Source organism: Haemaphysalis longicornis, unplaced genomic scaffold (assembly GCF_048455015.1).
Source record: "Haemaphysalis longicornis isolate Haplotype H1 unplaced genomic scaffold, Haemaphysalis longicornis Haplotype H1 scaffold_12, whole genome shotgun sequence".
Classification (NCBI taxonomy): Eukaryota; Metazoa; Arthropoda; class Arachnida; order Ixodida; family Ixodidae; genus Haemaphysalis; species Haemaphysalis longicornis.
This window is the reverse complement of record NW_027526225.1, coordinates 56,151,543-56,439,900: the sequence shown is the minus strand read 5'-3', so window position 1 is coordinate 56,439,900 and position 288,358 is coordinate 56,151,543. Positions and strand designations below refer to the sequence as shown.

General features: G+C 48.3%; 5 protein-coding genes, 3 long non-coding RNA genes and 2 other non-coding genes across 11 annotated transcripts; 5 read left to right on the top strand and 5 right to left on the bottom strand.

Annotated features, from left to right (window-relative positions):
• The first annotated feature begins 82,387 nt into the window (after positions 1–82,387).
• LOC144162686 (pleckstrin homology domain-containing family J member 1-like) lies at positions 82,388–103,667 on the top strand. Its single transcript, XM_077693319.1, has 7 exons — positions 82,388–82,679; positions 84,536–84,624; positions 86,193–86,271; positions 88,226–88,316; positions 89,754–89,817; positions 95,291–95,384; positions 103,105–103,667. Exons 1-7 carry the CDS (start codon positions 82,586–82,588, stop codon positions 103,134–103,136), a joined length of 543 nt encoding a protein of 180 aa, XP_077549445.1. The 5' UTR covers positions 82,388–82,585; the 3' UTR covers positions 103,137–103,667.
• Positions 103,668–109,612: 5,945 nt separating this feature from the next.
• Positions 109,613–157,554, bottom strand: LOC144161981 (FMRFamide-activated amiloride-sensitive sodium channel-like). Of its 2 annotated transcripts, XM_077692521.1 has the most exons (7): positions 157,163–157,554; positions 153,729–153,833; positions 118,772–118,883; positions 116,431–116,476; positions 115,096–115,118; positions 111,426–111,498; positions 110,005–110,148 (listed from the first exon to the last, which is right to left on the bottom strand). In XM_077692521.1, exons 1-6 carry the CDS (start codon positions 157,481–157,483, stop codon positions 111,455–111,457), a joined length of 651 nt encoding a protein of 216 aa, XP_077548647.1. In that variant the 5' UTR covers positions 157,484–157,554; the 3' UTR covers positions 110,005–110,148; positions 111,426–111,454. The 2 variants fall into 2 exon arrangements, with proteins under 2 accessions (XP_077548646.1, XP_077548647.1); XM_077692520.1 differs by lacking the exon at positions 115,096–115,118 and having other exon boundaries at positions 109,613–110,148.
• Trnaa-ugc (transfer RNA alanine (anticodon UGC)) lies at positions 122,096–122,167 on the top strand. Its single transcript has one exon. It is a non-coding gene; the product is annotated as a tRNA-Ala (tRNA).
• Positions 127,056–127,127, bottom strand: Trnaa-ugc (transfer RNA alanine (anticodon UGC)). The gene has a single exon. It is a non-coding gene; the product is annotated as a tRNA-Ala (tRNA).
• LOC144161980 (uncharacterized) lies at positions 128,050–129,552 on the top strand. The gene is made up of 3 exons (XR_013320556.1): positions 128,050–128,575; positions 128,675–128,753; positions 128,862–129,552. It is a non-coding gene; the product is annotated as an uncharacterized LOC144161980 (long non-coding RNA).
• On the bottom strand, positions 133,888–140,134 carry LOC144162685 (uncharacterized). The gene is made up of 3 exons (XR_013320744.1): positions 139,571–140,134; positions 137,063–137,147; positions 133,888–134,490 (listed from the first exon to the last, which is right to left on the bottom strand). It is a non-coding gene; the product is annotated as an uncharacterized LOC144162685 (long non-coding RNA).
• LOC144162684 (uncharacterized) lies at positions 140,300–143,220 on the bottom strand. Its single transcript, XR_013320743.1, has 2 exons — positions 143,096–143,220; positions 140,300–141,693 (listed from the first exon to the last, which is right to left on the bottom strand). It is a non-coding gene; the product is annotated as an uncharacterized LOC144162684 (long non-coding RNA).
• Positions 157,555–158,465: 911 nt separating the features above from the next.
• Positions 158,466–164,824, bottom strand: LOC144161625 (uncharacterized). Its single transcript, XM_077692257.1, has 2 exons — positions 164,442–164,824; positions 158,466–158,651 (listed from the first exon to the last, which is right to left on the bottom strand). Exons 1-2 carry the CDS (start codon positions 164,652–164,654, stop codon positions 158,466–158,468), a joined length of 399 nt encoding a protein of 132 aa, XP_077548383.1. The 5' UTR covers positions 164,655–164,824.
• A 19,324-nt stretch (positions 164,825–184,148) lies between these two features.
• Positions 184,149–272,470, top strand: LOC144162683 (uncharacterized). Its single transcript, XM_077693318.1, has 29 exons — positions 184,149–184,398; positions 205,858–206,030; positions 208,027–208,218; positions 210,139–210,348; positions 213,133–213,262; positions 216,805–216,910; positions 224,199–224,361; positions 228,136–228,222; positions 228,847–228,978; positions 231,277–231,480; positions 233,443–233,610; positions 235,053–235,135; positions 237,667–237,871; positions 239,899–240,100; positions 241,000–241,151; positions 242,007–242,123; positions 242,359–242,468; positions 247,187–247,405; positions 249,151–249,304; positions 250,002–250,076; positions 251,328–251,482; positions 253,228–253,398; positions 254,609–254,732; positions 255,697–255,947; positions 256,672–256,794; positions 258,160–258,326; positions 264,164–264,309; positions 268,080–268,304; positions 271,567–272,470. Exons 2-29 carry the CDS (start codon positions 205,943–205,945, stop codon positions 271,701–271,703), a joined length of 4,296 nt encoding a protein of 1,431 aa, XP_077549444.1. The 5' UTR covers positions 184,149–184,398; positions 205,858–205,942; the 3' UTR covers positions 271,704–272,470.
• Positions 272,471–278,824: 6,354 nt separating this feature from the next.
• On the top strand, positions 278,825–280,761 carry LOC144161624 (uncharacterized). The gene is made up of 2 exons (XM_077692256.1): positions 278,825–279,180; positions 280,515–280,761. Exon 2 carries the CDS (start codon positions 280,531–280,533, stop codon positions 280,759–280,761), a length of 231 nt encoding a protein of 76 aa, XP_077548382.1. The 5' UTR covers positions 278,825–279,180; positions 280,515–280,530.
• Positions 280,762–288,358: the final 7,597 nt, after the last annotated feature.

The following is a 288,358-nucleotide window of genomic DNA, read 5'->3' as shown; positions in this document are numbered from 1 at the left end:
GACTTTCTAATGTTATTGTCTCATTTATAGCGGACTACCTATCTAATCGTAAGCAATTTGTCTCGCTCGGCGATGAAAAATATGACTTTCTTCCAGTTCGCTGTGGCGTTCCCCAGGGAAGCGTCTTGGGACCATTGCTTTTCTTACTTTTTGTCAATGATATCGTATATGAAGCTTGCCCTGGTGTGGAAATGCGGTTATTTGCGGACGACTGTGTCCTGTTTTGTAACATCAGCTCTCCAAGTGACCAAGAAAACCTGTCTAAAAGTCTCGGTAGAATAGGTGATTGGTGTTCCCGCTGGGGAATGGTTTTAAACACATATAAAAGTGTCATAATGCGCATTACACGCCAGAAAGCGCCTTTAAGCTTTAACTACATGTTGGGATCGTCACCACTAAAAGAGGTCACTTCTGCAAAATATTTGGGTTTGACATTAACGAATACTTTATCATGGAACGAGCACATTGACCATGTATGTTCATCTGCGTTTCGTAAGCCGTGTTTTTTAAGACATAAACTTAAAGCCGCACCCTCAAATGTTCAGCTTTTGAGTTATTATTCCTTGATTAGACCAAAACTCGAGTACGCATGTATAATTTGGGACCCGTTCACATCTTCAAACATCAGTAAGTTGGAAAAAATCCAAAGGAAGGATGCCAGATTCATATATTCTAAACTTTCCCCTTACGATTCCCCCTCAGATTTACTGCGTGATAATAACAATCCATTACTTCAGGCACATCGGAAGAAACTCCGCTTAGATTTCCTTTCTCTTGTCGTCAAAAGAAAGCTTGGGCTAGACCCCAGTAACTATTTAATTCCTTTGTCAAGAAGGTCTACACGCCACGATCACCCGGAAAAGTTTACGCCATATTTCACTCGCACAAACCTGTTCAAATTCTCTTTTTTTCCCCAAACGATAAATGATTGGAACGCTGATATTCAATCCCGTTGTGTTAAACCCCTTAATTGATGTCCTCATGTTTATTGTGCATTGTTGTTTATATTGTTCTTTTTTGCGTCTTGTTGTAAAGCGCCGGTCCTGCTTGGACCTGTGAAAGGTCTGCAGTATGTACATAAATAAATAAAATAAATATTATGTTTAGTTATCATTGTATAATTCTTTGGCTAATTACGTCCATGTATAAATTATTGCTGACTGGCCAGTATAGTATTTCGTTCTGTGATTTTTACAGGGTGATCAAAGTTAAGTCAACAGGTTTTATAAAAATTAGGCGTTTAATTTTACGTGAAGACCAACTCTGCAGTGAGGCTATGCGCCCAGGGGGAAACAGAATGAGGTGCTAATTATTGATGTCGGTGCCTTAATTAACTAAAATGGATTGATTAACGTTTTAGTGGCCGCAGTAAGCAGACATGTTTGTACTGAGAAGTTAGAGGCAATCGTGTTTCCGCGCAGTCCCATTTGGCAGAATCATTCTAGCGCATCCGCACTCCGAGATATCGAACTGCGAAGTTCAATTGCCGTTCTCATGATTACGCATGCTTGACAGTGACGACCGGCGCAAAGCCCCCCCAACCTTGTTCTGTTTTGATAGCAGTTCCGAGTACTGCAGATTCCGATAACTACAGCCAAGACTGAAAGGGTGCCAGTTATCACTTTTTCCTATGCCTCCACCCCGTTGTCGAATCAAACACCGTACACAGCAGGCGCGTCAGAAAAGGGAGGAGCTTTGCGCCGGTCTTTACTGTCTTCCATGCGTAATAATGCTGAACGGCGATTAAACTTCGCGGTTCGATATCTCGGAGTACGGATGCGCTAGAAGGATTCTGCCTAATGGAACTGCGCGCAAACACGATTGCCTCTAACTTCTCAATACAAACATGCCTGCTTACTGCGGCCACTAAAACATTAATTAATCCATTTTAGTTAATTAAGCCACCGACATCAATAATTCTCACCTCATTCTGTTTCCCCCTGGGCGCATAGCCTCACTGCAGAGGTGGTCTTCACGTAAAATTAAACGCCTAATTTTTAAATAAACCTGTCGACTTAAATTTGATCACCCTGTATGTATGCAAAGCCAGGGACGTAGCCGGGGGATGTTTCCGTGTCAGAACACACCCCGAAATTATTGCATGCAGAAAAATGATACATTTTGCTGGGGCGTCGGGCGCAGTCTCTCTTTCTTTTTATTTTTTTTATTTTTCTGGCTGCGTACAGCACCCCCGGAAGTATATTTCCGGCTACGCCACTGGTAAAGGGCCTAGACCAGATTCGGCTATTGGCCCAACAGTTTCTGATAGGGACCTTTTTAAGAGCCCGTATGGCAGGATTGACACGACGGAGAAATCCCATCTTCCTGCCCCGCGGAGCCCGGTCACGTGACCAGTTTTAGGCTCCGCCCCTCGGCTGAGAACGCCCGCGGATGTTCCGGGAAAAAAAAAAGAAAGCGCCTCCGCATGCTTTTGCTCGACGGCGACGGAGCTCCGCAGAAAATGGAACCTGTTTTACTGCGAAACAGTATATTTCTGACCAGCCAATGAAATTTTCGTTTACGCGTCAGCAGAAAATTCCCAGGCTACTACTGGCTAAACAAAGAAACTGGCTACTGGCTACACCCAGGCTACACAAACAAGCTACTGCCATCGCCGGGTATCGAACTTGGGCCGAAGAGAAGCGGATCGAGAGCCCATCTTCTTGCCGGCTAAGCTACGCCCACACGTGGAGCCGGGGAGACAGACGGTGGTTGGGATACAGCATTTGGGGAGGGGAAGGGCGCTTTTTGAAGGCGACATAGGAAACAACAGTGAGGGGGAGGCAGAGAGAGATATGTCACTGTAGCCGCGCGTGCTGCCCTCCTCCTCACCCTTCGAAGGACGTGTCTCCTCGTTTTGTTTCTGCCGACGCTGCTGCGTTCGGACTCCGCTCCCGTGTATCCCTGCTAACGGCTGGCAGTCTCTGGTTTCACTGTTTGTAGAGCCGCGTGGGTGAATTCAAGTGACGCCGCATGGGTAATTGCTGTAGGTGTCGTTTGCAGCTTCGCAGTCCAACCACCTTCACATCGTGGATTGGAGCCAATTTTTCGGCACTGCAGTCACGCGCTTTTAGGTTGTACCAAGTACGAGGGCGGAACGCCATGCTTGTCGATGGCGCCCCACCATCCTCACCATCCTCCTGCAAATGTTGGCCAAGGATCTTGATAGTTTGCGAGGTAGGGATGGTTGCGCCCTGCAGCGTAAGGTGAATGGGGGTGGTTTCCCCTTTGTATTGGTGGCCATGAGAGTACTTCCGTTTTTCCTGTTGATCATGTCAGGCCTATTGTTTTGGCTACTTCTTAGGTTTTTTTGGGCGCCTCTTGTTGTGTTTGAGTATGTCCGGGGAAGCCTGTCTTGGTCCATATGGTGATGTCATCTGCATACGTGAGGCGATGTACGTCTTCCACCGGTTCCAGTGCCCTGTGAATCCTAAGGGCTGCAAGGTTGACCAGGGTGGGAGACAGCACTGCCCCTGTGGACCATGGTATGCCTCGCTGCGGATGGGGGAAAGGTGGTGTCTCATGTTCACTGATGGAAACCACGGGGGAACGTCCTCGTAAGATTTATTTATGTATTTATTTATTTATTTATTTAACGATACTGCAGGCCAGTATTTTGGCCCTGGCAGGAGGGGCTACACAGTATACATACAATATAATGAAGATTAGTAACAACAATCAAGACAACACGAAGACAACACGAAGATACCCCTGATGTAGTTTTACAGGCTTGGTTTACAGTTGCTGGCGGCTAACTCCTGTACTACGGCATCGTTGTCCACGCAATCAAATGCCTTCTTGAGGTAGACTGTTGGTATGGCCTTGAGTTGCGCCAAGCTTGGTTCAGCCGTAATTTCTTCAGAGCTATGAAAACATCTTGCGTTGATAGATGCCGCCGAAGTCCTCGCATGTTGTACGGGAAGACATCTGTACCACCATACGTTCCATAAGCTTGCCCACATTTGAGGTTAGCGTGATTGGTCGCAGATTGCTTGCAGTGTTGCTTTTGTGAAGATCATTCGTCCTTTCGTCCTTCTTTCCAGGTTGTATTCAGCAGTTTTTCCCCGTTCGTGCTTTGTTGATCTCTACCAGAAGTATCTGGCGGTCCATCCCCCCAAGTTACACAATCAGTGTGTCTCCATGATGTCTGGTCCATGGTGCTTTGTTGCACGTACATTTAGTAATAGTAGCTACATTGAGCTCGCCTAGACTGAACTCTGCATCCGTGGGGGGATCATGTGGGCCACAGTACTCTTCACATCGTGGTTGTACACACGCGGGGTATAAGTTTTTTTACGGTTTGAAGAAGCTCTTGAGGTGAGATAAAGAACGCGCTGATGCGGGCGGATTATTGATAACAATGTAGCATCCGCTGTACTGCGCGCCACCTCTGAAACGTACTATGTACAATATGCAACAAAGTTTAGTACAATCTTCCAAATCGTTCTTTTCTCCACTGTTACGACGTGTCGTTAACCCTGCGTTCAGTGGCTAGAGGCGGCAGCATAGCCAGGCGCGCACCTCCAACAGCGCACTGCCGTTCCAGTGTCGTGCATATAGAACCTCCCCGCCTTTTCGCGCCCGACTTCGGATCTCGGTTCGCAGGCGAGTGTTTAGCAGCACCCGGCGTTCTATGTTGGCGCACGCATTAGCTTGGAAGACTTCAAATGGTTTCGCCTTTACATGGCGCACACACGCGCGGTTATCTTGATTTAACGGACACGTCGGTGCCAATCTGTGGACAAGGCTGGGCTTTCGCGTAGCGGAGCGCGATGCGCAGTAGATGGGCCTCCCTCAAAGGGTGCGCTTTGTTCCTCTCTCCGACTGTCTCTTATCAACGCCGCGGCGTGGGAGGCGCTAAGTGGCTGTCGGATGAGTAATAGGGTCGGGCTACGACGCCGCTTAACACGCCGGAATGTGAGGCACTCGATTCATTCGCAGATAAGCCTGCACGCCACACGCACTCGCCGAAGACAAACGTAAATTGTGGACGTTTCCGCGGCACTGTGTAGCTGGGCTGTTTTAACCTGGAAGCATTCTTGAGCGCTCGTAAAATAACTTTCAGTGTCTGCGTGTGGCCCTGAGGAGCGAATACTCACCCCTCTTCTCATTTCCTGCTCGCGTTTGTGTGGAGCGGTGTTGCGACATAGAATGCTGACGAACCTTCGCTCGGAGCCAAGCATAAACCGCACTGCGTGATATACGTGTATGCAGTACACCTCCGTTACAACAGAGTCGCTTTATTGGGAACCTCGTTTTATTTGGAGTGTTCCATGGCCTCCACTGCAGTGCGTAGAGATTAATTTATCTCCGCTTTTAACGAAATATCGTCGATTACGAAGCCGGTTTTCTGTACCGAGCAACTTTGTATGTTATAAACAGTGTGAGAACTACATGTGATAAAAGATCAGAACTCATTCCCTCCAAGGCTATACACATAGTGCGAAGGCTATATGTGCTGGCTCAGTTGCCGTCTGGCGGTCGTTTATTCGTTTCGTTTCAAATAAAGCTAGTCCACGTGGCCCGGCGAGCAAAAGTTTGGTTGAACACGCCTAATCCGTCCACTACACAGTACCAGCATTGCCATAGGACGCCCGCTTTCACCACCAACGCAAAAAGAAATGACGCTTTCAAACTGCGACGAAAGCCGCTTCGAACATAGTAAGCCTAGTGGAATTTTGCATACGCATCAGTTATTTCGTGCGGCAAGCTATGTCGTGTAACTTAATTTTGCTACAGGGTTGCGATTGTTGTTGCTGCGAGAGGTACGGGATCGATACCCCGAATCCTGTTACACGATGTTACAAGACAGGGATACGGTGGCATGTGAGTGTGAAAGCTCCACTGCGCCATGTCTCGTAAGGTCATCCACTGCGTCACAATGACCTTGAGCCGCCTTAGTGCAAGTGTGGCAGGTGCGACTTCACGCCACGTCGTCCGCCGCAGAGAGCCGTAGCCGCTGCGGTACCACGTGACTATTTAATGGCTGATCCGCCGCCGCTTGGTCGCTCAGTCTCGCCACGGATGGGGTGCCGCCGTAGGAGTGCAAGCGCAGCAGGTGTGACCTAATTTTCATGAATACGATTCAGCGCGCCGCTGTGCTGCAAGCTTCGTGCAGCACTCTTGTGCTTTGTGGCATAGCCTACCACTACGTGCGCCTTCCGCGTGGACGCCTCCCTGTCGGTGACTCAACCTTGCAGCGACAGCCAAAAGATCACAACATGCCGCAAACCGGCCGGCGCAAGGGCGCCTTGATGTCGGCCTGATTCAAACTTCGGCGGCAGCAAACTCCGCGGGCAGCGACATGTCCGAAGGATGCGGACGCCGCAGTGGAAAACTCCTCGCTCCCCCTCTTACACTCAGCGTGCGCCGCTACTACCGACCCCTCACGAACTCTGGAAAGAGCGTTGTGTGTGTCTGTACCATGTTCGCGCTGTGTGCAAAAAGCAGGGGGAAAACTTGTTTGACCGCTAGAGCTTTGGGTATAAATGGGGGGGGGGGGGGGGGGGGGCCGGGGGGGGAGAGAGGGGCAAGCGCAGAAAAGTTCATTCCTGTTGGAGCAGCGAATCAATGCTGTCACTCTGCTCGAGTCCTGTACTGTAACCTTGCCCGTAACGGCATTGTTCCTGTATCACTTCGGCTCGTCTCTCGCCATGCAGTAAACAAGTTAAGTTTGCCTTCGGCTTCTGGTCCTCACCTCCAAGGCAGCAACAATTGCTGGCCGCTCTACACCACGCTACCACACGCATGTTGGAGGCGACGGAGCTCGGCGCGGGGACGCCTTCCCGAATGTAACAACGGCCAAACAGTCCTTTCGGTGGTGATAACTAGGTTTACAAGTTTAAAACCTGACCCATCGTTTTTGTGCAATGGAGAGAAATGCTGAAGTAATAGCCGTGCGAGCGAGGACAGTGGGGAACAATCCAGAGGCCCTCAGCGTGGTCACTCTTTCGAAGGCGCCCGAAACACAGCGGGATGCTTTGTTGTCCGCGCACCTTCAGAAGTGCCATCGTTAAAAAAAAGTGCCACCGTTGCAGTATGGTTTGGAGAAGGTGTATTAGACAACGAAATTGCAGCTCACTTGCCACAGACTTGCGGCTACAAAAATTGAATTTCCAATGCATCGGCGATTTGATTTTTATTATTGTTTCGGTAACTCCTTTGTATCGGGTGGTATCATCTATAACGCATCTCTGTTGTACGACTTTTCAATAGTTAGCGCTGTTATTACGGGCAGGTTCAGAATTTTCTTCGCAATATGTAGCCGCAGAAGATGCTCGGCGTGGTATTCTCCTCTTTGTTTTTCCCTACTTATCACACTGCCTCAATTGGCCGTGTTATTGTCCCTGAAGAGGAACGTGTATAACAGCTGCATCTTAGCGGTACTCACCTACGGGGCGGACACTTGGATAACGTTCATCTTAAGCGCAGAAAAAAACACGGACATAGAAGACAAGGACAAGCGCTTGTCCTTGTCTTCTGTGTCCGTGTTTTTTTTTTTCTGCACTTAAGATGTACAATCGGTAAAACGCTTGTCTATAACAGCGATTTCAACTTCAACCAGCTGCATCCGAAAACTGCCGAAACATACTCGTTCCAAACATGTCGGAGGCAAAAGCGAAGGGCTAGGACTTCAGAATTCCGCAGTAGTTTTATTCAAATCCCGCTCCGACGGGGCAGGATACGGCTGAGAGCACGAAAGCTGTGTTATAGACAAGCCTTTTACCGGCTGTACGTTATAGAATACTAACTAGCCCGAACGCAAGCCCATCTTCAATTAAACTTGGAGGCTCACTAAGAGGGTTCAACCTAAATTGAGGACGACCCAGCGGGCAATGGAGCGGAAGTTGATAGGTGTAACGTTAAGAGACAAGGAGAGAGCGGAGTGGGTCAGGGAACAAAAGCGTGTTAAGGGCATACTAATAGAAATTAAGAAGAAGAAATGGACGTGGGCAGGGCATGTAATGCGGAGGCAAGATAAGCGTTGGTCATTAAGGGTAACAGAGTGGATCTCTAGAGAAAGCAAGCGTTGCAAGGGCCGGCAGAAAGTTAGGTGGGCAGATGAGATCAAAAAGTTTGCGGGAATAAATTGGTCGCAGTTGGCACAGGACCCGGAATATTTGGAGATCTATGGTAGAGGCCTTTGTCCTACCCTTTGCGGAATCACGCCGCCAAAGACGACGACTACTGGAAGGAATGATCACGGTGTGGGATCATTCCGAGTGCAATTCCGAGTGGCGTTGGATCGGAAATTGCGCTGGTACCGAGATGGAGGCGTCAGTTCCACGCCGACAACTCGGTGGGATATCGGCGGTCGGCCGATGCTGGCTGCAGAGAAAAGGTGGGGCACGTATACGAGCAAGAACGAGGTGGCGAGAAGAAGCTCGGCCAATTTAGGTTGGGCCCCATGTCATATACGGCTATCGCGAAGACGCAAAGGCCCGTGACGCGCGACCGCTTCGCACGGGTGCGGCCCGCCCGATGTCGCCGCGATCGAACTGTCAGTCAAAACGGCGCAAATCTGTTCCTCCCCTTGTTCTTCTTAGCCGCGCGAGACAAGCGGAACTACGACGCGCCTTGGGGAATGCGCGCTAAAAGCTTCGCGCAAATAAACGACCGCTCCGCATGCCGCCATGTCTTCGCAGACAGCGCGAGAAGGACAAGACGACGTTAGAGCGGCACGGATAACTAAACAATGCGTCCGCTAGTTGTGTTCAGTAGGGACGGAGTGTACTAGCGCCTTTCACTGGTCTCCATTGTCACCTAGAGTTGACGAGCATTAATCAGCAGCTGCCTGATAGTTCGTGCTTAGGTGATTTTGGGCGGGCTCCTCCAAATCAGGCCGTTGCGTGTTTGACCTCATTCAGATAGAAACAGTAATAAGTGCGTTTAAGGCGCATAAATTAAGTCAGTTGACGATACCTGTCATGAAATCGGGCTAAGGAAGACTGTACGGCATTGAGAGCCACCGCACCATTCCCCATTTGGTTTAAGCGGGTTCAAACAAATCAAATCCTTGTTTTTCCTTTGCTACAAAGGCTGGACCAACCAAAAAAAGCTGCTTTCCTAAGCAGTTTGACCGTTATTTTGATTTATATTTCTATATTCCGGATAATTATGATTGCGATTGATTTCCTAGCAGCGCCATGCATTTTGACTCAATCTCGCACCCCGTACGAACTGCTCCGTACCCTAAACGGTAGCGCCTAATTATATTTAAGCTGCGTTTCGGCCGTTCATTCACGCACAGCACGGCCCGAGCTGTTATGTCCGTCCGTTTCTTCTTACTGATTCAGTGTAGCTCAACATGACGGTTATGACTTATCAGAACACATTTTCATTTCATTTGAGGTTGACGAAGGGAATTTACAGTTTTTAGCGCTGCTTTCGTGTACGGCGTTTCTTTTCCGTGTCCTGTACTTTTTGTTATTTTTGCGCTGCTGTTCTCTGACACGCATCGACTAGCCCGACCACAAACGTTACTGCATTCTATTTACCTGACTGCCGATAGCTGAGAGATTATGCGTGGTAAGGAGGTCGCGACATTCCGCGTTAGGCTGGGCGTGGTGCGTTTTCTCACCCCCTGGACTTCGGCAAGCGCTGCAGGCAATTAGGGAGCACTGCTATGGCCGAAGCGAAAGACAAAAGACAGTGAAGAGACCAAGGCAGCCGAAGCAAAGACGAAAGTACAAACGGGGGGCCGTTGTGTGAGGAGACGGGGGAGGCCGTAGGCAAGGCTCCCGAACACAAATGGATTTTGGACAGCGCGCCTACAGCAAGCAGTCAGCAACGGGCGGACAGACCTCAAAGAGCAAGCCGAGCTGGTGAGCGTGTAGAGTCGGCCAATCTGTGGTCGCTGTGCGGCTTCCGTCTGCGGTCTCGGCATAGGTGACGCACACACAAAAGCGAAGAGTATAGAAATGAAGTAAAGCGGTGCACGCCTCTCTTCCGCCCGTACTGACGTGCGGCGAGAGCCCGCGGTGACGAACATTGCTTGAGCCACGCCTCCGCGGGCGTCGTCCATCTTTGGAAAGCTATTCTCCCTTTCTTCGGCCCTGTGTTCGTCGTCTCCTTTATCCTTTCTCGCGCGGATGCTGAGCGCTGCATCCTCCTCTCCGGCTCAGCCTCCCTTCGACAGCGGGAGAACGGAGCGGTGTAGGTGCCGTCTGACTACAGGCTGAGCCACAAACAAACGGCCGGCAGCTGGACGGGCAGTGACGCAGACCGGCGCTGGCCCGATCCCTCCTCTGTCTTTCGTTCCCCCGCTAGCCGAAACGTCGTGTTTATTGTCGTCCCTGACTCGGGCGCAAGAAAATGGACGGGCCGTACGTTCGGGCTTGCCGACAGACTGATGACTGTTCCGAGCACGGAGGCCCTACTATTTTTCTGCCGATGACATAACGGTCTGTTGTAAGCATTGCCAGCCCCGAAAGACACGCCCGCAATGCGACGAGGAATGTTCGCCGAGAGCTCCGTTGCTTCCAGGGGACAACGCGAGGTTATAAAAGGGAGGCCTTTCGTCAGTAGTTATTTCTGTCGACAGGTACACGTGATTACGAACCTTCATTCCAACGTTACCGATGGATCTATGTGTTCTTGCGTTGATAGTTGGAACTATACCCCTCGAGGCTGTATGCTGATAGCTGACCCCAAACGCTACATGTCTCTTTATAATCATTCAATACGCTTGGTCAATCACAGGTCGGATTACGAGAAATGTTAACTTTATGAGACGCTTCACTGCGTTAAGCCGCTAAGAGAGGGATGTAACAAGGATTGTATGGCGCTGGTCGGGGCATACCTGTCCAGAATTCATTCTCCTGGAGCTCAGAGACGCAGCGCCTCTTTGGTGTTGGTCACCAGGAGGAGCAAGACACCATTAGCCAGTTATTCCAAAAAACGTTATAGGCTTGAATCTTGTCGGCAGCCCATTAGACAATGACAACGCCACTCCGCAACTCAACCCTTCAGTCAGAGGGGGTCAAACCCAAGGGTATCCACATATGCGACATAAATGTGCACGCATGCAGTTCTGTATTCAGTGTCCACGCTATTTAGTTACCGCCCACCCCCAATCCACATTACAGTAGAAAGTGGAGTGGTTTTTCAGTGAACGCATAACTGCAACGATGCAAAATAACGTTTTAGCAGCAGTTGCATTTCGTAGGAACCGTCAGTGGTAAATACCATTGTGGTTCAGCCAAAGAGTATTCGTTATGTCCAGTATGTACTATTGAAAACAACTGCCCGTTCAATTTAACTGAGCCCGAGATTCAGCGCGTAAAGCACGGCTCGCAAGCATTAAACTCAGTAAACCCAAGCTCGGACAGGTCACGCCAGGGAGACTCAAAGCAGGTGAGGCATTAAAATTCGGAAATGCAGCAGTTGCTCTCCCTCCCTATACAAACGCGTCAAGCATTGACAGCGACCGGCGTGACATCTGCCAATGACGGCGGCTGCAAACATCCCGCGCGTGTCAGAGATTCGCGCGGCCGGGGCAGCGTCCGGATGAATCCCGGCGCCAACCACCTAAGCCCCGATCGCTGCGGGGCCCATTGTTCGGCCCGTGTAGAGCTTGAATCGCGCACCGCCTGGCAGCTTTTTGATTTTCCCGCATTTTCTTGTCCTGATCTGACTCGATGGGTCGGCTGCCAGCCGCGCGTCTGACGGCAGACGAGCATCGCCTGTTCTGCGCCGTTTTTTATATTTATGGGCGGTGCCTCCTCGCACGCGGAAGCGCGCGAGGAAACGTTTCTGCCGGTATTCGTGAGGGGCGAAAGTGAATGCTGAATTAAGAAAAGACGGAGAACAAACTGCCGTTGCTTCCTGCAAACAGATGTCACGAAATTGCAAGCAGGGTATATAGGAGCGTGCCTATCCTCGTTACGTGAATAAGGTTAGGAAGAAAGGAAATGTAAACAGGAAAAGTAATGAACGCATAAGTTTTGAGAATGCGGTTTATGAAGGTTAAAAATAACAAGCAATAGCTCCCGAACGTGCGGTGTTAAGACAAACGGCATACGGAGTTCCCTCTGAAGCACCTGTCATGCACAGCCTCAGACCATCAAGCATGCGCCACTTTTTTTTCATTTTGTTTTTATTCAAGACACGCTGTTGGATCAAAATTTTCGTGTAGAATCGGTTCCGATTGATTGTGGGGTTTAAAGCGCCGAAGCAACACCTGGCCTTTGAGGCGCACCGTGGTTGAAGACTCCGGATTGATTTCGACCACCTGGGGACCTTTAATGTGCGCCGAAATCTCGACACACATGCGTTATCGCTTTTCGCCTCCATCTGAAAAGCAGCCGTCGCGGCCGGGAATCGAACCCGCGTCCTTGAGCTCAGCAGCGCGACGCCTCAGCTACTGAGGTAGACCGCGGTGGTTCTAGAATTCAGTTTTAACTAAATTCAACTGATTGGTTATTACTCTGTTAGGGTAGGTGCCAACTCAATGTTCTCTTAGAGGAAACACAAGAGAGCTTTGTTGTTTTCATGTCGTGTTACAGTGCCGGACTACATGTGTCCTGTTCCAGGAACCTTTAGCAACTATAGGAGTGCAGAACACCTGGGAAGAAATGCGAGAGGCCCACCACGCATCTGAGATACAGCGACTCAAACTCACGCCCACGGGAATAGCGACCCTTCACCTTCTGCACTACGACGTCCCACCACGAGAAAGCCAGAAAATTCGAATTCCATCAGACATTCGACAACACATCCGCGCAGAGCCCGTACCCCGAAATATGCGAGTACGGTTTTCAACAAACAACGGCGCACGGAACGAGATAGCATCGTTCGTAAGAAGCATCACCACCTATACCATGCACTCGATACACAGATGCATCGCCATATCTCCATAAGAAAGCACGTGCAGCCTGCGTCGTCAACCGTCGTAACTGTTCTCACCACTTTCGTCGACACGGCCGAGGAATCTCCAACGAGTCATCTCTAACGATTGAGTGATCACCTCCCCCTCTCCTCCCTTCTTCCCCTTCCCCAACTACGGCTATGTGGTCTCCCCAATCCTAAAAAAATGTCATTCAATTCAGTTCAACCTGCTATTGCTCTTGCTGCCACAACGGCCGAGGAATTCCTTGCTATCATCAGTGACTCCCAGACCACCTGCAGCAACTTTCTAAATGGCCGCATCTGCCAACCAGCGCTGAACCTTCTGCGACAAGCAAAAACATCACCAGAACGTCACATCATATGGTCACCAGTCCCTCGATGGGAACGAGGCGGCCCATGTCGCTGCCTGTGCTCACTCGCACCGGGCCGCTTACCCGGATGGAGAACAACACCACGACCTGGCCACCTCAAAGCCAGCACCACTTCACACATACACCGAATTTGTAGCCTACTACAAAAACCACCGTCGTCGCTTCCGGCCACCCTATTTACAACAACCACGCGATGAAGGAACCACTTTCCGGTGCCTACAAACCAATATTCGCATCCCCATAACACCCTACTGCACGCTACCCCAGACAATACACTGCCACCTGCAACTTCTACCTTGCAACTTCTACCTTCTACACTGCCCTGCAACTTCTACCCTATACCACGTGGTATGAGGGTGCAAATGGGCCCCTAGTCTTACTCCTCATCCCAGCCCTACACTCTTAGGCAAAAAGGACTAAAAGTTCGTTCTTTCGGGGACTAACGGCCTCTGCCACAATCATTAGTCCCTTTGGGGATTAACGGTGAGGGGACGAACGGTTAGTCCCCCACCCGGATAGTCCGTTCCGATACTCCCCAAGGACGAACTGCGTAGAGTGCAGAAAAAAGAAAAAAACTCCAGCACAGGCAGGGATCGAACCTATGACGACGGGAGTTCGCACAAGGAACCCGACGCGCTATCCGCTGGACCACGCCAGCGGGTGGTACCCGCGGTAGATAATACTCAAGTGTATAGCGTGTAGTTCTGTGCATAATGCAACAGATCCATTGCAAGTGGTGCCCGAATTTCTATCTGTGCAAGCGAACGTGACCGCGTTTTGCGCCTTGCGCTTAGCGCTTTGCTAGGTTTAGGGACTATTGCTCAGTTCGATTCGAAGTAGAGCCTCACAACCATAGTTTTTTTTCGTAAATAACAATCAACTCGTCGTCGCCTAGTTGAGATAGGTAGCTGGGCGATCGGGCGACTCATTTGTTTCCGCACAAATTAGCGCAAGCTAAGTGCTTTCTTAGTGTTCGATACATATGTTAAGTGCTCCATGTAACTTATGTGAAAGGTGCGTCTGTGTGAGTGTCAGAATAAGGAAACATGCCATATTTTCCTGCATCGGTGAAAGCGAATTTGGTGTTGCTTAGCCTGAATTCTTCAAATTCGCGTCGCTAGACGCTTGCGACTGCGAAATACAAGCGGGTTTTACAGCAGTTGCAGCATTGTCATAGCTTTGGTGCCCAAGGCAATTATGTACCAAGTGTAAAAGATAACTTCGAGACGCTTACCTGTAGCGAGCATTTTTGTTTTGCAGTTGTCATCAGCAACATGCGTTTTTTCTCGTCTGTTAAACATATACATATTCATTAGGCTCAGGAATCCACTTTTGCTATTGTCAATAATTTTTGCATTACTGTCAAGGCGCTTGAAAGCTTTCATCGGCCGTTTTTACCTCGCACGAATCGTATGCAACACAGCGTATCAACAAAACCTCGCCGAGAAGCGTATGGCAATCGCGCTTCGCCGCTCCTTGCAATTACACGCCGCTCTACTAACCCTAGGTGATTTTCTTATAACTAACATCAATATTTTCTTCGGTGGCACCATCTAAAGCACCCAGTGACTGCAATGGCTTGTGCTTTGGAAATATGAAACTGTTCGCAGACATATGCGCGAAAGGCGCGAAAGGGCAACGACGACGCCATTAGGGGATTAACGACGCAGCGAAGAGACTAACTGCATGCGTTTCGTCTTCCCGTTACTCCTTATAGATCGGCGGGGACGAACAGTTAGTCCGTATTTATGCACACGGCACGTACTCTGCCGCAGATACTCCCCTTGAAGATGAACGGTCGCCCGCGAAGACTAACGGCTGTATTTTAGTCCCTATTTTGGTCCTTTTTGCCTAAGAGTGTACCTATGAGCAGGGGATGGAGCAGCTGACCAGCTCCGAGCTCTCGGTCCAGCACCGACTGGTGTAATGCACCCGGAAAGCCAGCCATCACCAAGGCATCTTGGAATAAGGATGCCTCTCACTGGGTGGAAAAGTTGACTTTCCTTCACTAAGGATACCTGGAGTGAAGCGCTCTTTACGAAGCGTTTTTCGACCGGACAATGGCAGCGCTAAGCAATAGTGTCCTCTATCGTTATGGATGGGTGATTAATCGATGAACGTTCCAAATGATCGCTAAGTTTATTTTGCTGCAGCAAAATCAGCATTTCTTAAATGAGCAAAAAGAGCTAAGCGTGTGCTCTCTCTCTCTCTCTCTCTCTCTCTCTATATATATATATATATATAGTAGTGCTTGTATTGAAGAAGTGTTTATTGGCAGGGAATGGTAGCGTTCCAGGTGACGGTATTCAGGTAGGCACTGAGAGTACTAGCCGGAGCGATGATCACGGAGCAGTGGGCTATCAGAGATCGTGGCGCGTTCCCCGCCAGGCCGGTGCTATCTCCTCGTCGTCTTCACAGTCCCCATTAACTACATACCCATTATTGCCCATGGCCACCGTATCAGAGCATACCCACACGGGGCACAGTGCGTCCTTCGCAGTGTCTGATAGCATACTCCAAATTGGCGAATATTTTGCACTACAATATATATATATATATATATATATATATATAGAGACAAACGAGAAAGACTTAGAAAATAAAAATAAGTTTACTGACGTTTCAGGGAGAGGACTCCCTTTCTTCAGAGTACTCTGAAGAAGGGGAGTCCTCTCCCTGAAACGTCAGTAAACTTATTTTTATTTTCTAAGTCTTTCTCGTTTGTCTCTGTCTCTACTAACCTTATTTTTTTCGCGCTCTGTGTGAGTTTTTATCTTTTCAGTCTATATATATATATATATATATATATATATATATATATATATATATATATATATATATAAGGTTAGTAGAGACAGAGACAAACGAGAAAGACTTAGAAAATAAAAATAAGTTTACTGACGTTTCAGGGAGAGGACTCCCTTTCTTCAGAGTACTCTGAAGAAGGGGAGTCCTCTCCCTGAAACGTCAGTAAACTTATTTTTATTTTCTAAGTCTTTCTCGTTTGTCTCTGTCTCTACTAACCTTATTTTTTTCGCGCTCTGTGTGAGTTTTTATCTTTTCAGTCTATATATATATATATATATATATATATATATATATATATATATATGTTAAAATCACGCTGGCTAAGATATCCGACCAAGATTTGTATCCCTCGAATTGCACCCACGACATGACGGTAATGGTTAATGCTTACACGATTTAAAACGACTACCAAGAATAAACGATACTTATCTGCACACTTTCACTCAACCAGTGCTATCTATGCAGGGGCGAAGCATGCTCTCTGATGAAGCAAAAGTAGACGAATAAAACAGATATTTCATCGTATCAAGAAAGCCGGCCGGTGCAATTACTACCGCTCGCATCGGAGTCCATACACGTATGGCGTCCGCGCAAACATTCCGCGGCCAGAGAAATGATCCCAGGGCCGGTCGAGCATACCCCTCCGACCGTGTGACTCAACGCGCCGGGCGACACAAAACAAGCACATAGGCCCCGCAGTCAAAACAACTGCGCACAAGCAACGCCGTCAGATCGAGCGGGAAAAGCGCGACCATTTCCTTCGGCGGGTGGTGGCCTCCTCCCCCGCCTTCTTTCTCTCCGTCTTCTTCTTCGCACCGACGCCGCCGACCGGACCCCCCACTGATCGGAACCAATTAGGGACAGCACATTTGACAAGACCGACGGCACAGATAAGGGGTCGAACCAGAAGAGAAAAAGGAAGGGAGGGCCGCAGAGACAGCGCCGAAAAGGACGGGCGAGACAATCGGAAAGAAGACTGACCGATGTAAAGAACCGGGAAAAGGAGGGGGGGGGGGGGGCGGAGAGGGGCGCAGATGCTGGCGTTTAATAAAATACCATCTCTGGGTCCACTCCCCCTCCTCTCTCTACTCTGCATGCTCAGAGAGCCTGTTCGGAAGCTGCAGAGAGAAAGAAGCCCGTCAGCGGATGGGCGAACCACCCCGGCAATCACAACCAACCGACAATACTGGAATCTGTGCCTGCAGCCCCGGGAGGCGCAGTTTAAGAGAAAGTGCACTACGCCACCGCCAGAGGGAACACACAGCCTCCCTTTTCCCGTCTCCGAATCGGCTCTCTGTAGCTCTCAACAAAACGTTCGTATCCCCTTTTTCACTTTCTTTAGATTCCATAGATCGTCGTGGTGCGACTGCTACGGGAAGCCATCCTCGCTTTCCAAATTTGCCTGTGCTCTCTCTCTCTCTGAAACTCAGGCTCTCGTGGTGAATCCATGACGTCCATTTGCCTGTTTTCTCCGTCTTTCATCCAGCGGCCGTGGCTGAACTCCAAAGACAGCCGCCGCCACAGCAGGCAGCCAGCGACCTCCCCTACTGGAAGGGGAGTCCTGCACATTCCTTAGTTTGCGCCAGAGTTCAGAGTCTGAGTTAACAAAACTCGTTGCTGAGCTAGTTGGTACATACTTTAAGAAATAAGAAAAAAACGAGGCGAAAACCAGACGTGGACGAAGAAAACAAGGTAAGACATACACAGGCGACTGTACATGTCTTACCTTGTTTTATTCGTCCACGTCTAGTTAGCGCCACGTTTCTTTTTTCTTCTTTCAGAGTCTGGTTACTGGCTAGCGCACTTCAGTGGCGCTGTTTAGTTTAGACAAGCGAGATCAAGGACCAGGCGATCACGCCTCGTGCCAGGAATAAACCCCGCCCGGTGCCGGGGCTTTCTGATCTGCATGGCGTTGCTGCTGTAGTGCGACGGAATCATCGAGCCGCAACCGACAAGTCTTAGCTGGAGGAGGCGGCGATGTGGGATCACTCGCCGTATGGGACGGGGCCCTAAGGGTCGGCGTTCGCTTCAGCTCCCTCTCAGCATCCCTCCCCCCGTTTCCCGCCTCTCCCCTCGTCTCGCCCTCGGATTTCCAAGCACACCCCGCGGATTAGAAGAGCAATTACGCCGGGGCCTTCTGCGAGCGCGACATCTGCGGCCTCCTGTTTGACGCGTGTGGCCTACTTGGGGCATTTATGTTGCGCCCCCCGGCGGAGGATGATCCCTTTGTGCTGCTCACTTCCAAGCGCCAGTGTGCGTGTTAGAAGAGGACTACCGGGAAAGCTTAAATAATGCGGACAGGTGTGGCGATAGCGAGACCTACAGCTTGAGCAATAGGAGTCCCACTGAGTTGTGTCGTTTGGCCCGATAAAACCCGCTTCCCTCCCCCACCAAGGGCCGAATTAAACAAAGTAACATTTGCACCTCTCTGCACATTCAGCGAAATAAGACAAGAAATTGCAATGCGCACCCGTTCTTTTTCTTACCCACGATTCTGTTCTTGATGCACTGTTGGAAGCAAATGTGCGTGCGTGCGCCTAATTGGAACAGTATAGATGCGCAATGGTGAAATAATCTGCTTAAGTACATGTATACCAAAGACACCATTTCTTCTTAAACCTAACTTCTCAGCACTTATATCACACAGTGTTACCCCCTATCGGTAGCCGAAATTAGCGCCATACGTTACGGGGTACTTGTTGGATGAGAAATGTCCCGACGGCAGAGAACATTCAGTAGTAAGTAAAATACCCCTCCGAAGGTTGAAACACGAAGCTTTCTTTTGCGTGTGAAAATCAAACGGTGAAGACAAAGCCGCTTATATCAAAGTCAAAGTGTCAACGATAAAAGGGCAAACCGCCTGAGAGTCGAAGTCTAAACTAAGACGACAGGAAACGAATCCATAACGAGAAAGCTGCAGCACCCTCCCCGCCCATCGTCGTCGTAGTTCAAAGTGAAGCCTGCAAATTCGCATGATCCAGATTTATAAATCTGGATCATAAATTATCATAAATCTGGATCATAAATCTGGATTATAAATCTGACGCGGTCGAAAGAAGGGCACAGTCGGATAGACGTCGGCTTCATAACGCTAAAAACCCAGGTTCTCTTCGGACCACGGGAGGCGTTTTTTTTTTGTAACATCATGATCATCATCACAATCATCATGCGCCCTCCCGTTGTGTGAAGTTGGCTTTCCTGCGGTGCGTTTTGGTTACGACACTGCGATCAGTGAGACCAAGAAAGGTTCGCTCTAATAACTTGCACGCGCACTTGCAGCAGAGTTCGCGAACACACTATCTGGGCACATTGTGCGGAGAACGCCGCGTTTCCGCACCCGATTTGTTTAAAAGCAAAGCTTTCTACCTCTACCAGCCAACGGTTCTTCCTTGGCGTGCGGGACAAGAAACTCCCAACGCGGCTGGGGAGGCGGAGGGCGCTTTTCCCTCACGGAGCAATTACCCAGAGTTCCCCGCGCGCTCACGCCGGTAGGCGCATCGGCGCGACCCGGCTTTGTCGTCTGATTTAGCGACGGTTGTTTTGGGCCTGTTTAGGCGCAGCTTCGCGTCCATTGCGCGCTTCCTAGCTTGACTGGTTTGTTCGGCAGCACCTCCTGGGTAACCCTGACACGACGGAATTAAGGGGTCGTACGGCAAAGATACGTTAAAGATAGGTTTGCAGGGCTTGAAAACCAAATGTAGAGACCACATGCAGACATATGGCCGCTAAACATCCGAACCACAACACGCTGCTTAGCCTTCTGTCCTCTCATTCCAGCAGTTTATTCCCTCTATTTGTCTCTCTCTCTTGTGTACGCATCCGCAACGAAACTATACATAGCAGAACAACGTCCGCCCCCTACGGTCCCATGACATTGAGTATCCTGCCCGTCAACTTAACTTTTTTCTGAAATTCCCTACCTGAAATGTTCTTGCATTGTGCCCACACCACAGCGAAGTTTCATTCGAACGAACTTTCTGTTGGTTTTCGGCGGCCGTTAAATTGAAGTTCTGCTGCGTAACGAACAAAAAGAAAACATCACAAGGATCACAGGAGTCTCCGTGAGCAGCAAATGGAACGAGAGGAGCGCGTCAGACCCGCCGTCCAAGTGATAAATCTCGCGCGCCTCCCACCTCGCGCACACGCACGCACGCGACCAAACTTTATTTCTAAAGAAAGGAGTGGGGGGAAGGGGGGGAGGGGGCAGAAAGGTTCAAAATGAAAGCAAACAATCCCCAACCGTACCCACACAGCACGCACGGCCAGACCACACCGTTGCCACCGAAAGCGGCCGTCTAAACACCTTTTTCTCTCTCTAACCTCGTCGCATCCTTCACGCCCGTCTGCTACTCGCCCGTCATATTACACGCCAACCTACGGCAGCGCCACCACACGCACGCACAGCGCACCGCCGATCCATCAAAATTAGAAGTCATTTTCCAAGAGACGCTCGTTTCTTCTTTGAGGCGCATCGCCGAGTCCACTTTCCCATCTCGCTCTTCGCTTATTTCTTTCACCTTCGGCCTTCCCTCTCTAGTTCCGCTGATTGATCGCCCCCGTGTTTCGCCCGGGGACCTCTGTTGGCGGTTGGCGGCGGCCCCAAGCAATGCTTGCAGGCGGGCTACCCGAGGACGTCGGCTCGCGCGGTGGCCGGTGGCGTGATTTCTTTTCTTCGCCATCGTTTAGAATGTACGTCGGCGTTCTGAGCTGTCGCAGAGGTGTCGCTACGCGTAAATTGGTTTCCCTTTGACCCCAATTTCGCCATCCAGTCTGCACGAGTGTAAATGATCGAGCTACCTCACCGGCGGCAGCGAGTCGTCAGAGGAACTACCGGGTGTATGAGGTTGCACACTACGTCAGTCGCGTTAAGTGAAATCTGTTGTAACTGATGGGGTGTAATTGAACCTAACTACTTGGGAGGCTGCTTCGGACAATTTAACCAGCACAAGAAAGAAAAAAGGTACACCGGTAACGAAGGGAGGAGGAGGAATGCCTTTATTATCAGAGGGGGCATGAATGCCCTGTTGGGGAAGGAGGGGGACACGAAGGATGGGAGGGAATAATTGAAAAAAGAACACTGTTCAAGGTTCAATCACTTGAAATGGTGGATGGAATTTTAAGGTCCGTAAACATATAGTTCGCAAATTTCGTGAAGAGATAGGAGCGACGATTTTTGATAGGTATCGGTCCAGGTTATTACACCAACTTGTAGAGACCACTGGTTAGTGCGTATACAATAACTTTCTCAAGCACTGAGGGGTCCTCTCGAACGCGTTGCAGATGCGCTTCATCTGCGGGTGGAAAACCGAGGTCCAATAGTTGGTAGCGACCGGTCTTGAAGTGTGCACAGTGCCATATCAAATGATACTGGTTAGGGACGCACTTCTCGTCACAATACGGGCAGCGTTGGATAAGGGGTTAGGGCCGTGTTAGCGTAAATCTTATTAGCTACCATCACCCCCGAGCGTGTGAGCGTCTTGAGCGGGCCCAGTACACCCACCGGGGTGGTATCTTGAAGCCTCTTGCGACTCTCTGCCCTGAATTTCCGCAGGTGAAGTTGCCAGTCTCGTCGTGGTAGATGTTGCAAGGAGGCACCGGAAACCACTGGAGGTGTGTCGAGTCTCTCCCGGGCGGCGGTGGGAGCCGCGTGGTTGCCATGTGCCCCAGGCATGTGCCCCGGGACACCAGACGATGCGGGTGGCGATGCCTTCCAGTTGAAGGTCTCGGATGGCATGTAGTATATTCGTGGCCGTATAATTAGGTGAAAATGTTCGGTTCAATTCTTGAAGGGCGACGTGAGAATCCGTAATGCTGCGAAATTTCCGGGATGAGAGTGAGTCGCAATGGTCGCGGATGGAATGGACAGCCCCGAGGACACCCATAAGTTCAGCTTCTTCAGCTACGCCGTATGTATTGGAGGGAACAAAAATGCGGTAGTTTCGTCCCGTCTTTGAGGCGCTAGGATATTAGTAAAGTAAACTCTCTGGGTTCGGTATATGTCTGCTGTCCTTTGAAGGATACAGAGACCTGGCAGGATGTACGTATAAGACTACAAACAGTGGACTACAGTAAATCCCGCTTATATTGAACATGTATATATCGTATTATTGCCTATATCGAACCCTTGTATAATTCTGGTAAAGATTACATGCATTTAAAACTTTTTATATCGAACGCGATTTTGCTCACAATGGATATATCGAACTCTCCCGCGCGGGATTTTGCTCTCTCCTTAGGCATGCGGCAGGCTTTCACCGGGCAACGCCGGCAGTATTCCGTAGAGGTATTTAAAGCAATACTTTACCTTACTCCTTGAACTAGTGCTTGCGATTTTAAGTGTTTTATTATTATAATATGTCACGCACACGAGAAATCTTGTGCAGACAAGCATCAGACGTCAACCGGGTGCATAGAAACAGCAGGGAGAGCGAGCTCGAGTGAAGCAGAAGACAAATGCGACAATCCCTAAGCCGGCGTCACGGAGGCGCGCTTCGCAGCGCCGCCCGTGGTCGCGCTCACCGCCAATATCACATCGTTGTTGAAATAAAAAGTCTACAAGAAACACATTTTAGTTTACTTAGTTTTCATTAGATGGCGCTAACTGTCCAGCAAGTGAGACTTTTGTGTATTTACTTCAGTACAGAAGCCGCATATGTCTCATACCCCTGTCACACTGCAAATGTAATGTCATCCCCATCGAATGTCATTCTTTCAAAATGACATTTGTTTGCGGCCGCACGAGAAAAAAAAGTTTACCCCTTTACATAGAGACAATTTCCCGTACAAGCCGGGTCAACCACCCAAGCGTTGTAGTCCCACACAAGGGCCGAGCGCCATGCCGGGTAGTCGCTTGTACCTATTTTACCGGTAGGGGCCCGGCGCCACAAAGGCACACGAATGCACATGGTGACTTCCACAGTTACGGTGGATGCTCAACTCGGTAACTGGCTGTGGCAGAACATGCCGCTAGACTCTTTCACCCCCGGCATTGCGGCAGCGTGGCACGAAGGCCGGGGGCCCCGCCAGATGGACAACAGGTCAGGGGCCCCTTGCAAGGATGAGTTCCCCTTTCAAGGGTCCGCACTCGACCGCGGACGCCCGCACCCATTAAAAAAACCAGTGGTTGCCCGGCGGTACGCGGATTCGAACCCTGTACCTACCGCATACGAGGCGAGTGCTGTACCTCTGAGCCATCGCTGCAGAAAATGTAATGACCTTCGATCAAAATGATATTAGGGGCCTAGTTTGCGTAACTTATTCGACTGCGTTCTGCCAGCAAACGTACTAACTCAGGAATGCGCACCCAAAACAGATTACGAAGGCGTCACTAGCATTATAACATTTTTACCTGCGCATAATTTTTTAATCATTTATATATTCACATGAAAAAAAAGCCGAATAGAGTTGTAAAAAAGAAAACTGCTAGTCTAAGCTACCAGGCCAGCCTCAGCCGGCGTGGTGGGCGCCGGCGGCCATGTTTGTTTATATGCTCCATGCTGGTGCCACGGCAGCGTTTAATCGTGTTCAATAAGTTGCTGCAATTGTGCCTAAAGTGCATTCAAAAGTGCTGTAAAGGTGTTTAAGCTCTTTTCTCTCAGTTTTCGCAAATATTGAAGCGCTCATTAAAATATTTTCTGCACGCAAGTTTTTACCCATCGCAACTGCCCGCATTTGCAAATGACATTAATTTTGGCCGTGTAGCAGCGCGTCAAGAAAATGGCATTAAGTCGAACGAATGACATTCGAATGACATTAAATTTTCCGTGTGGCTGGGGTGTAAAATTAGAAAACTAGGCCGTTGTGAACGTTTTTACGCATTTGTAAAAAAAAACATCGTGTTGGTGCACGGTGGTTTTTAATAAAGCCTGTGGGTCACGAGCCCCATAGCAATGTTAACAGGTGAGTCCCCCTTAACGTGCGCCGAAATCTCGAACACCCGGGCGTTTTCACGTTTCGCTTCTATCAGAAAAGCGGCCGTCGCGGCCGGAAATCGAACCCGCGTCCTTGGGCTCAGCCGCACAATGCCTTAGCCACTGAGCCACCACGGCGGGTTAGTCGGGTGGTTCATCTGCGTTATTATGTGACAGATGAAGCCCGGTACATCTTTTTCCAACGAGAAACACTTTCCCAGGTAAATAAATATCACATCTGTGAGAGAAAATGTTCATGAGATACGGGTATCTGACACACTGTTTCATATATAGCACAGTGAATTTCTTTGGGGCATCGTTCTTCATATTTGGAACTTTATGCGCAGCGCAGGTTTTTCGCAAATAAGATGACCTTCGTTGCGAAAAAGTTTCTTACTAAGGAGAGCCTATGCGAAACACCTATGTGAAACACTGTATCCTTTTCAAACTTTATGCTACCGCTGATTGGACGACTGCATGGTCAACATTGTTGTGAGCCAAGGAAGTCTTATACATTCGACACAGAACGTACAGCCATGAGCAAAAGTTTACGGGCCCCTAAAATGGCAGTTTTAGATTAATTATCTTCAGGTAGCGCCTCAAGACTGCGTTATGCACGTGAGATGTCGCATAATTACTAAAGTATTGCCAAAATACCGCACATAATACCCCAGGATGCCGTGCGGCAGAGAAATAACCCTAAATTGCTGCTTTCATGGTCCGTAAAATTATTAGTAATGTTTAATTAGTTTATGTTTACTAATGTTTATTAGTAATGTTTATAAACTTATTAGTAATGTTTACAATGTTCTTTTAATCAAATACTACATCACAACCGATTGAAAGCAATATTTGCGGGTGTACAAAACAATGCTTGTAAACATAAGTTGCTCCGTGAATGTAGAGCTTATTTCTGCATTCTTTCATAGCAGGTTGGTTATATCTATTCGGAACTTTACACTGTCATTTTGTTTTTAGGGGCGAAGCTCCTTAAGTCATGGGTCTGTCCATCCCTTGTGTCTCGTGGTACGTGACCGCCGCATGCTTTCGGAGATGTCGCAAAGTGGGCCGCGTTGCACGCGCAAGAACCGGCTGCAACCGGCAGCGCAAACTCGGCACCGGGAGCGCGAGCTTGTCTGTGTTCGCCAACGGAGGCGCGAGCGCACGTGCACTGCGAGGGGGAGATCACGCAAGAGATCACGCCACGAACGCAGGCAGTCGTTCTCGGAGATCGAACGAGACGCAAGGACCTTTGCTCGTTTCCTCTCGTCTTGTTCGGGCACAAGTTCGCCCTAAATAAAAGTTCTTTCTTTACCGTTGTGCCCCATCCTACGTGACAAATTGTGGTGGAGGTGCGGGGTAGTCCTCGACGGCGCGGGGTCTTTCACCAGGTCTGGGCCTGGGAGCATTGACTCCGAAAATAAAAGTTGATTTGTACAATGTACGTACACAGTCTTACGTCTTTCTTAATGATGTAATGGGCAAACTTTCACGGGAGAGTTACGGTTACCGATGATCTCCCCCTCTCGAGCTTCGCCCCACTTATCATCATTCATTCCGTGGATGTGGCGTGATTTTTTTGTGTACATGGGCCCCTATAAGGAACCGAAAACGGAGTTTGAAAAAGGCGGGGGGGGATTGCAAATCTGTTGCTATATGAAAGAAAGAAAACTTACACTATTCAGTTAACCTTTCCAGAATAATGCCAACAAGTTACTGATCGTTCTGTTTGTTCGGAAGATCACGAACTGTGCGTCGCTTCTTGATTTTTTTCTTCATATGCTTCATTCTTTAAAAAAGTAATTGCTTAGCGCGGCCCCTTTCCTTCCTAAGCTCTTACGGTAGTATCTCCGGGTACAAAAAAAAAAAAAATGCTGCTTACCCTCTTCCCCGTAGCGCAAAAGAAGAAAAATCATACGCACGCCTATTTACTTTGCCTTCCCGTTTTTCCACCAGTAGCACAACGGGGGTCGGGTGGGAGGTGATCTGAAAGGAAGTGCAGTTTCTCGGCATCAATCACGGTTACGCGCCAAGTCAGCGTGCCAATTACCGTGGCACGTTTTTTGAAAACAACTACAACGCCTTACCTCAATGCAGGACGTATTCCCAGTGCCCGCTGGGAAGAAAAGCTTCTTGTTCAGCGAAACGAGATCGAGATGACTAAACAAGCATCGTGTATACGGCTGCACGCGAGCGCAGTGCCGCTTCAGTGCCGCCGCCGTCATCGAAGACAATGCAACAGCTACCAATCGCCCGTTGAAATCAATCAGACCAAGAGGAGTGAAAGCTAGAGAGAGGGTTGGATGGGAGAGGCGTACAATGACCAAATGAAAAGGAAATGGAAAGGGAATAGTAGACACAAACCGCCCTGGGAAAAGGTGAGAGGAACGGCACGAGGTCGTTCCATCATAGGCAAGGCAGAGTGAAGCACGCAAGGTCCGCGAAACGCTGCCCAATAGAGGTATGTAGGTCCGGTAGCTCTTCGTTACACTTTCTTCTGTGTGGAGCGCTGGGAGGCGGCGTTAGGCAGCTCGGATCCGCGGGTCCAGCAAGGACTCGCTGAACGAGCAGCCCAGGTCACCGGCGCCCTCCAAGCGCTGGTCACTACTCGTCGTTGACCCAACGGTTCCAGAATAAAGTTCTTTCTCTCTCTCTCTCTATCTCTCCGTTTCGTCGCGGGATGGTTGCTTCTGTAGGCTGATAGGCGAGGTAGGTATGTATGGCCTGATAACACTATTGGCCATCGTGTCCGGACAGTTTATCGAACGCGTTTTTATCGAACGAATTCTGATCGAACGCCGTCTTGTCCAGCGTCGTTTCACGAATGGGCGTTTTACCAAAGCCATTTTGTAGAAATAGCTTCACCAAAGCTTCTTATGCAAAACGAATTTCAACAGTAATTTCTAGTTAAAAAAACGAACCCTTCGTGCTTTTTCTTTGGTTTCTTTGGTGGAAAACTCTGACTGCAAATTTTTTTTGTATTTTGTTAATTGCGCAGGTGCAACTGTTACAGTGGACCCCTATGTAACTCCTCCTTCTGAAACGCGGCATATAATGGCATCCCAGCCTATATACGAGGTTATTTTCCTTTCTTACACACTTTCGTTTTTTTATGGAGTTACTGCTAACTTGGTTGACACCTCGGTTCTCCATTCAATCTATGCGTTCCTCTTTCTTTATCGGTACATAGTGTATTTGCCACGAGTTACCAAGCACTGCCTTACGATTCACAAAGGCTTTCTTGAGAGAACACAGATACAGTGTTAGTCGCCTTAGCGTCTATAGCTTGGTTCATCTGGATCTGAAATTCTGCGTTTCTCTACTCCTAAAATATTACTTGGCGCCAGCCTACATTCTCTGTTTTATTTGTTCACACAGACCCCGTGTCTTTCTTTAAAGATATCTCCATCGTGCTGTCGCCACCGTCCTATTGAATCAGAACCGCACGTTCAGAGACTGACTGACAGAAAAACATTTACTTGCAGAAGTTTTTACGGGGAGGATGGGGAACGGTCCTTAAGGGGCCGCCCCGTACAAACACTAGATGGGCTCCCCCTTACGGGAGCCCAATGGCGTCGGCCGCGGCCCGGGCCCGCCCGACCAGGGCCCGTTGGGCCGTCAGGTCAGAGCAGCCGAGCAGGGCTGCCTCCCAGTCCTCCCGGGAAGGGTTGGGTAGAGGGGGTAGGTTTGGGGTTTTTTGGCACGCCCACACCATGTGGGAAATGTCAGAGAAATCTTCCTCACAGTGCGGGCACTTCCCCGTGCAAGCGGGGTCGAAGTGTTTTAAGACTGCCGGGCACAAGAGAGTTTTGGTGTAAAGAGGCGTGTTTAAAGGCGAATTACTGCAGTTATCCTATCCCTTCCAACACATTTATTTGGCGCTGGAGGAGCCAAACGATGAGGGTTCAAGATGTACGGGAGAATGTTGTCGGCTGAACAAATACGTCAACGTCACCCGCAACCCTTGAGGCTAGATCCCCGCACGTGAGCTCGAACTTTTATGGATAAGACCTCTATCGGACTCTATCGTCTTGATTTTCATTTGCGTATTTTCCAATTGTGCCGTGATTATATTCGGTCCGTGTCCGACGTCATTACGCTACTACTTTTAAAGCCAGATCATGAATGCACACTGAGAAAACGCATCTACGAACAATCTAAATGTACACCGTTACGTGGTTTATGAGATAAAAATTTGCTATTGTACTCCTTCTTCATGATCCTTGTATGTATTGTCTTATCTTTCCTTCTTTCCTAACCGTTCCTTCTTCGTGATTTTCAAGAAACTGTTTTTACACAATGGAAGCCCGGTTCCACGCATGCGCCGTGTGTCCAGAGATCTTATCAGAGCTTTTCGGTCAACCAAACGGTCTATGGGGAAATGCACTAGTTTTTTGATAGAACGCCATCGGTCCCACCAGGAGAACTTTCGCTTCAAAATGACTGCGAAAATAACAAAACCTCAGTTTTCACAAAACGACATTTGATGTAACGGAAATCTCTCCTGCAAAACTGCGTTTCGAGGCTATTCCCGCTTTTCCTCTTTTTTTTTTTATTATTTCGTTAGAAACTCCAATCCCGCAGCTGAGGCTCAGCGCGGGCTTGTAAATTTCTACTCGCTACTTCCAAGCCTGTATCTTCATAAAACAAGGTTAGCGGCAATGTTTGCGAAAGTTGTTTTCCCCCACGCATCACTCGATTTAACACGAGACACCGACGCGCGAAGTTGAGGCAAGAGGACGCGACCGACAGCGAGTTCTCTTGTAGCGAGCAGCTCAGTGAGTGAAAATACGGATCCCGGTCGACGCCACGCGTCACAGGGCTCTGTCCACTTTCCAGGCTGCTTCCTTCGCATCAAGCGTGTATACACTAACCGAATAAGAGCCTCAGCAGACGCGCTGATGTGTCTAGCAGACGACTCTTCTGACGCAACGCCAACTCCGCTGTCAGAGAAGTTTTTACATTGAGAAGTTAGTGTTGTTGTCGTAATTCCTGCTTCATTCTCTCGTCCTTCGACGAGCTGCGAAGACATCAAAAGCGACTAAAAACAAACATTCGCACTAACGGATTGTTCGGGACGTCTGCCACTTCTCGGCGATGAGCGCATGTCAGAAGACAAGACAAACTCTTCACGAAGCATTTCGCAAAGCTTCTGCTCGCAACGACCTCCGGCTTCTCGGCGTTTCTTCTTCTCGACCGCAGCAGCTGTAAACGCTCACGAACTTACCCCTTTCCCGCCAGCCTTTCATTCGCCCCTTTATAAACCCCCTAGGTCATCACACGCGCACAGGACCGCTCACTTCTGCAAAATCGTTTCGCAAAACTTTCGCGACTACCGTGTGTGCGACCACCGACGTTTCGCGATATCGGCCTCCTCAGCCTATTTGTTTCGTTTTCGAGAAGGCTTCACGCGATGCACTCCCTGAATCCTACCTCGTGCGACACATTCAACTCAAGCCGTGGAAACCTTGCAAACTTTACAGTAACAAAAGTTGGCCAGACGCTTGCAACGAGCTCGAATAAAGAGGTGTTTTTGAAGGACGGAAGGGACAGTCTTTCGTTTCTTTCGGAAGGGGGCAAAGTACCTCAGTCGCTTTCGAAATCAACGACACCGCGGAAAACATGGGTAACAAAGAAAAAAGAAAGAAAAGTGCGCGAGGAAGAAGAGGTCAAGAAAGAAGGAACGTAGCAAGGAACAACGGCGGGAGACAAGCGCAAAAACAGGAGGCCGCGCAAGAGGGCGCAGGCGTAGCGTAGTTGTGAATATAACGAGTGATAGATGGCGCCTTCGAGAGGAGCGGACGCACCCGGCTTTCGAGTTTGGGGAGCTAAGCGCAGCTCTGCTCACGACAGCGAAAGACAAAAACGAACGACTCTGCGAAGAACGAAAATAACAAGCCATGCCAAGCCTCGGGCGTCGCCGAAGCGTGTCGCGGCCACTCGCGACACGACACCGCAGCGCTTGAGGGCGGGTGGCGGCTAGCCGGCGACAAGGCGACACAGTCGACACTTCGCGCCCAGCGTGACTGCAGCGTTGCTCCCGCGTCGCGAAATTGCGTTGGTGGCTGTGTCGCTACCCGGGCGACGATGTCAAAGGGGGGAAGCTTACATATCTTGCCCGAGACCACGCTCCCGGCTTCGGCGTTTCTTCCTCGAAACTGTGGACATCACGAAGACAGTAGCTGAAGCGGTGAAAATAATAAAGAGCGACGGACGAGGGATTGCGCTGAGCGAGGAAAAGCGCCTTCTTCTCGAAAACAACTTTGGCTTCGCTCTTAGAATACAAAGTTCGCGCGGGGCTGTTCTACATTTGCGTGTATACATTACACCGTCCGTACTCGTGCTTCGGGTTACGAGGGCGACAGTACTGCGGCAAATGGGGCGGGGTCCCCCGGAGAAAGGTTTATTTTCTAGGAAGCGCCTGGCGCGAGGACGGTGCACTGTGGCCACGTTTTATAGACGTTCCTAGTTTCCCTGTTGCTCCGTGCACCACGAAGTATATTAGCAGCGCTGAGTGTTGGGAAGTGTACACGTGTGCAAATGTGGCCCTACAGGTATTGTACCTTACCCAGAAAGCAGCTGGCATGCAAGCAAAAAAAAAAAAAAAGGGGGGGGGGGGTACGGCTGTAACTCCCAAATTTCAAACCGGCGCAAAAAGACGGGACAAGGAAACGACGACACAAGGCGCTGTCCCGTTTCCTTCCCGTTTCCTTCCCGCTATTTCCTTGTCCCGTCTTTTTGCGCTGTTTTTAATTTCAGTATGCACCAACTAGCCCAAACCACCGTTTTATCCCAAGTTTCAGTTGTCGAAGAAATTTTCGAGCTTAATAAGCCGCTCTGCTGCACACCAGAAGATTAAAAGTCGTCTTGACCACTGGGCACAAATGTTTACTGGGGAGACTTTTGTTCTGGGGAAATTTCCTTTCGTATGAAAATATGGATGCCCTAGAGCCTTATACTGCATACCTCCATAGGAACCCACCTACGCTTATGAAACGCTATACATCAAGCCCTTCTGCAGTCGGCTTCACTACTATACACAAATGCATTGCAGGAAAGAGTTTTAAAGGGAAACATAAGGTGTCCGATATCGAAGTATAAATGCCCGAGCGTCTTTTATTGGTATTTTAGTATGCGTTGATGGTGTGACAGATCAAGATTTACACGCAAACATCGTGTTTTTTCGTTGCGCCTATATAGAAATTTCTAAGCATTTAAAATACGTTGAATGAACTTAAATTTAAAAAAAATGCGGTTAAGGCTGAAAGTTGGGCTAGTTGGTATTGACTTAGAACCATTTTACCAGCGAAAAACGGACAGGGACCTAGAAAGAAGTATACGGGACAGGGACCTAAAAAGAAATAGACGGAACACTCGCTAGCGAGTGTCCCGTCTTTTTTTTTTTTTTTTTTTTTTCTAGGTCCCTGTGCGTTTTTCGCTGGTAAAATGGTTCTAAAAAATGTGGGCATTCTCAAGTGGCAGTTCTTGAATAAATACTCAATTAAGACGTCCTGGTGTGCGCCGAGCCCTATTTAATTCCGGCTTGATTACTGCACCCATGTTTTGGTGAGAAGACATTGTCTTGGCGCCCCATAAGCAGTTTGATGCCAAACGGAAAAGGCTCTAGGGCATTTTATTAAACACCTTCGCAAGACCCCGTGTATGGTACGCTACCAAGTTAGCCCTTTTATAGTGGCTTCATTAGAATAATTGTTTAAAGGCAAATTTACGGGGGGGGAGGGGGATACAAGATTTCATATGCAAATACGTAGGCCGTAGCGCCTTTCGTCAAGTACCTCCATGAAACCCCGTGTATTCCTACAATACATTTTAGAGTCGGCTTCACTTGCGCACCAATGTGTTGCTAGAAAGCCAGTTCTAAGGGACAATGTAAGAAGTCTGACATCAAGGTATGATGGCTCAGGAGCCTTTCATAAGACCGGACCCAGGAACTCAGGATTCATCGTCGAACCAACATATAAATGCTTAATGTAAATGTTAAACGCCTAGTTTAACATGCGGAAAGCCACCTAAGAGCCTTTACGTGAGTTTAAATTCACGCTATTAGTGGGTCAACATTGATCAAACGTGAGCAACGGAAGGCAGCTGTCGGTGTCACTGGCCAATCCCCTCGAGTGGGTATGTGGGAATTGGGATCATGGCTCTGCAGCCGCAGCCAAATGGTAATAGGGGAACGGGCCATGACCTTTCTTTTGGCGGGAGATTTAATCGTCATAGGCAAGTCCCTTTGAATGGGCATGTTCTCATTTGTGGGTGGGGGGGACGAGTCTTAGAAGAGGAAGGTCAATGACTCGATGAAGGGAAGCAATATGGAATTTCGGAGGTAAAGAATAGACTCGTGCAGCGCAGTACAGGAGCGGTTGGAAGTCAATGGGAGAGGCCTTCGTTCTGCAATGAACCTAATTAGGCTGTTGTTGTTGTTGATGTTGATGATGATGTTGACGTTGCAGTCGAATGGGAATTGGTGAACGCGCTACCTATTCTGTGGACCAGACCACGGAATAGTGTTTAGCTTTATTCTGTCGTCCAGACCACAGGGTTATTTTTTGTTTTGTTTTGAACTACTGCTAAAAGGGTTCCGCTCGTCAATTTCCGTGGTGCAGTGGTAGAGTTTTGGATTTTTCGCGCTGACGACCTGGGTTCGAGTCCCAGCAATTATGAAGTTTTTATTCTTTTTTTGTGGTAACCTGTCCTCTTCAGTCAATTCTACGCATTATTTATGTAAATAAGTGTGGACTGGTACATTTGGAGGTTTAAACGAATAAGGATCAACTATACCATGGTACGGTCCATAGAACAAACCTGAACATTACGTTGTGGTCTGGTTTACAGAATAATGCTGCACATTATCCAGTATTCATGGTAATCCTCATCCACTGGTCCACATAATAGGCACTGCGGCTGGTGAATCGGCCACCAGCTTTTGACGTCAGTATTGTCACTGTCACTGGCCAATCCCTTTGAGTAGACATGAGGACGTCTGTGTGGCACTGGCCAATCTGCTTGAGTAAGCTTACGAGAATTTATGGCAGTTATAATGACGGCGCAGCCAAGCTGGAATTAGTGAATCTGGGAATTGGCCATCGGCACTTGCCAATCCATTTGAGTGGGTATTAAAAAACTGTGGGATAAGCCAAGCCCACACCAAACGGGACGAACATTGTAAGCGGGTACGTCGATGTATCAGCTAATTAGATTTTTCGTACCTTCGTAAGCGCGCCGATAATGCCGACAACGCCAGATTATAAGAATAAAAACAATGTGAAACTGCAGACCAAACGAATTACTAGTTGTTGACGCAACTAGTTGACACAACTACTAGTTGACACAAAAATCGGTTCTACTACAGCTCCCAGGGTGCACGGTCGCGGTGACAACGGGAGAGCATTTATTAGAAATCTCGCCGCGAAACATGGCAAATAAGTATACCATCCATGAAAATTGCCCCTTCTGTGTTTTCACATTGCGTCTGCTGCGAACAATTATGATAGTTTTAGAGTGGAGGTTTAATAGGCTAACCTTCTTATTTTTGCGTGAGCATACCGAGAGAAGACGCCCGCCCTCCTCCTCTTTTCGGCGCACCCTCTCTCTCCAACAACCTGTTCACCTCCGGCGCTGCATATTTTGATATAAGACAGCTTGTGTTTCCCCCACAAAAATTGTATTCCTAGCAGTGCACTTGTTTTTGAAAGTGAAGCTGACTTCAAGAAAATCGTTGTGAGCTTGGTCTTTGTAAACTGGCTTTCCCTCATGGTAAGTTGCACAGTGAAGCCTACTCACAAAGAAGAGGTCCGCTAACTTCTTGCAAACGCGGCGGAAGGAGATGACCGACCACGATCGGGCCGCGACCACCAAGCGTAAGCGCGATGCCCGTCGGGACCCCGAATACCGCGAAGCGGATAACGGAAGACGTCGGCGAGGCTACAACCTCGCTGAACGCCTGAATGCTGCCCCTGTGCGATGCCGTGGTTTGAGCCGGTGGTTTGTGGCCAACCGATTACCGACAAACAACTTAGCTGGTCATCTGCCTTCACACAGTGTAATGACACTTTTCTTCGTTATTGTAGATGGTGGGGCTTTTAGAGCGCAGCTCTTAACCGCCAGCTCTCATGACTCCGCGTCGCCCGTCGCCGTTGGCCTCGCTGTAACCGAGCGAACGAATAGGACAGCGAATATAGATGAGACAGAGCGAGCAGGAAAGCGGAGGAGGAAAGAATGGCGAAAGTGTGAGGGGGGGGAGGACGGTATGCCGAGGCCGCGCGGGGCATGCTTTGCAGCGGTGATGCGCTGCGAGATATCGCCAGACTAGCGCGCGTCGTCGCTCTTGGCTGATGACGATGTCACATGTCACCTCCTGAGACGCAGAAGATATGCGCCGTCACCGCGAAGGCGATCTGTTCGCCGACGATTTGTCGCCGAAGATTTGTTCACGCTGCGCTCAAGTCGTCAGCCAAGTTGTTATCGTGGTTTTGTCACTCTTGATTTCGCGAGACCAACCGGAGTTTTGTATGCCTAGCCTTTTTGTGCGCTGCCTTCGTTGTTCGACAGCACCGATTCAAAGAGGCATTGGCCCTTGAAAGTGCTGTTTTATGCCATCTGTTCCAACCTAATCCTCTGGATAATAATAAGAATAAAGTTGACAGTGACGCCTTTTCCCCTCCTCCCCTTACCAGGCGATTTGGCAGCGCGCGAAACCGTGTAATCCCAGCAAAAATATGTGCTAAGCTCAGACACCGCGTACTGCGTCGCTTCAGCGAGTTTTGACTTCAAACACAACGGGGTGACGTCGGTGCCAAGACGGGTTTAGTTCTAGGTCCAGAGTGGCGGTGCAGCCACGTCCAAAGTAAACTTTTAAGCGAAATGTCTGATTTCTCATGGCGTAACATTCGGCCGCTTTTTGTCTCTGCGTCTGTTTTATGCTGCGAAGCATTTTTCTAGCGATGTGTTTTGAAGTGAAATTTCGCGCATTGAGACACACTTACAGCTACCGAAAAAAAAAAAAAGAATTGCGTAAGGACAAGTAGGAATTTTCTGACATTGGTTAAGGAATTTACAAAAAAAAAAATCTGAGGACAACCACGTACTTTTGAATTGTGAATGCAAGAACATCAATGTCCAACTGAATGCCGCAGAGTGTTTCTCAAGAGCATTACGCTGGGAGCGATGTTTTCTACTGGAGCGGACGGTCCCCTTTCGCTAATTTCGAGGTTGCGACCACCGACCACGTAGATGCTTCAGACTGAATAGCGGTATTGTACGTACTGCTCTCTGAGCGCTGTATAGAACTATGCCGAAAAGCAGCCTTTTCCGTCAATGGTCCACTCAACGCTTTCGCAAGCGTTGGCTAGTACACCTCCGTGGGCATGTGTCACGCGCCACTGCCAACGGGAGCTTTAGGGAGCCTTTCGTGGCACAGACGCAGGACGCCAGAACCTTTAGGTGCACAGCACATTAGTATCCCGGCTTACCGTCGTAGCTCGACCGCGATCACGGCATCTAGCCACCGTAGTCACGCGGCGTCACACACCGAAACAGAGGCTTCGAAAAGATCACCGCTAGCCCTGGTCGGGTTTGAACCCCGGGTCCCTCGCGTCACGAAGCCGATGTGAATCACATTACGCAAGATACGTACAGAGGGGGACACCCTTGTATATAACACAGTTTTCGTACTTATAGCCTTATCTTGCCTCGGCCGAAAAACATTCGAAGAAAACTATTGTGTCATTCTGAAGTCTTGACCATATATTTTGAGTTTGAGTCCACAGTTTTGAGAGGTAACCAGTTAAGTTGAACTCAGTGTTATAGGCAAGAGTGTTGCGCACTGTACACGGTACTTATATGCAAAGTGTTTGGGTGTGATCTTTGCGCAGCGCCGTTACCCCGGCGGCTGCCGTTGCTGGGCCGCCAATAAGTTCACAATAATATAAGAAACAAATCATGAGATAACGCATAAATAATTACGCTAAATTAATAAAGAACTCAATCCCGTGTCTCTTTATAAGCTTTTTCAGGAGCTACGGCGCCCTTTTTTGACTACTTCGGTAGCAGCGCCTGGATGATACTGAGACCAGCCGAGAGAGGGCGTCGCAGCCCCTTTGGCGAATCACTGCCCCGCGCTTGACGTTGAATGGAACGGCTTTATTTTTTCCCCTCAGTGGGAAATTTAATGCTGCGGCATTAAGGGCCCATGAAGACAAAAATACCACTTTGCTCATTTTGAAATAAGCAACCTTTGGTGTTTCACTCACTCAGCTGTATTCCATGGCCACGAACGACGTCTTTCTAAGCGAAAGAACGCAAGGAATATTGATCAACTTTAAAAATTTGCGCTGCAGTGACGTAATAACGGCAGGAGTGACGTGATAAGGGCCAGCACTAGATACATATTTACCAGCGTGTTAAGTGTACGTTATCATTCAAGCGATACGATTAGGGGGAACTATAGTTCATATCACAAGCTAGCTGCAGCACTGTGGAGGCTACATTGTTATCAATAGTGCGCCCGCTGAGGGCGCCTAATCCGCAGTGAAGGGGGTCCTGAAAGGACACTCCCTTCTCCCCTCTCGGCAAGTGGCACCGCACGGCCCCAGCGCCTTTTGTCGCTTCCTTCGCGGTGAGTTAGGCGCCCTGAGGGGGACAACAATGTAGCCTCCACAGTGCTGCAGGTAGCTTGTGAGATGAACTATAGAGGTTCCGCTACGATCGCGCAATCAGTTTCTTGGCACTGGCTTATGTCGATGGCCACCATTCTCACAAACAATATTCTACCGTCGTCACAGAGAAATCGCCCAAAAGGTGGCTAGGGAGTCGCCACTGCTTCGTTCGTTTTCCGAAACATCTGGACTATTTGTTTCAAGTCTGCTGTAAGATTGGTATGATTCTTATGGGGGCGAGACAGTCTTTTTAACGAACAGAACTCGAATTTTGTCTTCATAATTCCTGAAAAATGTCCGGAGCTCGGGTCCGGACTCGAGCGAGGGACTCCAAAAGGAGACGAAGCGTCTCGACGCTGTGGCACACGACCGGCCAGCGAGGAGCGACAGATAGAAAAGGACGCTGGCGTCGCTGGCAGCCTCAGCCGCAACCGCAGCGGGAGCGGCGACCGGCAAGCATTAATCGCAGCCGCTGTCGAACAGCTTCATTGGACAGCCACGCACTGGGATCCATTAACGCCCGCCACGGCCGGAGAGCCCTCGTTTATGCATCAGAACGCCTCAGTGGGCAGCATCGAGTACTCTAGAATGCAGGGCTCGTACGGTGGGCGAACACTGAACCGCCACAAAAGGCATATGTGAACAGACTGCGTGCACCAAGATTTGACCTTTCTTTCATTTTTTTTTTTGTCTTCGTTTTACCCTCTGTGGCGACTCGCTGGCTGCGAGCCAAGACTGTGGTGGATGAACTTGGGCCGTTCTCTTGAGGTCCTTGTACGCTCGCCGAAGTGACTTAAAATGTCTGGCTGATGTATATCCCCCAGCGTTTTTGCATCACATTGTATTAGAGAAAAATATCGTCGCCTAGGCGTGCGGCGTTGAAACCCGCGGCGGCGTTTGTGTCGAGTTTTTTTTTTTTTTTTTTTGTAACGGGAAGAATTCTTGGCCTCCAGTTCGTACCAGCGTGACCTGTGGCAGATCACAATTTGATCAAAAACAATTACGTAAACAACACGTTTTTTATTTTATCGCTGTTATTAGCAATAAAATTCAGAAATTTGTCTTGGGTTCATATCAGTCCGTGGTTGTTTTATGCTAGGGAATTCATCGTACTAGCGAACATTACCACAGGGACAAAGTTATACGGAAGAGTAGAAAAAGAAGAGACGATACAGAAGAGACGTGTTTCGTCTCTTCTGTAGCTCTGTCTCTGGGTTAACGTTCGCTATTACGATGAATTCCCCAGTTAGCAACCAACTCGCTGAACTTTCCGCTTGAGTTGTTTTATGTTGTGGTTTCGCAGCTGTGTCTCTGCTTTCACTTTATTGTGATTATAACTTCCGCAGTCTAACATCTACAGCTTTGCAGCTTACTTTTACATGTGGATCAGAGCAACCTATCGACTTGGCTAGGAAAAAAGCGAGCTGTTTATGGCAAATAACAAGTCGTGCAAGCAACCGATTGGATTAGTCGTGGCGGAAATCATTTTACGACCTCAACACTTCGGCGCAACGAGTCCAACCCACTCCGACAACACGCTAATTTAATTTACACTGGTGTGAAAAGTTCAATCAAACCCTATAACTATGGGGTGCAAAGGAATCTGAAGCCCTCTTATGCCCAGCAACGAATTTTGTTAGAGCGGAAAAACCCACATCCCTTAGTTCCCAAAGGTATAGCGCGACCAGACACCGAGGGGCTGATAACTTACAGAGGTAATGCAAATAGCATATTCAACGCAGAAATTTCGGCTAGTTGGTGAAAGGAGTTCGACATGGTAAAAAGCGCGACAAGATGGGGACACAGGAAGACCCAGGACGAGCGCTACACATCAACCGTGGGAGCTTGACGATGAAGACAGCATACATATAAGTGCGCAGAAACGCTATAAGATAGGCGGATGGCGCGGCTTTCACAGAGACTGTCATTGTTGTCATAGATATGCTTTTTTGTTTTGTGTGCAAGGTCAGAGAGGGTGTGCTCACGCAATCGTCATTTCCACTGTTAATACAAAACACCTCGAAGATTTCTCTTTGCTGTTGCGTCCCAAAGCTGCACAGCACGCGTGTTCCCTTAAAGCATGGGCCCTGAAAGCAAGCTCTGAAAGCAAATAGCACGCGCCGAAGCCAGTAGGAATTCGCTCCCGAGAGCGATTCTTAAAACACATCCCGTTCTTACCACGCTAAAGGTGGCAATCACGCCCCTATCAGGAGTATCGTGAGCGGACGTTAGTGGCAGCCCGGTTTAATCGCTGAGCCTTTTCGCAAATATCGTTGAAGCTGGCATTGGTTCGTAACCGGCAACCACCAGATTATTCGAAACCTTATAAAAAAGCAGGTCGTTCGGAAATGCTCAGGAAAGCTTTATATATCCTAAAGCAGGGGCGGCATTCTCGTAACTGTCCCTTTTGAAAACGTCCCTTTTGAGTCCCTTTCATCGTGACGTACTTCCGGTTAAGCAGTGGGCGTTAACAGTAGGTTTGTTGCGCTTGCGTTGCGTCACTTCCGGTTGTTTGCTTTTAGCCAATCAGGGCTCGCCAAGAGGGACACTTTTGAAAGCGACGCAAAAGGGACAAAATTCGAGAATATCGCCCCAGAACTTCGCATCGCAAACGTGGTCTGCATAAAGAGCCGCTGCGTAAAACGCTGTTTTCACGCCACCTCGTTAAAATAAAACTGTGAACGTGTACGCCACCATATACGTGCGGCTCGTTATATGTTTTTCAAGGGTGATTCGAGAATGCGAAATCGTACCCGAAAACGTTCCCGAACTGTTAACTTAAATTTCTAGGATGTCTCTCTGTTATAATTATGTCAATATTTGGGGCAGCTGTTGCGTTTGGTGGATGTCTTGATAGGCGGGGCCGCAGAGCGAATCGTATACATGGTGGCCTCTTTAAAATTCAGCGTTTTGGAAAGATGACACCCCGGCGGAAATGGTGCCATCAAGTTTTAGTGTCCTCTGGTAGGACAGCTGGGAGCTGCTTCGGCGTTTACATCAGTGGCTGCAAAAAGCTAAAATATGCATCCGCGACCTGATCATAGCGTTCCGGGTGGTTCACCGAAATATAGCCCCTCAAAATCGTCGGAGCGATCACGCCCGCAGTAAGACGACCGCTGCTTTCGCGACCAGTAATTTTCCCGCAGCTGCCATACCCACACCCTCAACTGACAGCCTAAAAGAAATGTCAACACAGCAGAAAGGGAACTGAAACGATGCAGGAATTCATCGGGCGGCAACTATCCCGACAGGTTTGATGCACCGAGAACCGCAGCTGACCGTTTTCGCTGCTTACATCGAAAGTTTTTTTGTAATCTCCAGTGCAGCGTCTGAAGGCTGAGTAACAACCCGTTCTTCCAGCAATGCATCTTCGGGCGACATGGCATGCCACCCTCCATCAAGACTGCGTCCGACTTTGCTGGATAAGCAGAGCGGCGCGACAACTTCAGGAGATCGAACAAGCCGCCCGGCCATCGCTGGAATAATAATAATAAAAAAAATCCCCGCATGTACTCAATGCAACGTAGTGGAAGCGATCTGATAGTCGGATATCGCCGTCTTGTGGTCGAGATGTGAGAAAGTGCTCGGAGGCGGGTGGCTGTTCCAAGAGAGCCGGCATTTCCCCCTCGTTTACGCTCACCTGTCGGAATGTTCCCCTTCAGATGCCCTGCATTATCTCAATGGTCTGCGAGACAACTGGCTACCAGCAGGCGGAGCCAAAAGAGAGTGCAAAGTGCTTGGTTTCGTGCGGTTTAACTTAAAGGCGCATTTACGCACGGGGGATCCCAATTCTTCCAATTCTTTTTCCATGTTCCCCCCCTCTCAAAAATAAAAATAATAACCTGGGGAACAACACCCGCTCCAGCAACGCTATGGCAGGTTTGCAGCCAATCAAAAATAAATGAACAGGGGTTATAACCCAAACATACTTTTTGTGGTAAAAGCCAATTTGTAGAATGCAAAATTAAATACACCCCCATATTGGTACACTTTCGACCAGTTCATAGCAGTTCGGCCAGTTCGTACCCGCACGGCCACGCATGTCCACTGGCCCGTCTAACGGACGATAACTGCTCAGAGCAAAGTGAGATTCTTCTGAATAGACAGAGACTAAAGCAAGCGGAAAACATCGTTCACGACTCGACCGTTGGGTATCAGACAGCAAGCATGATAAATGCGGCAGCTGAAGTATCCGATCACGAGAAATTGCGAAAAACAGATTGCAGCAGGTCATCTGAAGGGCAAGGGGAAAAAGCTACCACGTTTCTGGAGCGTCCGCCCATGCTTATGTTCCCTAAAGTAAGAGATCGTATGAAACTCATGAAAGGCCGCCACAAAGGCAGAAAAGGAACAACCACGCTGTCGGGCGCTTCGACGCGCGAACTGGCGGGGGCCCTGGGGCGAGCAGCGCACAAATGAAATGCACGTGTCGCGCGGCGCCTTGAGACGCCGCGCATTTCGAACGCCTGCGCGCACCGGATCTCTTAACCACCACCACATGGGATGGCCACCGACGAAGACGACTGCTTTTCCTTCTTCCCCGGCCGTCAGCGGCAGGAGGAAGGGAAGATGAGACAGAGGAGACGCGGTCCGAGCGCAGGAGAGCTCGGCCCGTCGTCTTCGAGCTCCGCCTGAGTACTGTTTTTTTATTCGCCCGCCGGGCTGTAAATAAATGTATACAGTTTTGATCGGAGGCTGAGTTTGTCGGTTGGAGATACCCGGGGTGAGATCCTCAGCGCTGCTGCGGCTTGGAGGAGAAGCCCCGGGGAAAAGAACATCACGAAGATAACTGGCGCAGTCGACAGGATCTTCAACAGCGACGACTCAGCCGGCCGGCGGGCGAGGCGGGCCCCTCGACGGACGGAGCACGCGGAGAAATCGCGGTCTGCTGAGCGAGATCGGCGGGAGCAGCGGAGCTCGCCACCCAGGTTGAGAAGCGGCTCGACCGGCGCTCTGCGAACTTCTCATCGGAGACCGAGGCAGTGTCTGCGGCCTGCTGAGCGGCGGAGAAGCAGCTTGACCAGCGGTCAGTGGAGGCATCAGCAGCCCACTGAACGAGGAGCGGCCGGAGCAGCGAGCTGTCGGCAGGCGACAAGTCAGCGGGATTTGTTGGAGGACACCTCGGCGGAAGGAGCCGCGCATAAATGGATACGTATCGCCACCTCGACGGATCCAGCCCCTCACCACAAGCACCGAACTATGCAGGTCAGTGCTTCCCTTGATCCTGGATGCGTGGTTCACCATGACATGTAGGGGGTGCTACATGAGTAGCCCTGAGATAATGGGGGGCGGTTAGCTGGGTATGGTGAGATGGAGCTGACTGTGAGGGCTGACGAGGCAGCGAGCGTCAGAATTAGGTCAGCCATGTCTTTCGCTGACGAGATGGCCCTACTGCAGGCGAAATTAAAGGTCGCTGAGGCGGAGTTAGCAGCGGAACGCCTAAGGAGTGAGCGTTTGAGAAGCGCTAACAATGCCACCGTCTCACCGATCGGGCTGCAAGCACGAGGGTGCAGCGAGATGGATGGGAGATTAGATTGCATGAGCATGCTGGAAGGGGTGCTCGTAGATATGCCCTCCCAGGAAGCGCTTGTGCTTGATTGGTTCGCTGATGCCGAGGCCATGCTAGACTCCTACTGTGTTCCGCCAAAATGGCGAGCAGGGGTAATTATTCCCTACTTGAGCGTGAGGGCTAGAGAGTGCCTAGCTGGACTCTCGGGGGAGCAGCGCAGGAGCTACGCAGTTGTTAAGGCAGCAGTATTGAAGGGACTGAGGCTGGCTTCAGTTGAGCGTGAGCCCGTCGTCGCACCGCGCGGAGACAAAGAGCTTTCCGGCAGCGTGGACGAGCGGCCAGTTGCTTTGAATGATGCAGCAGGACGGGAATCGCGCGAGGAATCGAGTGCAGTTGGTGTCGCGCACACTGCATCTTGTGTTTCTGGAGATCCCCAAATGTCATGCCGCGACAAGGTGATCGCCATGGGGAGCTCCAGCGAATTTCGAGAGGAAAGTGTACATCAGGGTACGGCTGCTTATGTAATGCAGCCCCAGGCAGTTGCAGGTAGGACTGCAGGCGTAGTTGAACAGACAGTCAGTGTCAGCGGTAATGTGACCGCTAAGCAGCCCTCTGCTGCTTACGCTGACCAACGGTGCGTAGTGGAGCACGGCGCTCCGAGCGCAGAAGCGGCCGATCCCGAGAGTTCGCCCAGAAAGAGGCGAAAGCGACAGGCGGCTTCACCTGAGTGCAGCTTGGCTGCGGCGTATGCTGACGAGCCGGCAGTGGTCCCTTCCCGAGCGAGGAAGCGAGGAGGAGAGGGGCCCCTAATACTGTTGGGCGACGAGGTGCGCCGCATGGCAAGGGGGTTTTCGGATGACGACGGCCGGTGCGTACCACCTGCTAAAGGCCGCTCGCTCTGATTGAGCTAGATGAGGATTGTGCCTATTTTGTCATGGTGACCTGCAGCCAGGGTCAAGGGGCACTGGCCGTGCTGATTGTTGTGTCGTCAAACTGAAGGAACGATGGTGCACGTGCCAAAAGTGTGTGTGGTGTGTGTTTCGTGTGTGAAACATTCCTGAAGTTATGTTTCACAGTGGTGGTGGAGGTGTCGGGCGCTTCGACGCGCGAACTGGCGGGGGCCCTGGGGCGAGCAGCGCACAAATGAAATGCACGTGTCGCGCGGCGCCTTGAGACGCCGCGCATTTCGAACGCCTGCGCGCACCGGATCTCTTAACCACCACCACATGGGATGGCCACCGACGAAGACGACTGCTTTTCCTTCTTCCCCGGCCGTCAGCGGCAGGAGGAAGGGAAGATGAGACAGAGGAGACGCGGCCCGGGCGCAGGAGAGCTCGGCCCGTCGTCTTGGGGCTCCGCGCGAGTACCGTTTTTTAGTCGCCCGCCGGGCTGTCAATAAATGTGCAGTTTTTGTATTGGAGGCTGAGTTTGTCGGTTGGAGAAACCCGGGGTGAGATCCTCAGCGCTGCTGCGGCTTGGAGGAGAAGCCCCGGGGAAAAGAACATCACGAAGATAACTCACGCCGATAGAGAATAAATTTAGGAGTGGTTTGCTTCACAACGTGGAAGATGTCAGACGCAAGCGGCACCAGTGGATGCGTTGTGGCAAGATGCGGAGGATACACCGAGTCGCTAACAGCCCCAGGACGACAGAGGGAGTTAAGCCAAAGGGAAGTCAAAAGGAAACAATTCCTTCGATTCCAAAGAACTCCCCGAGGCTTCTAAAAGGGCCACAAACAACGCAAACTTCTGGGAAGAACAGAAAAGCCTGCCGGCGAACAAAGCCTTTTGGATCCACAAGCAGTGGTGAATTCTTCTGTTCCAGGCCTCTCAGCTACACGCAAGGTTCAGCAGCTGCTCATCGAGGCCAGATTTCCAAGCTTCGGTGAGCTAACAAGCATCGATTTCATCGGTGGAAGCAGAAGCGGCGAGCTCCCTGACCCTTCTTCCTTCAACGGACTTGAATTCTTGGTACATTTCAACTGGACTGCTTATCGGCCATGGACTCTAGCACGCCGTGATACTTTTAGCCATCTTCGCGCGGGGGAGGATGTTGAAAAAGAAGACGCCTCGCCTCCCTCGTGCCCATCATCATGATCACGATCATGTTCGATTAAAGTACTCATCAGAACGGGTCTCCGCGGCTCTTCCCTTTTCCCACATTTTTGGTGGGAAAAGGGAAATAGAAACCCAATCCCAATAGAAACCCAATAGAAACAATAACGTCAACGCTAAGGCGACTGGAGCTACAAAAGCGAGGCGATTTCTGTCGCTCTAGTCGTATCCCTCTATTGGCCCATGTCGCGGCGACAAAAATCGGTCGAGACAAATCGCTCTTGTCGGTGCGACCAGAGCCTCTTGGACGATGTCGGGCAACTAGAGCGACATAAATTTTGTTGCTTTTGTTGCTTCAGTCGCAAGTGGGAACGTGACTTTACGGAACCTAGAAAAACATCGAAACGTTTTTTTTTTTCTACAGGGCTCAAGCCGCCGCATGGCGGCTTCTTCGCACCATGTGCCATTTAACGCTTTCGAATGATCGAATTTATGCGGATACTTGCCAATTTTGGACATTGTTGGGCAGGTCCAGTGCGTCACTTTCACGCTATACTTTATCGAAGTTTAGAGAGAGAGAGATAAAAAAGGTAAAGGAAAGGCAGGAATGTTAACCAGGCTGCGTCCGAGTATGCTATCCTCACGGGCGAAAGGGGATCAATGAGGAAAAAGAGGAAAATAGAAAAAGAAGGGAAAAGGTACGGACATAGCGTAGAGCGGTGCGCCCAGCGACAGGACACTATAGACAAAAAACTGTGGTTGATTCCTTTGTCTTGGGAATCGGTAAAACACGAAAGTGAAATGTGCGGCGAAATCTGCGGCTGAGCATGATTTGCGGGTCGGCGGCTGTCTTGTGGGTGTACTTGGCGAGCGACGTCCTGCTGGCGGGTCGCTTCGGCAAAGGTGTAGTGGCGTCATTTCTGTGACGGATATAATATCAGTGAAATCTTGGTGTATCCCGGCATAAAACACTTTGGTGTTAAAATATAAAACCCGAAAACGAACAACCCTAAGTATAACGTACTGATGATGATGATAATGATTTCTAATGGTTTCCCCTTTGTATCGGGGTGATGACATGTCATCTTACCAAAAAGGACTAACATACCTATGTTTTACACTCTTGGTTTAATACTAGCCCTGCTTAGGGCAGGCTCAAAAAGCTTATTAGGCACAAAATACTTTTTTTTTCTGTTACAGGTGGTAACTGTCCTAGGCAATATTCCCCTCTCTGCTTTTCGTCCACCAGCATTCTAATCTTCTTTTCGTCCCCTCGACAGCCTTGAAGTTAACTTCCTCTGTGATACCCTTAAATCCTAGCGCCTCTGCAAGCCGAATATTTCCTTCATGTAGGTTTGGATGGATACCCTCACATTCTAACGTACTCTCACATACTATTTAGTACTAATTGTTGCTTCCCCACAAGAATACCCTGTGTGCAGGGGTGCGCCCTTTACAGGTCGCTTGCTTCGTTGAACTGGCATCACTTCCGTGGCGGATATGACGTCATTAAAATCTTTGTGCAACCGGGAATAAAACACTTACATTTTAAAAAGTTCAGTGAGTAAGGTTGTCTCTTGGCAATACAGTATGAAGGCGCTTGGAAGCCTTGCGGTGAAGCTGACTTGAAGCCTGCCACGCCATATGCGTGAGCGCACTGCGCCGTATAGGAAAGCTGGATCGTTGAAGTTTACACGGGGTCCATAGCGTTCCATTCGCGACTTGGCGTTTCTCGTGGTTTCTCTTATTTGCCTGCTCAGAGCAATTCTGAACAGCTCCAGGGCAGCTCCGTATTTTATTTTCCCGTAGAATTTCTACGCCGGGAGCAGTTTTGGGCTGCCCCTGAACTGCTCAAAGTTGCTCTGAGCAGACTAATAAGATACCATGAATCTACGTGCACTACATCTGGGCTCAGTAAAACTGGCAAAAATACACAAAAATCCTCCCCCCCCCCCCCCCGCTCAACTCGAAAAAAATGTTATTTAATTGCCTTTTAACGCAATTTGCGTGAAATGCGTGCGGAGCTCGGATTCTTCGTCTCGACCTCAGTATTACGCTCGCCTCATACATCGAAGAACTCTATCCGCTTAGAAGCAACCTTCAACGCACATATACAAGCGTATGTTATCTTTCAGGCTGCTTTCCAAATCGCCTCATGCAATAACGAAGACGTTCGAAAAAAAAAAAAAGCGCCGAGGTGCAAGGTGTTCATTCACAAGTCTGCGACAAGCAGACGCGCCGCAGCGTTGACGCTCGATATGAACCACAAGTGAATTTCATTTAGATACTGTGTAATAAACCCGCCGCAGTACAAAACGAGAGGAGTCGATTACTCTACGATTACGACATGCCGAAGTTGCGTACTATCTCGCCATGCATCGCCCGCGCCAACGCGCTCTGCTCGAGGTCGCTCCGCTCTAATCGAAAGTGGAAATGAAACTCCGCAGAGCGTAGCGCTCATGGCGAGTCCATTTCCTAGCTTCATTACGGCTAAAGAAACGTCGTTCTGGGCTTCCATAGATCATACAGGTGCAGCGAGCTGTTTGGGCGACGTTTTTGCATTCATATGAGCAACAAACCCACCGCATGCGCAACCGCGCCACTACCGCTGCAGCGCTGTGCACGTTGCTTGATTTTCCCATTCGAGAACGGCGTAAACACGCCGCCACCATTATCACCCCTGCGGTCGTTCATTACAGTGGTATTTGCGGGGAGGAAGGCGTAAAGAAAAAAGGTGCGCGAGCCTTTACGTGTACGGTGTATGATGGTGGACACCTATACATACCAGCCGTTTCTGTCTATAAGCAGCGTGGCCCCTGAAGCCAGTTTTCGACCGAGTAAGTTTTTGTATAACCAAGCATGTCTGGGTAGGTGTAGGTGCATTCTGAATGTCTCTGAGGAAAAATAGGACAGAATCAGACATGTTTGCGCTTTGCTATAGTGTTTTCCTCGGTTTTTGTGTTGTTACCGGCGGTTTCAACACGTTAGTGCGCTGTCTTTTTTCACCTCCCCTCGGTAAATGAAGAGTGAGAAGAAAGCTTTAATGACGTAAAATTAAACAAAAGAAAGATACAGAATGCGTGGCGCTCAGACACCATTGCAGTGAGACATTCAAATTGCCTAACCAATGAACGCGCGCTGGAAGCGGCTGTACGAAGCCTCTGCTATGGCCTTCAAGGACTGTTTCATGGCCCCGAATAAACTCGAAACAGGATCGTAACAAAAATGTGAATAATAATTCGAACTTTTTCGTTCTTCCAGTAAATTTCTTCGGGCGTAGCAAGCTCGACGTTTTTGCTAAGCTAAGGTCCTTCCCTTTCTTTTTTTTATGTGTACGCGCAGCGCAGTGAATCAATCAGCAGTTAGAAACCCGCTGAATTTTTATACAGCGAAGCTGTCGATATCTAGGGCAAACCGTCTGCGCATCAGCAAGCAGAAAACCCTTGAAAGTTTGAGGGCGCATGCGCGAAAGGAAGCGAGCGGGAGGTGCGCCAAGCCACAAAGGGAAAGGGAACGTCGTGGTCTCTCCCGGCGAAAGACGCCATGGCCACGCGTTCAATTATATATTTAATAATTAATTAATTATAAATTATTTATTATACCTTACAGCCTCATTGAAGAGCATTTACTGAAGGGGGTTACATTTCTGTAAGAGCGCACACATAGTGGGGAAAAGAAGAAAAAGGAACCAAATACACAATATAAAGTTTGCATAATCATTTTACAAAAGTTAATGACACACGTCGCACACGTTTCAAATGAACAATTGTTGCAAGTACACAGGGTTTTTCACACTGTAAAGCAACAAACAACGCTGAAATACCAGGGGGAAACATTCATTTGACGTCGACGACGTCAAATGAATGTTTGAAGGAATATTCATTTGACGTCGACGGAAACATTCATTTGACGTCGAAGAGACGGCGACGACAAAGTATATACTGCTAGACAAAGTAATGGAAAATGGGATGTACATTGCGGTCGCACTGCCGTACCACTGTGTCGCGTGGTACGGCAGTGGATGTTCACGTGCACTGCCGTACTTTTTTTGCTGTTACCAGTCAGTGCCGTACGTTCTTCGGCTATAGGTGGTATTCGTTGAAAAGTTTAGCTGTCAATTTCTTCGCTTGGCAACACTGGAAACGCCACAGGCATGGCCGATGCGCCACGGACATGGCGCGGCTTGGGCCACTGCGGCCGCATGCCGAAGAAAAAAGAAACACTAGCGTGCGTCGTCTGCTCCGTTTAAACCCGATTCTCAACGGTGGCGTGAACAGAGATGCTAGTAATCGCACTCACATTGGACTGGATCGGCGAGGTAGAGTTTGTAACGTGCGACACAGTGATGTGCTTAGCACGGACAAGTACCGCCATCCAGCGGAGCTCGACGTAACGAGTGACGGCGCACTCACACGGTTGCCTGCATGCGCGCCTCGCCAGTGAATACAGGCAATAGATAGTGCCAGTCAGCGTTTCGTGGCGGCGGCTACATGGCCCACGCAGCCACAGTAAAGGGGTCGAGGCCAACTGGAGAGGGAAGCGCAGTAAATAGCAAGAGAGCAAAGTTAGAGGTGACTGGTCAAGATGCCAGGGAGAGGGGGAGGGGTAAGAAGGAGGCTCGGAAATGGGGAGGGAGGTGTCTTCCCTAGACTATGCAAAGCTTGGCTAGGCAACGTCAGTTACGTAATCGAGGTCAGTCATACGCGACAAAGCACGAAACAACGAACTCTGGTGAAGCCAAACTTAGTTAAGCTTGAAACGACAAGCAGCAAATTGCAGTGACGCACAGCCCGTGGACATTTCTGGAGAGTCACTGTTGCTCATCAATTAGTGTAATTAATTTTTGCAGCAGGGTGGCATAGTTGAAAGCTTCCGATTCCTTGACTGAGCTCCCCATTCCTTGAATGTAGCGAAGCTGTTTTGGCATTGGTGTTGCCCCTACTTTATGCTTAGTTCCGTCGTTTTAAACGAAACTTCTATGGCTAGGGTTTCATATTTTTTTTTTAATGTCCTGGAACGATAGCTCCCACTTATAGATAGGTTCCACTTATCTATCAAGTGGGAGGCGTCCGAAAACGAATGTCGCATGGGTGTGTGCAAATAAGCACGCGGTCATAACTAATGTAGCGCGCCATACAAAATCTGATTTCGACTTCAAACCCTTGGAATGGTTTAATGGGCACCGTTTTCGACATCAGTAGAGTGAAAAAAGTGTGCGTTTACATGTATGGCCCAGGGATTACCGCCATCAACGCTCACGGGGAATAAAATTTGCCCGCACCTTCCACCCAAATTCTCTGTCAGCTCTATGTCGTGCGGTATAGAAAACTGCGCTGGTCATCCACCTTCGCAGAGTAGAATGGCTCGTGATTCCTCCTTCACTTCCCTCCAAGTTTTCCAAATATTTACGTTGCTGGATGCTGTCGTCCATTTCATTTAAATTTGCTCGGCCAAGACACGTTATACGTTCATGTCAGGGGTAGGTCAGCATTTAAATCATGCATCTAAACAAGCAAAGACAAGCAGCCGAAAGGATCCAAAAGAATCCAACAGCTCCCAACCACGCGCTAACAGCGGACGCTGTTGTAAGGCGCCTGCGGGGAGGCAGATATGGTGACGTCGCCGGCCTAGCTACCCTCGATAACACACAAAGTTGAGCCGCGACATGCGGCAATACGTGGAAGCGACAAGCAATTACACCGCGGCGAACTCAAGGGCACCGCGGGAGGCGGACACACTATTTCTTAAGCCTAAAAGCTAAAATAAGAGAATGGCAGGCGGGGAGGACGGCGGAATGAAACAGCAATGACAACCGAGAAACCTCGAAATGGAAAACAGGAGTATAATAACAGCATTCAGGCCACAACGCAGCGTGGTCCACCGGCAATCAGGCGGGCGCCTCGGGACGCACTCCGCGGGACGGCGTGTAACTGCGCCGGCTCCATATTTCTGTGCACTGGAGCCGAGAGAGCGAGACAGAACTCCGCGGGGCTACTTTATGCGATGATCTGCGCGCCTCTGGGATTATGTCTTTCTTCGTGAGCGTGTTGGGGGTCCGTGGACTTTACGAGCTATTCCAGAAGGCCACGCTGTGCTTGTAATGCCACCGAACGATTCACACGGATACGCGCTCGTCACGTATTTTTAAAGGCAAAAGCTTTAAGTGTCCTTTTCAACTAAAAAACAAAACAGCGTTGTTTTTACAGTTGTGTCCGGTACATAAATTGGTCGACCCTGTAAACTGTGAATAAATAGGTCACGTGGGAATTAATCCAGGATCACCAGATCATGGGCGTCGAGAGGGGGTTGCAAAAAGGGCACTTGCCCCTCCCCCCCCCCCCCCTTTCCCCGCCCCGCCCCCTTTTCCTTATTCCCCACTTTTCCTCAACCGTCTTCAGGCCGTCTTCAGCCGCTCCTTACGCGCACGCAACGCCATGGCTCATCTTGGCTGCCCCGTGCAGCAGCTCTGTGGCGCCAGCTCCGATCTGACTACACTGGAACATTCCCGCCCGATGACGACGACCTCAGGACTATAATGAGGGCTGCGTAGTGCAGCACTGACTGCGGACTGCGTAGTGCAGCACTGGTGTAGTCTGTGGTGAATAGCTATGAACATTGGGACCCAGGCTGGGCCCGTAGGCCTATTGGTATGGGCACACTGCCCTCTGCGGCCCTTGCAGGCTTGGGCCTCCCAGAATATATGTATGCTAATAAAGTATTATTATTATTAACCCCCTTCCGCGACTTGTGCTTGCTTATTTTAACAGCGAAGCTGTCGAGCAAATCGTTTGTGTATGGCGTCCGCAGTAAAAAAATTCCAAGAAAATGACGAGTGCTCGTGCACGCGTGCCTCGAGCGCACGTTCGTCAAGCCAATCATACCGATTTCTGGAGATTGGCCAACATTGGTTACAAAAAGCTCTGGCGTACGCCGTACCGTGGCAACACTTGCTCGGAACGAGAAAGAAACGTCAGAGCGCACACCCATCGTTCTTTCGTCCTCGTGTCGTGTGCGCATGCGCTCTGTATCGTAGAAGAGCCGCGAATGTCGAAGCTGCTGTAAGCGATCATTGACTCCAAATGGCCCGGCCGCGGATAATTCGCACGGCCGAGGAAGAGGCCCCGCTTCGAGAGGCTCGGCGTGCAAAGCATCCGCTAGAGAGGATAAATCGTTAGAACGGTGGTTTTTACATATAGTTGGTGCATAGTGATGCATACGTTAAATCGCGCTTGCGGAGCTGCGTACGAAAACGTCGACCAAAACGACGAGTTCCCTCTGGCCTTGCTCAACATATATAAGGCCATTGAAATGTCATGCCGCCGACATCAACCACGACGCCACAACGATACTAAAATTCAACTTTGTGTCCGTCACTGATCACGTACAACAGCTTCGCCAATCAAGTCTTGCGCATGAGTGCAAACTTCCCTGAAATTTTTCCGCTGTCATTAACGATCAGGATGATCACTGCGACCCATGCATAAAAAGGGGAAGGGGGGAGGGGGGAAGCGGGTTGTTTTTGTTGATCTTCAGCCATAACGCAACAAGACACCACCAAAAAAGATGTAAGCCGTGGCTACCACTTCACGGTGCAAATTCTGCCCCTGGCATTTTTTTCTGAAAAGTTTTCATTTCGGAGATCCCCGGATTAGCTATACATGGGTTATTTGCTTATGGAAGGTGCTGAGCTACTCGAGTGGCGTATCAAATGCGTTCGAAATGCTGGCATGTGTGCGCTTTACTCCTGCGAAACCTGCTAGTTAGAGTCGGAACGTAGAATTACTTTTCCAACACAGCTTTGCTAAAGCTGCAAGGGAATGACTGCAAGGAGCGAGGTTCCGGTGAATATGGTAATCTGTTCCGACCCTGCATGCAGGCTTCCCCCGTGTTTAGAATAGAAGACCAGAGGGACAATCAGCATCAACAAATTAAGTACAGGGTGCCTCATGGCCTCCGTGCGCCAGAGTAAGCTGGCGTCTGTGAGCGTCGCAGAGCTATGTTTAAACAAGCGTGGGGCCCGGCAAAGGAGAAAATTAACATCAGAAGCTTCTTTACAAGACAAGCCAACTGATTTGAATGTTGTAGCCCGTTTGGAAAAGGAGAGACTACTTTCCAGTCTGGTCAACAATCCCGAATCAGAAGAAATGTCTACTACCACTGCAGCTAGAGCAACTTCCAAACTGTCTTCGCTCTCACATCGAACATTGCAGATACCCTTCACCCCCCATAATAATCCGGCTTGAGTCTTTGCCGTAGAAAACAATTAGGTACACCCATTTTTCAAGACAAAAATAATCGGAGCAGCATGGTTCACCACGATTCATTGTGAGTATACGACGGCCGCGCTCTGCAAACGGATACTCCCCGCGACGACGTTTGTCCTGATCGAGCGTGGAAACGTGGCTTCGTTTGACGATGACCGACGACCGTCTGTCTGGATTCGGTATGCTTTCGTTGTATCACCCCTTTGCGATGGGTGTACCTGTAGACATATGCTGTTTGTGGGTAACTTTGCGAATGAGTATGCACAAAGCCAATGCAAATGTTTCGCAAACTCGTCTGGAAACATAATTCTACTTTACGAGTTTATTTGGTCAGCGCAGAACAATTGTTTCAGAAACCAGTGCTTTTGATCGTTCTGTTTAATATTGAAGTTATTGCACAGTGGAGAATAGCTCCCAGTACGGTGCAGCCGCGCATGCGCAGAACCAATCTTGTCTGTTCCGCGCGTGCAGTGGTACCGGGTAGTGTACCAGGACCAGTTCTTCGCTCTGCTATGACTCCCTTTTATGTTGCCGTTGTGTAACGGAGTAATTTCCAAGCTGTTGTTATGTGAACCCTTCAATAAATATTTTGGAACTTATAGCCATTGAAAAATAGAAGAGGGTTTCTGCATACTTCCACGTTGTAGCGCTTGGATGTTGTGGAGTTTTTTTATACTATTTGTGGACCATAACTGGCGTTTCTATCTACCTCACCTTACCAGTGACATCACAAAAAGTTATCGGACACTTAGGCGTTAGGATGCAGCATTATGATGTAATATTATTGTTGGATCGTAAAAGAGATGTACCGGTATTGTGTGCGCCGCCTTGTTTCACGTGCTGTTAATAAGGTTGTGGGAGAAAGCATAGAATTACAGCGCTCCGTACGCCAGGGATGCCCACTTAGCCCGTTACTTTTTTGTCTGTACATTGATTCACTTTGTTTAAGCATTATACGCAGTGACAGCGTACACGGATTTCTACTACATGGGGCAGAAGTTAAACTCTTAGCATATGCGGACGATATTGCTGTTTTTTGTTCAGATGTCGAAAGCACCATGCGGTAGTAGAAATCGTCAAACGATCCTGTGTGGCGAATGGGAGTGCCGTAAATTGGAAAAAAAAGGCCTGGGGTTTTGGCATGGAAACTGGCCATCAACCCCTAGCATCTTCGCTAATATGAATTGGGTCAGCACACCCGCAAAGTACTTAGGTATGCCTTTGGAGTTTCATAAAGACAGCGATCCGTATTGTAGGAAGGAAGCCGACGTAATGAAAGAAAGGGCAGAAAAGTGGAAAGGGTGGAGCTTATCAATATTTTCAAGAACGAGTGTGTGTAACTTATTTTTTTGTAAGCAGACTGTGGTATGTCCTTCAGGTTCGTCACTGTTCCCGAGCAAATGTTCAAAGACTGCATCGTGTATTCGCTGTGTTTATATGCGGGTCAAGCTGGGAACGGACCAGCCGGACAAACCTGTTTCGTGGGGTCAGGGATGGAGGTTTGGGACTAGCACACTTGTTTGTACGTCAAATTGTAAATCGTTTCTTGTTTCACCGCGATGTTAAGGATCCAACTTCAAGAACTGTCTGTCAATTGCGCTTGGGTAGAGCGTTACCGGATATTATACACCATTTTCCTTGCTAGAGATGGGCGCCGCCATTTGCTTTTTCTGACCGGACGCTAGCGCCGTCTATGAGGCGCCCACCGAAACTTTCGCGCTGGGCTGTTAAGTGCTCCGTTCTTTCCGTGCGTCTGCTCGGTACCCGTGCATTACGAAGTGAACCGTAGTGGTTTGGCGTTAAGTTAGCGGTTGCAGTGCTTGTGTGTGTGTGTTCTGTTTTGTTTTCATCATATGCGGGCGGATTTTAGGTCCTAATTTGCTGCCAGAGCGGGAATTCCGACCCCGGCTGTTGCGAGCAGCAGTAGCAGTGTGGTGGTGGTGCCGGTGGTGCTCCGCAGTTCCGCGATGCAAACGTACCGGTATGGCACCGACTGACATAGAAATCGATATCGGGGAGTAAATACGTGTTTTCAATGCCACCGTGCTTGTTATGTTCACCGATTAGTCATGTTTACGGAAGCGCGGGCGTCGAATTCGGAGCGCGCACAGCATATGTGGGTCACGGTGATCCGTGTTCGCGATGGACTTTCGACGAGGCGATTGCTACGCTGTTGACATTGCAATGCAATATAATCTTTCTTAACTAGACTTATGACGGTTACTGACGAAACGAAATTATACCTGGGCAGAAAAATAACACGACCGCACAACCAGTCAAATTACTATTCGAAGGTTGAGCAAAAGGGTTGACGTTCGGGCGAGTTAATATTGGTTGATCATGATCGTGATCATGATTGACCTAACTCTGCGCAGCGCATGTGGCCTGTCGCTCGGAGCCCACCTTTGTGAAACCGCTGCTTGCACCGCGAATGCTTTACGCGACCAGCATTAACTGTTTTGTAATTGTAATACTTTAGATTCCGTGGCAACGCAAAAGGATTAGAAGCTTTTCCTTTGACCGCGTTGTGAACAGGTTGAGCTATTTTCCAAATGCAGCGTTCACGCGTATCTCGAGCTGCGTTTCCACATTTGGCTGCCTGCTTATCCTGCTATCGACCAGCAGTGTGCGATGGAGAAAGTTATCCTTTCATATCGTTTGGCAGTGTAATGCGTTGGCCTCAAAAAAAAAAAAAAGTAAACAAAACGCCGTGATTTTAAAGGTTAGATTAGATGAATCTGATGAAAAGGGTATTGTTTAATGCCAATCGGCTGTAATGACCAAACAATATATGGTATTTTAAATTGACTACAAGGAACCAGAAGTTATTGTAATGTTGTATTGTATCGGCGCTCGTGAAAGATCCCCAGGTGGTCAAAATTAACCCGGAGCCCTCCACTACGGCGCGCCTCATCACCCAGAAGCGTCGGGGCGTTAAATACCATAATGAATCAATCAATCAATCAATCAATGCTGTATGGTAAACGATAAAGTTGCTTCTAACATTTCAGGGGGTTCCGTTCCCTGTCGCAGCTTTGCGTGTGATAAATGGATTTTGCTCCGTCTGCTTGCCGTCCAAGTGCACCCAACAAACCCTGGAGTTGGTCGTTGGTACAAAGTCGTTGCGATTTATCAGCGGCATCCACCAATATCTCAACTCGGTGTGTGTTGGGAAGCGATGCAGCAAAAACACGCCGAAACCGCACTGCATTTTCTCCAGGCAGTGTAGTGCACATGCGTGCTGTCAGCGACTGTTTCTCGCTTTCTCTGGTTGTTCAATAACCCACCACCGCGCAGTGCTGACCAAGTGACGTTTGCGCCTTGAACGGCATCGCAGCATTGGCTAAAACAGTTGAAAGTTCCGCAAAAACTAAGCACGCGGTGCGAAATACCCCCTGTATACGCAGCGGAGCATACCGCGCCGAGCGATGTTAACAGCCCAGCGCGCACAGGCAACACTGGTCGGCCGCCGAGAGAACTGGTTTGAGAGTATTTTCCTCCTTTCCCGGCTGCTTATGGAAAATGGTGTATAGTCACGTCCAATGTATACCTGGCGCCGTATACATGGTTTAATGAGAGAAGTTGTACAGTCATGTCGTTTCTTGGCTATTCGATTTTCGTGGGAATACTTGTGTCAAGTAAATAGGAAAAAGTTGTATAAAGACGTGTGTGATGTAGTCCTCCCTGAACCAATGTACCAGTTGATTTATAGAGTAGAAAGGGGTAAAGATGCGCCTATAAGAGTTAAGCGTATGCAGGTACCCCCTAGCGTAAAGACGTTTTTCTTCAAACTGCATACTGGAACCATCTCTGTTAAGACGTGGATGGCAAAAAAAGACTTGTTCGTTCCATGGGGAATTGACTGTTTAATATGCAAAAAAGCTGAAACTATTGAGCATGTATTCATCGATAGTTGGGATGATGTGTTCCTAGGGATGTGCTCCAACGAACTCTGAAAAAGGGTCCGCCTGTGGACGCCTAAGGCATACGGTACTTGCCTGTTGAAAGCGAGGATGGTATGCCTTATGACTTGATCATGCTTGTTGGATTGAGCTCTATTTGGAAAGCAAGAATGGCCGCAAAGTACTCTGACGTCGATGCGCGAAGCGCGAGACAGTATTTTAGAGAGGCAATGAGTGCATACGTGGAAAATCAAAAATGTGTGTCGAATCCGCCCAAATGTCTTGCAGACATGGAATCGTTGGTACACCTAAGGTACTTTTAAACACATGACGTCAACCAAAGACAGGTTGACGGCTGTCATGAATGTCTGTGTTCTGTATGTGCCAAAGCAGGCAATAAAAAAAAAAAGATGTAGAGTTCATTGCCGCATACACGGAACCGGCGAAACTTGTACAACAGGTGCCGCGTTGAACGCATTCTGTACAAGGTAATAATGACGTTGCATACCTGCAGTGGCACGCGTTCAGTGGTACGTAGGTGTCCATCATCATCATCATCATCATCATCTTTTTTCTTTTTTGACGTGTTCTTCCGCTTTGGGTTACTTTGATGAGGGGCTTGGCAATGTCATTGTCTTTGTTAGCCCTACATGTTAGTGGGAACGAAGAAGATAGTGAACTTATTTGCTTGGTCATTCACTCGTTCGGCTGTGTTCTTCTGCTCTCTCCATCTACCCCCTCCTCTTCTACCTTCTACCTTTGTTGTAAATAAAGTTTACTACTACTAATACTACTACTACTGCGGTGTACTTGCATGGACGACCACCTGTCGCAAATTCCGAGCTTGAACTAACGCTTTGGAATGCCTCATACTATGGAAAGCTTCCCAAGAAGCCGTTATCTGCTACGGATGCCGGATTTTTACCGTGAAGCTATCTTGGATCCAGCAGATCGCCTCCGGGAACGTAGACCAACAATTTTTATCCCCCCACCGCCGACGCCTCGTTCACAAGCTATTAAAATTCTCAAACGAGAAGTTAATAGAGACAAAACCTTTCCCATCCACTAAATCTGGCACCATACCTCATACTTGTCAACATCGTTGAGCAAAAAGAAAACATTAGGCATATTTGAGGCAAAATATCCATGAACAACTGGTACTAACAGTGTTCCTCTAATTGAAGATACACCTGTGCTTGATTTTTGCATTAGCAAATAAAGAACACGCGTTGAAGACATAGTTTTTACCACAAAATACAAAAGGCCTCGCTCCCGAGCATAAGCCTCGTGACATCATTTCAAATCCAGCAGTAACGAGAAGTTCCAACAGGTGGCGCGCGAGCAGTGGAGCGCGGGAAAACTGAATTGACTTGAGCAAACTTCCATCGTGTTTACCTTGGGAGGAGCGAGACGGGAAGTTAAGAGCGTGAGAGGTTGGCGGGGGAGAGGAAAGGCCTTTGCGTGACAGAGGCGGCAGAAGTCTTTCGTCTTTCGGCATTTGAAGGAAATGAGCACTCGCTTGCTCGGAGGAAGACGAGCGGGAATTGAAGGAGCGTCGGTGTTCGGTTTGAGGGAGGAGCAACGTGGAGATGCACTTTGCACTCGAAAACCCACCATAGACACAGATTCTCTAGCTTCTACGGCTTCTTATTTCACATAGTAGCAGAGCTGAGACCTGTATGCTCGATGGCCATTTAAGAATTGCGCATTTAAGAGAGCCGTGGAGGGGAAGGGGTTCCATGCTGATATACCATCCCGGAGAACCCTATTTCGAATCCCACGCAGCGCAGAATTTGCTTAATTTTCTGCGAAACCCAGTTAGTTACTTTGTTTTAAGCTAGGAGCTTTCCTGACAAATGCGGCGTCATTTTGAGCCTTCGTTCACCTGCGCTTTTTATCCTTTGAGCAGTTGCCATTTGTGTATATGGACGCCTAATTTCTGGGATACATATAGCTAAGCAATGATTTCGCATTAATAACAATGCGGCATGCCTAAGTAAATGCGGCATGCCTAAACAATGCCGCATGCCACAAAGTAAAGTGAAACGGGCGTTATATCTTCGCTTGGTGGTCGACTGCCACGAATAGTATCTGAACTCTCACAGGGAGTACAGCAAATTGGACGAGAAGCACTGATGAGTACCAATTTACGGCTCCCTCTACCTGAAACTGCAGTTGACAGTAGACGCCGCAAGGGGGCTCCTTCCTAACCTGGTCTCGTCGAAGGAGTTAAACTGGCATTTATCCGAAGGATGAAACCTACCTGTCCAGTCACAGCGATATCTACTAGTGAAAGTGTGCGTGCTCCCCACAAGCGACAAAAACGACAAAAAAGAAATTGGAGTTCCCAAGAATAGGCTAAAGAAGTGGCCGTGCTTGAAGCGCTCAGAACCGGCTTATGCCTGGAACTCGAGCGACTCTGCGCAGAATTTGCGAGGAAGTGTATCGCGTATGTATATGAGCGCGGGAACAAACTAAAAGACACGACGGGCGGACCTGATAGGCGAGTTTGCGCGTCCGGCTTGTGCATCAGCGGAAGAATAGAAAAAAAACGAACTCAAAAGTAACAGGAAAAGAAGACATACACGAGGACATGTCTAGGGATAGTGGGCGCGGGGAGAGAGAGAGAGAGAGAGGAGGAGGAGGAGGAGGAGGAGGAGGAGGAGGAGGAGGAGGGGGTGAGCTCCCCTCCTGTTACATTATAAGTTATATACAGCATACGGTGGCGCCCAGAGAAAGTCGCTCTCCTGAGAAAATAAGCCTCAGGACGCGGTGTGCCCGGTCGGACCGCGGGGGGAGATTGTAAAAAAAAGACAAGAGACACCTGAGACACGTCGGTACAAGCGTTCTTACTTTCCGAACCGCCTTATCGGTGTCGTATTTACGACCGGTCGCAATCTTAACCTCGAAGACGACGCCGCCGCCGCCGCAGGATTCATAGGCCGTGCAAAGAAGCAGCAGCGGTCGTGGTGGTCAGCGGAGGCGACGAGACGCACGCTGCATATAGGCGCGCCGACACTGGTTTTTACGGAATTTAGAAACGGGGATAAGGGGAGTCACGTCAGAGGCGGACGGACTGTGGAGTTAAAACGCGCAAGGGGTAAGGAACTGATTGGTTTGTTTTGATAGCTTAACGTGTCCAGCCTGCGAATATTCCGCTCGTTATCAAGCTTGAAAAGAAGCAGAAGCCTAGCGACTGGTTACTGTCTTCTCCAATCATTTTCCGCATTACGATCTCTGATGTTACATATTTTAAAAGAGCGCTTCGGCGGGGCTTGATAGCGAGTCTATAGAGAGAGCATTAACATCCCTGCTTCAGTACGCCAAACAGAAGTGTTTCCCTTTAATGGAAGAGGGTAGAACGGAGAATGTAAAACAGGAGTAACTTTATTGCTGGAACATTTGCTGGTTTACTTTTCGACAAATTGACCCTGATGAGACGCGGACAGTGATTCTCGTTCTGATCTCGAGAAGCGGCACTATAGCTCTGACAAAGTCGTGACGTGGCTTTCCCTGATTTTCCAAACACCTCCCAAAATTGGTGCACAAAAGAGCTCATGAAAAGCCCTCCTGCATACACACTGCTCGCCTCAAGTATTGTCCAAATTTGCAGTGAATGTAAAAAAGCACTACCAATATTGTCTGTTTTGGAAGACCCGTTAGCAGCATGTCAGAACCAAGCTGCCGTCACATTTGTTGTGACAAAAGGCGGCAGCACCGCGTCTGTGTACCGTCATGGCAGAGTACAGAGGGCCGTTCAAATTCTCAGCTTATTTCGCTTCGGCTAGGACTGTAGGCGGTGTTGGGTGAGTGGAGCACGACGAAAAGGGGGGCGACGGGAACAGAGGTGGAGAAAGGAGATAGAGGGGAGGTGAACAGAAGAGAATAATTAGGGGAAGGGCATGCGGGGTGGGATGGGCAGAGAGAAGGACACGGCGCATGTGGTAGAAATACTCCTATCATCTTTCACGTCGCTTTCAGCGAAGCTAGCAGATACGCTGCCATTTTGTTTTCTATTTCAGGAATAAAAATATTTCGCAGTGTAGGCAGTGATTAGTGGTAAATAACTGCTCGTAGAAGAAAGCGGAAATATTGTAATATAGTTCAAAATAAAAACAAATGGACTTGAGCTGGCCATGTTGTGAGACGAACCGACCACCGGTGGACAATTAGGGTAACATAGTGGATACCAATAGATAGGTCTAGGAGAACGGGGAAGGCCAATAACCGGCGATGGAGGGATAAAATAAAGAAATTTGGGGGTAAACTGTGGACTCGAGCAGCGCAGGACAGGAGTGGATGGAACTCAGTGGGAGAGGCCTTCGTTCTGCAGTGGACCTGAGTAGGCTGTTGATGATGATGATGATTAAAAGAGGGGGATGACCTCTGGTCTCTCCTGGTATGGTCAACGTGGCGTGTGGTCGACGCGTTGCTGTGACTACCTCGTACGGTCAGCGGCGGCGCATTGGATCGCTCCTGAGCGCTTTCCTATAGCGCACTGGTGTGCGCATTAGCCGAGACGGCGGAGCGGTGAATGCAGCAGTGGTGTACTGGTGTACAGTGCGCGTCAGGCTTGTCTAGGGCAAGCGAGCGCGCGGCTTCCGAGCATGCTGGCGACATCTGCTGATAGTGGCTGGGTTAGACATAGCTTGCCATTGCGCGTGCGTGGATGTCGGACAGGCTCGGGTAGGTCATCTTATAGCACGGGCTTCTCAAACAAGGGGCCGTTTTATTCTGCAGTGCAAATCGTAGGCGGTGACACGGGGTAAGCGCGTAATTTGACGCGATGCATTATCAGTGCAGCCGTTACTTAATCGCACACAAGTTTCGACGGAAAGCGCTGCAGTGCGTTCTTGTTGCGTGCTTTTCGTTTGCAAAATGTTAGATTCAGAAGATTAGCAGAGGTCATTTTGTAGTATTGCGCAAGCGCCTGCTGGGTTATTGCACCACGTCGAACGACGCGTATATCTGGCCTGTCAACACTCCCGGCTGCCACTGTGAAATAAAAGCGCCGCCCCTCGAGGGTGGTGGCGTCTGCAAATTCAAGCGGCACATGTGAAACGAAGACCGGCCTGACCCTGTCCGAGATCGGCGCACGCGCAATGGCAAGCTATCTCCAACCCAGCCGCTATCAGTAGATGTCGCCAGCACGCTCCCAAGCCGCGCGCTCGCATGCCCTAGACAAGCCTGACGCGCACTGTACGTGCACTGTTCACTTTTTCGAGAGCACTGCGCAACGGACTGGTAGCCACGGCAGTTCACCGTTGTACGATGGGTAGAGAATGTTACCGATTTGTAGTGATTGATTGATTGTAGGGTTTAACGCGCCGACGCAACCCAGGCGATGAGGCGCGCCGTAGTGGAGGGCTCCGGATTAATTTTGACCACCTGGGGATCTTTAACGTGCGCCGAAATCTCGCACACACGGGCGTTTTTGCTTTCGCCTCCATCAGAAAAGCGACCGCCGCGGCCGGGAATCGAACCCGCGACCTCGTGCTCAGCAGCGCAACGCCTTAGCCACTGAGCCACCGCGGCGGGTCCGATTTGTAGTGGAGAAACACCTCAGAGCGGCTATGTGTGCCATATTGACGTGTTATGGTACTGGATAACTGCTTAACAAGGGAAACGTGAATACATTAGATACATCTCGAAAACAGGCGCGGAAAGACGTAGACTAAGAAGAGAAATACACAGGACGACGCGCTATTTCTCTTCTTAGTCTACGTCTTTCCGCGCCTGTTTTCGAGATGAATCAGCACCAACTCGCCCAACTTGCCATCCCGTTATACATTAGATACGTTTGGTTCATCCCAAAGATATCCATGTCAGAATAACAGTCATGCCAGTTTTAGCCCGAACTCCAAACAATTACGCAACAAAACAATGAAAAGAGACGAAAAAGCTGCAACTCACCAGTCAATTTATCGAACTGCCACTGTGACGTCACAGAGACTAGACTACGTGATTTGTGGCTCCCGGCAAATGCTATCGACAACAGGCGTGATTGTGTGTCGCTGGTTCAGCTTAGTAGCCCAACTTTAATGCTAGGTTGACGCGTGCAAATTACTCTGTTTTTGGTTCCTCTTCAATGACGAAACTGCTGACGTGTGCACCGGAACATTTGAAAGTTTTAAAGCGAAGACTTTCTTAGTGGGACCGAAGGCGTTCTGTCAAAAAACTGATGCATTTCCCCATAGACCGGTTGGTCGACCGAAAAGCTCTGATAAGATCGCTGGACACACTGCGCCTGCGGGGAACAGGGCTTCCATTGTGTCAAAATGGTCGCTTGAAAATTGCGAAAAAGGAGCAATACACGCATCGATCATGAAGAATTAAAGAGTACAATAGCATACCTTTATCTTCCTATTCTTTTCAATGTGGCTATGGCTGGACTAAAAGACGTTCGACAACGAGCTGACGTATCCGTGTACGCTGACGATGTTTGCATCTGGTTGTCCGGATATCAACATAAGCGACTGGCAGTGATGGCTCAGCGGAGAGTTCATACCATGCAGAAATATTTGTCCTCCGTCGGACTGACGCTCTCGGCCGAGAAGTCCTGTTTTGTTTTTTTTTCCCTGGGAACAGGCGACGGTCCACCCGTGTTCATTTAACATTGGGCAGCCTGTCTATCCGTCAAGCCACTCACGTGCGGTGCGGTTCCTTGGTATCACCCTCGACAGCAGACTGTATTGGCGACGGGCAGTCGACATGACTGTTTCGGCTCTGCTTCCCCGTGTGAACATTTTGAGGAGGATTGCTGGGGCTAAGTGGGGGAATTACCCGGCGTCCATGATTAAGCTGCACTCAGCACTGATTGTGAATCGTATTCTTTACCACTTGCCTCTGATCTCCTTTTCAGAAACCCAGTATGAGCGCGTCGAAGCGTTGCATAGGAAAGGATTGAGGATAGCAATTCGACTTCTTCAGGGAGCGGCGAACGAGGTCTTACGGGAGAGCCAGTCTGCTACACTCCGCTTGATGGCGTCACAGAGGTTACTGACGCCCGTAATGCGTCTAGGGGAAACCAGTGCTGGAAGAGCAATAATAAGGCGGCTTCGAACAAGGACGGCCTCTCATGCGCACACTGCTCTTAACACTCTGAGAATATTGTGCCATCAGTGGCCGGGGAAACTTCCCATCTGAATTCCGCCATGGTCTTACGAGAGCCTTCAGTCTCAGCTACATGCTCCTCACATGAGAGTCAAGCGAAATACGCCAGTGGAAGCAGCCAGATTTTTGGTTCTTGAACATTTGGAGAAGTCTTATCCCAATCACCTTCAAATTTTTACGGATGGCTCAGTCGATCCGCACAGAGGGGTTAGTGCAGCGGCGTATGTCATTCCTGATAACCACGTTTCTTGGCCAGCACACCTGGGTCATGTGGTGTCACCCACCGAATCCGGGTGCATTGCTATCGCGGCTGCTTTGAGGGAGTCGTATAAGCCACAGGAAGTTGTAATTGTGACTGATTCAAAAGCAGCACTACAACTTTTGCAGCGTGGGATCCCCACAAAAAGGGTGCGTCAGCGTTCCTTACGGCATGTGCAAGAACCCAGCAGCAAGGGTTTCAATGTGCGGTTTCAATGGATTCCATCCTATGTTGGCGTCAAGGGCAATGAGACCGCTGATCATATGGCATGGAACGCGCTGCAATTTGCCCCGACTGCTAAGGTTTCTGCCAATAACTGGAACGACTCCGGGCGAACAGCCGTCGAACATTTCAAGTCCTTCAAGTCCTTCAAGGATATTGTAGGGCGTACCTCAGGCGCCAGAGACTACAAATCGACATCACGAAATTTAGGGCGTAGGCGTTGCGCTGCTGAGCACGAGGTCGCGGGTTCGATTCCCGGCCGCGGCGGCCGCTTTTCTGATGGAGGCGCAAAGCAAAAACGCCCGTGTGTACGAGATTTCGGCGCACGATAAAGATCCCCAGGTGGTCAGAATTAATCCGGAGCCCTCCACTACGGCGCGCCTCATCGCCTGCGTTGCGTCGGCGCGTTAAACCCCACAATCAATCAATCAAATCAATCTTCAAGTCCCTATCATCAGCCTTGCGTCACAAACGGACTTACGAGATCAGAGGCAACATTGCTGTACCGCATCCGAATGAGCTCAGCGACGACCCAAGCATGGCTATTCAAGGTGGGCCTCGTGCTATGGCCTCTGTGTTCGTCATGTACAATGATAGGGGATGTACACCACGATGTAATGTGTTGCCAAGAGCATGATGTCGAGCGGACGGCAATGATCTCAGCGATTCGAAAGTTGGCAGCCCCACACAACACCCTGGACCACATCGTCTTCCCAAGGGGCCATTGGATGCTCCACAGAGAGGTATCGCGCCTTCTACTAAGCTTTCTTCGGGAGACGGAACTGGCGAACTCGTGGTGAAAGGATTCTAACATAGACTAATTAGAATAACACAGACTAACCTTGACCCTAACAATAGACTAATAGACATAGACTAACATATACTGCTTAGGAGGAGCTTGGGCGGAGGGATTGCTGGCATATCCAGCCAGACTAACCCCGCCTGATCCCACACAAAAACCACCACCACCACATATAAACCACGTATCGTTATGCATTTAGATCGTTCGTAGATGCGTATACATACCTCACGAAAAATCGTCGCATGGGTTCGTTCTTCGCTTGCAATGTGGGTCTTTGAAAGTTTGACGATCGAGTGGACGCCCTTTCAGCAAGATTGGACACTGTTTTAGCATTCGCGGTTATCTCAACTTTCTTTAGGAAGGGATATGGTAGCATTTCTCAACATTCATGCTTTTTTTTGGTGAAAGCAACGCCGGAATAGAATTGTGGGAGTGATCAAAGGATCTGAAATAAAAGGAGGATACGGATTGTCTTCATGGATTCTTTAACGGGCCATGAGCGAAACAAGAGCAGTTACCCGCTTGCTATCAGGCACAGAAATGCAAGAGACAGAAATACGGCCTTAGTATGTGCATATATTTGGGCTCAAATTTCGTTTTTATTTTCTACCGCTGCTTAGTAAACCCGCCAAAATACCGTAGACATGTCACATTCGGTGGCCTCAGTCGGCAACGAAAGCCCGATCACACTCGACCAACGTGGGCCGAATGCCCAAACCGTGTGGTCATAGTCGTGACCAATCGGGTGGAACCTGTAATCTCAAAACCTAAACGCTAGCTAGCGACTTGCTCTTCCTCTGGTTCACATACCGCGCTCCCCAATGCTGGTCTCAAATGCAGTTGGCGCACCAAAAGACTGAGGCCCCACCAAAAGTTTCGTTGTTGTTGTTATTGTTGTTGTTGCTGTTGTACTTGCTGTCCGTCACAGAAGAGACCATCAGCTACAAAGAGTGCATAAAAAGCGCATTTCAGTTCATATGGAATTGAATCCGGTTCCTCAGGAGCCGAATTCGTTACCACCGCGCTTTTTCCCCACGTTACCAGCGGTATAACAAGAGTTAGTCCAGGCATATGCCGCGTGACACGTGAACGCAGCGGCACGTGAGTAGAACAGGTTCACCCCGGGCCCGTAGAACCCCGATTCTGCCGAAGCTGTAGCTTCGGCAGAACGTGTTCGCGTTTTTTCCGTACGCCATATATGGCGTGTGGAAGAAACGCGAACACGATGTAGCATAAAGGACCTAGCCATTCGCACCACAAGTCGCGGAAACGAGAACGAAGAAACAGAGGCAAATACAATGGGGCAGTAAGAAAAGACTGGTGAGTACCAACAGTGTATCGCCTTCACAGCGCCTAAGTAGAGTTGAGTGCTCGGAGGCATTTGTTTAATTTAATTACTTCTGTTCTGTGCAGTCGGTGTCGTTTCCAGGTTCGGCTTCTTCGTTTGGTTTTACCACAGCCTTCGTTGTAAAAGACCCTCGCTCCCATACATATAGTTCCTGAAAAGACCACTGCCTCATACTTAAGTAATTACCAGTCCCCGTTTTGTTATTAGCAAGGAGGGTGTGAAGGAAATGAAAAAATTGCGCCCACCTCCCCGCGAGGGGAACCCTGTGTAGATGCGACGCATCGTGGGGTTCACTTGGTGTTTCCGTTGGATTGATTCTGAAATCGCGTGAAACGTGTCGGGAGCGCGTATGATTATTATGTTTTATGATTATTATTATGTTTTATTGGCCAATCTTGGTCAATCTCTCTAAGTGGTATGCTTGGGGCTTCGCGTCGCAACGACCTTTACTCCATCATTGTTGCTGTAAGTGGGAGCTTCTTTTCTTTTATTGCAAGTGTTAATCACTGCCCCATCATGCGTTGTATCAGTAGCATCTTGACGTAGTTTGAATGAGTCAAGGATATAAAGCGCGTTCGTAGCATTTGATGCTGTCTCGGTTTTGTGGCGCAGTGGGAAGAGCACCATGTACCTCGCGTTCCGCCCACAGGGTCGTGGGATCGAAACCGGGCGCCGCTAACTATTATTTTTTTTATAGTGTAAGGGGAGGGGTGTGGACGGACAACAACGCCGTATGGAGGGACAAGGCGAGTGAATGAGATGCAGTCGCATCTAAAATCCCAGGCCATCTCCACTGACGTGAAACCTGCGGAGGGGCGAAGCGTGCAGTGTATAAGTGTGTTCAAAGATTGCAGGTCCACGGCGTGCGCTGACTGGGCGCCGGAGAAACGCCGGTGGGAGGAGCAATCGCGCGCTTGCCGAGGCGGTGGCGCCCTCTCTTGTGTTGAACTGGATTTAAGCAATTTGCATGTCCAATCTGCCCCAGTTTTCGATAGTAGCAACGGTCAACGCTACCGCGGTGCAATGTCGGCGCCTCGCCCTGGGGGCTCGTTCTCGGTGATAAACAACACCCCGGCACTATAGGTAAGTATGCCTTTTCTTGCTTCGACAGACCACCCGACCCGATCAGGCCTAGCGCCGAGAGCCGGTGGGCATTTGAGTGTAACGCCATTTATAACCCGTCTGCAAACAGCTTCTGCTTGACGATTGCTGAAGCGGACAAAGAGCGTTCCACAAATCTTTAAAGGGTCCATACAGACAAAATACAAGTCTGCTTTATTCGAAAGATTCCGTGTTTTATAGTGCACCCAGCGCTTGTCCGGCAGCAAACGATGCCGTATTCACTGATAAATTAATCATTTTAGGTTGGAATTTTGATTCTCCCGCCATATCGTGTGTTTTGGTGGCGTCTGCCATGGGTTCACAAGAGCGGGTATTCAAATGAACTTCCAGCGCGTCATTGGGATGTGCAGCCTTGCTTACCATCCGTGCACAACACAGCGCTTGTATTGTGCACCTTCCTTTCTGTTGTCCCGTCCGTTTGCGCGCTGTTTTTTTGTAAGATATGTTACCGTCAGTCGTCCCAGATGGTGCTACCATACTCAGCCGTGCATGGATGGTTGTCCACCGTTGCTTTGTTTTTGAGCGCGTTTGCACCTGTCTTGTTTTTGTTACGGTAGAAAGTAATCGCTTCGTGAAACGTGGGGAATGCTCGACAAACAGGGTCACGTAAGACAACGTCGCTTACGCCAGTTGGCCAGTGTCGTGTAAGACAACTCCAGAGCGGCGGCCTGCTGTGCAGCTAAAACAAGCATAGTGCGCCCAGTATCAACAGCAGTGCGCATCGGCACTTCAAAATTTACATGCATTTTCGTATCTTTCGTCATTTATCCCACCATTTTTACTGCTGTAAAATGGCGTGCATTACATTTAAGCGCAAATAGCACGTTCGGCAATCTTATAAGCCCTGCCTAATTTACGTTTGCTTTTGCCGCCCTCAGCCAATCGCACAGCTGGGCATATGACATCATAGGTCCTGTTGCGGGAAATCAGCTAGTAAGTCTCATGGCCATTCCCTTTTTTCTACTTATATAGCTTATTTGAGCGAAGCGTACATTAATAGTGGTGTCAGTATGATCCTGACGAGGCAATCTTTCGAACGAATCAAACTTGTGTTTTGTCTGCATGGCCCCTTTAAATCATGATAGTTTATTTTGTACTGGTTTTTATCCATTACACACTTTTTTTAGTACGCATTACGTTCTAGCGGGAGGCGTTGGAAAACGAGTGTACCGGTGTTTTAGTACCATGATTACATGAGACGACGACGGCGGGAGAAGCCGACAGCCCGAGCCCTGGCCCCTAAAAAAAAGGAGGAGCGGCTATTTCTATGAGCATGTATGTGTTGAAAAAAAAAAAGAACGCCACCGAGGGCTAGCTGGTTGAACTTGAAAACCAGTTTTTCAACCAGTACTCTGAACCAGCACAGAGAAAACAGGACGTGACACCGCAATGGCTGTTAAACTGCATGAGTTGTTAGAGTTGGAAAGTGGAGAAAGGGAATAATAATACTGTACCACAAGCCTTTTGCGATGATGAAAATAGCTTAATTAATGCGATCTTGTAAGCGGCTCCGGCTGAGGCGCACGGGTGTTGTGCCAGGTGGCCGAAGTGCGGTGCAGAGGATTCCTCCCATAGGAAATTCCTGCTGCAGTCATCCCAATTTTTGAACAATGGCAGCGATTCTCTGGCCCGGGGTTTTAAGTGAAGCACGTTGTTGGGCTAGTGAATTTCCAGACCGAAAAGTGCGCCAAAAGGATAAGACAGTGAAGATAGGCAAGCACTCCTGTGAAGTCGACAAGGAAATCCGTGTACCCGTCTGTCATGCCTGGTGAGTGAAAATTTCGCCCTATGCGAAAATTCTATTAATAAAAGGCGTTAAAACCTTCCTATTTTCACGCAAGGTTGCCTCTATTTCCCCCTGGAAAACATCTTCCCAGAAATTAATTATGTTTAGCAGTGAAGCCGACCTTAAAGGGCTTCGTGTATAGCGCTTTATAGGGATACATGCAGTCTTCGATAAGTGTTTAATGAAATGTCCTCAGGCCATCCCATTTCATACTAATATACAGTTATAAACAGTTTCATACTAATATATACTACAGGAAAATCTGTCGCGGGCTGCTGTGGGCGGTGCCATTGCAGCTAGCCACGTTCCTCGCCTACTTCGCTTAGATAGCCGTATGGCTTCTTTTTCGCCTTGAAGCCAAAATCAACAAAAAAAGGGTAACATTTCTTTCATGTTCATCGTGCATGAAGTATCCCTGACAATAAGTCGTTTTGGGGCTTTGGTTTTATAATAACAAAACAAATTTGAATAATCTTGTACAGTAATATTGTTGCTTTTTTGCAGCCAGAGCGAAATTTTCAACCTGCTCTTGAGCCATGCCAAGGACAAGTGGAACGTGCCTGCCCGGTACATGACGGAACGCTCGCTGAAGCGCGGCTTCTGTAGACCGTGGCGCCCGATTTCCCTCTAGTATACATTGCTATGAAACTCTATGGGCCGTCCCACTTCAGTAATCGAACTGATTAAATTACTGTTAGGAAAGTCTTCCCAGCGATGCACTTGTGTGCACAGCAGTGAAGCCAACTTTAAGCAAAGCGGTCCACGCACGGGCCTACGCATTTATCTGACGGTTTCCACCTGGGAGTTCCTGCATTTTAACACGGAAGTGTCTTATTCCCGGATGCACCAAGATTTCGCTGACGTCATATCCGTCACGGAAGTGACGCCAGTGCAACGAAGCAAGTGGCCTGTAAAGGGGGCACCCCTGCAGACAGGTCCTCTTGCGGGGAAGCAACATTTAGTACTAAAAAATACATCATACATAGGCTTGTTCGTTTTCAGGTTTTATATTTTGACACGAAGGTGTTTTATGCCACAAAATCCCAAGATTTCACTGACGTCATATCCGTCACGGAAATGACGCCAGTAAACCTTTGCCGAAGTGACCCGCCAGCAGGACGTCGCTCGCCAAGCACACCCACAAGACAGCCGCCGACCCGTAAATCAGGCTCAGCTGCAGATTTCTCCGCAGATTTCACTTTCGTGTTTTACTGATTCCTATGGCAGAGGAATCAACCACAGTTTAAGGCGGAGCTTTCCTGGTCTCACTAATGGCGGTGCGTAACCAAAACGCACTGCAGGAAAGCCAACTTCACATACTTGGAGGGCACATCATGATGATGATGATGATTATGATTATGATGATGAAACAAAAATTACCGCTTCCCGTGGTTGGAATCGAGCCTGGATTCCTATAGCGTTACTACGTCTATCCCACATCGCCATTCCGACACGGTCGACGATAGGGTGATGGGCGGGGGGGGGGGGGGGGGGGGCGCTTGGCTGTCTCGTGAGGGATTTGTCTGCTGTCGTCTGAGTTTGGACTTTGACTCGCACAGCTTGCACTTTGATCGTTGACGCTCTGACTTCGATTGCAGCGGCTCTTTGACTTTGGCACTTCGCCATTCGATTTTCGCACGCAAGAAAGCTTAGCGTCGTCGTCGGGTCTTCTGATCTTTCTTCGTTGAGTGCCAGCGCGCTGGTCGTCGCCAAAGTTGCGGTGATTGACCCAGCGCGCAGTGGGAGAAGGCTGAACGGCACTCTCACGGCAGATCTTCGGGTTAGCCAGATTTGCTCACTCCCAAGCAAGCGTGCGGAGTGTAGGCTGTATACCCGTCATGTTTCCCGGGAAAGCCCAACGGTGAAGACAGAATTCCCAATGTGGGGTTTCGGAAACTCTGTAAGCAGGAAGAAAGGGCACTGAGGGAGTGAACTGCTGTCGAAGGGGAATAATGAGGAAAAAATCAGAGCTGCCTGCATTGATGGCACCAAACTGGTCCCACAATTCTTTCTCTATTTTTTTTTTCTTGGTGGTGTTAACACACGTAAGGGTCATCTGAACCGTTTTTGTGCGACAATAAAGACGTTCTCATAATAATGTTAACGTTTGATTGTTTAAGGCATTCCAAAAGTGTTTGGGGCCCTTCCGAGAGGTGGGAGGGAAGGGTGTGCTTTTATTCGTTTTAGGGCCGCAGTTCCTATGCTTTTCTCCCGTCCCTATGACTCCTGTATAGTAATTATTTACTCAAAAAATAGCTCTCAGTAAAATTCAACAAAAGGCAGTAAAGAACACATTTTGTCCCTTTGCCAAGATAGCTACGTGAAAGGTCGATTTCTCGCAGCTCACGCTTCGTATTTCACGGGTTCGGTTTTGCTCCACTCGCCGATAACACTACTGCCGCTCCTCGGAAACGTTGCCACCCTTTTCGACGGCCTTGTTCGAACGGTTGTTCGATCGTCCGAGACGCTGACAGGACGGAAACGCGCAGCACGGCCCAAAAAGCGCGGGAACGACAGCCAAGCAGCTACGAGCTGGTAGCGGCGCCCCCTGATCCCTCGCCTCCCCCCATTCCCCCTGTTTTCCTAGTCCCCCTCCTCTTCCAGGAGTGGAAAACCGGGCTAGCGTCTCTTCACGTAACGCTCCCGCTGTGGCTCGCCGCAGCTACGCCATGATAAGTCGGAAACCCAACTTTCAGCGTCGTCACTCTGTCTCTGATTCCTCACTGCCGCACTGCTAATCTGAGCTGCCAAGTTTTTCTCAAAAAAGAAGTCATACACTTTTTTTTTTTTTAAGTAGGGGGAAGCCGAAATAAACGTATCTAGCCACCGTCATGTTCTGGATACGCGGTGGCCGTTGCGGCATTCGTACCAAGACGGTGTTGGCTGTTGAGCCGTCTCCCGCTGCGGCGACAAGAAGCGCGCACGACCGCAACTCTACGGGGATGCGGTTGTGCATAACGCCGCTTCGCGCACATACCGTGAGGCGCACCGGGCGCGTGGTCAAACGGCCGTCTTCCCCGCCGGCGGAAGCTCACAGGGCAGAGCTGATGGGTGGGCTTTTGTGTCTGCGGTATGCAGTGCCTGCCACACGGCGGGGGCCGCAATGGAAGGGGATTACGGGTACAACGAAGAGCTGATATACGGCATGATTGTGGGGGAGTTATTCCTCGGCCGTTCGCAGCTCTCATAGTGCAGGAGGGGGATGTAGTATGGGTAGAGAAGTACTCTATAGTCCTCCTTTTTCTATCCACATTTCCCACCGCCCGCGCCGATACAAAGGCAATGGGTGCTCCGTGATGGTATGGTTTAACCACTTTGGCAACTCCAACGACAACACGTCACTTCTTTAAACAATGCTATAAATAACGTTTAGGGAACTTGTAAAAATGATAATATTAAGCAACGTTTTGCCTCTGGGAACCGAGAAGGCCAAGAAACAGTGGGGAGACATATATTGGTGACATATTCATGAAAGAGAAGATGGAGCACTACGAGGATCGGCGAGAGCAGGCCACGAAAGAGGAGGCGACTACGCTGGCGAGGTCCTTTCGCGGAGTGAAATCGTCGTAAATTTCCGCGGTTACTGACTGCTGAGATGGCTACGTTTAAATGCAGACTGAGCTCTAGATTATATCCCTCTGTTCTCTCCCCTGTCTGTCTGTTTATTGCCTGTACGCCTGTGCAGATTACGTGGGCCTCCGCGTGCGTTCCATGAGCGCATGTTATCAAAATTCAAATCCGTAATTTTATTATTTTTTTACACGATGGCTTTATTAGGCTCAGTTTTCGATTTTACCGGGGCTGGTAGCCGTCCGCTATCAGCCGTGCTCATCAAGCGCCCCCGGGAATACGTCATCGTTGCAAACAGGAAGCTACGACTGAGCCAGGCACACGTGAAGACTCACCTGAATCTGGAATACGCGCTGCACCAGCTGATATATGGAAAGAAGGACAATGATAGCACGGCCGAAACGAAAGAAAAGATAGATGAATCCAGCAGAAGTGCCTGCAAAGTAAAGTTCGTTCTACGCTCGGTCAGTGATGGAATGCTCGGCAGACCGTCGCCAGCCGTGCCCGCAACTGAGGCAATCACACCATAGCGGCCCTCCCATTGCAACTTATGCCGGCACCAACATTGTGTCACCTAACTAAAAATAGGAGCAAAAGGAGCAAATAGGAACAATATGACCAGTGTTTCGAAAACCAAGAATGTGTACATCACGAGCAGAAAATAACTAAAATGTTTCCTAGTAAGAAAATAAAACCAGTTTATACACTAATTTTTAATATACATTTCAAATTTTCCGTGGTTCTGTCATAACCACAATGTGTGTGGCGCAAACGAATGGTGGCACCACACGACCAAGATAAGAAGAACCCAAGAACGATTGAGGGAGGTCATCCCAGGAGGTCATCCCAGGTCCTCCAAGAAGAATCCCCGTCACGGCCCTGCTGAGACGCGGCAGAACAGTTCTCACAATTGTCAAAACGCTGTAATGGTGAGGAATAAGAAAGCATTGTGAAACGCCTAACCACGGGAACAGCAAGAGTGAAAGAGAAAGCGATAAGACTAATGCAGGCCCTGATTATGAGCCGGGAATCGCGTACAGCCTGTCGTATCGCAAACTTACCCTAACCGAAGAAAACCAAATAAATTCCATCTTTAAAACGGAGTAATAAGACAGCCCTCAAGCTCCCAATTTCCACGGTCACCGAAAAGGTCCTCAAATCGGGTCCTCATAACACGCTAAAGACATGAGGGAAGCCTCTACTCGAGGGCAAAGGATGCGGCTGTTAAAAAAATCGGGATGGGCTATCGTATGCAAAATAAACGTCCCCTCCCCCTTCCTTCCCCCCCCCCCCCCCCCCCCCCCCCCCCCCGCGCGGACAAAAAACTGTACACCATGATGGACATGACACCGGTCCAGCGACTCCTCGTAAATTCCAAATCACTGGATCTCAACAGGATCAAAATTCTTGGATTAAACTACCAAACCCATCCAAACACAGCATACAGTGACGCCGGAATTTGTGAAAGTACTGAGACAACAATCATCCCAGTGGAATACCTTGGCAGTCTTTGTGACCATGTGCCACTCCTACACACGCAGGAACGAAAGAAGCGGAAATTTGAGCCATCCTGTCGACAATCCAACTTGCAAAATTATCAAATAGAAGCACAAACACCATTAGAGACTGCCACTACAGCATTTCAGACATGATTGCGGGCGGAATACCTAAGCGCTTCGGAAAGCTTCTCCTTACACTGACAATGAGGGAAGTTCAAATTACGTGGACACCTGGGCGCGAGGGTCTGTAAGGGATCGAGGCTGCTGACCAAGAAGTACGCGAACTCACCTACCGTGCTTGTGACCACAACGGTCACACTCCCCTCCCCGAAAAATATGGAGCTCTCCTATTTCTATGCCATGGAACATGATCCTTCGGTTGCCGCAAGGGGCTATCAGGGCATCGAGAAGAACAATTCCTGCGCAGGAAAAAAAAACAAAAAAACAATTTATATATTCACAATTATATATTGGCGAAGGTGTGAGGTGGGAAACATCCGGCGTTAACTCAAAATTGTGCTAAATGAGGAAAACCTTTCAGGCAACATAGTCATGTCCAAGGGTATGCTCAGGAGAGAACTACTCAAACATTAGATCAAGCATTAGATAAAGAACGACTCAAGCATTAGAGGGCAGGGCACTAGCGGCTGCGTCCGGGGGTCTGGACCTCCGCAGACCCCCTCGGCCCAAACTCCCACCATTTCTTACTGAACAAAGGCATTCCAAGAAAAACTTTAAAGAAACATCCCCCTCGCGAGCGGCACGATCAAATGCAGAGCATTTCCGCGGGGGGCGCGCCTGCAAGTCGCATGGATTACGTATTGGTTGTTGTTGTTGTAATTGTTGTCTTCCAGCGTATGAAGTCGATGGTGAAACGTGAAACGTGCCGTGAACCCCCTGCCGCGGCTATGACGCAACGTGGAGCGGCTATGACGCAACGTGGCGCGGCTACGACGCAACACAATCCACTTTAATCCAATCCAATCCAAGCCAATCCAATCGAATCCAATCCAATGCCCCTCGCGAGACAGTGTTATAGCGCCGAAATCGCGCCACCACACGAACGCGTGATGTTGACGCCACGATCACGCCACAGATGTTAGCGACCGGAGCGCGTGCGCGCGAACCGACCGCGGCGAGAGAGCGCGATGCGAGCGCCCCCACCTGTTCTTGCGCGCGAACCGACTGTTGCTCAGCGCGAACCCAACGCGGCGAGAGAGGGTGTTGCGCACGTCCCCACCTGTTGTGCGCCCGAACCGAACGCGGCGATAGAGGGTGTTGCGAGCGGAGAGAAGGCGAGGAGGACGCGGGGGAGAGGGCGCACCTGTGGCCGACGGTTGAATGAGTCAAGGATATAAGGCGCGTTCGTAACCTTCCGTTCTGTGTCGGCTTGTGGCCCAGTGGGTAGCGCACCATGTACCCTGCGTTACGCCAGCAGAGTCGTGGGATCGAAACCTGGCGCCGGTAACTATTATTTTTTTATATAGTGTAGGGGGCGCGATGCGGACTACGGACGTCAACGCGGGTGACATCGTGAGTTACTGAAATGCTCTGCATTTAAAAAAACTTTGAACTCGAAATGCAGTTTTAAATGCAGAGCATTTTAGTAACTCACGATGTCACCCGCGTTGGCGACCGTAGTCCGCATCGCGCCCCCTACACTATATAAAAAAATAATAGCTACCGGCGCCAGGTTTCGATCCCACGACTCTGCGGGCGGGGAACGCAAGGTACACGGCACTTTACCGACTGCTCCACGGAGCCGACTTTTTTTTTTTTTTTTTGGTAACAATAACTTTATTTACAAATATATACAGAACAGTATGCAGTGATTACAGTGGTTTCCGAGCGCATCAGAACATGGCTCCACTTAAACATAAAAATGAGGCGATCGGCTATCATGCGAGGAGAGGGTCAGGATGCTTTGCCAAGTAACTGTAAGCCAATCGGGGAGTATTGTCCGCGAAGTCACAGAGCGTTTGTGAAACTTAAGCAAGAGAGGTTGCCAACAGGGCTACTGTGTCATTGCACAAAGTTTGAAGTGAACGGGATAGAGGGAAGGGAGAAATCAGAGGTCTTGGGTAAAGCCATTTCTTGGTATAACTGGACACCAGCGTTACCCGGGGCTAGCCCTCAAATTGCGTCCCATCTCCTCTGCTGTTGTGACTTGAAATCCATGAGTGCTCGCGTTCCCCGTTCCAGTGCGTCGCGTAGCTCGGAGTCTGCCTCATCCCCGTCGAGGGCGGCAATTGCCCATTGTGCCTTTTGGACGAAGTGTCGCCACGCCGGTCGGGGGCGCTCAGTACATTCGACGGCGTCGACTCTCGCCCTCCATAGCGAGTGGAGCCCTATTACGTGGACACAGTCGCGAAGGAGCGGGCGTTCCGAGGCCGCGTCTAGGAACTTCAGATTTGTCCAAGTGATTCTCCAGCGCGTGTTGAAGGAGCACTGCAGCTCATCCCAGAAGTAGAACGCCGTGTTACAGTCCATGAATACGTGCTCGGCCGTTTCCCTCCCTCCGCACAGCAGACAGTTGGCCCCTCCTGGCAAAAAAAAAACCGCGTTCCTCCTGTCTTGCCTTTGTAGGCAGTATACACGTGTGAAAGCGGAAGAAAAAGTCCTTCGAGCCAGTCGGGATAGGGAGCTTCCGTACTCGCCGCAGGACATCACTTTTCGGCCGACCAAGGGGTGGCAGGCGGTACATGGGCGGTGGGAGGGTCTGCTCTACGAGGTCCCAATACAGCTTCCTTGGTTTCACTGAGCAGAGGTATTCCCACGAGAAGCGCTCCTGTAAGAGGGCCACCGCCCCCGCCACTTCTCTGTAAAAACCTGTTGCACGGGCACCACCTAGGAGCTCCGCTGTTGTTGCGAGCCAAGGGGCGAGGTGCAACGCGCCTACATTTTGCACTGCCGCCTGGAGGAAGCCATCTCGGTGATCTCGGAAGTACAAAAATCGTTGCACGGTTAGTTTAAGCTCTAAATTAACGAGCCCTAGCCCCCCGGCTTCAGCGCTCCAGAAAACGTTGGTGCGGCGCATGGGCTCATACGTGGATCGCCAGACGAAAACAGCGAACAACCGATGTAACTTGGCCACTGAGCCTGCGTCAATGGTCGAGACTCGGGCCGCGTACAAGATGGCTGGGTATACCACGGCGTTGCAGACATGTGCCCTAGAGAAAAGGGCAATATGTCGCGCTCTCCAGGGTTCCAAGTTCCTTCCAGCAGCTGCCAGTTTCGTCTGCCACCTGGGGGCGGTGGCTGTGCGGTTTTCTAGGTTTACCCCGAGGTAGCGGGTGATGCCCTCCCTCCATCGAACTCCGTAGAGTTGTTGTGGTTTGGTGGGTCATTCCCCTAGCCATGCGCCCTCTGATTTCAAAAGATTGAGTTGGGCCCCCGAGAATCGACAAAATGCCTCAGCCAGTGCGACGACCTCCCCTGCCTGCTCTCTCGAGGAGCACACAAACGCAACATCGTCCGCATAGGCCAACACCTTGAGCGCTTCGTCGCCGAGAACCAAGCCTTTGGTTGACTTGGACGCTATTGCCATCCTGCAAAGTGGTTCAATATACAATGCGAAAAGGATCGGGGACATAGGGCAGCCCTGCCTGACTGACCTTCCGATGTCGATGGGCGCCCCCACCTCCCCGTTTATGATGATGCTGGTGGTGATGGCGGTGTAGCAAATTTTTATCCACTCGACCATTGTATCCCCTACCCCACATTGACCGAGGAGCGTGAACAGGAAGGCGTGGTCAACCTGGTCGAAGGCCTTTTTAAGGTCGAGTTGTAGGACAGCTAAGGGGTGAATGCCTGATTCCGCCACCTCACAGATGGTCCGCATGCGGTGCAGGTTGGTGTTGATGGAGCGTCCCTTAAACCCGCACGTCTGGTGAGGACCCACAACACTACTGAGGGCTGTCTCGAGGCGTTGGGCCAGGATGCGGGCTAGGATTTTATAGTCGGTGGAAAGAAGACTGATAGGCCTGAAGTCTTCCACGTTGGGTGTTGTGTTATGGGAGGTTTTTTTGGGAATGAGTACTAAGTTACTGCTCCGCATGGAGGGTGGTAGCAGTTTTGTGCTTTTGATGTTTTCAAAGACCGCCGCCAATACCGGGCTGATCTCTTCACGAAACACCTGATAGAATTCCGAGATTATGCCGTCAGGCCCCGGTGACTTATTCTTTGAGAGTTTCTTGATCGCGCGCTTGACCTCTTCTACCGATATGGGTTCGTTTATTGTGGCCTTTACGTCCTCTGCAACCGTTGGCAGCGCGCCTGTGACTTCCGGTGGAGGAGCCTCAAGATGAGCGTGCGGGGAAAACAGCCTTGCGTAGTATTCACTGAAGGCCGTCTCCACCTCCTCGCTCCCACTAGCAAGACCACCGGCATGGTTCACCTCGGGAATCCTTTTAGTGGCGGTCTTTGCTCGTTCGAAGGCGCCGAAAAGCTTCGATGGCTGTGCCTCGGACTCCACTCGTTGCTCCCTGCTCCGCACAAGAGCCCCCCAATACCGTTTTTCGAGCTCAGCGCGGATGTCGTTTTTCACGTTACGGATGTCTTCAGAGAATTCCCCCGGCCTCTCCTCGTCCGCTTCCACGAGGGAGCGCAGGCACTCCACCAGTCGATTTACTTTCGCCCTTCTGTCTCTCGCCTCTTGTCGCCCGATTGTGATTGCTGCATCTTTGACATGCTGTTTGAAGCGCTCCCACGCAGCTCCATCAATGGGCGCAGTGCTCATTGCTTCAATTTCACCTCTTACGCGATCGACGAAGGACGCGTGTTCGAGGACCGTGGAGTTCATCAGCCAACGGCTGCCGGCTTTTTTTCTGATTTCACGCTCAGCTCGGATGGTACATGTCACCAAGCCGTGGTCCGAGAACGCGACAGGAGTGACGGCGTAATCGATCACTAATGGCAAGTAAAGTAAATCCGCGTCAAGTAAATCCGGTCGAGGCGGGCCTGTGACGTGCCTCGCCATCTAGTGAAGCGGGTGGTTGACCACCCACGCTGAAGGGCCACGTCAGCCAGGTCGCCCTCTCGAAGGACCGCTTTCAAAATCCGCGCTGACGCGTCCACTACACCCTTAGCACCTGCTCTGTCGCTGGCGTTTACAACGCAGTTAAAGTCGCCCGCTAGGACAACACGGCCCGGGACCACTAGGATGTCCCGAATAGAAGAGAAGAAGTCGGTCCGCGCCTGCGTATCATTAGGCGCATAGACGCACACAAAGCGTGTAAGCTCCCCTCCCACCAGGACGTCGACGGAACAAAAGCGTCCGTCCTTCGCCAGCTCGCAGTCGATTACTGTTAAGAATTCGTGTTTCCGGATTAGAATTGCGGTACCACCCGCTCGGGTGGGTGTGAGGGTGTAAAAACACCAGAACTGGTGGCCGAAAAATCGTACAAAATTTTGAGCGTCCTCTCGAGAGGCAATTTTGGTTTCCTGTAAAAAGGCCACATCTATTTTTTTTTCATTCAGGAGGTCAACTAGCCAATGTTTCCTTTTCTGTGAGGTTAGACTTACCACATTTAAAGTGGCAAGCGTGACTGCGTTCTGGTGTGATGCCATGGTGTGAAAAGCGCTTACCGGTCAGGGCGTCAAGTCCGTCCGTTAGTCGAGCTTCCCCCAGCGGTCGTTGACCCGGTATCTCCATGGCTCGGTTTGTTGGTGACTGCACCGCCGTGTTTCCCGCGTGCCTTCCGCCGAGTCTCAACTCCCGTGATGTTATCGGGTTTGCGCGATGCTGCGGCGGCCTTCGTCGGGAGCTCGTCGTCCGCGTCGTCACAGCTGGTCCCTCCTGGCTGGTCGCTCAGGAGGGCCGCCTCCTCTCCCTCAACGTCGGCGGGTTTCGCCTCCTCACTCCGCTGCTCGTCGTCCGCCGCGGGCTTGGCGTTGGTCAGGGAAGCTTCGCCACCCCGCTCCGAGACCGTTTCCTTGAGTTCACGGGGCGCGCCGCTCTCGTGGGCCCCGTCGCTGACCATTTCTCTACTCACGCTCGGCATCGCTGGCGTCTCCTCCTTTTCCTTGCAAGGCGTTTGGGAAGGGGCCACTTGCTTCCTGGTGTTAGGGCGGCCTCGTTGTGGTTCCTTCTGCCTGCCGGTCGCCTCGGGGGGAAGGGGGCGAACGTCGTCGACGCTGCTGGCATTCTCCTCTGTCCCTTTTGTTCCCACCGACCTGTCGGCGGTAATCCCGGCTGCGAGGGGTGGGGGGCGCTGTGTCTCGTTTCCGTTCCCTCTCTCGGCGTGCGCGTTGGGCTCGGAGCTGACTGAGGGTCGGAGGCCGGACGGCTCGTTGTCTTCGCTCTTCTCTTCTCTCTTCCCCTCTGCCTCGTGTAGCTGGCCTGCTTCTTGCGCCGGAACGTCGGTGTTGACTGGAGGCGAAGACACGTGCGGGGATACCTGGAGAGGGGTTGGTGGGTGAGCGGCTGCCTCAGGTCCCTCGGTGCTCATCATCGCCGCCATGTCATCGGCGTCCATGTACTCCTCGAGATTCCTCGCGGGCGCTCTCTGCTTCGCTCTGGACGCGTACGACTGCGTGCAGTTAGTTTCGTGATGCCCGTAAGCACGGCACGCGCGGCACCATGGAGTTGAGCAGTTTTTCCGATAGTGTCCGGTGTGGTAGCAACGGAGGCAGAGCGACGGCCGTCCGGGCACCTCGATTAGAATGGGGCAACCGTTGAGAGTCGCCTGATGAGGGATCGCCTCCAGGGATGTCGGGGTTGAGGGAATCACGTGGAAGATCCTCGTGGTGCCGGTCATGTGCGTGAGGCCGGATTTCTGCCACCCCTCACGAACCACTCTTTGCACTCGGCCAAAACGTTCGAACTGCCGGATGAGCAGCTCGTCTGGGACTTTTGGCGGTACCCAGTGCACCCTTACCGCGATTTCTCGGCGGTTGGGGTTGATCACAAGGCACCGCCTACCTTTCACTGTTATCTCCGTGCGTGCTGCCAGCTCCTCCATGTCCGCTTCCGATGTGAATGTCACCATCCATAGGTGATTAAACTGAAAGGGACCGAGGCATTCGATCTTCTGTAGGTCCGTGATGTCACGAAGTGTGGACGCGAAATCTTCCACTCTGAAAGGCCGTGCAGACGGGTCTCCATGCAGAAACAGGGAGTTTTCGGACATCTTTCCGGTGGGAAGCGGCGGCAGTAGGGTTCGGTAGGCAGCCGAGGCGGACGGTGCCGGCGGGTCCCGGGGAAACCGGTCCGACGCGAGTGCGTCGCCTACTCGTGGGGAGCTTTCTCTCGACATGACCGTCCCCGTCGGTGACTGAGAGGGGGTCCCCGCTCCACGGAGCCGACACAGAATGGAAGGTTACGCACGCGCCTTATATCCTTGACTCATTCAACCGTCGGCCACAGGTGCGCCCTCTCCCCCGCGTCCTCCTCGCCTTCTCTCCGCTCGCAACACCCTCTCTCGCCGCGTTCGGTTCGCGTTCATGTGGTGGCGCGATTTCGGCGCTATAACACTCTCTCGCGAAGGGCATTGGATTGGATTGGCTTGGCTTGGCTTGGCTTGGATTGGATTTGGATTGGGTTGGATTAAAGTGGATTGTGTTGGATTGTGTTGCGTCATAGCCGCGCCACGTTGCGTCGTAGCCTCTCCACGTTGCGTAATAGCCGCGGCAGGGGGTTCACGGCACGTTTCACGTTTCACCATCGACTTCATCGACAATGTCTACGCTGGAAGACAACAATTACAAAAACAACAACCAATAAGTAATCCATAAGACTTGCAGGCACGCCCCCGCGGAAATGCTCTGCATTTGATCGTGCCCCTCGCGAGGGGGATGTTTTGATTTTTTTTTGCACCAACCGATTAACCGATCAAATAATTGATTAATGCTTTTTGATTAATGGGATTAATTTTTCTAATCGACACCCAGCCCTAACAGCGCCTATTAGCCTAGCTACAGCCAGCGCATATCGAAATTTGACACAAATCATCAGATCATATGTCAGATCATAACTATGCTGAGCTAAATGCGACGGATGCCTCGCGCTTTACGTTCGCATTTATTTATCACGAAATGATATGCGGCGGCGACGCTTCTCGCTGCCAACGGCGCGTTTTGATGTGCGGCGTGCGACACCACCGCGCGCTCTCGTTTGAATTTGGAGCCGTGGGCAACGTTGCCCCGGCGGCCCCGGCGTCCTAGAAGCAGACGACGCGCCTCCGTTGCTATAACAACGTGGCGCATGCGCAGAGAGCAGTGGGGGGTAAGGATCAAGTGCAAAAAACGTGTTAGAAAAACTTCTTACTTTTACTTACTATATATTCTTTGTTCAGTGTACATAAAGGTTGAGACTATTTGCCTGTAATGTTAAATTCCACCATCATCATCAGTACCATCGGAAAAGATTGGCTAATATGGCGATTTGCAGCGGTCGAACGTCAGAGCTTGGCGCAGATCTAGCCCACTTCGCAGATCTTCATGTAAACACTCAGTGCTTCTCGCTTGCGTAGTGTGCAGTGCTTGTGTTGCCCTTGAACTCCTGTCTGCAAATCTCGGGGCAGCATGCGCTTCAACGAAAAAGAAATGGCAGCAGTGGCCGCCGGAGTTGCCGACAAAGAAGGGCGTCTGAACCACCGTAATCTATCCTTCACAGAAGGTGGGTTGTCTGTTTACGGTGATCTTGATTATTGTGTGCTGACGACGGAAAGAGAGGCCTTAGTTCTGCATCCAGGTTTTCTAAACGCGTTAATAGTTTAGATTTTACAGTCTTTGCTGGCGTTGTAGGGGCGTGTAATTCGGCGTTCTTGTAGCACAGCTGTCAGGTATTTTCCATCCGTTCCACTCTCGCAAGCAACAATTTTACTTCTCTAAATTTGATGTCTGTCACAAGCCTTGAGCTGATGCCTGTTAACGGGGCAATTTCTTTTTACATTTTTTCTGCTGCTGACGTCATTCAAAGGAGTGTCATTCCGTTTGACGGCGGAAGCTGTGTCGACATTCCTAACTGTTCGTTTCAGTTCTCGCTTTCGAAACTTGAGGGGCTTTTGAAATGCCGTATTCCTGATTGTTCGTAATGAAGCCCGCGCTATCGGCTGTGGGAGACGCATGATGTCATCTAGCGCTTCGCTTAAGAAAACATTGTGTGTGCGTGATAAAGTTCTGGTAACATTCGCACAAAGCGAAAGTATGGCTCTGTCACTTGCTGCCGCGAAAATTAAGTCGCGGAGGTCATATGGCGTTCGAAACATCCGCCGGAACTGCTGAAAAAGCGGCCAATAATTTATTCTTGGTATAAATTTTGGGCAAACACGGCGTTAAAATGTTTACAACAGGGAGGCAGTATTGAAGCCACACAATCGTTGTCTGGCCATTTACTGCGAGGTTGTCAAAGTGAGAAAGTGCTGTCCATTGGTCGGCTAATGATGAACTGATTCATTCACATCCCTGCCTGTTTTCAGTGATTAACATTCTTGTGGTACATGAAACTAGGAAAATCTTCAATTCAAATAACTTCCTAATAATAAAAGTGTCCAGCAATATATCTGAAAAAAAATATCGCGCTGCCCTTCAGAAGTTCACAACGTAACAACAATCAGAGGGCTGTAAACACAAATACACACCGCTTACTGCAGCATCCGTACATCGATTTATCACGTTGCGAATCGTGAACGCCGTAATGGGATTGGCAGAGCTCGCGCACGCATTAACAGCAAGGTAGGGCACCTATATCTTAAATAAATATATTAATCCACTTCTGTTTAGTTAGCCTCTTGGAAAAAAATCAGTTCCCTTCCACTCTGTGAAGGATGTTGACCTGCGAAGCTGGACGCAGTCTAAGCAGTGCACGAAACAAACCACGTTTGTTTGTAACTTGCGATTGAATATACTTCCTAGTCAATTAGCTGAATGAAACTTGGAAGCGCCCCAGCTTTATTCTAGTGAACACATGTAGGGCTGCCTGTATCCCTCCCGCATCGCAGGCATCTTACTGTTTAACACACCAACCCAATCCGCTTGACCACAGAAGACACAGGACAGGTTGCATTGGGCCGTTTGACGACCACATTTAAACCTTCCGCCAGCATAACGGACATGTCATGTCCGTATAGGGCATGAAACCTATAGTTACCTATCCTAGCCATCAGCATATCCCTAAGCCCTGCTGCGGCTGGCCTTCACTGGTGTCATGCAGACTGAAAGCAAATAGAAAAGGGCCTCGTTGGTGTCTTGGTATGGCAACGCCCAACAAAAGTCTAGAATAGGGCCCCAATTCGCTGTGCATACCTTGCGACGTGTTCTTTAATGTCACGAAAAATGAAGGGGAAAGAAGGGAATTAAACCTAAATGATTTATTTCTAAGCAAGCAACATTTCGTTGGCCGCCAGACAAGAGTCAAAAGAGTTATAAAAGGTGTTATTTTAAGCAGGAACATGAGGTTGCCCAGCCTTTAGTGTCCATTTTTAAGAATCGATGCGCCTAATTCGTGATCTCAACGTGTTTCTCCTCGTGCAGTCTTCAAGGAGCGATGGTTTAAGCTGAAGGGAAACCTACTCTTCTACTTCCGCCTGAATAAACACGGAGGCGTAAACTTCGAAGAAGAGGTGAGCTCAGCCTTCAAGGAAAAAAAGTGACAGAATGCCGCACTAGCACGTTTCTCGTACTGTTTGGAGACTGGTAATGTGCAGAGGTTGCTAATGGACAATTGTAATATTAAGAAGAAGGGGATTGTTTTCCTCTTATGAACTCTGGCATGGAATCAGTGGTGCTTTGCTGTTTTCGTTCGATATCGTTTATGTCCAAAGTGCGCATTTCACTAGCCTTCCAAAGTAGCAAGGCCGTGGGTCCTTATTTCTGTGTGCAGTGCAACTTCTCACTCTGTAATGAACTTTAATTATGCTGTTAACAGCCTAATTATCACAAGGAGAGTGTATGTGCTGGTTAATCACGAAACTAATTTTCAAGAACTACTGTTTATAAAGTCAGTTTGTTCATTTGAACCCTGAGGGTACAGAAAATTTGTTTGAATTAAAGGGGAGGGGTGGGTCTTTACACAATTTTTTTTAAATTTTTAGTGTCAGCTAGATGAAAATTGGCAGTCTTGATGAGTTGTTTACACTGATTTAAAATGTGTAATTTGTTTTGCCATAGCTTTATTTTTTAAAAAAATACAATGCTTTAAAATTTATTTAAGTATGAACTGGCAATGGTGTTGTTTTGCTTAGTAGTACAGTGTGACAAAGTAGGCCCTACTGCGTGTTCTCAGGAGTGCAATGTCAATAATTACACACTTCGCAAGTGCGGCATATGCAATAAACAGGTCGAATTGGGAACCCCAAGAAGCAGGCACACACCTTTTAGCTATGAAATGCAGTGCACTTGTAGCATTGACTGCAAAAAGACACACCTATACACCAGGAATAGTAGTGAAGTACTAGTAGAAGTAGTAGAAGTAGTAAAAGTGCATGAAAACACCGGTCTGGAACATTGGGACGAATTCATTCCAGGTTTTGTTTGAGACAGTCCGGAACAACAACATCTGGGCGAATTCATTTGAGATGTTGTCTGAGACGGGCGATCTTGCTCAAATTACACGCGTTTCACGTTTCAATCAAGAAGGGTTCTTCCCCATTCTAACACACGTCACTTTGGTGGAACCAATGGGCCAGTTCAAACTATCCGTTGGTTTGAATTATATGACTTAGAAAAGCAGTTCTACTGCACATTGTTTGATAACGATTTTGCGGCATTTTTTCCTTCTAATATTGGATACAACCATGGTGGGAAACGAAGTCAAATCATAACAAACTTGTTAACTGATGAAGTTAACATGGCACTTCAGTGCTTTTATTTTGAAGGCACAAGTGACGTTTCCGATGAAGCTAAACTTGCTAAGTGCTTGGGTTGCACATACTTCAAGAACTTTGTTAGCAATCTTGTGGGGGGTGTTATCTTTGCTTCAACAAGGGCTGGGAATGGATGAGGAGATGCTTCCCTGGGGAAGGTACTTGTAGTATAGTGAAAATGCTTTCGTGTGGTTACCCCATTGGGAATAATGTGTGCAGCTGTTGTCTTGTTGAACATGATTCAAAAGAAAGGAAGTGCATAAGTCCTAAAAAACGAGAAAGGCTATGTGCACGACTTTGTCAAACTGGCTTTCTTCCTTTTCCAGCCTGTTGGCGTTTTTGTCATCGAGTGCTGCAAGGTTCAGCATGAACCAAGCGTTGACTACGCATTTGCATTTTCTATCGGTAGGTATATGTTCACGAGTTGCAGAACTTGGGCTCTTTTGCGAGGGCTGTGCCACCAATTATCGTGCCGCAATGAACACGTGCTACCCCAAAATTACAAATATTGTGTTGAGGAAGGTTAAAGGGCTCCTAAAGCATGTTTTGAACGTAGTGGAATAATAAACTGGCCTGATTGTGAAAGTTACATGCTCAGGGACGTTAGAGCTGACAATATTACTTTTTCGGGAACATCAGAAAGCTCACAATTATGCCGCAAAGTCTGCAACCCTTCTTCCTGCACCTAGTTCAAATCTCTGCCCTTTTTTTGTAGTGCTTTTACATGTGGAGGGGCAAAACTCCTGGCTATTTATCAGCCGTTTTATGCACTTCCAGTTACAGTTGAGCATTGTACATGCTTGCCTGGGTCTGCTTACATTGGCACTTTTCATTAATTGGAATTGCCTGAAGCTCACTTATGCGCTATAATGTTCGTGTATGTTCACGTTACTGGGTTGTATCACCATACACCTTGTTGCACGATATGGGTGCACCTTAATAAGGAAGGAAATTTTGTCAGCTTCTGAGTGCACAGCTGTGCGCTACATTGCTACATTGGACAGCACAGGATCAAAGCACAGGATTGCCGAAATGCAACCCATGTGCTTACAGTGCAGGAGACGTTGGTTTTTATTAGAGTGCTGTTCGAGGGTACTAAAAGTGCTCCACTAAAGCAGCGTCCACCGGCCTTTTTTAGTGAAACATCGTATCTGGCACTGCTTTGCTCTTTCTAATGTAACCTAAAGTAATGTAATGGAACGCACAAAGAGCAAACATTCAAAACGCCAAAAACTAAGCTAAGCAATCAAAATTATCGTTGAAGCTAAAACTAACTAAAAAACGATCCAGCAAACCCAGGGCTCGGACCATGGGCCTTCGCATCATGAAGCCAAGATGGAACTTCTACACTATGGCAGATGATGTGGTACTGGCCAACCTAGCCTTAAAAACTTGAATGCTGTCGGGCAGCACTTAAGCCATGCCCGAAGTAGTGAGGTGGAGCGCTGTCAGACGGGACTCTAGACAGTGTGTTTTAATAAACACAAGAAACACCGTTCTCCCTAGCAAACGGGCTGTTCGCTTCTTTCTTGGTCCGTGTTTTTTTTTTTTGCTGGTACTAATATGTATTTAAATCAACACCAACTAGCCCAACTTTCAGCCTTAACTGTTTTATGAATGTTAAAAGGTTCCCGGAAGGTTTCCTACAGCCCTCAGAGGCTGTAGGAAAAAGAAACTTGTTATTCATGCTGCAGATGGTGCCACCATCCTGCTAACATCAGTCTTGACTGTGTAGTGGCGCCAAGCGCCGCCATCATTGTCACACCGCCACTCATCATTATCATCATTGCAAAGTCCTCATCGCCATTCGTGGCGCGGGGTTCATCGTCAACTAGAGCTGTGAGGAGAGGGAACAGTGGAACATGCACAGCATCTGGGTGGTGCAATTGCACACTACCGCCGTTCTCCATCATCGCCTGACCTCCTGCTGAGCTAAATTGTAAAATAGCTTGACATGTAACACCTTAGCTTAGTAGCTAAGGTGCTACACTACTAAGTGTGAGGTTGTGGCTTCGATTCCTGGCTTCCGTAGCAGTTTTTTTCTATAGAAGTGAGAAACAATCTTTTGTCGTACTTGACAGGCCGAGGATGCTTCGGTTAAGCCATAGCCCTCTGTAACATTGTTTCTCATAGCCGAGGTGTAGCTGCATTTTCTGTAATTCCACCGTGAGCTTTGAAATTAGACAATATTCCACTCAGCCAAGTTTAAAGATAGCTGCACAGGCCTTCAATGCCCCTTTTTGTCTGGCCCATTGGAAACGTACTGCCTAGTTCATTGTATCTCAGTTCTTGTGTGGCTGTGTGTGTTTGAGTCAATCGCAGCTGTCTGGACTGTAATTGTGCCTCCTTCTTGTTGTAGCGTTTGCGGATGATGCGGAGCGGAAGCACCTGTTCACATGCACGACGCAGAAGCACTGCGACGAGTGGGTGAGCTGCCTTCAGCAGGCCAGGTGAGCCGAGGGTTTGGGGAGCATGGCACAGAGATTGTGGCCTTTGAATAGCCTTGGCATGGGATTTGACGGTGCGCATGACTGTCCGTGCATAAAATGCAACGGAACCTGACCAAGCTGTACTTCGGGGAGAGGCTGCGCACAGAGCAGTAGTAAGACTGGTGGCAGCAAACCTGTGAATGGCTGGACTATCCTTTAACCAAAACCACGACTTAACCCTTTGAGGGCCGAATTTTTTCGCCAAATGCAACCCCCCAGGGTCGATTTTTGTTATTGCTGGTTTAAATTCTTCGGATGAATCTGTTTCGAGAAAAGATTATCGTAATTTTTTTAGGGTGACCATAAAGTGACAAAAAAATCGTTTGTGTTGTTACATACATGTGGCTTATTCATGAGTAAAACAAGAAAAATTCTAAATAAAAACCTTATACTACGTTTACAAAATGATGCATTGTGCATCGATGCATCGAAATCAGATAGACGTCAGTTTCACGGGCGCAAAAAGTGGGAAGCACCCGGAAGACGATACCAAAACCAGCTGCTGCGCGCGCGGCCGGATGCGCGAGCGATAGACAGTGCACCGCTGCTATAAAATACAAAAAAAAAGGGGGAGAAAAGAGCCTCATCAGTTTCGCAGGCGCCCTTGGTCTGTGGCAGGTGCAAGAAGCAAGAGGCACCGGGGGGGGCGATACCCAGCACGCCTTCTCGTTACTGGATGCGCAAGCGATAGCCGGCGCACCGCTGAAGTAAATCATAAAAACATAAAAAGAAGAGCCATCGGTGCAAGAAAATAATTTGACATATTTCCGCAGTGTGGCAGCATATGCCAAGCAAGAGAAGTTGGCGAAAAAGGCGTGCTTTTTAAGCATACAAGCAATAATGTACATATACGTTATTGACCACATTGAAGGTGTTTTCAGAGGACGTATATGTACGTCCGTGACCCTGAAAGGGTTAAGTGGGTATGTTCTGGCTAGGCTTTACTGTGGTCAAGAAGACAAGGCAGGTTTGAAGTCGTTGACATATAGCTGCCAAGCGGTCACAAAAGTTGCTAGTTTGGACCTCGCAGTGTGATCAGCCGCCTGAGGCGATACGCTGCTTTGTGCAACGTATGAGGACCTTAATCCTACTCATTGATTGTGCTGCCTTTTTCCCCCACTCTGTTGCCTGGTTAAGAATATACGTAGTTGCGAAGTGCACGGTACGAAACTGCATCTACTGCAGGGGTCATTGGCTTTCAACGCTATGTTCGGGTTCTTCATTGATTTCGAGTTTGATTTCAGCTAGCTGAAAAGTTTGCGCAGTTTTTTTCCTGAGCATTGTCAGGTATTTTAAGGTCTTCAGCAAAATTGTTTGTGCTAGATGCTTGTCACAGTGCTTCGCATACATGCTGACTTCTAACCACGTCATTATTTTCAAAATCACTGTTTTTTCCAGCTACGAGTACCAGAGGGGCCGCTTGCTGTACATGCAACAAAAGATCCTGGAGTTGACGGGCCGGGTAAGCTGAAGGCCTTCATCTTTCTTGTTGCATGAAGCGTCAGTTCCGTCACTGCAGCAAAAATAACTGTAAAGGGAAAGCAGATGTTGCAGGTGCTGTGGTGGCACTGCGTGCCAAGCAGCTTGGATGCTTTGTTGAGAAATCCTGCGTTGGAATGGGACACACAACACTGTCGTGTCATGTGCCAGCAATTTTTAGACACACACTATTGTAAAAGAAGCACAAAAAGAAACAAAAGAGAAGGAGGAAGGGAAGATTTATATACCTAATTCGCAGCACAACAGCTGCTTGACGACCTGACAACAGAAATTTATTTATTTATTTAAAAATACCTTACAGGCCCTTATTGCGGGGCATTGTGTAAGGGGGGTAACAAAGGGTGAGTGTCGCGACAGAATTGTAAGGTAACATCAAACTTTGAATGAACAAAAAGCGGAACAACAAATAACACGTTATATGTCAGTAAAGAGAGAAAGACGAGATCGTACAAAAAAAAGGGTATTTGAAATTGCACATGGGAATATTGCTGGTGGGAATAAATACAGATATGCGCAATACAACTTAGTAGAAAACATCTTGTACACACGTAGCCAAGATTTATCTTCAACAGAGCGCAGAGAACAAGTCGTTCTTGTTTTGAAAACTCAGGATTGTTAAGGGCGATAACAGAGTTTTATCTCGTACGTATAAGGACATTATACAGTACAAAAACGCAGGCGTTCACAAAGTGTGAAGCTGTAAAAAGAGAAAAAAAAAAAGAAAGAAAGAAAGAAAAAGAAGAGCGCGTGCTGTGTTACCAAACGACACATGACCTTCATCTCTAAGCGGGAGGAAATGGAGTAATAACAAATGAATATAACAACATTGCACATTGTCAGGTTGAGTTTGATGCAAGAGAATTAGTTTTTAACCGATTGGGAGCATCTGGCATGAGCAAAACAGGGTGTTGGACCTCTGTGGCGTGATGATCGGAGAGCAGGGAGACACGTAGTGTCAAGAGGAGGCTTTGAAGGAACGTGCGAGAAAAAAAACGCGTGAGCTAGTACAGCCACCAGAGCATGCGATAGCTTGTGAGGAATAGAATGGTGCCATGATGATTCGCGTCATCTGCTACAGAGTGTGAGGAAAACAGTCGCAACACAGTGTACTGTGGCCAAACAGCAGCTAAACAATGGCCAGATAATGGGCAAACAGTGACGATCTCGGTGCGCTATCTTACTGTCATATCAGCAGGGCCACTCGGATGCTTCCCACATTGTGCGTGCATTGCAGATGCTGCAAGAGGTTGCTGCAACTCTTTGTGATGGGCGTTTAGATTGCCGAAAGCCTTCAGCTTCTTGTTGAACACTGCAGCTGTGGGGTGTTCAGCCAAAGAGGGGGTGACACAAGGAAGGCGCCAATGCTAGACAACTCTCGTCGTATCTCAATAACAGCAGCCGAATTACATTGTTGAACCACAGCGCAAGCGAAAAGACGTGGATGACGGCAGCGGGACAAACACAGCGCTGACTTACAACTGAATATGTTCTCCAGGAACAGCCAATATAAAGGACACCGAAGAAAAGAAAACATGAGACAGAGACCAAGCTGCACGACTAACCGTTATCGGCACGTGCTGTATTTAGGTAGTCCAGCTCCTTCTTCGTCAGTGCAATTGAAGCTACTCATACAATGCTCCCCCCTCCTCTCAGCTATTCTGATAATTTTCCCAGTAAGTGTGTCCTAGTTCTTGGCCGGTAATTTGGCATCTCGCAGCCACATTCATTGCAGTGGGTGGTAAGATCACCATCTCCTTTGTTTTTAACGTTACTGTGGTGCTCCCGCCGGCGGTCATTGAGACATCTTCTGGTTTGACCGAGTCGTAAGTCAGCACTTTGGCTGTTCCCTTCCTGCCGTCCGTGTCTTTCCGCTTGCGCTGCAGTTAAACATGCATGACCAGCTTGCCCAAATTTTCATGTTGCTTGGCCGAATTACGCTATGCCATAAAGAATGGTATCTGGAGTTTGTAATGCTGGGTCTTTTCCGTCTTTTCTCAGCATTAAAGCCCGTCTGCCCTTATTTCTTTTATTGACAGTTGGCACTTCCACTAGCATGGCAACACATTCTTTGACCAACTGGTTGGTCCTGCTCGAACCAAAATGTTACTTGCTAAATGAGCCTTCAAGGAACTGTTGTCAGCATGAGTCTGTTTAGTACCTGATGCCTATCCTGTATTGCCTCTTGCCTCATGTTTTCAGCGATGTTTCCATAGAAGAAATGAAGGACATTCACTGGAATACCTGAAATTTATTTATCGGAAATTTATTTGCGCCAGAGCCGCACCGCTGATGGCATGATACTTTCTGTTATTATCATTGTCTTCATCATTTGCTATTGTGGGGAAAGAAAAAAACAGCATGTACAGCTCGGAACCAGGAAAGAAAAAGGTGTTGGGACCTTGGTGTGGAGGAGGAGTGACCGACAGAGTTAAAGGCCAACTGCACTCAAATTTCACCCCAATTTACTTTGAACGTACAGTACGTACCACCAAACAAACTGAGGCGTGACTGGTAGCCCCGTGAAATGCGTTGTTAATTAGTTTTAAACGTTAAAATAGCTCCGTCCCAGACGACAGTGCACCTGCCGGCGGTGGCTCAGTGGCTAAGGCGGTTGCGCTGCTGAGCACGAGGTTGCGGGTTCGATTCCCAGCCGCCGCGGCTGCTTCTCTGATAGAGGCGAAAAGCAAAAACGCCCGTGTGTGCGAGAATTCGGCGCGCATTAAAGATCCCCAGGGCCCGCTTGCCCGTACGCTAAGTTCTCGATTAAGTTCCCGCTTACGAATAAGACGCCAATAAGTTGAAGTCGGCCACGGCAAATAAGTCGGTTGCCAAAAAACCCGACGGAAACGCTACCTTAACCGAGCGTTTGTATCAGTTTTGGGCGAACGACTTATTACCTAGACATCGTTAAAGTCGTAGTTGAGAACTTATTCCCGCACTTATCGCGTTCGGGCAAACGGGCCCAGGTGGTCAAAATTAATCCAGAGCCCTCCACTATGGTGCACCTTATCACCTTCGTTGCGTCGGCACGTTAAACCCTACAATCAATCAATCAGAACTGGTGGAGCCCCGCTGGGCACGCTTCTGCTAGGACTGTGGCGAGGGCGAACGTTGCGTGCAGGTTTGTTCCGGCCGGCGGGCCGCATGCCGCCGCTCGTTCGCCAGCTGGGCCAGCTGAAACGTCACCTCGGCCTGGTCGTAATGGCCACGCTCTCCTTAATTTCGCTTTGAAAATCGCCGATTTTTAAAGGTTGTTTGCGCGGCGAATACACGTATTTCAGCTGTCATATTTTGTATCTTGCAGTCCGTTTAGGCAGACTGTGCAGAAATAACGTTTTCGAGAAATTGAAATTTTGAGTGCAGTTAGCCGTTTGATGTTATGCCATCTTTTGGCCGTTTGATGTTATGCCATCTTCAAAAGGAGCACCAAAACACTGGCTGTTTTTCGTTTTCTTTGTCTGCTTCAGGTTCCTACTTGCTTCATACTTAAAAGTATGAAGTGCAGTATGGAAGTATTGACTTAATTTTTTAGCCACACTGCATCACAGCTTAGAAATGAAATGGATATTCACTCTAGTTGCAGCTCCAAAAACTCGCGGTGGTCACAGCTATTACAAAGGCTGCTGCGATGAGATAAAAAAGAAGCATGCATGATTTATCTGCCACATGGAGTCAGTCATTGAGGAGCAGGCGCCACAGCTTTCTCTGCACTTCTGGGTGAGAAGGTGAAGAGTGGGCTTTGAGAACACCGCAAATAAGCTCTTGTTCACGGCGCTCTGAGGTCTTCAGTGCCTTTCTAATACAGTAGACTCTCGTTAAGACTAACTTGGTTACGACTAATTTTATGGTTACTGCAGTAGACTCACATTAACTAATGCCCATGCTCCACTGGCATTTGAAAATGCTTTTGAACCAGAGGTCATTTGACTTGGATGCAAATGTCATGCTGTTCTGCTTCATTTCGGTAAAAGCATTTAGTTGAAATCTACTATAATGCTGAATAATCATCATCAGAAACGTGAGGTTCTCAAATGCCTCCAAGACACGAGCGTGTGTGCCCTCATCTGCACTGCCTTGATGCCGCTTTCGGGAAATGCATTTTAATTGCCAGGGGAGCATGGCCATACATAGCCTGCAGATTGCAATCCGTTGAAAATTGTGTACGCCACAAGAATGATTTGTAGTGTGGATAGTCGCACACGCAGAGCCGATTTCCCGTGCAAAAGACATTCCTATCTCTGTCACTCTCTTTCACTTTCACTGTCTCATGCACACACATGCGTTCACATTGCAATTATTCGCAGCAACCTGTTTCGTTCCACTGCAAGACGATGGCCTCCCCCATATAGATAGCGCATATTTATGAAAACCATATGTGAACACCATGTTTACGTTTGTATTAATCCCAAGTTGTGTCACGCCTGACAAATTTTCATCATGGCCGGTACCTTTTTTCTGTCGTGGTGAATGCTTTGTGTTTGTTATGCTGTCAAAAAGTCCAAATTAAAGCCTGGTGATTTAGACTGAATGGCGCAATGGCTGCAGAATGGAGCACTGCACGAGGACAGTTGCAAAGAGAATGAAAAGTATGAAGTACGTGAGAACACCGTTCGAAAAGAGTGGCACAGAAATGCAGATCAAATGGAATAAGCGGAGCAAAGAATTTCACAACTTGTTTCGAAATTATCACAAATGTGAAATAGCGCAACTGCACTGTATACGTGATGTTTATTTTCTCGCTGCCTTGCCAGGAGACAAACAGTATAGGTTACTTGAGAACGCCATTTGAATCAAGCTCCTCTGAAGTGCATTTGAAGACGTAGTAATACCCCGGTCACACAGGCACTTTCAATTGTGATTGAGTCGATCCGGATCGAGCTCGATCTGGATCGGGCGCATGCTACACAGTAGTTTCAATCGCGATCGAGCCCGATCCCGCTCGAACTCAATCCTGGTCCCCCAAGTGCGATCGAGGCTTTCAAGCGCGATCGAATGAAAGCGGTGATACTCTCGTCCCCGCCAAGTAATGGCACAAGGTGACAACTTCAACTAACGTTACAAATTGTGTCAAATGACTTGACCCAAATAAGCGTGCGGTAACATTTACATATTTACGTATACCTACGACCGTGCGAGGTTACCAGACGCCGGGCACGAAGTACATTTTTAGCGCCATCTGGCGTACACGAGAGCAACCGGTGCAACTTCTCGATCGAGATTGAAACGTGCCGTTTAGCAGCGGCAGTGCGTCGAGCACACTCGAAAACTCGATTGCGATTCACTTCAATCGCGATTGAAAGTGCCCGTATGACAGGGGTATAAGCCAAGCGAAAATTCCAGGTGGTGGTTGAGTTGATTACTGTGAGTGCAAATGACATAACCCAACAACGTGGTACGCCTGTGGCCATTGGCATTCCCCGCTGGCTTTTTTCCAGGACCCGCTGGCAGACTTCATCAGCCGACGCAACGGCAATGCTCCCGGAAGCGTGCAGGCCATCCAAAAGCAGCCCGAGAACAACAGTGCCGCGGGCAAGTTGTTTGCCTTTCTTAGGCACCGATAGCGTGCTTTTCCTTAGGCTGAGCTGTGTGCATGCTGCTGGAAGTACAAAGCTTCATTTTGCCTGCTTGGTGGAGGTTCTTGCTGCCTTGGCTTTGGGAGCACTTGCATGATTGGAATATGTAGCAATAAAGCACGGTTTGTTTTGTGCGCCCCCTTGGTGGATTGTTAAAACTAGGTGCGGAGTGCACGTGTGAAACAGCAATGTGGCGTATGTGCAGTAAAAAAATCCTGTGTAATAAAGAATGGTTTTCGTGCTTTTTCTTTTATGCTACAAAGGAAAATAACACTAGGGAAGTTGCACTGTACAAGTTTATTCGTTAGCTGGCATCTTCGTTGCCATTGATAAGAATAGTCTTTGTAGAGCAGTTGCACAGGTGCGGCAACGCTGTTTTCAATTTGGATGTCGTTGCACTGCAGTGTTGGGAACTGGGTGTTTGGACTGCTCCAAAAGGCCGTCGAGGCATTGGTTGTTGATTTATATGCCGCCGCAACATGCCTTAGTTAAATTTCACGTCTGCATCTTCTTGGTGACCAATGCAGACGAAATAGTGATGTTCTTTTGATGCGCGAGCCGAGAGGACGATCTCGACTCGCTCCGATGACCGACGACCGATGCTTGAAGCGGGTGAGGGATGAGGACTGCCTTCCTTGCTGGATATTAGGTTTATTTACCCTATTTACATTACTCCAAGTATCTACATCAGGACAGAGTAACGGTTACATTGTCACTCTGCCTGCGGAAGCCTGTTCGGCCGAGATCTATACTGAACTAGATCCCTCTCGACCGACCCCGGACCAAACCCAACACTCCGGTTTTGATACCAAAAACCCCGCCTCCAAGAAGGGGGCGTTCAAGAAAGAGAGAAAAACCCTTCAAACAATTAATAGAAACCATTGATTGGCCACAGGAACCAGCCAATCACACATGTGTCCCCACCTGTGGTCACGTGACCCAACACTCTCTCTTATACCCTTATAGTGCGTTTCCCACGCACGCTATTACACCCGACAAGCAAATACAGGACGTCTGCGTCCTAAAGTGGACACACCATTACGTTCAGCGGGCGGCATCTGCTCAAAAGCCAAGCCGACGGCTTGGAGCGGTCTTCGTTCGGCTAACCTCCTCCTGCGTCCTCGCCTTGGCGCCTTGTCTGCGCACGCACCGGGACAAAGAGGGAGTCGTTGCTAATCCCCTCCCAGACCAAAGGAGCGCCGCCGCCCGCCTGAACAGCCCACGGGAAGAGATGCTGCCAGCCCAGGCGACCGTCGTCGAGGCGAGCGACCCGTCAACGAAGAGCGCCCGACGCCGGCTTCACAAATTCTCAAAAAATTACACCGCGCGCCGTTTCGACACACCATCATTCAGCTTCCCGTCAGCATGTCATGGCGAATGACCCAGCCACCTCCGACGCGACAGAGGTACTCAGGCTAATCGCCCCCGTCTTTTGACACACAAAAGGACGGGCACAAAACACGCTCTCCGCGGCTCCGAACTTGGTGTCCGTGCAGCTGCATGAAAGAGACACGGGGTAGCAGCTACTAGCGGAGGCGACGCCAATACATGAGCGACCGGCGGCTTTCATTAATTAAATGAGGAGCCCGAACTTAACACCTTCTAGACATGAAATTCCCGCAGCAGTGCCCAACAAATTTTCAATGTTGTTTGGGTAAACACACTTGTGGACGTCACGACCTGTGTAGTAAAATTCCTTTGAAAGTTTGCGCAAGCAAACTCATGTTCCCAGTGCCTGCAGGGTGGCAATCGTAACAACCAGGCCACTCATAATGGGGGGCTATAACTGTGGGGGTTTTCTGTTTATACACCGTGTTCAAAGACACAAGAGGTGGGAGAAAACAACTGGGAACCTAAGAGCGTGAGGGTGCCGGCTAGTTGGTAAACCACGAGCTTCACAGCAAAAAAAAAACGGACTAGGGACAAATAAGAAAAGGGACTACGAACAAGCGCTGAGAAACTACAGTGCTTATTTGTAGACCCTCCTCTTATTTGCCCCTGGTCTGTTTTTGTGCTGTGTAGCTAACAGCTCAACTGGGAACAGCAGTGCAAAAAAACACAACGAAAGAAAGCTTGTTGTGGCTGCCTCAGATCCTTTCCCACATATGCAGACACAACACAAGAAAGGGAATAGCGATGCTATTCCCTTGCTAGGTAAATCTGGAGGGCATATGGTACCTTGGAGCATTACCGGGGGTTGGCCAAGAATGAATAGAATCGTTGTTTGAGTGGTCTACTTTGATTAGTGTTACCGATATCCTCATTTGGCACTGCTAGGAGAGACCATCAGTAGCGTTCAGGAACAATATCAGGGTTTCCACACTATGGGTAGTGTTTCCTGTGGTGACCTAGCTTGGCTATCAGGCTTAGGGCCACCACGCTAGCTCCTGGCGCATTAACCACGTGGCCACCCTGCTTACACCAGCGCAGCAAGGTTTGCTGGTAGTGGAACACAGTAGACCGTAAGTGTTGAAGTGCATCTATTTATTCCCAAACCCTCCGAGCAAGAGGCTTCAGGGCATTCACGATCCACGCCAAGTGGCCAAGGTTGGAATGGGAAATAAAAACAGCTCGCAACAGAGTTAGCGCACCAGCATCGCCTGGCAGCCAATGCTGGATGCTTCGTCTGCAAGCTGCGCCTTAGCTGAGTGCAACTCGCATCTCTTCCTGATACATACCTGCCAGGTTTCCCCAATTATCCGGGAGATTCTCGGAATTTGATGGTTTTGTACGATCGTACGGTCGAAACAAAAATCTCCCGAATACACACCCGTGTTTGGCTAAACCTTTCTCCCAGTCTAGCCACATTGCGCTGGAGCTACCTGACAACCCAATCGCATCCTACACCACTGGACATCGTAATAACTTGTAAAGCATAGCTGGCAATGCGCGCAAGTTGAACTGGTCAGTACCACAGAAACGCTGAATGCGAGAGGCATTTCAGCATGGTAAATCAAAATTGCCCCCAGTTCTGAGCATCAAGTTCTCGCACAATCCCAGCTCAGTCGCATTCTTTTGGCGAAGTGTAGCAGGAATGAACATTGCTACGCTCGGTAGTATTCCCAGGGGTTCTTGAAAAAGGCGGCATCAGCCGCATCGAAGATTTAGCAGCTGACCAGTCGTGTAGCTCGTTAGTAGTTTGAATGAAACAGTTCAGCTCCTACTCTGTTGTAACTAAATTAGAAGTGCATGTAAATGTAAATCATTCCATTCTGTTGCTACTAATTTTTGTATCCCTCCTCCTCCGTCTTCACTAGGGTGCAGTGCAATGTTCAGCAAGGGGCCTTCTGGATTCCAGAGCGTTTTCACATGCGCGCTGTTCGCTTTCTCATCGCGTGCGTCCTATGGTGGAGCACTTAGCGATAGCGGTGAGGACTTCAGTGAGGAAGAGAATCGCGTGCTTCCATCAGTTAGTGATGACAGTGATTCGACAGAAGCGAGTGATGAAGACCATGACGGCGGTGGATATGGCACCATGCGGATCCTTACTCTGTGAGCTACACATTTTGTCGAAAGACAATGAAATGGTGGCGGAAGCTTTTTTTCCTGGAATCTAGAGGTTTTCATTGTCAATAGTTTTATTTGGAGGTGCGCACAGCTGCAGAATCATGGTGAGAAAGAGCAGCGAAACCTGCAGTACCGCCATGACCTCATCCAACGGCTGATGGGTGGTCTGAGGGCTCGATCCAAAAAGCGGGGCCTGTCTGTGCGTATGCAGTGTGAGCGAAGGCGAGCCATTTTATCTACAAGCTCCCAGGCTGAAGCAGTGAGGACTGTGCTGTTCGTAGCGATAGAAAAACGAAAGGAGGCAGGAAGGAAACTGTTTTTGTGCAATACCTGTAGTAGCAACCCTGACACGCACCCAGGAGAATGCTTCGAGTGGTTTCGCACACTGCTCAAGTATCAGTAAAGGAGTTGCAAGCAGAATGAAAGAGAAACAATAAATATCCTGCGAGTTTTTCTTGCCACAGTTTGTGTTTTTCTTCGCGGTGCCAGAAACTGGTGAAATTGTTGCGGACCGGAACGACTGGAAAGTGGGTAAAAGTTCCGGACCTCAAAGGCTTAAACTGAGAACATGTTGCCCTGGCACAAGTCTCTTTTGGTTGGGCCACACAGCAGATTGGTAGGCCTGAAAGTCGTCGTTGGCCGCAGCCGATGAACACCGAAGTTGCTCGGTGATGTCGAAGTCACCCCCTCCCAGCTCGAGGCAGTCTCTGCAATGACCATGCTTACTGCAGCTGCTTGAAAGCGCGTGCCGTTGTATAAGGGGACAGATCCTTGCTACTTCATATGACTAGCTGGAACCCCACTGATGATCTTGTCGATTTGAGTGACTTAGCAGCACGCCGGAAATTTCTCTCCCTGGCATGCTTGCTAGCTTGCACAGCATGAGCCTGGCAGTTGGGCTTCAGCAGACGCCTCCACCTGGAAGCAATTTGCCTGACTTACTGTGGGATGTCGGCTTTGAAATATCCATCTGAGATATCTATGCCTGGCATGTCGTTCAGCATCAGGCAGCCAGGGCTCCTGCAACTCACTCGCAGCAATGCAAGCCATACTAGAGTGAGTGCCAACAACACCACAAGTGGCTGGTGGTCCCATGTAACCAGTTTAGGTTGTTTGAGTGTTTGTCCTTTTAAACAACTTGAGATCACGTGACGAATCAGTCCTGTATTGAGCTGCAAAGAAATGTGGCCACCTGAACACAACCTCGAGTTAAAATTTCTCTGCAGTGAAATGCACACATTATGAGAGCATAGTGGCAATGACCTCTTCAACCAGCGCTCCTACTGCAGCCATCTAGGGCACCCTATTTTTCCTATTTTTTATTTTCCAAAGCCAAGTGAGAGGAGAGAAACAGCGCGCACGCTGCATCCGTTGACCGAACCCCTCGTCTTTTTCTTTTTTTCCGACCCTGAAACGATATGCCAGTCACTCCAGTCAACCAGCAGGCTTACCTAGATGCCACACGAAAGCCAATGCTGTGCTTTATGCAACCGTGTTTAAATTGTAAGCTATGCATTCTATGGAGGCAAACCAGTGGTCACGTGCTGTAAGCGGTTGCATTATAAATTATCTGCACTGTATTAAAATATTGTCAGTCCAGGGAATGGCAGTGCAGAGGTGAATAACTGAGCGCGGGCATGCAGGAGAAGCATTTAGAAACACTGCACTAGTACTGACTGTGCAGTGTAAAGTAAACAAGGGCGGGAGCTTCGGAATAGTATGCAATGGCGCCAGTACAAGTTAGATTTATTCACCGTCGTGTAACGCAACTTTTGTTAATTAAGTAAAAGTGCTGCGTGTTCCACCAAGCACATGTTCCACCAAGAAGAAGCATTTATTCAACCCAACATTAGTGCACCAAGCATTTCTGTCCGGGAGAGGCGGTAGTGGTGAAATTTTTACAGCAAATAAAACCAATGCTGAAATGCAAAAAATAAATAAATAATAATAAAAATAACAAATATAAATAGCTAATATAAACAAATAAATAGATAAGAAGAATGCACGACAGAGCGGGTTTCGTGGAACAAAGATAGAGCCGAAACTTGAAATATGTCTGAATGCGAAAGTTTGCTCAATTACGACCTACCTCAAGTGAACAAAATAGTATCCTCGGTATTCAGTGGTGTGGAATGCATGCAGGCAACCAAGTGTGCGCCGCCATATCTGTGGCCAAGCGTCTGTTGCTAGGCGACATTGCGCGCACGGCCCGCAGATCAGGCACCCCTCTTCTCCTCCGTGCAACCGTGTGAGTGCGCCCATGGCCTCCGCGATTTGCTGCCGGCGGCGCACCGCCGGTAGCCGATCGCGAAGGCCGCGGTGCGCCGTCACTCGTTACGTCGGGCTCCGCGGGATGGCAGCACTTGTCCGTGCTAAGCACGACTGTGAAACACATGACTGTGTTTCACAGTCATGTGTTTCACAGTCATGGGGGGGCTACGGATTAATTTAACCCGCCCTCCCCCTTGCCCCCCCCCCCCCCCCCCCAGGCGTTCTTACGCATTCAGAAATATCCTGCCCACAGACACTTTTTCTGTCACTAAGAGGTTTTTTTGTTCTTTTTCTTAAAGGAGTAGTGACACAAAATTTCAAAGCTTAGATAACTATGTAAAATGCTTCCTCTTTATCCGGAGATATCTCCCAGCAAGTTTCAACAGTAACCGTTCAGTATAACATACTTTAAATCCATTTTAATCTTTGCCCGCATGAGAAAGCGCAGAGCAGGCCAGCATGACATCATCTGCTCCTTGCCCCAAACTGCTGACGTCGGGGCTTCCGTGACGTAGCCGACGTGCCGGCCGCGTTTGGCGCGCACTGCTACGCCATGTGTACACGTCATGGTTTTGGGACTGACGTCATGCTGCCCGGGCGCGTGGGGATGGTGAAAACCTCCTCGGCCGGCCTAGGGGCGCGCAAGTGTGCTCGCTTGCGCGTCCAGACCGTCAGTGGTGCGACACGAATGTTGATGTCACGTGAACCCCAGTGTCATGGCGGCTGCTCGGCGTTCGTTTTGTCGAAACCGAAACTGACGCGAATAAACAACGCCGTAAAGGATTGTTTATGCTGCAATCGACCGTCTAATGTGCCCTTCTATGATTAGTGGGCTAACAGGCACCCATAGCAGTGAAAAAAACGTAAAAATTTCGTGTCAGTACTCCTTTAAACAAGTTGGTCCGCACAGTCTTAAAAGCTCATGCTCCTGTTTTCTTCTTCTTTCATTTTCTTAATACCAGTAAAACAATATTCCTTTTCGAGATCTAACTAAGAATGCCCTGCAATTGAAGCTTCCGAGGCTACAAACTTCGCTCGGTCAAATTCGGTGATCGGTTTGGCGGAAGCTACCTTTGTGTTCAACAGCTATTCAACAAAAATTTCGCTTTGTGCTCAGCAGTGCACGGCCTCTATTTTGGATGCAATACTCACTGCAATTGGAGCTGAAACATCTGTGCATAAAAAATTATTCCATGTGACACAAACTGCAGTGCTTAGGATTTCCAGCAGACTAGAAGCCTCACTCTACCTACTTTTGAAACATGTGAGTGCCAGTGGTACGGTGGCTCTGCAGCCACTTCGGCTATGCACAGAATGGGCTCGGTACTTTTGAGAAAGACTGACCACATTGAGAAAGACTTCATTTACTTACGGTAACTTACATGTGACCTTTGTAATTTAGCTAGTGTATTGCTGATTGTTTACATCTTTGCAGTGCTCCAGTGCAAGTAAAAAAAGTAGGTCTGTGGTTTTATGTGATTGTTTTTGGTCTAAAATTGTTGAAGCCATGCATAACCGTTTCCATCCAGGAAATGGCTATATGTACCGCAGAGTTATTGCAGAAATATGCAGTGAGCATATCAACCGTGTGATGTGTCCTGTAATCAACTCACCCATTTTAAAACAAGAACAATCAAAAAGTCATTAAGGGAAATGCCTTGGGTGAGGTAGGGGAATTCACCGTCACAACAATCCCTGCCCCTCCCCCCTCCCCTTCTGTTATGGCTCTGCTGCTGAAGTGTTACGCCTTGAATAAATACTTTTAATTTTGCCGCCAATGAGACAGGTGATTCTGTTAAACAATTTTGGACAATGCACCTTATTTGCTGCCAAAGCAGCTCGATTCACTGCACAAGGCGCGAGCATGCTCTCATTGATCTTGTCCCTGGCTTTTTCAGAGGCCAAGAAGAGGACAACGATATGGCACTGACACCGCATCACGAGGTCACACCAGTGCCGCAAACCGCCCATTGCATCATCGCCCAGCCCTGCCGCACAAGTCGCACGCGAGGCAGTACAACCGCAAGTCGTTCACCATGGTCACTCTTCTCGTCTTGCCCCCGTTATCACTTTTTGAATCACCCCATGGCAACAATCAGCAAACTCATACATCTGTCTAGACTTCTCACCGATTGTGCCTGTGTGTTTCTCGAACCACAATTGAACTGTTGCACTAGGTGCTTTGATAAACTGTGTTGTTGATGGTTCTACCGAAAGAAAAGAAAGGCAGTGGTGTTTGATAGACTTCTTACCAGTGATATGCGACTGTAGAGTCAGTTGTGGACGTCCGTCTCTCTCTTTTTTGTCTGGAATGAGATGTGTTGAAGGCAAAAGCAGGGTCTAAGTGTACAGTGTGATAAAGATGAAGCAGTCTTGTAATTTGCCGTGGACATTCACCTAGTGAGTCAGTGGCCCCGTTTATCTCAATCTGACAGGGATTGCAAAAGTTCTTCAAGACGCAGCTCAACAACAAGATAGGCACAGCATATAGCTGTTATTGAGAAATAAGCAAGAAAGGGACAAGAGACTTGGCACAGGTGTCTAATAAAAAAATGTTGTAGGTGTTAACAGATGTAATTTGACTTCTTGTTAAAGCACAGATCCTGTATGCACCCATTTTACAGTCCTTCCTGTTAAGCTGTCTCTGGAAGTTCAGATTGGTTAGCCATGTGTGCAAGGTTGGCGAGTGATCGAACTTTGCCTTTTGTGTCCGATACACGGGATCTGAGGATATGACAGTGAAACGTCTCCCTATAATTCTCAAAAACATCTTAGAGCTCGCAATGAAGCACTTCCTTCAACAGCAGCGGGGCTTTTTCAAGCCCTGCCTCACTTTTCAGGGGCTAATTGGCACATCTTTCTAAAAGTTCCACTCTCGTTTCACTCTTGGCTACAGACCTCTGTAATTCTTCCCAACTTTTACATTTTCCCGTAAGCGCAGTTGTGGGATTGCTTGTTATTGCATGAGCAATAGATGAGGCACGCAGCAAAAGTGCAAAAACAGAGAACAAGAGAGTGCATTTGGACAGGGGTGAGGTCAGCCAAGCAGCAACGCTAGCTGCAGTGGCGGTGCTGCCAACATTGCTAGGGCGATGTCAAGTCGAAGCGCAGCTCACCACCTGCCACCGTCGCCGTCTTGATGGGTCTTGTGACGCCCGCCACTGCTTGTACACACATACAGTGGAGTGTGCAAGGCAACAAAACAGGGCGGAATGGGAATGATGGTGATGAGATGCCGATACTGGTAGACAGTGAAAGGAGCGACAGCCAGCCATTCCCGCTGCTAAAGTAGGCAAGCGTGACCAGTGAGACTCTGGTTAGAGTGCAAAGCACGGTTGGCACGGGGTGCAATGGGGGTGCGAGAAACGCCATATTGCTTGCTTCTAAAGCTATAAAGCTAGAGCAAGGCGTGTACAATCACAGACAAATAAAACATGGTCACGAAAATCTGAACCGGATCACACAATAAGCGTGATTTCTTTCCGTACAGGCCAAATTGACGCATGGCTTAATTACAGTAAGAAAGTTGGGAAATGTGGCTTACTGAAAATACCAGTCGTGCCATTATTGGACCTCCAAGAACAGTATTTTTCAATTTTGCGTGTTCAGGTTCACATTTTCGTGTTCGCATTTCGTGTTCGCAGTTGGCGAGGGGGAAGGACGAGACTCTCGCTCACACATTTTAAGATTAACCAATGCATCTTCATAAATGTTTTCCTTTTTAGTGCTGCCAGTTGCATTTTTCACTCTGTCTGTCAGTCAGCAAAAAGTCCAGCCCGATGGCTTTTGGGCAACACCTTGTACGCAACAAGGAAGCCGGGTAGAATGACTTCGTGCACAAGTTCAGTGTGAATTGAGCGTCTAGCAAAGCAAAAAGGAAGGACGTCATTTTAACTCTGAAGTTCTTGTTTTTTTGTCTAAGCTGGAATGTTTCTTTTCTTCCCTACAAGTGCTGCAGATGTTCACGTGGCATGCCGGGATATTTCTATATTTCTGAAAATGAGGAGCGCATTTCTATTTCACCAACGTATAATGTTGATCACTGTCGGTATAACACACCACTTGTCATGCCTCCTTGTCTGGCCTTGTTGCTTGCTGCTTTTATGAAAACTCTGGAGTTTTCAGAGTTTCTGGAGTTTGGGAGAACAGTGATGAATCGGAACTTTTAGCATTTTGTCAATGGCTCCTGAAAGGAGTACGTGCTCTCAATGAGTCCCTTGTTAATAAGTACATTGTACATTGCAGCCATGGAGGGACGACTGTGTGTATTTGTTACATTCCCTTTGGGATGGCTCTTGAGTGCCTGTGCTGCTCAAGTGAAGACTCCAATGCACTCGCCCTACGTGCCACACAGAAAATCAAACCCTCCCTGTGTCTTTGTAGAGTCATTTTGAGTATCAGTCCCGGATTCACCGCGGATCCCCTGGGAAGTGAACCAGCATTTGCTTTTCACATAGTATATTTTTATGGCCGGCTTATCTGCGGTGAGTCCGAGATTGTAAACTGAAGAACCCCATAGTCTGAGAACATGTTTCGTGCCTTTGTTACGTGCCTCCAAAAGCGGATGTGATGGTAGAATGAAGCTCGCAGCAGTGAGGCTCATCTAGCAAAGCATTTATAGGGTGCGAGGAGAGAGGAGACCGTATGACTCGGATGAGTTTTAACGTTGCGGGTGTCGTTACCTAGAGAGAGAGAGAAATAACTTTATTATGTTTGTTGGGTAGTTGGACGTGGTGGGTGCCCCTAGTCCAGGGCTCCAGTCTCCAGGGCGCCGGTGGCTGCTCTGGCGATCGTTCGGCACTGCTCGTCGTAGTCGGCGCTAGACAGTGCCTCACTCCACTGCTCCTCTGTTAGAGGGTGTTTGTGAATTTTGTGGCACCCTGCTTCCGTGTGGTAGAGTGTGGCTACTTGGCGGCACTTGGGGCACAGCTTCGGGTATTGGGTTGGGTACAGTTTGTGTAGACGGGACAGGTGAGGGAAGGTGTTCGTTTGGATTGAGCGGAGTGCTGTTTGATCCTGTCTTTGCAACTTGGGATGAGGATGTGGGAATTTAATTCGGGTTGCTTTGTAGTAGCTTAGAATTTCGGAATATGTGGGCATAACAGGAACAGGAAACTCTGCTTGGGGGCTGTCAGCTGGGGGAAGCGAGGCGCGAGCCCAGGCGTGAGCCTGTTGATTGCCCTCTAGAGTTTCATGGCCAGGGGCCCATATGATTTTGATTGGATTATTTGATTTGTAGCCGATTGCTAATCTGTGGGCTGTTTTGCCGATGCGCCCTCTCGCCCACTGCCTGCAGGCGTTTTGGGAGTCAGAAACAATGTTCATTCGTGAAGCCTGCTGACCTGATATGATAGCTAGAGCGATTGCCGCTGCTTCTGCTTCAATAGGTGATGATGTCCGCACGCTAGCAGTTATGGTGCGTTGCTGAATTGGGTTGTGCGCACAGATGGCGGCTATGCCACCGGTACTCGTAATGGCAGCATCTGTGTACCACGTGTACGATGAATTGCCGTATATTCTTTCGATATTACGGCATCTGTCCAACCTTCTGCCGTAGTGGAATGTAGGGTTCATGTTTTTAGGTATGGGTGCTACTTTCAGGGCCCTGGATATGCAATCAGGAATCTCGTGGGTGGTTGCGTGCATGGTGTCATCTACACGATAGCCCAGTCGCTTTAGGGTTTCCCTGCCAGTGTGGCTGGTTTTTAACCTCTCAAACTGGCCTATTCTATGTGCCTCGAGTATTTCTTCAACTGTATTGCTAATTCCGAGTTCATTTAATTTCTGTGTCGACGTCCATCGGGGTAATCCTAGCGCCATTTTGATTGCCTTTCTAAGTGCTGTGTTGAGTGTTTTGATGTTAGTGGCTGTTAAACATAAGAATGGAGCTGAGTATGCGACTCGTGAGATTATGAGAGCGTTGACAACTTTTAGAATGTCCCCTTCTTTCATCCCGTGTCTTCTGTTGGTTACTCGGTTGATCATTCGTAGTGTTTGTTCTATTTGTTTCATTACCTAGGACATTCCCCTGAAAAGTAGTGCAGTTAGTTGAATTTTGTCAATTGAATCAAATTTAGGGTTCTTGTTGGGGTATGAAAGTTACCTTTTCTGACGAGTTAATTCAATTTTTCGCCTAGTCTTGCCGAATTGTTGCACTCCTGCAAGGGTTTAGCATTTGTTTGTTTTATTGGGATTAGCTTTAAGACCCATGTTGAGGGGTGAAGCTGAAACTACAAATATGTAGTTTGCATTCCATGCTTTTTTTTTTTTTTTGCTCGAAACTGAATTTTTGGGAGAAAATTATTTTTTTCCTTTAGTGTATTCTGGTGCTCTTGCTTCGTAGTCTCATTTTCTGCTCTGGAGTGTCAAAACCTTTGATTTTAATTTGAGTAAAAAACTTAAAGAGGAAGGAGTAGCAGTAATACAACTATGCTTGCATGAGTGAGCTACTATTAGGTAGGAATCTGCATGAATATAGCTGCTGACTAATCACAAAACCACGTAGTATTTCATTACTTTTTTTACTTTTTGTATGGCTGGTCATCTATTAAACAAATCAGCGGTATCACTGTCACTAAAGTCTTTGCTGCCGCGCTTACTATAACACACAGTGCCATAGAATTGTAGTATTACTGGTGACGAGGTATAGTCTTGCAAGGATAGAGCTATGAAGCTTCTCTTACGAAGTTGAAATGTTTAGTAAAGTCATATTTACTCGGTTACGCAGGATGCAAAAGTTTTGTCTGTTCAGGTGAAACTATTTATCTGCCTTTCTGTAACCTGTTAAGTTGGGTGTAAAGTCATTGTAGAGCGACGTTGTATCTTTCGACACCTCCTTTGTTGAAGAAGGAGAAGAAAACTGTAAAGCGTTTTGTGTTGACACGTCTGGTACAGCTGTCATTACTGTACAACTGATACAGTACAAAGTGCAAATGTTTACTGCATAGATCATTTTTAATTAAATGCCATTGGATTTCACAAAAATGTGTGATGAAATACTCACTATTTCTGATGCAGTATTTGCTTGCGTGGTAATCTCTTATGTTTTCATGTGCCTGTGAGGCCTCTGTTTTAAATTTACTCTTTGTTTAATCATTGTTGCTGTCATCCACAAAATCACTGGGTCGCACTCACATACACAGAGGAAAAATGCGTCTTGATTTGTTTTACTGTGCTGTTTTGTTTCATTGTAAATGTTCGAAAAGAAGAATTGAGGAGAATGTTTTCTGTACAGCAAAGACCGCTTTTACTTCCTGCCGCGTTTTTTTTTTTTTTCGGTGTCGAGATCGAACACATCCTTGGCAGGAAAGCAACGTTGTAGAAGTAGTATTGCTAGATCTCAGCGTTTTTAGTTCAGACTTCTATCAAAATGTGCCTCTTTGGGACCAATAAATGGGCACAGATTATAATTGTGGTCTGTGTCAACTTTATTATTCATGCTGAGGAGCTGCTGAATGTGTTTTTTTATTTTGTGGAAGTCTGCACCCGTCCTGTCCTCGCCATCTTGTCCCATCCGTTGCGCGCAGTTTTTCTTCTTGAAGATCCCATACCAACTAGCCCAGCAGTGTGCTGTGCTGAGCTGCTGAGTGCACCATCTTTTGGGTCATTTGCTCTGCCTGGCCTCTAGACTATCCCCATAAGAGGCATTGATGTTATTTGTAAACACTGTCCAGATCGAAATCTACAATGCAGATAAACTGTTAGCAGGGGAGCTGTATTGAAATGTGCCGTTTCATAAAACGCACACCGTCCTCTCTGCCGATTTGATTTGATTTTGATTGATTAATTGATTGTGGGGCTTAACGCGCCGGCGCTTCACAGGCGATGAGGCACGCCATAGTGGAGGGCCCCGGATTAATTTTGACCACCTGGGGAACTTTTAACGTGCGCCGAAATCTCGAACACACGGGCGTTTTCACTTTTCGCCTCCATCAGAAAAACAGCCGCCGTGGCCGAAAATTCTCTGCCAATTTGCCAATGTTGGATGTGGGCGATGCAGTCAACTCTTCGCGGCTAAATTTGGCTGATTGCTAGCGTGTTAAACCTGCAAAGCTTGTGTGCGAACAAACTAAAAAGGCGGTGTTAATCATGAAATTGCTGAAAATTGAAATTCCAAGGCTTGAGATTGCATGAAAATGTTACGTCGTTGCAGTATTGGTTGGTTTCGGCGACCACAAAAAATGCATGGCGTTGAGTTGGTTTCGGCGACCACGAAAGACGCGTGGCATTTTGTCTTCTGCCACCATTACAGGTAAACAAAGGTTCTGGACTCTCACTAGAGTGTACAGAGCAGCTCGAAGTGCACTTGCAAAAACAACCAGCGAAATCAAAGCAAATGAACGAATGATAATCACGAAGATGCGCTTACTGCAAATCGGAAATTGCAGCAAACAACCCAGCAAGCGAGCGTCAAGTGACATGTAGTCGCCAAAATGCTGTGGTGTTGCACGCAAAGTCACGATTTGTATTTTTAGCCACGGAAGCTGTGCTTCCGATACAGGCAAAACAGGAAAACACTCGTGTGCTTGAGATTTCAACTTGCGTCGAAGAACCCCTGGTGGTCGAAATTAATCCACTGTGGTGCACCTCAAAGCCCAGGTGCAGCTCTGCATAAAGGCCTAGTCTGAATTGACAAGTAAAGCGTGCTGTTGGGCTAGTAAGTATACTGAAAAGAAAGGCTTAGCGCAAAGAAGACGAGGACGCCTGTCTCGTCTGCCACCGTCCTGGTCTTCTTTGTGCTAAGCCTCCCTCCCTTTCTGCATTGATGACGTTGCGATGCACGACATGCAGATACGTACCGCTAGTCTTGAGACAGCCTTGCACCTTGAGAAGGCCGTAGCCAAAGCCGTAGCCATGATGTCGGCAACACTGAAGGCGAGTGCGAACGACAGCCCCAAGTAGATGCCCATCGTGCCTCCAATGCTGGTGACGAGGTTTTCGAACTGCACCCAAAAACACCGCGTATCAACAACACGTTCGTTAAAAAGGCCATTAACACAAACTGCAACCTTGTTCAATTTCAAAGAAATAACAGCCTTTGGTAAATTATTCAGCGCCATTGCAATCACGGAAGACATTTTTAACAAAAAAGAGTGCGAGAAATATTCAAACAATTTCAAATTTCCCGCTGAGTCGCACAATAGAGGCCAGCACGAAAAACGCCGTTATCAGCATGGTAACTGCATGTTAGCATTCAAGCGATACGATCAAATGGAGCTATAAGAGATTGCACTACGATAGCTCAGACATGTTTGTTGGCAGTGGCTTTGGTTGGTGGCTGCCAGTCGCACAAACAAGATTCTGCGACGCCACAGGCTTCCATCTGTTTTCCCTGATACCTCCATCATTTGTTTGAAGTTTGCTATTGTGACATTATTATCGGGACAAGGTAGCCTTTCCAATAAACCAAACTTGTATTTTGTCTTCATGTCCCCTAGCACAGCACAAAGGGTTAACACGGTACAAAGGATGTCAACATTTTCTTCACTCAAAACACTTCGGTATATCTTGCAGTTGTTTTGATATGTGAGATAAGCTTTTGATTTTTCAGGGTGGTGCCCAAATGTTTTTCGATTACAAGGTTGTGAATTTTTGTTGTGGCACCATTTTCGGCTTCTAATGTGAAACATCTGCGAGCAATTTCTTTGGAAAGTTTGTGTGAGGTGTGGGCCTGCTCTCTACGGCATGCCCAGGAATGAGGCACACTGCGGTTGCGTGAAAGAACTCTTTACTTACATCTTCCACGTCGCTGTCGCCCGTCCGGGCATACACACACACACCAGCCAAGAACACTCTGTCCCTCCCAAGTCCTAGTCCCCACGCGCGGTTCTCCTCTCACTCCACCGCCCGCTCCTACACGTCCACTCGCGCCATCCCTCGGGCACCGGCGAGGAGGGCAAGGGAAGGGAGCTCGCGACGAGGGGCTCCGGGCAACACCCTCTAGGCTAGAAGGTGTGCCAAGGCGCTCCCCACAGAGGTTAATTTGACCTCTGACCTATAGATTGACCGATTGCATTGCAGCTGGTCGGAGGGAACGAGAGAGCAAGAAGGTACAACAGCGTAGCATTAACCTAAAGCAACGCGAAGATGCTTCTGCGTCAAGCACTTCAGTTTTCCCAACAATTCGCTGTAGTTATTTTCATTTTTTCCCCTTCATTATGCTTTCGCACGTTCTTGCGTGATGTCATGGATGAGGTTTCCAGCACAAGGCATAACTTACTGGAAATTGTGCGTAGTGCTGCCGTGTCTCTATCTTCTCTCCGTCCAAGTAGATAACAAGCTTGGCCATCGTCCTGAGTGGAAAATGAAATGAGCATTGTCTATTATTCTCTTCCCACCGCAGAGAATTGCTTGTGCAAGTTTCCACACAGTGCCAGCGTAAAGGGAAAAATAAAGGGTACGGCCACAATTCCAACGCTGCATAACGCCCCATCGAACATACACATATATCTAAACACTAATTCTGGCCAACCTGTGAAGTGGTGGTCAAAAAAAAAATGAAGGAAGCTCGGACTAGTGTGCAAGACTTGGTAGCGAAGCAGTACGCAGCCTTCACAACCATTGCGAAGGTTTAAGTAATTTCTTGGTATTTTTAGCTGCGGATACAAACAATTACGATTTCCTAAACAGCTTTGCTGTTAAAACACTTCCTTGCACGTACTTAAAGGAATGAGCATAACCCTTGACTTAAAACGTCCATGATGGAAGAAGATAAGAGAAGCCTAAGCAGTATACTGTAGCCACTGCAGCTATAAATGCAGTGGGTATACAGTCAGTTCTTTCCCCTTCATAATGCTTAGGTGAAATCTCACATAGTTACATGCATGGAGGACATTAATGGCTAAGATCAAACTTTTTTTCTCTGGAACATCAGACTTGGTTTTTTTTTTTTCAGTAAAGCTTGTTAAAAACCACCATTAATGACGACAAATTTGTTTTAATAGGTAAGTTAGAGCCAGTGCATGTAATCTCTTACAATAAAAAATAAAAAATATGCTGTAATTCACTTATTGATTACAGTGCCAGCATTCTGTAGAATTGCAAACAAGCATCATAGAGGAATCGTGGTAATAAATTCAATCAACCATATGCTGTTTGACGTAACTAACAGCACTTTGATTGAATTCTGGTGGCAGGTAAGGCTGAGCATCTCTTGCTGTGTTTGTGGCTCAAACAGAAAAGACTGTCAAACAACTTCCCATGACGGTAACAATGGCGCTGCAGTGTTTGACATCTACCAACTCCCGCTCCACCTGAGGTCACAAGATAAATGCCTATCCACGGCCAAAGTGTAGCCTAAGTGCGTTAAAAAATAAATTTGATTTTAATTTTGTCACACATAATGTTCGCCCAGCTCCAAGTGAAAAACAATTCCTCAACACAAGTCTGTTTTCGTGCTTTGAAGGTGAAGGGATTACGGATTTTCCTGGAGATACTTTGAATCGGATACTTTTTTACTGCGACATTGTGTTTCCACCTCTTTCATCGATCTTGTTTCTTAGTCTTATGGTGCAAATTACTTTGACACGCGGGCTGGTGACACTTGACGCCAGAGCTTGCCTGTAATCAAAGTCCATTCTGCTTAGTGTGCAACGATTCTGTCCACGTGTCGTCATGCTCAGCTGTTTTGTGGCACACATTAGGCCACCTCACTGCAGGCAATATGCTGGTGTAGCACAGTGGAGTCAATCGTCTTGTTCGATTCCCGAGTTCGATTCCCATACGAGCTTAAATGTGCTCTTAACAGCAAAGCTGTTTAGCAAATGGTAATCTATCGTGTTCGCAGTTAAAAATACCAAGAAATCGCTGAGCGTGCGCATGTGACCGCAGCCTCACTGCGACCGCCGGGCAGCTAACAAAACCAAGAAAATGCCTAACACTCGTGTGTGCATGCCTCGTGACGACCGCTCAGCGTCCCCTGTGCACGCTTGTCAAGCTACCGTATTTTCACGGTTCTAACGCGCCCCCGATTGTAACGCGCAGCAAAGTTTACTGATGAACATTAAAAAAATATATTTGACGCATATTCGATCGGGCGCACTGATGGAAAAAACACGAAATCACATACCTGACAGAGGACATTTCATGTGACGGACGCAACTGTGTCAGCAAAAGTTTTTTGTGCTTCATAAACTTGCGTATACAGCTCCTGATTGCATTAAAACTAAGGCGGGTAACATCAAAAGCGAATTTTGCTTTTGAGCTCGACTGTAACGGGCACGGAAATTTTCAGGCTACTTTTAGCGAAAAAGGGTGCGCGTTAGAATCGTACAAATACGGTAAGCATACCCATTTAGGGGGATTGACCAAGATTGCGGCGACTGCCTGGCAGTTGAAAAAAACCGAGAAAATGCCGAGCGTTTGTGTGTGTGTGAGCCTCGCAACGACTTCCCAGCGTCCCCGGTGCGCGTTTGTCAAGCCAAGCATACCCACTTAGAAAGATCTGCCAAGATCGGCCAAAAAAAAAAAAAAAACAGCAGCTTTTGCCCTAATCGTGGCAACACTTGTTCGGAATAAGAAAGACATGTCAAAGCGTACGTCCCACCAATGTGATGTCCAATGATTATCTCTTCCAAGAAAATGAAGGAGGCTCACACTTATAGCAACAATGTTGGAGTAAAGGTCGTTGCAGCAGCAAAGATGAAGCAAATCTGTGCAATCGTGGACTTAAACCTCCGTGGTGGTGGTGAAGGTTGCGTACAGCTTTGCTACGTTCAAGTCTTGCGCGTTAGTATCAGCTCCCTTCATTTTTTTGAAATGTGTTTTTTCTTACTCTTTGCAGTGATGGCAGCTATCTGCACCTGCCAACAACAACGCTAAGTTCTTGCACAATAAGGCATTTAAGACATTTGTCTTTGAAATTGTCTGTCGATAGGCATGTTCATGTATATGCTTATAATATCACAGCATCGCTTTTATCACCACTGTGGCCTGCCCTACACTCAGTGGAATTACTATGGTTAACGTGAGAGACAGCAGGGATCAGAAGGCCACCGATTCAAGTGACATTCCATAATCTCACTTAAGAAGTAGTACCTTAATCCCTCTTGACAGGCAGTGATACATCATCCGGGGAAGTGAAATTGCAATCCCGCTCTTTGGTAGGCGCACATCACCTGCTTCTCATGTTTGTCCAGTGTAGACTTCGAAAACGTGTGTGCATGTGTTTGCATGTGAGTGAATACGCCGACTACTGCTCATTGTATCCCGTGTTTGTACCGATTCCTTAGAGCAGTGGTTCTCAAATGGGGGTCCGCGGACTCCAAGGGGTCCGCAAGAACATTTGAGGGGTCCGCCAAGCCTCGCTCAAAGCTACCCCTCCCGCCATATTTTTCTCGATTTTGCTAAGTAGCACTTTCTTGCAATGGAAAAAGGTGGTTTCGCCACATTACGTGTACACTTAATTTCTCCGCGTAGCATGTATTTTAACATCTGCTTTTTGCACAGCACGCCAGCTATGAGAAGAAAAGAAACAGACACAGAAAAGGCAGACTTTTAGATTCAAGAGCAAATTGTTCAGCATTCTGACGCGCATCGTCATTAACGTCAAGCAGAAAAGGTGGGAATCGGATAAGTGTGTGGGCGACGTAAGCTGCAAGTACAAATTGTTTGACATTACGACACCGATCAACATATGCTCCATCGTGGGGTCCCCCGTCACTTTCGCAAGCCCCAGAGGGGTCCCCGGGGCAGTAATGGTTGAGAACCACTGCCTTAGAGAAAGGAATCGACTGTGAATAATAAAAATTCAGCGTGCCGTTCCTGAAAAATATCGATCAAGCTCCACCGCTCGTTCAAAGTCTTTTAATAAGGGCATGTGATCTCGTACCTTATTTTGTTAGAAACAGCAAGTGGTGTGCTTATTTTGAGATTTTTACAAACTGTCTCACCTGTTTGGGAACTGCTGCTTTGCCTGTGAAGTGCATCAATGAAAGAAGCAAAAGATAGGGTATCAATTCTACTGTTGTGCACTGCACTAAATTGTACGTACCAGGCTTCCGGAATAGAGAATGAAATGTTTAGGTGTTTACTAGTCGTAATTATGATCCCACTTCAATGCAACGTACACCACAGCATATAGAGACCACTGCCGGATAGCACTTAGATGCTATTCTTCAACTTCACTTCCAAGGCCACATGATCTGTGGATGGTTCAGACCAGAGGTGATGTTCTGGAGAAATTTCTTTCAGATTTTATAGCCTCGCTTCTGCCTTCATTGCTTGCTCAGCCACAACCACACTGCCCAGTGAGATCATCGCAAGGAAAGCCATGAGAACAAAGTGAAGGCGATAGAATGAAGAGGCGAAGGAATTCTTCTAAAATCTCTCCTCTGTGCCACACCCACAAATTCGTCAGATTAGAAAAACCATGGATCCTCTCCCAAACCTCTGCAAGTGTTGTGGTTCAGTGTGGAGTGCTGGCATATAGGACATTCAACCTATGTTGTACACTAAGCATAAAAACACATATCCCACGCCTGCAATGACTATAGATAGATCTCTGAAAGTGAGAGGCATCGAGATTTGATTGTGTATCCCACAGTTCCTTTGTTACTACGAGGAGCATTAAGACCATCTGCAGACTCAATAAAAATGCTTAGCACATGGGCAACGATGTTATCGCTATCACTGGGAACAACTTGATTCGAGATAGGTAGGTGCATGCCTTCCCAAGAAAGGCCATTCAATGTAACTCCACTTCTTAGCGTTTCGCACACCCAAGTGAAATGGGTGTAGATGTTGCTTGACGGCCTCTCATTCAAACTAACATTGCTCTGCAGGTAATGTACTTTTCTTTTTTAGGACCTGGGCTCTGAATCTTCCTGTCCTGATGCCATCACTTAATCAAAACTTGTAAGGAAAGCTTTTTAATAGTGTTTTTGCCATGTTCACATGTGAAGCCCAGTTTACTCTGTTCAAACTCACATGCTGGGCGGCTTGCACTGTTCACATAGTCATTATGTTCACATAGTCTGGTCATCTGGTCATCTGTGTAAACAAATCTCCAAAACTGTGATGAAGGAATCTTCTCATTTTTTAGTTTATGTGTTTAGTGGTACAAGGATTTGCCGCTAAAGAAGTCTTTTGAAGAGTAAAAGTGCATCCACTGGCAATGACAAGGTACAATTAAGGGTTTTGTAGCTTGAATCGTAAGGTGCCGGGAAAAGTGCCTGGTTAACCATCCTTTATGCTAAAATTTTTCCACCTTCTCATCACAAACTCACCTGGGGCCAGGCGAGATGAGTGAGTGTTTTCCTGTAGATTGCCTCTCTGTTGATGAAAGGAAGTGAAATCAATCAATCAACCAAAAAGAAAAAAAAGAAAAAACAGGGGGAACTGCGATCACAATTTCCAGTTTCTGATCAATTCTTAGTCGATGTTGCACTTTACTTTTCGTCCAAGAATCCTCATCGGAAGCAAGCTCATAGCATTGTGGGACAAAGAGGGAGTGTAATTAGAGGAGGGAGTGTAATTAGAGGGCAGCAAATGTATATTCTTTCCTTGAGAACACTGCTTGGGGTAATTAGAGCACCTGGCATAATGAGGTCGGCTTACAAGCAGGGCTTATAGCAGGAGCACGACAGCTGATGGAGGCTGAAACTGTTTCTTGATTTCTGTCATGCACTTCTGCCTTGGGCAACCTGGAAGAACAGAGAGAGAGAGAGAGAGAGAGAGAGAGAGAGAGAGAGAGAGAGAGAGAGAGAGAGAGAGAGATTTGGACTGTACGAAGACGACAGCGATAATTAGCCTTTTGCATATACAGTCATGCCTAACTGAGAAATACATACGCATCGTAGGAAACTGTGAGAATGTTTCACCTAAATCGAGCTAACACACCCAGTCACTGAGACATCATTCGATGTCACTCATAAAGTCTTCATGAGCTCCTACTACCTTTATGGGAAATTTAACGGCCCTCTGTGGTGCAAAAAAGGCCTTGATTTTGGTATGCTGATCTGACACGTTCAGTATAGATCTAAGCTACTTGTGTGAAGTAATCCATTCAAGTTAATGCCAGCATAGAGAGCCACGTTTGCTTGCACGCAGCAAGTGAAACCATGGCCTGTGAATTTAACACTGAATTTGTGGTTAGCCACAAAAGATTGCGTTGTCTGTCAGTAATTGCTGCTAATTCTTTCCATAGCCTGCCTAACACAACCTACACTACAATTCGGATGTCCACAGTAATCTGCATCAGCCATGACCTAGCCGATGTCAGTGGTGAACAAAAGGGGAATTATCCCCGTTAGAGCTGTGAGTTTTAGCAGTGAGGGTTCCTTCTTTGTTGGTCATCGCATTTGCATCACCACATACATATTAATAAGATGATGGCACTAAACTCTGATCCCACTGAAGCATTTTCTTAGGAGCCAGTGGTCACCCAAAGATGGAATTGTCCAGTCTTGCCACGAAAGTGGCGTCTTGTGCCACAATAGCGAGCTTTAGTAATAAGTTGGATTAAAAATCTTTGATATGCAGAGATTTTATGGTGCACTGTACTACATCTTTGTAAAACAGCCATGCAGAAAAAACACAAGTTTGGTTCATTCGAAAGATTGCCTCGTTAGAATCATACTAACACCACTTTTAACGTAAACTTTGCTCAAACAAGCTATATAATTAGGAAAAAAGGGAATGGCCATGTGACCCACTAGCTCATTTCCCGGAACAGAACCTATGATGTCATATGTGCCAGCTCTGCAATCGGCTGAGGCCAGCAAAAGCAAACGAAAAATAGGCAAGGCTTATGAGCTTGCCAAACAAGCTATTTAAACTTAAATTTAGGGCACATTCTTTTTATAGCAGTAAGAATGGTGGGGTAATTAGTGGAAGTTACAAATGCACACACAAACATAGAAGTACCGTTGCCTACTGCTGTTAGTACTGCATGCACTATGCTTGGTTTAGCTGCACAGCAGTGCGGCGCTTTAGGGTTGTCCCAGACGACACTGGCCGATTGGCAACACAAGCGTGACCATATTTGTCGAGCAACTACCATGTTTCACGAAACAATTTTTTTCTACCTTAACAAAAACTATCCAGGTACAAATGTGGTCAAAAACAAAGCAAAGGCAGAAAATGGCCCGCCACAGTGTGGTGGCGCCATCTGGGTTGACTAATGGTAAACAAGGCTGCGCAGCAGCTTGGAGACCTGTTCTTGTGGTGTTATTGCAGATGTCATGAAAACACACGATTTGGCGGGAGAATCAAAATTTTAACTTAACTTGATTAATTTCTCGGTGAATAAACCATTATTTGCTTCCGCACAAGCGCTCGGCGCACATAAAACACGAAATCTTTCGAATAAAACAAACTTGTATTTTGTCTGCATGACCCGTTAAAAACTCTCTTCACTTCTGTGTTTATTTTTTTTTTTTTGCTATGTTCAGATGTCCAAACAATTTCTTGTTCCCCAGTACAAGCGTGAAACGCTCAGTAACAACTGCATACTGTATATGGTGTGATATGGTAACTGCATGTTGGTAATGGTATGATGGTATATGGTATGAAAGTAACTGTTGTGGTGGTGGTGGGTGTTAGAAGCGTTGACATCAGTGCACGTACTTCCCGACTTGCAGCACAGATCCACTCCGGATATGTTGAACGTCCGCACCGACTGGTCAATGCATTTGCACTGCTGCACGATGGTCAACTGCAGGCACACGTCCAGGCACTTCTGCAGGGGCATGGAAAGAAAATGACAGCAGTGGAATATATGCGCTGTCAGTGAACTAATTACAAGCCACGAACCAAAGCCCATTTGGTTCGTGGCTGTATGCACCCATAGGCTTGTTGTGCCTGACAGGTGTCAGTATGCTTGGACATTGCAGTGCTATTCATCTAACTAGATGAGAGGTGAAGCAACAGTACGCATGGAAGGCCTTGTCAGTCTCAAGGCACCACATCGAATGCAGCCCATCTTCCTGGAATTTGAGCAGCACAGTTTCGAATACGGTGTGCATCGTTCACTGTAGAGGAGGTTGATTGATTGATTGATTGATTTGATCAATTGTAGGGTTTAACGTGCTGACGCAACGCAGGCGATGAGGCGTGCCATAGTGGAGGGCTCCGGATAAATTTTGACCACCTGGGGATCTTTAACGAGCGCCGAAATCTCGTACACACGGACGTTTTTGCTTTTCGCCTCCATCAGAAAAGCGGCTGCCGCGGCCAGGAATTGAAGCCGCGACCTCGTGTCAGCAGCGCAATGCCTTAGCCACTGAGCCACCGCGACGGGTACTGCAGAGGAGGATCTGGACTATCTGACAGGAGGGGGGGAAGGGGTGGGGGCAACGTAAAGCAGATGATGTCATCAACCCTAGACTGATCTTTTTTTTTTATTTCATTCATTTGAGCTCTGTGGGATCAGCCTAAAATTGAATGCTGGCAGTTGCTTACACACAGCTTGCCTGATTGCTCCTTTCATAAAGCCACTAACTAGATACTGAGTGTAATGTTCTCGTACAAGAAATTAGCGGCAAGCACTTTCATGGAGCAGGATTAACAAATGTGATGTTGCTGAACTAGAATTGTGTTGCGAGCCCAATTGCAGATTGTGACCAACTGAACACTCTTGCATACCTGCACCTATCACGTACTCAGCTTCCCAATACTATTTTCACTTGAAGGGACATTAAAGTGTGAAAACAAGTTTGCCTGTATCAGCAGACTACAGTGACGCAAGTACAAACCCTATGCCACTTGCAGCTACAGAACAGTTGTTTGATGATGCAAAAATGCAAAAAAAGTGTGAAAAAAGAAGGTACTGCTGCCTCGTGCACTACAATTTGTGACATCGCAAGCTGTGAACGGAGAAACAAGACTGGCGGAGCTCACTTGGGCATTTGAATTTAAAGAATGGTGGGGAGGCATGGATGTATACAATAAGTGCAGTAGTATCCCACAGCTTCTGCTGGACATTTGTTTACTGAGGGACAAATTTCAGCTGTAAACATTACGAAACAGGGTGCCATCACTACCACACACACTAAACCGTGTTACAGCTTTGATTTCGGTCAAATGTTTCTTCTTGATGCAAGCACAATCGAACGATTTGTGTTCCAACAATTTACACAAGAACTATGGTCCCCTCTTAGTGGCAGTGTAAATATGCATGCATGTGTATACGAGGCAGCAGCAAAAATTGCAAATATTAACACGAACGACCACGCCCTCAGTCTTTCTCTTGGCCTACTGGTGCATTTTCTACCCATTCTCCTAAGTAGCGCCTTATCCCACAGACCCTGTCGGCTCATTCAGTGGTGCACATTAAAGTATATGCTCAGCACCTCAACTGCGTGAAGGAAAGGTAGTGCACATTATGGTGTTGTCATTGTCACCAGCAGGGAAATAGTGGACCGCGAAGTGCTAGCTTTAATTGTTTATTTATGAACAAATGTTCGTCATAAAACAACCACCTGAATAACTGGAAAGGTGTGATATTTCAGTCAAGACAAGGGCACAGACTCTGATAAAATTTCTTCTCGGCTAGATTTATTTCCAATCTGCAGGGGGTACAGAGAAATGAGAGAAAAATCTGCTTGGCTCTTTAAATCAATTACAGTAATACCTCGTTAACTCGAAGTCGTAAAAACCAAGGAAAATTTCGAGATAAACGGATTTTCGAGATAAGCAAAGTTGCGCTAATCGCCGGGAAAAATGAGCGCTCTTCAGAAAAATCACTACTACTTACCGGCTCTCAGCGGCAGTTTCTAATCTTTCTTCTCGTGCAGGTTTAAAAGAGAAAAAAATAGCATACAAGAGACTTTAACCGGCTGGGTTCTGCCGCACTGCCATTTTATTTAGCTGAGAAAAACTGCCTAATGCTCGTCTGATTAGCTTACTCGGCCCTAGGAAGGCGTCCTCCAGCTGCTTGACGCATCGCATCAGTCGATCATCCCCGCCGCTGCACTCGACCTTATTTCGAAGCAAGCGCAGCAAATTTCTCGTCTCAGAAGATGTCGGCACCTCTCGAGGTGGTTCGTCATCGCCGTCGTCTCCGCCGTCCCCTACGTTAGTGGCCGTTTGAACGACTTCGCGCACTTCGCGTTCGCGGAAAGCATCGACGTATGGCAGGCGCGGCTAAATAAGAAAAAAAATCGACGGACTTCAGGCGTGGCAGCATCGCGCGAATCTTGTGAAATGGTCCGGCGGCGGAATTTTCGTTCCACTCCCAGTCAAGATTTCGAGTTATCCGCAATCCGACCCAAAAATACTTCGAGATAAATGAAAAAATATACATGGGACGTATAGGAAATGTTCGGTGCCGCGGAAAATTTCGACTTAGCCGATTTTTCGAGATATGCGAGTTCGAGTTACACACGCACACATACACACACGCACGCGCACGCACACGCACACACACACACACACACACACACACACACACACACACACACGCGCGAAAAAAAGACCGACTGTTTTTCGATTTTCGAGAGGCCCGCATTTTCCTTGTCACGTCAAGATTCACGTACGCTCAATCAGTACGCTACATACAGCACACCAAGCACTGCCTTCAACTCGTCTGTGCCGAGTCACGTTTTTGTCTCAATCGCACTGCTCGGAGGCGGGAGACGGTAGAGGCAGTGGAAGCACGGAACTGTAGTCAGTAGTAGCAAATTCGAAACAAGAAATGTGCGCCTGGAACCGTCTGAATCGGGCCTGTGTATTTGAATACAGAGCGTGCACGAAAAGCAAACAAACGCAAAAGCAGCGAAACGGCCGACATGACGCTCAGATATGTTTGGCCTTCTGGGTGTGCAGCAGCTCAGTATTGGAGCGTTCGCACTGCATTTGAAATCGGAAATCAAGACGCTGTGAACGAAAAGCGAACACATGCAAAAACCGCGAAACGGGCGGCACGGCGTACGGATGCACACCTGTCCGTCCGGGGGTGTAGCTCAGTGGTAGAGCGTTCGCTTTGCATGTGAAAGGCCCCGGGTTCGATCCCCGGCACCTCCAGGTTTTTTTTTTTTTTTTTTTTTTCCCGACTGCAGACGACAGACAGACAGACATTGAACTTTATTAGGTCCGGAAGGTCAAACCTAGCGGCCGAGAGGACCGTCTAGAGTAGACGCGGGCCGCACCTGCGCGGGTGGCGAACGCGAAAACGTTCGTCTGCACTCGATACAAGTAGTTTGCTAGTTTGCCCCCGACTGGTATCACTAAATAACCTTATTTAGTGACTCTACCCCCGACCAACAGATGGCCAGCTTTGCGTTTGCGGTGAAAAAAACCTCTCAGCGCGGAGAAAACTCAAATTCAGGATAGCAGCGTTCTCTTAACTAAAAATGCACGTTAAATTGGTGTTTACCATAAGGGAAAAAAATACAATACGTTAAAAAAATCAAAGAAAGACGAAATGAAAACACCAGAGCCGTCCACCCATAGCCTGCATAGCGACATTATGTGCGGAAAGTGGACTGGACGGTCAGCGCACTGGGAAAACCAGGTTTTGACCCTCATCTGCGAAGGACGCTCGCCCGAGACGCTCATGCACTGAAGCGCTATAAAAAAAGGAGAGATGCAGACAGGGAAACCTCTCTAAACCTATGCAAACATTGTAACCCTCAACGGGCCAGCGCATATCTTTGCCTTCAATTGATGTTCGTTGTCACTTCACTACAGTGCCAACAGGGTGAGCTGTTTTAAATACTGTATGTCTTGGCCGCTTTTCTGATGGAGGCGAAAAGCAAAAACGCCCGTGTGTACGAGATTTCGGCGCACGTTAAAGATCCCCAGGTGGTCAAAATCAATCCGGAGTCCTCCACTACGGCGCGCCTCATCGCCTGCGTTGCGTCGGCGCGTTAAACCCTACAATCAATCAATACTGTATGTCTTCACGCCGACATCAAAGCACGGCCGCATCGTGTCGAAGATTTTAGAGACGCGCTGCTTCACGAAAGCGTACGTATCCTCCTCCCCTATGTAGCTGCCCTCGGACAGGGCCGGCCTTGCCTCATTCGGCGCCCTGTGCAAACTGCTGCCAAGATGCCCCCTCTCCCCACCCCTCCCCCCTTCTACTGCTCGCCAAACTCATTTCTACACCGAAGCTGTCTATGGTTAGGGTCTCCGGCTACAGAGCGATGCAGGCAAGAATACCACGCGAGCGTAGCGCCATATTGCAGCGCCCACTCAAATTCCTGGGACCGTAAAACAATGCGCCATACCTACAGTGTAAGGGGAAAACGATAAAAAATAATAGTAAACGTCCTAGCGCCCCGATATTTCGATAAAACACAGCTTATATTGCCCCTGAAGAGATGTCTTCTCAGCAATAAATATGCGCGTAGAGGTGAAGACGACTTTATTGGCCTTTAATGGTAAGCTAGCTTTTTCACACTGGGAGTTGTACAATGAAGCACGTCCGTCTACGGAGGGAGTATGATGATACTCCTCTTTTATTGAAACTATCCAACGATCAATTATATTGCAATTAGTCGCTAAGATGGCTCTCCCATTACGCGAAATTTCATTTACATTTCAAAATTACATACCTCACAATGAAGTTGTAAATATTGGGGAATTCCCGTCCGCTGTCAATACATGGGTTTCTACGGGAGGGAGACCAACCGCCTATGCTTGTCAGCTGGAATAAAACTCCAGACCGTCCAAGTTTAATTCATGTACAATTAACCAACTAGGGTGCTCAATCACAAATGGGAAACAAACGTGTACTGTTTTGTGCACTCGGGCTGCGCACCACAGCTTCGTTGGTCATCCTTCTTCACATGGAGGATGGACATTGAATTTCTTTTGAAGCAAAAAAGAAAAAAAAAATGAAGGAAGCTCACATTAACGCGTAAGACTTGAAGGTAGCGAAGATCTACGCAACCTTAACGATAATCACGACGATTTCACTCCCCGATTGCAGCAGGCTTGCTTCTTCTTCGCTGCCGCAACGACCTTTACTTCATCATTGTTGCTAAAAGTGTGAGCTTCTTTCATGTTTTTTGGAGGTTATAATTAATGGACATCACCTTGGACGTGTCTTTCTCGTTTCGAGAAGGTGTTTCCACGATTGCGGCGAACGCTGGAGCAATTCTACTTTTTTTTTGCCAATGTTAGCCAATCTCCCTAAGTGGATATGTTTGGCTTGGCAAACGTGCGCCGGGGACGCTGGGTGGTCGTTGCGAGGCACACACGCACGCGCATTTTCTTGGCTTTGTTAACTGCCGGGCGGCAACAGCCGCGAGGCCCGCACTCACGTGCGCGCCCTCGGCAATTTCTTGGTATTTTTAACGCGGACACGAAAAATTAAGATTTGCTAAAGAGTTTCTCGCTCTTAAAACTGTCTTTGTGCGACCGATGGCGTCCTGTCAAAAGTAGAATGCATTTCCCCAGATACTGGTTGGCCGACCGAAAAAATCTCACAACAAAATAAAAAGAGGTTTTAGGGCCTTCATATTTCAATAAGACGAATCTTAAACTGCTCCTGAAGAAATGTCTTTTCAGCAACGCATTCTGGTTTAGAGGTGAAGCCAACATTCAAGATATCGGTGTAAGCTTAGAATTTGTAAGGTGGCTTCCGACCTACAGTACCTGTTCTGCAGAGAAGTATGGCCATTCAAGAAAGGATTCATGATTCGGGAAAACGCCTCTAGCTCTTCTGCTAACAAAGGTATCCCGATACAAACTACGTGACAATTAAACACAAAGACGACTCTAAAAGCGTGAAACAGAGCTTATATTGTGTTAAAACGGTCAGATGAAAATAGCGAAAAGAGAGCGGTTCTGTATACGACAATACAGGCATCGATCATGACGCAGGAGTACAATAGTATATATTTCATAAATCGCGTATCTGCATACATTCAGATTGCTCGTAAATGTGTTTTTAGTGCACAAGAAATCGTCGCTTCCGAACTTCTCGCAACTTTCTTTTGAATTGATGGTAAATTTCTTTATAATTACCTTCTTGCGATTGATTCTTTTCGTTTATTTTAGTAAGATGTCTCATCGTAAAACAAAATTGTGTTTGACAGTCCATTCCTGAAGCCTGCAACGAGGACGGCGAATCAATGCGCCAGCCAGAATTAGGTTCTCATGCATGACGCCGCCTAAGATCCGATCAGGTCACAGACTTGTGCATTTCAAGCAGCGTTATCTGCTTTTACCGGGGCGCAGCCCGAGTGCACAGAACAGTGCACCCTTGTTTCCAATTTGCGATTGAGCACACTACTTGGTTAATTACTCGAGTTAAACTTGGACGGACTGGAGTTTTATTCCAGCGGACAAGCCTAGGCTGTCGGTTTCCCTCCCGTAGAAACCCACCATGTATTGAGTCAGCGGACGGGAATTCCCCAATATTTACAACTTCCCTGTGAAGTATGTAATTTTGAAACGTAAATGAAATTTGGTGCAATGGTAGAGCCGTCTTAGCGACTAATTGTCATATAATTGATTTTGGCATAGTTTCATACTTACTCCGTAGACGGACGGGCTTCGCTGTAAAACTCACAGTGTGAAAAAGCCAGCTTACCGTTAAGACCAATAAAGTCGTCTTCACCTCTAAGCACAAATTTATTGCTAAGAAGACATCCCTTCGGGGGCAATATAAGCTGTGTTATATCGAAATATCGGGGCGCTAGGACGTTTGCTATTATTTTTTATCATTTTTCCCTTACACTGTATACGTATGGCGCATTGTTTTACGATCCAAGGAATTTGAGTGGGCGCTGCATTGTGCGCTAGGCTCGCGTGGTATTCTTGTCTACATCGCTCTGCAGTCGGAGACGGTCTGCTGGATCCTAGCCATAGACAGCTTAGCTGTAGAAATGAGTTTGGCGAGTGGTGGGGGTTGGGAGAGGGGGGGGGGGGGCGGCGTCTTTGCAGCAGTTTGCACAGGCCGCCGAATGAAATAAGGCCGGCCCTGTCCGAGGGCAACTACATCGGGCCGGGGAGGATACGTACGCTTTCAGCTCGTCTCTAAAATCTTCGACACGATGCGACCGTGCTTTGATGTCGGCATGAAGAAATACAGTATTCAAAACAGCTGAACCTGTTGGCAGAGGTGGCAAAACAATGTTGTAGTCCTGCTTTCCTTGTTCAATCCTGTTTCCGCGGCCGGCTGGGCCGCCGCAACCGCTCGTGACGAGCCCGTCTTCACACGTCCGCACTCAGCCGTAACCTGAATTCTTTTCCGGTTCGCCAATCCCAAAAGATGGCTTTTTGTAACAAAAACTTTACTTACACATAAATATGCACGTTACGAAGAAGGTTACACATGATTCAGTAGTTACTATAGTGACAGCGGCTGTGTCGGTTACAAGGCTAAAGAAAATCTATGGGACTAATAAGCCGAGGGTAATCTATCTTGTGTATACAACTGAAAAGAAGGTTGACTTAGCAATGCACAGATGCGCCGGTCCATTGAGTGCTGGAATCTTTGCGTAGGAGAGGTTTCCATGTCTGCGCCTCGCCTCCTCTGCTTTATAGCGCTTCAGTGCATGACTGCCTCGGGCGAGCGTCCTCCGCAGATCAGGAAGGGTCAGAACCTGGTTTTCTCAGTGCGCTGACCGTCCAATCCACTTCCCGGAGAAAATGCCGGCTATAGGCGGATGGCTCTGATGTTTTCATTTTGTCTTACTTTGAATTTTTAACGTATTATTTTATTTTATTTCCTATATCGTAAACACCAATTTAACGTACATTTTTAATTAAGAGAACGCTGCTACTCTGCGGATATGGCTGAGGTTTCTCCGTGCAGAGAGGTTTTTTTTTCAACAAAGCAAACACAAAGCTGGCCACGTGTTGGTCAGGGGCAAACTACTTGCTTCGAATGCAGACGAAGGTTTTCTCGTTCGCCTGCACTCGAATAACGGAAAAAAAAAAGAGAAAAAAAAAAAACTGGAGGTGCCGGGGATCGAACCCGGGGCCTTTCACATGCAAAGCGAACGCTCTACCACTGAGCTACACCCCCGGACGGACAGGTGTCGCATCCGTACGCCGTGTCGCCCGTTTCGCGTATTTCGCATGTGTTCGCTTTTCGTTCACAGCATCTTGATTGCCAATTTCACATGCAGTGCGAACGCTCCGATACTGAGCTGCTACACACCCAGAAGGACAAACATCTGAGCGTCATGTCGGCCGTTTCGCTGCTTTTGCGTTTGTTCGCTTTTCATTCACGCTCTGATTCACTACTACCGACTACAGTTCCGTGCTTCCACTGCCTCTACCATCTCCCGCCTCCGAGCAGTGCGATTGAGACAAAAACGTGACTCGGCACAGCCGAGTGCTCGGTGTGCTGTGCTGTATGTAGCGTACCCATCGAGCGTACGTGAATCTTGGCGTGCCAAGGGGGTACGTGACAATTCATCGAACACCGTTTTATCGAACGCCGTTTCATCGAAGTGACGTCGCCCGTTTTATCGAATGCTGTTCGGAAGCTGCAGTAGCGATTTATTGCTTCCAAGTTGCGTTTAAGTTTTCTCGGTCATGAATGATGGCGTTCGGGCAGTGCAAACGCGAGAAAATTGAGTCCAACTGGGCAAACTTTGGTTTGCGTTCGTCATGGGCACAGGGAGAGGGTCCGTCGGCCGGCCACCGTACGTCCATTCCGGCTCTAATGAACGTCCGTATGACGTCCGTTTTAGTGCCGATGGACGTACCATCCCAGCTGAAAAAAACCATTGGCCGACCAATTGGTCCAATTTGCCACCCAATGGGTCCAAATGGAATCCCAATGGGTCCAAATGGAAACCCAATTGGACCAATTGGCCCTATTGGAGCGATCCGAATTGGTCCCATTGGGCCCATTGGCTCGATTAGGATGGCCAGTTGGCCCATTTGGACCCATTGGCTCCAACTATAAAGTTAATACTACTGACTGCTCCAACATGATGACCCAATCGGGGAGCCATTTTGGATAGTATTTGGATAGTATTCAATTACGACATCAATTGGAAATTTAATTCTCTCTCTCACTCTTAATTTGAAACCTTCAGAAATGTTCAGAACTTCAACCTTTACAAATGTATATTTATGAGGCAATTAATTTTGATAATACAATCAGCAATTCAAGATAAAGTCCTTAAAAAAACATAACAAACACTAATGAAAACTTTCCGACACGAGTAGCAAAATTGTTTTGAAATAAAACCCCGATCCAATCCAATCGAATCCAATCCATAGACGGACAGTGGACAAGTTGTATTCAACGTGGTGTTGGCGGTGTAGGTTGTAGGCGTGTTGGTCGGTTGCACACGCAGTCTTCTCTGACTGCATTGGAAATTTCAGGTGGTCTGCAAGAGTGTGAGAAGGGAGAAGTGGCGACGATGATGTCGCACACCCATAGCAGTGTGTTTCAAGATGCATCTTTACGCTGAACGCCGCTAAGCCTCGCACCGAAGGAAGCGTGTCTCTGTTTATGTGAGTATACTGTTTATATGTGTTTTCCTTGCCATTTTCACTCCTCATAGCATGAGCGGTGTTATTAAGAATTAATTTGTCTGCCTAAATATATTTCAGGGCTGTTCATGTTACGATTGACGGGTTCACGACATCGCCGCGCAACGCAGTTCGCCATGCACGGGACGTTGTTGAAGAGGTGAGCTCACGCCACGCAACATTTCAGTGCCTTGTTGTTTTAATGCGCGAAACTGCGGTTTATTATAAAGTTAACCCATTGTTCGCTTTTGCCACTCACTTTGTGAAGGTCCAGCCAGCCTGCGGCGAGCGGAGCGCGGCATGGACAATGGCCTGTGAAAAATTGCTTAAACGACGAACTGTCTGCATGCTGTGTATACAAACAGAGCAATAAAGATATTCATTCATTCCAAGAGTTCTTGTATTTGTGATACAACCAGCGCACTGCAGCGGCAGCTCAGATGGAGTGGCTGCGGCAGTGGGATGAACCAACTAAAAGTGCAACAAGTTGGCGGCCAATGGGAAGACCTATTGGCGTTCCAATGGGTCGGCCAATAGGCCGCCTAATTGGACGGCCAATGGGTCGCCCAATTGGCCGGCCAATGGGTACGCCAATGGGTGCCTAAAACATTATTGGGCGACCAATTGGTCGACCAAATGCCGACCTATTGGAACGCCAATAGGTCGGCCAATGGTTTTTTTCGGCTGGGATGTACGTCCGTGGGACGTCCGGATTTAGCACTTCTGTACATCAAGTCGGACGTCCGAAATTGGATGCATTTTGGATGTTCAGTAAACATTTCTAGAATCGCATATCAAGAAGTTTCTACAATGAATACTGCAGGAACACACTACCGGGCAGACAGGGCATACAACACAGTGAACTTGCTAGCGGTTCTCCATTCTTATATACCCTTCTCCAATCAGATAACCGTTGGAGACGGTGATCTGCTTCAAAAAAGTAAAAAAAAAAAATATTCTTAACCTTAGAAATATGCAGATGAAACTTGCCATATACAAGTCAGGGTATTGACGTACAAAATCTTTTTAATTGAAAAGCAAAGTAGCTTTTTTGTTTTTGCTTTTATATTCAACTTAAGCCGGTATTTGATGCTTCGTAGTAACTTTTTACGTCCATTGGCGGATGTCATTCGGACTTGTACATCCGTGTCTGGATGTTTGCTGTACGTCCAAAACTGTACATCCAAACATGGACGTACAGTGGCCGTCCAAGCTGCAGGCATTGGATGTTGGGCTGTATTTCGGACGTCCGACGGACGTCCGTGGTTGCTTGGGAGGTGCATGAAGCACGAGAGGCTTTATAATTTTAGGGTCCCATAATTTTAGGGTTCAATTTTTAAGCACAGGTATTCGTCACTGCGACTTCCGTGGCGATTATCGGCCACGTGCAATGCGTTCAAGTCGCTCCGGGTGATGCTGCCTTTTGTGTTGTGAAAACTGATGTTTGTTATTGTTATTTCCTTTTTTTGTTTTCTGGATTTTTGTTTCTGTAATGTATTTGATCGGAACAAATTTTTAGGAGGCTCGAAAATCAGATCAACTGACTGGCAGTAACCCGAGAGAGGTTTATTTCGCAACGATATGAGCTGTATATGTAACTACATTATACAATGACATAAAACTCTATGGAAACGCAGTCACTGCCGTAATTTATGAGAAATTGCCTCCCCAAAGTTTTGTATACTGCATGGCAAACTGCAGAATGTTCTTTTCACCGGCGATCCGGAAAAGTCTGTAACGACTAGGCTGGCTATAGGTCAGTTGGTTCCGGAGTAAAATATATGACCCTCATGCCCGGTTAATAATCTTTCTCGGCGTATCCCGACATGGGAAAGCTTGGCATCCTTCAGCGCTCAGCGAGCCAGACACTTGCAGCGTAGCAAGAAAAAAAAAAAAAAGCCTCCACCGAGAAGCCTACCACTACCAAATGAAAGTGCCTACAGAATGTCGGCCCTTGCCCGGACAATCTGCACAAGAGAGCTGGTAGTGCGAGTAGCAATCTCTGTTCAAGCTTCATTCGCGCGCAATATTTCTACCCTTGTGTTTTCTTGCGTTCTGCGTACTTGTTCGTCGGCTTGCATTTCATCTTAAAGGGGACTACACGGCTTGGCACTATACTACACTCTACATTCGACCTTTTTCGCGAAGATGTATGGGTAACCATTAAGACAGGGCTGCGGATACCACGCGCGGTAATTGTCAATTCCATTTTTTATACCGTTCTGAATATCGTTAGCTGAGGCACTTACGTAGATGCCAGTAGTAGTATCAGCGAACTCATCAACGCTTATGCACGTGCCAAAGTTTTTCGTCCCATGCTTGAATTAAACAAATCAGCGTTTCTTCAGCAATAAAATTGGTCTATCTGAAATATCAAAACACACCGGATGAGATAGCTGCTAAAAAATAACAACCTCATTTATTTCTGTCCATACGCCCTGAAGACTGTTGTACGTTGTATTGTGTGCGACCAATTTCGATGAAACGTCCACGATGAAACGTCTTTCTACCAAACGACGTACGATGAAATGGTGTTCGATAATGTGGCGTTCGATGTAACGGCGTTCGATGAATTGTCTGCAGCCCATGGCAAGGAAAGTGCGGGCCTCTCGAAAAACACTGGGATGCATACAACCGCCGCCGTTTCTCTTTTTTTTTTCCGTGTGGGTTTGGGGAGGGGGGGGGGGGGGGGAGGACTTAATTGGTGCTTATCCATTTCGATCTGTTCGTTAGGGAAAAAAAAAAATCAGCCGGAAACTGTCACCTGAAGCTTACTCCTTCAAGTAGAGCACAAAATACCCCAACATGAGACAAAGCGGTAATCACTGATGACGCAATTTCATGAAATGCGGTGTGAAAACTGCGTAACCTTGTTATGCAGTTTCGCTAGCGGTGTCGTAGCCCCCTCATGTTTTGAAGCATTTTCGTGCGGTTTCAATGTGCATGTGGTGTCTCTTGGGGCTGGTGGGAAGAAAAGGGAAAATAATTAATGTTCCCTACAAAAATAAAAACAACTTAAATAAAAACGGGAACAACCCTGCACCAGCTAGGCTATAGCAGGTTAATGCCGATCAGAAAAATAAAAGAACAGGAATCCGAGGCTCCAAAACCTTTTGGAAGAAAAAGCCGATGGGTTACAAAACAAGAAAGAAAAAAAAGAAGAAAAATTGAGGCTTTTGCTTTGCTCGGCGTGAAAACAGCGCAACGGAAAACCCGCACGGAGTTGACTCTTGAATGCAAGGAGAGGAAGCGCCTCAGATAGCACACACCGCACCCAACCCCCCACGCCCAACTGTTCTCCCATACCGTCCCGAATCCCTCCATACTTCACTGAAAAGAAAGACGCACAGTTGGCAGTGCACAGCCCCCCCCCCCCCCCGCCCCCCTCCCCTCTTTCCCGAAAAAAAATTAAAGAATAATAATAACAATGAAGTCCCAAAAAAGTCCCAATACACCACCGCCAACCACCCCAAAACATTAAAGTCCCCCTACCACAATATCTATCACCAGGGACCGAACACCGTCCTCCAGGTCGCCCACAAGCACGCCCCACAACACGGTGCTCCGGGGTGATATTGGGTTGAATCCAGGTCCGATTAATAAGATTCAAGAAGAAAAGTTAGAAAGTGTGTTTAACGCTGTACAGAGGCTTGAGGCCAGTAACACTAGCCGTCTGCTTGAAGGAGTTAATAAAATGCTACAGATTCATGTTACACTGAAGAACGATTTACAGTCTCTATCAAAACGCGTTCAAGAACTTGAATCCAAAAGTCAGTCGACAGCATCACCTGGACCTTCCGCCTCCTTTGAACCTAACATTGGTTGTGACATCAGAGTGACTACACAATGTCCTTGCAGAGCTCATGACCAGCGCGCCACACGGGCACTGCGTCACCGGGCCAGCAATGGCAATTTCGAGTGGCGTTCCCAAGATGGTACCGAGATGCCCTTTGCAAGGTGAGTCATTGGCGCTTCCCAAAGTACTCCCCTCTCCGCCGCTTCTCGAATTCCCATTGCTGGCCCGGTGGCGCCGTGCCCGTGTGGCGCGCTCGACCGTTTTTCAAAAGGGTCCCGTCGCCGATCCCTAGAAGTTCAATGCACACACGCGCACACACATACACTGGCCCTGTACAAGATTAGAACCAGCGCTAGTCGCTGTGGAGAGCCCAAGCCAAAGCAGCCTCATCGCGATGGGCCCTTCGTTCGAGCGATAGGCACAGCGACGTGACGGCGGCGGACTCCATGTTCAAGCCCGCAGCAGCTTGGTTGCGGCGAACGCCAGGCCTTTCCCACAAGCCCGTACCGCATCACGCCGAAGCATCCCAGCGACGCCGAGCCATAAGCGAGATCGGGCCAGTTGATCCTATTAAATACTATGTAAGATCTTCCATGTGTCGGTGCCTCCATGTCCCCACGCCCAGTGTGGACCCAGGGTCACGTTGAGACTCCCGACCATCACACAATCACGTCATCCTCCACCAGATCGCACCTAATATCTACCCACCTCAATGCCAACACTGCGACACCCCACTCACCCCATTCCACCTCGTATACTCCTCTCCCAACTCCCATAAACCCAGCCCTCATCCCCACCCCAGGGGCAGTGGGAGAACGAGCTGACGAGCCCGGATCCGGCCCGAATAGAGGGCCTTGGTTTCTCGGGCCATCGAGTCGGCTTGGTCAAGAGGCATCCCGTACTAGGGGCGCCTCGCCGTAATTGTCTTCCCTTTCGCTGTAATAAACGTTTTCTACTATGCACATTCGGACAACCAGGCAACCGCACTGGACAACCAGAGTAGAACCGTGGGCCTGAAAATTAATATGCGCGACACTAAGCAATGATCAATAACCTCGGGACCGCACAGCGGTTTCAGATAGGTGGCGAGGCAGTGGAAGTGGTAAGCGAATATATCTACTTAGGCCAAGTTGTGACCCCAGATCCCGACCATGAGGCAGAGATAATTAGAAGGATATAAGAATGGGGTGGAGTGCATTCGGCAGGCATTCTCAGATAATGAATGGGAGCCATTGTCCCTGAAGAAGAAAGTGTATGACAGCTGCATCTTACCGGTACTCACCTACGGGGCAGAAACTTGGAGGCTCACTAAGAGGGTTCAACTTAAAATGAAGACGACTCAGTGAGCAATGGCACGAAGATGATAGGTGTAACATTAAGGGACAAGAACAGAGCAGAGCGGGACAGGGAACAAACACGTGTTAAGGACATATTAGCAGAAATTACGAAGAAGAAATGGACATGGGCAGGGCATGTAATGCGAAGGTAAGATAACCGTCCCTTATGAAAATTTCTACGTCCAGTCAAAAGACAGTCTGCGTCCCGAAGGAAACAGACTGCGTGCGTCCTGTGTGTTTCCTCTGTGTTGGAATTTCGCCACCGACTTTCTGCGTACTCCAAGTGTCCCGTGTGTTTCCGTCCTCCATGCGTCCAGTCTATCTCCCAAAGGCAACACAGACACCATACGGCCTTTGTGTGTCCCCTATATGTCTTGAAGGCAACAGACCGCATTCGTCCCTTGTGTGTCCCCTGTATTGAAATTTCGCCACCGACTTTCTGCGTCCTCCAAGAATCCTTTATGTTTCCGTCCTCTACGTATCCCACAAGCTTCCACCTTTTGAGTGCCCTTTGCATGCTGTCAAATAACAGCGCCCAACAGCCAGCTGCATGTAGAAAATGTCAGCCAGCTCCACAGTCACTGTTTCATGCTGCAGCTGTTTCTGTAAGAGCAAGCTGACGAAAATCACATGAATCACACGACTCTTGCAAACCTGACTATTTTATTCAGGTTGGATCCATACGTGCTGCTGCCGCCTGCCACACCAGGTGTCGCCTCATCTTTACCCCTCACAGGACGGGATAGCCACTGCCACGCTTGAACCTGAAATGACAAACGCATTGATCGCATATGAAGGGGTTTAAACAAACACGTCTCAAACATTTGCTGGTTATGCTTATAAATATAAAGGAGTGTTCCCATACAAAACTGAACCAAGTATCCTGAAAGAGAAGGTACAACTTCTGGATTGCAAAATTAGCCACAAAATTTAGACCACATAAATTAACTAATTAGCTTACGAACATCAAATATGACATACTGTTACATAGGCAACACAACCCAGAACTGGCCTCCTCATGACGGGCATTTATACAGCCTCGCAAGAACATTTGAGAGATTAGATTATTACAGCAGCACTGTGGGAACAAAGCAATATGGGGGGGGGGGGCCAGGGAAGGCAACATAAAATTGCATGAACATGCTAAGACAGTCATTGATCAGTCGTCATCATGAGTAGTTGCTTGTGTCTACGCATTCTTTGGAACCTATAAAGGCAGCAGTTTTATTGTGCATTTCGTTTTTTGAGACAGCACTTGCATTGTCTAGTTTGTTTGTCTGTGCTTGCTTACAAAAAGCAAAATGTACATCACCATGAACTGACCAACATCTAGGTTGGCTCCTCACTTTTTATATTTCCTTGTGTCGATGGGTAGCAGACACAGGAACAGAAATAAAAAACAACCCTAGAAAAACGTGGTGGATAGCACACTTGCACCCATCATTGCACGCGTGCCACGTGGTCACTCATCCCAACAGATATACAGTGCACGGAGTGACCCCCAAGCAGCGAAAGCTGGGCGTGGTCGCTCTGTACTTTGTGAAAATACAAGCTACTAGAAAGATTTGACAGATAGCACAAACAGTGCAGGTGCGCCAACTTTGCACCATGGCACGAATTTTTCAACGCAGAGGGCCGAAGACGCCGCTAGGAGCCAAGGCATCCTGGCCGTCGTCTGAAGCACACCGGCCATAACTAGGCCTTTCCTCTGGACACAATAAAGTTACTTCCTCCTCCAACAGAAAACGCACCGGTATGTCAGTGACACCGTGGAGGAGAAATTCGAAGACAAACCAGGACATCAGTGACAGTGAAAGGGTTAAAGCGGTCGAATACAGCAAATTTAATTTCAGGGTTTATGCTTACCAGCAATGAGGAAAGCTACCGCAGTAACTTGAGCTGACTACTCTGTAACGTGCACTCAAATGCTAAAAACACACAAGCATTTTTGCATATGTTTGCACACAGAGCATTCATACTGTTCGGAAATAATGCAGGTTTTTCCTACTATAAACATCATAATATTGCCCCCAACCACGCCATTTGATTTGTTTACAAAATGTTTTGTTACAAGCACCTGGCCACACCCTGCAATCTTATCCTTTTTTAAAGGAACAGTCTTTTTCCCCTTTTTCCTTCGTATGCTGCACCAGCAGTCCTGTTTGATATGGAAAGGGTGTTGCTTTGCGATCCCTATCCTAGCTTTTCCTGTTTTTTATTGAAAATGTTCTCGATCTAAATGAATGAGTGCAAAAGAAACCCTGCAGCATTCAATTCGCCAACGCTCATCCATGCACGTCCCTTTGCTGACTCCTTCAAGGTTTGTGTTTTTTTATGTTTACTGCGGAGCACAAGTTTGCTCCGATAATCTATATTTTTACAAAAACCCTGCATTATACGTGGCTACATAACAATATTCCAAACAAAGTCTGATACACAAACCAGAACCCCCCACAGCTCTTTCTTCAATTGCTGAGTACCCTTCTACAATTGATTGATTGTAGGGTTTAACGCGCCGACGCAATGCCGGCGATGAGGTGCGCCGTAGTGGAGGGCTCCGGATTAATTTTGACCACCTGGGGATCTTTATCGTGCGCCGAAATCTCGTACACACAGGCGTTTTTGCTTTTCGCCTCCATCAGAAAAGCAGCCGCCGCGGCCGGGAATCGAACCCGCGACCTCGTGCTCAGCAGCGCAACGCCTTAGCCACTGAGCCACCGCGGCGGGTACCCTTCTACAATTAGGACCATCATTATATTTGATAGAGTAAATAGCTGTTCGGGGGGGGGGGGGGGGAGGGGGGCTACGATGGCCAGTGAGACTCATTACACTACATGAAACACAGTGGCAAAAAGGCACGCAATACACCCTTTTCACTGCTAGGCACAAGTTGCATCTAGGGCATTGAAGTGAATTCACCTAAATTCTATTTCTGGGTGCATGGAATTGTTTCACTCATGTAATGTAATCCATAATATGACTTTTGAGTAGAAGTCTAAAGGTCTAGTTCATCAGTAATAGGCGGTAGAAGAAAAATCCCCACACACTGTCTGTGGCCACCACGCAACTACCACAGTGAACAAGGGTGACAAAGTCGTTATTAATTCATGGAGCAAGGACACAGCCCTGATGCGACAAAAAAAATAAGAAAGGTACCAGGAAGTTTCTCACCCTCATCGGTTCCTTATTTTTTGCCCCATCTCTGCAATGTTCTTATGTCTTAATATCACTAAGGTACCACAAGAATGCCACAATGGTTTTCTATGTTTTCATGTTCTCTCAGCCTTCAAAATCGAGATTTTCATGCATTTCACAGCCGTAATGAACTCCACTTACAGGTCGTGCAGGATAGATAGAAACAGGAGGCAGCCAATTCTTCTGGTAGCTCACAACGTACATCCTCCATGTCAAACACCTGGCCCTGTAAAAAATGGAAGTTCAAGTAGTAAACAAGCCGTAAATATGCGGTATAATGCCGTGAAATACTCGCTCTGACAGGACATGACAGAATTTCTTTTTTGTAGGTGCAAAAAAGGCACCTCCAGTTCTTTCAAGCTAAAAAATAAGTACAGTGCTCACTGATTGAAACGCAACACTGCGAGCGCGTGGCCGCCAATACATGCAGCGCCGTCCATGGACGCCGCTGTCGCTGACAGCGCACCGCTGTCGCTGCGGGGAACCACTGCCCCGCTTATTGGCAACCGGAAGCAGCAAGCTTATGGTCAAAACACTCTCATCCTCGTGGTATACCACAATGCAACACCTAGCTTCCACGGGCGTCCACTGGCGGCGCTGCATGTAGCGCAGGCCACGCGCTTGCAGTGTCGCGTTTCAATCCGTGAGCACTGTACATACATGACAATCCTTACAAGGCTTTCAGCCATACTTTAAAGGAACAGAAGCATCCTTACACTGAATTAATGTTAAACTAAGCCTATTAAATATCCCTAGGTGGTAGAAATCTGTGGCCCCAGATTTCCACTGTGCAAGCATATTCTCTGGTTCAGAGGGTGCGAAACGTGGTTACGGCTTTTAAAGGAGCCATGAAGAGAAAACACAAGTTTGGTTCATTCAAAGGATTCCGTTGCTAGAATCATGCTGACACCATTTTTAACATAAACTCCACTCAAATAAGCTACAAATTAGGAACAAAGGAAATGGCCATGCGACCCACTAGCTCATTTCCCACAACAGAACCTATGTCATACCAGCCAGCCCTGCAGTTAGCGGAGGGCGGCAACAGCAAACGCGAATTAGGCAAACGCTTAAATTTAGGGCACATTCTTTTTACAGTAGTAAGAATGGTGGGACCAACAGTAAAGGTTAGGAAAGCACACGTAAGCATAGAAGTACCGATGCGTACTGCTGTTGGTACTACGCGCACTATGCTTGGTTTAGCTGCACAGGACTGCGGGGCTTTGGGGTTGTCTCGGACAACAATGGCCGATTGACACAAGCAACGGTGTCTTACGTGACCATATTTGTGGAGCGAGCACTATGTTTCACGAAACGATTATTTTCTCGCTGACCAAAAACAAGCCACGTTTAAATACGGTAAAAACAAAACAAAAGCAGAAAGCGGCTTGCCACGGTATGGTGGCACCATCTAGGTTAACTAACGGTAAAGGTTTCCCAATCGGCTGCAGAGCGGTCGGTTCCTGTGATGTCATTGCAGACCCTGAAAATGCACGATTTAGCGGGAAAACCAAAATTTTAGCTTCAATTAATGAATTTCTCAGTGAATAAAGCATCGTTTGCATTTGGACAAGTGCTGGGGGCACCATACCACACGAAATCTTTCGAATAACACAAACTTGTATTTTGTCTTCATGGCGCCATTAAAATTCTCTCTGAGGCACATGGTGAACGTCTCAGAGTGCCAATACCTCCAAGGGGTAGGCAAGTTGAAATGCTGACGAAACGAAAAAACAGGATGGCGAAGGAGCACGGTGGCAAGCCCACGCCCTGTTTAATCTTTTTCGCACCGTGATTGTATCCCCATCACATGCATATTTGTAAGAATCAACACGTTCAACCCATGCTCAACATGTTACGGTCAACACAATTTATGCAAGCCAGCTACAAATAATGTCACACCACACAAGAATTTCTGTCTGATCATGACGATGCTGGATGAGCTTAGGAAGGTGGAAAAATTTCTTGCATTAAAACAGTGAAAGCTGCCCTGTGACTGCACCAGCAATGCAGGCTGGAACAGCATGTTTTCAAGCTGCGACGTCTAAACAATCATCTGGTCAAATGTTCACTGCCTAAAGACCTTGTGCATGTGGTACTACTTATAAAGTTGCTAGCAATGCTTAAATGTTGAAAATTCAACGTATATGCAACTCTTACGTATTATAACTACAAATGTAATGCAGCCTCCTTGCATTTCTTTACCCGTAAACGAAAACTACCCGTTAGAACAATGCTAAGCTGCCTACGTCCTGTAAAAAAATATACTGTGGGTCAACTGCCTCCTAAAAAAAAAAAATCGGGGAGTGGGCGTTTTGTTTTACAACCATTAACGCAGTTTTCTTTTTCTTTTCTTTTTTTTCATGCAACAAGCTTTAGCGTCGAATCCACCCAAGCCAAGCGGCGGCCGCTGGGCCGTCAGCATAATATTTTTGTTGCCGGCAATGGCAAGGGGGTCGATCACTCAAACAGCATACTGGCCGCGGCTCCCGGAAGCTCATTATGACCGCGCCGACGCAGCCGGTAATTTACAATAAAAGAAGCGCGGCGAGCCGAACACCAAGGAATATACTCAACACGTTTAACAAAACAGCACTGCGGCAACGCGTAATAAAATTTTAACATGCACCACGATAAACAATCACTTACGGCAGAACAACACGCAGCATTTTTCACACGTCGTGTCGACAGACTGGAACTTGCAGTAGAGACTCTTGATTCACGTAGGCACGCACAACTTGTCAGGTATTTTGTCAAATGGCGACCTCGATGTGCGTTTGCTACAGCAGCGCAGTACGGCGACGACACAGACGCTTTGCCAGCACTCACAATGTTTCAGGTGGCACAAGAGCACTAACACGTAATATTACGGCAGGAGGAGCACGTAGTAATTCACGTAACACCAGCAAATCGAAAACAAACCACCAAAACCACGCACAACGAACCAGCCACGTCTTTTCTTGCGCACCTATAACCATAGAGAAAGAAATACTGGTAAGAGTGGACACTCCCATAGAGCCCTGCGGCCGAATGACTGTACTGTAGTGTAGCGCACCGAGCGGACGGAGAGCCAAACTAGTAACCATACTTTCGTACGTTCACTTTCGGTTTCGCGGACACCGATTTTGGCGGGTAGTTTGAAGGACTGGAAAGCGCTGCTCACAGCGACGGGCATCGGTACGGTATTCGGACGCTTTCATGCAATAATTAGTGTTTATTTGGACATATCATTCTCAGGCTTAGTGCCCGTATGCTTTTACAAAAAAAAAAAACCTTTTTCTGAAAACGTGAAATTGCAATTAACAGTACCACTCACACTTGGTTAAGAATTCTGTCGCGTGTTCACATGTTGCCGAGCCACATAAAAGAGACACACCATAAATGAAGAAATATTTATTGCATGGCAGTAAACGGAACAAGTTCAAATTGTCATCATTCTTTGCAACACACATATAATAATAAACAGTGAGTAATACACAACAGAGACAATACACAGTACTGAGAGGAAAATACGTTTCCAGGAATGAAAAAAAATGCAAAAGTAAAGGTACCACAACCACACAAAGGATTTTTTTTCCACGGTAATTGAAAATGTAGAAAACCGAGAAACTCAGCCATCCACAGATTTACTTGTATCTACGACACCCTCAGACGCTGTTCGCTGTTGCAGTCATACTAAAATATCAACCATAACATAATCTAGACACTGGGATACTTGCAACTGTTTACAACCACTATCTCCGCAGATAATCTTCTTAGTCTGGCAATTTCTCCAGTTAGGATGTGAAAGAAGGGAAAAACTTTGGCTTTGATGGCCTCGCTTATTTGATGAACGCTGATGAGATCTATTGCCTCGGGGCAACTTCAAATCAGTAGCAGTAATTGAACAGAAATCCCATTTATGTGGAGATGCACACGCAAAAGGTTAAGAGGAAAAAAAATCAACTTCCTATTGGTTCCCTGAAAGGGTGCATTTTCCCAAGAAGCCGGGTTACCTTCCGAAAGCGTTGCCTTCCCAGTAAAGGCAAAGGGCCAGGCAGGGATATTTTAGGTACGTGCACGTAGTCAACCGACAGGTTCCAGGCTCGATTAAGGCACACAAATTCATGCCTTCCGCTGTCAATACGAACAGTCTAATATAAGAAACAGGGAAGCAGTATATGCTTCTCGTGTATGAGACAATGGTGGCACATTACAGAATCCCATAAGCATTTGACAACGTAGGTCCCAACATGGTTCTCTTCATCTAGGCCAGTCCGACAACAGGCAGCACGTATGGTGACAAACGACATTTAGCATGACCTCTTACCCTGGCAGTCTTCATAATGTAAAAGGGTTTTTGTGAATGTACTGTTTTCACAATATTACAGCTAGCAGCAACAATAACTTGCGAGTGGAGTTTGGAGACTATACGCTGTTGTTAGTGGTTTTAATATGAGGCATGTCAGTGATAAAAAACCGTTTGTTCCTTGAGTCAACGATAGTCTTTTAAGTGGTCACGCCTTATTGAGTGCCGAGACTTGCGTTAGATTTTAGGTGCTAATGGCAAGGTTCAATAGATGGAATACAGTTGCGGTATCCATCAGAAGCATCAATAAGGTAGCAAGAAGCATTGCAGGCAGTCATTAATACAACTGAATAACTCTGGGAGAACAGTTGGCACGGCCACTTTTGTGAGTCCTGTGAGGGCACGATTCATGAAGTGCTTGCACCATGTTTGGTATGAAGAATGCAGCTGGCTGGTTGGCTCTGTCTTGAGGGCACCTGTAGACCTGCACAGGTGATAGGTGATATAGTACACAAACTGCTTGCAATAACAGATGATATGCGAATAGTCTGTAAATTTCACTGCAACTAGTATTCAAGTATTGCCTCCAGTGCATGCCACCTATTTAAAACACAAGTTCTCTTATTCTATTCAGCAATCATGCGGTCAAGCTATTAGCAACACTTAAAATATGGGTCTTTGTAATTTCGCAACACTGGTTAGGCACATTCTTAATGCAATTCACCTATTGTTTGGGTTAACAAAAATGATAACGCTGCTCACATAGCCTGAATCCCTTTGTCTTTTTTTGTAAAATCAGGACGAAGAGTGAGAGCGAGCTGAACGTTAAACAAACCTGTTGCCCCACGGCCTCGCGAAAGAAACGCATCCCGAGAACGGGCACCTGGCGAAAGTATATTTGGGCGCTGTGTGGGCACCATGGCAAGCAGCAGTGAGCGTCGTACTGAGTACTACTGACCGCCAAAGGCCATGCCTTAAAAAGATATGACAAGAAACACACAGTTCCGACTAAATAGGTGCAATCTGCGCAATACGTGTTTAATGAAACTAGCCAAAATATGACCAGAGAAAAGAGAGCAAACGCTTGAAAAAACGGCAAGTGTGGAACAGTTGTATGCAATGCCTGCGATACCGGAATTGATATACGATGTAGAACGAAGACCAAATTTGAAGGTTTCAATGCACTGCGCACTCACCCCGCATCGAGCAAAGCTGTTATCTGCCGACGAAAGAAGCGTTTTTACCGTACCTGGCGCGCCAAAGCGAAGCGACGAGCGCGCGTTATCTGCGTCGGCGAGCGGGTTCGCTTTGTACGCAGGCAGCTTGGCATGCACCCATGTGTAAAATTTACGATGAGTGTAGGGCTGCTGGTTATGCCCAGATAAGTCAAATTAATGCAGATACGGCTACTTCGCCGTGTACGTTAGCCCGGACGGCTTTGCAGCGCATCACGGCCATAATAGCAGTAACAGTTGGCCAAGCTAGCAATGGCTAGCTAGTATAATACAACGCAGCCTGCGGCTCACGTAATTCAGTGCAGCGACAGCGCACAACGCCTGCTTCGCCTACGGACCGCCGGCCGGCCGGCCACTTCCGCAACTCACAGCCGTCGTTTGCGGCACGTAAACGCTACGTGCGACGACGGGCGCGTACCGCTGGCATCCCTCAGCGCTAGATAAAACGGCACAACCAGCCTAAAATACCATTACGTCCAGCTAAAAAATGGTGTCTTACGCCTTTCCGGGGCGTTTCCAAAGCGCTTATCTTAAAGACGCAGCACTAGCTATGCCTGATTCCCTGAGGTTACGCAGTGCTCGCAGCGTTTGCAGTACAAGGAAACGTAAATATGATACGCCACACCAGCACTTTAAAGAAGAAAGTCTCACCTTTCGTTCAGGATGCAAAACCGATGTCGCAAACAAAGCGCTAGGCGTTTCCTTCTCAACAACAGAGGTTAGCACGAGGCTGCAGAAACGCACGTGCAAACGCTGCCGAAAGAGCCAAATGGCGGCTTGCGCTTGCGGCTTGGCGGCTTGGCGCAAAGAAGCCACAAAAATTTACATTGACAGCCATTCAACTTATTACACAAATAAAAATGTGTAGTCTAATGTGTAACAAAATTTTAAAAGTATAATATTGTGTGTTAGCTTAATTTTAAATATATAGTGTTTTACCACTTGCGCCGACTGCCGGAAGGCGCGCGAGTCACGCCACTCGGCCGCGATAAGCCCGTGTGTCCACTCTTCTAATTTTTTTATTTCTCTATGCTATAACAATGACTGCATATATGCTAGCCTAGACTAGACTTATTACTACAGTTGGCTATCTAGCAGTCATAGAGTTCTTTCTTCCGTCATCATCACCCCTGAAGCAAACTAGGCAGACGCCATTATAGTATTTTGTTAAAGTTGATAATAGCAAACATATATATAATGGCAGTATATTTTCTTGATGCGAGCAACCTCTTTTGTTGTCGTAAGTTGTTGATACTCAAAAGCGAATGAAAATGAATTAACAAACGAAGTTATTATCATCGTCATCTACATCTAGATTGACTGTTTTGTGTTTTGTTCAGCGTCCAAGCATTCACTGTTTGTGGGCTTTTCACAAACAGAACGGCCGGATAAAAAAAATTATTCCCCGCAGACATACGCAAACACACGCATACGCACACACACACACACACGCACACACACACACGCGAGCGCGCGCGCGCACACACACACACACACACGCGCGCGCAAGCACACGCACGCACGCACGCACGCACACAAAAGCACCGTGCGTCAAATCCACGCAGGCAAACAAATCACTCAAATGAAGGCTTAGCAAGATTATGTGAGCTCAAGTATTTAGACCTAGGTTTACGATCTGGTCGCGCGCTGTTTTGGTGGCTTGGAGGTTATGTACTCGCCTACTGATTCAAAGGGCCGAGGTTGAAAACCCACTCAGTGAGCTTTTTTTTTTTTTTTTTTAACCGTGTTTTAATTGAAGTTTTTCTGCCTTAGGTTATCTTTTGACATTGTTGTTGCTCTTGTTGCTCTCGTCTGGCTGTGTCCTTTTTTTTTCTGTCGCAATATATTTCTACCGCAAGCTCTGCCCCAAAAAACAGTACACCGCTTCAGCATTTAGTTGCAAGGATAAGCCATTTTACAACTACCCGGAAGGAAAACACAGACTAGGACAATCGGAAGCCACTTTTTAGGTTGTTTTTGTTTTCATTGCTTCATTTTCTATTCGGCTTTTTGTGTTCTTTTTACTTTTTCTGGTCTGTATATTCTTCTCCCTCCCACTTTTTTTTCGTAATGGGAGTGACGAGGCACTTCGAACAGCCTCGTTCAATATGTATCCTTCTTATGCCACTCTTTCATACAAACGTACCAGTTGGTAATATTAATTCTGCGAATTTATCATACCTCACTAGCACGAAATAACGTATACTGCTGCAGAATTTCCACAAACCATCGGCATTGTTTCTTACCATCTCTAGCCAAGCCAAAAAAAACTTAACCTTTCGAGTATAATTAAGGCTTACATGCTCGACTTTATGTTTACTTGAGGAAGCACAATCTTCAGAAAAAGAATGTAAGGCAACAAATAGTTATCCTTCCTCCCAGTGTCCTAGAGGCAACACAAAAGACATAAGTCAGTCTTTTGACTTCATTTTGCCTTCAGTACATACATAAGCAACAGCACTACGGCACGTTGGTCACTAAGGGTAGCAGAGTGGATCCCCATAGAGAAGGCAAGCGTGGCAGGGGGCGGCAGAAGCTTGAGGGGGGAGGGAGGAGCTTTGCGAGAATGTCGCGGTACAGTCGACGAGGCTTAACCGTAACGAGGTGATCCCACGAGAACTGCTGTTCTAGTAGGGCGATAGCGCCAGTGAATTCCCTATAAAAGGGGGCGGCTCGGGCACCATGTTGCAGCTGTGCTGTCGTAACCTATAGCCACTTTGCTACGTAGACGCCACGGAGTACCGACACGCGGACGGCTTTGCTCTGGCAGTAGTCACTCTCCTCAACCGGTCACGTCCCTCACCGTACGGACACTTTTCATCGCAACGACGGAAGAGTATCACCAGGCCGCAACCACAAATTATAACTGATTGGAAGAAGGCCGTTCAAAACTTCATTCGCATTAGCATTTCGGCTACGGCACCCAAAATTCTCCTCCAAGATCCCCCCATCCAACCAGTCGACATCGTCTGGACCCCGGCCCACACTGGGGTGGGAGGCAAGGAGAGGGCCCACAAAGCAGCAGAACTCACCCGCCGTGCTGGGCTTGCCCCTGCTCCCTACCACTGTGCTCGGTCGGCCCGCAATCGACTACTCTCGTACCAAGAAGTCACGGAGCATTACCGCCTCTTTTGCCGCCACAATTCCCCCGCCCACACATCGCTAACCAATGCCCAGGAGCGCCTATGGCGACTCCTTCAGACCAATTCCCTCGCCAGTCGTTCCCACCTTCGCAAGCTCTATCCCTTCGAGCTCCCTTTACCCAACTGTCCCCTCTGTGACTCCCTGGACACTCTAACCAACGCCATGTGGGTCTGTCCTTTTAACCCAATCCCCCCCACCTCCAGCATAGAGCAGTGGAAGGACGCGCTGTGCAGCTACTTCTGGTTGCACCCGCCGCGGTGGCTCAGTGGCTAAGGCGTTGCGCTGCTGAGCACGAGGTCGCGGGTTCGATTCCCGGCCGCGGCGGCCGCTTTTCTGATGGAGGCGAAAAGCAAAAACGCCCGTGTGTACGAGATTTCGGCGCACGATAAAGATCCCCAGGTGGTCAAAATTAATCCGGAGCCCTCCACTACGGCGCGCCTCATCGCCTGCGTTGCGTCGGCGCGTTAAACCCCAGAATCAAATCAAATACTTCTGGTTGACCGAGCCGCCACCGTCGCCGCCAACCTTCGGCCGGCAGCCACCACGCGTTCCTAGCCAACTTGCTTTGGAAAATAAAGTGATCTCTCTCTCTCTCTCTCTCTCTCTCTCTCTCTCTCTCTCTCTTTGTGTCTATTCCCGGCCGCAACCGGCAGCGCAACTCGGCGCCAGTAGCGCAAGATTTTCTGCGCTCGGAACTCGAGGCGCGAGCGCACGTGCACTGCGAGGAGATCCCGCCACCAACGCTGGCGGACTGTTCCCCACTTCTTCGTCAGCTGGTACGGAGGCCGTCTCCACGTGTGCATTGCGCAGGGGTGGCTTGACAGATTCGCCGTCATCGTCTTCGGTGCGGCGAACCCGTGGCGCCCCGGTCGCCGCGATGTAAGCGCTCACGTGCGCTCGAGCTCCTCGTGTGGCGTAAGCCCACGCGCAAGCATAGACGATGCCGGGCGGTCGCTGCAAGGCACACGCTTACGCGCGCTCGGGGTTTTCTGTCTCCGCCGGACGGATTTGTCGGCCTAAACAGCTCTGCTGCTGAAATGCGACGGCGCACAGCGCTGAAGAAGAAAAATTAGTAGTGGCTTAGCTCTGCTATGCCAGGATATACGTAGCGTTCAGCAATCCAGTCAGATCCAGTCCAGTGCAGTCCAGTCCAGTCCTGTCCAGTCACTGCTCCTCGCGCATGCTCAGCACAACTCTTCACGAGCCACGCGAAACGGCTATCAAGCGGCTCCGGTGCAGCGTCAGACTTGGCTACTGCGCAATTGAGGCGCATACCTCGGCACGCGCCGGCGCCAGTGCGTCTGCCGCGACTATGACGCAACACAATCCACTTTAATCCAAGCCAATCCAATCCAATGTCCCTCGCGCTTGCGCAGAACGGCCCTTCACGGCACACGCGAAACTGCTCAACCTCGGCCAGTGTAGCTTACGCTACAAAAAAAGCACATTTATTTAGGAGCACAGTCAGTTGACGAAGGTGGCCGCCGTTTTGGCGGCGACCGCGGCCGCCCGGGCGACCAGTGAAGCTCGAGGCTCCTGGTCTGGGCAGCGCAACGCCTCCTACCACTGCTCACACGTGGTTATTTCCGGGTAGGGGTCTCCCGGGAATCCCCGCATAAGGTGCTGAAGGGTGCCGAGGGACTGGCAGGCTGTACAGTCAGGTGAAAGGTATATGGCTGGCTGAATTAGGTGTAATTTAGCGGGATTGGGAAACGTGTTCGTCTGTAAAAGACGCCATGTGCGTTCTTGCTGGATGGTGAGCTGTGTGTGTGCCGGGGGTATACACGGCGACAGAGGCGGTAGTGGATGGTAATTTCATTGTAGGTGATCATCCAGTCTCTAGCGGATCTGGCGCCATGGTAGGGGAACGAGCTGGGCCCGGCTCGGATGGTGAGTTCTCGAGCCATACTGTGGGCAACTTCATTCCCCTCCAGGCCAGTATGCACCGGAGCCCAGATGATTTCTAACGGGGATGTTGGTGGTGCTTGTTGGAGAATTTTGAGTGTCTGGGGCGAAATATAGCCGGAGGCGAACTTTTGAACTGCCGGCCGTTTTAGAATCGGTGATGATTGTGGAGGGGGTCGGCTTTTGCGTTAGCGCTAATGCTACCACCGCCTCTGCCGCTGTGGCTGGGTTGGTGGTGCGGACGTTGCGCTGTACCTGATTGGAAGGGCAATTGGAGACGATTGAGAAGGCACCATGCCGCAGATATTCGGCTGCGTCGACGTAATGGACGTCATCTTTGTCGCGGTATTTTTTATGTAACGCTTGTGCGCGTTGCGAACGCCTTTTGGTGTTGAATTGTGGGTGCATGTTTCTGGGTATAGGCTTGATAATTAAGTTAGAATGGATGCCGTGAGAGAGTGTGGTTTTGTCTTCTGGGGGGTCTAGAGGGGAAATTCTTAACCTCTGGAGAATATGAGCGCCAGGGGTAGTTTTTGCGAGTCTAGCGATTTACGAGATGAGCCTCAATGAGTTCTTCCGCGGTGTTATGGTCACGTAGAGCTTCGAATTTGGCAGTGGAAGTGGTGAGGGGCAGTAGTAGCGCTGCTTTATAGGCTTTTCTGAGTATGAGGTTGACTTTATTAAGCTCTGTTTTAGATGGGTTTAGATATGGAAAGGAGTAGGACACCGTGCTAAGGACAAAGGTTTGAAGGAGACGGAGGCGTTCAGCTTCCCTGAGGCCTCTGTGTCTATTGGTAACTCGTCGAATTAAACCTATCGTTTGTATGGCGTGTTGTTCGAGCTGGCGTATGAAGTGAGTATTTGATCTGTTATGTTGGATGGTTAAGCACAAGATTTTAATTATTTCAACCTTCGGGATGGGGTCGCCTCGCATGTGTATGTGGATATTCGGGGGGGGGGGGATAAGTTTTGCGTTTTTGATGGGAGAATGAGCAGCTCGGATTAGGTTGGCGAACAGGTGAGACCTGCTCTACCAGCCTCTTCTATCACTATTTCTACTCTTTTTTGTAGAGTGCTCTCCATTTCAGCGTCGCTGCCTTTGTTGATCCAAAGTGTAATGTAGTTGGCGTACAAACCAAAATTAAGATTAGGGATTTGGTGGAGTTGTTGGGGGACGGTTAGGACGGAAGATTAAACAGTAAAGGCCAAAGGACGGCGCCTTGTGGCGTGCCTTTTGAAGGGAGAGTCATGGTGGTGGAAGTAATATCGGCGATTTGTACTGTCCTGTTCGTGAGAAAACTTCGGATAGAATTATATGTTCGTGATCCTGGGCCTGTAGATTGTAAGCCTTTGAGTATCGTTGTGTGTGAAACATTATCAAAGGATAGTTAAATCTAATGCTAGTATAGCGGCATTGTCATGTTTGTGCTGTGGCGTGATTATGTCGTGGGACAGTTGAAGAATAATGTCCTGTGTGGATAGTTTAGGTCGGAAACCAATCATTGTGTGAGGAAGGAGTTGTTTTTGCTGTAAATGCTTGACGAGTCTGTTGTGTATAATGTGCTCAATTAGCTTTCCGAGGCAGGACGTCAGAGAGATTGGTCGGAGATGTTTAAAGGAGTACTGACACGAAATTTTCGTGTTACGTTTTTTTCGCTGTTATGCGTGCCTACCAGCCCACTAATCATAGAATGGCAGATTAGACGGTCGAGCGCAGCGTAAACATTCATTTACGGCGTCGTTTATTCGTGCCAGTTTCGGTTTCGACTGAAAAACGCCGAGCGGCCGCCATAACAGGATGTATCACATGACGTCACCATTCTTGCCGCATCGCTGCCTCTCTGGAAGCGCGCACGCGCGCGCCCAGACCGGCCGAGGTCTTCGCCGTCCCCACAGGCCCGGGCAGCATGACGTCAGTCCCAAAACCATGACGTGTACACACGCCCGAGCAGCGCGCGCCAACCACAGCCAGCGCGTCGGCTTTGTCACGGGAGCCCCGACGTCGTCAGTTTGGGGGCAAGTAGCAGATGATGTCATGTCGGCCCGCTCTGGGCTTTCTCGTGCGGGCGATAATTAAAATGGATTTTAAATATGTTTCGCTGAACTGTTGCTGTTGAAACTTCCTGGGAGATATCTTCTGATAAAAAGGAAGCGTTTTACATAGTTATCTCAGCTTTGAAATTTCGTGTCAGTACTCCTTTAAGCGCGAGTGGTTTTCCTGGTTTGGGGATAAATGTGACTTTTGCATGTTTCCAGGATCGAGGCAAAGTGCCTTGAGTCCAATGGTGATTAAAGAAGTTCGTGATGGCTGTAATAGAGTTAGCATCTAGATTCCTTAGCATCCTGTTGGTAACCCTGCCTATACCTGGTGCAGAGTTAGGTCTAACTTTAAGGATAGCTGCCCTAACCTCTGCCTCGGAAATCTCTTTATCTAGTTCAGGGTTGTCTTGGCCGGCGTAGGTTGGAAGTGTATCATGGGTGCCTTTGGGAAGGTATGTGTCTATGATATCGTTGAGGGGTGTTGCATCAGAGCCTTGATAATTTTGAATTGTGTGAGTAAGCCTGTGATTCTGCTCCGCTTTGAAGTGGTTGGGATTTATTAGATGCTTCAGTAAATGCCAGGTGTGCTTCATACTCAGGTTTCCCTGCATCTGGTTGCAAATTTCGTCCCATTGAGCTTGTGCAAGGTGTGCTGCATGTTCTTGTATTTGTTTTTCCAATTCAGCGAGTTTGCGCTTAAGTTTACGATTGTGTTTATTGCCTCTCCACCGCATACGAATGCTTTTCTGTGCCTCCCATAAGTGTAGTGGATGTGAATCTGTATTGTCAGCGGGGATTTCCGGGTCTAATGTTTTTGTGACCAATTCTGTGTCTTGTATAAGTTGAGTGGTCCAGCTTTGTAGATCTATAAGGTCTGCACTGTTTTGGGATTCCTGCTTGGCTAGGCGTAGTTTCCTGAATTCATCCCAGTCTATGAGCCGTGTTTGCCTAGGTAGCCTTTTAATTGGGTGCTTGAGTTCAAGATCGGTTTGAACAATAAAGTGGTCACTGCCGAGATTGACGTCTGTTACAGTCCATTGCGATTTCTTTATGTGCATAGTGAATGTAAGGTCTGGTGTAGAGTCGCGTTGTATGCTGTTTCCTATCCTGGTGGGGGTGTTCGGTTCGTTCTCGAGTGTAAGGTGATGCATTTGTGCTTGATCCCAAAGGTCCTGCCCTTTTCTTGTATTCTGGAGGTGGTGCATTAAAATCCCAAGCCGTGTGTGGTGCATTAAAATCTCCAACTATGACTAGGCTATGGAGTCCAGCTTTTTTTGCGGGCAAGCGAGAAAAGTTAAATCTATGATCTTTGGCCTTAGGTTTACTGTATATATTAAGCAGGAAAAGTTTGGTTTGATTTCGTTTTGTGCGTAAAATAGTGAGGAAATCGTGAGGGATATCGATGAAGTCAAATTGAGTCCTGCTGGCAGGAATGTTTCACTGTATAAGTATCGCCGTGATTGGGTTCTGTTCTGCATGCTTGGTATGCTTTATATCCCGGAAGTTTTACAGATTTTCCAACTTCTTGTAGAGCTATAATATCAGGGGGTGTATAGACATTTTGAATATACTGTTGTAGGACAGCTTTCTTCTGTGAGAATCCCCGGCAATTCCACTGGCAAATTCGGGTAATTTTATTCTTGGAATTCTTGATAGGTTGCTGGGCCTAATCAAGAGATGTCGACACCTGTAATATCTACCACCGGCGCGTTTGTTGCTTCTATGCTGGTAGTTATCCGTTGGATATTATTGTGCATTTCTGCTCTAATGGCGTCTATGGTGGACTGCATGGTGGTTAGGTTTCCTAGGAAGATTTGGTATAACTGAGTATATTCAGTTTTTTGTTCCACTAGAATCTGCTCGATTTTTCCGACACGTTGTTCCAGGATAGGGGGAGTGGATCCTTGTTCCTCGAGATTCGGCGTGCATGGTGTCTTGCGTTTTGGGGGATTAGGGGATGCTGCTTGTTCAGAATCAAGTGCGGCCATTTGCATGCGAGCTTTGAGTAACATATTTTTATGCTTTGAGTGAGGAGATTTCAAGTCTAATAGTGCACAGTTCTCGAATTATGTCTGCCATTGGATTGGGGGGAGTTACGTTAAACTGATCCTTTTGCATGTGAGCAGAGGGAGGCAAGCGGGGACTGTCCACCTGTTGGTTGCGTTCTTTGGTCCCGGGGACGTTGCTCGATGTTGTCAGGCCGGCTTCTTGTTGCTCCTTGCCGTAATCTTGCTTGGGTGGTTTCAGCTTCTCCTCACGTTGAGGTAGCGGCGGAAACTGATCCTTGTCGGGCACGGTGGAGACTGCCATGGCGAGGGTCTTGCGGGGACGAAACCGCTGCTGACACTCGCTGGAACCGGTCACATGGCCCCCTCCACAGACGATGCACCTGGGCCAGTGGCGGTCCCAAGGGGGAGAGGGGGGGGGAGAGGCGAAGGGGGCGATCGCGCCCCCCCCCCCCTTCCCCCCCAAAGAGGTCCTCAGCTTTTTAATTTTTGTTTTTTTAAGCATCTCACTTGTGCGAGGTCGCAAACGTGTTGCGAACGTCAGAAATGTGGGCTGGAGCCAGCCGTTGTACCGCCTAAGGGGGGCCAAAAACCGCTGTGCCGCTAAGTGATTGTGCGGCACAAGCGGGTTACTCCGTATACGCGCGCACGCCGGCATGGTGATCACCTCCTCCGAAAAACTGGTGCAAGGAGGGCGCAGTTCTTTATTCGCCCCCCCCCCCCCCCCAAAAAAAAAAAAAATAATAATAATAATAGTAATCGCCCCCTCCAAAACCACACTCTGGGACCGCTACTGACCTGGGCGTGCATGGATGCTGTTCCGGCGCGTCGATGGCACCACACAGGGCGCATCTTGTTGCTGTTTGCTGCCCAGGGCAAACGTCCTGCCTGTGGCCGGTGTTCCAGAATCGGGTGCAGGCCTCAGTCTTCTGGCGGAAAGGTTTACAGCGGTATGTAGTGGCGCGGTACCTGGCCCAGTATGGAACATGGGGTCCATCGAAAAGTATCTGCCCAATCCTGGATGTATTCAGTCTGCGAACGTCGAGAATTTTCAGTTGGGGGTTGAAGTTGAAGATGCTCTGCTGTGTCTGATTCCGGCACGTTGAAGATGATTCCTGTTGACGTCTTCGCTGGTGCCGATACATGCGCCGCCACGTTATATCCTTTGCCGTTGATTATGAGCGTCGAGATGTTTGCGTTTGCGTACCTTACTGCTCGTTCTTCGTCCGGGGTGCTTACGACAACAAAGTTCGACTTGGCTTGAACGCGCACTTGGTCCTCGCCGTTCGGTGGAACACCCGCTTGGTGTTGAATGTGGTCGGCGAGTAGAACCAGAAGCAGCGAGGCAAGCGCGAGACCGCCCCGCGGTCGGAGAACAATTTTTATGTCACCGGGCGGCAGAGGCTCAGGCGGTTGCCGGTGCGAAGGGCGCTGACCTTTCTTCCGTTGCTTGGAGGTGTCATGTGCAGTTGGCGTCTTGTTGGGCGGGACGCCGGGGGTGGCTTTCAGAGAGGCTTGTCGTCGCCGAATGGTGGCCCATCCGGGTTCTTCCATTTCTTCGGGAGAGATATCTTCTCCGAGCACGACGGACTCCATGACGAGGTATTAGCCGGCACCGCGATCCAAAGCTGGCGCGGTCGCGTTCAGCTCCGCCAGCGTCGCACGGGGCATAATCTAGTAACGTTGGCACGGGACACGTGCGTTACCGGCATCGGCGAGGGAAGCCGGCGTGGCCAGCCTGTGTAGGCTTAGCCAGGTGTGCGGCGGGGCGAAATGTTGAACGGCTCGTAGCTGACCTTGTGCTGCACCAAAAACGAAGAACGTGGTATCGCGAGGTTCCGTGGGGCCTCGCGGATCCCGCGGCGCTTCTCTCGTCAGCGTAGATGGGTTCAGCCGGTAAACAGAAAGAACAAACACGGAGCCGATTGCAGACGTGCGTGCATCGCTTGGCCCCCTAGCGGGAGTCCTCCCACAGCGCTGACTGTGTGTCGCCTCGGCGCATTAGATCTACCATTACTTTGTGTAGGTTAACCTGAAAGCTGACTGAATCGTGAAGCAACTAGCTCAGAGTCTGCCTGTTCAACTCATTATCAATCGTGAATGGTCTTCGACCACGCGTTGGTAGCCTCGACATGGTAAAAAGCGCACTAGACGGGGACACAAGACAGTAGACGGGACAGTAGCCTCACCTGCAACGTGTACCGAGTCTTGGTGAAGAGAATTTCTTCGTACCCGGGCGGCCAGTCGTGGCGGCACGGCTCGGGGTACGGCGGTTCCAGTCTCCGTATCGTCATCTGCAGACGGAAACAGCGGTTACACGGTCAAGCCTCCGCAAAACCAGACATGCGTAACCTCGATGATTCATTTTAAAAGCGGAGCTGCTCTAGGGCTAGCCTTGACGACAGTCTCTGCTGGAAAGGTGTCACGCGTTTGTGTTTAGAGGTGAAGATCAGTGTAAGCTTGGTTTTGTAAGCCGGCTTTCCTACATTGCCGGTTGCGCAGTGAAGCATGGTCATCTACGGAGGGAGTACGTATGATTACAGAAAACGGCTTTAACTCTTATGTTATCAAAAGTATCGTGAAGAAATTGTATGACAGTTGGCCGCTAAGATGACTTTATCATAGTGTCGAGTTTTATTTACTTGTCATGATTAGTTAGTTTACAGTGGAGTTGTAAACGTTACACGATTACCGTCTGCAGTCAGTATATGACCATCTATGGTCCCAGAAAATGGCTGTAACTGTTGTTTTACTGGAACTATCCGGAACCAAATTGTACGACAATTATCCGGTAAGAGGACTCTAAGATTACGCATAAGAGAAGTCGAAGCTAAACGGAATCTTCGTAAGAACAACCCACAACTCCGCTGTTTCAGCAGATTTCGCACTGTACGGCACTGGGTTTATAGTTTTTAAAGCAAAGCTGTACAGATTTCGTGCAGCGGTTTCGCGGAGGATGCCCAAGTTAACGTTTTGACCGGAGACACGCCCCTCGAAGTGCATCGCATGATTCGCCGGGCCCGCTGTCGGCGCTGTGCACAAGGCCCAATTTTAAGTCGTTCTGCTCACATCGTGGCCGCTCCCGTCGCGGCAGTGACGGAGCGGCCGCTCGGCTGATCGACAGCGCCGATCAAACCCGCAGCCTCCCACGCATGCGCCGCTGGGGCGTCTCGGGCGATGTGACTCATTTTGCGCCGCGTTCGCCGTGAAAGAGGAACGCCGCGTTCGCCGAGAATGAAAGCGAGGCCGGGCTCCCTTCTGTGAGCGTTGCACGGGACCGAACGGATTTGAGCCGTGGTCAGCAATACAGCTACATTAAATATTTACCCAAGCGAAACCAAGACTCAACCAGACTAAGCCAAGCTTTTGCTTTGCATATTAAGGTTAGGTGAGCTAAAGCCGCTTCCATTTTTTTGTGTAAACAGGCCAGCCTTTGAGCGACGTTCTGGGCGGACGATGTTTGTTGTTTTGAACTCACTCAGTCACTAAATCAATCAATTACATTATTAATTGATTGATTAACCGATCAGTGAATCAATAGATTAATCAATCAAATAATCACTCCGCCCGTTAGTTTGCGTAGCTTAAATACAAATGGCGCAGCTCGAAAGCAGGTGTAGTCATTTACTGAATGGCGAAAACGAGGTGCCGGAAAAAAAAAGAAAACGAAGGACACGGCATACTGCTGTTTTATTTCAGAGGCGTTTGTGCTATGCATCTGGCGTGCCGTATGCGTGCGATCGCCGGCGGAGCGGTAACGCGGTGTTCGCTTTTACGACGATGTAAATTCGGCGTTTATGCCATTCAAATTCAATTCGAAGGTGATGTCACACCTGGACGTGGCGTATTCGAGGACTCCGGATTAGTTCAGGCCACGTGGGCATCTACAGAGCACGCGTAAATCTTTTACACGCTCCAGTTTCTACGCTTCCTTTCCACCGCAAATACTCTCCGTGGTGAAGAACCAAATTAGAGATTACCGCGTTGCGCAGTCTCGATTGATTGATTGATTGTGGGGTTTAACGCGCCGACGCAACGCAGGCGATGAGGCGCGCCGTAGTGGAGGGCTCCGGTTTAATTTTGACCACCTGGGGATCTTTATCGTGCGCCGAAATCTCGTACACACGGGCGTTTTGGCTTTTCGCCTCCATCAGAAAAGCGGCCACCGCGGCCGGGAATCGAACCCGCGACCTCGTGCTCAGCAGCGCAACGCCTTAGCCACTGAGCCACCGCGGCGGGTCGTTGCGCAGTCTCGCTTTTAATCAGCGCTTGGGAAGATGAATGCAGAGATCACCCGTAAACAAGCACACGAGAGAGAGAGAGCTCTTTATTAGATGAAAGCAGAGAGGTTTGCCGGCATGTTCCCGCCTACATGCTACTCTGCGGGGATGGGGAGAAGGGAGTAAAGGCCTTAAAAAAAGTAGGGCAGAAGAAAGGGGGGAAAAAGAAGAGATTAAAAGAAAAAGTGAACACGAAGCTTTGCGTGGTGACGTAGAAGTCCTCACGATCGCACAGGTAAAGTTCTAAATTGTCTCTGCGACGCCGATTCCAGCAATCGCAAAACAGGGAGGAACAAATAGAGTGAATTTTCTGAGACGTGCCAGTTCACTTAAGGGAGCCTCCCTTTGCGAGAAACAATATACTCTGGAACCGGAGTAGCTGCATAACCAGTTTTCTATACCGCCCCCGGTGGGAGGAACTCGTGTCTAAAGATTGCACGTGCCTCCGTTCATAAAGTTCAGTGGTTACTATTCTCGCATGTTCCAAATGTTTGGCTTGATTTTTGTCGGGACTTTTGTGTTTGTATACGTCACTTTTATATATCAGTTACGTGCATAATAATAATAGCCCCTAATAGCCCCTGCCCCTCACCCTAGCTGCAGCAAGTCCCCACTGCGGCAGAGAACGGGATACACCCACGAACTGGGACTTACTTCCCCGAGCACACCTTCCTCCGCTTCGCCAGTCGCTTCCCAGCTAGCGATATCTCGTGTAACTTTTCCGGGTGGCCTTCCGACAGGTCATTTTCCGGGACACGCCGGTGTGATACTTGGGGGACCGGCGTTACCTAATGCAAGATAAAACCCAGCAGTGCACCCGGCCAGAAAGCAGCAGCAGTACACTTTAAACGGAGAAGTGCTTTAGTGAAGTGTGCATTCTCTGTTTTTAGGTCTTGTTATCAACTGAAGTGAAGGGCTCGCTCACGAGGCCCTTGGCGAGCAATTCCGTTCCTCCAGATCACTGTATCATCGCCCTGTGCGGAGGGCTCATGAACGCGGCCAGCAGGTCTCCGCCGGCGTAGAAGCGACATGGCTCCGACAGCGCACGCGCTAAACTTTCGTCGGGACACTTCAGCTGGCGCAGCTTTCACGGAAAGCCACGCACTGGTACGATTGCGGTTCAAATATTTATTTGTTTATTTTTTTTTTTTGCGGCAGCTGGGCATGCGCCATCACATTCCATGGTAAAATGTTCTCCCGTTTTGGATGCACTGGACTAGCTTTGCAGAAGCAGCAGGTAATTACAGCAGTGATGTGCCGATAACTGCAGTAGTCTTTTCACAAGTAGGCGTTTAGAGTAAAAACTAGGATGTGAATTGGGCATGCAGGGGACGGCGGCCCACCTGTTCGATGCGCAGGTAAGTTGCATATTCAGGTGGGATGTTGATTCCGTTGCGGCTGTAGTCCGACTCGACGCCCGGTTGGTGGATCATGACTTTGAATCCGACCTCCGAGGACAGTGGCAGGTATTCGTCGATCTCGGCGTCCAGGACCATTCGAAGGCCTGTTGCCGGAAATTGTGCACATAACGTCAATAAGTTGGGCATTCGTTGGTAAGTGGCGGCACACGTTAGTTCATATCTCTGTACCGATTGACAGAACTTTAAAAGAGATGCCAGAAAACTCAGCCGAACTCTCGAACAGCGACTTTGATATAAAGACATGGACGGCGATGTTCTTTACCAGGACGCGAAAGATTGCGAAGAACCAACGGCTAAGAGCTTAGCTGTAAAATTCAGAAGGAATTGTTCACTTGTATGTACATTATACGAAGTGCTTAATCGTGTGCTGAAATTAATTCCACTCGTTTGCTTGGGTTCGTGGGACCTCGTGGAACTAGCGCTGTACTAAATACACCCGCACTACTTTCCCGAGGCCCCGGGGCGAGCTCACCGTTGAAGATGTCGCCGGTCTGCTCAGGAGCGAACGTGTATCCGTGCTTGAAGTTGAAGCAGTAGCACGTCCCGTACGGGCCGAACGGAACCATGAACAAAAGTCTGTTTCAGAATCAGGGTGAAAAGCGGCATAAAAGCCTGGCCGTCATCAAAACGCTTTATTCTAGCAACGAGAATTTAATAAAAAGAATTTAATAAAGGGTTCGCGAAACAGCTGGACTGTTTGCCTACAAACGTGGGTAATGTGCGAATTTTAAAATTTTAAGACAGGTTAAGGTGAACTGGCCCACCATCTTTCAACTGCGTTGGACATGTACGGGTCGTGTCAATGCCAGACAGCACGGCCAAAAATTTTAAAGACGGGAAAGTTTTGTTGGCAGTGACATGGACGGGATAATAACAAAAATACCAAATAAGTTATTACAATAATTTTGGAAACTGAATAGTAATAACAATGGTACCCATTGTACCAATACCCATGACTATATAGACATAATTGCCATGTTTTACCAACAAGTGCTAACAGGTTTTACACTAGGCTGTGCGTTAAATTTAGGATAATCGTGAGTGGGAGGTGAGAACGAGACCAGCATATCAAACCCGCAAACTAAAAAAACAAAAAACAAGATGTGGAGCATTTAATTATTTACGGCCAATAATTATGATATTTGCTGACTGAGAACTCCAAGAATCGGTCGACTTCAACCGAATTCAAAAGGAAAGCAAACCGCCAGTAATAATCATTCGCCAATTATTCACCAAGCCTGCCCTTACGCACGTACGTTTCGTTCCGGCAGTCTAGGGTTCCGAACGAGCACTCTCGAAACAGGTCCATGCGCTGGTGGCCCATCCTCCTCCCGAGCGTGTTGTTGAACCTCTGCGTCTTCATCACCCACTCCGTGAAGTTTCTCACCTCTTCGAGCACCTCCTCACTCATCTGTACGAAGAAGGGGGAGACTAGTGCCACTGAATAAGCTTCCATAATATCGCTTCTGAGGCACGCAAGTCAGCAACGGCGGCCATTTTGATAGATAAACACCAAAATGGCCGCCGTCGCTGACTTGCGTGCTTCCACGGCGGTACTATGAAAGTTTGTAAGACAGATTGCCGCTTCTACGACCTCAACGCTAAGTTTAATCGGGTCATTTGTAAACAACACTGGCGAAGACGCAGCAAAACAGCATGTCACGACACACTTCTGCAGCTGAAATGCTGCGATGTGAAATATTTGGGATTCCCGTTGAAAACGACGACAGTCGGCGCAGTCGGAAAGGATGGAGGACAAGCTAAGTCTACCAGAGTTGACTGACTAAAACGCATAAAACAACAAAATGGCGGCGCCCACGAATTGTGGCAGCGTGAAAAAATGTCACGTGATGCGAACTGACCTATGATCATGGCGGCGGCACGGAACAATTAATAGGAGAAAGGAGTGCCGGTACTCTGTGCCCTTATCTATATAGTGACCCTAGGGGAGACCACGGGAGGCAGAGCAGAGCCTCTGACCAGTGGCGCAGCCAGATATATTTTTCGTAGGCGTTACATACTACCTCCTAAAAAAAGTAAACATTGCGTGCGGGAAAACATCATTGATTGTTTATTTTCTTATCTAGTTTTCTTGTTTTCTTTTTACATATTAATATACCGGAGCGGGGTGTGAACAACGTGGACGAAAAAAAGGCCGAAACGCTGAGGCAGAGGCGGGAATTCACCGCTTAGATATTTTCGGGGTTGTTCTCACACCGAAACGCCCACCTGGTTACGCCCCTACCTCTGAATATCTTCGTTTTGAAAAAAAAAAATAATAATCGTTGTTTATTATCAAGGAGTACATACAGAAGCAAAAATGGTGCCGCCAAAGCCTACAGGTGGGCTTGTGCGGCGTCGCCCGGCAGCAACGGCCTTCACTTCTGTAAAAAAAAACACTCATTGACAGTGGTAACTTAATAGGAAGGTAAAAAAAAGACAAGCAAACAAAAAAAAAAGAGAAGAAAAAAAGAAAGAAGAGAGAAGACGAAAAATTAAAGGGAGCAAAGAAAAAAGGAAAGCAAACAACAATCAACAAACAGAAGAGACGAAGACAAATAGACAAACAAAGATACAATAAATCAACATGGGTTTCAGCTACATGGGTGGCATTTCCCTCATCACTGGGACAATGGGACATCTCAGGCATACGTGCTTCCAAGCCTGCATGCCTGGTTCCAAACTGAAAAAAAAAAAGTCTGTATGCATGTCCCGACGCATCGGTACCGTCATTACAACCATCCGCAATATTCTCTGTCTCCAAATGCCACCGTCGTTCTGGTCCTCATGAGACGCCAGCTGTGGGTCATCCAGGCGCTAACATTCCACCACATTTCATCAGTTTACTCGAGTAACCTGTCATCCTACTCTCTGTGCTCATCGATTCCTCACAAAAAGGACTTTACCGTTATAAGTCAAGAGTTGTAAATTGATATAAACTGAATTTATCTGAAGCGGCTGCCGTGCAAACCCGTGGGAAGGGTAAACGCAGTCAATAACTTCGGGTAAAGCGATACTAACACTAAATACTATGGTTCCACGATACATAAATTGCCCACATTTCTTGCTTTTGCCCACTGAGCAGGTAACCACGCCTCGTAGCGCGTACTGTGATATGGTGTTGCGTTTCGGCATCCGACCCAGCTGACATAAGGGAAAGTTGTGCGATCAAGAGAATGTTCTGAACGCTTGGAAATAACCGTGCCAGGGCCCGTCCTCTTCATGTCACTGTTAATGTAGTTTCGCAAGCGCCTGCTGCTTCTCTGACCTTTTCTTTAAGAAGCTTCCACTCCCAAGTGATGAGTTCGCTGCTGTTTCTGTGGTAATTCTGTTCAAATTTTGCGGGGTGTTAAGATTCAGCGCGCCACTACCCTGTTCGCGCTTGCTGCAAGTTTTGTGTGGTGCTTCTGTGCTTTGCGGCAGAGCCTGCCTTCCTTGGACACGCTACGACACACCGGAGTGCGTGCGCCGCACGGGGGCCTCGCTGGCGGTGACCCTCAGCTACAAAATACAAAAAACAAACTCTTCATGCGGGAACATGAAACTGCTAGCAAACGCCGCTCGCCGAGATCTCGCCCCTTCTGTCAGGCTCAACGTGCGCCGCTACTGCCGGCCCTCACGAACTCGGGAAAGAGTGTGTGTGCGTGTGCGTGTGCGTGTGCGTGTGTGTGTGTGCGCGTGTGTGTACGCGTGCGTGCGTGAGTGCGTGTGTGTGTGTGTGCGTGTGTGCGTGCGCGCGCGCGTGTGTGTGTGCGTGTGCATGTGAGTGTGTGTGCGCGCGCGCGTGTGTGTGCGTGCGTGCGTGCGTGTGTGTGTGCGGGTGTAGGAACAAATGGTCCGGAACAAATGGCCCCGGAACAAATGGCCCCGGAACTTATGGTCCCGGAACAAATGGTCCCGGAACAAATGGTCCGATCTTCAAAGTAGGAACAAATGGTCCCGGAACTTATGGTCCCGGAACTTATGGCCTCGGAACAAATGGTCCCGGGCGCCTCTTCGGGCAAAATGATTCCGCAAAACCTTATGTTGACTCTGTTTAAATTTGCTGAATCTTACTTGTGTTGTATCGCCTTCTGTAACAGAAACTCTCAGTAAACCAGCGATTTGTTTTAGCATGCTTTTTTGTGCACATGCAAATGCATGGCGTAACACAGTTGGCCTGTTTTTGGTATTTTTGTGTTTGCGCTGTTATTTGCCGGTTTTCATTTCATTTCTTCGTTTGTTGCAGATGTTTGAAGATGCATCTTTATTTCTTTAGTTGTTAGTAATATTTTATATTTTTTATTTCTTTCGTATTGTATTTACCAAAATTCCGCACTACAACTTATCCCTATTTATGCTGTTATAACTATTAAACCGTTGCATCCGCTAATTAAATATTTTCGCCTGTTTTCACCGCTTCGCTTGATCCGAACGGCAGATATCGAAGCCTATCGGATGGAGAGCACCGCAACGCAGCTTAGCTAACGCAATAAACAATTCATCGGGTAAAATTCTTTTTTGAAATCGCGATAAGTAAATAGGCTCCCCGATCAGGCTCAAGTGGGACTCGCTTCTCAAGCTTTAATAAACATACGAGCACAAGCAAAGGAAGCACCGGAGAAGATACACTAACGATTACAAATTTGTATGCAGCATTTAACTTATATTCAGCCTTAGCAAATATATTATATACAGACAGATGCAAAATACATTGTACAGAAATACAAGCATATAAATATAAATATGTTGACTCCCTTCCTTCCCTCATACAGGCGCTCATGCTTGGGTGGAGTAGCAGTGGGACCATTTTTTCCTAGAAGTTGGGACCATTTGTTCCGGGACCATTAGTCCCGGGACCATAAGTTCCGGGGCCATTTGTTCCGGACCATTTGTTCCGGGACCATTTATTCCGCGACCGGTGCGTTTGCATGCGTGTGCGTGTGCATGCGCGCGCGCGTGTGCTATTTCCACGCCGCGTGCAAAGCCGGAGGAAAGCTGTTTGACCGTTAGCGCTTCGATGATAAATACGCGCTTCCTCCGACCGCAGAACGTATTTGATCGACAGCATCAGGTCAGTCTTGCCAGCGGCCGTGGTCTTGCTGTAAGCTCGTCCGGAAGGGTAATGTTCCTGTATTGTCGCTGATCACCTATCGCTATGCAGTAAACCAGTTAAGTTTACCTTCGGCTTTTTGTCGTCAACACCAACTTTTGCTGGCCGCTCATCTACCACGCTACCACTACATTGACGGAGGCGACGGAGCCCGGTTCGGGGACGCCTTCCCGGATGTAACAGTAGTAAACCTGCGACCGAGTGATCTTACATCAAATGTTGTCGGCGTTTTTTAAAGAAATCTAGAAAAAATTGCAGTGGTTGAACGCGGGTAAACCAAGTTTGTCGAGCGATGGCGTGGTTCTCGCGCCGAGAGCGCCCGGAGAATGCGAACACGATTGCGCCGCAAAACAAAACACAGACGCGCTGTTCCGCGCAGTCGCCGGTCTTAGCGCGAACACGCAGCGAACTTAAACGCATCCGGCGCCACCTTGTATCATCTTCTGGTGGCAAGCGCTCTTATTCGTTCCCCTCTATCCCCCTTTCCGCACCCATACCCCTGGAACGAACAAACGACCAGACTCTTTGACTGCGGAACCGCATGAGGCTCTGGATTGACCTTGGTTGAAATAGAAGGTCATATTCATGCTACGAGGCCTTTTCTGGTTTTGTATACCTGGATGGAGTAATTGATTTTTCGCTTTGAAAATGAACCTCAAGGTGATTGGCGGAAATGTTCCTTAAACGTAAGCGTAATACGAAACGTACGTCATACAGTATTACGAGTACGTTCAGTCAGTAGATCCTCACTACAGGTTGAGAAGAGTACAAAAAAAAAATCACGCCATATCCACGGAATGAATGATGATAAGTGGGGCGAAGCTCGAGAGGGGGAGAGATAATCGGTAACCGTAACACTCCCGTGAAAGTTCGCCCATTATATCATTAAGAAAGACGAAAGACTGTGTGCGTACATTGTACAAATCAACTTTTATTTTCGGAGTCAATGCTCCCAGGCCCAGACCTGGTGAAAGACCCCGCGTCATCGAGGACTACCCCGCACCACCACCACAATTTGTCACGTAGGATGGGACACAACGGTAAAGAAAGAACTTTTATTTAGGGCGAACTTGTGCCCGAACAAGACGAGAGGAAACGAGCAAAGGTCCTTGCGTCTCGTTCGATCTCCGAGAACGACTGCCTGCGTTCGTAGCGTGGTCTCTTGCGTGATCTCCCCCTCGCAGTGCACGTGCGCTCGCGCCTCCGTTGGCGAACACAGACAAGCTCGCGCTCCCGGTACCGAGTTTGCGCTGCCGGTTGCAGCCGGTTCTTGCGCGTGCAACGCGGCCAACTTTGCGACATCTCCGAAAGCATGTGGCGGTCACGTACTACGAGACACAAGGGATGAACAGACCCATGACTTAAGGAGCTTCGCCCCTAAAAAAAGTCAACTACACCTCTGTGATCTCCCCCTCGCAGTGCACGTGCGCTCGCGCCTCCGTTGGCGAACACAGACAAGCTCGCGCTCCCGGTGCCGAGTTTGCGCTGCCGGTTGCAGCCGGTTCCGTGCAACGCGGCCAACTTTGCGACATCTCCGAAAGCATGCGGCGGTCACGTACTACGAGACACAAGGGATGGACAGACCTATGACTTAAGGAGCTTCGCCCCTAAAAAAAGTCAACTACACCTCTGTCGAAGCGACAGCAATGGGGGAACACGAAGGAGTCCCAAAACAAGTCTAACACCAAACAAACCAACCCATAAGCGAGCGGACCCTATTATGATTACCATGCGGGTAACGCGATTCCTACCGCACGTGCGTGGTGAGGTGGTGTGATGTGGGTCCACTGGGATATAGGATATAGGATAGGATATATAGAATATATATATAGGATATATATATCTAATAGGATTGGATTGAATATATATTGGATTGGATTGGATATATATATCCAATAGGATACATACAATAGGATATACGTCAGCTTCACAATTCGAGGGACCCAGGTTCGATTGCGACCACGGGAAGCGTTTAAATGTTTCTTCACTTCACCCACGATCGTCATCATCGCCAGAGAAAGTTGGCTTTCCTGCCGTGCGTTTTTGGTGGACTACAGACGACATCTAGTGTGGCTTTCATGTTGCGAATGAAGCTTACTCAAGACGTACCCAGACGTTCTCGATGGGCCTTCCCTGGCACAAGCGTTTCCTCCAGAAGTCCGCTCCCGGTGCGTGCTCCATGTCCGTGTCGTTGCCGCAGAGCACGGACCTCCGCACCTGGTTCATGTTGCAGATGGTGATGGCGGGCAGCGCCAGTCGCCCGTGCTCTGCCTCGTTCAGGGCGATGTCGATGGCCACGGGCCGGGTGTTGTACTGGGCCATGGTACTGGGCCGCAAGGGACGAAACCCGTGCGTCCGGTGGTCGGGAAGCGTCAAGGGACCCTAACCAGGGAATTTCCATGGTTACTCGGCAACATCATCGTTGCCGAGTAACCATGGCAACATCTTGGCAGCACCGCGGCAACATCTTTTCAACAGTGACGGAACTTGGCTACACTGTTTTCGTATTTTAGGTCCTATGAGCAGACAGGCGAGTAAGGATGGTAACTCACGTCAAAAATCATCTGTCTGCAGCGATTAACATTTATTGGCTCTAAGTTGCATGCGTCAAAGATCAAGCCGGGATAGTCTACTCGCGTATACAGAGACATCACGCAATATTACTGCCTCTCCAGCGCAAATACCCTCCCGCCCACCAATTCCTATCGGTGGAACAACACCTTAGGTGTCAGCTTCAAACTGAATCCCTCCCCTGTTTAGCCATACTTCGTCACATTCACCCCTCATATATATCCCACAACACACAGCACTGCGGTAGCGAACCGCAGTGCAACAATCACATGCGGGCCTGCAAATATCACCCCTTTCCTCTCATCACCTCCCTCGACCAGTGGGAAGCAGCGCAGGGTTGCTCGAACGTGGATCTCCACAAGAAGCTCACTGGTCCGACAGCCATGCAGTCGCCGAGCACTACAGTCTTCGGCCACCAAGCTGCGCTAACCCTCTGTTAAAGGAGTACTGACACGAAATTTCAAAGCTGAGATAACTATGTAAAACGCTTCCTTTTTATCACGAGATATCTCCCAGCAAGTTTCAACAGCAACCGTTCAGCGAAACATATTTAAAATTCATTTTAATCTTCGCCCGCACGAGAAAGCCCAGAGCGGGCCGACGTGACATCATCTGCTACGTGCCCCAAACTGCCGACGTCGGGGCTCCCGTGACGAAGCCGACGCGCTGGCTGTGGTTGGCGCGCGCTGCTCGAGCGTGTGTACACGTCATGGTTTTGGGACTGACGTCATGCTGCCCGGGCCTGTGGGGACGGCGAAGACCTCGATCGGTCTGGGCGCGCGCGTGCGCTCGCTCGCGCGCGCTTCCAGAGAGGCAGCGATACGGCAAGAATGGCGACGCCATGTGATACATGCTGTCATGGCGGCCGCTCGGCGTTTTTTTTGTCGAAACCGAAACTGGCACGAATAAACGACGCCGTAAATGAATGTTTACGCTGCGCTCGACCGTCTAATCTGTCATTCTATAATTAGTGGGCTGGTAGGCACGCATAGCAGCGAAAAAAACGTAACATAAAAATGTCGTGTCAGTACTCCTTTAAGCAAAGTTTTAACTCTCTCTCAAAGATCACGACGCAGGCATCCAAAAGGGGCCTGCCCATACGACTACGGGTCAGCTGCCGACCCAATCGTTTTTTTTTAACAAGGGGGTATTAAAAAATACAATTTTTGGGGAAATAACTTCTTTTTCACGAGCTGATACATATGACGAGAACATCCACGGGACCCAGTGCAACCGGACAATGACCGGGATCAGGCCTAACGACCACCTGTGGCGACATCACCCCGCCGCAAAGATTGAACTGTGTGCCGCAGGCTATCCAACTAGCAACTATACTCACAACCCGTCCGCGACCACCTCGCAGCCCCTGGTTATCGATGACTGCAGTCACGGATAGCCCGGTCCCGTGGGCTGTAGGAAGCGCTTGAACGCAGCAAAGCTTGGATTGACATAGGGTTCAAAGTCAGTGCGGCTTGCGTTTAAAAATGGGCAGGATGCACTATTACTTCCCCTATTGCACTTGGAAAGCGTTAGCGTACTGCCACTTGCGTCTGTGGCCATTCTGGAGTTGACGGCAAGTGTTGTGAAACTTGCGGACAGCGGGGTGGGCCAGGATAACAGGCATTGACTGCGTCCGTCATCATATTGTTCTTTGAGTGCTCGTGTAGCTACCCCTTGTAAGAAAACTCGTCAGAACCCCATTCAACAAGCAGTTTTCAACGCATTTTTTGACCGCCTCAAGCCGTTTGCAAACGTATACAACCGGTGACGGCTTAGATGGTTGCACAGCTTTACTCTATATGGGAAGTACAAGAGCCGTGTAGAGTGCACAGTAAACAATACACGTGGTCGTTAAGCATACACGTGGTCGTTACTGCTATAAACTTCTGGAGCATATTTGCCTTTTTTTTGAGGACGTGGTCAATGTGTCTTCTTGAGTAAAAGGCCTGGGGTTAAGAAGCTGCGGCGTTATGGAGCACTGAATGGCGGACGGTACCACGATCGGGTGGCGTTTTATTGAGGCGGTGTCTGGTACTGTCTATCTCGAGCTGTGAGAGTGGCCAAGTACCATTGAGGAATTCTAAGCAAGTCTTACAGCAAGATTTCTTGTTATCTCGGCTGAAAGAAGTAGGTTACCGGCGTATAGGAAGTTACTCCTTTCAATGTCGACCCCGAGGGTATAATGTAAACAGCCCGGGAGGAGTCGAACCGATAACTCGGTGGAGGAGAAGGACGAAAATGTTTTATCGAGTAACAAAAATCAAAATGAAGAAAGGTGCGTGGCGCCCTCAGTTCAGGAAGCCGCGCGCTTCCGCAGCCTGGGTGGCCCGGCCGGTCGATGAGGCGTCGCTGGTCCTCCGGGTGCAAGCTATTCAGTGCTCATTCCATCCGCTCAAGGGATGGGAAAGGGAGGGGTTCGAGATGTGGTAGGTTATGAGTACAAAAAAAAAAAAAAAAGATGTGGCAAGAATGGATCTGGAGCGCGGAAACTGGCCTTAAGGGTCTCTTATCAAACATACCGGTACTGTACTCTTCCCCCACGGACATCTATCATCCGTTTCAGGTAACATCTGAAAAACGTAAAACATATATGTCTGTCTCTACGTGATGCACAGTAATTTATGTTTTTCCCATTGTGTTTTATTTACACTGATACACAGTGCTGCGTTTCACCATTGTACTGTACACCTTATGTAATAATCTCCCCCGGAGGGCCTTTACGGTTATTGTGAAATAAATAAATAAATAAAATAAATAAATAAATATACTATACTTGACGATGTCCCGGAAGGTGAGCGCCAAGAAGGTGGCGAGCATGAGAGCCCAGCAGACGCGTCGCGGTGATGGGACCCGAGGGTCGAAGACGACTCTGGTTCCCGGAATTTGGGACCTCTGCAGGAGGGTCTTCAAGTGCCCGAACCTTCCCGCCACTGTGACTCCTTTTCTTAGTGAGTCGTCCGGCAAGTCTTTGTCGAGATGCATTTCCACTGGTCCTGGTTCGCACGCAATTCCTGCACATTCACATAGACGGAGGAAAATGTTGTTGCTGACATCGTAAAATGCTCGCAATGGCTACCGTCGTCATTTTCGCAACAAAACTGCCAATGAGTTTGTAAAAAAGGTACAGTTGTGAAGAAAGGTAGGGAATGCGGGGGGGACGAAGCCAAAATGACAAAGGAAACGCCCGTTCCGCCTTTAGAGCGCTGAAGAAATTCCCAGGAAATACTATGTAATACCGCAGAAACGTAACCGTCCAACTGGTGACACGCCAATATGACTGCGATGCAAGGTAACTAGTTTACTTGGTGAAGGAATCAAATGAATATCGTTAATTAAGCGATAAGTGTATGAAAATGCACCATTGCGACGATTCAGCGTGCGTACAACGTAATAATAAGCCTCCAGGGTTATTTTTATTGCTGGGAAATGGTCGAGACGGAGCAACTACCATGAGCGTCAACTGACAGAGAGAAAGTGCAGAGCCGTCGCTGGTTTCCTGGTGCTGCCGTACAACTACTTTTTAATATTAAGTAAAGGTAAAAAGAGTTCTTCAGGGGCGCGGAAATTTATTTTATAGATGAGCCATTTTTCGGGATGTTTTACAGGCAAGGCACCAAGATATATGTGTTCAAAGCAAACAAACAAAACGAAAAACAAGTAGCAGAAATATAAAGTGGTAATAAGGCCGATTCAATGCGTAAGCCACCGAACCAAACAATTAAAGTCGGCTTCCCTGTTTTACAAAAATACATTTCTGGGAAGACAGTTTTTCAGGGGCAATAAAAGGAGTTTGATATAAAAGTACGAAAGCCCTAGCTACATTTCATACAACACCATGTATCCCTACGCGCGCAATGCACCGAGGATGCTTCACTACTAAACGCAAGTACATTGCTCGGAAGACAGTTTTGGGGGGCAGTAGAGGCGGTCATGTGAAAATGTGGAGGCCCTGAGAAATTTAAAATACGATAGCCTTTCTTGGGCTACTTAAACCAGAAAATTTTGGTCCGCCTCTGTCTGTCTGTCTGTCTGCTTGTCTGTCTGTCTGTCTGTCTGTCTGTCTGTCTGTCTGTCTGTCTGTCTGTCTGTCTGTCTGTCTGTCTGTCTGTCTGTCTGTCTGTCCCTCGATTCAGCCACCCGGCCAAAAGTTGAAAGAATTCTTGAACGAGCAGGTTATAAGGCAAAACCTTCCCGAAGAACTAAATCTGGTACCATACCTCATACTTACCAACATTGTTGAGCAAAAAGAAAACATTAGGCACATTTTAGGCAAACCATCAATGCACAACTGGTACTCGCAGTGTTCTTTTAATCGGAAATAAATGTGTACTTTGCATTTGCGGTAAGAAATAAAAATACGCGTTGAAGGCATTGTTTCGACCCAGAAATACAGAAAGTGCCCACTGCCGGCGTTCGAAGGAGTCCAACTGTAACAAAAAGGTTTCAGCAGATGGCGCGAGGTGTGGAATGCGGGAAAATTGAATTGACTTGAGCAAAGCTCCACCCTGCTTATCGTGGGAGGAGGAGGGGAAGAGCGCGAGAGGTGGTCGGGGGCGACAAGAGAGGCATTTACGAGGCAGAGGAGGCAGAAGACTCGTCTTTGGACCACATTTGCAACGAAGTGAGCAGATACGCGGCCAATTTAATATTACGAGTATTTTCTTATGTGGCGAAGTGTCACACAAAAAAGTGTTACAGACAGACAGATATGTTTCATTGTTGAATCATTACGAGTATTTTAAAGTGGCACACATAAAGTGCCATAAACAGATAGATATGTTCCATTGTTGAGTTCACATTGAGGTGCTTGCGCATAAAAAAACATTCACCGGTCATTCCACTCTGTGAAGGTGGTTGTGCAGCGAAGTTGCAAGCCTTGCGGGGTATTAACGCGGTGCTTCCCCGGTGAGTGTGTAACAGACCTTTGTGCCTACGGTCAGGTCGTTATCGAACCACACCCTGTCGCACACGTTGCAGCTCGAGCCGAAATGACGATCGAGAAAATTTCTTTAGAAAGTGGCGCACGCTCCCTTGAACTCGCCCAAGTTGCCACCTTTGTCGCATTCTCTGACTCACGATACGCATCGTCGTTTCTCGCGCGTCGCTTGCCGGCAGTACCGCGGGCATGCTCGTCGGACGTTGCATTGGTACTATCTGCAGACCATCGACCATTACACTCGCGTCGCTGTTATCGGGCGGTTATCGTTATCGGGCTGGCATCACGCTGTTATCGCTGTTATCGCACCGCGTTAATTCTTTGTGAGTTGGCTTCACTGTGCAGCACATAATATGGAAAAGTCAGCTTACAAAAAAAAAAAAAAAAAAAAAAAGAAAAGAAAACAGGATGACCTCAATCTTCAAAGTCAGCTTCTCTTCGAAATGCATTGCTGGGAAGGCATTTTTTTTTCTCATGCGAAGTATAAGCCGCCTCATATCAAAATATGAAGGCTCTAGGACCCTATCGGTGAAAAGCTGGTTTTTGTAAGCTGACTTTCCCACATTGCGGTTTTCCGCGCTGACGCCACACAATCCCGCATCCTAACCATAGACAGCTTCGTTGTAAAAAAGACTCGTCGTACAAGGTAATGTGCGACGTTGCGCTCTTGCAAGCGATGTTACAGCGACGACACACAGTTCAGGAAAACGCTTCAGCAGCTCCGGCAAGCGTTCTGAGATCGCAGGGTGTGCCACTGTACCTAACGTGAACCAATGATGGAGCTTAGTACAACTGTTGGCTGCGGCTCCCCAAAATAATTGTAATAATAACCTAACAAAAAACACCATGTTGGTATTTTACGCGGTCGGTACGCAACGCGGTAAACTGGTAGCTAAAGAGTTTTGTCTGATTTTTCTGCTTAAGGGTTACAACTCTGGTAGCCTGGGAGCCTTTGACAATATCTGTACGCGCTATAGATAGATCTTGGCTCATCCTTCAAATTGAGCCTAATTGTGCTTTAGTAACATAATGCTCGCTCTGGCTCTACTCCGGCGCTAGAAGTAATCGCTGCCCCTCTTTGCTACGCGTATTATAATTGCCGTGTTTTGAGGATAGCTGCGCAGTCATTCATACCTCGTATTAAACATGAGGCCCACTTTAGCTTACTTGCTTTTAGGATTCCGACGGGCATTGCTAGTAGCGGTTCTTGATTTAATAAAGAATGTTTCCAAGCAAACAGATGAAAGAATTCTGAAAGTTCGGCTATACCTGTGCACGTCTGCTGGAGCACCTATTCAGTTACGGACCTCCGGCGCCAGATCAATTCCCTGTCTGGCGCAGAAGAGACGAATGCGGTTTTAGAAATTTACGACCAAGTTATTACTGAAATCTGAAGCCTCGTTCTAGCGTGACCCGAGCGCCCTTTTTGGGTGAAGAAGAACAAAAAGCAAATCAATATGTTAAGCTGACTGTTAGTCCCGCTTGTGGCCGTGTCGTTACGATCAGGGGTCACGCAATCTCATCTGCGCCACCGAGCGGAAGGTCAGAATAAAATGCGACCCGCCTTCGCTATGGGCGGGTGGGGCGGAGGACACGCGATATCAGCGCTGCGGCGCATTCAGGGCGAGATTTGATTTCGTGATTACCACGGGTACGCGCCATCGATTGTACCACCTTGGAGCTCGCGTTTCTTCGTCAACCTCGATCCGCGCATGCTTCAAGGAAAGTTTGAGCCTCAAATATAACTGCACGAGCGCCCCCCCCCCCCCCCCTTCTTTTTCTCTCGTGAACTTTGAACATGTTCTCCAAAAAAACTTTTATTGGACAAAACATTCATCACCTCCGAAAAGATTTCTTGGTGCAAAGACGTCAGACTGAAACGCAGGTCGTTGATTGTCGGGTAATTAAGGTTGAGAAATGGCATGGAGCTTCTTAATACGTGTTTATATTGACGTTCGGGGGTCTCCGATCGATGCGTTTTTGTGACCGTGACCAGTACGTCGGCTTAACGTGGCCCTCGCCACGGCGATCTTTCTCGGACTTTTGTGATGAAACTCGGCTCATAAAAGACATTTTGTGTGATGATACAAATAACGCGCCCCTCCTTCCCTATCCCTCTAGAAAAAAAAAAAAAAAAAAACTGACGGACGATCATATTGGGGAGGCTTTCAGCCTCAGTTGAAGATTTTATTGATTGAATTTAATTGTCTTTAATATTAACGATTTCATAACTGTTTAGTCACGTCTTGGCGAATGCCCAATATATGCGCATCATGTTGTTACTTTATGTATGTGTGTGTATGTACGTACGTATGTTGTATGTATGTATGTATGTATGCATGTATGTATGTATGTATGCGCGTATGCATGTATGTATGTATGTATGTATGTATGTATGTATGTATGTATGTATGTATGTATGTATGTATGTATGCATGTATGTATGTATGTATGTATGTATGTATGTATGTATGTATGTATGTATGTATGTATGTATGTATGTATGTATGTATGTATGTATGTATGTATGCATGTATGTATCTCTCGGTCATATCCAACCGGGCCCATACATCAACTTGATGTATACAGCAGTTCTGGCGCTGACAAATAGCGCTCTATTATTAGGTCTGATCTGGGTGTTACGAATCGGCCAGCGCCGCCGTACTTTCCCGCAGCACTCCACGGCTGTGCGGCGAAGCTACCTCGTGCGCCTTTCTGCCGTCAGGCGCAATCATGTCGGTGACAAGTTGCGACAAGCCGCGTCAGACGCTTCGCTTTGGGCGCATTTCAAAACTTCGGCGGCTACCGGCGAGGCTCGTCTCCACGCTCTTCAAGGACACAGAGGCCCCGTCGATCGCAACGAAGTCCTCCTCTCTCCCCTCTAGCGGACTCAACGCGCGCCGAGGCTATGAACGGCTTACGAACTCTGGAAAGAGCGTTGTGTGTGTCGGTGACGTTCGTGGCGTGTTCCAGCTTGTTTGCGTTTGACCGTTACCGCTTTTGGGTATAAATAGACCCCCGCAAGCGTTGTAAACCATTCCTGTTAGAGCAGCGAATCGATGTTGTCGCTCTGCTCGAGTCCTGTATTGTAACCTCGCCCGTCGGGGCATTGTTCTTTGGCTTCGGCTCACCTCTCGCTATGAAGTAAACAGTTCCGTTATTCTACGGCTTCTGGACTTCTTCACGGCTGCAACAGCGGCTGGCCGCTCGCATCATACACGCTACCACTCGTATGTCGGAGGCCACGGAGCTCGGATCGGGTGCCCCCACTCGGTCGCAACATGGGCTTCAGAATGCTAAAACACCTGGCCGATGCGGGCACTGCAGCATACATCTTGCGTTAGTACGATGCAATGGCTTGCCTCGATGTCAAAACAGGGACTTCGGGCAATGAAGGTCCGCCCTCTGAAACACCTTTTTTTATTTAATCTTTGGCGTTTTCGTGATTAAATCTTGCGCCCGCACTGATTGTGCGGGCAGTTTATCGGGGAGGATATAGTGCGAGTTCTGAAAGTTGAGAGTGGATAAGTTTCGTAAAGACTTGCGAAACTGTTCTCGTATAGGCCTTACGCAACATGCAGTGACCTTATGCAGGCCCTGCCTATCGGTGACGAGGCGCCTTGAGATGTTTTTGCAACTCTGGTCGCGCCGTCCGGAGCGCCAGCTCGTCCCGTCCTGTCATGTCGGTGATAGAATTTACGTCCTTCATTCTTATGGGAGCGAACCTGCTCAAACACGTGACTAGCTCCATATGAAATACCATGTATACATTCTTATTAACAAAAATATGTGACTAAGTTATTAGATTTCAATGCTCTTACACGAGTCTTAGGCCCTGTGTCTCACGAAATTCGAAAATCTAAAGGAATCATTCGCGTCTCTACACTTTCTAAAACCGCTTCAGGGCCAACCTTCTCCTGCCGTAACATGCGCCAAAATTATTGTATTTATGACTTTTACAGTAGCGTGACAACAAGTCGATCTAAATACTTTGCTTTTCTAAGCCCATTCTATTATTCGCCATTCGCGAAAGTACATCGCTTGCGCATCTGACAGGCCTATCTCAGCGCCCATGTGCTACAGGCCAAGTACTTCTCACTAGGAACAAAAGTGTTTCAATACGTAGAATGATGTTATCAATAACAGCCGACATCTTTAGGGCGAGAAAAAAAAAAGACTTCGAATAATTAAAAATACCGCCACCTACGCAATTGCGATACGAAGACTAAGGAAAGAGTGGACCTGGTTGTCTTCACCAGCTTTAACTTGACTTTAACTTGACTTGAGTAATAACCAGTCGAGTGCGTATTTGTAATTCAGAGAAATTTCATTTATACATAACGCCATAAAGTTTGTTAGTCGGTTAATATGTGTTTCCCGTTAAATTCGTCCCAAAGATATGCAATGTTCACATATATGAACCATACCTAATGGTAGCTTGGAAAAAGTTTCGCTTATAGTATTTGCGTCGTCTTCAGTCTCGCTACTACAGAAGGCACATGGATGGCACTAGTGAGTTTTTCGCTGTACGACAAGGAGCGGGCAGAAATTTGGCCCGAAAGTTACCAAATCCCAGGTTACTAGCCAAACAATGCTACACAGCAAAGAAAAAAAATCTGCGGATAAACTTGTTGTAACATAAAGATAGAAATATTTGAGGGGAGCTCATAGTACATCGTGCTATCCATATAAAAATACTCCTTTTAAGCTAGAGAACTTCCGTGAATGGTACACCCCATCCTTGCCGCCTGCATATTCATACTGCGCGTACGCCACACATGCCAAACTCCAGCACCTAATTTGGCACTGTCCGAAATTCACGTGCTACAGAAGCTTCAATCTTCCTCCGAATGCCTCCGCCCCGTAAATCGACCCCCGTGCACTAGAACCCTCCACCCTGACTCTTATTGCACACTGCTCCGTAAAAAGTGGTTTGGTGCGAGCAGTTTAGAGCCGGGGGCATGTTCTTTCACCCCACACCGCCTCTCCCGCCTTCTCAAGCAGTCCACCTGTCTCACTGTCAGAACTGTCCACCTTTGAAGGTGTCCCAGGACACAAATGCCCTACCTTCTACTCCCACTTGCCCCACATCACCTAGAGTCCTCCTGTCTCAAAAAAGTTATCTTCATCTCTTAAGCTACCCGCCGCTATGTCTCAGTGGCTAAGGCGTTGTACTGCTGAGCCCGAGCACGCGGCTGTGATTCCCGGCCATGGCAGCCGCTTTTCTGGTAGAGGCGAAAAGCAAAAACGACCGTGTGTTCGAGATTTCGGTGTACGTTAAAGACCTCCAGGTGGACAAAATTAATCCCGAGCCCTCCACTACGTCGTGCGTTATGGCACAGGTGTAGGTTCGGCGCGTTCAACCACACAACCAATCAATCTACTTCATTTAAGCTCATTTCATCACCGATTTCAATCCCGAAAATGAGGCGTACTTTTTGTCTTTGAACTCATTAAAACAACGCTACATTCACGAAATGCATTAATCTAGCGTTGTACCTGAGCATGCCCTCGATTCCCAAGCCTTGTATACCATCAATTCAAAGACTGACAGAAGCTGCACATCGTTTCTCCGGTGCATTTCAGGCAGTCGTTTTTACACATTTTCTGGTCGCCCCTTTTCAGCGCGCTCATTGTATGAAATGAATGGACATGGGAGTTATCGTCGTTACATTTTGTATTGGATTGATTTCGAGCTGCATTTTCCACTGAAAGCTGTATGAAGCACGCGCCCGCAGGTTTTAGTGTGGTTGGTTTCGCGAAATACCCAGTACTCCTGGTAACTCCTTTGCGATCGGCTCCGCTAATACACCCTTTCTGAAGCGAGGGGTTTAGTGTTTGTTTTGAAAATAAAGGGGCAAATGCTCGGATGGCACATTAGTCAATGCGTTGCGTCTCCTTTCTCTTGTCTCTCCGCGACAAACATATTGTCGGTGACGTTTTGTATGGCTAGGGTTCAGGGTATTTTTCCTGCGTGGGAGAAAATGTTGAATCAAAACCAAACTCCGTGACAAATGCTCAGCAGAAAACGGCTGCAACTGTTGTTTCTCCAAAACGTTCTCCACAAAAGTTATATGGAAATTGTTCGCTGAGACAACTCTATCGTAACACCGACTTTCATTTACAGTATACACGCAATGATTCAAACCCGGATAACTCAAACTTTCAGTTAATTCAAACAGACGTATTTGAAAATTTTGGTTGGCCGGCTACGTTTTCAATGTATTTTAAAGCCGCCTAATTCAAACTGCTTCACTGCGTATATTGATTAATGAGCATTTTTGCTTGTCCTTGCAGGAAAATACCTGCTGCATTTGCAGCTTATAGCTGCCCATTTGCATCGTTCAGTTAAAAATAAAGCCGATTACCTGCATACTGGTGCAGAAAACTCTTGCAATAAACTGGCTGCCGTTGCGGGCGTCAAAAAATTTGTTTTAACTCTCATGCAAAGACAGAACAGCCAGCCGAACGTGATTTTTTTTTTCATAGTTTGAATAGCACTTCAGTATTATGCGTGAATGTTGTATTAGTATTCAATATATGTGAATGTTTTATTACAACACGACTGATGAGAACTTCTGATAATCCAAAGGAATCCAAAGTAAGTTTACAGTGAAGTTGCAAATGTTACAGAATTCCCGTGTGCTGTCAATACATGTATGGGCACCTGCAAAGGGGGAACGGTTACAGAAGGCGGCTGCACTACCGCTGTATCAAGACTTTCCCAACAAACTTTATATGACAATTGGCCGCTAAGAGAACTCCATCGTTACGCCGAGTTCGACTTCATTGTCGCAAATAGTTCAGCATGCAGGAGTCCAAACTTTTAGATGCGACGCATCTCATTCACTCGCCTTGTCCCTGCATCCATCCGGCGTTGTTGTCGGCGTTGTCGGCGTCCACCACTCCCCCATTCTCCTCGCCGCGCCAGCTGCGCTCTCCGCCGCTCACCCCCTCTCCTCTCCGATAGCGAACACTCTCTCGCGAGGGGCATTGGATTGGATTCGATCGGATTGGCTTGGCTTGGCTTGGCTTGGCTTGGCTTGGCTTGGATTGTGATTGCATTGGATTGGAACTCTGCGATGCTTTGCATCACCTCAGGGTTCCCCTCGGGAAGATGGTGTAATTTTTGTTACAGAGAGGAATGTATCCATAACAGAGAGGAATGTATCTTGTTTTAACACGAAAGTGTTTTATTCCCGGGTACACGAAGATTTCGCTGACATCATATCCATCGCGGAAGTGACGCCTGTACAACGAAGCAAACGGCCTGTAAAGGGTGCACTCCTGCACACAGGGTCTTCTTGTGGGGAAGCAATCTTTAGTACTAAAGAGTACATTATACTTAGGGTTGTTTGTTTTCGGGTCTTATATTTTAAGACGAAAGTGTTTTAGGCCGAGATACACGAAGATGACACTGACGTCATATCCGTCGCGGAAATGACGCCAGCACACCTTTGCTGAAGCGACCCGCCAGCAGGAAGTCACTCGCCAAGCACACCCACAAGACAGCCGCCGACCCGCAAATCATGCTCAGCTTCAGATTTCACTGCACATTTCACTTTCGTATTTTATTGATTCCTATGACAAAGGAATCAACCACAGTTTTTTTTTTTAATGTGGGGCACCCTTTAGTTACCACCATGGCGATACGCCTACTGGCCGTTGTGGCCTCCTAAGAAAATAATTCCGCATCTTGCGTACACGTAGCGGCGGCACGCACTCAGTCCGTGCCGCCCAGGCTATGAAGCAGTCACTCAAAACCGGTTTCTAAGCAGCGTTCCGCAATTGCGCTGACATCAATGATTGCGTCCCAAATTGTTTACAAATATCGTTAGTCTCGCTACCAACAATCAACCGCGAAGAATTCAACAACATCGACAGCATGCATGTACAAAATGCTTGCGAGCAAATTTGCGTTGCTGTTGCAATTTGCGGGAGGGAGAACGGTGACATCGACCATTTCATGACGACTACAGAAAACATCGACAGTGAGGAGTAATAAAGTTGACTTAGTATATATAAATAGACATGAATAGGGTGATGATGACGATGGGAATGATGGTCGACGTCGACGACGATAATGATTATGATAAATGCACATAAAAAAGTTGCTTAGTTACGAATTCCCTCGTATGTTGCTTCACGAACGCTCCCGCGTATCGCACACAACCAGCAGTGGTTTCCGCAACACTTCTACGTGTTCAATACTTAACAAATACAAGCTAGTGCATGTTTTTTGTGTGTGAAATGGTCAAAGCAAAAGTCAAGTGGAGTTCACTCCCGGCGTAGCCTGGTTGTTGAACTTGATTTGAGTACCCCTTGACCACACCTCCCCGTCCACGCTTAGACTATCAATGTAGCCTCTGGTTTAGCAATCCGTTTTATAGTACCAGTTTTATAGCTTCAGCCTCTCCTACCGGCAGAATCGATTCCCTCCAGTCTCCCACGTGCGCCCTCCCTGGGCGCGTATTAATGAGTTGCTGTTATGTTTCCGCGCAGAGCTCCGCGTCCCTACCATGTGCACGCAAAAACGAAACAAAAACGAAACAGACCACCCCTCCTTTTTCCTTCGTTTTTTGTTTTCCGACGCAGCAAGCTCACAAAAAGCATCCCTATTCACGCTCTAAATGTGATCGACCGCAGGGCCTCTAGCATCCTACAGTACAGTTTTGCTTCACTCCGTTTTTTTCTTTCCAGCCTGACTTGGGGGGAAAAAAGCGCTGCGCGTCTCGCCTCGACGGGTACTGAATTTTTAATGCCGGTCATCTTGCGCTCTCGCGCTTTGGGGTGGGGGTGGAGGGGGTAATCCCGAAAAAAAAAAAAAACCGCTCCCAATCTAGCGGATAACACGAAAAAAATCGTCAATATCACAGACATAACAGATAGGCACCAGCGTACCGAACAACATAGAAATGTCGCGCGTTGGGCTGTAATACTGTCGCGCGTTGGGCTGTAATTTTTATCTCTCTCGCTTACTTTTTATTCTCCCCTCTTCTCTTTTTCTCCCTCACGTTCTGTCGCGCGTTCAGGGAGGGGAGCAGACAACGCGATCACGTGACGCGGAGTGCCCGCTCTTTTCTACTCGCGATACAAGTTCGTTGGTCAAGAGGTTTTACCACGAAGAACGGGACCGAAGTTTTACGAGGTCAGTCAAAGCCACAATTTTACGTTTACTTTGTGATTTTCTCTCCTTATAAATATAAAACGGCGTTGCAGCCTTCAGGTGTTCTTTGTAGCGCTCTCTTTGGACGTGTGCACGGTGCATGAGAAATATGAGGGGTGCAACATTAATGAATGAGCGCTCTCTGAAGGAAACATTTTAATTAGAGCGGTTGGTGTTTTGACACGTGAAAGTGATCACGACGTAATGTTAACGGAGGCACTCAGGATATGGGCTCGACACGCGATGGCACGGTAGCTAGCGCATAAAACTACAGGGTAGGGTTGTTTTTTGGGTCATCCCCGCGTGCTGTGTTCGTACTCTAAGAGTGCAGCTTGCGTGAGTCAGTTCCACAAGGTTTTGTCTCGTGTCATGGCTAGAGAATGACGTTTATATGGGAAGGGACTATAGCAGCATATAAATCTCTCAGTCACGCAAAAGTGCCTATGCGGCGACGGTGCCCTAAGAAGGGGCATATCGTGGCAAAACAACGGCAATAATTGCATCCCGGCAACTTGTGCTTATGACCCATCATCATTGATACAACGAAAAATATCTAAAGAAATGTTTCAAAAATTTCTAATATTTTGGCATATATATGCGAGAATAGCAGGAGGCTCAAAACTTGGGTCTATTCGCGCTCGGGCTTTACACGAGTGCGTTCTCTTTTTCAAACCCTTAATGACTCACCGAAACTTTATGATTGATAAGACGTTTGCAGAGTTGGATGTAATAATTCTCGTTTCCCATTGTCTTCAGTCTAACGCCGGGTCGATCTTGTTCCGGCATAAGTTCCGTAAACCAGTCATAGGAATGTCACATATGAGTTTGGCCGATCACCAGTCGGGGTATGTGCCTTTGGTGGCGCACTCCGTTTACGTAAAATGCTGCTGTGTTTTCTCCTGAAGTGATATTTACTGGAATCTAATTTAGTCATATACTAGCTTGTTCGCTATTTCGCAGTTGAAGATAATGCCTCACAGAGCAGCGGAGAGGACACACATGACAACAGCGCAGGAAAATGGCGTAGTTTAGTAATATAATTTATCATAAAGCTTTGCTTCTCATCATCTCGAGTTGTCCCTCGTTGTGGGGAACACAGGAGCGTGAGGGCGAGGAGATACGTTTTAGGGTATGAATAAGTGGGCGTTTTAGCTCTCAAATATCGAATTATGCCCTGATATGCGTCGGCTCACCCTGCGCACCTAAGGCACGTAGTTTTGAACTAAAAATGGATGAGGATGGCGGTGAAATACGTTTATTGTAGCAGAAATCTAAAAAGCAGTCGGTGGCGTATTGTCATTCCAGAAGGCCGCGGACTAGCGCCGCTGGTCTGAACCACGCTGACCGGGCCCGAATGACCAGGTCTTTAACCCACGAGATGGTCAGCCCGCTAATCCACTGATCCGTGGGAAGTGAAAGGTGGGGCTGGTGGGGGCATCATATCAAGTGATACGTTGAACAAGGAACGTCGCAGGCACCGCGATTGTAAAGGATACGTGGGTGGGGCTTGTCGATTTATGCGCCTGTGTCGTACGTTTATTCTTCTGTTGCGTGTCTTTCTGCGCAGTTTTTTACAATGAACCAGTACCAACTCGCCCAGTTTGTCGTTCTTCTAAGGCTTGGTAAAAGCTAAGAGTCGTCACCATACGCGGGTGGGGGTGAGGGCAGCGTAGTGGAGACCGGCGGTAACTCTAGGGGATTTCAGGGTAGCGTGGCGACGGTGTGGATAAAGCCGAGCCTTCCTACCCACGTAGAGAAGAGAGCTTCTTCTTTTCTAGTGTGCGGGATTGCGGGCAGAAGAGCGAACCCCTAATGAGGAGTGATCGGGTGTCCATGCCAATTCAACGTAGAATAGATGCTGGATTGTATGAAGAAGTTTGAGAGCTGAAGGGGAATTCCGCTTGACCGAAAACTGCCGCATGATTGCTGGGAATCTGTGAGGATGGTCACGAAATTTGTGCGGTCTCTGGCGGGTGTGAGGGAGATGGCTGTTCCCTCGGCAATGGCCGTAGTGGCGTTGAGAAGGGTGAGAGACGTTTTCACGGTGTTGTTTGAGTCGGTTATGGCCAGCGCATGTGCCTACCGATGGGGGTATTCGGCGACGTCTATGTAGCGTGTGTCGGGTGTGTTGCGGTATTTCTACTGCAGCGGACGGGCTTGTCGTCTTCCCTGTTTGCAGGTGGGGCGCATGTGCGTAGGAACAGGCTATAGTTTTATATGTGGTTGCGAATGTCTGAGCGATGCGCATGGTCGCTTCGCTGGTGGTTTGCGCAGTCCAATTTATTGAGGAAAATGTTTATTTATAAGGAGGGTGCGATGCTGACTTCAGTGTCATTGCAACGAAAGTTAGTTATTTGGTTAAGTGTTTTGTGAGCAAGTGGGTTGATTTATTTGTCGAACAGATGGTGAATGATATTGTTACGTGGTGGCAAGGCAAAGATGAGACGAATATTGGACGATGGTGCAGCGATGTATATATATACAAGGATACTCTATGTACAAGCGGCCATGAAATAGCTCGCGCCAGGCACACCCTCCCCGTCGTCGTCGGTGACGGGTCATGGCGCCATGGGGCATAGTCAACCTATGTGTTTCGTTACAATATCGGGTCAGTTTTGAGTTGGTGCAACCTCAGTGCCAGGCTATTTTTTGTGTTTGATTGGAATTCCAAGAAGTCTAATGTGTCCAATAAGGGCACGATGTGAGTGCCAGCGAGGAACAAAGTAGGTGGTTGATGTTTCCGGTGTGGTTTGCGACCGGGGGAGTTATGTTTTTTTTTTTTTTCAGGACCATGTTCAAGGCCTCTAGAGGTGAGGAAGGGCTAGGGGCTACAGACACCGCTAGGAGCTCTGATCGCATTGCCTCCAGAGAAAAAAAGTTATTTGACTCGGCCCATATAGTGATGTCGGAGTAAATTGTAATGCGAGCAGCGGAGATAGCGAGCAACCCTTGTCATGGCCAGGTTGAAAAGCATCTGGCTGAGAACTGATCCTTGGGGGGCACCCCGGTCGAGGTCGTAGACACACGTGGGAGCTTTGAAGTTTTATCGGCCGGACTGGCAAAACATTCCGCATCTACAGTGATGTTCGTGCGCTGGGATAATCGTGGACGAGCTCCTCGACGATAACGGCTTGGTTGACGTGATGAGACAGCCTTGCGGAGGCTCACGGAAAGGAAGATAAGATCAGGGACGGAGTGGGTTAGAGAGAGAAAGACACGGCGCAAGAGTAAATGGCATCAAGAAAAGGCGACACGAGCACAAATCACAGAACATGTTGCTTTAGAGTAGAGTCACTTTCGAGTTAAACCGCGTGGTTACAAAACAATTAAGGCTCAAAGTTGGGATAGTTGGTTTCGAACGTGAATACGTTTCACCAGCGAAAACAAGACAAGGACGAAGAAGTTGCACACAGTACGCTCAAGAAACACAAATAAAATGCGATTTCCGGATTGATAACGCCGAAGCAGCGCCTTTGTTACGTATGCACACCTTGAAGGATATGCCCGATTGAGGAGGATCAGCTGGGGATTTTAGTTGTCATGCACACGGGAAATTTTCGCCATTCATCCCCATCAGTAATGCAATGTATGATTGAAAGGTATGGGACACAAGGACATGGGGCTTAGAGGGACTCTGCAACACTTCCGATAAACGCTTTCACTCTTTCCTTCGCGTCTGGAAGCACTGCGAAAACAATAGTTATCCGTAGCACAAAGCGGCACTGCGTGATCTGCCCCTTGCAGCAGATACGCTTCCGTTTCCGCTTTGCCATTGTGGCTTACTTTTTAAAGTGGCTATCCAATCCGTTTAATGCTGCAACTCAAGGAAGCCCGGCCAATAGCCGCCACACCGCTCTAATGACGTAATTCCAGCGGTTGAAGAACGCCGAGACAGCGAAAGAGAGAAAAATCTTTTGAGCAAGTTTCTAAATTATCTGATGGGCATAGGGCAGTAATTCTTGGTTGAGGTACTCTGCGACGCTCCAATCTAAGTACTGTATGTGTTGGTTGACTTCGTTCCGCAAGCATTTAAGATTTCGAAAAAAAAAAGTTAACAAAAGTGTTTGTTGCAGGGTCCCTTTAGCAGTTCAGGGCACCTAATGTGCTGAGCACCCGCGGCTCGTGCACACTCGCTGAAAATCGTGACCCTTCTCCCTCCACAGTGCATGTCCTGCAGTGCATGTCTTGCAGGGTTTTATTTTCGGAAGTGCTGACTCGATACGGATCATCTTTCAGAACTGGAAGCCCCGCACCGCAGCGTCGTTTTTTGAGTAAACCTCGCCGCGAGTCGCGATCGATGATTTCGAGGTCACGCTCGGCTGTGCATTCCGAGAAACAAGGCGACCGCAAATTGATTCTTTCCGCACGCGCAGCCCAAGCAAACGTCGTCAATCAAATCGAAAATAAAGGCCCAGGAAATTTCACTTAACCGTTCACGTTCAGCGCACTTACTTGCAAGCTTTCGGGAAAAACCACGGCATTGTGGTTAGGCCAATTGATTTAGAAAAAGGCACACACATAACAAAAAAGAAAGAACGAAGAAAAAAAGCACCAGGCAACGGCGTCCTGAGAGTGCATGCTAAAACACGGGGCAAAAAGGGAGATTTGAGCAAAGTGATCGCATATCGTTTCGCGACGTCTTCTTCCAGTCTTTTACGAATCCCTTTCTCGTGCAAGCAGCACGAGAAAGATATTCTTCTAGGGTTCGCATCGCGACAATATGTGTAGTACTATCGGTATTTATTTTGTTCGCCAAGACCAGCAGCTGCGGCTCTAATCTCTGAGTGAGCGCGCCACAACAAATCGAAATCACGAAGACTCTGGCGCACGCCAATGTCAGGTTGCACGCGAAATATAAAGAAAAGAAAGAAGAAAGGAAGAAAAAGGAAGAAGGAAAAACGAAGAAGAGTTACGATGCGAGGAGAAATCCGCGTCAATGAAATCGCTCGCCGTTTTAGCCCCGAACAGCCAGTCCACATCGGGCCAATCGGTATTGACCGGTGCCAGCCTGTCGACCAATGCGAGCGTGCGGCTTAGCCCCTACGTCACGCCTGACGACTTATCGACCAATGGTAGCGCATAGGTCGTCGCGTGCGGACGACAGCCGGAGAAGCGCCCGCTCGCGTGCTAAGCGACGGACCATCGACTAATAAGTTCTCCCAGTGTGACTACGGAGGAACGAAGAGCGTGGTCGGCTCCAAACTGAGTTCCTCGGGTGACAAGTTCACGCCGCTTGCGGGGGTGGGGCTCATTCGGCTGCTGCCCAATTTCCTCTCTTCTTCCGACTGTGTTGGTGCTTCGTGACATCTGGCCCGAGGAAAGTTTCGTAGTGCTGGTTCGTCATCTGCCAGAGCAGCAGATTTTGACAACAGACAAGCTTTGACGCCGAAAAAGTAAGTCGTCTTGAAGAAATGGTATGACGGATTAATGGGAAAACGAAGGGGGAAGGTTGGGGTTGGTCGGAATTTCCGGTGCCAAATCGATCGCAAATCTGTTTTGCGTAACTTTATATATATATATATATATATATATATATATATATATATATATATATATATATATATATATATATATATATATATATATATATATATATATATATATATATATATATATATATATATATATATATATATATATATATATATATATATATATATATATATATATATATATATATATATATATATATATATATATTTTTTTTTTTTTTAAAGAAAATTAAATGTTGAAAATGCATTAAACAAGAAAATAAATGAACAAAGGTCAACGAGGCACTAGAATAACCTGTTCTTGTTATACTTGAAGTTCTTCATTTTTTAAACTTAGAAACTTGTAAATTCTCGATAAAAATTTCGAGCCAGTTTGCGAACCATCAATAAATGGCGCTCTTAACTGACGAATTTGGGTTTTATTTTTATAAAAAAATAATGTGGCAGAGGCCGGTTGAGGCATTTCCCAGGGGAGTGCAAAATACAGGCGTCTAGTCCGCAAAAATGCACTACCCAAAATTGTTCAAAACTAAAGCATGAATGAAAGCTAGCTAGCGGTATTACGTAATAAATTACTCCACCTCTATCCAAATATTGGGTGTATTAGAATATGTTGCTAGGATTCGCGCGAAATAATGGTAACTGACGAACGAAAGTGCTTGTACCGCCTGTGCATAATTATTAATTAATTAATTAATTTAATTCAAAGAAACAACAAACCATGTACTCTTAATCGTAACTATTGTTTGTTTAAAACGTGTTAAATCCGATATTTGACCGACCCTCTACAAATGACTTATAAATCTCTCCAACACATATAACTCCTGGTTGTCTTACGCGCCAAAGCTACATATAGTTACAAGGATCGGCGTAGGGGTACACCACGGATATATTTTAATGCGTAAGACATTACACGGCGCGCTCTATAGGTCTATATGGGCCATGAATATGACGTATTCTTCAATTGTAAAAATCTATCATTTAATGAAAACGGGGCTGTAATAATATGTGCGGGAATGAGCAGTTATTTGAAAATAGGTCTTACGCAATGTCTGAGAATTCCCACTCGGGAGCACCTGTATGATCATTTAGTGCCCGGGAATATCCAGCCCGAGATGAAATATGCGCGCGTTGCAAGACGGAAGTCTAAGATACCTCATCATTCCCGAAAAGTGACCGTCGTCATCGCCATCAGAAACAAATGGTAGCAGAATGCCCGCCGCTGTAAAGAGATAATGAATAAATAAAGGCACACTTGGGTTCGCGTGAGATTGTCAGCCGTGCCTCCAGAGTAGGAGCCGAGTGTGTGTCCACTGCGCCAACTCGGCACCCTGCCGGAGGGGAACAAGACTTATCCTGGTGCGTGCCGCGTTGGAGGTGAACGTGATGGCACGGGAGTAGAACAGGTCCACGCCAGCCACGGAGAGCTCCGATTCTCAGAGAGCTGTCGCGTGAATTCGAGTCAGTATGCCTGTCGGATATAGTTGGCGCTACAATACGAAGAAATGAAAAAAAAAAAAAAAAAAAAAAGCTACAGTGCCAATAGAAACAAGGACGGCGGGACGAGCGCTGACTCCCAACTGAATTTGATACGAGAAACCTTGCACCTCTTATACGCACTCTTCATGTTAACACCAGTAAAATATTAAAAAACCTAAAAAATACAACATAAAATAGAAGTATAATCTCTGGTATCGAACCACCATATCAACGCGAGTTCACGCACTTGGCACTATCTATAAGACACCAAATTAAGTCATGCCCGAAGTACAGCATGTGTTCGAAAGGAAATCTATCTCTATTTTGGACATCTATTAACTGTCTATCTCTTTTTTTTTGTCATTCCTTTCAATTTCGTGTGCTTCAATTATTTCTCGCGTAGTTTGATTTCCACTTCTTTCTATCACCTCCTATGATATGAGGAAGATGATTTACCTCCTTCTTCCTCTTCCTATGGTCAAACTGAGGTTCGAACCCGCAAGATTTGCAATGCAAGGCTAAAAACCCATCGTTTCCCTTTTTGACGTTGTCGTGCTCCCTCAATCGGTCATTAAGGCACCTGCCAGTTTGACCTACGTAAATTGACCCACATGTCCTCAGGGGAATGCGATAAACCACACGCTACACACATAGGACGTACTGCACACGATGCTTTACGTGGCACCCAAGGTTCTTCGCACCTGTCTTTGTAGTATCTCGTATTAAATTCAGTTGGAAGTCAGCGTATCGTCCAGTCGTCTTTCTGTGTCCTTGTTTCTATTCGCGCTGTAGCTATTTTTAGGGGTGAAGCTCCTCTTGCTCGGAACCTGTCCCGGCCGTGCACGGCAGATTGATGATGATTGTGGCAGGATCCCCCTAGGGATTGGCCAACCTAAGATTGGCCGAAGAGGTCATAACGTTCAACGCGTTCGTTGCTACCCAACAAGGAGGAGAGGAAGAAGAAGAGGTTGTCGTTCGTCGCCTGCGAGCTGAAGGCACGTACCGGGGGTACGCGACACAAGACGCTCTGCAGAAGGCGACGGCCAAGGTGGCTAAAATGTCACGCACCGAATTCCCCAACTTACCCATGGAGATTGTCATCGTCCCAAACAAGCCCTACATAATCACCACAAACATCGACGTCGTCGACGGGCTTGTAAGCTTGACGTGTCGAGTCTTTATATGATGTGTGGGCGAATGTTTCACGGTTTTACCGATAAGCATTTTAGCTTCGCCCCTCTCATCATCATTCACTTCGTGGAGATGGCGGGATTTTTTTACAATGAACCACCAACTCGCCCAACAGTACACTCTGTGAAGAAATGAAAGCGAAGAAGAAATGGACGCAAACCCGATGTAGCAAGCAGTAAAGAAGTCATTGATAATCGCCTTTCTCGCCTTCGAAGCACCTTCTCGCCGTCAAAGCACCTAAGCAGACCTAAGTTTGTGGGCGACCTAAGCTCCTCGCCTCGAACAGTGGTATGTCTCTGCCGGCAGTCGAAGCCGCTTCCTCGTGCTTAGCGTGCACCGCAACGTCATAGCCACTGAGCCACCGCGGCGGGTACTCAAACGTTAAGGGAAAAACATTTATACATGGACTTCACGAGGGAACCCGTCTCTGTCCGCTTGAAACGCTTGTTGAGTAGCACTTTCGCCGTATACGAAAATCGTAACAATGAAGGGCGCCTGGGCCTTGATGTTTCAAATAAGGCGCTTCATAGATGGGCGACACATTTTCCCAAAAGGAAGCCTGTGCGCTTACCTCCGAGGCTGCAGAGGATTTACCGGCGTTCTCCCTACTGGCCACTTTTGAAGAAATCACGCAGTATCATAGAGTGACTCGGCAGCATTACCCAGCTCCACATTCAAAACTTCCCAAAGAAGATGAGACAACCATCCGCCTGCTTCAGGCCAATACTTTCCCACATCATCTTGGATTGGAATGGTACACAGTGAGGCGTGTGAAGTCTGTGACATACCGGAGACCCTCACAGAGAACAAATTAATAAACATTTCCACCACCACCGCACACATTTCTCAAAAACATTTTTTTGTAGCAATGCACTAAAGCAATGTTGTAAAGCCAATTTTAGAGCCTAGTTTTGTACTGAATAATTTGAGGCGCTAAACAACGGGGACTAGAAGAAACACGTAGACACAGACAAGGCGCCTTGTCTATGTCTACGTGTTTCTTCTGGTTCCCGTTGTTTAGCGCCTCAAATTATTCAGTATGTTCAACCAACTAGCCCTGATCAGGCTTTTGTTACTAGATTTGTAGTTTTTTTTTTTTACAGGGATAGACGGGGTCTTATTTAGGCATTTTTAAATGGCCCCTGGATCATCGTACTTTAATGTGAGACTCTTTGTTCGGCCCCTTGAAAATTGAGTTCTCAGCAATAAAGCTGCGTATAGTGGTGAAACCTATTCTAAAGGGGTTCGGTTTATAATGTTTTACAGGAATGTACGAGATTTGATGGAGGTATCTAATCAAGGCCCGAGAGTCTTCATATAATATATGACAGCGTACGTCACTGAAAAGGAGTGTCTTTCCAGAACCGGCCACTCGCTGTTAAGGTTTAGGCAGTGACCATGTCACCGAAGCGAAGCCAACTTTAAATGCATTCGGTATATCTCAGGTACACATGGGGTTTTATGGAGGCACTATAGAATACGGAACCCCAGAGCCTCTCTACTTTGCTGTCAAGCTTCTTATGACGCTGGGAAATGCCCCTTTCATTATTGAATGTGTGCAGGAGTGAAGCCGACATTAAAGTGCTCGGCGTTCTGCAAATTCGACGATTCCAACTTGAGAGTTAAAACAGCTTTTTTTTTTTTTTTTTTTTTTTGGAGAATGGGCTATTGCATTTGTAAAGCATTCTTGTACGACCACGCATACAAAACTGCTGTCACAATTAGCCGCATACGCATTATAAGACATTTAAGAAGAACTGCTCAAGGGCTCAAGGGCTCTATCGTAGTTTTTTCTCACTTTGTTATTTGAGGGGGAGGGAAGGGGAGGGAAGGGGAGGGCTTCCTTAGGCTCTGATGTCCTTTCTTGAGGACATTACCCAAAGTTCCCGTAGCACATGGAAGACAAAACCAATACAGCCAGTTTTCTGGCAAATAGTTTTTCAAGGACGCCTGTTTCGATGGTTATCGCAATTTGTTTTTTTTTTTTCTACAGTCGAGCACTAGAAAGAGGAAGGCGTTGCAGTGAAGACCTGGCTGATGTCGGGGTGACCTGAACCGAGGTCCTAGTTTGACGACATGGCTGTAAATCTAAAAGAAAAGTACTTCCACTGCCAGCTTCAGTTTTTGTATGTGGGCTCAGTGCTTCCCAAAATTTAAGAAAACAAGCAAATTTTTTTCTGCTGAAATTTAAAATTTGAATTACCCGATGACTTAACTAGATGTAATGCCTATAAATTGCTAATTACTTGAACCACAAGCTCGATTTCCCGTTCGTAAGCTCACAAGGCCTAGAGGTTCAGGAAAACGAGCTACGATAAACGCAGGCTCATCTTCCCTACGCTTTCGAAAAAAAGACAAGGAAAAAAAAAAAAGGATTCGCGCTGCGATCACGTAAAGTCGTTTAAACGTTCCGTTCCGGCACTGGCCGTACGGCGTGCGCTATTGATTGCGATGCTTAACAGAGCACGACTGGGAGAAACCAAGTCAATTACAGCTGGGGCTCAAAACACGGCTCCCGTTACACATTTTTGGCGTTGTCGGTTCTGCTTCTTTTTTTCGGTGACTCTAATTGTCAATACTTCTTCGTTTAAATTAACGTCGTGAAACCGCACCGATGAACGAAAAGCAACCTTTTATTGCACTTTGCCGCAAGTCATACTTCAACTTGAGCAATTTCGACGGAACAAATGAGCCATCTACCTAAATCTTGCTGATGTGAATACACAATTAGAAAACTTTCTAAGCCTGTCATTAGAGCCACCGCTGGCGCTCGCAATTTCAGAGAAAACTTTGATGTCGGCAACTTCGTGGAACACTAACATCGTGTTGGTGTGACATGTCTGGGACCGCCTAATAACTGTAATACCCTATTCTAAATAACGGCAATAATCAGGTGGTTTAACCAATGAAGCTGAGGGAAATAAACCGCATTTAGTATGCACAGCCTTATAGTAAACCGCACACGTTAGTCGCAGTGCACCATATGTGTGCTCCTGGTCTTGTAAGACAGCTAAATAATGTCTTATTTCAAATTAAAATAGTTTAGTGAGGTTTACGACGGCTTATAAAGTTGAGTCAAAGTAATCGAAGTGTGGCTTTGTGCATCTGCTGGAACCTCCTTATTGGTTGCTGTTAACCGTCTTGAGTATACCTTACATCTCACTCTCTAACGCATTACTCTTACGTCGGGTCGCATGTCTTGTCGTAAATTCATTGCTCTTATTTTAACGCAAAAGCTTTAAATCGAGAAGAAAAGCAGGCGTGCAGAGGCTTGTGGCAGTAAAAAGGCTCGTGAAATGGTTGAAAAGGATAGATGTAAAGTAATTGAGCTGAAAAGGAGATTGGGAAAACTTGGGACCGGATGGGAACTGAATCCAGAGTCTATGGAGCATGGAGCACGAGCCGATCACGCCGCCCCAACGCCCCTCTCTCTCTCTCTCTCCCTCTCTCTCTCTCTCTCTCTCTCTCTCTCTATATATATATATATATATATATATATATATATATATATATATATATATATATATATATATATATATATATATATATATATATATATCTTCCCCTCTCTCTCTCTCCGCCTCCAACGTGATTGGCCAATGTGGCCGCCGGGCGCCATCTACTAGCACCATCTGCTGGCTCCCACTAGCACCATCAACCGGTTCGCCTGGAATACTCCTTTTACTCTCTTGATCAACTGCTAATACAGCTCTTCTGTTCGGCCTCGGTAGCCTAGGAGTAGAGTCATGTGTTTTCACGCTGAAGACCTTTGTTCGAGCCCCAGTGGTTCTACTTTTCCCGAAGACCAGCAACATTTACTTTTAAAGCGAAGCTTTCTATGTCCCATTGATGACGACGTTGGCCCAAAACGCACTGCAGGAAAGCCAGGTTCCTCTGACGATTATGGTGATCGGGGATCAATTGAAAGATGGTTGACACGCGAAAACTTTCTCTGAGGCACCATTCTCGACTTCGTAAATTATCGCTGAATTCGCCATGTTTTAGCGTAAGTAAAAGGTAAGCAATCAGTGACGTGTGCACGATAGCTCTGATGACATCCAGTGTAATTTGACGCTCAGCTCACAAAGATCACAACAAAGTTATCAGATATTGCGCGTAAAAGATATAAAGACACTTGACATGTATTAGGACGGCAGCTGAGGCTGGAAAGAGAAACACAGTTCTCAAGGTTAAAATTGGCGTCAACGCCACAAGGCGATAGTGGAACGTCTATATGCATTAAGTTAAAGACCATCACACAACATTTTTGCCTATCTATTTATTTCTTCCAATCGCATTTAGTAACATAGCTGAGCTGTCTGCTCCAATGCAAGCTTTGCTGCGTTACCGCCTTCCCGGCCGTCGCCGCCGGCATGCCATCGTCGGCTGCTATGTTACAAGTTGATGGCATGACTACAGAAAAAGGTGGCCGTGACCATTGGTTGTATGACGGGGTAAAGACAGCGAAACGCCACGCCTGATAACGGCAGAGCGTATTGATACCGCCGATTCACTCATTCGTCAAGCTCGAACTCGATCAGCGCAGTAATGAATAAAACAGCCAGTTTTCCTAGTTATTTTTCTCTTGAACTCAATCATGTTACCCACAAACTTACTAGGAGGAGAGTGGACAAATGTCATGCGATTGGTTCCCTTTGTCATGGAGAGGCCTTCATGGAGATGCCTTCTTGTGTTGCTGTTACGCCAAACAATTATTTGCTATGTTATTGCTGCACATTAAAACAAAATACGGGATGCCATTTTTATGCTCAGTTATGGCTGACGTAACCAGTCAAAACTATTATTTCTTTCGCTAGAAAACATTTTTAAAGAGCGCGTCATCCGAAACGGCGTCTGCTGCAAATTCACGGGGATTTCACGGCGCCGAAGGTCGGTGACATTTTTTGCCCAAGCTGTTAAGTAACATAACCTCACTCTCACGCAGGCTGAAGTTGCTACTGTCACACGTAAAAGTTTCCGTCAACTGTTTCTATTACGTCACATCTCCTCAGCCAATCAAAGAGAGGGCGTGACCTACAAGCCATATTGTTATTGTAATGCCGTTGTAATGTCTGCTGCATTTCGTCTAGCTTTTAAATGCAGCCAAGACTTATGCGCTTTCAGTAGAGAAATAAGGCAAACTAAAACTGGTGCCGGTAAACGTCATGAAAATGTCAAAATGACGAAAGCACACCCAGCCACTTAGTCAGCTTGAAGCACGTGACCAAAACTGACAGGCAATCAGACAAGGCTTCCGGTAAATTCACGAATTCACGCAGAATTCATGAAGTCGCGGATAGGGCCCCTGATCGAAAGGTAATACTTGGAAAAAACAGCGCCAAAAAACGGTAATATAGGAAGTAAAGACAAACACTGCGCTGGACACTGCACCAACTAGCCCATCTCAGTTCACTTGTTCAGTTAGAAAAGTAATGTCTTCAAAATCCCAATCGTTTCGACCAAGATGCACTGCAGAAAAGCCAACTTACACAATTGGATTCCACAAAGGCCCATCAAGCGCCTTAACAAAAAATAAAAAAAAAAAGCTTCCCGGGGTCGGCATCGAACCTGGGTACCCCGAAATATGAAGCCGATGTCTGTCCGAATGAGCCATTCCGGCATGGCCAAAAAGCAGTTTGGACTTTGGTTTCAGGTCGCGTGGGAGGAAGCTTCGTGTTTTAACCATCTGCCTATTAAAAAGGAGCCTTGATTTTCTGCAGCACGTTGTTTTAGGTCAATTCTACGCATCCTTTTCGACAATAAGGATTGTTTGGTACCTTACAATTCAGTTTAGTCAACCAACACGTTTATTAGGTGTGCGATTCTTTTGGTATGACGCGGAAAATAGGCGAGCATGGGGTGCGTCCAGGCGGCCAGGTTTATCAAATACGCTTCCCATTTAGCTGCGACGTCAACCCGCCCACTCGGAGGTGAACTCAGCAACGTCCAATCGGACGTAAGTGCTTTCGCATTCACAACTTCTAAGAACAGGTTACGTATACCCGCAGTCTTTATTCTTTATCCCGGGATGTGATGTATGTCTTGCAAGTCTGTAAAGTGCCTGTATCACAGGGACTCCTCCATATTCCCTACATAATTTAGTTCAACTCCAACTATTGCCCCCATCCCGACACCCTGTACCATCTGGTCCGGGATTGCCAAAAATCCCCATCACACCCACCCAATCCCCGTCTCGCGTGAGAGCAGTGGGTGGACCGGCTGTCCAGCTCAGACCTCCCGATCCAGTTGCCGAAGAGTTCGCCATCGCATTAGCCCTCATTCATACGAAGAACCCCGTAATCATCACAGATTATCAAGCCGCCTGCAGAAGCTTTCTAGCCGGAAGGGTGGCCCACTCAACCTTAAAACTACTGTCTTTGCATCAACCCTGCCGGAAAGTCACCCTCGTTTGGACTCCTGGCCATTCCTCACTGACGGGCAATAACTTTGCTCACCAGCAAGCCTGCGCCCTGTCCCTCCAGGCTACTGAGGATACCGAACCGTCCGTCCCTCTACTGACTTTTCAGGACATCACTCAATATTACCGGTTCGAGCGACAGCACTTCCCTCCTCCGCATCCTAAACTCTCAAAAGAAGAAGAATCCCCACTTCGCCGACTGCAGAGCAATACCTTCCCTTACCCAGTCCGCCTCCATCGCATGTTTCCCACGCAATTCCCGGCCACATGCAAGTTCTGCTTACAACCCGGTACTCTTCCCCACACCATATTAGAGTGCAAGCACAACCCCAACCTCCCCCCTCTTCCATCCCCCCTTCCCACCCCTGAGCTGTGGGAGAACCTTGTGACCAGCAGCGATCTGGACGTCCAGACACGTTTGGCCTCCAGAGCGAAGGCTGCCGGCTCATCGCATGGCTTCCTGGAATAAGGAACCACTCCCACTTCACCGGCTCAATAAAATGTTTCTCTCTCTCTCCAGTGCACGCTGATAGAGAGGGTGGCGGTGGCCGCTTTTCTGGTGGAGACGAAAAGCGAAAACGTCCATGTGTTCGAGACTTAGGCGCACGTTAAAGATCCCCAGGTGGTCAAAACTAATCCACAGCCTCCCACTACGGCGTGCCTCATCGCCTGTGTAGCGTCGGCGCGTTAAACCCCATAATCAAATCAATAAAAAATTTCAACTGATCTGATTCAAGCATTGCAATCAAGCTCTTGAAATGCTCTTCCTCGCAGCAAAACAGCCTTTTTTTTTTCAAAACACTCAAAGGTATTTGCTCGCATCCGAAGCGGATTGCAGGGATAGCAATAATCCAAAATATTCCTTAGAAAGGATTAGGAAAATTTGAAATGACAGATACTACACCAATTAAACAAGTGATCTTTTACTGGTTTTCAACGGGCCACCTAGGCGTCCAGAGAAAACAACATGCCAGTTAACTTTTAGATGCGAAGCATCTCTTGCTCGGGTGGATGTCCCGCGTCCGTGCCCCGTCCGCAGCGCCTCTGATGATGATTATGGCAGGATGCCCCTAGGGATTGGCCAACCAAAGAATCCATCACGAGATAGCTTCGCGTTCAACCACTGTCGTCATCTTCCCGTAGGGGAACCGCTGAAGAAGAAGAAAGAGAAGAAGACAAAGCTGCAAAGAAGAGGGCGCGCACGTTACTCTCAGCCGGTGCACCAACGTCAACAACCTTTAACCTCACCAACGCTGACGGAGACTACCGATTCTACCACAGAGACGACAACATCGACAAGAACATGAAGGACGAGTTTCGGCGCCTCGAGAGCCACCACCTACTCACCGTAACACAACAGTACTTGCGTGCCTTTGCCACCGGTGTGGACCCGGACGCTGAATTCCCTCTGGCACTACTAAACACCAGATCACTCAACATAACGGCAACACAATGGAACCACACGGAACCCCCATGATGCGTCGATCTTCATCAGGGTTCCCCACGGGAAGATGGTGTAATTTTTTTACTAACGCCGGACATCACAAAATACTTTTTTTTTTCTCGGGAGAGGGGTACAAGGGGGCTATTTCACCTAATAAATAAACTCCGCGGACGACGAGGTCCAGGTACCAAGACATATGTAAACACGGGGAAAGCATGTCATTACAAGCAAACGCCTGGCGCACCCGGGAGACCCGCAAAATGCGGTAACTGCGATTCACAGCACGCACGGGGCAGACCCCCGCGACTGCGTGTTTCTAGGCTTACGAAACTACGAAGCTCAGCGAAGCGTTTCGAAACGGAAGCTGGTCTGGTCGCGCGGGCTCGTTTTAACGGCGCTTAGTGACAAAATGTTCCGTACGCCAAGGCTTAGTCTTGTTCCAGGGCTGTGCACGAGCTTTCATGCCCGGCTATGGCGAAATAAATTACCGAAACTTAAAAAATACTGCGCAACATTTCCGATAAACGCCGTCACTGTTCCCTTCGCGTCTGGAAGCACTGTGAAAGCTATAGTTACCGCCAGCCCGGAGCGGCACTGCGTGATTTGCTCGTCGCAGGAGATACGCCTACCGTTTCCGTTTTGCTATTGCGGCATTCTTTTTAACGTGGCTATAGAATGCACGTTGATTGATGCAACTGAAGGAAAACCGGCTAATAGCTGCTACACCACTGTAATGACGTAATTCCAGCGGTCGAAGGACGCGAGAACCGCGAAAGAGAGAAAAATTTTTCCAGCAAGTTTCTAAGTTATACAGATAGGCATAGGGCAGTTATTTCTTGCTGAGGTACTTTGCGACCCCGTAATTTAAGTACGGGATGTGTTGGTGGACGACGTTCTGGGAGCATTTAATATTTCGCAAAAAACTGAAAAAAGTGTCATAGGGTCTCTTTAAAAGCTAAAAGGAGGAAAACGAAGTCAGTTAACAGGACCTTGGATATTGTTAATCGTCTGCATCAGACTGTGCGCCACCCTCTGCGGTGGCTCAGTGGCTAAAGCGTTGTGCTGCTGAGCATGAGGACGCGGGTTCGTTTCCCGGCCGCGGAGGCCGCTTTTCCGACAGAGGCGAAAAGCAAAAACGTCCGTGTGTACGATATTTCGGCACACGTTAAAAATCCCCAGGGGGTCGGAATTAATCCGGAGCCCTCCACCACGGCGCGCCTCATTACCTGCGTTGCGTCGGCGTGTTATACCCTACAATCATCAGACTGTGCGCCCAAAAGTGACGTGCGGGAGAACACCCCCGAGGATTCCGCTTCGCAGTTCGCGAAAACCTACGGAAAAAGCTCCGTCGACGTCGCCTGTGTGGACCTAACTATATATAGCTTGGCCTCGGAGGCTAAATCAAACAGTATCGTTTGCCTTTGTCGTCGTTTTCGCCGACTCAAGCGATTGGTCACGAAACTAATTTAAGATTGATTCCTGCTTTGCTTATATTGGCACGAAGGTAGAACGTAATGACATGTATTTCTGAACACACAGGCACACCGACACTGATCTTCCCTGTGCTCCTTCCTTACTTTAATGATCAGCCGGCCGCACCGGCTTACAGTGCATTGCTGAAGGGGTCATGACCCTTGCGCCCAAGAGGGGTAATATGATATCGTTCCACACCACTACACCGAAACCTCAATATAACGAAACCACTTTATTGGAATTTTCGCCTAATTATCAGTTTTTAGTTGACCCAACTACAGAGCGTGCAGTGCAGGGTATCTCCCCACTCCTAACAAAAACCGCTTATAGCGAAGTCATTTTGTTATACCGGTGATTTTATTGTAACTAGGGTTCGCTGTATCTACTTGTGCTCCGCTGTGTCCCACGTGGACCGGATTGCGCGGTTTCACCCCTTATTTCTTCCCCGTGTTCGTGGGGCGAACGGTGATCGCCCAAGCATCTTATGAGACTCGTCTAAACCACCCCCTTATTCGACATCTTTACGCTAGTGCGAAAACGGGCTAGAACGGCGCTCATCCAGTAACCGGGCAAGCCACGGAGCATCGAAAACCTGCGTCCCATCTCGCTGACATCGTGCGTGGGGAAAGTCATCGAGCACGCGCTGGCGTACAGGTGGCAGGACCATCTTGAAGAAGAGGGGCTGTATCCGGACTCGGTGAACGGATTTCGAAGAGGCTTAAGCACCCAAGATGTCATGCTGCAACTAAAACAAGAAATCATCGAAAACGAAACCAGAGACAGTAAAGTGATATTGGGACTGGACATACAGAGCGTCTTTGACCGATTAAAACTCTCGGCCATACTGGCGCAAGTGTCGAGACTTAATATGGGAGAGCGAAGCTACACGTACATAGAAAACTTCCTGACGGGCCGCAAGATGGGGCTACGCGCGGAAGAAATTGAAATACGAGAGCAAGACGCGAGTGGCGGGGGAACCCCGCAGGGGTCGGTAATATCGCCGCTATTTTTCAACATCGTAATGATCCGCGTGGCCGAAGCGGTGGCGGAAGGAAGTCAAGGGCGTCGGACACACCGTCTATGCAGACGACATTACCCTATGGAGGGCCGGTGGTACGGACGCGGGCATAGAAAGAATAATGCAGAAAGCGATCACGGCCATCGAGAAGAAACAGGAAGGGACGGGCTTAGAGTGCTCACCGGCCAAGTCAGAGCTTCTGACGTACTCCCCCCGCAAGCCGGGCAAACGACCACCGCTCTCGAGAGAATGCAACCGCCTAGAACTAATCACAAAGACGGGCCAACGAATCCCCGAAGTGCAGGGGATCAAGGTGCTGGGCATGCTCATCAACGGCAAAGGCAACAAGGAGAACCTCATGAGAAAGCTGGAAACCAAGACGGCAAGCACGATGCGGCTGCTACAGCGAGTGTCAACCAAGAAGACGGGCATGCGTAAGGAGGGGTTGTCGAGGCTGATGCAGTCCTTCGCAATCAGCCACGTCGCCTACACGGCCGCGTACCATAAGCGGACGCAGACCTAAAAGGCCAAAATCGACATTATGGTACGGAGGATGCCCAAGCGAGCGCTGGGCTTGAGCGAGTCAACGAGTGCAACTGGGCACCTACAACACGGTAGACGAGCTCATCGAGGCGCAACTGGAGGCGCAGCGAGAGCGGCTATCGTCAACCAAGACAGGCACAACCATTCTAGAGACACTGGGCTAAGGACACCAAGCCACGGGAAGACAACTTCACGAACTCGACGCAGAAATGCGCGCAAACACACGCGTGAGTCCCATACCGAAGAATACAAGCGAGAAAGGTGGAGGGCGAGAGCCAAGTACATCGGCGAGCAACGACCCGAGAACGAGATACGTCGACGCGGCGGACTACGGCCGAGCAGTGTTGTACACGTTCCTCCAAAATAGGAACGAAAGCTCGTTCCTCGTTCCTTGCTAATTTTGAAACGAGTTCCCGTTACAAGTTCCTTTATTGAGAAGGAACGCGTTCCAGTTCCACTTCGAAAATTGGAACGTGTCGTTACATTAACGTTACAATTAGGTTTTTAAATTAAAATATAGTGTCGGATAATTCTGGGTAGAAATTAAGTGAGATATTTAGAACTCACGTCGAACTACGTATATTATACGAATATTAATACCACCGGCAGCAGATTATCTGGAGATAAAGATCATCAAAAGAAACGCTCCTAGGCGAATTTTTCAGGGAGCATCGGACAAACTCCAGACGGCTCGACGACATTTCGGTGCAGGATATTTCGGTGCGGAAATTTCGGTGTACCCGACCTATCGGTGTACGAACATATCGGTGTATGAGCGTTTCGGTGCACGCACATTTCGGTGTACGGACATTTCGGTGTACGGACATTTCGGCGACCAAATGGACCTTTTTCCAGTACTGTAGCCCTCTTGCGGCGGCCACCCGAACCACACTTGGGGAAGTATAGAAGAACACGCCCCCTTTTTTTCCACCTGCCCTGCGCTGCTGCGCAGTTGAGGAAGCCGTCTCAGGCGCCACGCATGGTTTTGGGTGGCAGAGAATTTTTTCGATGGCAGCCATAGCGTCCATCTGTCGGCCGCTTTCAGGGCTCAGAAGGCGGAGCAGCACTTAGCTGGCTCGGCGTTCGCAACTGGCTAATCCAGTATGGCGCCGTTTTGTTTACAGTTTGCCCCCCAAGAATGGCGGATCGGTCACTGGGAGCGAGGGCAGCGCATGCGCAGAGCTCTACTGGAAAAAAGTCCATTTTGCGACAGCCGTAATATTTTTATTTCCGCTTAACGTGGGTTATGGACAACAATCTGGAGCAGTGAATTTACTTTTTTGATTGATGCTTGTTCTATCTTTGCCAGGTATTTTTTAGAAATTCTACATTTATATATTTTTGTTTAACACCTCTTCCTGGGGACACCTGTTATACAGCCGATTGAATTCTTTAGCACATGTTTTTTTTTTTTCATTTATGACAGGTTGTTAATTTATATTCGCTCTTTTTTAGCTAAGACAATTACCCGTGTTTATGATGGTCTACCGTCTTTTTTGTATTTTTTTTAAATTACACACCCTCAAATTACATAAATTACATGCACACTCTCAATATCCAAAACGTAACAAACATCAGCTAGCCCCCCAGAATGAAAGAAACCTTATGAAGAGTATTACGTAGGCTGGGCTGCCTTGCTAAAATGAATTCGCGAACACTGGTCTAGGATATTGTCGGGGAGGAAAAACGGGCCTTTTGGAAAACAGCCGCAGGTTCTAATGTCCTAAATGCTGATTAAGCGTGTACCGGTTGTGCATACAAATTCCACCCATTGTGTTCGGGACAACCAACCTTCGTTTAATGTTTACAAGCCTACATTTACCACATTTTAATTCTTTGTTCTAGCGCCCCCCCCCCCCCCCCTCCCACCTTCCGCCTGTACGCACGAATCTCGACCAGATTTCTTTTTCAGCCATATTATTTTCCGTTTCCCCTGAAAATCCTACTGGCGTGGTGGAGTTCACGGTTTCCGAAGCGTCACCGCAGTGATTTTTTATTTTTTATTTAAAACATACTGCTAGCCTCGTAGTGGAGGCTTTTGCAGGAATTGGGTGATAACATTCAGAACAATGACATAGAACACTTCGCGTTTAAAACAGAGAAAAAGCTTTACATTCACCATGGGCGCACGAAACCTCTATAATGTGACACAAAAAGCCACCCAAAAATCCGCTGAGAACACAATGGCCACTATCGTTTGCTGGCTACGCCCTTCCGCGCGTCGCGGTAATATCGACGGCGCCCCCACTCCAGGAATCGCTCTTTCTGCGCCTTCAGTCGCCCCCTTGGGAATTAACTCATCGAGTCGCGCATATCATGGACACCCCAGGTATACATCGGTTCCTCCCATTATAAGGAGCAAAAAATGAATAGGCTAGTGTGACGAGAGCGGCAACAGTCGTCTTCACGTTTTCGAAGTCCAGTCGACGCAATGGTGAAGCACAAGTAACACTCCTCTCTCTCTACTTAGGGGGCTGGTAGCCGGCGGGGCTCAGCTTTCCCTTCCCCTAAGTAACGCCACCGTAAGTGCGATCGTCGGTTTGTTAGTTTTAAGTAGAACTGACACCGAATGCAACGAAGGCGAGATTAATTGAGAGAATAATTAAAACGAAATGCTCACGCGCCTAATCGACCTCGTTTTTCTGTTGTTTTGTCACGGAAGTTCTGCTGGGGGGGAGGGGGGGGGGCAGGAATAGACTAAAAGCAGCAGCGTCTTGCACCGTTGTTGAAGTGAAAGCGCTTTGGTAACACTTAAAGTATTAGGGTTGTTCACATGAATGTTAAAATAACAAAAAACATGTTTGAACGGATCCAAATTAACAACGTTAATTTTTACCATCTACTACAGAAATTGGGTTTCACGTGGCAATGCTCCGCCAAGGTTTAGCGCTCGTTTCCACGAACGGCGGCGAAGCACAAGTCTCGAACGTAAAATCACATCAAGTCACAAAATTACAATATTAAAGCTAAAATGTTCAAAGAATGCCTGGGACATCCCCTCACTCAAAATGTATGGGCCAAGACATCGTGCACCAAAATGTCCATGCACACAAATGTCCACACCGAAACGTCCTGGACCAAAATGTCCGACACCGAAATGTCCGGATGCCGTTTAGCAGTCCGTCCGTTTCGTTGGCTACGTTGTTACCGGGTTGACCGGGAACGGTCTGCTCCTGAGCGCGCGGAAGGGCGAGTAGGAAGGGTGCGGAGGCACGGACATGGCGAAGGCAGGCCGCGGAACTAATCCCCCTACCGCGACGAATGCCCAAGGGCCCAGCCGGGTCCCGGTGCACCCAGTAACAACGCATACGACAGAACAGACGGACCGCTAAAAATCTCTATTCTTTCCCCGCCAGGGAACAATTCTACCGGCCAGACGCGCATTCTGGCCTCCTCAGACAAACGATGAAAGGTGAAAGCATTCTAGCGGCTACGCTATTCACCCGTCGAACGCCGCGTAAACAACCAGCATGAAAGCAAGCATAAGCTTCGGCGTACTGCGTGGTTATTCTTCTGCCTTTGACCTTCGAGGAAGCACGTATGGCTGAAGGGCGGGCAAACTGACCATCTTATAGGAAGAGAAACGCAGTAGCGCTTTGTGGATTTTTGTACTCGAGCCTTGGCATCAAAAACAGCCAAATCCTAGCGATGTAACGGCAGGAACGCCGTTCCTGCCGTTCCTTCAAAAACGTAACGAGTTACCGTTACAGTTCCACCGACCCGTAATGGAACGGTGGCGTTCCTCCGTTCCTCCAAAAAGGAACTAGTTCCAGGAACGCCGTTCCTTGTAACGCCGTTCCGTACAACACTGCGGCCAAGGCAGATACGTCGCGGTCACGATCAACGCAAGAACGGGAAGAATAGCCACGGCAGCGAGCGCAAGGAGCAAGAACGCCACGGATGCCGAGGAAATCGCCATAGACCTGGCAATGACCGAAACCGACTGCGACACAATATTGAGCGACTCCCGAGAAGCCGTCCGAAACTTGGCGAACGGACGCGTAAGCAGCAAAGCAATCAAGATCATCAAGAAGTCGGGTACCCGAGAAGACCGCAGGGTGGAAGTCAGGTGGATTCCGGCGAACGCGGGCGATTGCTCGTCGCACGCACCGAGCCACAACGAGACGGCCCACAGGGAGGCGCGCGCGCTAACACACCACGCCCCAGGGTGAAAAGCTGCCCCGAGTGGGAGTGGTGGACAAAGACAAAAGACACGGCCCGAGGCTACGGCGAAGGACTAAAGGTAGGTAGGGTAGGTAGGAATAACGTTATTGATGCCGCCAACCGACGGTTTAACTCGTCGTGACGTTGGCCAAGCGTCGACCCGGGGTTATGCCCTACTCTGCAATACCCCAGTTCGGACCGTTTGTGGCGGGTCGTGAGGCTTGTGCTTCTCGAGCGCACCCCGGGCCTGCTGGACGGCCCATAGTTGAGTGTCTTTAGACTCCACTTCACTTTAGAACGCGCGACTATCCAGAAGAGAATACCCCCGCCCCATCGGGCGCTGAGCAGTGAAGAGGCGATGATTCTCGGAATGCTACAGACGCGTCGGTCACGTCACTGGCGGCTCTACACCTTATGTACACAGAGGAGTACACAAGCAGCCAATGCGAGACATGCAAAAGGGGGTTGGCCAACCGGTGGTACGCCATGTGGGACTGCGTCACCGACCCAAAAGGCACCCGCTTCGAAGAGTACCCGGCACAACTGCAGGAAGCCATCGAATCGAGAGACAAGACGAACCAAGAGTGGGCCATCCAGCACTGCACTTCACTGCACTCGAAAAGCACGGACTCCGTAAATGGGCCTGCGCCTAGTAGGGTAGCGAAGAAGATTCGACGACGGGCCGCGTCGGGACGGGGGTCCTAAAAAACCCCCGTCCATTGCAGGATCTATGTGAATAAAGTCCTTTCCATGGCCAGTCCAGTCCTGAGTGCATCATGCCTAGGTTAGTAAGGAAAGTGTCGTGATGACGGCTTGGACGATGGGCGGAGGTGTACTTGTATGAACACGGGTCCATTTATGCTCAAAGACATGCATGCGTCATAAGATAAAAGACTGCCTTTCAAGAACGCACTTTGTAAACAGCATATTTGAGATTCACAAGAATGTTGTGCAGCCCTCAGCAATTCGTTTTCGCCTTCGCCGACATGTCTCAACCGGAGGGATTATCGTATATGTTGTGCGGCACAAAGTAGCACGAAGAGCTTGGTGAAGTACACAAATATATACATAAAAAAATATGCATACATCAGTTTACTTTCTCAATATTTCAATTCAGAGATTTTACAGCTCCAGCACCCATACTTTTTCATCGCACCTGCCGTAAATTATCTCCGTGCACGAAACTTTGAAGGGCAACCGCATGAAAAACAGTGAACGCCCCATAAAAAAGGTATATACCGTAAAAACCCGCGTATAATACGAGGTTTTTTTCCAAATTTTACTATGTAAAATTTGTGCCTCGTATTATATGTGGATACCAAAGTTTTCAGCCGAAAACTTGAACTTTTGGTTGTGGTTTCAGCGGAGTGCGCCATCTTGCGATGGCGTTAGCTGGCTGCTGCTTCTCTCAGCCGGCGCCATTTTGATTGTTTTGACCACGCGAAGGATCGGCACGTTCACCGCAAGTCTATCACGATGTCGGGTGCACGAAGGCAGTGTTCGGCTGCGATTAAAAGAAAAGTTATTTTATGTGCCGAGACCATGAGGAATTGCGCCGCAGGACGGCAGTTCGGCATCACCGAAGGCAGCATTCGCGGGTGGAGAAAGCAACTGGTGCTTGACTGGATAAAGTCTGTGTGGTGTCGGCGGCCTTTCGCTGCCACCTGGCCTGACGCCTTTCGCTGCCACCTGGCCGATTCCGTGAAGAAGTTGTTGCGCGAACCCCGCACAGCTGCAACCGCTAGACGTTTGCATCAACAAGCCTTTCAAAGACTGCATCAGGTCCTGCTACCAAGAGTGGATGAGGAGACCCGTAAGTGACAGCTACCGGGTGGCTGACGCGGGATTCTCCAGCGGTGCTTTGCGGTTGGATCGCGGATGCGTGGGCCAGCATCCCAGAGGAGCTCACCAGTCGCTCTTTTAAGAAATGCGGCATCTCGAACGCCCTTGATAGTGCTGAGGACCACAGAAACATTTCCGACAAGGCGACTTCAGGAGACAGCGGCAGCGAACCTGACGATGACTGAACGGACGTCGGGAGACAGTGCCAGCGAAAACTGAAAATGACTGAACGGTAACTGCAGTGCGAATAAATGTTTTCTGTGCTCTTTACCTCGCATTATATGCGGATGAAAACTTTTTTTCTGATTTTGGTGTCCCCGATTTACACCTCGTATTATACGCGGGTTCGTATTATACGCGGGTTTTTACGGTAATTCGCGAGCGTCCGCAGAAATATTCTCAGAGAGGAAAGAAGGGGGCTACACTGCCGGGAACCGTGGGTTACCCTAGTATTCTGAGTCCTCCCTCCACTCCAGCCTCCGGTCGAGGAGATCCTTAAGAATAAGCATTTTGGAATCCTCCCCTCAGCGGAGTGGATGGAGCAAATGGAGTAAAGGAGGGATTAATAATACGACCCTTAGGAGCCGTATTATTAGTCCTGCTCACTGCTACCACCCAATTCAATTCAAATTTCCCGCCTTCGCAGTACTCGCGCATGGTGAATGTCAGAAATAAAAATTTAACACCGTACAAAGAATCCACGCAATTCCAAGACACTTCTGTACATTACGAGCAATAATGCTGCCTTCTAACCTTAAGTGTGGAACCAAAGTACTTCAGGGGTTCAACCTGAGTTCACAAGGGCGGACACCTGACCGTTTACCCTCACCCTCCTTCGGGCGTCGTAGGTGTAAATGAGGGGTAGGCGCGAAAGAGGTTCGCTTGTAAACTTTATGCGGTGTGGGGTAGCACAAAAATTGCCGTAGTTGAACGCGTTTAAAACAAGGTCGTCGAGCAATAGCTGGGCGTTGGCGCCGACAGCGCGCTGTGAACACGCACACAGTTACACCGAAAAGCAAAGCACAGCCGCTGCTCCACGCAGTCGCCGGTCTAGTAACGGTCTCGTAACGTCAGATTGGCCTTCAAGCACAGCCAAGATTAAGCCAGCGCTGGTACATTTGTGCGGGGTAAAGGCGTCCATATCTCGGGCACAAGTCAAGAACGACAACGGAAGTTGTCCCTGCGCCGCGTCATCGCAGCCGGCACTCTCTCTGCGCGGCTAAAGAGAGAGAGAGAGAGAGAGAGATAGCTATTTATTAGATGAAAGCAGAGAGATTTGCCGGTATGTTCCCGCCTACATGCTACTCTGCGGGGATGGCAAAAAGGGAGTAAAGGCCCTAAAAGAAGTAGGGCAGAAGAACGGGGGAAAAGAAGCGGTTAAAAATAGTGCGCGACTGCGAGTATTTTGAACATGACCCGAGTTGTTTGGGTGATTGACTTGACAAACATGCGCCGGGGACGCTGGGTGGTCGTCGCTAGTAACGCACACGTGATTGCTAGGCATTTTCTTGGTTTTGTCAACTGCCGGGCGGTCGTCGCGACACCCTCGCTTACGTGCGCGCGCTCGGCAATTTCTAGGTATTTTTAACTGCGGACACAAAAAATTACCATTTTCTGAACAGCTTCGCTGTTAAAAAGCACACGACGTCGCGCAATATTGTTTCAAAACGCGCGCGCACTTTGACGTCTGGGTCCCTCGCTTCGGCGGCATGACACAGTACATGAGCTATTGCCGTTCTTAATTGCCATTCTTATCTCTTCACTGTATGTTCATGTTTCTCCCTTCAGGGGTACGACCATAGAAGCACCAGCTCAGGAGGAGCGGCGAATCGGTGCGGCCTCGGGCGTGCGCGCAAGAGCGCATGCGCCGCAGATGCGCCAAGGTTTCCCCCCGACGACAGTGGCCCTGCTGCTTCACGTCTTGACCGGCGCATTCATCCCGGTCGCCTTGGCAGACGACAGTAAGCACTTCCCCCTTTGGCGACGCCATGGAGCACTGGTGAATGCTCGTTCACCGTAATGCAGCAGCGTTTATCCGATGGGAGATTATATAACAAGTGTATTCGCTTTGGAAGACCACGTGCCTTGTTCGAAAACACGCCACATTGTGGTAGCGAACACGTCTTTGAAAAAAAAAAAAAGAAACAATAAATTCGATTGCTGTTAGGATGCCCAAAAACGAGAGCCCTAGTTTCAGGACACACGCTCTCTCTCGCGCGCGCATGCGCTGGCCGGCCACCCGCACGTGCGTACGCACGCACACGCAAGCGCGCGCGCACAAATTTGTGGAACACAGGCTCGCATGACTCAAATCTGATTTTTCGAGTGACACGAAACAGCTGGTACAGCTCACTTTGTTTACTGAAATCACACCATATAGAACAAACATCGCTCAAAGCACCCATTAATATTGTTTTGTCAGGTCGTCCTATGAATGTAGGGGCAAGGTGCCAGCCGTCGGCACAGAACTTCCTAGGAACATTGAAACAATCCTTTCGTGGCGTGAGAAAGGCTCGCTAGTCAGTAGACAGCGACAGACGATTTCCATGCTGCCTCCACATGCAAAAGAAGGAGGACAAAGAAAGTAACTTTTTCGTGCTCCGAGCTGTCCGCCCACCAAGGGCTAACGGTGTCCCAGTGAGACCGAAGGCGTGACGTCGATGCTTACACGGCAACGGGAATGAGACCCTAATGGCCTCTATTACTGGGCGGAGTAGAAAGAAGTCTCAGGTAGCGTGCCCGCCGACCATCACTCTGGGACGACATCTGTCGCAGGCTTTGTACGGAAGGAATAAAAAAAAAAGCTAGCCGTTCCTGTCTCGGCCTTACGTATTTCGGTCAGGGAACCGCAGTTTTTGAGGGACTGCCCTAATGTGGGTGCGTTGATCGCTAGAGGATGATGTAATGTGCCGACAATTGCTCCGCCCAAATTTCTCCGCCTTTGGCCGTGCTGCAGTCACTGTGCGGTGTCAAGTTCAGCGCTGAAAAAGAGGAGGCGTGACGATTTGCAACATTCAGGGCCTGTTTAGAAGGATGATGTGCGGTCTCAATAAAGAATGTAGCAACGTAGATTTTTTTTTTTTTGAGAAAAGACCATCAGCTCGAGCTGGGTAGGGGGAAAAGGGGAGAAACAGAAAGAGATAGGAAAGTTTTTCTTATAAATTCGTAGCCTTGGCAAAGTTCCTAAGGGTGCAAAGGAATTTATTCTCCCTGCAGGGTTTCGGAGAGATCCAATTTTTGAAAGGCGGCCTTGTACAGAAGGCCATTTTTTTTCACATTCCTAAATCAGGGGATGAATGCCCATATGAATGTCACGATGTTCACACAGCCTACGTTTACCGATCTCGTGATTTTTTTCCTCCGTCCGTCCGTCCGCCCGCCTGTCTGTCTGTCTGTCTGTCTGTCTGTCTGTCTGTCTGTCTGTCTGTCTGTCTGTCTGTCTGTCTGTCTGTCTGTCTGTCTGTCTGTCTGCCCGCCCGTCCGTCCGCCCGTCCGCCCGTCCACTTGTACGTCTGTCTGTCTGTCTGTCTGTCTGTCTGTCTGTCTGTCTGTCTGTCTGTCTGTCTGTCTGTCTGTCCGTCTGTCTGTCTGTCCGCCCGTCCGTCCGCCCGTCCGCCCGTCAACTTGTACGTCTGTCTGTCTGTCCGCCCGTCCATCCGCCCTTCCGCCAGTCCACTTGTACGTCTGTCTGTCTGTCTGTCCGCCCGTCCGTCCGTCCGTCAGTCCGCCCGTCCGCCAGTCCACTTGTACATCTATCTGTCTGTCTGTCTGTCTGTCTGTCCACCCGTCCGTCCGCCCGTCCGCCAGTCCTCTTGTACGTCTGCCTGTCTGTCTGTCTGTCTGTCTGTCTGTCTGTCTGTCTGTCTGTCTGTCTAGCTGAGTAAACACGACCCGATCACTTTGACCCTCTTTTCCCCGCCAAGTGATGCAATCGCTAAACTCGTGCATGGCTTGCAGAGTGCTCGAGCCTGGGCTTCGGCGGCGGCGCGTGGCTCAACCCGTGCGGCTACTGCGTGGGCGGCGACACGGGCCTGGACCGGACGCACGGCCGCGACTGCCGGGGCGCCTGCGGAGGCCCGGCGCTCAGGGACTGCAACGGAGTCTGCGCCGGGGGCGCCTACGTTGAACCATGCTCCAGGCAGTGTGTCTGTAAGCGAGCACATCCCACCTCCCCCTAGCCGGCTCTTTCTGCTCCCATAAAATGACGTATTTTAACGAAACAGACATGATTGTCAGCTCTCTTGTTCCTAAGACTGCGATTAGAGCACGCTGTATTTTGCTGAAAATTGAGGCCTCTTTGTCTGATTATTTTGAGATTTTTTTCCGTATTTTTAAGACCGAGAATATTCTGGAGCGCGGAACAATTACCACAAGCCTTTCCGCGAAACATTTGCACACCTTGTACGGATATGAGATTTTTGCAAAGGACGCTTTCAGATGTTGTGCGTACACTAGTTGTGCATCTATAGTAAGTGAAGTGCACTTCTGTACGGGTCCCTTGTTTGCGTGCGCCATGTCTTATTCTGCAAAAGTAAAACGGTAAGCTTCGTGTTTCATTTGTGTTTCGGTGTGGTCGGGCTTTTTGGAAAAGCACGGACACAAAGACGTTGACGCTGGAGGTGGACCGCTGCAATTGAAGCTGGAACGTCCCGGGCAAGGCTCTGGTGTCATGACCGAAGAAATAATTTAAAAAGAATGTCGATTGTCTGGCCTGTTTTTCTGCCTTTACTTGATGGCACCGGTAAACGTACAAGCTGTGGTTGAAAGATAAATTTTTGATGGACTAGAACTTCCTCTGCAGGCACTGTTTTTGCAACCCTTGTCATTTCGAGGCTTGGTAATTTCCCATATCGCAATTGTTTATTAAAACCTGAGCTAGAGGCGTGGTTACTTTTGCCAGAAGATGTGTCTGAGAAGAAGACAGGAATAAATTAGAACAAGAATAAAACTGCGCTAATTGAGAGTGATGTACACAAAGGAAAAAAAAAAACGTCAATGGTGATTATGATACGCGATATGAATTGACAGTGACAGCTGTGGAAGTCTATGAGAAGTTATGAGAACGAAACGACGCGCCGTGCGAAAACAACTATTTAGCACCTCCAAGGCTAGAGAGAAGGCTAGCTGCTACTATTTCAACGTGGTCCCGGTTACGACGACCAACCAGAATCAGTTACATCAATCAGTTACTTTAGGAATATGTCCGCACGAAACAGAACCTGGGAGCACACCGTCAGCAGAGTGAAGCTAGAGTGGTTTCACTAATTGGAAACGCTGGGTAGGGCTTCAAGGTTGCTTTATATTCGGAAAGTTCAAAATCTTGCGGCTGTATTCATGCGAACATTATGGCTTCACCGCATTGTCAGTATGTATGCGGCAGAGTACTCTTTACAGGGGTATCGTACTGCTTTTTGAACGGTGCAGCACTGACACTTCATGTATGCACTTGTACATCATGTGTACCTAGCGTCACTAAATAAGCTACGCTTAAGAGTACCACCACTTCGTGCACCATGAAGCTTCTCGTGCCATTTTGTTTCTGGCTTGCAGTGTTGCCATCTTTCCCAACGAAGCCGCCGTCCCCGCAGCAGAGACAGAGAGAGGCGCCCAGAAACAAAATGGCTGCGCCCATATGTAAACAAATATCACGTGGTGCCGACCGACCAATGAAAATCGTGGCGGCGCATAGCAATGAGAGAAAAGAGTGCCGATACTCTCAAAGACTATTTAGTGACGCTATGTGCAACTATCCTATCCCCTGTTGGACAGCCTGTACTGTTTACCTATGTCTATACCTCTATATCTGTATACCTATGCCTATCCTCTACACATAATGCATGCATGTTTTCATCTCATATAAATAATCTTAACCCGATTCGCCACAACAGTAAACAATGTAGAGCGATGAGAGCGCTTTTAACGGGCACTTTTGATGCTGCCTCATCGGGTGGTATTTTCTTTGCATTTCCGCGCTCGCACAGAGTCTAGCCTCAGCATACGCGCATTCACATAAAGACTGCTGTGCGTAATCAAGCAACACGAACTTGCTCTCCCGTGCCGCCTTTTCAGACGGCAAGCACAGCAAGGTGTACGCGTCGGCCGATCGCGAGATGCTCAACCAGCACCGGGATTGCCGAGGAATGTGCCTGGCCGGCCAGGCCTCGTCGCGGGGTACCGCCCCGTCGTACGCCAAGGATGTCTGCGGTGTGTGCGTGCGTGCACCCGTCCCCAAGGACGCCAGCGCTCACAAGGACTGCCTCGGAGTTTGCCGTCTGCCCGGTAACGACTACCTAACATCGCGCTCTCTGCACGCTAAACACTGCTTATAACGAAGTTCAAGGGACAGTAGACTGTGTTCGTTATAAGCGTTACTTTGTTGAAATCACAAATGAGTTGCTCTCAATGCATAGCATGCAGTAAAGGCCTATAAACTCTATGATTAAAGCGACAGACAACCGATTTTTGTGGGGTGCATGTCGTCTAGCTCATATGGAAGCCAGCGTTTTATATACTGGGCTAAACGCAAGGAATTTGCAAATAAAAAAGGTAGAAATAATTTTAATTCTGGTTTAAAATTTCTGAAGTCTTAAAGGTGGCGACACGTAGTGTCTAAACGCGACACTACGTTACGTGTTCGAACAACCCCGTCGATTTCAACGCGTGATTCAAAAAACCCATGAAGGAATAGGAAAAGTTGCATATTATTGCTGTTTTAGCCTCGGAAATGTTTCTAAATAGCTATTTTAATCTCACGTGCAGTTAAAGTGTGTTGCCGCATGGCTCGCTGTAATGGTTGCCAGTACTCGTTTTGGCGGGACACGAATGGCTAGTAGATCTAAAAATTCCGATTTCAAGAGTTCTAAGGCGCTATCAGCAAAACCATTTCGGGTTAAGGTGTTTTAAGTGATGCCCTTTCATTTGGGATAGAGAATATATACCCGAAAAACAATCTATTGTCTGTACTTTTAAGGCGAGATTTTCAATAAACTGATTTTGTTATAACGGAAGTTTGCTGTAACTGTGATCTGCCCAGAGTTCGCCGTACGCGAATCTTTACGAAAAAATAAAAGAATGCGGAAATTATCTGAGGAAGAGCAAGGAACCCCACCCCTATTTGAAACCAAAAATAGCGCCATCTGGGGGCTAGCTTAGAAAGTGGCGGGATAGAGTGAAGACACACCTATGTGCGTTTGCTTGCCGGCCGCTTCGACAGTAGCTGACAAACGAAATGTAGGGCCACTTCCTTTACAAGCCCTTCGTTCCGAGAAAAAGAAACAAAAATAAAGGCAACAGTTACAGGTGGTGATGAGAACGGAGTGGTACTTCATAATCGAAATTTTGCACGGAAAACGTTCTTGTAAGTCCGCCAAACAAACTTAGAGCATAAGCTACTCATTAGGCGTCTTAACAAAATAAATGCATCCGGCAATGCTTAAAATCCATTCAGTGCCCGTTTAACAAGCCAGCGAATACAGTTTACTGAACACAGTTCTTTTATAAGAATGCTACATTAAAGAAAGAAACCTTAAAAAAAAAACATTGCGGGAGGAAAGTAAGACGGCAGATTTCTGGAACCCGCATTACGCGTTTTTTTTTTCATTTACAATTAGGAGATTGAAGTTTGTTTAGGCATAGTGACACAAAGGCACGTGGACGGACACGAACGTTCCACGTAATAATTAAACCATAAGCCGGCTTTTACGTATCCAGACGATTATTTCATGGAGAAAACAAACCATATAATTAGAAATAAAGCATCAGCTCCTCCCTTTGTATACCAAACAGGTGAGTTTCCGGGACGCTGTGTGCCGGTGAGACGCCGCACGCAAACAGCCTCGTCCCACTCGACATGCAGGATTTTCTCACACACACAAAAAAGCGATTATTCAGAATATAAACGAAAAAGTCCCAAACTGGTCGTGATGATCTTCTTTTATCACTGCTTTTCAAAGGAGTTGTTGACTGCGCATTTCTTGCCGTCTCCCGTGGCAACCTTGGGGTTAAGCCAAAAAGAAGAACACAACAAAACAACCAATAAAAACATGTTGGGTGAATTTGTAGTCACATGTTTTGTTATTTTGCATTATCGACAGAATCCTATCACACAGTTTCGTGCACAATGCACGCCACCATCAAGTGCGGGCGGAAAAACACGGACACGTGCAAGCCACGTATTGACCGTGACAGTCAACGCCTTCTGTGATGTGCTTGTTGCCTTTATTTTTTTTTTCAGCATAAATTTTGAGACGAGTTTTTTGCCTCAACTCTGCCAAAAAAAGATGGACGTAAGTGTGGTCGGAGTCCCTGATTCGAGAGTCGGGCGCTTTTTACGTTTACTGACCAGTAGTTATCGCGCATAAGGAATTCATCTGAAGAAGGTTTTGAATTGAATATATTTCCTCTCTGATAATTGGTTTGGCTTAAAGAAACGCTATCGGAATTTAGTTTCCGTGTCAAACTAAAAATGACGCTGCTTGATGTGTTGAGGAGCTGACCTAATTAAAGAAATACTGTAAAAAGAAGAATCTGTCGATCATCAAAAATCAAAATAGAAAAAAGTGTGTGAACCACGGCATAAATGATTGGTCTTTATCTGTTGATTTTATCATTTGCACTTATATTTGGTTTGACCAAAAGTGCTGCAAAAACTTTGACCGAATGTAACTCGATATAAATGATTGGTCTTTTATCTGTTAATTTTGTCATTTGCACTTATGTTTGGTTTGACCAACAGTGCTACAAACACTGACCAAAAGTACTGTGCCCCATTTCTGAGAACCACTCTCCTAAACTACTGGCTTTCGCGCAATTTTTTAAACCATTCTGTACGATATTGATCAGACAGAAACAAACAGCAATCAAATCTCCTCCACTGCTACACCGAATGGTATATTATTCTTATGCAACAACTTTGAATTTTACTTTTTTCAACTGAATGATCAAGTTGCGATCACCAGCAGAGCTTGTTTCGTGGGGACAGACTACGTAAGTCATTGTTTGTCTCATGTCACGAATGTCGTGTCACGTGCGAACTTACCCGTTCCGCATGCACGGATCGTGCAGCTCTGTCGCGGGAGAAAGCAGTCACGCTCTGCGGAAGCTGCGTCGGCGGAAACGGAACAACGTCCAAGGCCGACGTGATGGACGGATGCGGAAACTGCAAGACATCCAAGGCTCCCTGCCCCTGCGAAGGGTGCGTGTTCTGGTCATAAGCGGCCATTTTGTCACTGTGCTGGCTAGCACCGATTTAACTGGCGCAGTCGACAGGATCACATAACTGCGCATGCGCAGACTAGTACAGTGATAACATGCCAAGATGTTATGAATGTTTGAGCAATGAAGAGACCTTTTCAACTTATTCTTCCTGGAAGCACCTATTTTGTCATTCGGCTGCGCTAGCACAGGTTTAACTGGCGCAGTCGGCAGGATCATTAAACCGCGCATGCGCAGCCCAGTCGTGAACATGTCAAGATCTTATCAATGCTTAAGGGAGGCAAAGGTCTAGGTACCCCTTCGCCTATTCACTCACTTTACCTTGTCAGCACAATGGCAAGGGCAGTTGCCCCGACGCAAACTGCTTACCGAAGTTGAAGGGGCAGGTCGATGTTGTCACGTGCCCGATGGGATTGACGAACTGGCTTTTCGTAGCACGTTCAAGGATGTTCTTCGTGGCATGTTCAGTAATGTCGTGTCGCCTCTGAAACAGTGTACTGATGACATCCCCGTCGCCGTAATAAGTGAACCATTTACAGTTAAACAATGAGTTCCCTGATTTAACGATGTTTTCCAATTCCCCATTGCCAGCCCCTTTGAAACTCATGTCTTCGTGACCTCTGTGTAACGAAGGCGTTGTGACGGTTAACCTTGATGTGACGAATTCGCTACGCTGATGAGGCATTGTTTTTTGCCCTTTTTCTGAAAAATTGGCTGGAGACATGCACTAATTTCGCGATCTTCGCCCGGACCGCAAACTACCGTGCGTTTCCAGTGTCAGTGCGGTGTCGGTTAGGTGCTAGGCCAGGCTGTGGGCGTGTAGTCGCGAGTCTCCACTTGCTATCTGCGGTGTCAGTTCGTCGGTGATGAGTTCTTCTGCCAGAAAACGAAACGTTTTGTCTCCTCAAGACAAGCTCGCAATTTCAGATGCCGTCTCCCCCGGCGAGAAAGAAGAACGTCGCCGCCTGGTATATCCCAGCTAACACCCTCTCAACAATTATGAGTGCGGAAAACAGCATCAAGTTCCCGGAAAGGCGCCCTTTAAGCGTAAGATTGGAATCCTTGAAGCGGGTTAAGGCACCGAAAATTTGGAGTGCGGTATAATGACTAAGTTTGTGGGAAAGCAGCAGGCGCAAATCACAAGGTTTTGCAGCGTAAGCTACACTGGCCGAGGTTGAGCAGTTTCGCGTGTGCCGTGAAGGGCCGTTCTGCACAAGCGCGAGGGACATTGGATTGGATTGGATTGGATTGGATTAAAGTGGATTGTGTTTTATTGTGTTGTGTCATAGCCGCGGCAGACGCACTGGCGCCAGGCGCCTGCCCAGGTGTGCGCCTCAATTGCGCAGTAGCCAAGTCTGACGCTGCCCCGGAGCCGCTTGATAGCCGTTTTGCGTGGCTCGTGAAGAGCCGTGCTGAGCATGCGCGAGGAGCAGTGACTGGACAGGGCTGGACTAGACTGGATTGCTGAACCTTAGCTCACACTACGTGTACCCTGGCATAGCAGAGCTAAGCCACTACTAATTTTTTTCGCAGTGAAATAAATTCATAAGATTAGTTCACCATCACTGATGTCTAGCATCTTGGTTCAGTTTCTGCTTCATTCACGCGAGACTTAACTCGAAACCTGCACGTAACGAATACCTGGATGTACCAAAAAATTGCAAATTTTTGTCAGCTTGGTTATATCCAGGTTTAACCGTAGTTGGCCATGATAAAAGAAATTAAGACGTTCGCAGAAATAAAGGTATACTGATGCGGGATTTGAAAATTAGCGAAAACACTTTAACCGGCCTCGTTGATGCGTGGCAATTCCAAACAACTGTGAACGCGAGAAAATCTGTGGCCACGCCGAAGTGAGTGCACACCTCGCGAGGTGTACACACTTCTTGTACTGAAGTGGAGGGACGGCCCCGTAACGCATCGTCGAATACGACCACGTTCAACCATTTCTGTTCCCCTGACACGCATGCTAAACAATGAGGGCAACCGAAGTTCATCATTAATGCTGAACATCCACCAACTTGCCCAACTCGAAGTCCTTTTGAGCAACGGAAGTTGCGTAAATACATTCTACGTTAATTTTCAATTAAAAAAAAATGGCGCAGCTTCCACTAGTGGTTCAAGCCTGGAGAAACAGCAGATCTGGCCCCTCTGCCTTCACCGGAGGCCCGGATGTACCACCTCACTTGAATTTCCGAACGTTCCTCTGAAAGTTCTCCATGACTGCAGGCCCGGATCGTTTTGTCCGCAGCCTCGCACATCTATCCCAAAGTGGACCGCGTTATCACGTGCTAAAATACGAGTCTTCGCGAACTCGGCGGCTGTAGCGCGAACTGTACTGTGCTCTACACTTAAGGCGCCAACGCACGTAAACTGCTTTATTGTGTTTTTTTTTTCGAGCTCCTCAAATGACGCAAGCACACGCGCAAACCTGGACGACGCCACGCGAATGGACCAAGCTCAAGCTTAAACATATCTGCTGTTAAAGAGCTGTTCGGAGCGGCTAGGTTGCGGCAGTGAGGCATATATACGAGCGAGCGAATGCAAGAGCGAATGCAAGAGCGAGCGAGCGAGTTCATTTCAAGTTCAAAGTCATCGCTGCGAATAACCCAAAGGAAATAATGCTGTGCGCCCGGTATGCGGTGATAGCTCAATTGGATATACGCCGGCTTCATAACGCGAGGGTCCCGTGTTCGATTCCCACCATGGGAAGTGTTTTTCTCTCTTCCAATTGGAGGTTTTCTGTTCGCGTTGGACAACTTACGGTCGGGCTAAACAGCTCCGCTCTTAAAACAAGCGTCCGGACTTTTAAAACGAGCATCGGGTGGGTCCAACTCGACACAGGCAGCGAGGAGCGCACAAAAAGATACTAGTATTTCTTGAGTGTTATGCATGATGATCCTATAGGCTGATCATTCGGGTTGTATTTTCGCCCATCGCTCTGCAGCCTCACTCACCTATTGAATAAAAGGAAAATGAAAACAAAATCAGGGTAGGTTAGGTTAGGTTAGGTTAGGTTGGAACAGACCTTCGAAGGACTTCGAAACATTCTCCCCGCCATGGTGGCTCAGGCTAAGGCGTTACGCTGCTGAGCACGAGGTCGCGGGTTCGATTCCCGGCCGCGGCGGCCGCTTTTCTGATGGAAGCGAAAAGCAAAAACGCCCGTGTGTTCGAGATTTCGGCGCACGTTAAAGATCTCCAGGTGGTCAAAATTAATCCGGAGCCCTCCACTACGGCGCGCCTCATCGCCTGCGTTGCATCGACGCGTTAAACCCCACAATCAATCGAAACATATTTTCCCACTCATTCCTGATTATACAGGCACTAAATTCGGCGTCAGAGGTGACATATGCTGCACTTCATCTGGTAAAAAAAGTATTGCGAAACATTTTACGACAAGCGTGGCGAAGGCGCGGGCGCAAACCACTTTTTTTTTTTTTTTTTTGCAGAAAAGGGCCTCGTGTGGGGTTTTTCAACCTTGTTTTTTTTTTTTTTCTTTCTGTCTCCGGTTGTGTTTCGCAGTAAAGGAACGAAGGACGAGTGCGGTGTGTGCAACGGCAAAGGAGCCTCCTGTTTCCTCTTGAACGCCATTCGGCCGTTGGCTGTGCCCGCTGACGTGGACGTGCAGGTGAGGACCGTACACTTCAAGGCTGTCTAGTGGTTCGTAAAATTTTCGTGCTTTGGCATTTCAAAATGAGCGCCACGTTTCACAGACTGGCAGCTTGGAACTTCTTGAAGCAAAGGCCTGGAGGGCCGGGGCTGTTGCGACTAATTCTGGGATCACTTGCAACACATAGATCTTCATGCTAGTATATACTAGAGGGAAATCTGGCGCTGCAATCGCGAGTGGTAGTGGGTGCCGCCATCGCAGCTAGCGACAGTTCCTCGCCTACCTGGCTTAGCTAGTTACATGGCTTCTTTTTTGTCTCAAATACAAATTCAACAAAGAAGGGTAACATCTTTTTTTTTGTTCATCTTGCATGAAGCTTCTAAATAATCACTGAGAAATATTTTTGGAGCTTCAACTTTATAACAAGCAAACAAATTTGAATATTCCTTTGCAGTAATACTGTTGCTTTAATGCAGCCAGAAACAACTTTTCAGTGTGTTCATGAGCCATGCTAAGGACAAGTCGAACGTGCTTGCCCGGTACAGGACGGAACACTCGCTGAAGAACGGATCGCCGAGACAGTGGCGCCAGATTTCCCTCTAGTATATATTAGTATGAAACTCTGTTGTAACAGAACATTCATGAAAGTGAAACATGCTTGTTTATGTTGCTGCGATGAAGAATACTGCTGCCTAAACCCGCAAATACTGAAGCTTAATGTCTCTAATATCCATATCAATAGACAGAAACGATAAAAAGCATTCAATCACAGTGGAACACACACGATTTCATTTCGGGTGGCGGGGAGCGGGCAAAAAGGGGAAAAGAACATAAAAGGAGAAAAAGCTTTTAAAAACAACAAAACAAGAGAAAATGAGAAAGGCAAAGCAAAGAATCTACATAAGATATAAGTATAGATTTCGAGACCATGCCGTAATTCACATTGCTTTCCTATCTTTTATGCATTTCTTCCCTCTGAAATTGCGAAATGGCTGATCTTCGTGTTTAGAACATACATGAAACATCGAACACGCATGTGATCGGCGCGTAGCTTATCGACGAAAAAACAATTATTGGTAGTCATTTCTCGCCAGGGAGAGGTATGTTCGTCCGTCGTCCCCCTTCCCTTCTGGAACGACAATTTCTAGGGCTCCATCGCGGCTCCATCGCGCCTTCTTCCTCTTGCGTACGTCAGTGTTTGACACTTTCGCAAACGCCCCTGTTAAAGAAACCGAAGCGGGGACCGCGGGACATGAATGATCACTTTAATGGCGGATGGACATTTACAATGATGGTTAAAATGGGGGGCAGCTGCAAACAGCCACGTCTTCCTTCTCTAATCAAATCAAATCAAATCAAATCAATTTATTTCCAACAACAGTGTTTTCTACAGCCTCCCGGCCGTGCGATTAGCACAGGGAAATGCCGAAACTAGAGTTTTCAGCGGTCATTTAGCGTCGCTTTCTTCGTTGCACCAAACAGCAAAAGTTTAAGTTCATTAATCAGTCCATGATACAAATCGATGTAATGTCCGTGGTAGCTGCACCGGAGTAGTCCATACCTCTGCTTCCACCTACGTTTCCAGCATCGGTGGCACAGCCGCTCTGTGGAATCAGACCGTCGTAAGCGGTTCGTCTGGAGCGTCGGTCGTCTCGTTAACCACGTAAAAATTGCCGCGGAAGCATATTGCTGAATGCGCATCGGACAGCCTGTCGTGTGTTGGAGGAATCACTGTGCCAGTTGGGTCCTTTTGTCCGGATGTTGATCGCACCCTTTTCCTTTCTCGTTTTTTCGATCAGTTTGTTCAGGTGCTTTGGGCCAACCTTATTTGTGGTAGTTGCGTATGCACATAGTAGGGCCCCTGTGTTTCGCTGTTTTGTTTCAACGTCGGCATCTTCACATTTCCAAGTTTTACCTTGACCAGTAGAATCCTTTTCAAACCTTTGCTGCAGCAAAGGTGACATCTATCCGGCGTCTCCATGGGTAAGCCAGAGTTTCTTTCGTGGTGTCGATAACATCCGCTGTGCTTCTTCGTTAACCTGTGGCTTTTGTGGGCCTTCATTAGGTCGTTTCTTGCGCATTGATCTTGTTTTCTTTCCAGCAAAAACCTTGCAAACACTACGGCTCTGCAGGTTCTTACACAGCGTTATCATTAGTCTGATTATTCGTCATTCTTGTTGCCGGTAATCGAAAACTTTCATCGTTGGGGTTGCGGTCGTCTGAGCGTGCAACAGGAACGGGTGCCCCCACTCGGTTATTTGATGAATTAATCCCTCGTTCGAAGGAATCATAACCGTTTCGGCGCAATCCAGGCCCTGTTTATTGCACGCACCGTGTGCCCATCGATCAGAGCTTTTCGGTGGACCAACCGGTTCATGGGGAAATGCATTAGTTTTTTGACTGGATGGCATCGGTCCCACCAAGGTAGCGTGAATTCGCATTAAAGAATAGGCGCGTGTATCAAAATTTCGGCGGCCATTAAAGACACACGGGTGGGTTTAAATTATCCGCAACACTCTCACACTGCACGCCTGATATTCCAGTTGTAGTTTGGGCGCATAAAACTCCCAAGCATTGAATTTTTTGAGTGGCGGTTGATTTGTTTCACTGAAAACAACCCGAAATTACCCGGTGCCACAAGCTCTTGTTGACTGCTACGTGTCTCCACACGCGAACGTCACGAGGAAGACATCCATGTTATCACGTAATTATCCAGCCAAAAACGGCTGTCGACTTGGATTCTCGGTTGAAGGCGCGGTGATGTACCACCCTGACAGAAGCTATAGCATACTAACAAATAGGTTCAGAGAGAGAGAGAGAGAGAGAGAGAGAGAGAGAGAGAGAGAGAGAGAGAGAGAGAGAGAATTCTTTAATGAGACCGAAGAGGTTAGCCCTGAACAATGCTGGGCTCTTGCTACTTCAGATGGTTGGTGAACATGTGATGAGGGTTACATGCTTACATGAATAATACAGATGGGTTCAAGTCACGAAAGGCAGCGTATTTTGTTTTAATGTCGGTGCGATTGAACGGGAGTTGTTTCTCTTTCCCACAACCATCATCGCTCGATCGATCACAATCCATTACAAAGTGTGACTGTGTCCGCAGAGTTGCCTGAGACAAGTGCGAGTATCGGAATTTTTGGCAATCTTTTGCATGGTTACAAATTGACAACGTGATACGCCTCTTAGAAACGCTTCTTTTCTGCCTTGTCCTGGCGTGACATGGAACAACCACTTTGAAATGACCCTGACCGTGATTCGACCAATGACCTTGAAACATTAGCCTCGACGTGCCGCTTTTGTGAGTTCGTGCGTGCCGTCATGCGTGCGTCGGGCGTGCGTGCGTGCGTGCACCTTGAAGCCCTCGAAGCTCATTGGCGGATGGTCTCAATGCTGATTGGTCAGCGATTTCATCTCCAGGCACGCCGAAACGCTGAAAGGCGGCAAAATCAATCCGCTACACTTATTGCTGCCTGCACCGAAACTGTGTAAATTATCTTTATTTTGGCGCGAAAAAAGGTTGCGCTGAGTGCTAAGCGAATAGGGCTGCGAGTTGCGAACGTTGCACTCAGGTAACAAAATTGCTTGGAAATTTGCCGTATTTTTTTCTTGTAACGTCTACATCAAATGTATTAAAAAAAAGATGGATTATAGGACGGCCGGTGTATTTGACAGTTTTAAATTTACACGTCAAACTGGGTATAAGACAAATTTGGAGAGTTACAAACTTAATAACACTTCGCATGGTTATAGATTGGTCATAGCACCCCCCGCGGTAGCTCAGTGGCTAACCCGTTTGATTCCCGCGGGCTTGATTCCCGGCCGCGGCGGCCGCTTCTCTGATGGAGGCGAAAAGCAAACAAGCCCGTGTGTTCGAGATTTCGGCGCACGTTAAAGATCCCCAGGTGGTCAAAATTAATCCGGAGCCCTGCACTACGGCGCGCCTCATCGCCTGCGTTGCGTCGGCGCGTTAAACCCTACAATCAATCAAAAGATTGGTCATAGCAAAGAAACGGGATAAAGTTTGTTTCAGTGTATTGATATTAAATCGAGCGTTGATTCCACTGCCCTCATCCGTTCCTCTCCTCATTGAAACCTGTAACCTAAAATCTGACAATAAACCGGTGACAAAGAAACCGGTGACCGGTGATAGCGCCGTGTCTTGTCGTTCCTTGTCCCGTCTTTTAACGCTGTTTTGAATTCAGTTAGTGTGCACCGACTATCCCAAACAACGCTATAACGCAGAAAAACCGCGAGGGCAAAATTTTAACTCCGCGTATCAAATTCGCGAGTGCACATGTTCGCGAGTATTGTGTCGCGAGTACTACTAAAGCGCTAAGTTGGGCGAGTTGGTTACTTACTAAGGAATTCATCGTACTAGCGAACATTAAAACAGGGACAAAAATAAAGATAAGACGAAACACACAGCGAACATTAAGACAGGGACAAAGCTAAAGAGAAGACGAAACACAGCGTGTGTTTCGTATTCTCCTTAGCTTTGTCCTATAATGTTCGCTAGTACGATGAATCCCTTAGTCGCGAATACGCCAACACAAGTCCACTTGCGTATTGCGCCAATATACTTAGCCTGACGAAACTTTTTGGGACAAAGGACCTCGTATGAAACTCTGACACGACAAATCTCAGCAGGAGTATTTTTCTTGATACATTGACTAAGAAAGAAATCATTTTTTACGGGCAATGGTATGACCCGCGTCTTTCAACATAAATGTCCAGCTGACCCGACTTGCGTATATACCTTTTCTTCGCAGTACAAGAAGCAAATAGTCTTATCGCGCACTGACGCATAGGTCACTCTATACTATAGTACCGGACATAAGTCTCCCATAATGTACTACCGTGGCCGCAACAGATGATCAGGGTCATGCGCGATACGCATCTTAAAAATTAAATATTGTGAGTTCCCCGCGCAGCTTACTTACCGCTCGCCTTGCCCGTCGTCTACGCTGACATATTTCAGCGATGTTTGTAGTGAGGGCAAGTCCCGGCACCGGGCGCATTTCGGACGCTGCCGCTTTCACGCTCAAACGGATCAATACGGTGCGCGATAACTACGGGGGCCTGTACAGAATCGATACGCCTTTTCCTTCCCGTTGAAGTACAACGCGACGAGAAGGGAGAGCTACTCAAATTGCGGGGTATCGAACGCACGTGTGCACGTTCACGTGCATCCTGTTTTTGTTTCGTTCGGAGACAGATAGCAGAGCTTGTCCCCACATGGAAGAGCCCAAAGCGGACCCTTGGAATTAGGTCGCCGTGATTTATGGCTTGTAGGGGTTATGGGCGTTTTGCAGGCGATGCCTATACCTATTTAGACTTGGTCCGTGAACACCAATCGATGGAGCTCGTTCTGACAGGTGGTATGTCTTATCGAGGTCCAACAGCGCTTTGCTTTCGATCAACCGCTACTTCCCGATGTCGTTTTTAAAAATAAATGATCAATCAATCAATCAATCAATCAATCAATCAATCAATCAATCAATCAATCAATCAATCAATCAATCAATCAATCAATCAATCAATCAATCAATCGATCGATCGATAAATCAATCGAATGAATGAATGAATGAATGAATGAATGAATGAATGAATGAATGAATGAATGAATGAATGAATGAATGAATGAATTCAAAGAACGTAACAGGAAGCAGCCACTGAGAAGAAAGGAAGCAGTGGCCAAGCGCACAAGTGAAATTTGTTAAAGGTGGTGAAATCTGTTAAACACCAAATCGACGCATCAATTTTAAACTATGGGAGACCAAGTAATTACAATAAGTAAAATTGCAAGGGAAATACCTTTACGAGAAAATAAAACTTCGAAGGCGTGCTCTAATGAATTCGCGATAACCTATGCGCATCGAACGCATTTAATTTTGGCTAGCCGGTTTCGATGTGCAAGCGTTTCCAGACAATAAAAGCACCTAAAACATGAAGTACCTGTCAATGGAAGCTACTGTCAACAAAGCAAAGACTACTACAAACGTAAAGTCTGTTAATATTGCAGGTGAACGAATGGCGCTATGCCCAATGTCTTTCCTTTCTCAATTGTAATTGTCATGCAAAGCCCGGTGTAATAAAAATAAATAGTATTTATAAGAAGTATTTTTAAAGTTCACACTTGCTAGTATACTATAGATATTTTATTCTTTGTTCAATTCATGGTAATACTGTAGCTGTTTTCTCTCCCCATGTTTCACCTGCTGTTTTCTAAAAATTAATTTGTTTTGAAGGGAGGGCTGGTATCCGTCAGGTATTCGAACACCTTTTGCCTTCCTTTATGCACCTTTGCCGCTGGCTGTAACACTGGAAATAAAATCCCATTCCATCATGATGAATTCTAGCATTCACCCCGGACGCCATAAATAATCTGCGCCACGTTTACGGATTTATATTTACGAACAGAATGATGCGTTTGTGCCCCTTTATTTAATTAGGCCAGCGGCCGAAGAAACCAGTACACCCGTAATATGTAACAAACGCATTCGACGAGAGTGTCATGACTGGAAATGAAATACACTAAAGTGGATGCATGTTGTGTTCCAGCGCTCATGTGTGTCCAGTCGTCTCCGTTTTTGTCTGTGTGCCAGCTGCGCTGTCTTAACCTCATCATGTCATGACTGGCTTTCGTGGTGTTACGCAATACTTTAAACACTTAGTGGTATCATGGCCGCTCTCCGACGACGCCAAATATTTGTAATGTCATCATAACACCTCTTTGTGAAACATTGACTCTCATTGAAACGGACTCTGAAGGGACTCTCAGAATTAAACAGCCCCAGGTCATGCCCCCTGTGGTAAAGCCCTTTTTGTGCGCAGCGCGCACCGATTGCAAGAAAAAAAATTTATGTTGGCACTTATGCCTACCTGCGACAGTAAGCTACATTAGTACGTCGCATGATTTTGTCCCTCTGTGCGACATATTGCCTATTCTGACTCGACCTGTTTCTGTCTTCGCTTCTTTAAATCTTTGTTCTCGGTGCCTGCTCGTCCCTCAGCTCACAGATGCGTTTTTTTTGTGTGTGTGTGTTTTTAAATAGCTGCAGACTGTAACACGCGTTCATAACACACTCAAGCTTAGCGTGACGAGATATTTCTCATGGCACTGTTCACGCCCCCGGCTGAATGACGCCAAATTTGGCCGCTCTGCTTTTGCTGAATCTGTACCTCATGATGTATCCGTACCATGTATCTGTATCTGTATGTATCTGTACCACATTGTATCCGTGAGGTGTAAAACGTGTCCACTCTACTGAGGCAACGCTTCTCCCTCTATTGCCCCGTGTAGATCACCCTAGAAGGCGCCTTCAGCGGCGAGTCGCGGGACATTCTCTGTGTGTTCCGAAGACGTGATGGGACCACGACGGAGGCCCCCGGAGAACCGCCCATCACGGCCCCTGGCCGCGGAAATGGAACAGTGTTCGCTTGTCAGCCCAGGGCTTTCTCGCAAGGTACGTAGAGAAAAAACTGAGTCGGGGAAGAGAAAAATGAAAGAAATGCTCTCTTTTCGCGCGCTGTCGGTGCTTTTGAAAATGGCAACAAAATATACGTGCCGCATAAATCTTCGTAATTATTTTAAGTGATACTGTTTCCGGATGTTTCAACCACAATTTAAAACTACCGCCTTCACATCCGCGTTTAAAAGAACACTCTAGAGCTTCTTAATTTATGATAATTTCGAGTAGTTACAGTAAAAAGGAGCCCTGTAATGCGAATGCCGGAGCTAAAAAGATAGTCTGATGTTGCAATATAGCCCGATGAGGAATTTAAAAGGGGCATGTGCATATGGGCAGGTATAGGTGCCTCTTAGCGTGTACTCCGGCGGTGCACTCCACTGATTCCTGGCGCCGGCGACGCCGCGCCTCTGTTAGGGCAGCGCGTTTAGCAGCGGCGCCAGACGAAGCTCTCGTATTTACCACGCCGCTCGTTGTCCAGGAAGAACTGGGTGGGTAGAGCATTTACACAGCAGAGACTAGCCTTGAGTTACGCGAACGCCTTTATAAGGAGAAGACCTCGGGACCCCTGCTCGCGCCGCCGCCGATGAGCCTGGTCCCCAAACCTTGGTCTCAGAAAATCGAGAGCAAACCCCTGCCCAAAAACATGAGACCGGGTCGCAACGACGGGCGCAGAAAGGCCAGGGTCAAGGCCCTCATCGAAACGCTGAGACAAGCGGAAGAACAAGAAGGTGGAACGGGGATCACCCTCTACACGAACGCCTCTCTACCCAAGTTTTCGACACGAGCCGCGATCTCGGTCACGACGAAAGACGCTCTGGTGACGTGCGCATCTGTCAAAACGGCGTTCCCGGAAGAAGCGGAAGAGGCGGCAATAGCATTGGCGCTCACGTTGCCTAACGCGAGCAAAATAATCACGGACTCGCAAAAAGCGTATGCCAGCTATAGAAAAGGGCAGGTGTCTCTGACGGCACTCAGAATACTAGAGGGAGGAATACGCCGCATACCCGAGCAGAAAGTCGAACTTATATGGACACCGGCTCACTCAGGGCTGGAGGGCAACGAACTCGCCCACCAGCTTGCCCGAGAACTTGAACACCGGGCAGGCGAGCACGAGCCGCAGGCCATAACGACCTACAAGGACATCACCAGCCACTACAGGGAAGGCAGACGGCGGTACCCTGACCCGCACAAGTCGCTCAGCAGAGCACAGCAAACGATCTATCGCCAAATACAAGCAGGATCCTTCCCGCACCCCTATCTCCAAAGCAGAATGTACCCCGAGATATACAAGAAAGAGTGTAGATTCTGCGGGCAATTGGGCACGCTCCGGCACGTCATCGGAGAGTGCGATTTCACCGAGGCAATCCCCCCACCCCTTACCCAACCCTCAATCACCCTTCCCACACCCTTTAACGAGCGATGGGAGACCTTGCTAACCAGCCCCGCCTTGGAAGACCAGCTCGTCCTGATCTCCAGGGGCCAGGCAGCCGCGGAAGCATATGGGTCCCGTGAAGAGGGAACCACCCCATCCGGCACGTAGTCGCCGCAATTTTGTGTGGCTAAATAAAGTTGTCTCTCTCTCTCTCTCTCTCTCTCTCTCTCTCTCTCTCTCTCTCTCTCTCTCTCTCTCTCTCTCTCTCTCTGGATGCGCGTTTCACAGCAACCGCCACAGATGGTGCCGGAGCAAGACGCCGGTCTCGCCTCCTCCTCTTCTTTATTAGATGCAGAGCATCTGATTCACTCGCCTTGTCCCTCCGGCGTCGTCGTCGTCGTCGTCGGCGTTGTCCACCCCTCCCCCATTCTCCTCGCCGCGCCAGCTGCGCTCTCCGCCGCTCACCCCCCTCTCCTCTCCGATAGCGAACACTCTCTCGCGAGGGGCATTGGATTGGATTGGATTGGCTTGGCTTGGCTTGGCTTGGCTTGGATTTGGATTGGATTGGATTAAAGTGGATTGTGTTGGATTGTGTTGCGTCATAGCCGCGGCAGACGCGCTGGGGCCGGCGCATGTGCAGTACTCTCTCTTCCGCGGTTTCCTCTCCTTCGGGCGCGCTGCGCATATACGGTTGGTGTGCCGTTCTCCGGCGAAGCAACGTCCACGCTTGACTCAAACACCTAGAGTCCACGCCGCTTTACAAGTAGCCAACGTCGTCATCGACTGGGACCGGCTTACGCAGTCCCCTCAACGTTATGCGCGCTATAAAACGCGGTCCCTTCGCCGCTCCGCCTATGCGTCGCATCTACACAGGCGTTCCCGGGAGGTGAGGTGGGAGTTTTTAGGGGTGAAGCCCCTTAGGGGCTGGAGCAGTCGTCGTCGTCGTAATCGTCGTTTCATTTAGTCACGGTACTAAAACACCGGGGTACTCGTTTACGCCTCGCACTAGAACGTAACGCGCACTAAAAAAAAACACCGGTACACTCGTTTACGCCTCGCGCTGGAGCGCTTCGCAACGCGTACTAAAAAACACCGGGACACTCGATTACGCCTCGTGCTAGAAAGCTTCTTGCTTCAAAGACACGAGACTTTTACAGCAAAGCTATATACCTCTACCCCCCAATGGTTTCATCTTCGTTGGCAAAAACGCCAAGGCGTTTTTGCATGCTTCGCTCTTCCCCAAGTTTCACCGTTCACGTTAGTGGAGATGGCCCGGGATTTTCGCGAATGAACAACCTGCCTGGCTGTGTGAAAAAATAGTTACTGCGAGGTTGGGCAGGCGAGTGGGTCCACCAGATTTTCTCTGGTTACGTCTGACTTCCGGTAGGCTGTCCGAGAACTTCCAGTGGGAAAAAGCGTGGCGAATTCTTCCTACACAAGACGTTTTCCTCAGGCTACCGCAGCAACGTTCGCTTTCCTCGTAGATCTCCCCCCGCTATCCCCGTGCTTTCATCTTCCGCTTGGCTCTTCGTTTGCTCCTAATAGTTGGTTACGAGCTACATGTCGTAAGCCAGGAGCGGGCGCCTCGGAAGCTGTACTGTTACAGTTAGCCATTTATTCTCCACTGATTGGTTATAATAAGGTGAAAGTCTTATGTTCGCCAGAAACGAGATGTATATGCAATAAAGAAATATTTGATAAGTATAGCACGGGGAAGCCATAATGTTTGCCTTTAAAGCGCCTAATTGGTCTGAAGTGAACGGACTAATTTTAATACGTAGCATTCTTTGCTGAGCACCCCCTAAGCCGGGACCCTGCATTCACATAAAAATGCATAATAGTCGGAAGTAACGCATTTAAGCGATATAATAACGTAAATGGGGATAATTGGCCGAACGGTATTTTAAAAGACTAAAAACTAAGAAACAAAAAAAAATAGTAATTTTACAAAAATGATCTGGCGAAATCAATGGTACGCACCTTATACATCTCCTCAAAACAATGAGAACTAAACTAAAAATCCCTAAACAGGACCTTGGAAATCTTTGGCTACTCATAGCCAAATTTGGCTCTAAAGGACTCACAATTTAGACAAGCGGCACAAGAATTGTGCGCATTTGTTTACAATTGTCTTAATTTCCGAGATTTTTTTTATTCCTAAATGAAAAATAGGATTAGATGGCCCTCAACACCAAAAAAAAAAAAAAATGCTAGCCATTTCGGTGCTAGAAAAGTTAACATTTATAAAGCTTGAAGTTTTTTTTTTTTTTTTAATTTATGTGAAACACGCTGAGCACTACAGGGATCTTCTCTGTTCCTTAGCAAAGCACCGGAGTTTTTTTTTTTTTTTTAAGGACGATTCTAGCCAAAATAAAGATGGTTTACTTGCATTCCAGGAACATACGTGGTCACGGCCCGGCTTTCCAGGATCGGCAAAGAAGTGAACAACTCGAATATAGTTCTCACCGTCTTCGACAACCAAGGCAAGCTCGCTTTATCTCGCCAAAATACGCGTGGCTTAAAATTAGGTTTAGCCCTGTAGGATTTCAGCGTTAATTAGTATCAATAAACCTTAGTATTGATAGCAGAATTTTAAAATAACGCTTCTAGTGGAATGCTAATACAATAAAAGGAAGCCAGCTTTTGAAACAAATGCCAAATAAGTGTGGATGTATTATATTATTTTCCCCTCACAACAAGCAACGCCGTGTACACCTGAGCACGTAATCTCGGGCCTCAACTGTACCCAAAAATGTACCATCGGCGTCAAATGAAACGGGAACACGAAAATATGAAGCTGAACACACAAATAGCGCGATTTATTTCCATGCAAGCCAAAATGACGCGTGGATTAGTTACAAAAACAAAGTTGGGAAAAGTGGATTTCCAAACATACCAATAGCATGCCATTATATGAACTCTACGGACAGTATTTTTCAATTTTGCACGTTCTGGTTCATATTTTCGTGTTCGCGTTTCCAATGACGCCAATAGCACCTCTTAAATGTACAACCAAAAAAAGGAAGAATAGAATGTTTGTTTTCATAATTACGGGATCACAGCGATGACCTTACGAACATTTCTTGTCTTACCCTTTTCCCGTTCAGTGTCGTTCGAGAAGATGGAACCCGGAAGTGCCCCCTACCGACGGGAAGAGAACAAGGGCGAATTCTTGACGCTCACCTTTTCTGGTGGGGGCGTGCCAAAGTTTCCTTTGTACTGCATCCTAAGGCCAACCGGTAAGGGCACGTCAGTGGAATCTGCGGCGAGGTACGAACTATCCTGCCAGGCGTGTTTAAAATGGTACACAGCTAAAGAGAAAAAAATTACCGCTCACCACGACATGGTTTCCACGGGACATTGTTTTTTTGCGCACTGTACGCTTCGGGTGCGCTTCCAAGTCTAACAAGTGAACACCGATGCGGTAGTTACGCGAGTAGCTGTTTGTTTGCTTTCCATGTCATCGCTCGTGCTGTCTATAATCATCCATTCTTTCTTTCTTTTTGTTTCGTTCCCTTGCCCGAGTGCGAAGTAGGAGGACGAAGATTACTTTCACACTAAGGCCGATTACTTTTTATTTATTTATTTTATTTTATTTTTATTTATTTTTATCTTTAGCTTTATTTTATTCATTTTAATAAATAAAGAAAATAAAGCTTTTTCTATCCCTCTCAAAGCTGTGTTTGAGAATACGTCACCAGAGCACTGAAGCAATGCAACAGCCCAGTGGCCTATGTGAAAATCACACGCACCAAAATTAATCTGTAATAATTGTCTCTAAATGGAAAGCATTCATTTGTCTTGATAGCATTGCTAACTATCCCCTCACAGGCTTCCGCAGATAAGGACCTTGGAATTTTTAGAGAAAAAAAGAATCCGCTACCTTTGCAGTTGAGATGCGAAGACGGAGGAAGCGGCGGAACCGGTGGTGTTCACTAGCTTGTACTTGGCTTTTCTTATGTCTGCCCCTTTCTTAAGACGAAGATGGTTAAAAAGCGAAGCTTTCTACTTGCAAACTGAGTTAAATCAGTGTCCACAATCCTCCTTCCTAAAACCAAAAATCACAACTGCGAAACCCCGAAGCCAAAGTCCGCTTCAACTCAGCCATACTTTAATGCCAACGCCTACGCTACGAACCCAAACGAAATGCTGTGCCGGTTTCATGAGTCGAGCGAACTCAGCCGAAGTCCAAAGCCAACGCCCGCGCTACGGAAATGATGTGCGCCGCGAATTAGATGATTGCGCAATCAGATATACGCCGTTTTCATAGAGGGAGGGACCCAGGTTCGATTCCGACCACCAAAAGCTTTTTTTTTTTTTTTTTTTTTTTTTTGAGGAGCGCATTCCCAATCCTGCTCGTCGGCTCCTTTCCTCCTCGCCACTTTTCCACACACCTCTTGGCTTTGAATTTTCCACCTCTCCACTTCGCTGAGCGCAGTTTTCCGTCAACGACCCGCACAGACAGAGCTGAAGCTTGAAGAGCTTCGTTGTTAAAAGGTCTTTTAAGATGGGCAGTGCGAGTGACGGGAGAATGCTCCGCTAGAACCCTTAAGCTTGCTTCACTGCCACACTGCCCCGTATGCCATGGTGCACCCTTTACAGGCAAGGTGAAGCTTAGACAAGGAGGCGTAAACGGATAAAGTCTCTGGCCAGCCTGTTCCTTCACGAGGTTTCGTGTGGAAAAGGCTTTCTAGATACTGACTAGAGAGGCACGTACTTTAGGGTGCCTTATGCGTCGCAATGTGCAGCCACGGTTTCGAAAGCGCGGATGCTACCTTGTTCCTTGTTAGGTTTAGTTTCAACTGCGGCCCGCGGTCTCAGATTGTTATCCTATCGATCGTCAGCGGCTAGTCTCCGCAGTTAGTTCGCTGTATCGCGTCAAGAGCGGAATGCTGGCGAGCCACTATTTCCTCGGGCTCGATCTTATTACATGAATATTACATCGATGCAGACCGTGAACCGCGTTTGCGTGGCTGTGGCGCAAGCATTGCTCACCCAGTTTCTGTTGATTCGTCGTCATGTAAACGCCAGGATTCGCTCGGAAGGGCCGACGAAGTCGCTGCGTGAGTGTGCTCCGACACAGTCTATCTTGCGGCTGCGCTATCTCCCTGGGATGCGCTTTCTTCGTAGCCACGTAAACGAGATTACAGACAGCTTAAGGCAGCAAAACGGCCGATAAAAGCCAGAGCGCGCCAACAGCCTGACAGCCCAAGTGTCGCTGATTCGTAAGCTCTTGTGGAGTGACGGTGGCGGTGACGTCCGCTCAGGGAGGTCAAGTGTACAAAACTAGGTTGTACACATTGGAGTGATTTAGTTCCACTTATTGTACCCTTTAACGTTCCAGAAAATGTGTACATCAAATTATGAAACCGAAACGTCAAATGAGCAGCGGAATGGAAGCACAGTCGCTATGATTCGGGGGTCTAAAACACTAGCGTGCAGTTTAAAACATGGTGAAATTCAATTCTAACGCGAGGAAGGATCGTTTGAAGGTGTGAAGGTCTGCTTCAGAGCTGCGCGCGCGCATCTCCTTCCAGGCAACATGAAGAAACGCGTGGTCGTGCCTCCCCAGGGAGCGGCGCCTGCGCACTTCACGCAGTGCCGCGTGCCCCTTCCGAAGACGTCGGTCGAGTACGTGGTGCACCCGTCGCTCGACGGGCAGCACCCTCTGGCGACGGGCTTCAACCTGTCGCTGTACGCCACCAGGCCCCAGATCACAGCGTCGCACATCACGGCGGACGGTGAGAGCAGAGTCCTTCAATATAGCGAGCTGCTGAACTCCCCATACAGAGGGATGATGATGATTGATGATGATGATGATTGCTATTGGTTTCCCCTTTGTAGCGGGGTGATGACATGTCATTTTACCAAAAAGGACTAATATAACCATGTTTTATACTCATGGTTTAATACTAGCGCTGCTTAGGGCAGGCACAAAAATCTTATTAGGCACAAACTACTTTTTTTCCTGCTACAGGTGGTAACTGTCCTAGGCAATATTCCCCTCTCTGCTTTTCGTCCACCAGCATTCTAATCTTCTTTTCGTCCCCTCGACAGCCTTGAAGGTAACTTCCTCTGTGATACCCTTAAATCCTAGGGCTTCTGGAAGCCGAATGTTTCCCTCACGTAGACTTGGATGGATCCCCTCACATTCTAACACAATGTGCCGATGTGTTAAGAAGCCCATGTGTTAAGGGCCCACGTGTCAAGAAGCGCCCCCTGTGGTTCCGCCTGTTTACTAGAGACGTGCGCAATCTTCTGCCATACATCAACAGGAATATATACAACAAGCGAAATGCTTGGCTCGTCAATGAAATCGCGTACAGCTTCTTCAATAACTAAAATAGCGTCCTTTTTTATAGCCATTTATGAACAAATATTTATATTGTCCTACCAAATCAATTATTTGAATGTCGCAGTGAGCGGACTTGAAGGGACCTAGGCTGCTTCCAGAATTTTGGCAGAAGCGACCAGTTATGGTGCCACCGAAGATTTGAGGAAATTGTGTCGGTGGCGTCAAGGCCGCAACCTCTGTCAAAATATAAAGGTTATGGCTAGTTATGTCCGTGGAATAAAAAAACACTATCATAACGCTCCCATCAGCACGACGGGACACCGAGCCCTTTGAGATGCAAGGATTTTATGTTTTGCCCCTATTGTTGGCATTGTGAATTGGGGGGTTCTCCGCAAGGATATTGTAGGGCGTACCTCAGGCGCCAGAGACTACAAACCGACGTCATGAAATTTAAGGCGTCAAAGGCTTCTTGTGTATAGACGTTCTGGCCGGTGAATCTGCAGTACTTTTTTCAAGAAAACTCACGGAGTGTGTAGTGTGCAACCGTCGGAGATTCTGTTTTTGCCGTGAAAGTTGTGCACGGCAGCGGAGTGCAACAAAACATGTCGTCTACCTTCCGATTGAACACAATTCACCGGACGTCTGAAATTAACCTTCAGCAAACAAAATATCCACCTATAGCAGGCAGGTGAGGTGGTTGAACACCGTTCAACGGACTTCCGTAGCGTGTTCGGATCATACTGCGGCGGCAAAAATGACACAGTTACTAAGTGAAATGAAGACTACAGCTCTGGGTTACCCTTCCTCAAATTCTACGTCCGTCCGCCCGTCCGTCCGTGAGCCAGAATTTCTGATCAACAGACAGACATTGTGTCTGTCTGTCTGAGCATGATTGCTCACTACAACCCGCCGCTGTGGCTCAGTGGCTATCGCATTGTGCTGCTGAGCCCATGGACGCGGGGTTGATCCAGGCCGCGGTGGCCGTTTTTCTGATGGAGGCGAAAAGCGAAAACGCCCGTGTCAGCGCAGGTGTAGCTTTGGAGCGCAAACCTGTAAACCTGACAATAAATAAATAAATAAATAAATAAATAAATAAATAAATAAATAAATAAATAAATAAATAAATAAATAAATAAATAAATAAATAAATAAATAAATAAATAAATAAATAAATAAATAAATAAATAAATAAATAAATAAATAAATAAATAAATAAATAAATAAATAAATAAATAAATAAATAAATAAATAAATAAATAAATAAATAAATAAATAAATAAATAAATAAATAAATAAATAAATAAATAAATAAATAAATAAATAAATAAATTTTAATCAATCAAACAATCAATTGCTGGCTAAAGAAGCTTCAGCACACAATTTGTCCTTAGCCGCACTATCTTTGCAGGCAGCAGCGCGGTGGTGCTGTTTGACCGTCCGGTGAACGTGTGCTTGGCCTCGACCTGCGACAAGCTGCTCACGAGCGACACGCTCAGTGCACTGGGACACCTCAACACACACTGCCGCTGGGCCACCAAGCGGCAGCTTGTCATACAACTTGCCAAGTCTTCTTCAGGTTAGCTCATATGGAGCCACGTCGCCCGTTCTACGGAGCTTTTCAGCTTGCAGTGTGTAGTGCGGGGCAATAGTTTCCGGGCACCAAATAGCTTATCTGGACCACCAAGAGTTTGCCTTGCACTCATTTAGATTGGTTCGAACATTGGCGTGCTGTTACAGCGAAGCTGTTAGCCTCTCGTTGGTCGGAAAAGTTCGTGTCGTAAACAAAAAAGCCAGGCAGGACCCAGCAGTTCTCGCCTAAGGCGCAGAGCACATGCGTCAGGCTAATCGGGCATACAGCATATGGCTCATTGTTCGTTTAAAAAAAAACACAAAACAAGCATCTGCATAGTTTTATCGATTATAAGGCGCGAACAATGGGATCCCCCCCCCCCCCCCCCCCCCCTGTGTTTCTGGTAGAGATTATATTTGGAGATTGTTTGAAGGCTAGGCAGGACTAGTGTCACTAAATGGAGCAAATATTGCCCAAGACGCCGAACGCTAGCGTCAGGGTAGGCACGACCCAGCATTTGCCGCCAGAGAAGTCGAGTGCCAGCGACACGCCCGCCGAGACAACGAGGAACATTTCACACCCTCCCCCATCAGCATGTGTAGTGGTTTACAACAGCTTCGAGGGACACCCACTTTTGCAGGGCCGGATGGCGACCATTTTTTTTCTTTGCATTCAGGCACGTGCAAGTCCTTAGGTGACATTGCCTTAATGGCGATAGCCAGAGCGCATGTTGCTGGTAGTCAATAAACAGCAGCGCATGGAGCAGGACCAGATGAAGTGGGAGCAAGCAGGGTGCACGGCTGTACGGAGATGGTCAGGAGAAGAAGAGAGCTCCTATCATGTACTGTCACCCCCTACACTGGTATCCGGCGTGGCTATGTCAAATGCCGCGGCGGCTGCGACACCCATTCAAGCTTTGTCGTTTGGGGAAGCCAAATTGCCAAATTGCCAGTAAAGCCAAAGTGCGGTTGGCGGCTATCTTCGGGTGACTAGTGGAGATATTCCGGTCGAGTTGTGAGGTCCAAAGGTTATTAGGAGGGGAGTGGGAAATGTCGGGTGGGAGTTGAATGTGGAGTATCTTGGGGTTGGGGGGGGGGGGGGGGGGGGGGGGGGGGGGGGGGCGGAGTTGCGGCGAATTTTGTGTAGAATTTTATTTAAAATTCAAGTGGTCATTTGTCTCCACTACCGTACTCCCCGTAAATGTTCCTCATGCGGACGTCTGTTCATCTTCCTCGGAATAATCCCTCACCTCGCGATCTTCTGGCGCCCTTCTTTAATAAACAGAATGAGCGGAGCGGATGGCACTTGCCGCGGCATCTCCTGTATACATCTCAGAAAACTGGCGATGCATGCTTACTTCGCCGAAAAGGATTCATAAGAATTTTTTGTTAGTATTTCATGCTCAACCTGCATGCGGAAGATGACGCAAACCTCTGCTTTTTTTGTAGGTGAGAAGCTGAAGCTAGCATTCAACTCCGACAACATTGTTGAAGACAAGCAGTCCGTCATCTGGAACGTTGGCGAGGACCTGGTAGGTCGCTCTTCTTACCCTGCAATTAGAATGCCGGCAGTTTGTTACCTCGGTCGTATGGGAGCATCGCGCAATCAACGCGTGCACCATTAGGCCCAAGGCGGCGGGGCATGGCGACAGAGGATAGAGCTACACAAGAATGTTCGATTATTAACGCGAAAGTTTTCTTAGTTGGACGATGGCGTCTTGCCAGAAAACTAATGCATTTCCCCATAGACAAGTTGGTCGACCGAAAAGCTCTGGTAAGATCTCTGGACACACAGCGCGTGCGTGAAACCGGGCTTATCCATTGTGTCAAAACGGTTACTTGGAAATCGCGAAGAAGGAACGGTTCCAGATAAGACAATATAGGCGCGTGGATTACGAAGAAGGAGTACAACAGTATACCTCTAGCTTATAAACCGTGTATCGGTACACATTCAGATCATTTAAATAGATGCGTTTACGTAGTGTGCGACAAATCGTCGCAATTGATCGATCTTTGTCTGAGATGTGGGTCTTGGAAGGTTTGAAGATCTTTGTTGAAGGTTGAAGGTTGGAAGGTTGAACATCTTGGAGGGTTTGAAGATCTGAAGGACGTACAGTGCGCGTCAGGCTTGTCTAGGGCAAGCGAGCGCACGGCTTCGGAGCATGCTGGCGACATCTGCTGATAGCGGCTGGGTTAGAGATAGCTTGCCATTGCGCGTGCGTGGATCTCGGACAGGCCCTGGCCGGTTGTCGTTCAGCTTGGGCCTCTCATATTTGCAGACGCCACCACCCGCAACGGGCGCTTCTTTTCTGCATGCCAGCCGTAAGCGGTGACACCGGAGATCAGTGCGTAATTTGACGCGGTGCATTATCACCCCAGGGGCTTACGTAATCGCACAACCGGTTCGACCGAAAGCCCTGCAGTGAATTCTTGTTGCGTGCTTTCCGTTTGGTACGCTTGAGATTCAGAAGATTAGCGCTCGTTTCTTTAGGCGATTGCTTAACTGCCTGCGTAAATGCGTCAAACGGCGCGTCCATCTGGCCTGTCACCGCTCATGGCTGGCACTGGAAGACCAGCACCCCTCGTGGTTGGTGGCATCTGCAAATAAGAGCGGCCCATGCAAAATGACGACCGGCCCGACCCTGTCCGAGATCTGCGCACGCGCAATGGTAAGCTATCTCTAACCCAGCAGCTATCAGCAGATGTCGCCAGCACGCTCCGGAGCCGTGCGCTCGCTTGCCCTAGACAAGCCTGACGCGCACTGTACACTCTTTAGGCTGGACGAAGCTCTCGCGATTTTCTCAACTTCCTTTAGGAAGGTACGGTAAATTTTTATTCCCTCCCTGCGGGCGAATCAGCTTTACTAGTGTTCAAAGGCATTTCGCGTTTATTTAATCCATTTGTTTATCCAAAAGTGCGTAGAAGTACTTTATAGGCGTATTTATACGCTTTATTCGACAGACCAGCCAGCTAGGATTAATTCAAAAACTTTTCTAGTACTCAAAACGGGGGTTTTGGAGTCACTAAATTTTAGGACCCCAAGAGAAACAGCGAAGCCAGCAGTCTCCGTCAGATTTTCATTGTTGTAGAACGTTGTTCAGTTCTTTAACGAGACTTGCCCAAATTTAAATGATCGGCGTTGAGTTTCTCGTTCCCACATACGTCACTACGCTCTTTCAGTCTGCCTTATCGTTTCGCGTCACGTACAGTAACTAAAGCCCAACCAATAACCAGAACGGAACACAGGTTCATTATAAGCGGCCCTTCGGGGATTACTGTATACCCCTACAGCTTTTGGAACCGTAAGAAACTTCGAATAAGGCAGCAATTCTAATGAATGAATGAATTTATTGAAAAGGGAGAGGTCGAAAACTTCGTACGGGGGAAGGGAATACAGCAAATCTTATTTCGACGAGGGCTTACTGTGTATCGTTTCTGTCACGTGGTGTGCTGTCAGCACGCGTGTGTGACCAAAATTCAGCACTACTGTATCGTTTTTCCAACTAATTTCAAGTCTCGCAAAATATCTCCTGCTGTAGAAACTCCTTAAAAAACATCAATATCTTTTTATTTATGCGCGATCCCAACCTGGTAACTGATAAGTTTCGCCAAGGTGTATTCGTTGATAACTTGAACTCATCTATAACTATTTGCCTAACTGATCGTCACAAACACAAAATTTGTGACAGCTACACTAGGACTATAAGAGAAAAAAGAGAGCATTGGTACAGACAATAAACGATTAATCGACTACAAATGGCTATAGAATCCCCTTTCGAGTTTCTAGGAGCAGTTGGAGGTCAATGTGAGAGGCCTTCGTTCTGCAGTGGACTTGAGCAGGATGATGATGACTATGATGATGATGATGATGATGCGTGCTAATGCCGCCTGGTGTACACTGCGTATGTGCTCGTGCGTGCGGACATAGCATCATAGCTTCCCAGAGCGGTTGGCAGGCCCTGCCAGCGAGGCCAGAGCATGAAACGCGTGCAAGAACCGGCTTACAATCGCGACTCCTCCTCGAACCCCATCCCCGCATGCGCAATTTTATCTGCCCTTGTAGAAAACGGACGCCAGGAGATCTCAATCCGAGAGCAGCGCCAGCCTATCGGCCGTGCTGACGGGGCCGACCGTGGCTCCTCGGTGCGGTGCGGTAACCTTGAACGTTGTCTACTCGTGGCCGCTGGGCGCCGTCGAGGCGTTCGTCTGGACCGCTGCGCGAAACGACAGTGCCAACCTGGAGGACTACCTCAAAAGCAAGCTCAAGGGTAGGTGGGATAAATGCCATCACAGTAGTAGTAGTAGTAGTAGTAGTAGTAGTAGTAGTAGTAGTAGTAGTAGCTGTAGTAGTAGTAGTAGTATAGTAGTAGTATTAGTAGTAGTAACTTTATTTTGACCAAAAGTTGTGGTGATTGCACCACTGAGCTGTTCGCTCAGTCATCTAGACAGCGGGGCTCCCGGTGCTTTGGGAGCTCGGTGTCTTCAGCCAAGTGGGCGAGGGCTTCTTGCACGTGGGGAGCTGGGCTAGAGATGGCAGCCTACCACTCTGTTAAGGATGATGTGTTATGAAGGATGGGATGATTTCTTCTACGTGATGCGGGTATTAATGGACGTGACCAAATGATGTGAAGTGATGCTCGTTCCACAGAACAGAAGGGGCAAGCGTCCTTATATTCCCCAGGATATAAGCCGCACCTCGAAGGCTGGGTTCTCATGTTTCCTTAAAAGGGATATAATTGATGGTGACGACTTACCAGGTGTTGCAAAAAAAAAAAAGTATTTCCGCTTGCGCAAGGAATCCTGGCTGACGGCTGAGGGAGAAGACCGTTCAAGACGTCTACGATCTCTCTCTCTCTTTCTCCACGTTTGCAAGCCGGTTTTCGCTAGAAAATGAGAGCTGCAGCCGGAAATACACTGTATGAGCAAAATGCTGCCTACCAACTCTTTCTTCCGTGCGGTGTCCTCATACCTCAATGGGACTCGCCAAACACGTGGAACATGCTTCGCCGAGCATCCTTCCTGGCCGTTATTTGTCACCAGATAAAGCCTGGCCAGAATGCGTGGAGGTGAAAACGCGACGTTGGCACTGTACCTTCCAGCAGTCAACTTCCCTGTTACGAAATCTTACGAAAATTGGCCATCGCGTCTGTTCTTGAATGTTTTTCGAAAGGCTGTTTCTACCATAGATTCTGAAACGTGGTTTCAAAAATCGAATTGAGTTTTTATGAGACGCTGGATGGTAAATGGCTGATTAAAAAATTTCAAGTTACCTTTAAGCGCACACCACTTCGCAAGAACCACCGCTGGCTGGAAGCGGGTTCCGTCGGGGGGCTGTGTCACAGGAATCCACAGTTCTGTCTGTGAAATGTGTCAGGGTTTAATTTGTAACATCGCAATTGTATTCGAGATTTACCACTGCCATTTCTATTCAGTAAGGCAAGCACAAATTAGCTCCCGGGACTAACATGTTTTAACAAAGGAACAAGGCGTTTCCGCTTCATCTCTTGCTATAGGTCAGTGTTCCCGCTCTATGAGATTGCGTTATGTCACGAGAAAAAAAATTCTTTTTTTTCCGAGAACAAGTTAATTCTAAAACATGAGGGAGTTTTTGTTCAGGCATCAAATCTTTATATATTCATAAGAAACCAAACGTGAATTATGGAACACATTCACGCTCAATTAGAACTGAGCTAGAAGCCAATGGACCTCTTTTCGACGACATGATTACTGACAACACAGGATATAGAGTTAAGTCGCCTAAGTACTTCCGGAGGGGCTACTTTGTGCAAAATCGTGCATGCCGTTTGCAGTGCCTTTATGCGGAGCTCTTTCTTTATACCTCCTACTCATAGGCGCGTGCTCTAGCTTTTCACATCTTCAATCGTTTACCTTCGTTATTAGCATTGCACAGCGAAACTTCCTATTTTGGGGAGCGATAAAACTGTGATGCGGGACTCTTGGCTCGCATGCTGAAAAGCCTTTACGTTGCCGTGAACCAGAAACGAAACGCTTCTCAGTTTTAAATGTCACGAGTGAACGTCAAAGAAGGCTCCTTTTGCACGGCGAGAAAATTTTCCACGCCTCGCACGTACTAAAATATACTGTAAAGGCTCGTTATAATAAAAACGCTTTATTCCAATTATCGTGATATTCGAAGTACTTCGTGGTGCCCGCGTGTAAAGAGCGCGTTTTGTCCGAGTAACGAGTGTTTACGTATTTCCCCATTTCGGCCTTCCCTCGAGTCCTTCCAGCAATGTGCGATGATATTTCCCGCGATCTGGCGACACTGCGACAGGTACGAGCACGCCCTTCCTGACGCTGGAGGCGGAAGAGCTGGAGATGGACCTGCAGTACCTCTTTACGGTCAAGGTGACGGCCGACAGCAAGAACGTGGTGGAGGCCTCGCACGCGCTCGTCCGGAGGGACGTGAACGCCCCCATCGTGGCACTCTTCAGCGACGCCATGATGGACGGCCATCAGGTGTCACCGGAAAAGGAGTGAGCGGCGTATAACCCTGAACCATTCAGAAATGATTCACGCATCGACAGACATAGTTGTGTATAATCATAGGGGATCTCTGCGTTCTTGCTGTGGCGATACCGTAGTCCGATCCGCAGTCCGTAGTCCGATGTACAAGGGTTCGGTTTAACGATAACTTACAGGTGTTTTTGAAACAGCGTACGTAAACTCTGGCATGCATCATCATCATCATAGTCATCATCATCATCATCATTATTATTATTTTCATGAAATATTTACGTCGCACTACAGGACGGCGGCCTCACCCACCAACTGCTCCCATCCTGCGCTGTCAAAATGCATTATTTAACACTGTGTGCTCATCCCGTCCTTCCATCTAGCTATCAGTTATTTCTTCTAACTTCGTCTCTAGGTAGCCATTCTCCTACCCTGTTTTGCATATAGGCTGGTATCACGGCTATACATCAACGCTTGGAACCATGCCCGCCATTTTTCTTATACGCAAATCCTACCCTGGCGCTGAACGGGCTTACTCCTCTGTGTTGCGTATACGTGCGTCGATTACAAACGGTCAGGTCTGAGTTCAACTTATGCTTTTAACGCTCCAAAGCTATTCACCTGGACTATGAGGCACGCCGTAGAAGCGGGCTCCTCCGGCTTAATTTTGAGACCACCCTGGGATCTTTAACGTGTGCTGAAATCTCCACACACGGGCGTTTTTTTTTTTTTTTTTTTCGCCTCCTGCTTAAAAGCCGGCCACCGCGGCCGGGATAGCAGCCGCGTCCTTGGGTCAGATCTGAGTTTACGTAGGCCGTCATGCATACGTGACCGCAGGAAATAGCTGGCATTGTCGCTTTGTTTCCAGCCCTATTTCGGTTTGCTGACACACTCGCACGGGCAATGTGCCTCTGTCCAGGGTGCACCTCTACGCCGAGACAGTGATCCCTGACTGCAATGGAACCATCGAGGAGCTCGACTACTCGTGGAAGGTGGATACGCCCCTGGTGCGGTTCAACTTCGACCACCGCTACTCCCCCGCTTACAGGATTAGGCCGTTCGACCTGCCCGGTACGTGAATCCTACCGTGGCTTTCGCGATTGTTAGCCCCACTTTTTGCGCGCGGCTCAAGTGCCTTTTAGAGAGGAGAAATTTTCGCTCTCCACTTTCAAAGGAGCCGCTTGTGAGCCATTTTTGGAAGACATGCTTGCCTGTAATCTTAATGTGAATGAAATTATGAGGCGGAATTCTGTCCGTTCCGTTATCGTCAATTCTAGCGGACCCTAATCTGCTGAAGGTGGACGGCAGGGGTGTGTCGTGAACGCTGTTTCTGAATTTACATAAGACGCTTCGCAACCGGAACTATGTCACACTTTGAACACGCATTTTTTGTTGTTATTGAACACAACTAAGAATTAAGCCCATCGTAAATTTTACGTGTGCGCTATTGCGGAACATCTCGTTCATTATATTCTTGGTGCTCCAAAGGTATCGAAGTCTCGAATGTCTCGAATGAAGTGTCGAACAAAAAAGTCTCAAATGAAGTGCTGAAATTTATGCATTCTGACAACAGATCAATCTCCGCCACTAAACTCTTAATTTTTAAAAATTAGGCGGGATTCATTTTATTTCGCTGACTATTACCACCGCTGGCAACGCGAGGCGCCTAGTTTAACGAGACAAAATTTGCTTCTTTTACGACTTCGCAGAAAGCTGAACATTGTGTTTTTTTTTTTCAGGCGTGCGTTTCTGAATATACTTGCTTGTTTTGCCTAGCAACGAACTGCTTGAATGGCCACGGAGATTTCATCGGGAGCACGTAGACGTTACTCACAGAGCAGTAGCCCGCAAACAGCACTTGGATTTCTCTTCTTCATTCTGTTAGGATAAACGGGTCATGCCTTCTCCACCTTGCCATGCACGCAGCGGACACGAACGTGACCTTCACGCTGCGCGTCTCCAACTACTATGCCCCCGAGGACTACGGGGAGGCGTCAGTGACCCTGCTCGTCCTGTCATCACCCCTCACAGCTGTCATAAAGGGTAAGCGGCCGTAACGAGTTTTCGCGAAGTCCACCTCATATGGGTCATTAAGTCTATGATAAATGGGTTTACGATGGCAAAATTTTGGCCGGATTTTGCATGAATGCGACAATATCGCATTGCGTAACTTAGGCACTCTATTTAAAAAAGCCATCGCAATCGGTCAACTGAGAAATTTTACGTTTTTCACACTTCCTCTGTTTAACTGCTTTACGCACGACGGCGTGTCACCCAGGTGGTCCTACCCGCATCGCCGGCTTCAGTCAGAACGACGTTGTCCTAGATGGGTCACCCTCGAGCCGTGGCATCCAACCACTCGTCTACCAGTGGAGTTGCTTGGACGAGGTACGTGGTACGCATATTTTGTCTACGTAAAACGCAACAAAATTTGTCCTTAAAAAATAAAACTTGACACAACGAAATATCATGCTTGAGTTGGGCCTGCCGTGTCACGTGGTAGGTCGCCACCTCTTTGAAGAACCGTACATTCGCTGTTCGTCTATAGGGGAAGTCAGTAGGACTGTTTCACTCGGTGCGTGGTGTCCCCCAGGGAGCTGTACTGTCACCCATAGTTTTCAACACAGTATTTACTCACTTGGCTTGGAGCGCACATGCACAGTATGGTCGACACGCGAAGGCGTGCTGATGCAAAATTTACACCATCTTCCTGCGAGGGGAACCATGGGGTAGATGCGACGCATCGGGGGTTGCCGTTGCATTTCCGTTATGTTAGCGCGTGGATTTTATCGGGTGGCCGGTGCTTGTTACGGTTGCGCCGACCATCGCGATATCAGGCCTGTTAGTCTCCATTTTAAATCATCGGCGGTCACCGGAGGATGTCATCGGAGGAGCGCCAGTGGAACGACTGAGCGGAGCGGCGCAGTTACCGCGTTTATATGTACGGTGAGGGGAATGAGAAAGAGCAGCGCAGAGCAGCGCAGAGCAGCGCATGCGCATGTGTTAACCCGCACCCACGCACAGCTGGCACGGCGACGGAGCGAGCGCAGCCGAGCGCTAACACGCAGATGGCGCTGCGGTGAGAGCGGCGCTAGCGCGCAGCTGGCGCGGCGAGGAGAATGGGGGAGGGATGCGGACGCCGCCGGACTATGCCGGAGGGTCAAGGCGGGTGAAAGAGATGCGTCGCATCAAATATAAAGTGCTACAAAGTTATCCGGAAATTCGGAGGGAAGGTTGGACACCCTGTCTCCATGAGAAGACGAAGTACATGACATTTGCGAACAATGCTGGCCGTAAGAAGCTCGCCATACAATGCATAAGCACTCGCCAGCTTGCAGAAACTACAAAGCTCCGTATCCTGGGCCTGCATAATCACCAGGCTCGTACCGCTACAGGGTGGCTGAAAGCACTGAGGCAAAAGACGGCAAGTACCATTTGTCTAATCCGCCGCATTTCACCAAAAGCTGGCGGTGCAAGAACTGAGGTCGCTCTGAGACAGGTTTGCGCTGTGCTCCAACCACCATTGGTTAATGAAGCCCAGTTTCAGCGTCTCACGGTTTCCCAACATGCTAAACTGGAAGCCATGCGAGCCATCACCGGTCTCCATCTCATCATCCCAATAACGGTCCTCCAAGAACAAGCTCAACTCAATACATCTGACGAGCTCATAACTCAACGCCAACCTGCACGACTGTCAAAGTACTCATGTCTGCAAAACAGCCATGCACTGTACTATCACTTCAATCCTGGCCTCACGACCCCTCCGGAAACTCAGGATGACCTTCCGCCCCGGATTGTACGAGTATAACCGCCTACAAAAGAAGTCATCTGCAGAAAAGGTGTAGTAAGGAGTGTCAATTACAGCTATGGGACCTATGTTTCGTATACACCGACGCTGCGTGCACAGAAACACGGAATGCCATGGCGTGGACCAGCCCCATTCACCCCAGCGTAGAAGGTCGTATTCTCTACATTTTGCAACATGCACCCCAATTCTGTTGGAATTGCAGGCTACGCACGACTATACCTGCTGTGTGCAGCCGCTTCCAACCCTCCATAAATGTTCGTACCGACCCTACGCAGGGGACCTATTATCTCAAACAGGTTATCTCAAACAAAGTCCCTATTGTATCAAACAAACTCCCATCTGCCAACGAATCCACCAGCTCCACAGCAAAAAATCGTGATAGGTGTTTGTGTTGGCAATATCGTAGTCAATGAACGGGCTGACTTCCTGCCACATAATTTCCCGGCCCCCTCATGTCCTGCCCAGCTGTGTGGCCCAAGTGACCCATGGGCCACACGAATGGCTGCAAAGTAGGACCTTCGACGCCGAACGCGTGCTCTTATGTTGCCCAGCTCGGTTCTCCTCCCCCTGAACCTTACCAGGAGGGAGGAAGTTGGAGGTGGCGCTTACTCCTGCCCGCACACATGGATGTCAACCTGCTCCGAGGCGGCAGGAGGGGGAGGGGGGGAGGAAGAGTTAAAACTTTATTTAAAACTGGGAGTGGGGGAGATGGGTGGAGGATAATGCGATGTTCTCCGCGACCTAGGCGGCCCAACTGGTCAGAGCTCCCCAGGGTCTGCTCCCAGTGTAGAGAGGAGGGGATATGGGGAAATGGGCTGTGGCAACGCCACATAGAGAAGGTTTTCTCTTGTTGGCGTTGGCTGCGGGGCACTAGCAGAGAGAGTGATAGCGGGTGTCCGTTTCGAGGCATTGAGGCGAAGGGTAGAGAATGCGGTTGATGCGGGTAAGTATAGTTTGGCAAGGGGTTGTCTGGGTTTGGAGTAGCAACCAGTGGCGAGCGGCCTCGTGGGTGATGGAAGGGTGTGGGGGCGGATATATCCTGCGGAGGAGGCGGAAGTGTTGGGTGATGTCCTGGTGCGAGACTAGAACGTCTCGGAAGCTGGGGGTGCCGTTGGTAGAACCAAAACAAGGGTCTGTTCGGGTGATAAGAACTCGAGCTGTACTGTGGGCCGCCTCATAGGCTTCTGTGCCTGTGTGGGCCAAGGTCCACAGTGGAGCCCCGTGTGGTGGACGGTGTTCTACGGGAAAGGATCTTGAAGGTGACTGGGGATAGTAGTCCTGCAGAGAAGTTGCGAATGGCCGACTGTAGGTGTGGGAGACAACTAGGGCAATGGCTGCCTCCTCCGCAGCGGTCGCAGATGTATGTGTTGTTAGTGCGTCCAATGGAGAGCTGTCGAGCGACGAAATGATGGTTGTGACGAAATCCCGCTTATCGGGGTAGCTAGTGAGGGAGGGAATGTGCGCTGCAGGTGTCGCGCCCTAGCCAGCTGGCGGTCGGCGGGGTTATAGCGGTGCATATTGCGCGGCAGTGGGAGCACATGCAAAAGATGGCGTAGCGGAGTGGGAATAAGGGAGGCCATAGGTGGTGCAACGACTCCGGCAGACCTTCACCATGGACATTCGACATGGACGTTCGAGTTAACCAAGAACATTCTAAGAAAACATCTTCTGGCGGCACGCCTTAATTTGCTGCAAGACACGCATTACCATCGGTGGTTCCATGGTTCTGCCTGCTGGACTATATCCGGGAGGCTAACCTATAGCTTCCTGGATATAGATCGGACTCGCTTCGTATCTACTAAGCCTCTAGTCTATGGAATCAACAAAAACACCAATTTCTGCAATAAGCTAGTATTTTTGTCGCTTGGTAATAAATATTTAGCCATTTAATGTTTTGCAGTGAGTCCTACTCGTGTTTAATTTCTTCTGCGGGCTCATAGCTAGATTTACAAGTTTTAATCTGGCAATTATTTTGGGATTTTTTTCCCGTTAGTTTTCGCAGATGGCAGCATTTTCACGCTCTTGACGGCATTTCCCAGGTCACATTCGTTACACGCTTCCCAGGTTCTTTTTTTTTTTTTTTTGCTGCCTCCATGGTCAGTTAAAATGTTGGTATTAAAATGCAGCTGTTCAAATTGCAGTTATGCGCGCTGAATCAGCATAGGCTATGGGACGTGTAATAGCGGAGGGCTACGGAGTAATACACACAAACCACCTGGGCATCGTTAAGGCGCGCCAAAATCTCAACGCCCGACTGTTTTTGTTTTTTGTTCCGCAAAGAAAACGTTTGCAGTGACCGAGAACCCTACCACGACCTCGCCCTCCTTAGTGCGACGCCTTAGCCACTTAGCCACCGTGGCTGGTAAGGCGCGAAATTCAAGTGGTTGAATTGCTACGGAACACGCCGAGAAGTAAATACAAAAGCGTCACCATTTTGCTTATAAAAGTCTTTTAGCGATCACAGCCAAGTGATCCTTGCGCTATCTACGACAATGAGCATAATTAAACTTTCTCGTTTTTTATTGAGCTTGGTGCTTTTAAATGCGGAGCATTTCTTAGGCTCGCGATGTCACTCGTCGATGTTGTCGGCGCCGTCCACACGCTCACTGCGCATGCGCGTCGCGTCGAGGCGCAGGTGCGCGTCTCTCCCCCGTACCCTCCTCGCTCTCAACAACAGGTGCGGCGGTGCGGGAGGAGCGCGTGTACCCCGTGCGCTCCGTCGCTCTCAACAACAGGTGCGGCGGTGCGGGGGGAGCGCGTCTGTGCGCGCATGCGTCGTAGCTACCCGTGCGCTGCGTGGCGCTCAACAGTAACGGCGGCAGGGCGTGTACACGTGATAACGGCGTGGTGGGTGCGTGGAAAGTTCGCGCGCTTGTGTACGGAAGTGGGCGTATGCGCGTCTCTCTCCCGTACTCCTCTCCCTCGAACGCGGGCGGTGTGTATATAAGCGGCGGAGCGCGCGTTCGGAATTCAGTCAAGGGCGTCTTTGCTTGGCTTTCGCGTGACTTGACGCTTTGCTTGACGGCACCAAGCAATAAAGACAGACTTTAACTTTACACTCCTTGCCTTCGCTTCTGCTTCATTCAATAAATAAGAATAATAAAGACGAAATAACAATTAAGCATTCCCAAACCATACCCAATTACGTAACATTCACGCGATACCCCCACCACTCTGCGACGCATTTACTCGAGTTCCCCCCGTGGGAAGATGCGGGCGGGTTTTTTTTAAAGCGAATTTAACGGCTCCATGTCTCCGAGTTGCAGAGTTACTGAGCTCTTTTCTTTGCGCATCCAAGGACATGCAACCGTGCTACGATTACGGCCCTGCGGCAGTGACCGACCTGCTGCTGAATCCACTGGAGACGAATCGCGAGGTTCTTCGCGTCATGGGCGAGAGGCTGGAGCCCGGCAAGAGGCTCAACTTCACCCTCGAGGTCTTCCGAGGGGACAACAGCAGCACAGACGGCGTGGCTGCGTCTACGCTTGTGGTGACACGCAAAGAGACCATACCGCTGGTAAGGGCCGCTGTTCTCGCGCAGATTTTGTTGTATTGGCAAACGTTTATTGAGCATAAAAGTGGGGGTTGGGGATAGGCGCGAGCTAGCGCAGCAGCTTGGGCGCGAGCGATGAGGCGTTCTTGGTCCTCGCACCGTGAGCTGACCAGCTCGCGCTCCCACTGCTCAGGGGATGGAGAGGGGAGAGGGTTTGGCGCGTAGGGCGTTCCCAGAGCAGGTGGTAGGTGGTGCTCGGGACGGAGCAAAAGGGGCAGTTGTAGGGGTAATTGGAGGGCTCGTTGTAGTGGAGTACCGAGGTGTTGTTGAATGTTCCTCTGTAGTCGACGCCAAATGCCAGCCACCTGTGTGCTGGGGGATGGGTGAGGAGGAAGGAATTGAGGCTGCAGTTGGCAATAATGATATGAGATTTCAGTGTATCGGGGAGGAACCGGTGAATAGGTGTAGGGTCCGGAAAGGTCCTCTTCCACCGAAGAAAACGCCAGGAATGTAAGAGTGCGGGAGGCGGCGCGTGCCGTCTCGTTTTTTTCGAGGGAAGAATGGCCTGGTGTCCACACAATGTGGATGTAGGGGGGGGGGGATACTTGAATGAGGATATTATCTTCAACGCGGAGGGAGAGATGTGGCCTGTACAGTAGTTGCAGCAAGCCTGTTGCGAATCGGTGAGGATTGCCACGTAGTGAGAGGAAGCCGTGGTCGCTGCTAGAGCGACGGCTGTCTCTTCAGCCGTCGTGGTGCTTGCGTGGAGAAGGCTGAGGGAGGTAATATTGACCGATTTGGAGTCGACGAGAACCAGTGCGTGAGCAGGGCGAAATGCATACGGAGCGACGTCCGTGTATCGGGTGTCCGGTTTGTTGTGGTATTCGGCTCGGAGGCGGGTGACGCGGGCCTGTCTTCTGCCTTGATTGAAGGAAGGGTGCATGTGTTTGGGGATGGGAGACACGAAGGTATTAGCGCGGAGTGACGGAGGGATGCGCTGGAGGGTGTGTAAAGGCAGAAGAGTGGGGTAGCCTAGTTTATGCAGTACCGTGCGGCCCGTAGGGGTGAGGGCAAGGCGAGTGAGTTGCTTGACCCGCTGTGCTTCGAAGAGCTCAGAAAGGGAATTGTGGATACCTAATGGCAGAAGGCGGGCAGTAGGCGTGAAGGCATGGAGGCCGAGGGCGATTTTCTACGATTTCCCAATAAGAGCGTCTAATTTGGCATGTTCCTTTGGTATGGGGTTGACGTAGGGAGTACCATATGTAATGCGGATGATCAGTAGGACTTGAACAAGACGGCAGGAGTTTGGTTTTTTTAGGCCATGGCGCTAGGTGCAGATTCTTCTGTTGCGATGTGTGAGATAAGTGACTGTGACATGAAGTTGTGTGACACAATTTACGCGCCCTATTACGAAAAAGAGAGGGCAGTCTCACTTGTTGAAGTCAAATCAGCGGAATCTCAATTTAGAAGAAGTCACGGGTACCCGAAAACTATTTCATTAAACCAGAATCTTTGTATATAAGAGGATAGGAAATTGCCGTGGAATGCAAAGTTGTCCGTTAATTCGGGAAATTTGCTAAATAGGTCGTGCGTAAATCGAGGTTCAACTAAACCCTCGCTACAACGAAATCGCTTGATTCGAATTCAAAATCTCGCTTCATTCTTATTGGATCATGCCAGCTTTTAACAAAATATCGCTTATAATAGAGTCGGAGTTAATTCTAATTGTCCAGAGCGCTTAGTACAAGGGTTCATTGTTTCTGTTTTAGGTGTCCCTGGACGAGATTCTCGTCGGGAACAAGCCGGTGTATGAATATGACTCGGCTGCGGATTCGTACATGGTGACTGCGGGCCCATCAGTTGTCATCCACGCCATCTTCTTCGTCCACTCCAAGTCAATATCCATCAACTGGAACGTCCCAGGTAGAGAAGCAAAGCGCTTTGAGATTTAATTTGAGCTACGTTTTAGCTTTTCCAAGGTAAAGACGTTGTTTAATTTCACGCCACCGGCAGGTCAGGGCCACACGTGTCTGCGCGTTTTAATGAAGATGCGTTGTACTCCTCGTTTCCGAAACCTGCAGTCTTTTTTGCATTATGAAGACCTATTTTGCTCTAACTGTAGACAATTGAAGCTTCCTTCCCGAAAGTGTCCGCATTTATTTTTAAAACCAAATTTTTTTTAGTTCTCGAATTCGAAATTTTTATTTCCCATTGAATTTGCAGAATGTGAAAATATGCAAAAAAAAAAACAATCCAGTGCTAATACAGATGCGTGGGTTCGGCTATAACACTCCATTATTACCTATGCGTTCAGCCAGACGCTTCTATTCACAGACACATTTTTTTCTAGCGTAAGCTACACTGGCCGAGGTTGAGCGGTTTCGCGTGTGCCGTGAAGGGCCGTTTTGCGCAAGCGAGAGAAGCATTGGATTGGTTTGGATCGGATCGGATTGGCTTGGATTAGATTGGATTTACTTAGATTGCATTTGGATTGGATTGGATTGTGTTGGATTGAAATCCAATCCATTTGGGGTACGGGTGCTGAACCTTAGTTCACGCTACGTATATCCTGGCATAGCCGAGCTAAGCCACTGCTCATTTTTTCCTCTTCGTCTTTCAGGTTTTCCCTGCCAGTACAACACTGCGGGGGTTAAGAAAGGACTAGAAGGTCACACGTACCTAACACTGCCAGAAGGTACGTTCACAACCGATACACCTGCCTGAAATAGACAGACAACCGATTTTTGTCGAGTGCATGTACTCAAGCTCACATGAAAGCCAGCGTTCTATATACTGGGGCAACAGAAATTTCTTAATATACAGGTGGAAATAATTTTAATTTTAATTTTAATTTTAGCTGTTACTTTTTTTGTCCCCGTCTAGTGCGCTTTTTACCATGTCGAAGTCGTATCACCAACTAGCCCAAATTTCAGCGTTTACTTGCACTAAAATTTCTGGAGTCTTAAAGGTGGCGCCATACATTGTCTAAACGCGACACTACATTATGTGTCCAAACAACTCCGTCGATTTCAATGCGATTCAAAAACCGCATGAAGGCATTGGAAAGGCTCCCCATGAAACGAAAACGCAGAGGGCTGCGATTCAATTTTTTTTTTTTTTTTTTTTTTGCACGCGATAACACCAGGGCCGACGCGGCACCCCAATTATAGACGCTCTCACCACAAAGGCGCCGAATTACCAACGACGTTCGCTTTACTGGAGAGCGCTGCAATGCGCTCTCTCAGCAATGCGCTGCCACTTGAAGAGTTCAGGAAGGTTCACGGGAGAAGTAAAGCGACTGTTTTGCTACGACGAACGACAGCATCCGTTCGTGCGGCCGATTCCCCGTGTCAAGGAGCCAGCGTAGCATAATATGCGGAGAGCGACGCGTTCCCGCGCGTTTTTCCTCTCTCCCAAACCGGTCCTGTAGCCTTCATACGTTCTCCTGGACGCCGGCGGACCGGTTTCCAGAGTGCGGATACGCTGCGGGGAATACGATGCTGGGGGAAGCGTGCGGATACGCTTCCCTCTCCGCTGATATGTCCCCCGCTTTAACGGGGCAAACACGTGCGGCGAGCGACGCGCTTCGGCATGCATTTCGCCTCTCCGGAAACCGGTCCGGCAGTGGTCAGAAATACACATGAAGGCTACAAGACTGGTTTTGCAGAGGGGAAAAAGGCTTGTGAAAAGGCATCGCTCTCCGCACATATGTTTGGCTCTAAAGAAACGAAGTGAATGTTTTTGCGGAGCTCTGAGTTAACGGCCGAACAATATTCTGACTCGCTTGATAAGGATTGAAAAGGTTTCGTCATTCTCCGTAACCGATTATTTTACCAGCGCATTCGAGAGAGAAGTTTATCCGGATTTTTTTTTTTTTTTGCGCCTATGAGAGCCGAGAAACGTGTACTCATTTGATCGTACACACTGCGCCGTCTCGGCTGCCAAGGAAGCCTGGTCCCCCACGGCTCGTACACGGCCCGCCTGGAGGTGTGCGAGAAGTCCCGCTGCGGAGGCCTCAACGTCTCGCTCACTGCCAAGTCCGGGCCCGCGCTGTGCCGACTGCAGTTCGAGGCCCAAGAACCGGTCGAGCTCCTAAACGTCGTAAGTGTGTACCAGCGGAATGGACGGACACACCAGCGCCACACTCTGGAGCGCGGCGAATAAGACCTTCCGTGGGCATAGTTTAATAACAAGACCTCAGGATAACTTGCACGAGTGCAGCGGATATCCCATAGCTTTGACATTCTGCTTATGTCACTGCATAATTAGGCAGAACGTGGGGTGTTTTTAAAAGGCTAAAACGTTTTGTTTTCCGGTAGAGAATGAAAATGACCATGCAGACGACACTTCCTTCGTGTAAAAGGTGATCAGTGCATGGTGTAGCACAATCCGGAGCTCTCCAACTACTCTGCGGCTCTATGGAAGTTCAGCTCCGAGTTGGACTGCTCTCCGCAAACAAAGGTCCTGTGACGTCATCAAAGCATGCGCTGGTGCTTTCCCGCTCCATCGTGGTCGTGTCCTAGCCTAACCAAAGACCGACATAACCGCCTGAGACAAGCGGGAGTTTCTTACACCCGTGTTTTACCAAACCCGGTGTTTTGACTTTATTAAACCCCAAGTTTTGACCCCTGGTTACATCGACGCTCCTGGATGTCTTTGGAGGCATATATGAAAAAGAAAAGAAAAACATCCCCCTCGCGAGGGGCACGATCAAATGCAGAGCATTTCTGCGGGGGGGCGCGCCTGCAAGTCGTATGGATTACGTATTGGTTGTTGTTGTTGTAATTGTTGTCTTCCAGCGTAGACATTGTCGATGAAGTCGATGGTGAAACGCGCCGTGAGCCCCCTGCCGCGGCTATGACGCAACGTGGAGCGGCTATGACGCAACGTGGCGCGCCTATGACGCAACACAATCCAACACAATCCACTTTAATCCAATCCAAACCAATCCAAGCCAATCCAATCCAATGCCCCTCGCGAGAGAGTGTTATAGCGCCGAAATCGCCACCACACGAACGCCTGATGCTGACGTCACGATCACGCCACAGATGTTAGCGACCGCAGCGCGCGCGAACGACATATGTGGTTTAAGCGCGAACCGACCGCGGCGAGAGAGCGCGATGCGAGCGCCCCCACCTGTTCTTGCGCGCGAACCTAACGCGGCGAGAGAGGGTGTTGCGCACGTCCCCACCTGTTGTGCCCCCGAACCGATCGCGGCGAGAGAGGGCGTTGCGAGCGGAGAGAAGGCGAGGAGGACGCGGGGGAGAGGACGCACCTGTGGCCGACGGTTGAATGAGTCAAGGATATAAGGCACGTTCGTAACCTTCCGTTCTGTGTCGGCTTCGTGGCTCAGTTGGTGGAGTACCATGTACCTTGCGTTCCGCCCGCAGAGTCGTTGGATCGAAACCTGGCGCCGGCGAGTATTATTTGTTTATATAGTGTGGGGGGAGCGATGCGGACTACGGACGCCAACGCGGGTGACATCGTGAGTTACTGAAATGCTCTGCATTTAAAAGCTGGCCCGCATTGCTACATGTAATCCTTTTAAAGCATTCGGTATGGTTTAAAAAGCAGGTCGTAAGGTTTATGCAAAGTTAATGTTCTATGTTTACGCTGCATTCTCCTAGACTATACAACTGTGATATTCATAACTTCAAAGGTAGCGTACAAGTGATCGCAAGACGGCCATACAACCTATACGCGGTGTTCGTGCGGGACCTTCTTGACGACACGCTCACAATGAGGAAATCGTTGCGTCTATGACAGTTCACGATGACCACCGCTTAGCTCCTTTATTTTGCTGTGCGTAACGCTTGGCCCTGGTTATCTCCTACTCTGCCTCCCAGACGACAGCAGTGGTTCGCGCATGCGTGGTGCCTCTCGGCTCCCACCCGATGACGTACCAGCTCTGGTCTAACGACGGAGAAGTGGTCACGGTGCCGCTCACAACTGTACAGCGCTCTCCGTTCCTCGAGTTCATCGTGCCCTCCACAAACTTCACTTCTCTCTGCGTTCAGGTGAGCCAAGCCAGACTAGCTTTAAAGGTACTCCGCAACACTCCCGCTTCCTATCTTTCCTTCGTGTCTGGAAGCACTGCGAAAGCTGCTACAGTTGTCGCCAGCAGAGAACGGCAGTGCGGGATTTGCTCGTCGCACCAAATATCCCTACCGTTTCTGTTTCGGTTTAGTGGCTTTCTTTTTAAAGTGGTTGTCGAATGCGTTCATTGCTGCAACGGAAGGAAAGCCGGCCAAAGCCGCTACACCGCTCTAATGTCGAAATTCCAGCGGTCGAAGAACGCCCATAGCAGGAAAAAGAGAAAAATCTTGTAAGAAAGTTTCGAAGTTACCTAATGGGTATAGAGCAGTAATTTCTGGCCGCGGTACTTTGCAATTCCATAATCTAAACTGGATGTGTTGGTTGACTACATTCCGCAAGCATTTAATATTTCGATAAAAGTTGAAAAAAGTATTGCAGGGTCACGCACTGCGATGTCCTTAGATATTAGTACGCACGCTGGCCCTCGCGCAGCCAAACACTATAAGTGGGCCGCGCCGCCACGTGCGGAACGGAGGTCGGCGAAGACGCTGGGCGCGTGGGGTGTGTGAGAGACGCCGGGCAGTGAGCAACGTTCTGCGTGCCGTGTGGCGTCACTGCTCCTCGCGCATGCGCAGCACGGCTCTCCAGGAGCCACGCGGAACTGCTCAACCTCGGCCAGTGTAGATCACGCTACAGAAGCTCTAGAATGACGACGATGGCGCAGAATTAAAACACTTGAAGGCGCGCCCAACCAATCATCCAACCAACTCGCCCCACTTTCAATTGCGCTTAACTACAGTGGCGTCGCGCGCTGAGCGATTTTCTCAGAGAGTTGACGGGGCACCATTAAAGGGGCACTGACACAAAAGTTTTGCATCTAGTTTGTTTTTTGTTGCCATATTTTCTTGTTGCTCTTTTGTTGCGTTTTCTCTTTGTCGCTACAGTGTAGTGTCCCGCATAAAGTAAAATTTCATATCCTTAGACGTAAAAAGAGAAGAACTTACTGAGCTCAGGGAACATGTGAACAAAAATAAGTGGAGTGTATGACACGTCGTGAGGTGAAATAAGATGTATATTTCCAACCTTTCCCGCTGCCCTGAACGGTAGCATTGTCCGCTTCGCCTCTGGCTGAACTTGGGGAAGAAATATGAAAACGGCCATTGTTCTGATTCCCTGAAACCATTGCCTCAGGTCTGCGACGTGTCCCAGCAGTGCAGCTCCTTCTGCAACGACACTTTGGAGACGGTGCCCCCGGGGAATTTGAGCGAAAGCCTAGCGATGGCCTTCAAGAGGGCTGCCAAGCAGTTCCGGCAAGGTGGGAATTTTGTTTCACCTGTCGTCCGCCTTTCGCCGTATCAGTTTATTGCCTTTTTCATGCTGGTATGCGCCAAGATGTGTGTTGCCTGACCACCATAGTGAATCGTCCATATACGGCAGGCAGAGAGACTGTATTTCATGTCCGATCGGGATGGGTTTTGAAATGTAGACGTCGTGAACGATTCCTCTTCTTTAGCCCTCTGCCAGGATTTGTTGGGTCCTAGCGGTGGCATCGGCCATCCAGGAAGCTGTCAGTTGTGGCTCCGGTGTGGAGCTGAGCCGAACATTTTTAACACGAAAGTGTTTTATGCCGGGATACACAAATATTTCCCTGACGTCATATCCGTCACGGAACTGACGCCAGGTACAACGAAGCAAGCGGCCTGTAAAGGGTGCACGCCTGCACACAGGGTCTTCTTACGGGGAAGCAACCTTTAGAACCAAAGAGTACGCTATACTTGGGTTGTTCGTTTTCGGGTTTGATATTTTAACACAAAAGTGTCTCATGCCGGGATACACCAAGATTTCACTGACGTCATATCTGTTCAGGAAATGACGCCAGTACACCTTTGCCGAAGCGACCCGCCAGCAGGACGTCGCTCGCAAGCCTACCCGCAAGACAGCCGCCGACCCGCAAATCATGCTCAGCTGCAGATTTCGCTGCACGTTTCACTTTCGTGTTTTACCGATTCCTATGACAGAGGAATCAACCACAGATTTTTTATTGTTTTGTTGTGGTTGTTGTTGTTTGCCCAGTCATTCAGAATCGTTATTTAAAGGCCAGAACAGACGTGTCAGCTTACAAGAAATGACGTAACAATGCCCGTTACAGCAACACTAAAGGGACCCGAGTCTTTCAAGAAACACGATAGGACAGTACAGCTTCCATGGACGAGACAGGCTTGTCCTTGGCAGTTAAGCGCCCGGTTAATGATCAGCACAACCTTTTCCCTTGCGCCCAGGGAACAAGCTGTCCAGCGTGGTGACCCTGGTGTCTGCGCTGTCCGACGACAGCGCCGAGGTGCCGGGTGTCGTGCTGGACCAGCTGCTCAGCGCCACGTTCCAGAGCACCAACGCCAAGAGGCTGGAAGCGGGAGAAATCCGCGCTCTCTACCAGGCCTGCCGGGTCATGATGGCTCGCGGAAACGTCGACCTCGTGTCCGGAGCACTAGAGGCCAGCTCGGTCATCTCCGAGGTCGCTTTAGACAAGAAGGCACGTACGGTGGACTCCCTTTAACAGTTTTAATTGCTTTGAAGGGGCCAGGAAGACAAAATGCAGCCTTGCTCAGTTTGAAAAATAACTCGCCTCTAGGAACTCATTCAGCTCTCTACTCAAGCTAGGAAAGGCATTCCTTTTTAACCAAGAAAATACCCGCAATAAATGTTGAGATTCTTTCAAAATTCGCGCCACACGACGCCAGCAGTGACGTATTAAGGGGACACAAAAAAGTAGTTATCAGTGTGTTAACTACACGTCAGTATTCAGGTGATACGATCGAACGGAAGTAGAGGCCCCACTGCGACCGCCCAGTCATGTTTTTGGCGGTGGATTATAGGTCGGCATTCGCCAATCTCACAGATGATATTGTGTGATGTCATAGAGACATCGCCAGAAACTGCCTGGGAGCGTCGCCACTGCGGTATCTGTTTTCTTTAACATCTACATTATCTGCTAGAAGTTTGCGATAAAATAGGTATCATCTTTATCGAGACCAAGTAGCCTTTGTAATGAACCGAAATCGGTATTTGCCTTCGTGGCCCCCTTATGCTTAACTGCGGGTGCTAGGTGGAAGTACACGCCTGTTGCGTGCATTGCGTGCAACAAGCGATGGTTGTCCAGTTGCAGCAGAGGGCGCGCGCGCATTGTATCTTGCTGTCACATTCCGTGGTCTTGGGGATTACTTCCGCAGAAGAATTAATCCTTCCCTATTCTCCAGATTCCCGTGGGCTTTGACACGCTCGAGGACCTGTTTATGTGGACAAGAAACGTGAGCGTTCGCTACCCTGACAATGACCAAGTGCGCAGGAACGTCGAGAACGCCCAACGAAGGATCGAAATGGTACGCAACACTATTTTTATTTTCTCCTGTGGTCGGTGTCTTCTGTATTATGTATTTTAATGTAATTCCCGACCAGACGGGCGTCCATCGAAGCCTCCATTTTATCTTTCACTATTCCACACTGTTCCGCGTACCCTCAGCCTCTACTATTTAGCTGTTCAAGCTTTGAGTTCTGCCTTCGAATGTTACCACAAAAAATACCAATCAAAATCCCTAGCGCATGTGAGCGTGTGCCTCGTGAGGAGCGCACGGCGTCGGGCAGCTCGCCCTTCGAGAACATTCTGCCCAGCGTTCGTGGAGTGATCTCTCCCGTGCTGTTCTCCTCGCCAGTTCATGTGCGTTCGCACCTGGAGTGGGCAGCACAGACTCCGAGTTCGCGCTACGGACGCCGAGTTCGCGAAGCCGGTTGCCGCGGGTTCTACGGCGTGCACTCGCTGTCCATTTTGGGATAGACGGGAAAGCCTGCGGACGAAACGATACGCGCCTGCAAGTCATGGAGTAGTTTCAGCAGCAAGTTCGGAGAACCGTGTGAGGTGCAACAGCCGCGTCTCCGGCGAAGGAAGGGGAAGGGGCCACCAGCTCTGCTGTTTTTCCAGCCTTAGAACACTAGCGCAAGCTGCGCCATTTTTTTTTTTTTTTTTTTTTTTTTTGCAAACGATTTGTGCTGGATGTGTAGCAGCCAGAATCTAGATGCGCCGGGTGTGTGTGTGTCTGCTGACTTACGCAACACCAAACTTGCGCGTACACACGGTTTGTTTTTCCAACTCTTTCAAATTACTTTAAAAACCGAGTGGCGGTTAATCGTACACCTTTTTCACCGAGTAGGCTCAAGCTTCACGGGTTGCCCTGGCGGCCGCGGTCGCCTCCAAAACGGCGGCCACCATCGTCAACTATAACTGTGCTCAGAAATAAATGCGTTTCTTCTTCTTTTTCTTCTTCACCGAGCGCTTGGTGGGCTGGGCGAGCTTTAGAGATCTTATACCCATTACAACATCCGCCCGTAACGACTTGGTCCTGCTAGATACACTAAAAAAAGTTGTCCCTCTGACAGGTGTCGACAAGTCTCGGTGGATGCTTAAACAAATACAGTAAACCCTCGTTCTAACGAAGCCCTCAAGACATGAGACTGGCTTCGTTATAAGTGATAGTTCGTTAAATCGGAGGTGATTTGCTGTCTATACGCACTGCACTGGAGACCGTGAAACACTTTAAATAAGGCGAGATTTCAAATGGAGTAATTCCGTTATGACGAGTTCGTACTTACTCTTACTTCAAACCAGAAACTGAGGATTTTAATCGTTTGATTTTACGTTGTTCCCTGTACCGATGTCTTCCTTTTCTCCCCCTTCTCACCGGTGGCGACAGGTGACGGCGTCGCGGCTGCCCAAGGGTCAGCAGGTGCGCTTCGTGGCCGACCAGATCACGCACGTTCACCACCGCTTCCTCACCAGGGACCAGGTGACGATACCCAGCCTCGACAAGCCCGGAGCCACGGACGCCGCCATCGGCTTCGACAAGGCTCTGTGGGAAAGGTGCGCCACTCTTCGTTGCGGGCGCTGGTATACGACGCGGCACGAGAAATAATAACACGGAGCATGCAGGTCGTGATAACAGGTTCCCAACTTTAAAGGGACAGACAACCGATTTTTGTCGCGTATATGTTCTCTAGCTCATAGGAAAGCCAGTGTTTTATATAGCCCGGTAACCACAAGCAATTTCTAAACAAATCGGCGGAAATAATTTTAATTTGGCAGAAAAATTCCTGAAATCGGAAGGGTGGCGGTTCGTAGTGTCGAAACTTGGCACTACAATATGTGTCCCTGTCACGTGACCTGCAAACCTAGCAGCTACTGTAACTGCTGAAACGTTTATTTACGTATTCAAAACCTTTCAACACAAGTGTTTGTACAAGGTTAAATTGTATATGTATTTCTAAACATTATTTTGAAAATTCTAAAGACACGCCACCCGCCGCCGCTGGGTTGCTCTCAGTGTGGCTAACTAAGCCACCACGCCCAGAATCAACGGCAGCGTTCAGTAAACAGACCCAGTGAAGGAGCTTTGACGATTCTCCCTGAGTCAAAGGCGTTTGTTCTGCCAAAATATTTGATTTCAGTTTCCAAATACGCCAACGGCAGCTAAAAAAAAAAAAAAAAAAAAAAAACGTCGCCCCCGGGGAAAATCGAACTTCCCACCTCCGCAACGTGAAGCCGGATTCTACCTATCGTCTATCCCAACAGACGGCGCATTCGTGCACAATAGACCGTTGCATTGAAAAAACACGTAAAGGAACAGGAAAGCCTGCGATTCAAACTTTTTTGCTGGGGACAAGTTTTTAAATATCGTTTTTCATTTCGCATACAGACAAAAGTATGTTGCCGAGCTACTCTATGTCATGTTGCCAACATCATTTTTGAGAGGGACACATACGGTTCGCAGATCTAAAAATTTCGATTGAAAAAGTTCTAGGGCGTTATCAGCAAAACCGTTTCTCGTCAAGGTGCTTTAAGTGATGCCCTTTCATTTGGGATAGAGAATATATACTCGACAAGAATCGGTTGTCTGTCCCTTTAAAAGGTAGTATGAATTGTGCAGTTCCGTTACGGCAGTGCTGGTACGATAACCAGCGAAAAAATACAGCGAGATGTACATGTGTATTTCGACACAAATTGCATTTCGCAGTACCAATCATGAAATGTTCCTTTCTGCTTGCAAGCTTGAGAGAGAGAGAGAGAGAGAGAGAACGTTGTGCAACAATGCTGGCCAGGTTTGCCTAGCAGACACCAGGTTAACTCATCCTTATTCTTATAATTTACTTCACCTGGAGCCAGGTTCGTCTGTGCAAAAATAATTAAAAAGGAACTGCTGAGGACCATGCTCAGTAATGAGCATGCCTATAGCCAGTATTCAATGGCGTGGAATGCATGCAGGCAACCATGCGAGTGCGCCGCCATATCTGCGGCCAAGCGTCTGTTTCCAATGCGACGTTGTGCGCACGGCCCCTAGATCAGGTACCCCTCTTCTCCTCCATGCCTTCATGGCGGCCAGGCAGGCCGCGGGCCGCGACGTGACCTTGTGTTTCCGTGCAAGGCGTGTGCGAGTGATTCGATAGTCAGTTGTACCGCGATAGCGTTGGTTACGCGAAAAGTCACGATTCAGCTCATGAGTGTGACAATCTTATCTGCCATTCAACGCCAGCCTCTGCGCACACCTACGAGCGAGTGCGAGTCGGTCGTGGCACAAAGGTTGCAACGTGAGCGCAGTAGTCCGTTTGACAGCAGGAACTGCATCATTTCCAAACTGTTGCCCACTGAACGAAAAGTAATACCTCGACGCTAAGTGCTGTTGAGTGCAGCACAGTACGATCTACCTATCGCCAGACGCGTATGAAGTAGCCGCCGCTGATCAGCTGATTGCCAGCCGCTGCGCTCTAACGTCAGACATGAGTTGTTTTGCTGAGTGTAGCGCACGAGAAAGCCAGCGCAAAATCGGTGTACGCGTGAACCATATCTCCAAAGAAATTATTCGTTTTTTGTACTCAACCACGTATTAGAGGGCACTTACCAGACTTAAAGTCGTGGATGCGGTGCGCGTGCACTTGAGTCGACATCCGCGCCGGCTGGCTACTGCAGCGTCAGACTTATGCTGCTTATACGCGCCGTTCGCAGCCGCGGTTTCATCCTCCGTAGATTCGAAGAGCACCAGGGTAGGTAGAGCGCCATCACTTAATTTGAGTGCGATTAATATTATATCTGTTGACGCCACTACCGGTAATCGGGCTGAAACGGAGCAGACAATGTGCGCTGTTGTTTTTTTTTTTTTCGAGATGCGGGCGCAAAGCGCATGCGCTGGCGCGGTGGCCACCGACATGGTCGTTTTCAGTGTTCCCAGGCGGAGAAATCTCCCGCCAAACTTTTCATTGAATACCCCCTATAGATAGGATCAGCCAAAAGATTAGCAGACAGGTCGGTTGTTATTAAGATTTGCAGGTTCATTGGGCGTGAACAAGAAGACTCAACTTCTGCAGGTCAACCGGACTGATGAAAAGACTGGAAGGCACCACAACAGCGTACACACCAACGTCTGAGACCAGCCAGGAATGAATAAACGCTCTATAACAACTTTAAAAAGAACTTGGGCCGGTTCGACGGGCCATAGCAATAGTAATTTTATAAAAGTAACGTTAAAGGGACAGTGAAGTGAATTTGCCAAACTTTTGTTTTAGGGGCGAAGCTCCTCTTGCTCGGGCCCTGTCCCGGCCATACACGACACATTAATGATGATTGTGGCAGGATTCCCCTAGGAATTGGCCAACCAAAGATTGGCCGAAGAGGTCAAAACGTTCAACGCGTTCGTTGCTACCCAACAAGGAGGAGAGGAAGAAGAAGAGGTTGTCGTTCGTCACCTGCGAGCTGAAGACACGTACCGGGGGTACGCGACGCAAGACGCTCTGCAGAAGGCGACGGCCAAGGTGGCTAAAATGTCACACACCGAATTCGTCAAGTTACCCATGGAGATTCTCATCGTCTCAAACAACCCCTACATAATCACCACAAACACCGACGTCGTCGACGGGCTTGTCAACGGAGTGGTGGAAAGCTTGACGTGTTCAGCATTTATATGATGTGCGGGCGAGTGTTTCACGGTTTTACTGATAAGCATTTTAGCTTCGCCCCTCTCATCATCATTCACTTCGTGGAGCTGGCGGGATTTTTTTGTTTGCATTGCACAGACTGGCTCAAATGAACACTTTTCATCTTTTATGCGGCCGATAAAGCAGTATTTAATTTACATAGCCTATAAAAATAAAATAGGTAAGCTTGCACTCACGCACAAGTCTTGAATGGCGATGCTTTATAGGTGAGCATTGCCGGACACATAGTTAAGTTTCAGCATCATTGTTTATTTTCATAGTTGCGGTGCTAGTAATCGTCGTCCTATGCACCGAAGAGGTCGTCGTCTTCTTCGCTGCGAGTGGTGGATGCAAAGTTATCATCGGGATTGTATACTTCCACCAGCTCTTTGTCGTCGACTCGAGGCAGCGTTGGCGGGCTCTGCAAGGAGTCCCGGGAAGGAGTGGGCACTCGTAGCCATGTCGTCATCGGAGACGCCCAACTGCGAGGCGCTTCGCCCCCACCTTTAGAGTTCACCTGGCTCCTCCCTGTGTCGTCAGAGGCGTGTTCACGCCATTCCGAGAATCGCATGTTTCGGCACTGTGTCCGCAAGCAGTCGGTGCTTATGCCATCACCACGCCAATGAGAACTCGCGAGTACGTCAGTTTCAGTAAGCACGCATTCTGCCAACTCGCTCATGGAGAAATGAAAGTTTCCGCACGAAGTGGGGAATGAAGCACAGAAAGCATCACCAAAATGCAAAAATCAACTAAGAAAAGAAGTCCAAAAAAGAAATTCGAGCTTGCTAATAGCTAAACAATGCACCCAGTGCTCGAGACTACTCGGCCATAGCTACATCACTGCCGGTGGTGGAAATATAAATGATATATTGCATAGCCTGTTTGTTTGTTTAGTTTCAGCATTTCCAACAGCTTAGATGATTATTCCTTGAATATCACTTGTGCAGTAAGCGTCATTCAAATTTCCGCGAATATCTTATCTCTAGCGACTGCATTCTTTAGGCAGAAAAGCGATCGCAAATGTGTGGTGGTGCTGCTGAGTTCACGCAGCGCAAAAAGTGCTGCCCGCACCTTGGTTTTATGCTTTACAATAAAGGTTTCCGTTGATTTTAATTCTTTAGTACCTATATTAACTTCGCTGACTTTTCTCTTGCCTTTGATTGGCCTTAAATTTTCTACTAGCGTACCAGTCAGAGAAGTGTGGGATGTTCGCTTGTGTGAAGCTACGTTGACATTATAGACGTTACTAAGCTTGATACAGTCTACAAACTACAAACCAACAAACTAAAGGCCCATTCTTCCAGGCAAAAATCGTGTCGTGGCTTAGTTTCCACTGAGCGACCGAATTTGGACGACCCTCCGGCGGCCGGCCGACTGGTTCTGTCGGAGCTCAGAGGGTCGGCAAGCCGCGCAGTAGCGCCGGCCGGCCGACTGATTCTGTCGGAGCTCAGAGGGTCGGCAAGCCGCGCAGTAGCGCAGTCAAGCCAATCCATCTCGACTAAGCGTCACACGAAACGTCACAGAAAACCAGCAAGAACGATGCAGAGAGTAAAAGAGCACTTTAGATTTGAATTTTCTGCTAAATAAAGTCGCGTAAAAGCACCGAGAGTGGTCGAAACATGACCTAGGGACTCCAGACTACTATTTGCGCAAATAATTTCATAATGTTTGCAAATCACTTCAGATCCGTTCAGATTCATGTCCCTTTAAGTTCAATGAAACGAGCTTCCTGGATCAGAGACCAAACTCGAGTAGACGATATCATATATATATATATATATATATATATATATATATATATATATATATATATATATATATATATATATATATATATATATATATATATATATATATATATATATATATATATATATATATATATATATATATATATATATATATATATATATATATATATATATATATATATATATATATATAAGGTTAGTAGAGACAGAGACAAACGAGAAAGACGTAGAAAATAGAAAAAAAAGTTTACTGACGTTTCAGGGAGAGGACTCCCTTTCTCTCCCTGAAACGTCAGTAAACTTTTTTCTATTTTCTACGTCTTTCTCGTTTGTCTCTGTCTCTATTAACCTTATTTTTTTTTCGCGCTCTGTGTGAGTTTTTATCTTTTCAGACTATATATATATATATATATATATATATATATATATACATATATATATATATATATATATATATATATATATATATATATATATATATATATATATATATATATATATATATATATATATATATATATATATATATATATACATATAGTTCAAACAAAGAAAAGTGAAGGAGCTTGGGCTGGCCACGTCATTAGGCGAAATGACGTCCGGTGGACTACCAGGGTAACAGAGTGGTTACCGAGTGACAGGTCTAGAAGGAGGGGAAGGCCAATAACTCGATGGAGGGAAGAAATAAGGAAACTCGGAGGCAGAGAATGGATCCGAACAGCGCAGGACAGGAACAGTCGGAGGTCGAAGGGAGAGGCCTTCAACCTGCAGTGGACCTAGTAGGCTCTTGTTGTTGGTGGTGACAGTGATGATGATGATGATTAGGATGATAGGCATGCGACTTCTTTCTTTGTTGCTTGGTCAGTCAGGTAGTTCGCGGTCGCTGCTTTTGCACCGCACAACTCTGTCAAGGAAAAGTCAGCTGGCATTTTGTCCCGTGATTTTCTAATAACCTTGGTTTCTCTCTTTTTCTCTGTCCCCTCAGGTTCCAAATATGGAAGTGCGGCCGGCAGACATGCCAGGGCGTGGTGCTCGTGGTGACCGTGCACCAGACCAACCCGTTCGTCGGCAGCGACGTGGGAACCCGCATGACGCCCGTCGTGTCGGTCACCTTCCGTGCCCCAGACACTGGTCAGTGCGGGGACAAGTGATCGACACCGTTCAGACGAGCAAAACCTTTTCACTATATCCACTAGGCATCCGCAAGAGCAGCAATTTGTACAATTTTAATTGCGGAGTTCGCAATTCCCATTGATGCTCCAGTAGAACAGACTCTTGGGCAAGTTCGTGCATATTTGGTAAAACTTAGAGCGCGAATTAACAAGGACGATAGAAAGAAGACAAACACAAGCTCTACCCGCCGCGGTGGCTCAGTGGCTAAGGCGTTGCGCTGCTGAGCCCGAGGTCGCGGGTTCGATTCCCGGCCGCGGCGGCCGCTTTTCTGATGGAGGCGAAAAGCAAAAACGCCCGTGTGTACGAGATTTCGGCGCACGTTAAAGATCCCCAGGTGGTCAAAATTAATCAGGAGCCCTCCACTACGGCGCGCCTCATCGCCTGCGTTGCGTCGGCGCGTTAAACCCTACAATCATCATCAATCAAACACAAGCTCTCACTCGCAACTATTTTTATTGGAGGCATCGTCTCGCATATATATACACAAAATCCCGCGAAGCATGCGCACAAGAACACCACAAAAAACACTGATGAGATAGCTGCAATCAGAGATCAGCTTCCAAAAAATTAAACTCACTCGCACGCAGTAACACCGATGTCTCACTGACGCACTGGTCCCCTTTCTTCGTGATATGAAAGGCTTCTAAAAGCTCCCTGGCCATTGTGTTTTCACTCTTTCCTAGAATACTAATCTTCTCAAAGAAAGGTCTGCATTTGGACTGCAAATGACTGAATGGCCTGCACTGATCACAATGCGCTGGTAAATGCACGCCCGTATTTTTATCTAGTGACGTGTTGTGCTCGCGTGCCCTATCATTGACACATCTGCCCGTCTGGCCGATATAGGCCTCCCCACATGAAAGTGGTATCTCGTACACCACTCCTACATCACAGGGCACAAACCGCTTAGCGTGCTTATCTTCACACTTGTTCTTTTTTGGTTTTCTACAAATTTGCACACACAGGCGACCAATTTTGTGTGGAGCGGAAAACACCACAGCCACTTTGTGCCTTTCTGCCACCTTCTTGAGGTTTTGCGCGACCCTATGCCCATAGGGTAGGATAACTGGCTTCGCCTCAGGCTGTTTTGACAGCTGTTGACGAGCTTGGCCTTTGGCTTTTCTCAGCAAAGCCTCGGAAACACCAACCAAAATAGAGGTCGGGTAGCTGGCCAACAGAAGCCTCTGTAGCTGAGAGTCAAAGCTCTCAGACAGTGTATGAACGCACGACTTCTTCAGTGCGGATTCGAGAACCGATGACGCTATGGCTCTTTTTACTGTCTTTGAATGGGCAGATGCGTATGGTAGAAGCTGTTTGCGGGCACGTGGGCAATAAATCCAACAAACGTGGTGGGATGAAAACCTAAAATTTATATATAAAAACTGGCAAGGCAATTAATGAGTAAATGCAAGACCCTTCCCGAGACGACTAAAATTCTCTAAAATTATTTTGGTGCACTCAGCGAGGCCAGGCGAACAATGTTTCTTTATAATAACTAAAAAATCGTCCACATATCTAAAAACACGCAGAACGTACTCATTGTCAAATTTTAAAGGCAAGTTAAAAGCAAATTGATTTTATTAAAAAATGACAGCTCGGTAGGGTATGCCTTTTCGGTTGATGTGGAAGATTTGTTTTATTCAGTGCCTCATTCGGAGCTTTTAGCCTCTGTCAGGCAGTACATTGACGAGAATGGTGTGACAAACGTCCAGAATACATGTATGCCTGTGAATAGCTTTATAAGTTTGTTGGAGTTTTACTTGGATGCGACATACGTTTCTTTTGAAGGGCGCATGTATATCCAGAAACAAGGCATTTGTATTGGCTCCTTTGTCGCGCCAGTTTTGTGCAATATTTTTCTTGCCAGTGTTGATCGGGACGTGCTTTTAAAATCTTCACAATGAGTGTGTTCTGCATGTTTTTAGATATGTGGACGATTTTTTAGCTTAAGTCAGCTCCACTGTTTCGTTAGATTTCACGGGCGTGGAACTGGCGTTAATTTTTTGTCCTACAGGAAAACTAATTTTCCATCCTACGCGGGAAACGCCTGCTGCACAATCCTCTCCCAGGGATGCTGCGACGGTGTGCCGGATGCCCAAATTGTGGCGAAACAGGAGAATTGCTCGTTTTTAGAAAGTATTGCCCGATGAATCAAAGTCGACACGGTGAGGCAGCGCGAATATCTGAAATTACGTATTCGCAGTGAAAACGGTTGAAGGACACTGGACGACCTGCACGCGTCCATGGCACATGACGGCCACATTGAGATTGTAATATCGTAGCGACGTGTTAGGTCACGTGACATCGAGCGTTCTCTCTCTCAGCCGACGCTTTGTGATTGTCACAGCCGCTGGACGTAGTGTGCGCTCACATTCACCAAGCAGGCTGGGTTGGCCTAGGAACATACCTGAACAAACAGCTGCTTTGTCAAGTCATTGCATATAGTTGTCTTCGTAGCTTCCTCGTCATTTCGCGTCACGTCTTGCAATTGTCGAAAGCCCAGGAGTGCTCACTCAGACTGCTGCAGACAAGTACGAGCCCATACTACTAAATCACACCTATTATATCCTACCCAATACTCCACTGTGTCAGTTTTGTAGCAAACATGGTATGGGAATGTAAAAAAAATTAGCAGGCCGTTAGGCGGCTCGAGGTGGCTCTTGCCCGACAAACGCGTGGGGCTGAGCCGGCTGGAGACCGGGGGTATACCCCCCACTGGTCGACAGCGGGCCGGCCTAGCGGGAGTCGGGGAGGCAACACCCCGAAGACGCCTTAACTACGTCGGGTGGCGGGCGACCCTGCGTGGTCCTCCCCGCTACCTCCGCCGGACATTCTCAATAAAGTTTACTTCTCTCTCTCTCTCACCATCTCTCCGAAGGGAACTATGCGGTGATGCAAAGCATGGGGGTTCCGTGTAGGTTCCACACCGGAGCAGAACCGGCGCAGGCGGTGTCTCGGAGCAGACTGAACGCCGCGCATCGCGCGAACCTGCTTTTATACAGCTGGAGGAGAGGAAAATGGAGGAGAGACGCGCATGCGCAGTGGGGGTGTGGACGGCCCAACAACAAGGGAGGGACATAGCCCCGACCATGAGATGGCTCCTGGAGCTACAGTGTCGCCGGTGTCTTCCTGGGCCGGCACGAGACGAGCACGCTTCCCCTTTAAGGGCTCCTGGAGCGACAGTGTTGCCGGTGTCTTCCTGAGCCGGCATGAGACGAGCCGAGCGGCGAGGAGGAGCGGTGAGGAGGAGAGCGGCGTTATCACAGCTGGTTAGGGCTCCTGGAGCGACAGTGCTGACGGTGTCTTCCTGATCCGGCACGAGACGAGCCGAGCGGCGAGGAGGAGAGCGGCGTTATCACAGCTGGCGTGGAGAGGGGGACGAAGAGGAGAGGTGCGGACGCCGACGGACGACGGAGGGTCGACTAAGTGGTGCTTTGCATCTAAAAACCCAACATAGGTTTCCTCGTCCAACCTTATGAGCAGTGGGAGAGAGGGCTGTCCAGTTCCAGTCCGGACGGCCAGCTTTGGTTGGTGGAAAGGGCCGTCGGAGTGGGCACCCACCAATGGTGTGCTAAAATGAGAACACCACACCGCTAATTGACGTTAATAAAAAATTTGTTCTCTCGTATGACTGCACAAGTTGCGCGATTATTGTCAAAGGTTCATAAGAGGAGCAAAGAAGGTTTCGTACGACGGCAAACTTGGCGACCTCGTTGCCCTTTGCGCAGGCGAGGTGGTGCAGGGCGTGTCCCTCCGGGACTCGCTGAGCCTGCAGATGCGCCAGACGGGCAACGAGTCTCGCGTGCACGGCATGGTGCTGCGCTGCTTCCGGTGGAACGAGCGCGACGAGGAGTGGACCTCGCGGGACATGACCGCGCTGGGCACCAAGCAGCGCCAAGTCAACTGCCTCGCCTCCTCCACCGGCTCCTTCACCGTCTTCGAGGTCGAGGACGGTACGCGCCTCTCCTTATCCGAGTGCTTAACACCCAAGCACGTGTTTTGCCATGGAATACCGTGTGTCCTAGCCGTCTAGATAACATTTGTCTGCACGTCTAGCTAATATTTGTCGTCGTCATTGTGACCCGTCTCTCAGGGATCTTTACAAGAGGCAGCCACGTGATATCCTCGTCCGGTTAGAACGCGGCATGGGATGGCAATTCCCCTGGTCGACCCAAACGGTGGTGGCTGATGAGTACCAAACAACGGGGTGGAATGAGTGGCCGTGCTGTCCCTGTTGATGAGTGACACCTTCCTGGTGGTGGGGACTGGGATGCCAGCGGTATGAGGAACAGAATCATCTCCTCCTTGTGGGGTACCAGGGCGTGTCATGAGATCCTGGCAGTTGTGAGCATCTGATTGAGAAATGGTGGGCGTGCATTTGTGTGTGCACGAATGAAGCCGTTACCGGTCATCGTATTCTACGCTCGTACCACTTCTGCGAGTAGCTGAAGTGACCCGTCTAGAGTTACGTCCGACGGAACTTAAAATTGAAAACGAAGGCTATGCCCCACGGAACTTTTAGCCAGTGTCCGACGGAACCCAAAATAAAAATTGAAGTTGCGTCCGATGGAACTTCAACGAAATGTATTGAGTTACGTCCGGCGTAACCAGTAAATTAAATTGAAGTTACGTCCGACCTATTAAACAGAAAAAAATTAGAATCCGAAACGGAAATTAAAGCGAGTACATCGGCCGAACGGGTCACCGCTTAATCGAGCCGGAGCATCACAAAAGAGCACAAAACACTGCACTCGACAGTTGGCGCCTGAGAGGGGCGGTGGCACTCCCGACATTTCTTTAGCTCCCGTCGCCGTGTATTAGCACCAGCCGCGGCCGACAGCCTTGTAGCATCTTCCCAGAGAAATGCGCATCTGGTCTGCCGACAAACACAGTAACAAAAGATCAGCACAAAAAAAAACTTATCTCTGTGCTTTATCAAATTTATCGCGTGCTGTCCCACCTACCGCGTGGCCGCGTATGTATTTTCCATAAAACATGCACGTAAAGAATCAAGCTTTGGCTGTCCTGAATGCCTGGACAAAAAAAATTCACATATCGATTGCTATACCTCGTAATGTGAAATGTGTGCGCAGCGCGAACTGCAGAATTCTCGGTCACGGCGCATATCTGCCACGTCTCAGGAAGTGATCACGTGATCAGCGAATGCACGGCGGCGCGCGCTACTTAGCCGTTATCTCGCAGCGCATCGCCGTTGCAGAGCATGTTGTAGCAAATCGTGTTTAAAACTCCCGCGCAAATGTCACAAACCGAGGAGCAGGGACTGGCGAAAGTGTAAGGGGGAGGGCGCTCCTGGGCGGCGACCATACAGTTGGGGGGAAGAAATAAAGGGTACCAGGGCCTTCGTTTACCATTTGTAATAAATTGTTAATTTTATTTGTTATAAGACTCTTGGCCCATGTCAACTTCGTTCTGGAGGCGAGCTGCATACGCCATGAACTGGAACTGCGCCCGCGGCAAGAGATTCATTTTGTTAATTCCCGTCTTTGCCTTTCCTTTTGTGTGTTGGATATGGAAATAAGTGTATGTGTTCATATAAAAAATTATGCTTTAATTTAAAAAAAACTCCAACGTTCCAGGTGTAATTTGAAATCACATCGCTGCAACGGGCGCGAGTAACACGCTCCAGACGCGTCGACTAACGAGAAAACTGTTTTTTTTAAACATGAATTCGCACGGTTAACATCTAATATGAAAACACAAGAGCACAGCCGAGGGTGACTACATATTCACACGTTAACATGTTCACACATCAGTACACACGAAAACATTTAGAGCCCTTCCACCCTGTGAAAAAGGATGACCTGCAAAGCACCACGCCCTCCACGGAGTGCACGAAACGAAACACGTTTGTTTGTAATTTACGACTGAACAAACTTCCTAGCCAATTACAAGAACGAGATTCGGAACAGACCCGATCTTTATCCTAGCGGACAAACGTAGAGCTGTCTCTTTGCCTACCACGTCGTAGGCATCGTACCGTTTGTGTAACACGCTAACCCAATCCACTCTACCACAAATGACACCGGATCAATCGCATTGGACTGTTTGACGGCCGCGTTGAACCTCACGCCAACACAACGCACGTGTCATCAGTAAGGGTATGAAACCTATGTCTGCGCGTGCCCGCCGCCCCGCCCCCCTACTACCCTCCTCTCCCAACCCGTGCACGCATAAACGAGCAACCGGTCATGAGCGGGTGCTTAAAAGTGAAAGATACTGTCGAGCATGTCGCTCTGAAATCCCTTTAAGCTGAACGAGTGATATTGGCTCACGTCGGAGTTCCAAGCGGGCCAGTTGTTGTTCATCCGGAAGGGGTTCGCAGCTACACGACCAGCTGGAACTTAAGGTGGGAATGGCGGCAGCAGCGGCTTTCCGTGGTTTTCCCGCCCATTCACGCTTCTGTTCGGGCTGGCGCTTTCCGCTCTTCCTCCAAGCGAGCGACATGCGTCCGTCCCATAGCGAATTCAAGGAGTACTTTTCTTTCTCTCTTTCTCTATTTTACCCTGTCATCTCACTGTACTCAACCCCATCTGGAGTAGCAAGCTCTACCGTTAGTGGAGCTGACCTCTTACGTTTTCATTATAGGTTTTCACTCTCTCTTTGTATACCGTCAGCTGTAAACTTTGTTTTTGCTTGACCATACGTCGAACTTCGCTTTAATTTCCATTTCGCACTTTATTTTTTTTTTTTACTGTGGAATGCGTCGGACACAACTTAAATTTCATCGACAGGCTGTGCCGTACGTAACTCGATACATTGGCCTAAAGTTCCGTCGCACGTAACTTTAATTTTCTATTTTGGGTTCCGGGGGACGTAACTACAGACACTGGCCTAAAGTTCCGCCGCGCATAACTCCATACACTGGCTTAATGCACGTCAGATGTAACTTTAGTTTTCAATTTTGGGTTCCGTCGGACGTAACTCCAGACACTGCGTCTATTTTGTCCACTAATTCTCTATTTGACTAGTCAACGTATAAATGTAAACAGTGTATTCGACGCAGGTTTTATTGCAGGCAGCTTCGACAACAATCGTTTTATTCTTCGTGTTTTTCTGCGCTGTGCCTTTATCCTTCTGCGCTGCGAGGCTGACCCAACTGCTCAGTTGTGGTCCTTTGTTCACGCCCTCGAAGGTGAGGTAAGCACGTCGATATTAACATGCGACATTTTTCTCCTCTTTTTCACTGTCAAACAGGTCTGAGTACAGCGGCGATCGCGGGTATCGTGGTCGCCTGCCTCATGAGCGTGTTCATCATCGCGGCAGTGATGATGTTCATGGTCCACAAGAAGCACAACACTGGCTCCGCCAAGGTGGCGAACCAGGGACCATAAGGGTGATGGACCGATCTGCGCCCGAAAACCACGCTGACTCTATGCCGTTCTTCTTTGCTCCGTCACCGGGACATGGACGTAAAACATAAAAAATACCTTTACGAGCAAAGCAACTTACGAAATTGGGGCATGGCCCACCCCAGGGTTGTGCCGGACTTTCTTCCCGTCCGCGTTTTGGGACGCAGACATCGCACCCTTCATTTACTACCTCTTTAACCCACATTGTTCCTCTTCGTGGTACCGCAAGCCTGGTACCATCGCCGCATCATCTCCTTGGTGTTTTGTCTGTTTCAGCCGATGGCCACACTGGCAGAAATGAACGGAGCTGCCACAAAACCGGAGTGAACAAACATATTTGGTTCTCACGCGTGTCCAATAATTGGTGATGTGTGCGTGAGTGTAACAGGTGTGCGGAACGTGAGAGCTGTGGCTGGCATTAAATCATAGCCACCATAGTGGAAGCGTTCTGTGTATATGCGCATGTTTCTGCGTGTAAGCACAGACAGCGGCTGCTTGAAGCGCCATACGGGCTTTGTTGAGAGCCCTTGGGTTCCGCACACAACTCCGACCCAGTAACGGAATCGCATCAATATCAGGGGAGGATGAGCAGTTTACAACTGACCAGTGACTGCTAATAGTCTCTGAATTCCAAAGTCCGCCAGTAGTTTCTGCTGTCAGCAAACGGGTTCTATTGGCAGTGTTTAAAAACTGCTGGGTTATGTTCCGTGTGAAGCAATGTTCTCGATAAAACGAATCAATAAAACATATTTGTGTCTTGATTCACCTGTGCACAATCTTTTCTTATGTCTGGCTTGATTTTTTTCTCTTCCCAGCATTCAACGCGAGCGCATCTCCCTTCCCGCCATGTGAAGTCATGCGAAGCCTGTGAACTCAAGGTGATTATGTCTGGGACGTGAAAAATGGACGGGATATGGAAAAAAGTGATAAACGGATTCGCCCCCGTTGCAGTAAGTGCACAATGCTGATTGTGCCAGAGAAGACCTTTAAAGGTGCCTGTTTATAATCGGGGTGCACGACAGTGGAAAACAGTTACCACCACCTCGAGGTGCCGTGGAGGGCTCTGGCAATCTATCCAAAATGATCTCAAGTGACTGATACTTCTCAAGGATGATAAATCTCATTTTCCCGCACATTGAAGGAGCAAAATCCTACGAAATGAGACCGCGTCTTTTAAGGCTGTTGGCTGAAAAACATCTACGACGGGTCCGGACAGATATATCCTTGCCAAGGAGCCAGCAGTTTCGCTTAGAGAGAACCCCGCTCGGCCAGCAGTCCAAAGAAGATGACAACAAGGTGCATGCGGCGGTAGGATTGATCTAAACATCCGTTGGAAAGGGATCTTCAGCATCCGAAAAACTGGGCAAACGAAAAGTGAATCCGAAATTATGACTGCAGACAAAAAGGATGAATGTAACATTCGTAGAATTTAGCATAGTAAATCGACAAAATGACCCCCCCAAACAGCAGGGAAGAGATACGAAAAATTTACCCATTTGGGATGTTGTATATCTTTGAGAGAGGTCTGAGGGAATGCAAATACAGATTCCTGCCTACGCCACTACTTCGTTGTTTAATTGCGTCGCGCATACGCAGGTTGCGTACGTGCCTTAAGTAAAGGTCAAGGTTATATAATACTTGCGCGGTTTGTGTGCTTCATTTCTAAGAGAAGCAACGCATAGTCGTGCGATAATCAAGACATTTGAATTTTATTCAAGGATCAACATAAAATAACTTTATCACACTGTACAAAATCAGCACGTATACAAATAAGTACAAAATGTTCGTGGGCACTACATGCATTATGATTTTCTTTACGCGCCGAAAAATTGACTTTACCCGTAACACACAGCATTATGGAAGCCTCAACAGCAGAACTACTTCGAAACGAGAGAATAGAACTAGTGCATTGCCTTAACAAACTATAAATATGGATTCAGCTGAAGGCACACATCTGAAGGCACCGGGCCGCAGGAATGCCGATTCACGAAAGTGCAGCGAGCACTCCACTCTGAATCGCAGCTGTCCCGGCGTCTTCTCAAGTATAGACATGGATTTCTACAGAACTTCACCCAGGATTCACACCTGCAATTTCATGGTTGCGTTTTTTTTAGGTGAGTGTCGCAACAGATAAGCAAAAAGAGAAAAAATGGATCAATGCAAAATAAAGTGACGGCATTAAGTAAAAACATATAGTACTGCGATGGAAATATTGCTTGCGCATGGAAACGCGGGAAGCAACGATCACTACAAGCGTTGTAATGCAATAGAGAAGGCACTGAGTTATACAATAAAAGCGAATCGTCTAAATCCGAGTGGCGCACAATAGTAGCGCTATTGGAATACGCTGAGAAATCCCAGAGCATTTGACACCACTTGCTCTGAGCGAAACCTGAGGTGAAATGAAGCGATAACTGTGGCATAACAAAGCCTTAGACCCATTTTTATTTGCAAAGCACCCCGACGTCTCCTTACACAACCCCCCGTGCACGTATCCACAGTACTATAGTTTTGCCTTACCTTGTGGAAATGAGAGGAAAACGGCGCAGTGAAACGCCAGGCGTATACGGGAGTTGCTGTTGCAACCTTGTACAGCCCATCGTTTCCGTGGGTACCGAGGAAAGCACTCCGCGCCAACCGTTGGCAGCATCGCCCCGCAGGACACGTACTAAACTTGTTCATCCGCGAAACAGCGCACCTCGCAACTCCACGCACAGCAGAATTTAATTTCCCAACAAATTAAATAAAGAAAAAAGAATGTAAATACGCAACACCAAAACACGTGAGGGGCGTTTCCTAGCAGACGAACTTTACGCGCGCCTTCCCGAACACTACAAGGACTGCACCACAGAGAAATGGCATGTTGCCATTCTTCAGAGGGCGCTACAAAAAAAGGTTTTTGAGAATGAATAAACATTTTCATAAATTCTTTGCACACTGTGCCTAAATAAACGTGGTTCAGAAATAAATATCATTCGTAAAATATTCAATCGCCACTCCCATACCTAGAGTTTCTCACTAGCTCAAACTCTATGCTCCCATAACTCCCCGTGTTGATGTCGCTGGCAATAGGTTCTGAACCGCTTTTTCGAACTCAATTTTTTTATTGCGCAAGAACTCAATTTGTCGTGTTGTTTTTGTTATAAATGGTGATTTGGTATGTTTTAGGTCACTTCAGGCTTGGGGAGGAGCCTATGACCATGTTTAATTAACGGTATGTATCGCGCGAAGATTTATGTCACGTGGGGCGCTCTGCAGCGAAGCGTTTGGTGCTGGTGGCCCATAAACTGGGCATACCCACTCAAAGGAATTGGCCAAGAAGGTTTTTTTCATTAAAAAGAAACAGGTAAGCCAAAACAGTACAGCCGAAGAAAGAATTAAGTACGTAGATTCAGGAGAGAAATAGAAAAAGAAAGAGGAACGAGAAAGCCTGGTCGGAATCGTGTTAGCAAAGCAGACGAGGCGTCTCTGAAATTAAGGAATGGATGGCGTAACAAACATCCCCATGGCGGTGGCCTAGCTTCGTGCCCCCAAAAGACAAAAGCACTGGCAGAGTTAATGGCAGCCCAAGACGTCGAAAGGGAGCTTCCAGCAGCCTTCTTAGATGATGAAAGAATTGGTGGTAACGAAGGAAGAAATGTTCATCCGATTCAATTTCATGGCAGAAGTGGCACCATGTTGGTAGCAGAAAAACTCTATTTCCCACAAAATCCGCTACCCACGCCGTGATGTATCCCGGAAACGAATAACGAGCTAGAGATCTAGAAGGATGCCATATTCCACACTGTCGTAAGCTTTTGAGATGTCAAGAGTGACCAAAGCTGTGATCTGCTTATTCCGTCGGGCCCAGTGGATGCGACTTTCCAAGTCAATATGCGCCCACCAGATAGAGCATCCTTCCCTAAAACCAATTTGTCTGCAGTTGAGTATGTTCCTCGTACGCAAAAACTTGTTAATACGGAGAAGCAAAACGCGCTCAATTACTTTTACAAGGGTGGATGTTAGTGCTATTGGCCTAATATTATCAACTGCATATCCAAGCTCCGGTTTCTTTTGAAAAGGCAAAATCTTGGCCAAGCGCCATTCAGGAACTATCCACGCGTTTTAAGAGAAATATTAGCTACATTCAACAGGTCTGCCGAAGCTTTATTGTACAACAGTTTAATCATCGCTTTGTTGATAGCCTCTGGACCAGGCGCAGATGCTGGAAGACGAGAAATCACTCTATCTAGTTTGCCTACAGCCGTGCCGACATTTTGCCGGCCTGTCGAAGGAATCCTTGTCGCAAACCTCAGCTATGGTGGCTAGCAGCCACCATACCTCAGCTGTGGTGGCTGCTAGCCATGGTCTCATAGCCACTCGCTATGGTCTCTAAGAATTCAGCAGTTTCTTCTGGCGTACGAACCAGGGAGGGTGCGTTCGGAGAGACGGAACATGATTTCCTAGACCTGATAAACTTGAAACTGATAATGCTTGTCTACGATTCTGTTGTGATAGGGAGGAAAATTGGCCAGCATTAAATGTTTCCTTCGCACGTGATACTGTTCGCTTAAAATTTGCGCTGTGAAATTTAAAATGAACACTTTAAAATTTACACTAATTTTAAAATTTAAAATTAGCTGGACTCAGATTGTGGAGAAGCTGCTGCCAAGCGGCTTTTCTACGTCGGAAGTCTCTAGTAAAATCCTCATTCCACCACGGGCTACAAGAGTTGCTATGAACTGAGGATACCGTAAATTTTGCTCGAAATATAGAATCTTTAATGGCTGTCACAACGCTTTCAGTCCTGTTGTTCTGCTCCATCGGTGGAAAAGCTAAGAGTGCTTTGCACGGCTCCGAGGAGAATTTAGTAACATTGACAATCGAATGTACTTTGTGGCTGAGTATTTTCGCTGCGCAAACGATTTCAAAATGTGCAGGGTGTATCCGCAGTCTAATCTTGGCAGATCACGGCACGTGCGATGTCAGAACTTATCATCGCGCATGCTCTGTGAACATCTCGTCTGTTTACCCTTTCCCTACACACCTTTTAAATACTGCTTCGGAATAAACCAACTTGCTCTTTTTCGGCTTGAAACTGGCTCGCTCGTTCCTCTCCAGACAGCAACAAAACACAGGGGTGTGGTCACTGTTCGTCTCGCAGTCAATTGTTGACCACGAGGATACAAGCCCTGAGGTCGCAAAAGTAAGGTCTTATAAATGTGGGATTGGCTTCATTACGACAGTGTAGGTTATTATCCCCTGCCCATTCCCAAAGACGTTTCCCTGCGGTGTCTGTACTAAATCCCCAAGACACGCCATGCGAGTTGAAGTCCCCCGCCACAACCACAGCTTTCTGGCTAACCGAAAGGGCCGAATCTAAAGATCACTTCGCAAACTGCGTGGGGGAAATACGTGTTTGTCAACGAGAAAGGGCGGCGTCCCGGCCGAAACAAGTCAATTCCAAGAATCTCTCATTATGAGGACAAGAAGTCGAATGTTTTAAACGTATTACGACAGAAGTTAATAGATGTAAATATCAGTAACCCGCCACCGCGACCTTGACGGTCCAGGAGGAAGGTTCTGTACTTGGGGAACATACAAATTGTGCCGGAGTCCAACCAAGTTTCTTGTAGGATTATTTCAGGTGAAAATTTTGCAGTTAAAGTATAAAGGGCCGGAGAAGAGGAACGAATCGAGCGGCGATTCCATTGTAACACCTTGATATAAGCCGTGACTACAGTTGATTTTAGCCTCATTCACTGCTCTGATTAGGATGTCCTCCGATGTGTTGTCGCATAGCTGGGCTTTCCTATTTTTCGGCTTCGCCGAAGGACATGGGAAAGGTTACGTGCCTCTTTGGTTACAAAAGGTCACAATCATGTCCCCTGTAGATGTTTCATCACACGAATCTGGAGGCAACGGGAGGAACAATCGATAGGTGGCTGGCAAGCATCCTGGGAAGCTATCGACAACGATCGCTTCTTAGTAGATTGGGAGTTCAGGGTGATCTGACTGGTGGAAAGAAGAACAGCTGGCGCCGTTTGCTGCATTCTGCGATGACGTTCGTGCAAGTACTGTTGTATCATTAGCCGTGGTGTTTGTATGGGGTGGCGTTACCAAAGAAGCTCTCATTGGCTGGGGAATTGGAAAGCTCTGAGGAGTAGCGGCGGGGGCTGAGGAATGCTTAATGGTGGATGAGCTGAGTTTGGATTTACCTTCTGCATAAAACCAAGCATGCCCTGAAAAGCATCGAGCAACTGAGAAAACTGCGACGACATCACTTGAATTCGAGCTTGCATTTGCCGAAAACCTTCTGAAAATGTACCTGAAAGGCGGTCAACCGCTGCCGGTATGGCTATTGCAACGGCAGCATCCACAAGTGACGGCAAGGAAGGGTACATAGCAGTGACCTGACGAGAGGCGACACCCGCGTATCTGAAAGCCCGCTCTTTAACGATGGCTGTGGCTTCTGCCCGCGAACAGCGACGCTTTTCCAGGAACTCAAGCACGCTGACTTCCTGAGCTCGTGTGGGGCAGTTAGAGTAGTTGGCTGGATGGCCCTGATCGGAAATACGCGTTCGCGGCAGTCTTGTTGTTGTTGTTCCTTCTAATTATTGGCGCATACCCAATCAGGGAATCGGCCAAACGTCAGTCGTTAAACCGAAAGAGATAACTGCATAGGTACATTACCTTTTTCTTTTACTTTCACGGGGCATATAACACCCCCTGAAATATCCTCTGGCTATACTTCTGTCGTGGGCCTATGTAACCTGAAATCAACTCCGCTTTACGTCTGTTTCTCCAGAGAGGATAGGTAGACTTAAACTAATGTGTCAGAAAATAAAATAGCTTTTTGTGGACTTGGGCAAACCAGCTTTTGATGATGACGATGATATTTGCCTCATCGTCGTTGTCGCCTTCGTCAATGTCACCACAATTTCTAGAGGGATTAGTTCCAGTCCATATCAAATAATTATGCTACTGCGAACATTTCTTTTTATTTTAAGTATTACCGCGAACCTTCTCGCTTCAATCAACTATCCTTTATTTCGCGGCGCCGCACGAGTGGTATATGTTACAATCCATTTTTGTCATTATCATCATCATTATCATCAGTAGTAGTACCATCCTGCGTCCCGGATGCCAGCGTTCCACTGACGGCAATGTGGCCGACACGTCTACGCATCGACGCTGCTGAAGAGAAACCCACCGGGACGTTCGCGTAACAAGATACCCGCAACCGACTGCTACGTGTTGGCCCGCAAACGGCATCAACGCAGCTTCGCAAATTCAAGAGTGAAGATCGCGTCTCACGAACTGTATCGCCGAAATTGGAACGTGGTCGGTTGGACCGAGCGTGACCCTTCAGGGTAAACCAAGTCGTCTTTGAACAGTGTACGCGGAAAGCGCTCGTCTCCGCTGGACGCCAGTGCCAGGCGTGCGTGCCAAGATCGCGATTGAGCGCTTGTACCCAAAGGTAAGCAAAACTGTGGCCCGCAGAACCTCACATCGACCCCAATACTCGTGATTTAAGCGAAGCCATTCTATATCATACTGCTGGACGACTTGGCTTTGCATGTGGCGTTGGTACTTTACAAAACGGCGTAGCTCCTGTTATCCAACTGATTGCCCTTTCTCCCCAACTATGGACACTACCGGCCTATGCTCGTCCACCCCTATCGTCTCTCCCGACCATTTCTCCTTTTAGGCTAGGTGTCAACGCTCGAGCCGTTGCTCCTCGGGTTGCGTGGCACGCTGCACGTGCTCGTCGCCTAACCAATACTAGAACAACACGATGCCCGAGCGCGGGCTGGCGCGGCCTTTTGGGAACGCACCGGCACGTGAATTTCAGTCCAGAGGCTCGGAGAGCGCGTGCTCACGCGGCCTGCTTGCCACTCAGAGTGAAGGTTATATTTTGTGGGCTTGACCGGATCCCTCGCAGAACGCTGGACAAGTAAGCTTTACGTAAAAATGCGCGTAGAAGGCGGCGGTCTCACAGAACTGTTTCCGAAGGCCTTCTTCGAGCCCACCGCTCGGGCTTCTCAATGGGGTTTCGGGTGAAAATTTTCGATTGTAACACTCATGGGGCTGAAGTGAAGTTTTGTTGCGTCTACACACTATTCGACGTTCTACGCTCTTGCTGGCGTCGAGTGGCTTCACCGCAGTGATTGGCTTCCACTCGATCGTGTCTCACGCTATTTTAAAGCCTTCGAATACAGCTCAACATGGACCCCAGTGAAACGGCTTTACTGCGCGTGCTAAGCTAGACCAAGATGTTTAGATCGCACTGAAGCTCGCGAAATCGAAGGCGATGATGCCATAGGAAGAGCTTAGCCACTCATGACAATTAGGTTCGCCCGAAGCACACTCCGACTATCTTCCTGTCGCCAAGTTAAACATGTCCCTTACCTTCACAATGTGAACAGGACTTCATTATAGTACGGTCACAGGATTAACTGTTCAAGGCTAGTCACCTTTGCAACGTATTTTACTCAACGTATCATACTTAGAAATGGGGAATAGTCCGAATGGAACAGCTAAATCATTTTTGTAAGAGGACGTAGAGACGAGATCGAACTTGTGATGCAAGTTCCATCTGATCAAGTTGTGTTAGCCGCTACTTCAGAGCACTCCAGTGTCTGGAACATTAACAGGGGCTGGAAATCGATGGGATAGCATTAATGTTAGACTTAGCACTTTCTTCGCGACAGCTGCGGAGTATGCACTATGCTTTGTTTTTGTTCAGCCATCGTGAATCCCCGCGTGCTGTGATGGTTAAACATGGGCCCCTCGGCTGGCTGGTCCCCGCAGGACAATCGCGACGACAATGGCCGCCACCTTCAAGGGGAAGATGCTAATCAAGAAGGACGGCAGCCGGCACTCGGCCGACACAGTGCTCAGCGGCAAGAAGCTCATCTGCCTGTACTTCGCTGCGCAGTGGTGTCCTCCCTGCCGCATGTACACTCCTGTCCTGGCCAACGTCTACAAGGATGCTAAGAAGGAGAACCTCAGCATCGAGGTCAGTTTCAGAGCTCTGCTACGCGAAGCACTAATCTGAATCTCCGTAAATAGCGTTTCCGAGCAACTTTTATCACAGAAGCCACCTTTTTAGGAGTTGAACTCCCGCAAGCTGCACTTGTGCTATGAAGCGGGACGTGGTGGAGGGACCCGGGATAATTTTGAAAACCTGGGCATCTTTAACGTGCACCGAAATCTTGGCGCACGTCGTATTTGCTTTTCGTCTATATCTGTATAGCGGCCGCCGCGGCCCGGAGTCGAACCCCGTCGTTAGACTTAGCCTCTGAGCCTTAATCACTGAGCTTCAGCCACTGAGCCATGGCGATGGGTCCACAATCCAGTGTGCTCCTGGGTCCAGCGAAGTTTTGGAAGTGCATGTGTACTTATGCACTTTACGGAGTTTATCCACCGCAATGTTTTCATGCTCGATATGCACTTCCGCTAGGGCTGAATACAAAAGGCTTCGTAGACTGATGCGCAGTAATGCTGCTGCAGCTGTTCATCTAGCCTGCCTTCCAGCCTAACGAGTTGCTTTGTAATCTCGCTTGAATGCAACGACTACACAAAGCTCCTGGGGGGGGTGCAATGGAAAGTGATAATGCATGCCCGGCTGCCAGGAAAGATGTCCATTTAGCCATTTAGGCATGTATGCCAACGCACCAATGAAGTCAATATTATGAATGCTCCCTCCGGGCTAACCTGGGTTAATGTACTCCTGATTAACGTGAAAGACGTAGTAACTATGGGCGGAATCATGGACATGCTCACAACAGCGGCGAATCGTGGAGGTGGGGAGGGGAGTAATCACCTCTCCTAACCTCGGAGCGTTTCAGTTAGTAGCACGGTTTAAGAAATACAGTTAAAACCCGGTCTAACGAAGTCACCGGGGACCGCGAATTATTTTGTTAAATCGAGAACTTCGTAAAGTCGGGACTGTAATATTACAAGCAGTTGATTCCATCAATTCGGTTTTTAAAAGGAGGCGAATCCCAGCAGCTACCATGACATCATAATTGCGGCGACCGCAGCGCTCGCCTGCCGATAATTAAGCGATGTGCTAAAAGTCCGCCGTGAAAATAATAGGCCAGCCTGGGCTTTCCCTGAGGTCGTTGCACCCCAGCAGTCGTGCGAAACAGTGCTTTCTGTTGTAGCACTTCACCGCTGAGGGGAATGTTCTTGGCTCTCATATCCTGGAACCACGTTAAGAGGGCTTCCTCCAGCTTCTCGTGCTGGGTATTCATTTTGAGGTTATTTTTCCTCGACGCAATTTCAGAGGAAGTGGCATGAATGATGGCGTCCTTTCCCTTCAAACATTGTGGAAAGCGTGCTGGTCAAGACGCCGTGGTCTGCGGCCACGGGATTGTAGAGTTTTTCTCGTAGAGCTCCGTATACGAACGAAACTACATGCGTCGTTGTTTTTTTCTGTTTTTTTTTCTGACGTGGCGCAATAATTTTTGTGGTGTTCTGACGTAACACATTCGAAATTTCTCATTTTTTAAATGTGCCTGTTTCTCGAAACACTTCGTTAATTCAGGAATGGCGCTGAATCTATTTCGTTAGTTCGAATTCATGAAGGCATCGAGCCGTTTAGGCACTTCGAATTTGTTTGTTAGATCGGGAAATTTGCAAGATCGGGTTTCGTTAGATCGAGTTTTGAATTCAAGGCCGCACACAGCTTCCCATCCCTCCTCCATCCCATGACGCTGCCCTCAACGACAGCTGCTCACGAGAGGCAGTGGCGGTCATCCCGGTCCTCAGTAACGTGGGAAAGGAACAAGTTTGCGATAGCGCAATGCAGATTACAGGCCAGTGACCTGTTGTTACTCAGCAGGATGTAGAAAGGATGTTTCCTTTTCTCAGTACGACAATGCCACATCATCGTACCCGAATTAATCTCACAGGCCTGGGCTCCTCGTTCGCCTGATTGCCGCATTGAAGTGTCCTCTGAGAGAGAGAGAGAGAGAGAGAGAGAGAGAGAGAGAGAGAGAGAGAGAGAGAGAGAGAGAGAGAGAGAGAGAGAGAGAGAGAGAGAGACCAACTTGTGGTCACCAAACAATTTCGAAGCTAGCCGCCAGGTTGTGGGCTTATAAAGACAGAACAAAACAAAAAAAGGTTCATTCAAAAGACTGCCCCAATAACAGTGATGCAATTTCTGACGCGAACTCCAGATAATTAAGGTAGTTAATAAATAGAGACCGGAATAAGCAAAATAGGGAAATATAGGCAAAGTGCCTATTTTTACCCTGAGTCCGCACCAAGCCTACGTAACATATAAGCGTGAACTAAGGGAAGGGCAGCATTTTTTTTATTGTTCCCATAGGTGCCTATTTTGACTGTATGGGCTTTTTAGCGCCTTAAAATGCTTTTTTTTATTTACGCAAAAATTAACCTTACAGGCCCCCGTAGGGGCATAGCGTAAGGGAAGGCAAAAAACAGTAAAAGCAGTACAAGAGCAACTAAACACAATATGTACAAGGTGAGGCTAACACTGCATTTCGTACACGAGGCACAAAACACAAGGACAAAATATACTGCCAAGACGTAACTATAGATTATAAGGCGCAGTCCATACACAATTCAACTTAACAAAATACTTCCCAAAAATACGTCACACAAGAAAAATTCGGTGAACAATTTAAAGGGACACTGAAGTGATATGTAAACATTGCGGGATTACTAGCGCAAATTGTAGTCCGGAGTCCCCAGGCCATGTTTCGACCACTCTAGGCGCGTTTACGCGATTTTATTTAGTAGAAAAACTAATTCAAAAATGCTGTCCTCCTCTCTTTACGCTCGCCACATTTTCTGTGGCGTTTTCGTGTGACGTCAGGAGGGGATGAGGTGGCAATTGGCTGGCTGCGCTACTGCACGGCTCCCCGGCCTTCAGACAGAGTCAGTCGGCCCAGCGTTTCGTCCGCCGGCCGCCGGCGGGTCGTCGCAATCAAGGAGGTTAAAAAAAATTGCTTGGTCGCAATTCGTTCGCTTAGTTGAAACGAAGCCAGGACACGTTTGTGAATGGAAGAATGTGCCTTTCTTTACTTGGTTTGTTTGTACACTGTATCTAGCTCCAAGTCAAGGTCGCTTCACACAGGCGCTGCACAAGCGCACATGCGACGCTTCGCTGACTGGTACGCCAGTAGGAAAATATAAGGCCTCTTGAAGGCGGGAGAAGAGTCAGCGAAGTTAATATAGGTACTAAATAAATAAAATCAACTGATATTTTTACCGTACAGCGTAAAACTAGGGCGCGGGAAGCACTTTTTTGCGCTGGGCGAACAAGAACAGCGGTCAGCAGCACGACTACGCATCTGCGAACGCTTTTCCGTCTACGAAATGCAATTGCTAGACGTGAGCTACTGTGGAAACTCGGGCGACGCTTACTGCACGAGCGCAGTACAACAAATAGTCACCTAAGCTGCTTGAAATTAGGCTTGCCACCTTTCCCCGAAAAATAAACCGGCCCTTCAAAGAAAAAGGAGGGGCGAAGGGGGGGGGGGGGGGGGGGGCGTCGGGGGGCGTCGTATATAGAAAGTTGAATTTGTTAAAAAATTGCCGCCACATTTTTGGTTTTTTTTACTTGCAATGTCATTTATTGTAGCGTTTTCCTACAGAGAAATCCCCATAACGTTTGAATCGAAAGTTATTGAGATTTTGGTTAATGCTGTGAATGTGCTTCACTGAAAAGTAACTGCACTTGCTGACCGCGCCGGCGGCATTTTGTTGTGTTTTTCCTCAATTTGGTCCCTTTCCATCTCAGTAATCGTGCTCGGCCACGTATTTTCTCGGCTCGCGTGTTTTTTCATTGCCGGTCGACACATATTTATCGTCGTAGTGGCTGTATTGACGCTTAAAAATGTCCAAAAAAAGAAATAGCCGCGGCACAATGCCCAAAAAACCGGCCAATGGCGGCCGGTTTTAGGTACAGACCGGCAACCGGCCCGCTGTCTAAAAAACCGGTCGGGCCGGTCCAAAACCGGTCAGGTGGCAACCCTACTTGAAATGCCAAAACTAAATGAAAGTGTAAACCAGTTGTGCAATATATACCCTATGTTAGGAAGGCCTGCGGATCCGGTTTCGTGGCCGAGTGGGCCGAGGCTTTATGTAGTTCACCGCAAATGTCTTGCAAGTCACGAGTTCGAATCCCCGCGGGTACGTTTTTTTTTTTTTTTTTTTTTGTAAGTTAACTTTTATGTTTTCCGCCGATGTTTCCTATATTGAGTTCACCTTTTTTTGGGCCGCAACGTTCATGTCTACACGAACTAGTTCACAAAACGCGCAGGCTGGCACTGGCGCGCTAGCGAGTTCTCGTTGGCGAGCTGTTGCCATAAGCACCGACTGCTTGCAGGCAGTGGGCACAGGCCAGAATGAATAGACCCTTGGCCTGGTGCGAACACGATTTTTACGATACAGGCATGAGGGAGGCAAGCTCCAAATATGGGGGAAAAGCGCATGACATTTGGGCGTCTGCGGGTACGCGGAGGGCGTTCATGCACTGCGTAGGTCTCGGCTAGTGAATGCTACGACTACAAGCCGTCCTGGGAGGCTTATCTTGTGCATTTTACAGCCGCCAACATGGCAGAAGCGCGGTACGATGATTACTGAGATATTGAGAATGCCCATCCAACAACGCCATTGGTTATGTTTTACAGAACCGAAACCGAAACCGAAACTTGTTTGATTGCTAACCTTGGGCATCGTCCAATCACGGCGCCCCTCCTCTCAACGTCACAGCCTTAGTTGGTGCGGCCGCCGCAAACCGCGCATGGTAGTTTTTCTTCTTTCGCGCTTTGTAAAATAATTACCGATTTGTCAACCGGATAAACGATGAAAAGTGTGCTAATTTCAGCCAGTCTACGCAGTGCAAGCAAAAACGGGAGCTTGACAAATTCACTTCAGTGTCCCTTTAAGAAAGCAAACTTAAGAAATTACTGGTTACACGGTGGTGGAAGGAGGCATGGTTTGATTTGGAAACTATGTTATTGGGCAAATCGTTCCACAGACAGATGGCACGTGGAAGCGCAGGACTATTGAAAGTTAATGTATGACCGAAAATGTTCGAGTAACTGAGATTGTAATGCAAATGTTTTGACATGCGCAATGGTTTTTCAAGAGGAAAGGGCGACAGCCTATTACCATAAATGTACTAGTGAAACAAGCACAGAAGTGCAATGGAACGTCGTGTATCAAGTAAGGGGATATCATTATCATGTTTCATTTAGGTTACGCTATGAGAATTCCTATAATCGGAAGAAATAAAGCGGGCTGCTCTATTCTGCACGGCTTCAAGCATATTGTTGAGATATTTTTAGTGAGGGGACTATACAGGGCCAGCAAATTCCAATTGAGGACGGACAAAAGTAACGTAGGCCAGCTTTTTTACGCTGTTAGGGGCATTTTTTAAGTTTATTCGTAAGTACCCCAACGGTCGCGAGGCCTTGGCGCAAATGGCGGTGATATGGGAAGCCCATGACAGGTTTGAAGTGAAGTGCACCGAGGGATTTATATGAAGTTGCTTCAGAGACGGGAAAGCTGTTCAAAGAGTATGTGAACTTAGAATCGGCATGCTTGGTGATGAAAGAGATCACTTTACAGTTCGCTGAGACGCATTTGCCAGGTCTTACACCAACCTGAAACATTAAGAACTCATTTTGAAGAGCGATGTGGACGATATAATATGCAATCGTCAGCAAAAAGACGAATGGAAGATGAAATGTCTTTTGTGTTAATATAATTTCTGGATACACGAAGATTTCGCTGAAGCGCTGAAGTCATATCCGTCACGGAAGCGATGCCAGTACAACGAAGCAAGTGGCCTGTAAAGGGTGCACCCCTGCACACAGGGTCTTCTTGTGGGGTAACAATTGTCGCCTTTGTTTGTGTCGCTTTGCGCCCTTGTGGGATAGCTCCCGGCTCCAGGGATTTTCACCCTTTTCCCGTCCCTCAAGGCGGCGCCGAAACCCGAGAACACGTGCATTTGCATGGCGCTACCGCGTCGTTTCAGAACGACGGCCTCTCATTTTAAAGGGACACTGAAGTGAATTTGTCAAGCTCCCGTTTTTGCTTGCACTGTGTAGACTGGCTCAAATCAGCACACTTTTCATCGTTTATCCGGTTGACAAATCGGTAAATATTTTACAAAGCGCAAAAGAAGAAAAACTACCATGCGTGGTTTGCGGCGGCCGCACAAACTAAGCTGTGACGTTGGGAGGAGGGGGCGCCGTGATTGGACGATGCCCAAGGTTAGCAATCAAACAAGTTTCGGTTTCGGTTTCGGTTTCGGCCTGTAAAACAACATGTTTGACATTCGATGGTGTCGTTGGATGGGCATTCTCAATATCCCAGTTATCGTAGTACCGCGCTTCTGCCATGTTTTCGGCTGTAAAATGCATAAGATAAGCCTCCCAGAACGGCTTGGAATCGTAGCATTCACTATCTGAGGCCTACGCAGTGCATGAACGCCATCCGCGTCCCCGCAGACGCTCAATTGCATGCGCTTTTCCCCCATATTCGGAGCTTGCCTCCCTCATGCCTGTATCGTAAAAAGCGTGTTCGCACCAGGCCAAGGGTCTGTTGATTCTGGCCTGTGCCCACTGCCCGCAAGCAGTCGGTGCTTATGGCAACAGCACGCCAACGAGAACTCGCTAGCGCGGCAGTGCCAGCCGGCGCGAGTTCTGTGGACTAGTTCGTGGAGCAGTGAACGTCGCGGCCCAAAAAAAGGTGAACTCAGTATAGAAAACATCGGCGAAAAACGAAAAAGTTAACTCATAAAAAAAAAGCATGTACCCGCGGCGATTCGAACTTGTGACTGGCAAAACAGTTGCGATGACATACCTAGCACCCCAGACGACTAAGCCACAGGGAGCCGCTGGCGGCAATTGAAAATATTAGGTATATAATGTATAACCAGTTTACACTTTTATTTAGTTTTAGTATTTCAAGCAGCTTAGGTGACTATTTGTTGTATTGCGCTCGTGCAGTAAGCGTCCCCCGAGTTTCCACAATAGCTCACGTCTAGCAATTGCATTTCGTAGACGAGAAAGCGTTCGCAGATGCGTAGTCGTGCTTCTGACCGCTCTGCTTGTTCGCCCAGCGCAAAAAAGTGCTTCCCGCACCCTAGTTTTACGCTGTACGGTAAAAATATCAGTTGATTTTATTTCCTTAGTACCTATATTGACTTCGCTCACTCTTCTCCCCCTTTAAGAGGCCTTATATTTTCCTACTGGCGTACCAGTCAGCGAAGCGTCGCATGTGCGCTTGCGCAGCGCTTGTGTGAAGCGACCTTGACTTGGAGCTAGATACAGTGTACAAACTAACGAAGTAAAGAAAGGCGCATTCTTCCATTCCCAAACGTGTTGTGGCTTAGTTTCAACTGATCGAACGAATTGCGACGACCCGTCGGCGGCCGGCGGACTAAACGGTGGGCCGACTGACTCGGCCTGAAGGGCGGGGGGCCGTGCAGTAGCGCAGCCAATTGCGAGCTCGGCTCCTCCCGAAGTCACACGAAAACGCCACAGAAAATGGGCGAGCGTAAAGAGAGGAGGACAGCATTTTCGAATTTTGACAGCCCGTACTACATGGAGCGATTTCGCCTGCGAATTCGCTGATGCGGCGCCGCTCGTGCGGCAAAACTACCTTTT

Excerpts from the sequence above, each read along its gene's own strand:
- LOC144162683 (XM_077693318.1), top strand. The coding sequence starts at position 205,943 with ATGCGCCAAGGTTTCCCCCCGACGACAGTGGCCCTGCTGCTTCACGTC. Across the intron at positions 228,223-228,846 it reads CACCGTCTTCGACAACCAAG|TGTCGTTCGAGAAGATGGAA; the intron begins GCAAGCTCGCTT and ends TTTCCCGTTCAG. Across the intron at positions 251,483-253,227 it reads CGGTCGAGCTCCTAAACGTC|ACGACAGCAGTGGTTCGCGC; the intron begins GTAAGTGTGTAC and ends TCTGCCTCCCAG.
- LOC144161624 (XM_077692256.1), top strand. The coding sequence starts at position 280,531 with ATGGCCGCCACCTTCAAGGGGAAGATGCTAATCAAGAAGGACGGCAGC.
- LOC144162686 (XM_077693319.1), top strand. The coding sequence starts at position 82,586 with ATGCGCTTCAACGAAAAAGAAATGGCAGCAGTGGCCGCCGGAGTTGCC. Across the intron at positions 82,680-84,535 it reads TAATCTATCCTTCACAGAAG|TCTTCAAGGAGCGATGGTTT; the intron begins GTGGGTTGTCTG and ends CTCCTCGTGCAG. Across the intron at positions 86,272-88,225 it reads CGCATTTGCATTTTCTATCG|CGTTTGCGGATGATGCGGAG; the intron begins GTAGGTATATGT and ends TTCTTGTTGTAG.
- LOC144161981 (XM_077692520.1), bottom strand. The coding sequence starts at position 157,483 with ATGTCTTTATATCAAAGTCGCTGTTCGAGAGTTCGGCTGAGTTTTCTG. Across the intron at positions 116,477-118,771 it reads TCTGTGCTGCAAGTCGGGAA|AGAGGCAATCTACAGGAAAA; the intron begins GTACGTGCACTG and ends TTTCATCAACAG. Across the intron at positions 111,499-116,430 it reads CTCATCTCGCCTGGCCCCAG|GACGATGGCCAAGCTTGTTA; the intron begins GTGAGTTTGTGA and ends TTTTCCACTCAG.
- LOC144161625 (XM_077692257.1), bottom strand. The coding sequence starts at position 164,654 with ATGGCCCAGTACAACACCCGGCCCGTGGCCATCGACATCGCCCTGAAC. Across the intron at positions 158,652-164,441 it reads GGCCCATCGAGAACGTCTGG|ATGAGTGAGGAGGTGCTCGA; the intron begins GTACGTCTTGAG and ends TTCTTCGTACAG.